This window comes from Pleurodeles waltl, chromosome 5, assembly GCF_031143425.1.
Source record: "Pleurodeles waltl isolate 20211129_DDA chromosome 5, aPleWal1.hap1.20221129, whole genome shotgun sequence".
NCBI classification, from domain to species: domain Eukaryota; kingdom Metazoa; phylum Chordata; class Amphibia; order Caudata; family Salamandridae; genus Pleurodeles; species Pleurodeles waltl.
The window spans coordinates 1,342,276,841-1,342,565,198 of record NC_090444.1 but is presented as its reverse complement, the minus strand read 5'-3'; the positions used below and the strand labels follow the sequence as shown (position 1 = coordinate 1,342,565,198).

Below are 288,358 nucleotides of genomic sequence, written 5' to 3'. Positions count from 1 at the left end.
TTTTTGCCCGGGAGTATAAATACGACGCATTTGCGTCGCCGTCATTTTTTTAGACGGGAACGCCTTCCTTGCATCTCATTAACGCAAGGAAGGCGTTCACGCAAAAAAATGACGCTATTTGCCCATACTTTGGCGCTAGACGCGTCTAACGCCAAAGTATAAATATGGCGTTAGTTTTGCGCCGAATTTGCGTCGAAAAAAACGACGCAAATTCGGCGCAAACGGAGTATAAATATGCCCCTTAGTCTTTTTTTCGAAGATTTTCATCAGCGGGACGAACCTGCCAGTCCAATCCAACCTTCTGGAGCCCTTCTCCGGATACGCGATGCTGGAATCCTCGGTGGAGATTTTTACCTTCGGACTTAGTCGTTTTTTCGAGGTGAAAATCCTTCGACCGGGGTAAACCTGGATCTTGATCCGACGTCCATGGAGCCCTTCTCGGATACACTGGCTGGGAGGTCCCGGTCAACTTTTTACCTTCGGACTTAGGGGGTTATTCCAACTTTGGAGGAAGTGGTAATCTGTCCCAAAAGTGACGGTAAAGTGACGGATATACCACCAGCCGTATTACGAGTCCATTATATCCAATGGAACTCGTAATACGGCTGGGGGTAAATCCGTCACATTTGGGACGGATTACCACCTCCTCCAAAGTTGGAATAACCCCCTTAGTCTCTTTTTCAGAGATTTTCTTTACCGGGACGAACCAGCAAATCGGGCCGGGTCGCGGTTGAGGCAAGCCGGCTAGAGTTGGCGCGGCGTGTCGGTCCCTCTATAGAGCTTTTTTACAAAAATTCTCCAAACTTCTCCAAACTTCTGGGGCTTCTCCCAGATGTCCTTTTAAGGTTCTTTTGGGGTCCACAGCTCACCCCAAGGGTCTAGAAGTTCTGAGATGGTCCTTGGGGGGTGCGGACTACAACTCCCAGAATGCACCTGGCACAAACTCCTTTTTGGCCACTGGACAGTGGTCAGCTGGTCGCTTTCTTCAGGAGTTGGTGCAGGGGACTCTGGTTAGCAATTTTTCACCTGTAGCAAACAGGGAGTCCCTCCTTGAACCAGTTGAAGCCAGGCAAAGTCCTTCTTGTGGTGAAGCCCAAGTGTGCAGCTGGTGCAGTCCTTCTGAGTGCAGGTTCCAGGTGCAGGCCAGGGGTCCAGCAGGGCAGTCCTTCTTCTTCTGTCGTTCTTCCTTGTTGGATGTGGTAGGGAACTGAGGTGTGGGTGCAGGTCTGCCAGTTTTATCCTTGCTCCTGGGTGAAAAGCAGGGGGGTCCTGGTTCTCCAATAAGGTGCAGGGTCCTTCCCCCTGTGATGACCACTTCCTGGGAAGTGTGGCAAAAATCAATCCCAGGAGGCAACATTCTCTAAAAATCCATCATGGCTGAATCTGATTTTTGGAGGTTACATCTGGCTGAGGCCACCCACTGGTGTGGCTAAAAATCATAAACACACCCCTCTCCTGCCCTCTCCTTATCTAATCAAGGGGGCACCTAGTTGTCTGGGGTTGCAGGATGTGGGGATGTTGCTGGTTGCTCCAAATGTCCTTCTCTGCCTTTGAAGACCAGTTTGGCAGCCCTCCCCCTTCCTTCCTCACCATCTGCTGAGGGGAGATTCCTTCCCACAGGCACATTCCTTTGTGTGAAGCCAGGCCACTTCACACCTCATCAAGGCAGCTTGGCTAAGCTGCTCAAGGCTGGGCAATCAGAGCACAGCAGCAAAAACAATGCAGGGCTGAAATTGGCAACTTTTCAGGTAAAGTTTTAAACTCTTTACCTGAACAAGTTATATTAAATCCAACAACTGGAAGTTGTGGGATTTATTACAACGATTAATTTGATACCAAACTCTTGGTATGCATCATTTAAGGAGACTTTAAAAATTTAAATAAAGTCTCCCCATTCTAGCCTATGAAGGCCATTTACTACAATGAGGGAAAAACGAATTTGGCTGTTTTTACCTCACCAGGGCTTATAAAACTATTTTTATAAAGTCCCTGCTTATAGTTACACGGCACCCAGCCCTAGGGACACATAGGGCACACCTTAGGGGTGACTTATATGTAAAAATAAGGTAGTTTAAGACTTTGGAACTGCTTTTAATTCCAAAGTCGAATTTGCATATAACTTTAATTTAAAAGCAGCCAGCAAGGCAGGCCTGCCTTTAAAATGACACTGGGCACCTCAGCAGTGCACCTATGTGTGCACCACCTATGCTGTGGTCCCTAAACCTACATGCCCTACCATATACTAGGGACTTATAGGTAGGTTAACTTAGACAATTATAATTAGCCTAATTTGCATATCCATTTTACACAGAGCACAGGCCCTGGGACTGGTTAGCAGTACCCAGGGCACCATCAGAGTCAGGAAAACACCAGCAAAAAGTAGAAAATGGGGGCAAAAGGTTAGGGGGCCTCTGCAATCAGCCCTGTTTTCTCACACAGCCCAACTATACCCAAACTAACACTACCCACAACAGACTCCCAACAAAACAAAGACAATACTTTACAACACAAATGTACACAAAAAACACTCAAGACAGGATACAAGTTTTTGTAGGAAAGAACCATCTTGCCTGGCATGTTAACCCCATATTTCACTGTATATTTGTTATTTTAGTCTATGTGTCACTGGGACCCTGCCAGGCAGGGCCCCAGTGCTCATAAGTATGTGCCCTGTATGTGTTCCCTGTGTGATGACTAACTGTCTCACTGAGCCTCTGCTAACCAGAACCTCAATGGTTATGCTCTCTCTGCTTTCCAAATTGTCAGTAACAGGCTAGTGACCAATTTCACCAATTCACATTGGCATACTGGAACACCCATATAATTCCTAGTATATGGTACTGAAGTACCCAGGGTATTGGGGTTCCAGGAGATCCCTATGGGCTGCAGCATTTCTTTTGCCACCCATAGGGAGATCTGACAATTCTTACACGGGCCTGCCAGTGCAGTCTGAGTGAAATAACGTCCACGTTATTTCACTGCCATTTACCACTGCACTTAAGTAACTTATAAGTCACCTATATGTCTAACCTTCACCTGGTGAAGGTTGGGTGCAAAGTTACTTAGTGTGTGGGCACCCTGGCACTAGCCAAGGTGCCCCCACATCGTTCAGGGCAAATTCCCCGGACCTTGTGAGTGCGGGGACACCATTACACGCGTGCACTATACAAAGGTCACTACCTATGTATAGCGTCACAATGGGAACTCTGAACATGGCCATGTAACATGTCTAAGATCATGGAATTGTCACCCCAATGCCAGGCATTGGGGAGACAATTCCATGATCCCCCGGGTCTCTAGCACAGAACCCGGGTACTGCCAAACTGCCTTTCCAGGGTCTCCACTGCAGCTGCTGCTGCTGCCAATCCCTCAGACAGGTTTCTGCCCTCCTGGGGTCCAGGCAGCCCTGGCCCAGGAAGGCAGAACAAAGGATTTCCTCTGAGAGAGGGTGTAACACCCTCTCCCTTTGGAAATAGGTGTGATGGCTGGGGAGGAGTAGCCTCACCCAGCCTCTGGAAATGCTTTGATGGGCACAGATGCTGCCCATCTCTGCATAAGCCAGTCTACACCGGTTGAGGGATCCCCCAGCCCTGCTCTGGCGTGAAACTGGACAAAGGAAAGGGGAGTGACCACTCCCCTGACCTGCACCTCCCAGGGGAGGTGCCCAGAGCTCCTCCAGTGTGCCCCAGACCTCTGCCATCTTGGAAACAGGGGTGTTGCTGGCACACTGGACTGCTCTGAGTGGCCCGTGCCAGCAGGTGACATCAGAGACTCCTTCTGATAGGCTCTTACCTCTCTTAGTAGCCAATCCTCCTTCCTAGGTAGCCAAACCTCCTTTTCTGGCTATTTAGGGTCTCTGCTTTGGGGAATTCTTCAGATACCGAATGCAAGAGCTCACCAGAGTTCCTCTGCATCTCCCTCTTTACCTTCTGCCAAAGGATCGACCGCTGACTGCTCAGGATGCCTGCAAAACTGCAACAAAGTAGCCAGATGACTACTAGCAACCTGTATTCGCTTCATCCTGCCGGCTTTCTCAACTGTTTCCAGGTGGTGCATGCTCTGGGGGTAGCCTGCCTCCTTTCTGCACCAGGAGCTCTGAAGAAATCTCCAGTGGGTCGACGAAATCTTCCCCCTGCAACTGCAGGCAACAAAAGACTGCATCACCGGTCCTCTGGGTCCCCTCTCAGCACGACAAGCGTGGTCCCTGGAACTCAGCAACTCTGTCCAAGTGACTCCCACACTCCAGTGACTCTACAGTCCGAGTTTGGTGGAGGTAAGTCCTTGCCTCCCCACGCTAGACTGCATTGCTGGGTACCGCGTGATTTGCAGCTGCTCCGGCTCCTGTGCACTCTTCCAGGATTTCCTTCGTGCACAGCCAAGCCTGGGTCCCCGACACTCTAACCTGTAGTGCACAACCTTCTGAGTTGTCCTCCGGCATCGTGGGACTCCCTTTTGTGGCTTCGCGTGGACTCCGGATCACTCCTCTTCTAAGTGCCTGTTCCGGTACTTCTGCAGGTGCTGCCTGCTTCTGTGAGGGCTCCCTGACTTGCTGGGTGCCAGCTCTGTCTCCTCATCCAAGTGGCGACATCCTGGTCCCTCCTGGGCTACAGCAGCATCCAAAAACCCTAACCGCGACCCTTGCAGCTAGCAAGGCTTGTTTACGGTCTTTCTGCGTGGGAACACCTCTGCAAGCTTCTTCATGATGTGGGACATCCATCCTCCAAAGGGGAAGTTCCTAGTCCTCTTCGTTATTGCAAAACACCAAGCTTCTTCCATCCGGTGGCAGCTTCCTTGCACCCTCAGCTGGCATTTCCTGGGCTCCTGCCCACTCTCGACACTGTCGCGACTCTTGGACTTGATCCCCTTGTCTTACATTTACTCAGGTCCAGAAATCCACTGTTTTTGCATTGCTGGTGTTGGTTTTCCTTGCAGAATCCCCCTATCACGACTTCTGTGCTCTCTGGGGGTAGTAGGTGCACATAACCCCTACCTTACAGGGTCTTGGGGTGGGCTATTTTTCTAACCCTCACTGTTTTCTTACAGTCCCAGCGACCCTCTACAAGCTCACATAGGTTTGGGGTCCATTCGTGGTTCGCATTCCACTTTTGGAGTATATGGTTTGTGTTGCCCCTATACCTATGTGCTCCTATTGCAATCTACTGTAACTTTACACTGCTTGCACTACTTCCTTTTGCTATTACTGCATATTTTTGGGTTTGTGTACATATATCTTGGGTATATTTCTCATCCTCATACTGAGGGTACTCACTGAGATACTTTTGGCATATTGTCATAAAAATAAAGTACCTTTATTTTTAGTATATCTGTGTATTGTGTTTTCTTATGATATTGTGCATATGACACCAGTGGTATAGTAGGAGCTTTATATGTCTCCTAGTTCAGCCTAAGCTGCTTTGCCATAGCTACCTTCTATCAGCCTAAGCTGCTAGAAACACCTCTTCTACACTAATAAGGGATAACTGGACCTGGCACAAGGTGTAAGTACCTCTGGTACCCACTACAAGCTAGGACAGCCTCCTACATTGGTTGTGCAGCGGTGGGATAAGTACTTGTAACTACTTACCACTTTGTCATTGTGTACTTTTCATAAGAGAATAATGTACAAAACAAGTTCAGTGTATATACACCTAACCAAAAAGTTTTGCTTTTCTTCTCTTACACTTTCTGCTAAGTGCTGAAAAGTACTCCTAAAACCTCTAAAAGTTTGAAACCGTTTTTTTTTCTGTTCTTTGAAAACTCCTGAAACGTTTTCTCTCTTCTCACTGTCTCTAAACCTTCTTCTATCATGTCTGATGTAGGAACTGCTCTTAAAATGGTCAATACAACTTATGACAATTTAAACTTCAAGAGCCTAAGGAGTCTCTGTGTTGATAGAGGTTTAGTGATAGGAAATAACCCTTCAAGAGAATTTCTATTTAACCTGCTCATTGAGAATGATAAGTCCCTAGCAGGCACTTCAACTGAGAAGTTAGTAGATAGCTCACACTCTGACTCAGGGGAACCCCTTGAGGGAGGTGTGGAGGGTTCTATTCCAAATCTGCCCCTCAGCAGACCGCAGAGCAATGCTGGTAGTAGTAGGAGCTCCCATCATAGTAGGGATGTTTTTATTCCTGGAGGCCAGGTTGTTAGAGTCCAAGCTGTTAGGGACAGATCTCCCTCTGTAGGTTCCAATTTATCCTCAGTGTCCAAGCATTCGCAACCCACCCACCCTGAAGACAACATGTTAGAAAGGGAACTCAAAAAGTTGAGAGTGGAAGAGACCAGGCTGAAGCTTAAACAGCAACACCTGGCTCTAGACAGGGAATCCCTAGACCTGGAGAAGGAGAGACAGAGATTGGGGTTTGGACCCCATGGTGGCAGCAGCAGTATTCCTGATAGTAATCCTGTGAGAGAACATGATTCCAGGAATCTGCACAAGATAGTTCCCCCTTACAAGGAGGGGGGTGACATTAACAAGTGGTTTGCTGCACTTGAGAGGGCCTGTATGGGACAGGGGGTCCCTCAAAGGCAGTGGGCTGCTATATTGTGGCTATCTTTCAATGGACAGGGTAGGGATAGGCTCCTTACTGTTAGAGAAAGTGATGCTAACAATTTTGCAGTTTTGAAGGATGCACTCTTGGATGGATTTGGTTTAACCACAGAACAATACAGGATTAGGTTCAGAGACACCAGAAAAGAGTCCTCACAAGACTGGATAGACTTTGTTGACTGTTCAGTGAAGGCCTTGGAGGGGTGGTTACATGGCAGTAAAGTTTCTGACTATGAAAGCCTGTATAATCGTATTCTGAGAGAGCATATTCTGAATAACTGTGTGTCTGACTTGTTACACCAATATCTAGTGGACTCAGATCTGACCTCTCCCCAAGAATTGGGAAAGAAGGCAGAAAAATGGGTCAGAACAAGAGTGAACAGAAAAGTTCATACAGGGGGTGACAAGGATGGCAAGAAGAAGGATGGTAAGTTTTCTGACAAGGGTGGGGACAAATCTAAAAATGAGTCTTCATCAGGCCCACAAAAATCCTCTGGTGGGGGTGGTGGGTCCAAATCCTCTTCAAATCAAGTAAAAAAGCCTTGGTGTTATTTATGTAAAGTAAAAGGCCATTGGACAACTGATGCCAGTTGTCCACAGAAAAACACCAAACCTCCCACTACCACAACCCCTACTGCAAACTCTAGTGCCCCTAGTAATAGCAGTGGTGGTGGGAGCAAACCTACTAATAGCCAATCCAAGGGAGTAGCTAGGCTCACTTTTGGTAATTTAGTTGGGGTTGGTCTTGTTAGGGAGACCACAGAGGCTGTGTTAGTCTCTGAAGGTGCCATTGATTTAGTCACCTTTGTTGCTTGTCCCCTTAATATGGATAAGTACAAGCAACTTCCCCTAATCAATGGTGTTGAGGTTCAGGCCTACAGGGACACAGGTTACTGGTCCAAAGAAAGTTGTGGTTGCTTCAGATTTACCTGTAGACTGTCTACTAGGAAATGATTTAGAGACATCAGCTTGGGCAGAAGTGGAGTTGGAGGCTCATGCAGCAATGCTGGGCATATTTTTGCTTTGACAAGGGCTCAGGCCAAAAAGCAAAAAGGACAGGGTGACTTGGATCCTGGAACAATGGACCAATGTAGGAGGCTGGCCTGGCTTGTAGTGGGTACCAAGGGGTACTCACACTCTGTACCAGGTCCAGTTATCCCTTATTAGTGTAGAAGAGGTGTCTAGCAGCTTAGGCTGATAGAAAAGGTAGCTTAGCAGAGCAGCTTAGGCTGAACTAGGAGACATGCAAAGCTCCCACTATACCACTGGTGTCATATGCACAATATCATAAGAAAACACAATACACAGATATACTAAAAATAAAGGTACTTTATTTTTATGACAATATGCCAAAAGTATCTCAGTGAGTACCCTCAGTATGAGGATAGCAAATATACACAAGATATATGTACACAATACCAAAAATATGCAATAATAGCAAAAGGAAGTAATGCAAGCAATGCAAAGTTAAAGTAGATTGCAATAGAAGCACATAGGTATAGGGGCAACACAAACCATACTGTATACTCCAAAAGTGGAATGCGAATAACGTATGGACCCCAAACCTTTGTGAGCTCGTAGAGGGTCGCTGGGACTGTAAGAAAACAGTGAGGGTTAGAAAAATAGCCCACCCCAAGACCCTGAAAAGTAGGTGTAAAGTGCACCTATATTCCCCAGAGAGCACAGAAGTCGTGAAAGGGGAATTCTGCACGAAAGAACAACACCAGCAATGCAACCAAAGTGGATTTCCGGACAAGAGTACCTATGGAACAAGGGAACCAAGTCCAAGAGTCGCGACAAAGTCGAGATTGGGCAGATGCCCAGGAAATGCCAGCTGAGGGTGCAAAGAAGCTGCCACCGGATGGTAGAAGCTGTGGATTCTGCAAGAACGAAGAGGGTTAGAAACTTCCCCTTTGGAGGATGGATGTCCCACGTCGTGAAGAAGCTTGCAGAGGTGTTCCCACGCAGAAAGACTGCAAACAAGCCTTGCTAGCTGCAAGGGTCGTGGTTAGGGTTTTTGGATGCTGCTGTGGCTCAGGAGGGACCAGGATTTCGCTAATTGCGTGAGGAGACAGAGGGGGCACCCAGCAAGACAGGGAGACCTCACAGAAGCAGGCAGCACCCACAGAAGTGCCAGAACAGGCACTACGAAGAGGAGTGAACTGGAGCTCACCCGAAGTCACAAAAGGAGATCCCACGACGCCGGAGGACAACTCAGGAGGTTGTGCACTGCAGGTTAGAGTGTCGGGGACCCAGGCTTGGCTGTGCACAAAGGAAATCCTGGAAGAGTGCACAGGAGCCGGAGCAGCTGCAAATCACGCGGTAGCCAGCAATGCAGTCTAGCGTGGGGAGGCAAGGACTTACCTCCACCAAACTTGGACTGAAGAGTCACTGGACTGTGGGAGTCACTTGGACAGAGCTGCTGAGTTCCAGGGACCACGCTCGTCATGCTGAGAGGGGACCCAGAGGACCGGTGATGCAGTCTTTTGTTGCCTGCGTTGGCAGGGGGTAGATTCCGTCGACCCACGGGAGATTTCTTCGGAGCTTCTAGTGCAGAGAGGAGGCAGACTACCCCCACAGCATGCACCACCAGGAAAACAGTAGAGAAGGCGGCAGGATCAGCGATACAAGGTTGCAGTAGTCATCTTTGCTACTTTGTTGCGGTTTTGCAGGAGTCCTGAGCAGTCAGCGGTCGATTCCTTGGCAGAAGGTGAAGAGAGAGATGCAGAGGAACTCTGATGAGCTCTTGCATTCGTTATCTAAAGAATTCCCCAAAGCAGAGACCCTAAGGGCCATATTTATACTCCGTTTGCGCCGAAATTGCGTCGTTTTTTTTGACGCAATTTCGACGCAAAACTAACGCCAACTAACGCCATATTTATACTATGGCGTTAGAGGCGAATAGCGCCAAAGTTCCCGGAATGTGCGTCATTTTTTAGCGTGAACCCCTTCCTTGCGTTAATGATATGCAAGGGAGGCGTTCCCGTCTAAAAAATGACTCCCAGGCCTTTACGTGGTATTTATACTCCCGGGCAAAAGAGACGCCCGGGAGTTGGCGTGGCTAAAAACGGCGCATTTGCGCCACTTTTTAACGCCTGCTCAGGGCAGGCGTTAAGGGGCCTGTGGGCTCAAAATGAGCCCACAGGTGCCCTCCCATGCCCCCAGGGACCCCCCCTGCCACCCTTGCCCACCCCAGGAGGACCCCCAAGGATGGAGGGACCCACCCCAGGGACATTCAGGTAAGTTCAGGTAAGTATAATTTTTTATTTTTTATATTTTTTTTTGGTGGCATAGGGGGGCCTTATTTGTGCCCCCCTACATGCCACTATGCCCAATGACCATGCCCAGGGGACAGAAGTCCCCTGGGCATGGCCATTGGGCAAGGGGGCATGACTCCTATCTTTACAATGATAGGAGTCATGTTGATGGGGGATGGGCGTCGAAAATAAATGGCGCAAGTCGGGTTAAGACGATTTTTTCGACGTAACCTGACTTGCCCCATTTTAAGACGCCCATGCGCCATTTTCCCCCTACGCCGGCGCTGTCTGGTCTACGTGGTTTTTTCCCACGCAAACCAGGCAGCGCCGGTCTGATTGCGCCGTCTAACGCCATTCCATAAATACGGCGCCCGCTTGGCGCTTCAGAATGGCGTTAGACGGCGCAAAACTTTTTGACGCTAAACTGCGTTAGCGCAGTTTAGCGTCAAAAAGTATAAATATGGGCCTAAATAGCCAGAAAAGGAGGTTTGGCTACTTAGGAAGGAAGATAGGCTAGTAACACAGGTAAGAGCCTATCAGGAGTAGTCTCTGACGTCACCTGCTGGCACTGGCCACTCAGAGCAGTCCAGTGTGCCAGCAGCACCTCTGTTTCCAAGATGGCAGAGGTCTGGAGAACACTGGAGGAGCTCTGGGCACCTCCCCTGGGAGGTGCAGGTCAGGGGAGTGGCCACTCCCCTTTCCTTTGTCCAGTTTCGCACCAGAGCAGGGCTGGGGGATCCCTGAACCGGTGTAGACTGGCTTATGCAGCGATGGGCAGCATCTGTGCCCATCAAAGCATTTCCAGAGGCTGGGGGAGGCTACTCCTCCCCAGCCCTGACACCTTTTTCCAAAGGGAGAGGGTGTAACACCCTCTCTCTGAGGAAGTCCTTTGTTCTGCCTTCCTGGGCCAAGCCTGGCTGGACCCCAGGAGGGCAGAAACCTGTCTGAGGGGTTGGCAGCAGCAGCTGCAGTGAAACCCCGGGAAAGGTAGTTTTGCAGTACCCAGGTCTGTGCTAGAGACCCGGGGGATCATGGAATTGTCTCCCCAATGCCAGTATGGCATTGGGGTGACAATTCCATGATCTTAGACATGTTACATGGCCATGTTCGGAGTTCCCATTGTGACGCTATACATAGGTAGTGACCTATGTATAGTGCACGCGTGTAATGGTGTCCCCGCACTCACAAAGTCCGGGGAATTTGCCCTGAACAATGTGGGGGCACCTTGGCTAGTGCCAGGGTGCCCACACACTAAGTAACTTAGCACCCAACCTTTACCAGGTAAAGGTTAGACATATAGGTGACTTATAAGTTACTTAAGTGCAGTGGTAAATGGCTGTGAAATAACGTGGACGTTATTTCACTCAGGCTGCAGTGGCAGACCTGTGTAAGAATTGTCAGAGCTCCCTATGGGTGGCAAAAGAAATGCTGCAGCCCATAGGGATCTCCTGGAACCCCAATACCCTGGGTACCTCAGTACCATATACTAGGGAATTATAAGGGTGTTCCAGTATGCCAATGTGAATTGGTGAAATTGGTCACTAGCCTGTTAGTGACAATTTGTAAAGAGAGAGCATAACCACTGAGGTTCTGGTTAGCAGAGCCTCAGTGAGACAGTTAGGCATCACACAGGGAACACATACAGAGCACATACCTATGAGCACTGGGGCCCTGCCTGGCAAGATGGTACTTTCCTACACAACCCCCCCCCCCAAACGAAGGACAATAAGACTAGCCATGACCTGATGAGTCTTCGTTGTCTAAGTGGAAATATCTGGAGAGTCCATCTGCATTGGAGTGGGTACTCCCAGGTTTATGTTCCACTGTATAGTCCATCCCCTATAGAGATATGGACCACCTCAACAATTTAGGATTTTCACCTTTCATTTGTTTTAGCCAAAGTAGAGGTTTGTGGTCTGTCTGAACAATGAAGTGAGTGCCAAAAAGGTATGGCCTCAACTTCTTCAGTGCCCAGACCACAGCAAAGGTCTCCCTCTCTATGGCAGACCAACGCTTTGCTCTAGGGGTCAACCTTCTGCTGATAAAAGCTGGTCTGCATGGAGGTGCTCACAGGTGTGTGCTCCATCAGTTTCTCACAAGTCCTGTAGGTGAGATTCTAGTTCAAATGGCCAACAGTACCTTTCACATGGGAAGCAAACTACAGGTGAAAACAGGGGTTAGAGACTACAAGCCAGTGCATAATTTAACCTGACGTCCATGCCGACAGATGTACAATGACTATGGCATACGATACTAAAGGGTGAAGCACACTGGATTACTATTGTTAGTCTGTGTGTGTGTAGAGGAGGGAATATCTGGGTACACATATTACCATTCCAGGGACCTCTTAAGACAGGTGGGGTGAGACCAGGAGCATGGGTGTGTCAGGACTTAGGACATGGGCTGACGTACATGGAATGTCATTTGCGCAATGCTTGTCATAGGTGTGGCACTTGTGCTGTCTATGTTCTGCTTAGATGGAATTCTAGTCACAGATAGTCCTTGCAAAGATAGGTGCTGTACGACTTACTGCTGTCAAGGGTCTGGTCATACATTCCAATGCAATAGCACATCCACTGCCTCATGTATGATGCTTTTTTTCCCCTTATTGACTGATGGTGTCTTACTTGTGTGCCATATGCTGCGATGAACCATGTTGCCAACATGTATGTGTGAAATAGGTATGGTCCTCTGCTATTGCCCTTCAAGGTGAAATGTACAGGAAATATGTCATTTACAGTGTGTGTGAATGTGACTGTTGATTAATACGCATCACAATTGCTTTGGAAATTTCTGTGTCCTGATCGGTATGTCAGCAATGCTCCATGAGGCTACACTCTTATTCTGATAGTTAGAGATAAAGGTGAGCAAAAATGATTACCCAGACCATGATATGGTGATTATTATAGGTGTTTATTTACATATGTTGATACAGTGGTGATGGTGAGTTGTTTCAAAAGAAATTGTACACAATATGTTGGCGCCTACGCAATCCAGCAGCTTTGTTTTGTTGGTCCCCCTCATGTTGCAGGCCAGCATCCTCCTCTTCCTCCTCCTCAGGCATTTGTGGCTCTGGTTCTAATAGGGGAATGTTCCTTCGTACACAAATGTTGTGCAGGTTGGCACATGCTAAAATGATCTTGCAGACCATTTCTGGTGAGTATAGGAGGCTGCCACCAGTGATGTCGAGGCACCTGAATCTCGACTTGAGGATGCCAAAGGTCCTCTCAACTATGGTGCGTGTCCTCCTATGTGCCTCATTGTAAGCACACTCTGCTGCAGTGCTGGGGTTGCCAAACGGTGTCATAATCCATGGCTGGATCCCATACCCCTGGTCAGCTGAAAGAGACAATGATTGAGATCATGTTGATGTAGCTTGCCCCATTAATATCACCTTACATGGCAGTAGTTGTCTTGTGTTGTCTGTGACTCTCTTGTGTTCTTGTGTTGATTCCTAGGCTTCTAGGATGTACCATCTGCATTGGGTTGTTTCCTTGGCTGAACGAGTGTTTGCCTGCTGACCGCTTGTCAGCAGTATGTTTTGGGATTTGCAGTACAGTGTGTACTCCCTTGCATTGTGACTTGTGATACAGGTGTTCCTGTGTCTTCACTGGGGGTGAGATGATAGTTCCATACAGAAATTCAATTTGACAGTGGTGGTAACACATTAGCATCTATGTACCCTGGACAGCTCATACTTTTAGACATATGCAATGGATTAATTTAAACATCAGTGAGACGCTTACATTTTGCAAGGTGACAATTAGCCAAACCTCTCCATACGTTGTGATCATTGACGTCTTAACATTTGACTGTACACTAATTTCAGATGTGTGACAGGTTCACTGCAGACCTATCAAACATGCCTAGTGGTGTCACGACCTCAGTGTGTTCCTGTTCACATGTTGCTGTCGTGGTGTATGTGTTGTTTGTCCTAGAGGGTTGCTGTGCAGTGTGTATATAAGTAGGTTTCTTTACTTACCAACAAGTAGTCCATTGCCATATCGTCCATCCTGGAAGTGTTGATTGAGGGTACAGTGACGGAAGATGAATGAGTCATGGACACCCCCAGGATACTTTGCCACAATGTTGGTGATCAATCTTTGGTGATCGACAATGGCCTGCACATTGATGGAGTGTGTGTGCTTCCTGTTGCAGTATACATGTTCAGTTGCAGCAGGTGGCACAAGGCGTACATGTGTGCAGTCAATGGCACCAAGGACGTGTGGGAATCCATTAATGAGGTAAAACCCCCGTTTTGTCTCCTGCTGCTTCTGCTGTGTGTTTGGGAAGCAGATGTGGCAGGGTGTGAGTGTGATGATGGCATCCAGTACCTTGGGCAGGAAGGCGGAAGAGGATGGCTGTGAGATCCAAGCAACCAGGGCGCCAGTGTTTTGAAGGGAGCCACTTGCCAACATGTGTAGTACAGCTAGCAGCTAATTTTCTGTTGGGATGGTGCGGGGTGTCAGCAAGCTGAGTGCCAACTGTGGCTCAATGTTGCGCAGCAGCTGCTGAATGGCTTGCCAGTTCAACCTGTACCTCTGGATGATGTCATGTTCCCTGAGGCCATGAAGGGTTGTCCTGGTGCGGAATATCTGCGTTGCCTTTGGGGTCCCTGCTGGTGTTGTAGAAGTTGCTGTTGTTGCTGTGCTCTGCGTCTGCGTGCACGCTGGGTGAGAAGCACCTCCATGTCTTCCTTTTGCTGCTCTGCTGTTGCTTCTGTGTGTTCTGATTAAATACAGGTGTGTTTGCCCCATTTTAAAGCCTGCCCTGACCCAGGCGTTAATTTTTGACGCAAAAGGCCATTCAGCAGCTGCTGAGAAATATTGAACAGCAGTTGGCCCCCACTTTAGTGACTTCCCGCACTATCCCAACAGAAGCAAAGCTGCTTGCCGTACTTCACCTGCTGGCAAGTGGCTCGTTTCAGACAACTGGTGCCCTGGTTGGTGGAATATCCCAACCATCATTCTCTGCATTCCTGCCAAAAGTACTGGATGCCATCATTCGACTGACACCCCTCCACATCTGCTCCCCTAACACACTGCAGAAGCAGCAGGAAACTAAACAGGGGTTCTACGCCATCAGTGGCTTCCCGCACGTCCTTGGTGCAATCAACTGCACACACGTACGCCTTGTGCCACCTGCTGCGACTGAACACCTCTACCGCAACAGGAAGCACACACATTCCATCAACGTGCAGGCCATAGTCGATCACCAAGGATTGATCAGCAACATTGTGGCTAAATATTCTGGGAGTGTACATGACGCATTCATCTTCCGTCACAGCACCATCAACCAACACTTCCAGGATGGACGGTATGGCAATGGACTACTTGTTGGTAAGGACAAAAATCCTACTTATATACACACTGCTCACCCCCAGTGAAGACACACGGACACCTGTATGACAAGTCACAATGCTAGGGAGGGCACACTGTACTGAAAAAACAAATACATACTGCTGACAAACGGTTAGCCAACAAACACTTGCTCAGCCAAGGAAAAAATCAATGCAAAAGTTTTCACCAACAACTATAGGTTGTCACATTAGTACACAAAAGAGTCACAGACAACACAAGACAACTACTGCCATCAAAGATCTGTACAACAGTGCCTCCTACATCTAATTGATCCCATTCTGTGTTTTTCTTTCAGCTGATCAGGGGTATGGCATCCAGCCTTGGCTAATGACACCATTTGGGAACCCAAATACTGCTGCAGAGCGGGCATACAATGACGCCCACAAGAGGACACGCAGCATTGTGGAGCGGACCTTTGGGATCCTAAAGTCAAGGTTCCGCTGCCTTGACATAACTGGCGGTAGCCTACTCTATTCCCCAGAGATGGTCTGTAAGATCATACTCACTTATGCCATATTGCACAATATTTGTGTAAAAAGGAACATTCCCCTCCTTGAACCGGACCCAGACATGCCTGAGGATGACGAAGAGGAGGATGCTGCCCTGCAACAGGAGGGGGAACAACCTAACACGGCAGCAGGAGTGCGTAGGCTCAATAATTTTTTTTCATAATTTCTTATAACAACTCGTATTGCACAATTGTAAATAAACACAGATAACAAACACCACATCATGCTTTGGCCTATTCATTTCTGACCACCTTTAGTTTGAAATTGCCGAAGAAGAATGTTGTCACATTGAGCAAGAATGCTATAACAATCATCACACCAAAAATAAACATCACAAATGTATGCACAGAGGGTAGGATGTGACATGATACATTACCATACACAGAGGCCAACAGGAGTACAAATGTGACAATTACACATGCCTGATCCAGACACCTGAGACAGTCTCTCACCCAGGCCAAAAATGTAGATCTTTTGAAAGTCTCATCACACGTGTTCAGAGACATGGTGGGACCATCCATGTGTACGTGACCATGTCATCAATAGCTTCTCTCAAGTGTGTGATATGAGCAATACCCAATTGGAACAACATTAGCTGCCACTAACTCATGAGGAGACCTTGAAGTTACAGTGACAACATACACCCAGACAGGTGATAGTGGATCCACATTCCCACACACATGTACACATATGTCATCCAATCAACCAAATATTTGAAAGCAGCCCATCACAGTAGTGTCCCAGTTTGAACCTAGCAGGAAGAATGTAACATGCCACTAAACCAGGTAAGGCCGAAAGGGCCACAGACATCAACTAAATATTTGTCATCAGCACATGAGGAACGCTGAGATTTTGCAAACATAGTCATTGGAAAATGGTATGCCCGATTGCTCCAACTCATCAATAGTGCAAACGTCAAATGGGCTAATGAGATGAATGAATGGTTAACAGTGATTCATACCATATGGCCTTACATTAGCCTGCTGCATAACAGAACAAATAAAAGCCATGGATACATTAGCTAATCTGGATGGGCAAATCCTAGGGTGCTGGGGGCCTAAGTCCACCTCTACTGCCCCACAAATATACAAGAATCTTGTGCTTGTGAACTAAACACATGCATAAGGCACATGTGTGGGCTACATGTCAAAAGTAAAACAAAAATCAGAAACACAAATTCATAATGGGACATGGTTAGCCCCATAAAAACTGTAAGTGACTATTGCACTCCCTGTTCGGACTATAGATAAAAGCATCACCATCATAATTGTGGACACATTTTGGAGAAGGAATACATCATGGTATCCCATCCATCATTCCAAAATAGCCATCAGCAATTACCCAAAATATGTGGACAAATATGGTTAATACATTATTTAACGTATCATAAATATTACAGTGTGAATGCCTTCTATACATACAACAACGGACATGTGTCATAGCTAACCACAAATGTGTATCACATAGCACCGTTTGGCCATGACAAATCACCTTCCCCAAGTTTAAAAAATGAAGACATAATTTAAAAATTGCTCAAATGTCTACGCATACAGCATGGGCGACATAATTTTTTCACGTACAGGAGTGCACAGAATGCAGAGTCAAATATAAATTTTCATAAATGTTTCTCATATTTAGCTATGAAATTATAATTTTCATATCATATTTTTTGACTCTGCATAATGTGCACTCCTGTACGTGGCAAAAATATGACGCCCATGATGTATGCGTGGTAAATTTGACGCAACATGGACAATATGTTGGACATCTCATGTACCTTATTAAATTATTAATTTTCATATCATATTTTTTGACTCTGCATTATGTGCACTCCTGTACGTGGAAAAAATATGACGCCCATGATGTATGTGTGGTAAATATGACGCAACATGGACAATATGTTGGACATCTCATGTACCTTATTAAATTATTAATTTTCATATCATATTTTTTGACTCTGCATTATGTGCACTCCTGTACGTGGAAAAAATATGACGCCCATGATGTATGCGTGGTAAATATGACGCAACATGGACAATATGTTGGACATCTCATGTACCTTATTAAATTATTAATTTTCATATCATATTTTTTGACTCAGCATCATGTGCAATGTTATGCGCCATAAAAAAATGACGCACATTGTGTATGCGTGAAAATATGACGCATAACGGGAAATTAAAAACGGCGGCCATTTTATGCAGGAAGTGATGTAATAGGATATCCTGTTTACTAAATCTGTACTGGGAGTTAACTTTCACTTTCACTTTGCAGTCTCAGATTTATCTAGACTGTGTGGTTGTGTGAAAGGTGTTGTCCTGTGTTTAACTGCTTTTGTGTCCTGTGTACCTTGTATTTTGTCTTTTTGTGATCCTAGTCTTGTTGCATAATATTGTCTCAGTCTGTTTAGTCTAGTTTTGTCTAATCCTGTTTTTGTTTGTATTGTCTGTGGGAGTCTGTTCTGGGTAGCATAATTTTGGGGTTAGTTGGGCTATTTATCTCATTTTTCTTTTTCCTTCACAACTCTACCTTTCCCCATTTCCCACTTTTACTTTATTATTTCATTTGTCTAATTTTTTCTGTAAATATGTCAGGTAGGCCTCGCCTTTCCAGGATGGCTGAGGATGAATTGGGGGGATTAATTTGGCTAGTTTGCAATTTCCTCCCACTGATGCTGGAGGCTGGGGGCCGTGTGATACAGGAGTATCACACGGAGGCACGGAAAGTCCAGTGGGGGAATGTGCGCCATCACCTGGTCCGGGTGTATGGGAGCATGCGGAAGGTCCATCAATTAAAGCACCGCTGGGCAGATCTGATATCCAGGGAACAGGACCTGCTGGACCACCTTGGACTCAGGATTGGTGGCCATGTTGGTGAGTACAAATCAATTACATGGGAATAATAGAAATCTGTGTGGGGACATGTGATGATAGTTACCCAATCTGCTAGATAAGTAGCTGACTGTGTGTAATGCTAGGGAAACCTAGGCCCATGTTTATACATTTCTATCCCCGATTTAGCGCCACATTTTCACGCAAAAACGGTGCCATCTTACAAAATATATTCGTATTTTGCTAGCTTGCCCCGTCTCTGCGTCAAAAAATGATGCAAATGCTGCGCTACAAAAGTATAAATATGTGCCCTAATGTGTATTTGTTGCACAATGTGTAGGAAGACCAATGCTAGCAGTCAGATGGCTCATGTTTTCAACACATACCAGATGCCAGTAGCTGTATGTAATGTAGTGTTGCATTTGTGTCAGACAAGCGTCACGTTAATGCCTCTATTTGTACTCTACAGGTCATATTGGCCAGTGAGTAAGTCATGTAGAAACAACATACCTACATATGTTGACGCCATAGCTAGACAGAAAATTTGTAACCCATGATGATGCTATAAATGTGTGTTGCCTTCACGTCACATGAAGTTAGATATGTTGGCCACACATATGTCACATGTGTGTCTGGTTGCTGTGTGTTGAACATGTCCACCTAGCCTGTTTGATTGTGAGGGGTCATGCAGTCCTCAAGTAACCAGCTTTTGGATGTCTCTCTGGGATGCACATGCTAAGATGTATGGAAGACATTATTGTTGGGGCATACTAATGGAGGGGTATCTTTGACAACACCTGACTGTCCTGGCCACTGCATGTGTGTAGTAGGGTGTGTAACTGTAGCAGGAGACTCATCCAATGTTAATGTTGAATACAAATTCATCCATGCAGTATGAGCATGTGGGAAAGTGTATCATTACCATGTCATATTCACACAGTGTCATTGTAACTGCAATTATTTGTCAGTGCACCCAGTCTGAGTATATTCTTCCTTTCATGCTTTACAGGTGGACCAGCCCCGTACACCGTGGGAGAGGTGGCACATTTTGAGGACCCAGATACCTACAGTGAGTGTGGCCTGAGTGCTATTTTTATTGTTTGCTAGTGATGCATGATGGACTACTGTGTGTTCAACAGAATTCATGATTTGATGCGCTGGCCGTTCATTGGCATTGTTGCTTTAGTGCGATATCAAATAGCACTTCTGTTTCTGTAAACCAATACCTAGCCATCTTTCAGATTTAGGGGCTGTAGGTCATTCCAGTTGGGCCGCAATGGGGAATGGGATGAGTCATTTGGAATACACTGGTCAATGTAAGACTTGGTCGGGGACTTGGCATGAACTGAGTCTGCATATCAGACTGACATTCTCCCATATAGCTTTGGCAAATGGCTTTGATGAAAAGTGCATCTTCCTAGTTGAGGATGGACTGTGTACACTGTAGGTTGGATCTTCCGGGGGCATGTACTGCCACAAGGTGAACTAGAAGTGTGTGTGACTTGAGTGCAATGGCCTAGGTGTTCTGTCGACTCATGATAATGGGTGTTCTTGCTCCTCTGTGTGTGTTGTAAAACATGCCTCACTGATAGTATGTGATGTTGGCCTAAGTCATGGCATTTTGACATGTGTGGACCTTGGATGTGACACTGTTTGGCTGACTCCAACGTGTTGCTAGCCCTTCATAGGTGTTGTGTGTGAAGGCACATACTTGTTGAACTTTCTATACACTCCTGGGTGTGCATTGAACATGGGATTGTTGGTTGTTATTCCCACACCACCCTCAAAGACTGCCATGTTAATGTGAAACAGGGTACCTAGGACTGTAGCAACCAGTATGTTACACGTACTTGCGACCTTTTGCGACTTGATTTAGAACCTAGGGCCAGATGTAGCAAACTGTTTACAAGTTGCAAATGTCATAAATTGCTCTTTGTGATTTGCAAACGTCTGTTTGCTATTCAGAAATGTATTTTGTGATTCTGAACATACTTGCAAAATGCTTTTCCAAATCGCAAATAGGAAGGTGTTTTCCCCTCCTATTTGCGACTCGCAGTGGTATGCAATTCCATTTGCAACCGAGTACGTGGTCGCAAAGGGAGTCGCAGTTATCATCCACTTGAAGTGGATGGTAACCCACTTGCTAACTGGAAGGGGTCCCCATAGGAACTCTTCCCCTTTGTGAGTGGACCTAAATAATCATGTACAAAACAGCCAGTGGTCCAAGGGACCACTAACTGCCCTGAAATAATCCAAGATTGAAGATTTTGTATTTTTTTCTAAGTGCAGCTCGTTTTCCTTTCAGGTAAACGGCCTACACTTGGGAAAAAATAACCTGCTTTATTTAAAAGCAGTCACGGCCATGGAGGTCTGCTGTTCCCAGCAGGCCTCCATCCCCGTGAGTGCCCATAGTCGCTAAGGGGGCGCAACTTGGAACCCACCTCATTGATGTAAATGAGGTGGGTCTTAGCGACCCCATAGCGACTCGCAGACGGTGTCGGAGACACCGTTCTGCATTGCAAATTGCTAGTCGCAATTTTCCATCTTCCTACATCTGGCCCCTAGTGTACACATTCGGTTATGGCCCATGGGTTCAATATTACCACACAACTAATTACAAATGGCATTGAGTGAGGATTGTGATAGTTATCACATAGAGTGACATATCTAGTGAAGTCAGTATGCGGAAGAGGTGCAGCCATAACGTCAGATGCCTTAGGTATAATTTGGATGAGTAGTTTAGGGTGATGTCATCCATCACGTAGAGACATGGATATGTTAGGTGTGAGATGGCCTTATGTATGCATGCTTCACATGTACTTCCTCTGAGCCTTTCAGTGAACTATGTTGTGACAATTGCTGCAACCAATACATTCCTAGTAATGTACAAATAACCCATTGTGCTATTCCACCCAATGCAATTCCAAAGGTAAATATTTGCCTTTTCTCTTCACAGCTGCAAACATGAGTGCCGCAGATCGCAACCATTTTGAGAGGCGTGCCATGAGATACAGGCACATCCTGCAGGTGCAGTGTGGGTACCGGAAGATGGCCCGCAAATATCATTCGGATCGGGCCTCCGGGGCGTGGTGGGCCACACCACAGGCTCCCCCTACATTGCCACCAACAGCCACCAACACCACATCCACCAGGTCTCCCCAAGTGGCCCCAGCAACGTCGGGAACAATAGACCCTGGCTCTTCCTCCAGACCTGGACCCAGCCGTGTTGTGATACCAGGACAGTCCAGTGGGCAACCAACTCCTGCCACAACCTCAACCTCCGCCGGCACACAAACAACCTCAGACCCTCCTGTTGACCCAGCTGCCTTCCTGGCATTAACAAGAAAAATGGACAAGCTCGTCAAGAAGGTGGACAACCTGAGGCAGGATATGGGCTATATTAAAAAGAGGGTCCGCTCCATCAGGGGGACACTACGGAGGGCGAACCTGTAGGACTTTTGCCCTGTAGAACTTTTACCCCTCCCCTCTCTCCTCTTTCCTATTTTCTACTGTTAGTTGGGTTTTGGGGATTAGTATTAGGTAAGTATAGGTAATTAGCTTAGTTAGTGTTAGGGAAGAGGGTGAGGGGTCCTTATTCTTTCTATCTTTATTTTTTGTGTGGGTGGGGGGCAATGTTGGGATTCCTGTTAAAAATGTTAAAATATTTTTTACAAAAAATAATACAAAAAACTTTCAAAAAAAAAATATATATATATGTTTGTTTAGGATAGTATAGTATGTGTGTAGGTTAGTAAGTGTTGTCCTGCATGTGTCCTGTCTCATAATGGTGGGTGGGGGGTTGATGTTTAGATCGTTTCGTTACATGTGTAGAGTAAGTTTAGCTTAGGTTAGTTAGGGACAGTTGTGGGTTAGTAGTAGTCAGGTTAGATTAGTGTAGGTTTACCTTTCCCTTAGTTGCCTCTTGTGTTACTCAATAGAAATAAATATATAGTTAACCCTTTACATGATGCGTTAGGTGCTACTTTATCATGGCCTTGACATCAGTGTAGCTGAATGTTTTAGTATGACATTTGTGTCCTATGATCGCCATCCCCAGGAAATTGAGGTTTAACATGCCAGCTACCCATGTGCTAACTTGGTAAGTATCAACCATTTGGGAGACCCACCATTGGTAGTGTGCATTGATCACCAAGGTTTTGTGTTGGTATGTATCCTACTTCACAAAGAGTGCTTCCAGACTTGTTATTGTGGGTAAATTGATAGGTCGGACAGCATTGTGAAGTTCAGGGAGATCTTTGTAGATGAGGAGTTGTTCACACTCTTGTCTTGTTGCTTTCATTGCTGACCTACATCATGTGTGTACTGATTCTGCATGACTTTCCTTCATGGAAGTATACTCCGTAAGGGTGATTGATGCAGTGTAATTTGTTAATGTTTCCTTACATTTTGCAGCATTATTTCTTATTTTAGTATTGCATGGTGCCTACATTTCTCAGCCACCATTAGTTGTCTAGAATAGCTATAGATGGTGCATCATTCTGTCCAACACAGCATGATTGTGTGTGGTTAGTCCCTTCATCAGTTATTTTCATCAAGATGGTAATGTTATGATGCAATCCTGGCCACTGCACAGATGTTTCAGAATACATGAAATCAGGACAGTAGTATTGAGAATCTACATGGTTGCCACACAGGCACTTTGGAGTTAGGTACTGCACAGTTGAAGTGTGAAATAACACAGAGACATAATAGGTGTGCAAATGCTATTTATTTATAGGTGCTGTAGTGCAAAATGTCTATTCACCATGTTTGCTGAGTCCGTTCTGGTGCATTCTTACATGGTGATCCTACAGAAGGGGTGTGGATGATGCTCCTGACGTGCTGGGGTGATGTCACAGACAGTGCAGAGGGACAGGAATTGACAAATAGTAGGAGAGAGACATTCACTGGCAATGGGGACAAGTCATACAGTGGATTGCAGAACAGTCATTGAGTGTAGTTGTAGTGAGACTGGCATTTGACAAAACGTAGGACCTTGGTCAAAGTAGGCCATGGTGCAGGGACTAGTGCTTCCGGGTACTCTTCCGTGTGAATGTTATCTGTTCCATGTCTTCTTCTTCTGATGTGTGTGTTGCCTGGTTTGTCCTTGTTGTTGTTGGTTGTGAAGGGGCAACACACACCTCAGTGTTAGAAGACATGGAGGCAGACATCCCGGGGGCTGCTCCCTGTGGAGTTATGAAGGGCAGTACTGCAGCAAGGAGGGCCTGCTGGTTTTTCAGAATGGCAGCCACATCACGATGGTAGGCAGCCAGGTCGGCCCTGAGGGGTTCTATGTTGCATTCGTGCACACGTTGACTGGATTGCAGTTGTAGTTGTTGTGTCAACTGGATGACAGCTGTGCAGATTTCCTTCTGTGTTTTGACAAGTTCCTGCAAGAGAGATGTTCGGGTTTGCATAGCAGCTGCCTGATCAGCAGAAGACATCATGCACGAACGCAACTCCTCAAGGCTGGCTGCCATAGTTTGCATCCCCACCCGCACCTCCTTGGCCAGCTCCCGCTGTACCCCAACGACGGTTCTTTCGAAGCTGGTGCCAGTGTCGTCAGAGTCCTCAGCTGTGTTGGAGCTGGCAGGTCTTACAATTGGGGTGGCGGGTGGTTCTCCTGTGGTGGCTGCTTCTTCTGTGCTCCTCCTTGTGACTGAAGGTGGGGTTTGGAGGCTTTCAAGGACCATTTGGATGGTCTCCTGTGGAATGTTTATGGGCTCGTCATCCATATCATCAGGGAAATCAGGGACAGGCATATCGTCAGGAGATCCATGTTCCTCTGCAATGAAACAGGGTACAATTAGTGTGTCTGTGTTGTGACAATTTTGCACTAAGATACAAGCCTTTGGATGCCTTAACTTTGTGCTCTGTTTTTGTCTTGGTATCTGCTGTCCTTCATATGGGCATTGTTGTAGGCCTATGGCCCACCTGTGTGTCACATGTATGATATGGAGCTATCAGACTTGTCTGCCTGATCGCCTCTAGGTGTTGCTTTGTAAAAATTTAGGAATGGGCATGTTTTTGTCCTACTCCTCCCTCCGTGTTTAACTATTCTTATGGAGGGACATTTTGTTGGGTGGGCTCTCATTATCCTACATGAGATTACTGGCTTTCTAGGCAGCAGGATAGCTAATGGTGTGGGGGACTAAGTCTGACACACTTGTAATTAACTCTGTCACCCTGATTCTTTCTTTTTGCTCTGGCTAACTAGCAGTGCCTCTGGTCTCCCACAGCAAAGGAATGTTTAGACATCCGAGTGCATGACATCTTTGGAACTTCTCAGGGAAGTCGTGGTCACTCAGATCCTACACAATTCTCTCTTTTCCAGTATGTTCTCATACACAAATGACAAAGACAGTATTTGTTTAATATGATGATTTCATTGTACAACTGACTTGTACATATTTAGGTGTGAGCCACAATAACCCAAACAATACAAACTGTTAGAATTGGAATAGTCAGCAGGAGAGTAAAACATTTGTACAAAGCTATCATGCAGCCTAACTGTTTCTACTATCCCTCTGCTTGTTCTATTATAGCACAGCATGTTAAGCTTGGAGCTTGCCTGTCTGAATCACTGGGGAGACATCATCATATCAGAGCAATGGCCTGTGATCTGGTTCTGCATCTGCAGCAAGGCAGGCAGCGTCTAGTTGTGGTTCTCTGTTTGGAAACTCCCTCTTGCGTGTCTTGGGACAAGGAAGTGATTTTATGAGTCATATGTCATCGTGATGACAAAGTGTCCCTACGCAGGAATGCCAAATCTTAACCCCTACCACGTCTATCGGCAATGTACCAGACTGTATCCTTGACTGGGGCACAGAGTGAATATGTTCTGGCAAACTCCAGTGCAGAAGTAGGCAAAACAGTGTGATTTGACTAATTAACAACACCGTAGGACTGGCTATTTGCTAAATTAACTGATAGGAAGGCCAATAAAAAGCATTTAGTGCAAAGTGCTCTGAGGCTCTTAGATGTGAGCAAATGAGTAAAAGTACATTCAGGGCAAGGTGCAGAAAGGCCTAAAGCCTGAAGCTAATGCGCAAAGTATACTTACACTTACAACACTACACTTTGACTGACTGTGGGTGTTGTGAATGCCCTGTCAGCACACTTCCCTCTCAGGACCTGCCCCAAACACTTTTTATTCACATTGCCCAAAATGTACATGTGACGTGGCATATCCTATGCATGTCAATGTTAGGATGTGGTATGGATGTAAACATTGTTGATGTTTGAAGATGATGTTGGGTCATGCGTGTTTAATTGGATTGGCCTGTTAATCGTATGAAGGTTCTATTTGGTTGTCAGACTGTGCAGGTGTGTTTCAGTGACCAGTTGCCTGTGTCCCCTCCTCAATGTTGTTGTCTGAGCAGTATGACATTAGTGATGTAGCCTTGTTAGCCAGGCACGTGAGAGACCCTGATGTATGCAGCATGTGTGTGTCCTTAGTGCTGTGTGGCTCCTATTGCTGTTTACTTTGCCTTATGTATGTGTCAAGTATGGACACTCGGCATTTGAGTGTACTGGTGACTTTGTCTTATTTCTATGAATAGTTGCAGATGTCATCCTCACCCCCTAATTTAGGTATGTATGTTCCATGGGGAGGTTCCTGCCATTTGGTACTATAGCTGCACAGAGATGAGAGGTGTGATTGTCAACTGTTGTGGCAGTTACATTGCAGTTGTTGTTTTGGCTACTGCATTACTGATAGGGACCTAGTTGATGTAGGATAGATTTTGCAAGACAAGTGCCTGGATGTGAGTTTGACGTAGTGGCCTTCCCACCTGTCACTGCTTTCCCTTGGCTCTATTGTTGTACTTACAGGATGGCCCCGTGGGACTGTTGTTGGTGCTGTATTTTGTCGTGCCCCAGATTCAGTCTGTGCTGGCCATGCCCCCCTGCCGTGCCCCTTTACCCATGCCACTTCATATATGTGCTGACTTACATGCATTGTGTAGTAGGTATCCCCCCCCTTGCTTACAGTCCCCATTATTGCAATTTAATTCCCCATGCGACTTACCCTGCATGTGAGTTGTGTCGTGGTAGTCTGCGCTGTCCTGTCCTTGAATCCCTGTGACGATCTCCTCCGGGATGACGGCTGGGACCATCTCCTCCATGTGGTCCAGGGCCTCCTGTTGTGCTGGACTCCCCCCTCCAGTCTGCATTGCTGCCTTCCTGTTCCTGGCCATTTTTTCTTTTGTCCTACGTTTGCAGTCATGCCAGCGTTTCTTACACTCGGTGACTGTGCGGCGTTCTTCAGCCACACTGTTGATCTTGTCCACAATTTGTTTCCATATGGCCTCTCTCCTACTGAGTGGCAATTTAGAGGTGATGAACAATTGGTGCTGGTGTTCCGTCACCTCTTTCACCAGGATTTCCTGCTCCTCTGCACTGAAGCGACACTTTCTTTTTTTTCTAAAAATGTCCTGGTTCCGGTATGGATCCTCCTGGCTGGTTCCTGGTCTGCTGTCATCCTCCTGGGGTCTGTACTGGCATCTGGGATCCATTTTGGCTCTCCTCTGCTGAAAGGGCAGTTTTTGCGCTAAAATTTGACGCAATAGCGTCAAGAAAAACAACGCTTTCCGGTTTGCGCTGTCGTAAATCGACCCACAGTGATTTGCGTCGCGTTAACGTTGGTTTCCTTTACGACGTAACGCCGCTGTGTGCGTCACGAAATAATGACTCCCACCTGTTGGTTGCGCCGCCGTACATCAAAGTATAAATTTTACGCCCGCACGGCGCATCGAAATGGCGTTAGCCGGCGCTAATTGTTTTGACGCAAAACTGCGTTAGCGCAGTTTTGCGTCAAAAAGTATAAATATGGCCCGCAATGTGCCTAGGTTGTTTCAGTGGCTTAGGCGTTCATCATTGTCCTGTGGTCAACTATTACCTGGAGTACCTGTGTGTCCGTATAGCAGACTTCTCTACAACTATTTATTATTCTAACTTGATGGCGCTATCGCAAACAGGCTACATTCACAGCCGTGGTGGGTGTTATTCATTGTTTCTTTGTTCTTTTATTTTCCCCTCTTTCATTCAACTGAAGTCGAGTCAGTACCTTCCTCTGATTATTGTTCCTGTCTCCTCAATCTGAGATAGATGTGCCTTGGGGGTGAGAACATCCATGTCCTGTCTCATGGGGTTCAGCCTTCCTGTCACCTTCACCACCCGTCTCTGATGGTCCTAGACTCCCTCTCTCTGCTCCTTCTCTCTTGGATTTTTCAGCCTGCCCCACTGCCTCGTGCCCTGCCCTACTAATCACTCTGGGCTTCCACTGCCACCCCCCCTCCCAAGTCTGACTATCCCATCTCAGGAGTATTTCTTCCCATGCCAGGGCGATGGGGGTTTGGCACATGCCCCTTGCCTCCTCACTTTTCAGCACTTGCAGTTCTGCTTGGGCCCATCTTGACACGTCCCGCCTCCATTCACTCACTGATGGGCAGCTGGGGGATTTCCAGCCGATCGTGATTCGCCAGGTCTAGAAAGCGGCCCCTCACTCTCCCTAGTGGGGTACCCGCCTTCAAACCCAGCAAGCATGTCACTGGGGACAGCCCAATCTCCACCTCCATCACTCGTGTCAAGTCGGTCAGTGCCGCAGCCCAGCCCCTCTGGAGCTCTGGGCAGTTCCACACCATATGATCGAAGTCTGCGCTTACGTTTCCACACCTAGGGCATGTCTTGGGGGTTCCCCCGTAAATTCGTGTCAATCTGTGTGGGGTGAGGTATGTTCTATGCATATAGTTGTACTGTATATACCTCAGCCGGGTGTTTCTGGATACCGTCCGAGGATATGCTAGTGCCCTGCCCCACTCCGCATCTGTTAATTCCCTGCTCACTGTCTTTTCCCATTGTTCTCTCCGGGGCTGCAGTGCATCCAATGATTCCTCATTTTGGGACCTGTAGATTCTAGCAATTAAGTGAGAGTCCCCACCAGACGTTAGTAGTAAGTGTAGTACTCTTTGGGTGGGAGGTTCTGCATTAATCGTTCCCCAGTGTTACCTAAGGGTATGTGTTCGTTTCCTATACTGGAGAAACTGTCATCCTTGGGACTCCCATTTCTGTTAAATCCGAGAAAGAACTCAGCACCCCCTCTCGGAACAGAGCCCCAACTGTCCCCACTCCCGCTTTCTTCCAGGGTCCAAGGCCCAGGCCCACCAGGTTCCCCTCATCTGTTCCTTCCCTTAATACCGAGAGTGGGAGCTCCGGGGAGTATGGCTGTCCCACTCCCACTCTTCTCATACTTTTATTCCAACATGCAGCCGCTACTCTCGTCATCATACTGTCTGCCTGCTTGGTCCCTTTCATATTTACCATCCGCGCAATGATTCGTTCCATTCCAATCTCTCCTTGAGCAGTGCATCTATCCAATTGTCCCTTTCCTCCAAGCCACGCCACGATCCACTGCAATTGTGATGCTAGATAATAAAACTCAAAGTCAGGGACTCCAAGGCCCCCCAGATGTGTCGGCCTACAAAGAGTCGAAAGTGCTGTGCGTCTACGGCCTTCGTCCCATATAAGCTCCCTGATCAACGTTTTAAGTTCGCGGAACCACGCTGAAGTGACCAGCAGCGACAGATTCGCGAAATAGTAAAGTAACCGGGGCAGAACTATCATTTTTGACAGTGCAACTCTGCCCATTTGGTTAACCTCAGGGAGCGCCAGAACTTTCCTGAGGCACGTAGGGAGCGGAGTGCCCTCCCAAGATTGCCATCACGGAGGTCCCCCACCTCATGGAACACCTGTATTCCCAGGTACTTAAATGTCCTCGGCACCCAGCCTACATCCTCGGGGCACGAAGCGGGCCGGTCGCATCCCGCTAGCATGGGGAAAACATACGTTTTGCCTCTATTGAGACGCAGTCCTGATACGGACCCAAAATAATCCAGAGCATCCAGAGCCCAGGGGAGTCCAGTCTCTCCGTCCTTGAGGTAGATAAGTATATCATCTGCGTAAAGGGAAACGATGTGCTCCGATTGTCCACACTTTATCCCTTTACCCATACCATCCCTTCGTAGTTGGGCTGCCAGCGGCTCAATAGCCAGTGCGAATAATAGTGGCGATAGAGGGCAACCCTGCCTAGTGCCCCTGTGAATTGGGTAGGTGTCGGATACCATCTTGCCTGTCCTTACTCTCGCCAGGGGGGACGCATATTGGCAAGTCCACCCATTTTACCCAACCTTCTCGCAACCCCATCTTCCTCATCACTGTCCTCAGGTAGTCCCACCTAACTGAATCGAAGGCTTTTTCGAAGTCCACAGCGAGTAGTACCCCAGTCAAAGGTTTCGCTTCCCTGGGCATATGTAGGATCGCAAATAGCCCTCTCAGGTTAAGGGATGTGCTCCGGTGCGGAACAAACCCGTTCTGATCCTCATGTATCAGCTTGGGCATGTGGCCGAGCAATCGGTTGGCCATGATTTTGCTAAGTATTTTAAAATCATTGTTCAACATGGACAATGGGCGAAAGTTAGCAACAGATGTCTCTCTAGCTTTGGATTTGGGCAATGGGACCACCAATGCTTCCCTCAGTGTTGCCGGTAACTCACCCCGGCTCAATGCCTCAGAGTACACCTCCGCCAGTCTGGGAGACAGTAAGGTTTCGTATTTCTTATAGAAATCCATAGGCAAGCCGTCCGTCCCCGGTGTCTTCCCGGGTGCTTGTTGCGATATGGCATTCCTTTTCCCATCTACTGTCACTGCTGCCCCCAGCCCCTCCTGCTCCTCATTTGTCAGCGTTGACAATGGGAGTTGTTGCAGATACGCCCCAAGAGCAGGATCATCGAGCTCCCCGGGTTTCCTATACAAATGAGCATATTATTCCTTGAAGGCGTCATTTACAGCGTTCAGGCTATGTCTTCCCTCTCCATCCATGTTTATCACCTTGGTGATAGGCTCTCCTTCTCCTCCAGGTCTTACCAACCACGCCAGCATTCTGCCTGATCTCCCCTCCTCTGCGTGTAGTGAGGCCATATAGTTTTGCACATTATGGCATCTAAGTTGTTCTTCAACCTGGGAGTGGGCTCTCCGTGCCTGGGCATACTTTTCCCTTTCCTGCTCGCTTGTTCCCTGACTCCATTCCCCCTCATGTATTTCCTTCTCAAGCCTGGTCAGTTCCCGTTCTAGCGTTCGTCTCACCCCCGTCGTCTGTCCCATGCAGTATCCCCTGGTTGTCACTTTAAGGGTCTCCCATTCAATGGATCTAGAGTCAGTGGATCCCTCATTAGTTTTCATATGGTCAGCCAGGAAGAGACAAAGGTCATCCCTGTACAACTGGTCCTCTAAGGCTCCAGGGGCCAATCGCCACATCGGAATGGGGGGCCTAACCTCCCTCACTCTCCAAGTCAGTAGTAGAGGATTATGGTCAGAGAGCTTGCGTCCTAGATATTCAGAGTGGACAATCCCCTGCATAAGTGTTGCTGTACAAACCACCCTGTCAATTCTGGTGTGCACCTTGTGGAGTCCTGAGTAGTATGAATAATCTTTTTCGGCTAGGTGTTGCTCACGCCATATGTCCAATAATTCCCATGAGTCTAGCCATTCTCTAAGCTTTTGGGCTACCCTGGTTGTCATTGCCCCAGAGAGTTGCGGGATAGAGCGGTCCAGTTCTATATCTAACACGCTGTTAAAGTCTCCCCCTATCAAGAGGCCTCTCCCCGCTGACTCGTGAGTTGACCTGACAGCCATGTCATAAAGGGGATCTGGTCCTGGTTGGGGGCATAAATGCAACTCAGGGTAATTGGCACACCGTGTAACCTTCCTTCTAAGACCACATATCTGCCTTCTTGGTCAATATTGGTGGATTCTACTGCAAAGGGAACCCCAGCACGTACCCATATCAGCACCCCCCTAGCGTATGCTGAATACTGCGTGGCGTACACCTGACCCCTCCATCTTCGCCTTATCTTTTCTGCTTCCCCTTTTGCTAAGTGGGTCTCTTGTAGTAACGCTACCTGAACACCCCTCCTTTTTAGGTAGGACAGAATTTTGTGTCTTTTGTTTGGTGTTCCCATCCCCCCACATTCCATGTTAGCAGATTATACTCTGCCATATCACAAAGACATTCGTACCATTTCCTTCTTGGCCCGCCCCATTGGCCTGACACCTTCTGCGTCTGACTGTATGTCTAATCCTAACAACCCACCTACTGCAGAGCGCCATCAAAACTAACAATCGTGAACCCCAACTCCCCTTCCCCAGGGCGCCCCCTAAACAGAAGGCTGCCCAACATATTGTGCAACCGTGCAACTCAGTCAAACAGTCAACTCTAGTTCTCACCATACTGTCGGAATGGACGAGACTCTGGTGGGGGGACCAAGCCTGAGGGGCACCCAGATCGCTGTCCACCTCCACCTCAGGGCTACGCTGCGTTTTCAATTTACCCAAGCTCATCCGCCGTCTGAGGGGTCACCCTTGGTACCTGCACCGAGCAGCCCGACCCGTCTGCTGAGGACATCACCGTGCCGTCCGACTCTCCGCCTGAGTCCCTGGGGGGCGACTCCTCTCTGCTCATGGAGGCAGCGGGCTCTAGTGCCGCCTTTTTCCCCATTTCCTTTTGCAACTGGGTTGGTGCTAAGCGGGGTCGGTTCCTGGTTCGCCGTATTCCCGAGCCCCAGAGCACTCCACGGCCCCTCAGTCCTCCATCTGCATGTTGCACCATTTGGGTCCCTCGGGCCTCCAACCAGTCCCACGCCTCCCCGGGGGTCTGAAAAAATGTGGTCTTACCGTCCATGGTCACCTTTAGTTTTGCCGGAAAAAGGAGCGAGTATTGGATTCCTTCCTCTCTCAAGGCCCTCTTGACTGTCAGGAATGAGGCTCGCTTGGTTTGAACGTTCAAAGTGAAGTTGGGGAATAGCGTCACCTCCCCGTTCGCGACTCTAAAAGGGCCAGCTTCTCTGGCTCTTTGTAGAAGAATATCCCTGTCTCTATAGTGCAGGAGTCTGGCGATCACCACACGCGGAGGACGTCCCGGCGCTAAAGGCCTCGAGGGCACCTGGCGCGCCCGCTCCAGGGTGTAGAAAGGGGTCAGGCACTCCGGGGCCACAGTAGTGCGCAACCATTCCTCTAGAAACGTCATCATGTTCGCTCCTTCGGCCCCTTCCGGCAGCCCCACCACTCGCATGTTGTTTCTGCGGCTTCTGCCTTCCGCTTCCTCTGCCCTTTGCTCTAGGCGCACAACCCTATCTGTTAGGCACGTCACCTCAGCTTTTAGGTCTTTTTGTTGCGGTGCAATTTCAGCCAAGGCATTCTCCGTGTCTTTTACTCTATCCACTAACTTGTGGTGGTCCGCCCTCAGCAGGCCGACTTCAACTGCGACCTGGTTGATATTGCGTTGTAGAGTAGTTTTAGGAGCATATTTATACTCTGTTTGCGCCGGATTTGCGTCGTTTTTTTTTACGCAAATCCGACGCAAAGCTAACTCCATATTTATACTTTGGCGTTAGACCCATCTAGCGCCAAAGATCTTGGAGTTTGCGTCATTTTTTAGCGTGGACACCTACCTTGCGTTAATGATATGCAAGGTAGGCGTTCCCTTCTAAAAAATTACTCTAAGGCATGTGCGCCTTATTTAAACTCCCGTGCAAAAATGACGCACAGGAGTGGGCGGGTAAAATTTTTTTACGTCCAGCCGCTTTTGCGTCATTTTTTAATGCCTGGTCAGGGCAGGCGTTAAGGGACCTGTGGGCTTGGAAGGAGCCCAGAGGTGCCCTCCCATGCCCCCAGGGACACCCCCTGCCACCCTTGCCCACCCCAGGAGGACGCCCAAGGATGGAGGGACCCATCCCAGGGAACTTAAGGTAAGTTCAGGTAAGTATTTTTTTTGTTTTTTTTGTGGCATAGGGGGGCCTGATTTGTGCCCCCCTACATGCCACTATGCCCAATGACCATGCCCAGGGGACATAAGTCCCCTGGGCATGGCCATTGGGCAAGGGGGCATGACTCCTGTCTGTGCTAAGACAGGAGTCATTTCAATGGGGGTTGGGAGTAAAAAAAAATGGCGCAAATCGGGTTGAGGCGAAAATTTTCCCTCAGACCTGACTTGCCCCATTTTTTGACGCCGAAGCTCCATTTTCCCCTACTCCGGCGCTGCCTGGTGTGAGTCATTTATTTTGACGCACACCAGTCAGCTCCGTCGGCTAACGTCATTTAATAAATAAGGCGCCCGCATGGCGCTTTGGAATGGCGTTAGCTGGCGTTAAAATTTTTGACGCACAACTGCGTTGGCGCAGTTGTGCGTCAAAAAGTATAAATATGGCCCTTAGTGTCCTCTATTGCACCAAGGATCTTATCTAAGGTGTCCTGTACTCTGAGTTGGGGAGGGTCCAGCGTCTCTCTCTCCTTGCGTTCAGCGGGTGTCATATTGTCCATTATTTTACCTTTATGGCGATTCTTGGGGGACATCTAGCACCCGGGGAGGTCCACCACCCAGCTCTGACTTTCACTTCGGTCTCCAACACGATTCCTCCCCTCCGGCGCTACTCAGGTTGGAACGAGCCCTTCGTTTTGGGATCTCGCTGGTTTCCGGTAAGTCTCCCCCCTCGCTCTCCGCCTCCGGGCGACCCCGCGCGCCAGCTTATCGCATCAAGCCTGCCGGGATCCCACTAGTGGTCCGTGCCTCCGCCAACTCCTCCTGTTCCTCGGTGCAGCCCCGGGAGGCTCTTATGTGTCCGGAGGGTCAGGCCCCGTGTCCTCTCTGCCCCAACATCAGGCCTAGGCGCTGATTGTCCGGCGTTCAGGACCCACCGGCGCCGCCCGCCTCCTTGCTGCTGTGTTTCTTTGGGGCCCGCTCTTCGAGTCCAAGTCGGGTCCCGCTTCGCGTCTCTGCGGCACGCCCTCGGTACACCTTCAAACCGGTGAGCGCCCTCTAGCCCCGGCGACGTCGCCTGCCAAGCCGCTCCGATCCCAGTCTCTCCTATTACTCGTGTGCGGAGTCCCCGGCTGCACAGGGCCCGCCGAGCAGACAGCTCCGAAGCCCTCCAACCTTCACCGGAGCCTCTCAGCCTCGCCCCGCTCAGGCACCACAGTTTTGCAGTGTCCTCCACAGCTCTCCCGCTCCGCGATTGCGGTTTTCCCCAGGGCTGCGTGTAGATTTAACAGGATTATTTGCAGGCCCCTCCGGAGCTCCTAACTTATGCGTGCGCCATCTTCGATCGCGCGGCCATGCCCCGAAAGGCTGACAGTTAACAATTGAGCTGAGTCTGTTGTGCCGAAGGCTCGTATTGGCAGGCGGTCGGTAAGTTTGGGCAGCGTCAACTTCATTTGAGGCTTTGTGATGGTGGTGGCTATCAAAGGTGGTTTATTCCTCGTCAGAGGTTTGCTGAGGAGTGTTTTCTGAGAAGGGTTTATATCAGACTGGATTATAAAGGTGGCTTTTCAGACTTTGGTTCAAGGCAGAATTATTTTTCAAATATACATATTTTTACAAAAATTGGGTGATTTGAAAATTATACAGCAGGAGAAAGTGGAGATAATTAGAAGAGTAATCAGTAAAGAGTTAACAGAAACTGTTCATGAGACAAGTTAGGCCATTATTACAAGAAAGTAAAAGGAAAGGGAATGCTGTTGATGATAAAGAGTTTTGGTTTATATCAGAGGAGGAAGAAAGGGAAAACAGAGTTCCAGGCGGAAAGTGTTTTAAGAAAAGAAAGCATAGAAAAGGGACCAGGAATTTCAGGTTTTTCTGTTGATGGTGAAAAGGATGTCCTTAGTGACTCACAAAAGAGTGGTGTCTCATGAGGCATGCAAAGAGGGCTGGCTGGTTTTCTCTGCAATGAAGAATGTTTTTCACCAAACTAGGGCCCTGATTTATACTTTTTGATGGAATATTGCGCTAACGCAGTTTTGCATCAAAAAGTTTAGCGCTGACTAGCGCCATTACTTAACGCCACCAGGGTGTCATATTTATACTATGACGCTGGGTGGCGCTAAAAATAGTTTACAGTCATTTTCTCGACGGGAACCATTGCGCCTTCTCATAAAGCAAAATGACGTTAATGCCAGAAAAATGACTCTAACCCATTTTACAACACGTAAACCTGTCACAAAAGAGAAATGCACCATTTTTGCCCGCAAGTGCGTCAAATACAGACCTAACAGAATAAACAGTGCAAAGGAGAGGCAAAATGGACCCAGAAAGCCAGGAGAGATCCCAGGGAGACCCCAATCAACCAGGAACCAGCCAGGAGAACACAGACAAGGCCCAGGAGAGGGAGGAGAAAAAGAGAAAGTGTTGTTTCAGTGTGGTGGAGCATGAAATACTGGCGAGAGAGGTGACGGAGCATCAACCTCAACTTTTCATCACCTCAAAATTACCAGTTAGAGGGAGAGAGGCAATTTGGCAGCAGATAGTCGACAAGATTAACAGTGTGGCAGAGGTCAGGAGAACTGTAACAGAGTGCAAGAAACACTGGCATGACTGCAAGCGAAGGACAAAGGAAAAAGGAAAAAATGGCAAGGAACAGGAAGGTAGCACTTCAAACTGGAGGTGGGAGTCCAGCATCACAAGAGGACTTGGACTAGATGGAGGGGACTGTTGTAGTGGTCATCCCAGAGGAACTTGTCACAGGAATCGCAGGACAGGACAGCGCAGACTACCAGGAAACACCACAAATGCAGGGTAAGTTGCATGGGGGAAATTCTAAAATGTCAAGTGCAAGAACGGGGATGCACATAGGACTCACACAATGCATGTCAAAGAAGCGCAGAGGGACACATTGTACTTTAAGCAGGTTGCCCCATGCTGATATAAGCTACACATGTACCTAGCTTGGTAGTGCCATGCACCACAACACAATCACAACCTGGACATATGTCGATCATCAGGTCTAACTACCTACATGTACATATGCAGCACCTGGGATGGATGGCATGTATAATCACTGTGCCTCTGGTTGTGTCATCACAACACCCCTTGTATATAGTCATATCAACCCTACCAACATGACCAAGACTTCAGAGACTAGGTAGTCAGTCAATACCATTCCTGGGGTAACGTCATAGTGGTGTCCCTTGCAGTAACACCTTGCAACTGCCTTGCCTCATTGCCCAAACATGTATGCTGCATCTGACAGCACACAAGTCATTGCAACTGTCCCAACAGTACCCATACATGAGCCAGTAGAACCACCACTCCGCACATTGACAACACATCAGCATAAGGCAGCCACCACTCCAACATACAATCAGGATGACACATGGGTGCAGTGAACAATTAACAGAACAGGTGCTGGTGGAATAGCAGGCTGGTCCTGTTTCATTGGTAACATGCCACTACCCGGACCAACTAAACTGGTGTAGTGTTGAACCACACATCTTGATGCTGAACAGATATATGTCACTACAGAAAATATGTACCACAGATAGCAAACAGTAGGTCGCAACAATCACAAGCTGAGCCACAGCTACCCTGACACAACCATGTGGGACACATATGAATGGGGAAATAAACACACACAACCAAAACACATGGGTTATGACTGTGAACATAATGATGTATAATTCCACATTGACGGGTGGGGGGTGGTTCATGGGCAAATCCGGTGTTGGTAAGACTGCCAGTGCAGCGTACCCTTTGCGGTTGGCAGTATGAGTCACATGTTGGGATGGCGGCTGGAAATCTGTCTGCTCATGGTAGCTCTGTGGGAATCAGTCAGTGGAAAGGGAAAAGGGCCAGGGCATGGGACCCCCTGCACTGCCCATGCCAGGTGCATGGGCTGTGCAGGTGCACCCAGGAGCACACCACACCACATCACCACCAACCTTCGCATGGGGGTTTCACAGCCATGCAAAGGCTGGTGGAAATTTTGAAACAGACCTGGAGGGTAACGCTGAATGTAATACTGGTCTGGTGTCACAGGACAGCTGGCATTGCCAGTCTGTAAGCTGCTAGAAACCTGCCATTGACCTCTGTGGCATTCCTGATTGACAACAGTCACCAGTACCACCTGTGCTGTTGGGGGTGGTCAAATAGACTATGGCAGTCAAATGAGGACTGACACACTTGAAATGAGGGAGGAGTATGACTACCTGCAGAATCACCATCAAACTAGCTTCAGACCCTGACCTAAGTTAAACTTCTGTTAACTGGCTATCTCCATAGACTCATTTACCATTAGGCGCTGTAACACATATAATGATGTACACAGCAGACATTTCATACCCATGCTGGCCATCAATGGGTCTACCCCGGTGCCTGTGTCAAAATAGCTGCAATGAAACCGTTCTGCACTCATGTATCATAGTGCAAGGAGGGCTGCATTGAGGGGGAGGACATAGGTGTGTACGAAGGTGAACCCACCTGTACAGACAGAAGATGAAACTGAACTCGGTTAGGTCCATGAGTGCTACGCAATGTAGCACACATACACAAATATCAACATGAGGCACCATCAATGGTAACAAGAGCATAGTGTCCTGGCAATGCCATCCCTTGGGTGGTTCAAGGTCTCAGCACCGCATGGGTGTATGTGAAACATGTAATAGTGGGACAAGGGGAAATTGCCATGCGTGTTGCTGTGGCATGAGCACAACAACACCCATTGCAAGGCCTCACCATCCAAATGGATGCATAGGGAGGGTGGACAATGACAATATGGTGACAAGCCACAAAAAGGATATACATCACACCTAGAAGATATAACGCAGCCAATTGCGCCATCTGGGCTTCCCTTCATGTGACACACAGGTGGGGCATAGGGCTGATAGACTGCAACCATGATGTACAGGAACAATGTTTGGGAACTAAGATGACAATGAGCCTCCAATAGCAAGTAAGTGATGTGACATATCAACTGCCACAACACAGATAAATTGATTTTACGCCATCTCATTGCAGAGGATGATGGCTCTCCTGTGGATCTGCCTATCCTGGAGTACCCCGATGACCTTGATGACCAACTGACAACCATCAGCCAAGAGACCCTCCAAGAAGTCCTCGTATCCCTCCAGACACCACCTCCAGTCACAAGGAAGGAGTATTAATGTAGCAGCCATCCCAGAGACCCCCATCTAATACCCCAATAGTACGACATGCCAGCACTGACACAGCTGAGGACTCCGAGGTCCCAGGGACCAGCTTTGAGAGGACAGTGGTAGGAGTCCAGCGGGAGCTGGCCAAGGAAGTGCGGGTGGGGATGTAAAGTATGGCAGCCAGCCTAGAGGGTATGCACACGTGCATCGTTATGGCCACTGAACAGACTGCAGCCAGCGAGGCACACACTCCCCAATGCATGGAGTCCAGAAGTGTCTGAGGGATATAGCTGCTGCCATGAGGGAGAGGCCACAACAACTGACCCCCCAAACTGGCATCAGCGTGCTTGAGAACAATATGGACTCCATGTACTGGGAACTGGCCTTCCTCAGGGCAGACATGGCTGCCTACCACAGGGATGTTGCTGCTATTCTCAAAAATCAGCAGTTCCTCCTTGCTGCAGTGATGCCATATGTTGTTCCACAGATGGCACCTTCTAGGAATTGGGAGTCCACATCTCCAACCACTGAAGTGTGTGTGGCCCCCTCTACCTCACCACTACCACCATCAAGGGCAGAGGAGACACCATACAAATCGGAGGACGAAGATGTGGAACAGATCATCTTCATCCGTAGGAGTTCCCAGTAGCACCAGCCCGTGCCACATGGGCAGTGTTTTCCTTTGTCCTGTGCTTGGCATCATGCCAGTATTAGCACAGTTGGAGATATGCACTCTTCACCGACACACTGTTTACCTTTCTGCTATGGACTGCAATTGTCTCTCACTTTTCAAATGGCAATTCATGTTCCCCAGCACTGAACAACACTTTACCCAAGCATGGCCCTTGACATGTCCCTCAACCGTGGACTTGTGTTGTGTCACAATTGTATGGATTTCAATAATGGAGTCACAGACATGGACATTGTAAATATTGCACTACGACACTTGTAAATAAACACCACCTACACAACCAGCATGTCTTTGTGTATTGTGACACATCTACTACGCTTAGGAATTGTAATGTGTGTAACATGCCTTTAGTCACAGAGGGCAGATTTTAAGAAACGTGGCGCAGCATGGGGCTGCACCAAAATTGGAAGTGCCACGCTGCGTCACTTTTTGAAACGCAGGGATGCACCGCATTTAAGGGAATACGGCGCACCCCTGCGTTTCCCCCTGCGCTGGTGCTAAATTTAGGTGCCAGCGCCAACGCAGGCATCCTTGCACCATCATGCAAAGACATCTGTGTTGAGGGGTGTGATTGTTTGTGTGCAGGAAGGTGTCCCTCCCTGCACATAAACAATCACCAATGGTGCTTTTGCACTTCTGTGTGTGCTGCACAATGAATGCCAAAGCATCATTTTCAAATTATTGTTTATGTGCAGGAAGGGACACCTTCCTGCACATCAACAATCATTTCTGGAATTTTGTTTTTTATATGCGTGCAGCAGAAAGCAGCACGAATAGAAAAAGCAAAAAATGAGGAGGTATAAAAGTATTCCTCCTCGTTGCGCCCTGCTAACGCCACCCCTGGGGGTGGCATTAGATTTTGGTGGTGCCTCAGGTTTACGATATTTCATAAATCTGAGGCAGCGTCAAAATGCAATGGGTGTTGCTGTGTGATGCCCACAGCAACATCCATTGTACTTCCCTTCCACACGCAGTGCTGTGTGGGAAAGGGTTGTATTTATAAGGTGGCGTTAAGCCGTAAATACAGCACTGTGCTTAGCGCTACAGGAGTGTCACAAAAGTGACGCCCCTGTGGTGCTAGGGCCCTATAAATACGGCCCAGAGTGTCAGTACAAAAGTGCAGGAATATGTTGGCACATATCTACGCACAAGGGGTCAGATTTATACTTTTTGATGCAAAACTGCGCTAATGCAGTTTTGCGTCAAATAGTTTAGCGCTGTCTAGCGCCATTTCTTAACGCCACCCATGCATCATATTATACTTTGACGCTGGGTGGCGCTAAGAAGTTAAAGTCATTTTTCCTGATGCTAACCATTGCGCCTTGTTGTAAGGCAAAATGACGTTAACGGAGGAGAAATGACTCTAATTTGGTTTACAACATGTAAACACATCACAAAACGGAAATGCACCATTTTTTCCCGCAATAGCGTCAAAAAGCTAGCAAATGGAGCAAACAGTGCAAAGAAGAGGCAAGATGGATCCACAAAGCTAGGCGAGACTCCAGGGAGACCCCAGACAACCAGGAACTAGCCATGAGGACACAGACAAGACCCAGGAGAGAGACCAGAAGAAGAGGAACTGTCGCTTCAGCGCAGCAGAGCATGAAAAATCTGGTGAGAGAGGTGACCAAGAACCAGCATCAACTCTTCATTACCTCTACGCTGCCAACTGGGAGGAGAGAGGCAATTTGGCACAGATTGTGGACAAGATTAACAGTGTGGCAGAGGTCAGGAGAAATGACTGCAAGAAATGCTGGCATGACTGCAAGCGGAGGACAAAGAAGAAAATGGAAAGGAACAGGAAGGCAGTACTGCAGACCGGAGGTGGGAGTCCAGCACAACAAGAGGACCTGAATCAGATGGAGGAGATGGTTGCGGCTGTCATACCGGAGGAAATCATACCTGGTATCGCAAGACAGGACAGCGCAGACAACCAGGAAAGAACACATATGCAGGATAAGTTGCATGGGGGACCAAAATGCAAAAATGCCAAGTGCAAGAAGGGGGAGGCACATACCTACTACACAATGCATGTCAGCCCTGCAAATCAGGCAGTGGAAAGGGCAAAGAGACAGGGCATGGGACTCCCTGCACAGCCCATGCCAGGTGCATGGGCTGTGCAGGGCCATCCAGGGGCACAGCACAACACAACACCAACAACCTTTGCATGGGGAGACACCGCCATGCCAAGGCTGGTGGAAATGCTGAAGCAGGCCAGAAGGGTACATTCATTGCAAGGCCTCACCATGCAAATGGAAGCAGAGGAAGGGTTGATGAGGACAAGAAGGTGGCAATCCACAATTTGGACAGAACCCACACCTAGAAGATGTGACGTAGACAATTGTCCAAACTGCCCTTTACCACATGTGACATGCAGGTGGGAAATAGGGCTCAGAGACTGAAAACATTAATGACAGGAACAATGCACCGGAACCACAATGACAATGGACCACCAATAGGAAGTCAGTGACATCACATTACAATTGGCACAACACAAACACACTAATTGTACAAAATCTCATTGCAGAGGACGATGGCTCTTGTGTGGATCTGCCTGTCCTGGACTACCCTGATGATCTGGATGACCAGCTGGCAACCATCAGCCAGGAAACCCTCAGAAACCACCTCAAGTTGCAAGGAGGAGTTTACATGTAGCAGCCAACCCAGCGGATACCCACCCACCACCCTAATAATATGACCTGCCAGCTCAAATACAGCTGAGGACTCTGATGACACAGGGACCACCTTTCAGGTGACAGTAGTGGGAGTACAGCGGCAGCTGGCCAAAGAGGTGCAGGTGAGGATGCAAACTACGGCAGCCAGCCTTGAGGGGATGTGCATATGCATGATAACGTCCTCTGAACAGACAGCAGCCAAACAAGTCACACAATCCCTACTGCATTGAGTCCAACAGTGTGTGAGGGACCTAACCACTGCCGCGAGGGAGTTGTCACAATACCTGCCCTCCCAATCTTGCTGCTGCACGCATGACAACTAGCAGGACTCCATGCACCGGGAACTGGCCTCCCTCAAGGCAGACATGGCTGCCTACCACAGGGATGTTGCTGCCATACTCAGTAATCAGCAGTTCCTCCTTGCTGCAGTGATGCCATATGTAGTTCCACAGATGGCAGCTGCCGGGAATTTGGTGTCCACTTCTTAAACCACTGACGTTATGTGGCCCCCTCAAACCAACCACCACCACCATCAAGGGCAGAGGAGATGACACACACATCAGAGAATGAAGATGTGGAACAGATCATCTTCACCCATACGATTATCCAGTAGAACCAGCCCAGCCTTGGTCCTGTGCTTGACAACATGCCAGTGTTGCTACAGTTGGTGTCATGCACTCTTCACCAACACACTGTGAACCTTTCCATTATGGACTGCAATTCATGTTCCCCTGCACTGAATGACACCACCTCAGCATGTCCAAGGACATGTCCCTCAACCTTGCACTTGTGTTGCGTCACAATAGAATGGTTTACACTAATGGGGTCACAGACCCGGACTATGTAAATATTGCACTACAGCACTTTAAAATAAACAGCACCTACACAACCATAGTCTCTGTGTAATGTGACACATCTACTTTGCTGGAGATTTGTGATGTGTGTCACATTTCTATAGTCAAGTGTCAATACAAGAGTACAGAAATAATGTGGGCAGATATCTACGCACAAGGGCCCTAATTTATACTTTTTGGTGCAAAATTGCACTAATGCAGTTTTGCACCAAAAAGTTTAGCACCGGCTTGCACCATTTCTGTGCACTAGCCGGGCACCATATTTATGGAATGGTGCAAGCCGGTGCAAAGGGCAGGCTAGCGTCAATAAAAATGACGTTAGTCGGGTGGAGCGGGTGGTATGGAAGAAGGGGATTTTGAACCAAAAAATGACATTAGACAGGTTAAAGTAAATAAAAATGACTCTAACCAGATTAGTGTCATTTTATGGTGCTAAACCTACCATGCCACATAACTCCAGCCTTAGAAAAGGCAGGAGTCATGCCCACCACCCTAATGACCAGCACAGGGGACAAGCGTTCCCTGGGCATGGCCATTGCACCCTGTGCCACGTATGGGGGCCCGATAAGGCACTTTAAAAAATAAAATTAAATACCTACCTTTACTTACCTGGGATGGGGTCCCCCATCCTCCGCAGTCCCTCTGGTGTGGGTTGGGGTGTCCCTGGGGCCTGGGGAGGACACCTGTGGGGCTTATTCCATGGTGTTTCACTATGGAAATAGGCCCACAGGTCCCCTAATGCCAGCCCTGACCCAGGCGTTAAAAAATGGGGCAAAGCAAGCTTTGCCCCATTTTTTGACCCCTCCTTGCACAGGAGTATAAATATGGCATTAAGGCCATAGAGTCATTTTTTGCACGAGAACGGCTACCTTGCATCTCATTAAGGCAAGGTAGGTTTCCACACCCAAAAAATGACATTAACTCCATAAATTTGGAGCTAGACGGGTCAAGCGGCATAGTATAAATAAGGAGTTAATTTTACACCGAATTAGAGTTAAAAAAATTACGCTAATTTGGTGCAAACAGGGTATAAATATGCCCCAAGGTAATGATGAACGTCAATGCTGGTCACATCCCCTACAAGCAAGTCACTGTTTATGTGACATTTGCTTTAAAACATACATGCCTCACCCACAACATAAAGCAGGAATGGCTGTGTAAGAGTGCTCAGCCAATAACGTCAGATGGGAGGCGTGAAATTTGTATACTTTACCCCATATGAAATTGGCACTACTCCGTTTAACAGTGCTGACATGAACTTCAGGCTGCAGGCAGACGTTCCACAGTGCCCAACATCACGAAACAGGATCCAAACAATTACAGCTTAAAAAGCACACCTACCTTTCCAATACATGGGAACCATAGTCACAGTGAGTGGTCGGTACAATGGATGGCAGATGCATTGAGATTTAGATTTGTTGTAGTTGCCAATATGACAGCTCAGTTGGAAGTGGGAATTAACATGTCCAGAGAGGGATGTGGATGCAGGAAGGAATTCACAGGCCAACAGACAATTGGCACTATACACTCATGAAAAGACCCTGCGCCCAAAGCATATGACACATGCAGCAAGGGAGTACCTAAATTGTTATTATCTATGTATGGGACTGAACTTAAAACTATGTAACACACCTTTACTAACCTAATCTATCCTAACTATACCTTACCCACAACTGGCCTTAACTACCCTATGCTAAGCTTACTTACCACATTTAACAACATATTTGCCCCACCCCCCTTTTATGATGAGACACATGCAGGACAACATATGCTAACCTAAACATATACTACCTAATACTAAACAAATTTATTTATATATATATATTTTTTTTTTTTTTATTTAGTTTTTTTGTTTTTTTATATACACAAAAGCCCCAACATTAACCCCCACCCACCCACCCACAAACTAACATGTAATAATATGAAAAACCACCCCAAGCCTACTTATCCTATCTAAACAACTACCCTACTCTAACCTATCACTAAACCCCTTAAGCCCACTACAAAACAGGATGAGGAATGAGGAGGGAGGGGACTGAACTAGGGGTGAGGGGAGGGAAGAGTTCAGAGGTTGGCCCTTCTCAGTGTCTTTTTGATGGCCTTCAGTCTCTTTGTGTTCCTGTCAACAGCAGATGGAGCAGATGTGACAGTGGCAGCTGTGGTCCCCTGTGTAGGTGTGGTGCCGGCTACACTCTTTGTGGCCAATGCAGGTCTCCCTTGGCTGAAAGCCCATCATTCCCATGTGGCTCATTCTCTTTGATAGCATTGTGCCATCTTGTGGTACCCAGACTCATCATCCAATATGTGGCGATATCGCCCTGCCCGCTTTCGGAACGCCCTGATTTCTGCAACATCCATGTTGGCAGCTGTAAAAATGAGACAGGCAACCATCAGTGTCATCATTGTGTGATGCATGTACAGATGATAATCTAACACTCTGCCTCGAATTGCACATGCAGTCCAAATCACAGTCCAGATAATACAATGTCCCTGATTTATGTAATGGCAATGCTGCATACCCATCATGTCATTTACACCACAGCAAAGCACAACAATAGTTGGACGAAATAAAGTGATCTGTGCATTGATTTAATGCAATGTGTCACAATGCAAAGGAAGCAACTACTTCACATGGGCCAGGCCCATTAATCTTTATCATTTGAGTCAACTTCAAAGCACACAAGACCAGTGACTGGTAGATGTAATTGGCATGATGATATGCAATTGCTAATCATAAGGGGACAGAATTGTTTGGGACACATGCATGCTTGAATGAGATGACTGCCATCTACACTGTGACCATCACATCTACCTATATATATGTTGTTCCCTTACCCCTGTGCCTCAGGGGTGATGGACATGCAATACATCATCACAACTGTCAAGGACAACCACAAAGGCATGCCCACTAATACATGGATTTAGTGAGTGGAACTCATGTGAGGAGGGCTGCCACCTAGGAATAAGGTATCCATAGGTCATTCACATCTACATTCATGTGTCCAGTTGTGGACAACCAACAACTGATCTGCCAACACAAATACCAAAACACCCACATTGATGCCAGCACACGTCTGGCCTTGACCTGCATGCACGCCTATTACATACCACATAAGAGTCACGTAAATGGAGTATAACGTATGGGGTTAGATGCTGTCGGACAGTTACCTATACAGTCCTACATGTACATTACAATACAGGGATGCACAATTTTGTGTGGAAAACGGATGCATCACTATGTTGTGAGAATAAGGGTATGACCCAGTGCCAATATACTGACACTGGTGCACTTCCAAGTCACATGTGGGCCTACATGTGTCTGCTAATCACCTTATTCACACACTGCTGCATATTGCGCAGCACAAGACTCCCAAGATATGACTCTCTGCTTGTGAATGGGTAACCCTTACACTATGTCACCATCCAGCCTAGTAAAATATCAGTTCACGTGCCAGCTCATCATATCTTGCAATGAGTGCAACACACAAGAGTCACTCACACAACAGCTGCAGTCACTACACGAGATAGGCATTATCACACTTACTGGATACATCTGGGTCCTGAAATCTTGCCACTTCCCCAAGGGTACAGGGGGCAGGTCCACCTGTAAGACATGGAAAGGAAATATATGCTCAATGTCAGATCACTGTACATATGCGTGGACAACATATCACAGTGTATAACATTTTACATGAGTGAGCTAGTGATCCTGCATGTAGACAGTACAACAGACATACCACTACAAACTCACACTGACACTGACACTCCAGTGAGTGATAGCCACACATCTGCACACATGCACTGGGCCTAACAATCATGTGGTGCTAAAACCTACCACAACAATATATGGCTAATCCATTTCAGATGTTACTCCATGGCATGATTTGTATTTGGGTGAAAATTTCAATGGCACTTCCCTAGTGCACTGCAATTCAAGTGACTCAGGTATTGTGGCTTGAGCATCAAGGGGCACTGAGTTACTGTGTGATGGACATATGGCTCAATTTTCAGTGTGCAATTATCATGCGTTCAGTGGTCCATGACAGATGTGGCACAGTTGTATGTAGGTAACAAATTCCCCATAGGCAGTGTCTCCTAAGCTGGGTATGCCGCATTTGCCAACACAATGGCAGGGATCATGTGTGTATAATGATGACAATGTAGTACTAAACATGGATTGCCCACTTTGCTGTCCGGATACAGTGAAATGTGGTATGCTGACAGTGTCTTACCTGATCATCATTGACAGAATGCATGGGCACAGGTGTTGCCATAGCACCTGAAATGTGTGACTAAGGGCCACATGTACGAAGATCAGGTTTTGTGAGTTGCACATTGAAAGACTTAGCAACTTGCAATTTGTGAGTGGGATATTCTGATGTACAACACTGTCAGTGACACTGCAATTCACAAATGGGGTAGCAAATGACCTACCTCATGAATATTCATGAGGTAGGTTTCATTTTGCAAAACCCTTGGGAATGGCGGCACTAACAGGGATGGTGGCCTGCTGGGCTCAGCAGACCACCATGTCTGTGACTGCTTTCAATAAAGCTGTATTTTCTTTTTTTGAAATTCAGCCTTATTTCATTAAGCGTAAACAGAAAGAATGTGAAAAACAAATATTATAACTTTTATTTTAATTTTTTTAAAGCAGACAGTGGTCCGTGGTACCACTGCCTGCTCTGAAACAATGTTTTTGCATGCATTCACAAATGGTAAGGGGTCCCATCGGGACCCCTTCCCTTTTGCAAATGGGTTAGAACCAGCTTGAAACTTGTGGCAACTGCAATTGTTTTGTGACGGCATTTGCAGTCACCAAACAATCATATAACGGACTGCGACTCGCAAATAGGAAGGGAACGCCCCTTTCTAAATGCCACTAGCAAACCCTGTTTTGTGATTCTGCAATGTGATTGCAGAATGGCAAAATTGGGTATGTGTGTTGGAATAAACATTTTTTCTTTACGTAAACGCACAAATTCAGAAAACTAGGCTGTTTGTGGCAATAAAAAATAGCTTTGTACATGTGGCCCTAAGTGATAGTCATACATAACTCAACAAACCTGCATTGTTAACATGTATAGACATGTGGACTCCATCTCAGTACTGGGACACTAACACTTTGTTCTGCTTGCATTCAACCTGGCCACAAACAATGCATGCAGTACGTCAACACATCTGCTACTGACACTCAGGAGCATTCTACTGTACACATTTGCCAATGTGATACTAAACCAACAGGGCCACCGATCACCACACCCAGGTGGTCCAACAGATCCTGCTCTCTGGCCACCAGGTCATCCCAGCGATGCTTTAACTGGTGCTCATTCCTGCTTGTATGGTACACCCTCTTGAGGTGGAAGAGCTCCTTGCCCCACCGCTGCCGGCTCGCCTCTGTGTGATACCCCTGTATCACCCGCCCACCCATCTCCAGCATCAAGGGTAGGAAGTGGCACACCAGCCACACAAAGCCCACAAGCTCCTCCTCTCCCATGCGTGTCATCCTCGCCCTTCCAAACATGCTTCTGAGCAACAAATCCAAACAGAAATTGTAGAATAAACAGAGGAAAAGAAATGAAAATAAAGGAAATTTACAGCCCAAACCTAAGAACCCCAACTAACCAAACTAATCTAACCCCCAGACAGACACCTGACAGTACAAATACAATATGAAAGAGACTAAACTACACAAAATCACATACACAGGTACAAAAAACAAACAGATTTCACAAAAGACACAAGAGAGACACCACAAGATACAATAAACGCAATCGAGACACCAGCAACATTGAGACACTGCCACACAGTCAAGAAATAGGATAGACTGTAAAGTGAAAGTGAAAGTACACCCACTGTACCATGCCTGTAAACAGGATTTCCTATTACATCACTTCCTGGCCCCTTGCGGCCCGTTTTCTGTCATGCGTATATTTTTTTGACACATACAATGTTTGCGTGAATATTTTCGATGCATCACCTACATCTGCGGCAAAATACCAAACATTACCTGTATACTTCAATTTCAATGGATATCCGCATGCATGTGGTGCGCAGGTAGAATTCACGCTAAGGGCCCATGTACGGTTAGTTTGCGTTTGCAGGAAGTTTTGACGCATTTGTTTCAACATTTTTGACTGTATCTGTGATTTCGTGATTTTCTAATATTTAACATGGATGCACCCTGAATCAACATGAAGATAGGATGGTATGGCCTGCAGTGTGTAATATAGGGGCATATTTATACTCTGTTTGCACCGAATTAGTGTCATTTTCTTAACTCTAATTCGGTGCAAAACTAACTCCATATTTATACTTTGGTGCTAGACCCCTCTAGCACCAAATTTATGGAGTTAAAGTCATTTTTTGAAAGTGGAGACCTACTTTGCCTTAATGAGATGCAAGGTAGGCGTTCCAGTGCAAAAAATGACTCTATGGCCTTAACACCATATTTAGGGGCATATTTATACTCTGCGGCAAATTTATACTCTGTTTGCACCGAATTAGTGTCATTTTCTTTTACTCTAATTCGGTGCAAAACTAACTCCATATTTATACTTTGGTGCTAGACCCATCTAGCACCAAGGCCCTGATTTAAACTTTTTTTGCACCGCATTAACGTCATTTTATGACGCAAAAGTGGCGCAAACGTACCAAATATTGGCCCTTATTTATACTTTTTGCTGCAAAACTGCACTAACTCAGTTTTGCACCAAAAAGTTTAGCACCGGCTTGCACCATTTCTGTGCACCAGCCGGGCACCATATTTATGGAATGGTGCAAGCCGGTGCAAAGGGTAGGCTAGAGTTTAAAAAAATGACTTTAGTCGGGTGGGGCTGGCAGTATAGAAGAAGAGGGTTTAGCACCAAAAAATGGCTTTAGGCAAGTTAGAATAATAAAAATTGACTCTAACCAGATTAGCATCATTTTAGGGTGCTAAACCTACCATGCCACATGACTCCTGCCTTAGAAAAGGCAGGAGTCATGCCCACCACCCCAGTGGCCAGCACAGAGGACAGGGGTCCCCTGGGCATGGCCATTGCACCGGGTGCCATGTATGGGGGCCCATTTCAGGGTCCCCTATGGCACTTTCAAAAATAAAATGCACTTACCTGTACTTACCTGGGATGGGGCCCCCATCCTCGCAGTCCCTCTAGTGTGGGTGGGGGTGCCCTAGGGCCTAGGGAGGGCACCTCTGGGCTTATTCCATGGTGTTCCACCATGGAAATAGGCCAGCATGTCCCCTAACGCCTGCCCTGACCCAGGTCTTAAAAAATGGGGCAAAGCAAGCTTTGACCCATTTTTTGACCCCTCCTTCCTCCCTTGCACCATTTTTACATGGGAGTATAAATATGGGCCCATATTTATACTTTTTGACGCTAAACTGCGCTAACGCAGTTTAGCGTCAAAAAGTTTTGCGCCGTCTAACGCCATTCTGAAGCGCCATGCGGGCGCCGTATTTATGGAATGGCGTTAGACGGCGCAATCAGACCGGCGCTGCCTGGTTTGCGTGGGAAAAAACCACGTAGACCAGACAGCGCCGGCGTAGGGGGAAAATGGCGCATGGGCGTCTTAAAATGGGGCAAGTCAGGTTACGTCGAAAAAATCGTCTTAACCCGACTTGCGCCATTTATTTTCGACGCCCATCCCCCATCAACATGACTCCTATCATTGTAAAGATAGGAGTCATGCCCCCTTGCCCAATGGCCATGCCCAGGGGACTTCTGTCCCCTGGGCATGGTCATTGGGCATAGTGGCATGTAGGGGGGCACAAATAAGGCCCCCCTATGCCACCAAAAAATAATATAAAAAATAAAAAATTATACTTACCTGAACTTACCTGAATGTCCCTGGGGTGGGTCCCTCCATCCTTGGGGGTCCTCCTGGGGTGGGCAAGGGTGGCAGGGGGGGTCCCTGGGGGCATGGGAGGGCACCTGTGGGCTCATTTTGAGCCCACAGGCCCCTTAACGCCTGCCCTGAGCAGGCGTTAAAAAGTGGCGCAAATGCGCCGTTTTTAGCCACGCCAACTCCCGGGCGTCTCTTTTGCCCGGGAGTATAAATACCACGTAAAGGCCTGGGAGTCATTTTTTAGACGGGAACGCCTCCCTTGCATATCATTAACGCAAGGAAGGGGTTCACGCTAAAAAATGACGCACATTCCGGGAACTTTGGCGCTATTCGCCTCTAACGCCATAGTATAAATATGGCGTTAGTTGGCGTTAGTTTTGCGTCGAAATTGCGTCAAAAAAAACGACGCAATTTCGGCGCAAACGGAGTATAAATATGGCCCATGGTGTTAAGGCCATAGAGTCATTTTTTTGCACGGGAACGCCTACCTTGCATCTCATTAAGGCAAGGTAGGTTTCCACTTCCAAAAAATGACTTTAACTCCATAAATTTGGTGCTAGACCGGTCTAGCACCAAAGTATAAATATGGAGTTAGTTTTGCACTGAATTAGAGTTTTAAAAAAATGACGCTAATTCAGTGCAAACAGAGTATAAATATGCCCCTTAGCGTCAAAAAATGATGCTAATCTGGTCAGAATCATTTATTTTGACTCAAAACTGCCTAATGTCATTTTTTTTTAAGCTAGCCTACCCTTTGCACCAGCTTGCACCATTCCATAAATATGGTGCCCAGCTGGTGCTAAAAAATGGTGCAAGCTGGTGCAAAACTTTTTGGGGCAAAACTGCCTTAGTGCAGTTTTGCACCAAAAAGTATAAATAAGGCCCATAGTGTTTGGCCACATGTGGTAGAGCATGCAACTTTGGGCCATATTTATACTTTTCGACGCACAACTGTGCCAACGCAGTTGTGCGTCAAAAAATGTAACGCCGGCTAACGCCATTCTGAAGCGCCATGCGGGCGCCGTATTTATTCACTAACGTTAGCCGGCGTTAGCCGGCGCTGCGGAGTGGTGTGCGTCAAAAAAAATGACACACACCAGGCAGCGCCGGCGTAGGGGAAAATGGAGCTTGGACGTCAAAAAATTGGGCAAGTCAGGCTGAGGCAAAATTATCGCCTCAACCCGATTTGTGCCATTTTATTTTTACGCCCAGACGCCATTAACATGACTCCTGTCTTCGCAAAGACAGGAGTCATGGCCCCTTGCCCAATGGCCAGGCCCAGGGGACTTTTGTCCCCTGGGCATGGTCATTGGGCATAGTGGCATGTAGGGGGGCCCAAATCAGGCCCCCCTATGCCACAAAAAATAAAATAAAAATACTTACCAGCACTTACCTTAATGTCCCAGGGGTGGGTCCCTCCATCCTTGGGTGTCCTCCTGGGGTGGGCAAGGGTGGCAGGGGATGTCCCTGGGGGCATGGGAGGGCACCTGTGGGCTCCTTCCGAGCCCACAGGTCCCTTAACGCCTGTCCTGAGCAGGCGTTAAAAAATGACGCTAACGTGGGTAGACGTCATTTTTTTGGACCCGCCCACTCCCGTGCGTTATTTTTGCACGAGAGTGTAAATAAGGCGCACAGGCCTGGGAGTCATTTTTTAGACGGGAACGCCTACTTTGCATATCATTAACGCAAGGTAGGTGTCCACGCTAAAAAATGACGCAAACTCCATGAACTTTGGCGCTAGACGCGTCTAACGCCAGAGTATAAATATGGAGTTCGTTTTGCGTCGAATTTGCGTAAAAAAAAATAACGCAAATCTGGCGCAAACAGAGTATAAATATGGCCCTTTGTGTTTTGGGTGTGAATGATCTGTATCAACGATGTGTGTGTTTCTGGAGGAACCACAAACAATATATGGCTAATCCAGCCGGGCAAGATCATGGACTTGGGGTATCTCCCATATCGGAAGCTCCAGAGAGTAAGGAAACGGTTGTCGCCGTCGCTGAATGCTCCCCGCCTGTGTTACTGCTGCTGTACGCAACAGCAAACCCGCACTTGCCTTGTTTTTGTCTCGTCGGAGGAGCCATTGCAGTACCCCCGCACCTCCTACCATATGCCGGACCATAGCTCTTTCTATCGTTGGGCTTTCAGTGAGCCAAGTCATAATCCACTGCAGCTGTGCCACAGCATAGTAGCGCTCAATATCCGGGATCGCCATACCCCCCACCCTCAATGGGTATTGTAGCACGTCCAAGGAGACCCTCTTACGTCCTGTACCCCATATAAGTGACGTCAACAGGCTGCGTGTGGTATTAAATAATATTTTCCCTGGCGGGATCGGTATTGCTAGGAACAAATAAAGCAATCAAGGGAGTATTAACATTTTCGTGATGGCCGCTCTACCCATAGGGAACAGGGGCAGGAGCGTCCAGAAAGGCAGAGACCCCCGAATAGAAGATAATGCTTTGTTATAATTGCCCTCTACTAAGTCTGTGGCTATTGGGTACATATCAATCCCTAAATAGCGGATACTGACGGTCACCCACACAAGCCTCCCTGGAGTAGGCGAGTGGTTCTCTACTTCACTGATCTTACGTAGGGGGAACACACAGGACTTACTCCAATTCAACTGAAGACCAGATACTTCACTAAATTGATCTAAGACTGTAAATAAGCCAGTCAAGGTACTGTCCGTTTTGCAGAGATAAATTAATACATCGTCGGCATATAAAGAGGTAATATGCAATTTTTCCATTTGCCCATAGTCCCCACCTACTATCCTCTCATTGAAGACGCACTGCAAGGGGCTCCATAGCCAGAGCAAAGAGCACCGGGGACAGTGAGCACCCCTGTCTCGTCCCTCTCTGTATGGGAAAGGAGTCCGACACGCAATGTCCAGTACGGACTCTAGCTCGGGGCGCTGCATACAGAAGTTGTATCCAGCGCAAAATCTGGGGACCTAGTCCAAAGCGCTTTAACGTCCACATCAAGTAAGGCCATCCTACTGTGTCAAACGCCTTTTCAAAATCTAAAGATACAGCCACTGGGCATCCGTTTCCCCCAGAGACTGCATCAATGAGGTGGCATAACCGTCTGACATTACAATAAGTGGTCCTGTTGGGCACAAAGCCGTTTTGGTCGGGGTGAATCAAAGAGGGAAGTAAAGGGAGTAGCCTGTTTGCTAGCAATTTACTTAGAATTTTATAATCAATATTGAGCATAGATAGGGGTCGGTATGAGCCTACTTCCAGTGGATCCTTACCAGGTTTGGGGAGGACTACAATAAGAGCTTCATTTAGGGAAGGGGGAGCTCCCCTCGCTGATATGATGCTTCATATAAGGTCAGTAATCTAGGTGCGAGAGTAGCTCCATACGTTGCATACAATTCTATGGGTAGTCCATCCAGTCCTGGGGTCTTCCCCCTAGCCATTTGTTGTATTACTAATTTCACTTCATCCAACTGTATGGGTTGTTCTAGGTCGAGCCTCTGCTGCTGTGTGATGATAGGTAAAGAAACATCATGCAACACCGGGTGACAATCAAATACGACAGGGGCCACGCGTGCCGTATATAGCGTTTTATAGTAGTGAACAAAGGCCTCATTAATCGCTTCCTGGGTATTAACCACTACACCCCTTTCAGTTCGGATCGCACCCATCACTGTTCGAGGAGTTTCGGAGCGCAGTAACCAAGCCAATATACGTCCTGGTTTATCTCCCTCCCTATGTTATTGAGTTAAGTATGTTTTGTAATCTAGTTTAACAAGTCTGGCCGACTCCTCCCGGTAGTGGTTGCGTTGGGTGGATAATAGTTGGCGCGCTAGGGGATCTGTTATAGCTGCTTTTTCAAGATGACGTATCTCTTGTTCAAGGATCCCTATAGAATGTGTAAGGGCAGACTTCACTCCCCATGAGGCGGTCAGGCAATGGCCTCTCAGCACCACCTTCATCGCATCCCACTCCACTTCAGGATCACCCACCGAGCCTTCATTATTTTGAAAATATTCCGTAAGAGTGGTGCCTAATTGGCTTTTATAGGGCTGGTCCTGCAGCGCTGCCACATTTAGGGCCATATTTATACTTTTTGACGCAAAACTGCGCTAACGCAGTTATGCGTCAAAAAAATTAGCGCCGGCTAACGCCATTCTGAAGCGCCATGCGGGCGGCGTATTTATTCAATGACGTTAGCCGGCGTTAGCCGCCGGCGCTGCCTGGTGTGCGTGAAAAAAAACGACGTACACCAGGCAGCGCCGGCGTAGGGGGAAAATGGAGTATGGGCGTCCAAAAATGGTACAAGTCAGGCTGAGGCAAAAAAATCGCCTCAACCCGATTTGCGCCATTTTTGTTTCACTCCCAACCCCCATTGAAATGACTCCTGTCTTAGCAAAGACAGGAGTCATGCCCCCTTGCCCAATGGCCATGCCCAGGGGACAACTGTCCCCTGGGCATGGTCATTGGGCATAGTGGCATGTAGGGGGGCACAAATCAGGCCCCCCTATGCCACAAAATATTTTTTCAAAAAATACTTACCTGAACTTACCTTCATGTCCCTGGGGTGGGTCCCTCCATCCTTGGGTGTCCTCCTGGGGTGGGTAAGGGTGGCAGGGGGTGTCTCTGGGGGCAGGGGAGGGCACCTCTGGGCTCATTCTGAGCCCACAGGTCCCTTAACGCCTGCCCTGACCCAGGTGTTAAAATCCGGCACTAATGCAGGTTTTTTAGACCCGCCAACTCCCGGGCGTCATTTTTGCCCGGGAGTATAAATACGACGCATATGCATCGGAGTCATTTTTTAAGACGGGAACGCCTACCTTGCATATCATTAACGCAAGGAAGGTGTTCACGCAAAAAAATGACGCTAACTCCATGAACTTTGGCGCTAGACGCGTCTAACGCCAAAGTATAAATATGGAGTTAGTTTTGCGTCGAAAAAAACGACGCAAATTCGGCGCAAACGGAGTATAAATATGCCCCTTAGTCTCCACACTGGAATTCTCGGCCTGGGCCGCCCCCATGTGAATATTACCTTAAGAGGATTATGATCAGACCAAGTCCTACCTAAATATTCAGAGCTTCCGATAAAAGACCACAGTAGCGAATCACAGAAAATATAATCGAGTCTAGTATGATAGCCTAGTGCGTAGTAAGAATACTCCCTATCCTCTGGGTGTTGTAAGCGCCATATATCATGTAGATGCAGCGTGTGGGACCAGTGTTGAAAATGTTTGGTAGCCTGCACACCAGGAGTATTCGGCAAGGGAGGGATCGATCAGTCTAGAAAGGTATTGTGGATACAGTTAAAGTCACCTCCCCATAAACCAGGAGCATTGGGGTCTCGTAGCAAGGTCGGGGATAGATCATTAAAAAATAGTCCTTGCATGGTGTTGGGCGCATACACTGAAGTCAGAAGAATGACTGACTTCTAAATGACCTTCCAACAGACCATACCTCCCATTACGATCAATATGTGCCTGAACCTCAGTGGATGGGACCTCTGGTGCTATCCAGATTAGAGTGCCCCTAGCATACGCTGAGTAACTGGTACCGAATATCTGACCTCTCCATCTACGATGAAGCTTAAGTAGTTCCTTGTGAGTTAAATGTGTTTCTTGTAAACATGTATTCGGCGTCTCCGAAGATAGGAATAGACTCTGTACCGCTTAACGGGGCTACCCGTACCTCGGATGTTCCAAGTTAACATAGCATATTCTGCAGCCATTAACATTTAAACGAAAAGTCCTCTGCCTCCCGCTCCACCCACACCCTGGCCTTCAATAATTGTGACTCAACCAACGTTATTATCAGCACCAAGAATATACAACCAACAGTAACAGTCGTAACAACTCCCCCAGCCCAGGCCTGAATCTCAACAGATATCATGCCACATCCCCGCAAATATACTTCTAACAAATGTAATGCTATGAAATAAACATATCCATATGGTAAAAGCGCTATGCTCAGTGCTTCCAGCTTTCGGGAGGGGGTTCCAGGAGCCATAAGTCATGTGTTAGAGCCCGCTATGGGCCCTGGAGCAACATAGTACATCTGCGGCCAGGGCCCGAGGGGCCGCGTAGCGCCCGGGGCACACAGTTCCGCGGCATGAGAGTTCTCAATATACAGCTATCCCGTGAGCTCGTAGGGGTACAACAGCTAAAGATCATCTGCCAACCGGGGAGTCAACAGAGGGCATTCATCTTCCAGTGAGCTCTTCGAGGGGGGTGGAGTTCCGGAGTCCGAATCAGAAGGAATCTGAGAGTTTTCTGTTAGAGCAAAAAAGGAATTATTGGATAATTGCGCTGTCTCCTTTATTACTTTTTCCTGCTCCATAACTGCTTGCGCCCGAGATGGCCTTGCTTTGCTAGATTTCCGCTTGCGTCTTCTATTATTCGGGGTCAACCAAGTGGTGTCCTCCGGATGGTTTGAAGGTGAATGCATCAATCCCTTTGCATGTAGCCAGGTCCACACATCTTCCGGAGAGTGGAATAACCGTGTGGCTTCACCGTCAATCACTCTCAGTTTAGACGGAAATAATAACGCATACTTATAATTCAGTTCACGTAGGCGGTGTTTCACTTTTGTGAAGGAGTTACGTTGGGTTTGCACTTCAGCGGTGAAGTGCAGGGTAAGCTGAAATTTCAGTGTTCTCAGAGTGCCATGGGCCATGCGAGCGAGAGTGCTGCAATATCAAATCTCTGTCTCGAAAGTTCACAAGTCGAGCAATTATAGGGTGGGGGGGCGCCCCCGGGCGGGGAGGTCTACCGGGGACTCTGTGGGCCCTCTCCACAGAAAATAATTTGGAAGGCTTACCATCTAGTACATTATTAATCAACCATTGTTCCACAAAGAGCTCCGTACTTGATGATTCAATATGTTCAGGAAACCCTACTAGTCTAATATTGTTTCGGCGAGACCTACCCTCGGCGTCCTCTGCTTGCTTATGTAGGGCAGTCATTTCCAGTTGCATTTTAGCCATTTGGGACTGTAGGTCTTGCACCGTGGGGCAAAGAGTTGCCAGCGATAACTCAGTTTCCTCCACTCATTCCGTCAAGTTCCACTTGTCGAAGATTGACCTCTGTTGCTATCGTATCAATCCGAGTTTCCAGCGATGTTTTTGTGTCTAGGATAGCTTGAAGTACTTTATCGAATTGAGCGGAGCGTGATTTAAGTGTAACATCTAAGTGCGCCAGCGTTTCCAGTGCTCCGCCCTCTTTCAATGGATGATCATGGTCAAGCCCAGCATTTTGGGAGTTTTTAGTTTTGCCCATCATGTCCGTTTCCTGGGGGGGGCCTTGACAGTGAATAGGAGAGTATGCAAGGACCGTTCTAAAGTCCCCAGAACAGTAGTTCAGTATGTTAAATAGAGTAGGGCCTGAACCTGGTTACAAGTCCCAGCGATCACTTAATCATGCGGTGCAGCTCAGTGGTAACGACAGTAGTATTCTATTTAATGCAATTGTATCACCCGCTTATCTGTCTATCTGTCTGGGAAGCCGCTAACTATGAGTTCCTGGAGATATTTACTCGGATTACAGGGCTTGGGACCGCTGATTGTCTGCGATCGTCACTGAGATCCAGGGGTGGCCCATCAAGTCGGCCAACCAGGAATAAGCAGCACATCACAAATAGGGTAGCACCCACCTGCTCTGTCCACAGCGCTCAGGGTCCTCCTGTACTTCCGCGGGCAGCACAAGTCCCGTAAGTAGTGACAAGCTGTCCAGCCCGCCAACCAGCCGCGACATACGGCCTACTGAGTGGATCCAACGTAGGTAACAGCGGTGCATGTAAAAAGTGGAACTGAGTGTCTCAGCCACTGGCTACCAGGTGCTTACATATATCAGAGGTCGCCACCTTATACCTTATACCATCCTCCTCCTGCCGTGTACTGACCCCTGTTGTCAGTATTTGTGGTCGTTCACCACCCGTTCGTCTTTCTTTCGGTTCTCTTCCGTACTTCCTTTCCTCTGTATTCGTTACACACGGGAGCGTCCTCCCTCGGGAGCTGTTATCAAGGCTCTCCCCGGCCCCGCACAGCCCGCATGCCGCCAAATACACTCTGCTTCAGAAATGCCACAAACCGTGGGAGAGACCCCGCCTCCATCGGGTACAAGCATGGGCAGCCCGATGTCAGGCCTACTCTTCCTTTCCGCTCTCCTTTCCTGAACGGTCGACACTTCCGCGAGCTTGGTCACCGTCCAGAGGCACCGCTAGAGCCCGCCGCCGCTTTCCTGGATCCGCCTGCCTTGGGGTAGGTATGAGCGCTGCTGTTCGCTGCTGGTGGCCCTGAGCCCACGCAATAATTCACCTCCAAACTAGGGCATACGGAGTGTGATCGCAGGGTAGGCTGGGTCCTCAACTCTCCTTCTCGGGCTCAGCCGGCATCCAGTGGCGCCACCTCGATGCGCCACAAGAGGACTCTGTGGACTCTCTCCGCTCTCTCAGTCCGATGCCATCAAGGGGCGGGGCTATGTGTCGCCGCTCGTCCGTAGGTCGCCACTTCACCGCATCCCGTCACCGCAGAGCTTCGCCAACCGGCGGGCCTACGCACTCCGGGAGCAGGGGGACATCCCACAGGTTGTCGCTCCGCCCGCACACTCCCACGACTACCCCGTTATGCTCGGGATGACATGCACCACAGGATATATCACAAGCGGCGAGACAGCGCCTACTCATTTGCTGTGTTCCCCCACGAGAGCGCCGGTCCGACCGCCTCACCCGACAGGGAGGAGAGCCCCGAGCTGGGGCCGGGTCCTGTCCGGCCCACCGCCACGGCGCCACTCCCGCAGCACCACAGGTTTAAATTCATCCCTCCACAGCTCAGCGGTGGCTTCCGGAGCTGCCGGTAAACGTACGGCAGCGATCCCCGAGCCCTGGATCACAGACCACGGTTCAACAGGATATTTCTCCGGGGCCGTGGCGGAGCTCCAAATCAAGCATCCGCTTCGGTCGCCATCTTGGCTCTGCCCCGTAAGTACCATACATTATGTAGTGTTCAACATGTTTTAGTGTGCTTTCACTGGAGGGGACATGATACATCCACACACACAATGGATTCAGATGTGGTGGTAACATGGTTGCACTACATGGCCTGGACATCCCATCCATTTAGACATATGTCATTGCAGATGAAATGCGAAACTGAGGCCCTTTGATTTGGCTAGGTGACAATGCACAACACATCTCCATAAGTTGGCAGCACTGAGCTGTTCCGTATTGACAATGCACAATTGTCCCATGTGTGACTTGTTTTTTGGCAAGCCTTTGTTGTTCCCTCTGCCAGTAGCTCATGTGCAACTGTCCTCCTACACTACTGAACTTGCGGTGGATGTATCTGTGCAGGAAGGGCCATCTCCCTGGACACATGCTATTTTGATGGACAATTGGCTCTTTCAGTGTGTGGAGCAGTGTGCAGTTTGCATTAGTGTCACATCAATATGGCCCTCATTACAACCCTGACGGTAAATGCTGCCTACGGCCGCCAACATACCATGACCACAGCGGTAATCCGCTATCGGTATTATGACCCATACAGAGAAATCCGCCACTATACAGACACCCACACAAGTCCGCCATACCACAGGTCAGTGATAAACTGGAGATAGCAAAATCCACACCGTTACACCAACAGGAATACGCCCACAGTATCACAACCCACGAATCACCGCAGCGGTCTTTCAACCGCGGTAAACCATTGGTGGTACACATCACCGCGCTCAAAATACACACACACTAACAAAACTACACCACATTGGACTATTCAAAATACACACACCTGACACACATATACACACCACACCCAAAACACTATAAAACACACACCCACATTACCCACAACCCTTTCAACGGAAAAAAAGATTGCCAATAGAGAGAGACACAAGCCAGGAGTACCCACTCAATCTGAGCCACAGAACACCATCGCCCATACACCATCCAGGCACCTCACGCCACACACCCCAACACATCACCCCACACATCCTCACACATATCACCAGGTTTTCAGAGGAGGAGCTAAGGGTCCTGGTGGAGGAAATCATCTGGGTAGAGTCACAGCTATTTGGATCACAGGTGCAGGAGACGTCCATTGCAAGGAAGATGGATCTATGGCGGAGGATCGTGGACAGGGTCAACGCCGTGGGACAGCACCCAAGAACTAGGGATGACATTAAGAAGAGGTGGAACGATCTACGGGGGAATGTGCGTTCCGTGGTTGCAAGACACTAGGTAGCCGTACATAGGACTGGCGGTGGACCCCCACCTCCTTCCCCAAAACTAACAACATTCGAGGAGCAAGTCTTGGCGATCATGCATCCTGAGGGCCCCGCAGGAGTAGCAGGAGGACTGGACACTGGTAAGTCAAATCTTAACTACTTTATCCCCCCACCCTACCTGCATGCCATCACAAACTCCTACCACTATCCTCACCCCCATCACTCAACCACCTCACACATACCCCACTATCACAACCCACCCACTCCAATACCAAGCACTGGATGTAACACCAATGCATGGACCCCCATCACAGACCTGCATGGACACCCATGACCACAGCATGCCCAGTAGAGAGACTCACCCAGACCACAAAATCACCACGCACACAAGGCAAAGCTGACAGGGAAATCAAAACCATAGAGGGAAACACACCCATGCACAAGATGGCACACGCAGCAACACTAACACTGCATTTGCATCCCCACAGGACCCCTGCTCAACGTCACCGGAGAGGAGGTGCCAGCTACATCCAGTCCCCCCCAGAAGAGGCCCACAGTGACGACAGCAGCTCTGCATGCCTGGATCACGATGACCAACCTGCCCATTAGGGACCTCTGGGCAGTCAGTTCCCCTGCCACAGTCCCAACCCACCACAGAGCCTCCCCGCTCAGGAAACACTAGCACAGCACCCACCCAGCGGGCCATGTCACTGTCCCCAGGACACGTCAATCAGCAGTGTCTCCACCAATACAGGGACCCAAGGCAACCCCACAAACCCAGGACGATCAGGGACCTGGGGTCAGTGGGCATACGGTTCAGGGTACAGAGGCACAGGACAACAGGGAAGATGGGAGGACTGCTGTGCAACAGGGGGAGCACAGGCCCAGGGAACACACTCTCCAGGAGGCACCTACCAACATCCTGGGAGCATACCACCATTTCCAGGAAACGATGGGCTAGATACTGGCCAAGTTGCAGGAGACCCAGCGGCCACATGTGTACCATCAATGGCACCAATGATGTTGGGGCTATGTCCCAGGGCATACAAGTCAGCTTTCAATGTGGCCAAATCCTCCACCTGGGGGAATACGATGTAGCTGCGCATGTGGGTTTCAGCAGGGCAGACAACACTCTGGTCAACATGTTGGAGAACATTGGCTGAGACATCCCTGATGCCATGGCTACTGTTGTTTGGAAGGAACCACTTGCCAGGAAATGGAGCACTGACAGGACCTGCACTAGAGGGGGGATACCTGTGGGCTGGCGGATAGCTGACATCAGGTCTAGCTCCAATTGGGCACACAGTTCTTGGATTGTGGAACGATCAAGTCTGTAGGTGATGAGAATGTGTCTGTCCTCCATTGTCGAAAGGTCCACCAAGGGTCTGTACACCGGAGGATGGGGCCATCTCATATTCAGCCTCAGCGGTTGAAGCCTATGGAAGAAAACAGTGAGCAGAGGGTCATATTCACACATCTATTACACTAATGATGATTTTCTTCCTTTACAGAACCAGTATGTGAATCCGACAATCAGCTGATGTGCCAATGTCTGCTGTGATGCACTTAGGTGCCATGGCCTGTGTCCCCCTGAAATGGCGGCTGCCTGACCTCTGAGGAGGGACAAGTGGAAATGTGGTAATTCCGCTGGCGCTGTGTGCCGTTGCGGTAGGCGACCGATGACCGCTGCACAACTTCGCGTTGGTTATCATTGGGCCCTATGGGTTCCAGGAGCCAATGGTCGATGTATGCCGGCAGTGACGGTACACACCGCCACTGAGGTCACCGCCATTTTCTCTCTGTTCACTCACTTGCTACCTGACCTTCAACAGGAGAGGACCTACACTGCAAGTGCTGCTGTGACCTGTGTCTGGAAGCGACAATGGCTCATGTGTCTGGGGAAAGGGCCTCTACCTTCACTGGGGAGGAGTTGGTGAAACTGGTGGATGGGGTCCTACCCCATAACACGTTACTCTACGGTCCTCCAGACAAACAGGTGAGTACACTGTTAGCATGATGCGTGGGCCATGAATGTATGGAGTGCTGTGTGTGTAAGCCACATGTTGGGGGTTGGGGAGCAGAGACGTCCTGGCCAGAGTGCAGCATGTAAGGTGGTCAATGTATGTGAATCAGGGGATGGGAGGGATCTGGTGGGCCGTGAGTCTGACGGTCCGGACGGTTTACTAATTCACTTTTCTTCTGTCTTTTCCATGCAGGTCAGCGCCCACTAGAAAAAGAGTATTTGGCGTGCCATCGCCAAGGAGGTGCGGACCATGGGGGTCTTTGACAGGCGGAGCACCCACTGCCGCAAAAGGTGGGAGAACCTGTGCCGCTGGGCAAAGAAGACAGCGGAGGCCCAGCTGGGGCTGGCCTCCCAACAAGGAAGGGGTGCCCGTCGCACCTATACCCCCCTGGTGTTCTGCATCCTGGCCTATCCGGAGTTGGATTGGCGCTTGAGGGCATTACAGCAGCCACAAGGGGGTGAGTATAGATTCTGAATCCAGACTTTGCGCGCATTAAGAGTTACCATGGTGGGGGATGTGGGCTATGGGTGCCCCTAGGCCAGGGCAAAGATGGCGGGGTAGGTTCCTTGTTGGGCAGGCTCTAAAGCACTCCTACCCCAATGGTGTTAGTGGTCATCTATTACTGGGGAGGGTCCTGTGGGTTTCAGGTGTGCAGCTAATGGCGTTAGGCAATGTACCCCATGAGCTGACTAGCTTTACACGACTTTCTGTATGTCCGACGTTGCTGTTCGTGTAATATTCTTACACACAGAGACAAAAAATAAGGGACTATTCACTTTCGCTATTCATGTGGTGTTTCTTGAGCTTACCACATACGAATTTCTATACTGCATTTTACGGATGATTGAAAAGATTGCCGAGCTTTATCTGGCGAGGAGGATGATGTTACCATTTGCCTAGTGGACTCTTTGGGAAAGAATGGTTTTGAGCTATAAACTAAGCCTTGAAAAAGTCCATTAGTGGACGAAACACGTGTCGGCTGAAGCAGTGCTACAAAGGGGTTGATTTGTACATCGTTTTGCCCTTGTCCAAAGAAATTTTTGGATTATTTGGAAATTGTTTGTTGACTACGTTTTATAAGTTAATGTCGTCTTGTATCCACTATACAGTATATTCGTACTATGTTGTTCTGTTTGTCTGCAATTCTATTGTATTTTTTGTATGGTTACATTAAATATTTTTTGTTTTGTATTATTATGTATGTTTGTTTGTTCAAAGAAAGAGCAATGAACACCCTTTTCTTGCATTTGGATGTACTTCTCCATAAATATGAAATTTATTAATTTCTCATGATCAGATTTTATTCCATAAGTCAAGAGTGTTCTGACTGTATTTAGTGTGCTCTGCTATTCTTGTAATCTTGTTTATTCTATTCATTACGCACATTTTGGAAACAATGTGCATTAGTGTGTGAGCACCAAAGTAGTATAACATATGCATATGAAACTGTTGAAATGTACATTCCTGTGTTGGTCAGAGTTGCCAGTTCTTTTGTTGTTTTGACTAGCTTTGTGACTGGTAGTGCATGGCCTAGTGCATAGAGCAGCTCCCTGTGTGTTGTGTACGCCAACAGTAGTGTTGTTGCTGGAATTAACCAGGTGTATCCTCTGTCTCCCCCCCTTTTTGTTTTGTCATCCTGTCCTTGTGTGCATTAGCATCATCTGACGGAGGAGCAAAGACACCGGCGACGGAGGGAGCTGCATCCCACATGGGCCTGGAGGCCGAATCCACCGACTGTGAGGGCACCAGTGGGACTGAGGGCGAGGGGAGCCCCACGACGGGGACAGGAGGGGAGACCACAGACAGCAACTCCTCCTCCAATGGAAGCTACCTGGCAGTGGCAGACACCTCTGTGCCCACCCCAACAACAGGTACATCCGCCACCCCCCATACCAGCATCGCCCTCCCAGCAGCCCCTCAGCGTGTTTACTGTGCCCGCTCACCCAGCAGGGTGGGCATCTCCTTCGTCCCAGGCACCTCAGGGCCTGCCCCAGTCAGCCCTGATGCCCTAAGTGAGGAGGCTATTGACCTCCTGAGATCCCTCACTGTTGGGCAGTCAACCATTCTGAATGCCATCCAGGGTGTCAAGAGGCATTTGCAACAAACAAAATCATACCTGGAAGGTATTCACTCTGGCATGGCCACCCAACAGAGAGCATTTCAGGCTCTGGCCTCTGCACTGATGGCAGCCATTGTCCCTTTCTCTAGCCTCCCCCCTCCAACTTCCTCTACCCATTCCCAATACTCTCAACACCCAGCCTATCCCAAGCACACCTTCAGACCAGCATTCGCCCAAATCAACACCCAGAAGTGGCTCAGGCAAACACAAGCACCACACTTCATCTCACAGGCACTCACACAAGCACTATCCCCATGCAGACACACCAACATCCACTGCCTCCACTGTGTCCCCCTCCTCCTCTTTGTCCACCTCCCTCCCAGTTGCGTCTCCACTCACACCTGCATGCACTACATCCTCATCCACTACCTTCATCACCTGCACGCCCATCACAACACACCCCTCACAAGCAATCACCACCCCCACAACCATGCACACGTCCCGTGTCCCCTCCCACTGTGTCTGTGACCTCTCCTCCCAAAGTACACAAACGCATGCACCCACCCACCCAACAGCCATCCGTCTCACAACAGCATCCTGCCCATGCACCTGCACCCAAACACACCAGACTGACACCTCCTGCAACCACTCCCTCTTCCTCCACTCCCAAACCCTCTCCCTCTTCCCGCCCAGTGTGTCTAAGAAGATTTTCCTGGCAAACATTGACCTCTTCCCTACCCCTCCCCCTGTCCTTCCCCTCGGGCCAGGGTATCCAGAACCTAGGCCAGCACCTCAGCCACCAAGTCGCCATCCGCTGTGGTACCTGCAACTCACAGAGGCTCAAAGGGGGCACCCATCAGCCCAGCCAGTGTGCCACCAACCCCTGCAAAGGACAAAAGCATTCCGCCACCTGCCAAGGTGAAGAAGGGGCCAGCATGCAGAATAGGCAAGGAGCACGAACCACCCAGCAAGCCCTCCTCAAAAACTCCAGCTGCCAGAGCCAAGGAGACACCACCATCTGCCAAGGTGAGGAAGAGGCAGAAAACACCAGGCAAGGCACTTCAGCCGTCAGAGGCCGCAGGTGAGTGCCTGGTGCCTACCAGCACAACCGCCAGCCCTACCACCAGCACTGCGGCCAGCACTGCCAACAGCCCTGCCGCAAGCACCGCCACCTGCACCGCCGCTAGCACCACGACTGCCAGCTGCAGCAGCCCCAGTGGGCAGCCGTCCGAGGCTGCAGGAGAAGGGCTGGAGCCACCCTCCACCACTGGCAGCACTAGCACCTGCACCACAGCCAGCACCGCCATATGCACCGCAGCCAGCACCGATGCAGGCCCCGACGCAAGCACCGCCACCTGCACCACTGACAGTAGGGCCATTACCAGCAGCAGCAGCCCCAGTGGGCAGCCATCCAAGGCTGCATGACAACGGCTGGAGCCTCCCTCCACCACTGGCAGCACCCCCACCAGCACCGGCACTACCACATGTTTGCAGCCATAGCCACCGCCAGAAAGAGTCTAGCTCTGCCTCCATGGACTATCATGCAACCAGGTCCCTGCACATCTCGTGCCTCAGACACCCAGGTGAGGGACTGTGAACTGCCACACCCCAAGTGCTGCATCACTGGGCATAAAGCCCCCTCCAGAACCAATAGAGATATGCATCCACTCACCCAATCCTTGGCAGTATGAAGGTCACTGGGCACAAGCCCGCTCCAGAACCAGTAAAGAAGGCATCCACTAGAGACACTGTGGCTTTGCACTTCCCAAGGCCAGGCAGTGGGCTCCATCCACTTGAAAGACTTGAAAGACTATGGCTTTGCTCTCCCCAGGACCAAGCAGTGGTCAAACCACCCACTAGAGACACTTGTGAGACTGTGGCTTTGCACTACCCAGGACCAAGCAGTGGGCAAACCACCCACTAGAGACACTTGTGAGACTGTGGCTTTGCACTCCTCAGGACCAAGCAGTGGGCAAACCACCCACTTGAAAGACTGTGGCCTTGCACTCCCCAGGACCAAGCAGTGGGCAAACCACCCACTGGAGTGACCTGAGAGACTGTGGCTTTGCACTCCCCAGGGCGTCGCTGAAGGCATGGAGCCCACTTGAGAAGGAGTGGCGTTCTCCCATCATCCGGCTGAGGTACCCCCCCTTCCCCGTCCCCCTGAGGTACCTGTGTGTTTACGACCTGATGCCCCTGCAGTGTTCTTTCCGTATTGAGGCAGGAGTCAAGTGTGGGCTTGGCCCATGAATTTTTGGCCCAGTGGCCTACGGACATTTTGCATGGACAATGTACGGCCTTATGTACATATTGTATATTTTTGTAAATACGGTTTCTCAAATTGTTCCGTATATCTGCCTATTTCTAAAATCTCACTGATTTAACTCAATTCCTTTTGTCCTTGCGTACTTCCAGGGGGCTACGGGGTGTAAATGTAAAGTTGCTGCATGTGTTTGTGTGTATGGTGTTGTGGGTGAGGGTGGGAGTGGGGAGTTGTGCGTTGCATGTGTCACTCTCTTTCCCCCCACCCCTGTGTACTAGGTGCAGCACTCACTGTGGTCATCGCCACCGCCTTTCATATTTCTGGTAGATGAGGAGGTAGACAACATGGGCAGGACCTCTAGCCCGGGCTCCATGGCGTCCTGGTTCTTCATTGAGTGTCGAGAGGTAAGTGGTTTCCCCTCCAAGTCCTGTTTCTGCCGTGCTTTTGATGACGTTGGTACTGCCCAGGAACAGCTGGTGGATAGGCGGGTTGTGATGTGGTGGGCGGTGCATTGTCTTCCGCCTGGCTGTTGCCAGTTACCACCGCAGTGTTTGTTGCTATCGCCGTGGCGGTTGGAGTGTTAAAGTGGCTGTATGTGTTGGCGGTTTCCGCCGTGGTCGTGATCCCATTTTTTTTACCTCCGGTCTGTTGGCAGTATTACCGCCGCCTCAACACCGACCGCCAGGGTTGTAATGAGGGCCTATGTATTCGTAGCACAGTCCACTTCCTTATTGCAACCTGGAAACGATACCCCAGGAGTGATGTATAATGTTGGGACTGCCTCAGTATTTCCATGTCACCTACATCTGAGTCAGCATCATCATGCTATGTGTCTCATACTGTTAGACCTGCAACGCACATTGCACACCCCTTCCACGCTACATACTCTTTGGGAGGGTGGCCGGTTGACCACGTGGCCTAATGTAATTGTAAATGGTTCATCTTCAAAGTTGTACTTCCAGTGCAGGCCATGTCATTGTCTCTGTGGGCTTTGACATTGGTCCCTTGTTGCTCTAGATTCACAGATAATGTTTGAGGCAGCCGTTGTTATTTGTCCAGAGGTGTGTATCCCATTGGGTCAGGGTGTACAACATAACTACCAGTGACACACCTCAGTGTCAGCCTGCCCACGTGTCAATGTAGTGGTGTATGTTTTGTGTGTCCTACAGGGTTGTTGTGCTGTGTGTATATTGCTAGGTTTATTGATTTACCGACAAGAAGGCCATTGCCATATTGTCCGTCCTGGAAGTCCTGAGTGATCCTGCTGTGGCGGAATATGAATGAATCATGGACACTCCCAGGATACTTGGCCAAGATCTTTGCGAACAATCCGTGGTGGTCAACTATTGCCTGCACATTGATAGAATGCGTGTGCTTTCTGTTCCTTAATAAGTGCTCTGTTGCTTCAGGTGGGATGATCCGGACATGAGTGCAGTCAATTGCACCAAGCACATGCGGGAAGCCATGGATTTGATGGAAGTCCTGTTTTATCTCCTGCTGCTTCTGCTGGGTGTTGGGGAAGCTGATGTTGCGGGGTCTGATGGAGATTATGGCATTTAACACCTTGGGCAGGAAGGCCGAGAATGAGGGCTGTGATACCCCAGCGATCAGGGAACCCGTTGTCCCGAAGTAGCCACTTGCCAACATATGCAAGACAGCTAGCAGCTTGGTCACTGTTGGTATGTTGTGTGGTGTCTGTAGGTTATGGCGCAGCAGCTGCTGTATGGCTTGCCAGATGAGTCGATACCTCCGGATGATGTCCTGTTCCGTGAGGCCAAGGAGGGTTGTCCTGTTTCTGAAAAGTCTCTCCTGCCTTCTGCGTTGCCTATGTGGGCTGCGTTGGGGTGTTGGTGGCTGCTGCTGTTGGTCCTGTTCTTGGCGATGTCTTGCAAGCTGCATCAGTAGCACCTCCACGTTGTCCTGTTGGTCTGTAATGTTGCTTGTGTGTATTTTCCTTACGTAGTGGTGTGTTTGCCTGCCCTGACAAAGGCATTAAATTTTTATGCATATCTGGTTTAGCACCATTTTTCATGTCCGCCTCCCACGCGTGCGCCATTTTTGCCCTGGTGGATAAATATGGCGCTAGGGTGTTTGAGTCATTTTTTGGACGAGAACGCCTACCTTGCATCTCATCGACTCAAGGCGGTTTCACACATCCTTAAAATGACGTTAACTCAATATTTTTGACGCTAGACGAGTCTAGCGTCAAAATATAAATATGGAGATAAGTTTGAGCTGGATCTGCGTAAAACAAAATGACGCAAATCCAACGCAAACAGACTATAAATATAGGCCAAGGTTCCTGTCCATGAGGAACGACAATGCCGGTCTCATCCCCTACAAGCAATTCACTGGGTATGTCAAAAATGTTGACCACATGTATGCTTCACTTACTACATACGGCAGGAATGGCTGTGAAACAGTTCTCGGGCAATATCGTCAGCTGTGAGTACCAGTAGAACACATTGGTGTGAAACAGAGGTACTTAACCTCATCTGTAATTGACACTGGTCAGTTTAGCATGATAGATATAAAATGTAGGCTGTTGTCGGATGTCCCACAGTGCCCAACATTCCAACACAGGACCCAAACAATGACAGCTGAATTACCACACCTACCTGTCCAATATAAAGTTAACATAGTCACCTTGAGTGGTGGGTACATTGGATCACAGATGCATAGACAAGTAGATGTGTGGTAGCTGCCAATGTAACAGCTCATTTGTAAACAGGTGATGAACATGTCAACACACAATTTTCACTGTTCACTCCTGGGAAGACCCTGAGACCCAAGCATATGACACATAAGTGAAGGGAGTACTCAAATATGTTTTATAAGAATGAAACTAAACTAATAAGAATGAAGAAAACCTATCCTAACCTAACCTATCCTAACTATACTTAACCAACAATTGACCCTAACAACCCTATGATAAACTTACCTACCACATATAACAACACACTCTAAACATTGGCCCCTCACCCCACATATATTATGAGACACATGCAGGACAACATATACTAAAGTACACATATAGTAACTATACATAAACAAAAAATATAGTTTTTTGGTATTTAAAAAAATATATATTTTTTTTTTTCAAACACATATATGCCCCAACATTACCCCCACCCACTCTCCCACCCACAAAATAACATGTAAAAAGTAGAAAACCCACCCCCCAACCCACTTATCCTAACTAAACTACTAACCTAATCTAACCTGACACTAACCCCCTAAAACCCACTATAAAACATAAGAACAAATGAGGAGGGAGCAGCCAGAATGGGGGGGGGGGGGGGGTGACAGTTACAAAGCCAATGATAGCTTTGCCCCATTGAGTTTTTTTTTATGAACCTAAGGCCCATATTTATATTTTTTAGCTCCGCATGTGCGTCATTTTTTGACGCAAAAAACGGCACAAACTTGCAAAATACAATTGTATTTTGTAAATGCAGCGCTAAAAAAGTATAAGTATGGGCCTAAGTCTTTTAGTGTTTGCTGCCACCTCCTTCTCTAAACTGCCAACCTTTTCAGGACCACTGTCAAATCCCTCTGTAGATCTTGGATCAGTTTCTGGTTGATGCCAGCAGGTAGTGTGGGCTGTGGTACAGATGTGGACGGTGTTGCAGTTGGAGCTGTAGTGGTGGTGGCAGCTGTGCCCCCCTGCACAGCTGTGGAGCTTGGTCTTCTCTATGTGGTCGTTGCCAGTATGGGACCCCCTTGGATGAATGCCCGCCACTGCCCAGTGGATCTCTCTCTGCGATAGCAGCGGGCCATCCTCCGGAACCGGATTCCACTGCCAGGATATGTCTATAGCGGACTGCCTTCTTCTGGAGTGCCCGCAGTTCCTCATTGTTCATGTTGGCAGCTGTTAAATTGAACCATCAGTGTCAGCATTGTGTGGCGTATGTACAGACACCTTACACTCTATATCTAATTCCACATGCACTCCAACTCACATTCTGGAAAAGACAATGGCCCTGATAAATGCAACAACAACGCTGCCTTAGCATAATTTCATTGACACCAAAGCAACGCACAACAAGATTAGGAAACAAAACAAATTAGGTGTGCACTGATTTTGTGCCATGTGTAATAATGCAAAGGCAGCGTCACCTTCACATAGATCAGGCCCAAAATTCCTCTTCATCTGTGTCAATTTTCAACCATACATCACCAGTAACTTGAATATGTTATTGGGAGCATGGGATGTAGTTGGTAACCATAATGGGTCAGTGTTGATAGGTACACATGCAAGCCTGATCAATATGACTGTCACCTACACTGTGAGAATGACATCTACCTACAAATTTGTTGTCCTCTTCCCCTGTGCCAAAGGTGGGATGACCATTCAATCCAACGTCTCAAATGTCCTGGTCATCCACCAAGGCATGCCCACTCATAGACGGAGTCAGAGAGTAGGCCATATGTTAGAAGGGCTGCCAACTAGGAAGCTGGTATCCATAGGTCTATCACATTTACATTCATGCGTCCAGGTGTAGACACCCATCAATACCTGTCTACCAATATAATCCCTTACACCAACATATGCATGCCAGCACACGTCTGGCCTTGATCTACATGCAGGCCTATTACATTCCACATAAGTGTTACGTAGATAGTGTGCAAAATATGGAGCACCATACTGGGGGACAATTGCCCACCCAGTACTACATATACATTACAATACAGGGATGCACCAAATTGGCTTCAAAATGGTGCATCACTGTGTTGTGAGAATGACGGAGTGTCCCAGTGCTAATATTCTCACAGCATTGCACTTCTTAGTCACATATGGTCCTACATGTGGCTTGTCATCACCTTGGTTACACAATGCTGCCCATTGAGCACCACAAGCCTCACAAGATATGACACTTTGCTCATGCATGGGGAACCTTAGCCTACTTTGATCTCTGATCATTTGACAGCTTACCACATCTAGCATTGTCACTATTGATTACTTCACAGGGCACACATTATCACACTTACTGGATACATCTGGGTCCTCAAATCTTGCCACTTCGCCGATGGTGTAGGGAGCAGGTCCACCTGTAAAATATGGATGGAAAACTATGCTTAGTGTCATATCACTGTCACTACTAGTGTGTGCTATTTCAGAGGAGCGAGCAAGTTATCCTGGTGTAAAACAGCGCAACAGACACACCACTGCAAACTCACAGTGAAACTGACACTCAGGTGAATAAGAGCCACATTTCTGCACACTTACACTGGGCCCGAGACTCATGTAGTGCTACATCCTGCAACAACCATATGTGGCCAATCTATAGAAGATGGAACTCCATGGTATGAAGGGGAGTTGAGTGACAAATACATGACCCTACCCTGGTACTTTGCAAGACAATTGATTCAGGTATTCAAGCTTGTCCTGCAAGGCACCCAGAGGTACTTTGTGATGGACATGTGGCTCAATTATTAGTCTGCAATGATCATGCATTGAGTAATCCATGACTGATGTGGCAAAGTTGTCTGAAGGTATCAAATGCCCCATTTACATTGCCCCCTAAGGCGGGTAAGCCCCATTTGCTAACATGATGGCAGGGGTAATGCGTGTGAAATGATGACAATGTAGCGCTATACATGCATCGCCCTACTTTGTTGACACAATCCAGTTAAATATGGTAGGTTGTTTAGTTGCAGGTAAGAAGAAATATATGTCAGTTGGTGCCGGTGACACTGTTTTGGACAACTCAGACGTGTGTTCCATTGTTGATGGATTTGGTGGTGTAAATAACATTTCTGGCACAGCCTTGGAAAAGAATACTAATGGGCATGTGAGGAACATGCTATGAAGAGTCAGGAGTGCTCAGTCCTCTAGTTTGGAGGATTTCACAAAATAAGGAAGATTCACAAAACTTTCTGGCGAGGCTTCAGACCTAATCAATGACTTTTGGTCTCCAGGAACACAAAAAAGGTATAGATGGAAATGTTCGCTTTGTTGGTGCTTGGTGAGGGATTTTGATGCTATGGAGGCTGATGAGGTTATGATTCCAAAATTTCTAGCTGAGATGTTTAGAAAAGGCCTTTATAGAACAAATAATTGTTACGGATCTGTAGTAGTGACTAGACATTCACTCTTGGAATGCTTTTGAATGTTCAGTTACTTGAGTATACTTCTGCATGACAATCGAAGAGAGCTTAAAAAGTGTCACATCACTTTAAGGTTTTTGATGTTGCCACTGTACTATTGCCTTACACTTGCCCCACATTTTAGATACCACAACAGGAAACAACACACCTTGACCTTCCCACATTTTCGAAATAGTCACAATCCTTCCTACCTCAATATACCACTTTTGGCTCCTCTCTAATTTTCTGAAAATTCTTAGTAAAGGTTCACAAGTCCTTTTGTGCCCACGCTACATGCACATAAGCTCCTCCAGGCATTTCTCTCAGCAGAATCACTTTTTCAAAAATCCTTTCACATTCAGAATCACTTACACTAAAATCTCTTTTTTATTTACTCTTTTTCGACTTTTCAGACTTGTCAGAAACCTCTGTCCATTCATTTCTGTACCTTGTCACATTATCCAAGTCTCTGATCGGGCTTAGCACAAGCACCAACAAATTACCACATAAAATGAGAAGAGAGTAAGATTGAATTTCTGAAGGACTAATAAGTTGTCATTTTTCTGAGTTGATGTATGTGTTTACTTCATTTTTCTGAGTTGATGTATGTGTTTACTCAACAGCAATTGCCAACCTGCAGATCACAGGCTTGAATCATGGATGACTGCTCATTTGAGTGTGCTCATTTGTTGCAGCGACCAATGTCTAACCTGACACAGGATCCTATCACGTTAAAACAGCTCAGTGGCTTATGCAGCCACCGTTAAGGGTATATAAGATGTGTAGCGGTAGCACTGAGGGGCATCGTTATACTGTGCACTGAAATATCATCTTTTTTTTCAGCGCAAACTTAACTCCATATTTATATTTTGATGCTAGATAAACGTCTAAACTCAAAATGTTGGAGTTAAAGTCATTTTTTGCCTGCTGAAAACTACCTTGCGTCAATGAGATTCAAGGTAGGCATTCCCGGGCAAAAAATAACTTTAAGGCCCATGCGCCTTATTTATCCTCCTGTGCAAAAATGGTGCACAAGAGGTAGGTGGGCCTAAATAATGGCGCTAAACTTGCTTAGCACCATTATTTAACGCCTGGGTCAGGGCAGGTGTTAGGGGGCCTGTGGGACTATTCCCAGGGTGGAACACAATGGAATAAGTCTACAGGTGCCCACCCCAGGCCCCAAGGACACTCCCACACACACCAGAGGGACAGCGGAGGATGGGGGGAACCATCCCAGTTAAGTAGAGGTAGGTATTTTTGGAATATTTTTTAAGTGCCATTGATGGCCCTGAAATGGGTCCTCATACATCGCACTGGGTGCATTGCCCATGCCCAGGGGACCCTTGTCCCCTTTGCTGGCTATTGGGGTGGTGTGTATGACTCCTGTCTTTCATAAGAGAGGAGTCATGTGGTATGGTAGGTTTTGTGTCAAGAAATGACATTAGGCTGGTTAAAGTCATCTTTTTTTTACTCAATTAATTGTTACCGATCTGTAGTAGTGACTAGACATTCACTCTTGGAATGCTTTTGAATGCTCAGTTACTTGAGTATACTTCTGCATGACAATGTGTGTACAACAAATGCTTAACACTACCCTCTGATCAGCCTACTGCTCGACCACACTACCACAAAATAGAGCATTAGAATTATCTCTTTTTGCCACTATCTTACCTCTAAGGGGAACCCTTGGACTCTGTGCATGCTATTTCTTACTTTGAAATACTACATACAGATCTAACTTCCTACACTGTGTAATGTGACACATCAACTGTGCAGTAGATAACTGAAATGTGCCTCCTGTCAAATAACGTAGCTTGTCAATACAACTGTCCTGAAATTATGTAGTCAGATAAATTTGCACACTGGCCAGGATTGCATCATACTCTGCCCTTCCTGAGGGTAATATCTGATGAAGTGAGAAACCATACACCATCATGCTGTGTTGGACTGAATAATGCTTCCTCAAGGGATATCTAAGTCATCAAATAGTGGCAGCAAAAAGTTGTCACCATGCAATACTAACACATATAACAGTGCACACAAATCTAAGCAAACACTCCAAAAACTGCATGAATGAAGGTGTCTGAGTTTACATCCAAATAGGTAATCATGCTGAACAGTGTCACAAATGATGTATGTGAGTCATGAAGACGATACTACAAGAGTGCTCATGACAACTCACCTTATAAGGGTGTCCTTTGACATCACACTGCAGTCAGACCTAAAACAGTTCCCCCAATACCAAATCTGGAAGCACAGTTTGTGACTTTGAAAACATACTTATTGACAAAAACACATTGGGATCCATATGAACTGTGATTGGTGGTTGCAACGAATGGTGGAATCTTTGCAAGGTAGCTCTGGGGTAGCTGCCAATCTTACAGCTCAGTTGGGATTTGTTTGTAGCATAGGACACAAATGAAATAGAACAAAATTCATGTACACTAATGCCAAGGCCCTGATCAACAAGTATTTAACACATACTGTAAAGGGTTCACTATATCTTTATTAAACGGTAATCACAGAAGAGGAAACTGAGGGAAAAGTCTTACCTACCCTAATCTACCCTAACTACTCATTACCCACAACTGTCTCTAACTAACCTAAGCTAAACTTACTTATCACATGTAACGAAACATTCTAAACATCAACTCCCCACCCCCTGTATGAGACGGGATACATGGAGGACAACAGATACTAACCTAATTACATACTATACTATCCTAAACAAATATATATTTTTTTGTATTTTTTTATATACTTTTAATTTTTTGGGGGTTTATTATTATTTTTTTTTTTAAACACACAAGAACCACAACATAGCCCCCCACCCACCCACCCACTTAATAAGTAAAAATAGAAAGATCCAGGACCCCCCGCCCCCACCCACTAACACTAACTAAACTAACAGCCTATACTAACCTAACACTATGCCCCCTAAGCCCGCTAAGTATGAGAAAAAGGAAAGAGGAGGGAGGGGAGGGAATCATGTCCATATCCAAAAGTCTAGAGGTTGGCCCTCCAGAGGGTCCACTTTATGGACCGCACACGCCTGTTCATATGTCGAACATTACACTGCAGATGACTGATTTTCCGTAGCACACAGTCCATTTTACGTTCCATTGCCTGAAAAGCTGCAGGGTCAACTGTAGCAGCTGGGGCAGTCTGGGTACCGGCGGAGGATGTGTGTGGGCGTGTAGAGCCAATGCCTGTGGGCTGCCCTGAAGGTGCTCCGCTGCCGGGGCATGGAGCAACTGCAGACGTTGAGACAACAGTCCCAGCTGTGGGTGGTGCCACCTGTGTGGAAGTGGTGGTTGTGCTGGTGGTGGCTGTGGTGGGCAAAGTGGGGCCACCCTGTGGGAAAGCCCTCTATGCTCCGGAGGCCCGTTAATTCCGTTATCTTCAGGCCATCCGTCTGAACCCCGACTCTACCAGCAGGATATGTTGGTACCTCATAGCCCGCCTCTGGAACTCACGGACCTGGATGGGTGTCATATTTGCAGCTGTGAGGACAAAGGCAAACAATTTACATTAGGAACTGCATTGTGTGAAATGGCATAAGAAGTAAATCAGACAGTACATCTACTGTACTTGTAACAGCTCATATCACCATACAGATCATTGAATGTCCCTGAGGAAGTACATTGCAGGCCAGCCTACAAAGGTCATATCACACATAGCACATCCAAACCCTACAAGATGGGTAACAATTGGCATTATCTTGGCATCTGAGTTCGGCCAGTTGTCAGCTAACAATCATGCTGCACATCCTCCGCCAATGCCTGGGCTACAGATGTCAGTGTACGGGATGGAAATCTAAAGCCACATGGTCTGCAAGTTGTAATTGGACTTGCTAGTATAGTACTCATGTGCCATACCTGAATGTGTATACTAGGTTCCGACCAAACATTCACTTATTCACATGTATGTGTAACATACTGGTAGCATCAGTCCTAGGTACCCTATTCACAAACCCATGCCTGTGTTTGAGGGTGGGGGGGGTGGAGAAACAACTAACAATTCCAAACAACATGGAAACCCCGGAGTCTATAGAAAGTTCGACATGTGTTTGGATGTACACACACACCACAGGTAAGGTCTATCAACAAATAGGAGACAGCAAACTCTTGACCAATCCTAGCGCCACACATGTCAGGAAATGCAGACCTTTGTCCACATCGTATACTTCCAGTAAGGCATGACTTACAACAGACACAGAGTTGCAAGAACACCCATGATCATGATTTGCATGCACACCTAGGCCATTGCACTCAAGTGCCACATACTTGTAGCACTACATGTGGAACTACATGCTGCTAGGAAGTTCAACCTACATTTTAATAAGTACTTTGGTGAATAGGGAAGCAGAAGTCAGTTGGAAAGCGATTTGCAGTCCCAATCTGGGAGAATGTGGGTCTGACAGGCAGACTAAATCTGAGATGAGTTCCAGTGCGACTCTTGTTGATACAAGTGTTCTCCACAAGACTCACCCCAGTTCTCATTGCGGGGCCTACAGGAATGACCTACAATCCCTAGATAATACCATAGGATAAGCATTGGCCAACTCAAAAATGGTTAGAAACTGACATCCCACTCATGGAACAAGACAAATGATTGGCCAGCGCATCACACCTTGCTATGTGTTCAACACACAGGAGTCCATCACACATCACCAGCAAACACAACACATAACAGACATATCAACACTTACTGGAGTGGTCAGGGTCCTCAAATGTAGCCACCTCTCCCACAGTGTAGGGTGCCGGTCCACCTGTAAGGCATGGAAGGAAGAAAGCACTGACCAACAATTTCAAAGACAAAAACAATGTGTAAGATGACATAAGTAATGAAAGCCATTCAGACATGATGATACTGCATATGATATATCACGGCCAACGTGTACATACCATGGGTCTCCTGTGACAATTACACACATATCTGCACAACACATGCAGTGGCCCTAACTATCATATGGTGGCAAACATGCTCCTTCATTAGTGAGCAGAAATAATAATGGTGTGTAATCGTCTCATCATGTGCATCCAAGAGAGACATCCAAAGCCTGGTTACTCGAGGACTACATTACCAGTCAAACAGCATATGTGGCCATGACACATTTCTGACACATAGGTACAATGTACAGAGGGGCAGGGACTTTTGTAAGCCCTCATGTTGTTACAGTTTCTTCATTTGATGTGGCCCAGCAATGGTGATTTGCACCAAACATAGAGATATGAACCCATGTGCATACCTTTGGACTGCCATCCCTAATTGGAATGTGGCACAACAAATTCCAAATACCAGTCTAAGATGTTAGCTGAGGGCACCTTACACCATTTCCCACTGTTTTCAAATCCAGATCTTACATGTATCCAAAAAGATGAAGGACCACAATAATCCCTAACATTCATAGAACTTCCAAAAACGCTTTCCTTACACACTTACCAGACACACATGAGACATATGTCTAGGCCACATTGCTATCATCAACTGACCTGAAGCCAGCACTAATTTTCTGCATCATGGAGTGTTTCTAAAGTCAGTCTAGCTATTGCGTCAACAAAGGTTGCCAATATTTTAGTAAATCTATACTTCACTGGCAAATGTAACCTATATAGACATGATTGGCTCCTATTTTGTGTTGCTGTCTGACACAAAGGCGGCACCAAATTACATTAAGCAAAAGTATTCTGTAAGTTTGCAGAGCACGTGCTTCCTGACAGCTAGCAATTGTGGTCCTTCACATAGTCCATCAATGACCCTGTATGTTTCTGCAGCATTCCACACAGTCAGCAACTTAGCCGGCAGATATTGTACAAATCATCTGATGTCACTACAGAGCTTTTAATTGTGCAGATTTACATGATTTGTACTCACCAACAGGGCCACCAATCACTAATCCCAGGTGGTCCAGCAGATCTTGCTCCCTGGTGATGAGGTCAGCCCAGCGGTGCTTCAGCTGGTGGTCATTCCTCTGGCTCCCATACACGCGCTGCAAGTGATGCAGCACCTTTCCCCACCGGATTCTTCGCGCCTCAGTGTGATACCCCTGTATCACCCTGCCTCGATCATGAGTGGGAGGAAATGGTACACCAGCCATATAAACTCCCCAAGCTCCTCCTCACCCATCCTGCCAAGACGTGGCCTACCCAACATCTCAGCACTGAAAAGGGGAATAGGGGATAAAGAAGAAGAAAGGAGAAAAAAGAGGAAAGTAGGAGTACAAAAAAAGAAGTAAACTTAACAACTAAAAGAGCCCAACTATCCCCAAACTAGCATTACCCACAACAGACTCCCACAAACAACAAATACACTACAATACCAGACAATTGTAAACAAAACACACTCAGACAGTATACAACACCAATATTTGTTTCACAAAGTAACAAGTAAGATAGCACACAGGACACAAAAGCACAAAATCACTGGACAACACTCTGAACACAGCCACATAGTCTAGAAGATTCACAGACTGCAAAGTGAAAGTACACCCACTGTACATATTCTGTAAACAGGATATCCTATTACATCACTTCCTGCATAAAATGGCTGCCATTTTTATCGTTATGTGCCATATTTTTTCACGCATACAGATTGTGCGTCATATTTTTCGACGCACAGGAGTGAAAATTAGGCCGCATCCAAATAATAGTAAATAGTCTTTACAATTATTTGGATGCGGCCTAATTTTCACACCTGTGTGTAGAAAAATATGACGCACAATCTGTATTGGTAAAAAAAATATTACGCATAACGCTGAAAACGTAAAAATTTCAGGGCATGAACTGGTTTTGGGGATTTTTTCATTTTAATGTTATGTTACATTTGGGACACAACTGAGATAGCCTGATTGCACCCACTTTGGTGTTGATGGTGTAGGTTCACATGTGAGACATCATACTGCAACGGACCATGACCTGCTACTTCCTTAACAGGGTTTTGACGCTTGGCTGACGCACTAGATGGCCATATGTGTGGCCTACATATATGTATAGCAAACATTTGGGCATGTTTGGCATCTGGAGAGGATCGGAAGGTGACGCACATGAGTACAATACCTCAATGCCTATGGCTCAATGTGTGTGCAGTGGCTACTAATGTAGTTGTTGACCCAGTGTGCATCACAAGATGTATTATTGCAAATATGCTTGTATGAATGTGAAGTCAATGTGTACAAACCTTAGATGCAAGTCATTGTGGAAATGAGAGAGGACATATGTTAGTCATACATGTAGCAACATCCGTTGTGTGCACTTCCAAGATTCTGGGCAACGTAGACACCACAAATGGAAAAGCATGCACCAGAGGGTGGCAGACGCTTGTTCATGTCAATGGTCCACAATTTCGCCATCCCATGTCCTAGATTTTTGGTAACTGCTTCCTAGGCACTTGTTGGTGAATCCCACAGTGAGTCAGGCACATGCATAGACGAAGTGGGTACCATGTAATTGGCCCAGACAGCCAAAGGTGAACCACAAATGTATTATGACGCCACAGTTGAGGTCATATAACTGAGCCACAACTCTCCAGCGGCTGTGGTGGACCAGCAGACGAGGCAGCACGCGTCCACAATTTTCCAGTGATCAATTGCACAGAGGTGTCTTGTTCATGTGTGTGGTCCAATGTTGATCCTGTATATTTTTAGGGGTGTATGTTGTCACAGTTACGTCCAGGTCTCATCATGAGTCAGTGGCAGCTATTCCTGTATCTACTGAGTACACTTCGGAGATTAATGTGAGTAAAGTCAATGAGGACATGAGAACTTACATGGGGATGGTCCCACCCTGTCACTGAAGACGTGTTATGAGACTGTCAACAGGGCAACCTTGGTGTGCTGAGTGAGATAATGTCTCAGGTGTCATGCCGGGCAGGTGTAATAACAATATTTGTACACAGGTTGGCCTCTGAAATTCCCACTGCATCTGGGAACATCATAGCCTCTGTGCTGATTATTCTCGCAGCTATTCACCACGCACGGCCCATCAATATGTTGTGAGCAATGTGATTCAGCGTGTGAACTGTCAGGGTCCTAACATGTGTGGACTTTTCATGGACATTATCAGAGGATGCTGGTTCTGCTGGAGGCACCGTACCTAATCCCTGCATACGGCCCTGTCACACTTTGTCGTTCATGCATACATGAGACCCAGACAAGGGATGGGCCCTGATTTTGGTATTCAAAGACAATTTAACAAATATGGTACAATTAAAAGGCAGATGATGCTATACAATGTATTTGGGTATGCATTGATGAAGCACATGACAAAATACCCTATGAGGAATGAGAGGTTTGGTAAAGCAGGTGTGGTACATATGTAGCCACGGGGAATCTTTAGGGTAACGCACAGACAGGTGCCAGTCAGGCTGACAGGATGCAGCGTCAATCAGGATCCAGCAATTTCACAAGTTACATAATCAGTGGTCTGACTAAGACTGGTTGGAGGATGAACAAGACAGTTGACATGTAAAACTGTGTATGTCCTGCGTTTTTAAAGGTGACACATGAACCCAAGGGCTGTGTTACACGGCTTAATTACTAGCAATGCATAACGGTGTATTTGACAAAATGGCAACTTCTATGCTGTTCCAGGCATCAGCAGGGGCAGTGCATGTTGAAATTCGTGGTGTGCATGGAGGTGATCACAGGTGTGTGCTGCATCAGTTTATCACAAGTCCTGTAGGTGAGATTTGCATTCAAATGGCCAACAGTACCTTTCACGCGGAAAGCAATCTACAGGTGTTAACAGGGCTTAGAACCTACAAGCCAGTGTATTAATTGACCTGACATCCATGCATCAGATGTACTATGACAATGGTATACCATAGGAAAGGGTGTAGCACACTGGATTACTATTGTTAGTCTGTGTCTGTAGAGGAGGGAATATCGGGGTACACATATTACCATTCCAGGGACCTCTTCAGACAGGTGGGTTGAGACCTTGAGCATGAGTGTGTCAGGAGTTAGGAAATGGGCTGACATGTACATGGAATTCATGTGTGCAATGCTTGTCATAGGTGTGGCACTTGTGCTGTCTATGTTCTGCTTATTTGGAACTCTAGTCACAGATAGTCCTTGCAAAGATTGGATGTAGTTGGACTTACTGCTGTCAAGGGTCTGGTCATACATTCCTGTTACCGAGGCAATAGCACATCAACTGCCTCATGTATGAGGCTTGTTTTCCCCTTATTAAGTGATGGTGTCTTAGTTGTGTGCCATATGCTGCGATGAACCATGTTGCCAACATGTATGTGTGAAATAGGTGTGGTCCTCTGGTATTGCCCTTCAAAGGTGAAATGTACAGGATATATGTCATTTACAGTGTTTGTGTATGTGACTGTTGTATGATACGCATCACAGTTGCTCTGGGATTTTCTGTGTCCTGATCGGTATATCAGCTATGCTCCATGTGGCTACACTCTTATTCTGATAGTTAGAGATAAAGGTGAGCAAAAATGATTAGCCAGACCATGATATGGTGATTATTATCGGTGTTTATTTACATTAGTTAATACAGTGGTGATGGTGATTATTTTTAAAAGAAATTGTTCACAAAATGTTGGCCCCTACGCAATCCAGCAGCCGTGTTTTGTTGTTCTCCCTCAGGCATGTGTGGCTCTGGTTCCAAGAGGGGAATGTTCCTTCTTATGCAAATGTTGTGCAGGATGGCACATGTTAGAATGATTTTACAGACTATTTCAGGGGAATATAGGAGGCTACCACCAGTGATATCGAGGCACCTGAATCTCAACTTGAGGAGACCGAAGGTCCTCTCGACTATGCTGCGTGTCCTCCTATGTGCGTCATTGTAGGCACACTCTGCTGCAGTGATTGGGTTGCCAAATGGTGTCATAATCCATGGCTGGATCCCATACCCCTGATCAGCTGAAAGAGAAAATGATTGAGATCATGTTGATGTAGCTTGCCCCATTGAAATCACCTTGCATGGCAGTAGGTGTCTTGTGTTGTCTGTGACTCTTTTGTGTTATTGTGTTGCATCCTAGCCTTGTAGGATGTACCATCTGCATTGTGTTGTTTCCTTGTCCGGTTGTCAGCAGTATGTTTTGGGATTTGCAGTACAATGTGCCCTCCCTAGCATTGTGACTTGTGATACAGGTGTCTCTGTGTCTTCACTGGGGGTGAGATGATAGTTCCATACACAGGTCCAATTTGACAGTGTTGTTAACACGTTCATATCAATGTACCCTGGACATCCCATACCTTTAGACTTATGCAATGGATTAATGTAAACATAATTAAGACGCTTACATTTTGCAAGGTGACAACTAGCCAACCCACTCCAAACATTGTGATCATTGACGTCTTAACATTAGACTGTACACTAATTTCAAATGTGTGACAGGTTCAATGGTGACCTATGAAACATGGCTAGCGGTGTCACGACCTCAGTGTGTTCCTGTCGACATGTTGCTGTTGTGGTGTATGTGTTGTGTGTCCTAGAGGGTTGCTGTGCAGTGTGTATATAAGTAGGTTTTTGTACTTACCAACAAGTAGTCCATTGTCATACCGTCCATCCTGAAAGTGTTGATTGATGGTGCTGTGACGGAAGATGAATGAGTCATGGACACTCCCAGGATATTTTGCCACGATGTTGGTGATCAATCCCTGGTGATCGACAATGGCCTGCACATTGATGGAATGTGTGTGCTTCCTGTTGCGGTAGAGGTGTTCAGTTGCAGCAGGTGGCACAAGGCGTACATGTGTGCTGTCAATTGCACCAAGGACATGTGAGAAGCCACTAATGAGGTAAAACCCCTGTTTTGTTTCCTACTGCTTCTGCAGTGTGTTAGGGAAGCAGATGTGGCGGGGTGTGAGTGTAATGATGGCATCCAGTACTTTGGGCAAAAAGGCAGGGAATGATGGCTGTGATATTCCAGCAACCAGGGCACCAGTTGTTTGAAAAGAGCCACTTGCCAGCATGTGAAGTACGGCAAGCCTCTTGGTTTCTGTTGGGATGGTTCGGGGTGTCAGCAAGGTGGGTGCCAACTGTGGCTCTATGTTTTGCAGCAGCTGCTGAATGGCCTGCCAGTTCACCCTGTGCCTCTGGATGATGTCATGTTCCCTGAGGCCATGAAGGGTTGTTATGGTGCGGAATATCCTCTCCTACCTTCTATGCTGCGGTAGCTGCTGTTCTTGCTGCTGGGCTCTGCGTCTGCGTGCACGCTGGATGAGAAGCACCTCCATGTCTCCCTTTTGCTGCTCTGCTGCTCTGCTGTTCTGCTGTTGCTTCTGTGTGTTCTGATTAAATACAGGTGTGTTTGCCCCATTTTAACGCCTGCCCTAGCCCAGGTGTTAACTTTTGATGCAAACCGGGCTGTGTGTCATTTTCCGGCTCCGCCTCCCGGCCGTGCGTCATTTTTGCCCAAAAGCATAAATACGACGCACGGCCGTTTAAGTCATTTTTGGGACGGGAACGCCTACCTTGCATTTGATTAACGCAAGGCGGGTTGCCGCATCCAAAAAATGACGCACATGGCGGGTTTTGACGTCACGGGCGTCAACGTTTAAATATGGGGCAAGGTTTGCGCTGAATGTGCGTCAAAGTTTTTGACGCACATTCAGCGCAGACGGAGTATAAATATGCCCCTTAGAGGCGCAACACAGCTGCAAACGTGTAAAGCACGCCTTTATTTTTTTATCTTTTGTGTGTGATGCATTCTGCAGAACAGATACAAAGAAGAAATCGCCTTGTTTGTAGATATGGCACAGTTCTGATGCCTCCTGTTGAGGTAAAACAGTACGCATCAACTTTGCTTGCTGCCTTGCATCAAAACATTGTCATCTTGTATCCACTATATATATGTACTATGTTGTTCTGTTTGTCTGCAATTCTATTGTATTTTTTGTATGGTTACATTAAACATTTTTAGTTTTGTATTATTATGTATGTTTGTTTGTTCAAAGAAAGAGCAATGAACACCCTTTTCTTGCATTTGGATGTACTTCTCCATAAATATGAAATGTATTAATATCTCATGATCAGATTTTATTCAATAAGAGTCAAGAGTGTTCTGATTGTATTTAGTGTGCTCCGCTATTCTTGTAATCTTGTTTATTCTCTGGAATCTCTTTGAGACTCCAGTACGTACATTTTGGCAACAATGTGCATTAGTGTAGGAGCACCAAAGTAGTATAACATATGCATATGAAACTGTTGTAATGTGCATTCCTGTGTTGGTCAGAGATGCCAGTTCTTTTGTTGCTTTGACTAGCTTTGTAACTGGTAGTGCATGGCCTAGTGTATAGGACTGTTCCCTGTGTGTTGTGTACGCCAACAGTAGTGTTGTTGCTGGAATTATCCAAGTGTATCCTCTGTCTCTCCCCCCCCCTTTTTGTTTTGTCACCCTCTCCTTGTGTCCATTAGCATCATCTGACGGAGGAGCAGAGACACCGGCGACGGAGGGAGCTACATCCCACATGGGCCTGGAGGCCGAATCCACCGACGGTGAGGGCACCAGTGGGAGTGAGGGCGAGGCGAGCCCCACGACGGGGACAGGAGGGGAGACCACAGACAGCGACTCCTCCTCCGATGGAAGCTTGCTGGCAGTGGCGGACACCTCTGTGCCCACCCCAACAACACGTACATCCGCCACCCCCCATACCAGCATCGCCCTCCCAGCAGCCCCTCAGCATGTTTACCGTGCCCGCTCACCCAGGAGGGTGGGCATCTCCTACGTCCCAGGCACCTCAGGCCCTGCCCCAGTCAGCCCGGATGCCCTAAGTGAGGAGGCTTTTGACCTCCTGAGATCCCTCACTGTTGGGCAGGCAACCATTCTGAATGCCATCCAGGGTGTCAATAGGCATTTGCAACAAACAAACGCATACCTGGAAGGTATTCACTCTGGCATGGCCACCCAACAGAGAGCATTTCAGGCTCTGGCCTCCGCACTGATGGCAGCCATTGTCCATGTCTCTAGCCTCCCCCCTCCAACTTCCTCTACCCATTCCCAATCCCCTCAACCCCAGCCTATCCCAAGCACACCTTCAGACCAGCATTCACCCAAATCAACACCCAGAAGTGGCTCAGGCAAACACAAGCACCACACTTCATCTCACAGGCACTCACACAAGCACCATCCCCATGCAGACACACCAACATCCACTGCCTCCACTGTGTCCCCCTCCTCCTCTTCGTCCACCTCCCTCCCAGTTGTGTCTCCACTCACACCTGCATGCACTACATCCTCATCCACTACCTTCATCACCAGCACGCCCATCACAACACACCCCTCACGAGCAGTCACCACCCCCACAACCATGCACACATCCCGTGTCCTCTCCCACTATGTCTGTGACCCCTCCCCCCAAAGTACACAAACACATGCACCCACCCACTGAACAGCCATCCACCTCACAACAGCATCCTGCCCATGCACCTGCACCCAAACACACCAGACTGACACCTCCTGCAACCACTCCCTCTTCCTCCACTCCCAAACCCTCTCCCTCTTCCCGCCCCAGTGTGTCTAAGAAGATTTTCCTGGCAAACATTGACCTCTTCCCTACCCCTCCCCCGTCCTTCCCCTCGGGCCAGGGTGTCCAGAACCCAGGCCAGCACCTCAGGAACCAAGTCACCATCCGCTGTGGTACCTGCAACTCACAGAGACTCAAAGGGGGCACCCATCAGCCCAGCCAGTGTGCCACCAACCCCTGCAAAGGACACAAGCATTCCACCACCTGCCAATGTGAAGAAGGGGCCAGCATGCAGAATAAGCAAGGAGCACGAACCACCCAGCAAGCCCTCCTCAAAAACTCCAGCTGCCAGAGCCAAGGAGACACCACCATCTGCCAAGGTGAGGAAGGGGCAGAAAACACCAGGGAAGGCATTTCAGCCGTCGGAGGCCGCAGGTGAGTGCCTTATGCCTACCAGCACAACCGCCAGCCCTGCCACCTGCACCGCGGCCAGCACCGCCAACAGCCCCGCCGCAAGCACCGGCACCTGCACCGCCGCTAGAACCACGACTATGAGCTGCAGCAGCCCCAGTGGGCAGCCGTCCGAGGCTGCAGGAGAAGGGCTGGAGCCACCCTCCACCACTGGCAGCACTGGCACCTGCTGCCACGGCCAGCACCGCCATATGCAGGTGGCCCCGCCGCAAGCACCGCCACCTGCACCGCTGACAGTAGGACCATTACCAGTAGCAGCAGCCCCAGTGGGCAGCCATCCAAGCCTGCAGGACAACGGCTGGAGCCTCCCTCCACCACTGGCAGCACCCCCACCAGCACCTGCACTACCACTTGTTTGCAGCCGTAGCCGCCGCCAGTTGGAGTCTAGCCCTGCCTCCATGGACTATCATGCAACCAGGCCCCTGCACATCTCATGCCTCAGACACCCAGGTGAGGGACTGTGAACTGCCACACCCCAAGTGCTGCATCACTGGGCATAAAGCACCCTCCAGAATCCACTCACCCAATCCTTGGCAGGATGAAGGTCAATGGGCACAAGGCCCCCTCCAGAACCGGTAAAGAAGGCATCCACTAGAGACACTGTGGCTTTGCACTTCCTAGGACCAAGCAGTGGGCTAACCACCCACTAGAGACACTTGTGAGACTGTGGCTTTGCACTCCCCAGGACCAAGCAGTGGGCAAACCACCCACTTGAGAGACTGTGGCCTTGTACTACCCAGGACCAAGCAGTGGGCAAACCACCCACTGAAGTGACTTGAGAGACTGTGGCTTTGCACTCCCCAGGGCATCTCTGAAGGCATGGAGCCCCCTCGAGGAGCAGTGGCGTTCTTCCATCTTCCGGCTGAGGTGCCCCCCTCTTCCCCGTCCCCATGAGGTGCCTGTGTGTTTACGACCTGATGCCCCAGCAGTGTTCTCTCCCTATTGAGGCAGGAGTCAAGTGTGAGCTTGGCCCATGAACTGTATTGTGTTGTGGGTGAGGGTGGGAGTGGGGGTGTTGCATGTTGCATGTGTCACTCTCTTTTTTCTCCCCCCTGTGTACTAGGTGCAGCACTCACTGTGGTCATCGCCGCCGCCTTTCGTATTTCTGGTAGATGAGGAGGTAGACCAACATGGGCAGGACCTCTAGCTCGTGCACAATGGCATCCTGGTTCTTCGTTGAGTGTTGAGAGGTGAGTGGTTTCCCTTCCATGTCCTGTTTCTGCCGTGCTTTTGATGGCGTTAGTACCGCCCAGGAAAAGCTGGCGGATAGGCGGGTTGTGATGTGGTGGGCGGTGCATTGTCTTTCGTCTGGCTGTTGGCAGTTACCACTGCGGTGTTTGTTGCTATCGCCGTGGCGGTTGGAGTGTTAAAGTGGCTGTATGTGTTGGCGGTTTCTGCCGTGGACGTGATCCCATTTTTTTTTTTACGCCTGCCTGTTGGCGGTATTACCGCCGCTTTACCACCGACCGCCAAGGTTGTAAGGAGGGCCTATGTATTCGTAGCACAGTCCACTTCCTTATTGCAACCTGGAAACGATACCCCAGGAGTGATGTATGATGTTGGAACTGCCTCAGTATTTCCATGTCACCTACATCTGAGTCAGCATCATCATGCTATGTGTCTCATGCTGTTAGACCTGCAACACACATTGCACACCCCTTCCACGCTACATACTCTTTGGGAGGGTGGCCGGTTGACTACGTGGCCTAATGTAATTCTAAATGGTTCATCTTCCAAGTTGTACTTCCAGTGTAGGCCATGTAATTGTCTCTGTGGGCTTTGACATTGGTCCCTTGTTGCTCTAGAGTCGCAGATAATGTTTGTGGCAGCCGTTGTTATTTGTACAGAGGTGTGTACCCCATTGTGTCAGGGTGTACAACATAACTACCAGTGTCACACCTCAGTGTCAGCCTGCCCACGTGTCAATGTAGTGGTGTATGTTTTGTGTGTCCTACAGGGTTGTTGTGCTGTGTGGATAATGCTAGGTTTATTGATTTACCGACAAGAAGGCCATTGCCATATTGTCCGTCCTGGAAGTCCTGATTGATCCTGCTGTGGCGGAATATGACGAATCATGGACACTGCCAGGATACTTGGCCAAGATCTTTGTGAACAATCCCTGGTGGTCAACTATGGCCTGCACATTGATAGAATGTGTGTGCTTTCTGTTCCTTAATAAGTGCTCTGTTGCTTCAGGTGGAATGATCCGGACATGGGTGTAGTCAATTGCACCAAGCACATGCGGGAAGCCATGGATTTGATGGAAGTCCTGTTTTATCTCCTGCTGCTTCTGCTGGGTGTTGGGGAAGCTGATGTTGCGGGGTGTGAGGGAGATTTTGGCATTTAATATCTTGGGCAGGAAGGCCGAGAATGAGGGCTGTGATACCCAAGCGACCAGGGCACCCGATGTCCCGAAGGAGCCACTTGCCAACATATGCAGGACAGCTAGCAGCTTGGTCACCGGTGGTATGTTGTGTGGTGTCTGTAGGTTAAGGCGCAGCAGCTGCTGTATGGCTTGCCAGTTGAGTCAATACCTCCGGATGATGTCCTGTTCTTTGAGGCCAAGGAGGGTTGTCCTATTTCGGAAAAGTCTCTCCTGCTTTCTGCATTGCCTTTGTGGGCTGCGTTGGAGTGATGGTGGCTGCTGCCATTGGTCCTGTTCTTGGCGATGTCTTGCAAGCTGCATCAGTAGCACCTCCACGTTGTCCTGTTGGTCTGTAATGTTGCTTGTGTGTATTTTCCTTACGTAGTGGTGTGTTTCTCTGCCCTGACCCAGGCGTTAAATTTTGATGCAAATGAGGTTTAGCGTCCTTTTTTGTGTCCGCCTCCCACCCGTGTGCCATTTTTGCCCGGGTGGATAAATATGGCGCTAGGGTGTTTGAGTCATTTTTTGGACGGGAACGCCTACCTTGCATTTCATTGACTCAAGGCGGTTTCACACATCCTTAAAATGACGTTAACTCAATATTTCTGAAGCTAGACGAGTCTAGCGTCAAAATATAAATATGGAGATAACTTGGAGCTGGATCTGCGTAAAACAAAATTACGCAAATCCAACGCCAACAGACTATAAATATGGGCCAAGGTTCCTACATGAAGAATGACAATGCCGGTCTCAGCCCCTACAAGCAATTCACTGAGTATGTCAAAAATGTTGACCACATGCATGATTCACTTACTACATATGGCAGGAATGGCTGTGAAACAGTTCTCTGGCAATATCGTCAGCTGGGAGTACCAGTAGAACATATTGGTGTGAAACAGAGGTACTTAACCTCATCTGTAATTGACACTGGTTAGTTTAGCATGATAGGTATAAAATTAGGTTGTTGTTGGATGTCCCACAGTGCCCAACATTCCACCACAGGACCCAAATAATGACAGCTGAATTACCACACCTACCTGTCCAATATAAAGTTAACATAGTCACCTTGAGTGGTGGGTACATTGGATCGCAGCTGCATAGACAAGTAGCTGCCAATGTAACAGCTCAGTTGTAAACAGGTGATGAACATGTCAAGAGAGGGATTTGGAGGCAGGACGGAATCCCTAGGCCAACATACAATTTTCACTGTTCACTCCTGGGGAAGACCCTGAGACCCAAGCATATGACACATGAGCAAAGGGAGTACCCAAATATGTTTTATAAGAATGAAACTAAACTAATAAGAATGAAGAAAACCTATCCTAATCTAACCTATCCTAACTATACTTAACCAACAATTGACCCTAACAACCCTATGATAAACTTACCTACCACATTTAACAACACACTCTAAACATTGGCCCCTCACCCCTCATATATTATGAGACACATGCAGGACAACATATATTAAAGTACACATATAGTAACTATACATAAACAAATATATAGTTTTGGGGTATTTAAAAAAAATATTTTTTTTTTTTCAAACACATATATGCTCCAACATTAGACCCACCCACTCTCCCACCCACAAAATAACATGTAAAAAGTAGAAAACCCACCCCCAACCCACTTATCCTAACTAAACTACTAACCTGAGACACAAACCCCCTAAAACTCACTATAAAACATTAGAACAAATGAACAAATGAGGAGGGAGCAGACAGAATGGGGGGGGGGGGGGTGACAGTTACAAAGCCAATTATAGCTTTGCCCCCTTGAGGTTTTTTTTGATGAACCTAAGGCCCATATTTATATCTTTTTGTGCCACATGTGCGTCAATTTGACGCAAAAATGGCGCAAACTTGCAAAATAGAATTGTATTTTGTAAGTTTGCACCGTTTTTGCGTCAAAAAACAGCGCAAATGCCGCGCAAAAAAAGTATAAATATGGGCTGCCACCTCATTCTCTAAACTGCCAACCATTGATTTTGTGCAATGTGTAATAATACAAAAGCAGCGTCACCTTCACATAGATCAGGCCCAAAATTCCTCTTCATCTGTGTCAATTTTCAACCATACATCACCAGTAACTTGAATATGTTATTGGGAGATGGGATGTAGTTGGTAACCATAAGGGGTCAGTGTTGATAGGTACACATGCAAGCCTGATCAATATGACTGTCACCTACACTGTGAGAATGACATCTACCTACAAATTTGTTGTCCTCTTCCCCTGTGCCAAAGGGGGGATGGCCATACAATCCAACATCTCAAATGTCCTGGTCATCCACCAAGGCATGCCCAATCATAGACGGAGTCAGGGAGTGGACCACATGTTAGGAGGGCTGCCAACTAGGAAACTGGTATCCATAGGTCTATCACATCTACATTCATGTGTCCAGGTGTAGACACCCATCAATACCTGATCTGCCAATACAATCCCTTACACACCCATATCCATGCCAGCACACATCTGGCCTTGACCTGTATGCATGCCTATTACATTCCACATAAGTGTTACGTAAATGGTGGGCAAAACATGGAGCGCCATGCTGCGGGACAACTGCCGAGTCGTACATACACATTACAAAACAGAGATGCACCAAATTGGGTTCAAAATGGTGCATCACTGTGTTCTGAGAATGACGGAGTGTCCCAGTGCCAATATTCTCACAGCATCGCACTTCTTAGTCACATACAGCCCTACATGTGGCTTGTCATCACCTTCTTTACATGATGCTGCCCACTGAGCACCACAAGCCTCACAAGTTATGACTCTCTGCTCGTGCATGGGCAACCTTTAAATGGGACACAATGTCACCTTCCAGACTACTTTGATATCTGATCATTTCACAGCTTACCACATCTAGCATTGTCACTATTGATTACTTCACAGGGCACACATTATCACACTTACTGAATACATCTGGGTCCTCAAATCTTGCCACTTCGCCAATGGTGTAGGGAGCAGGTCCACCTGTAAAATATGGATGGAAAACCATGCTTAGTATCATATCACTGTCACTACTAGTGGACAACATATTACAGTGTGTGCTATTTCAGAGGAGCGAGCAAGTTCTCCTGGTGTAAAACAGCACAACAGACACACCACTGCAAACTCACAATGAAACTGACACTCAGGTGAATGAGAGCAACATATCTGCACACTTACACTGGGCCTGAGACTCATGTAGTGCTACACCCTGTAACAACCATATGTGGCCAATCTATAGAAGATGGAACTCCATGGTATGAGGGAGAGTTGGGTGACAAATACATGACACTACCCTGGTGCTTTGCAAGACAACTGACTCAGGTATTCAGGCTTGTCCTGCAAGGCACCCAGAGGGAGGTACTTTGTGATGGACATGCAGCTCAATTATTAGTCTGCAATGATCATGCATTGAGTAATCCATGACTCATGTGGCAAAGTTGTCTGATGGTGTCAAATGTCCCATTTAGATTGCCCCCTAAGGCGGGTAAGCCCCTTTGTTAACATGATGGTAGGGATAATGTGTGTGAAATAATGACAATGTAGCGCTATACATGCATTACCCTACTTTGTTGACACAATCCAGTTAAATATAGTAGGTTGTTTAGTTGCAGGTAAGAAGGAATAGATGTCAGTTGGTGCCGGTGACACTGTTTTGGACAACTCAGGCGTGGGTTCCATTGGTGATGGATTTGGTGGTGTAAATACCATTTCTGGCGCAGCCTAGGAAAAGAATACTAATGGGCATGTGAGGAACATGCTATGAAGAGTATGAAAAATCAGGAGTGCTCAGCCCTCTAGTTTGGAGGATTTCACGAAATAAGGAAGATTCACAGAACTTTCTGGCGAGGCTTCAGACCTAATCAATAACTTTTGGGCTCCAGGAACACAAAAAAGGTATAGATGGAAATGCTCGCTTTGTTGGTGCTTGGTGAGGGATTTTGATGCTATGGAGGCTGATGAGGTTATGATTCCAAAATTTCTAGCTGAGATGTTTAGAAAAGGCCTTTATAGAACAATTAATTGTTACCGATCTGTAGTAGTGACTAGACATTCACTCTTGGAATGCTTTTGAATGCTCAGTTACTTGAGTATACTTCGGCATGACAATCGACAGCTTAAAACGTGGCACATCACTTTAAGGCTTTTGATGTTGCCACTGTACTATTGCCTTACACTTGCCCCACATACTTTTAGATACCACAACAGGAAACAACATACCTTGAACGTCCCACATTTTCAAAATAGTCACAATCCTTCCTACCTCAATATACCACTTTTGGCTCCTCTCTAATTTTCTGAAAATTCTTTGTAAAGGTTCACAAGTCTTTTTGTGCCCATGCTACATGCACATAAGCTCCTCCAGGCATTTCCCTCAGCAGAATCACTTTTTCAAAAATCCTTTCACATTCAGAATCACTTACACTAAAATCTCTTTTTTATTTACTCTTTTTCGACTTTTCAGACTTGTCAGAAACCTCTGTCCATTCATTTCTGTACCTTGTCACATTTTCCAAGTCTCTGATAGGGATTAGCACAAGCACCAACAAATTACCACATAAAATGAGAAGAGAGTAAGATTGAATTTCTGAAGGACCAATAAGCTGTCATTTTTCTGAGTTGATGTTTGTGTTTACTTAACAGCACTCGCCAACCTGCAGATCACAGGCTTGAATCATGGATGACTTCTCATTTGAGTGTGCTCATTTGTTGCAGCGACCCATGTCTAACCTGACACAGGATCCAATCACGTTAAAACAGCTTAGTGGCTTATGCAGCCACCGTTAAGGGTATATAAGATGTGTAGCGGTAACACTGAGGGGCATCGTTCTACTGTGCGCTGAAATATCATCTTTTTTTTCAGCGCAAACTTAACTCCATATTTATATTTTGATGCTAGATAAACGTCTAAACTCAAAATGTTGGAGTTAAAGTCTTTTTTTGCCTGCTGAAAACTACCTTGCGTCAATAAGATTCAAGGTAGGCATTCCCGGGCAAAAAATAACTTTAAGACCCATGCCCCTTATTTATCCTCCCGTGCAAAAATGGTGCACAAGAGGGAGGTGGGCCTAAATAATGGCACTAAGCTTGCTTAGCACTATTATTTAACGCCTGGGTCAGGGCAGGCATTAGGGGGCCTGTGGGCCTATTCCCAAGGTGGAACACCACGGAATAAGTCTGCAGGTGCCCTCCACAGGCCCCAAGGACACCCCCACACACACCAGAGGGACAGCGGAGAATGGGGGAAACCATCCCAGTTAAGTAGAGGTAGGTTTTTTTGGAATTTTTTTAAAGTGCCATTGAGGGCCCTGAAATGCGCCCTCATACATAGCACTGGGTGCATTGCCCATGCCCAGGGGACCCTTGTCCCCTTTGCTGGCTATTGGGGTGGTGGGTATGACTCCTGTCTTTTATAAGAGTGGAGTCATGTGGTAAGGTAGGTTTTGTGTCAAGAAATTACACTAGGCTGGTTAGTCATCTTTTTTTTACTCTAACCGGCCTAATGTAATTTTTTGGTGCAAAATCCCATTCTTCTTTACCGCCACCCCTCACCCGGCTAACGTCATTCTCTATGATGTTAGCCTACCCTTTGTGCCAGATTGCACCATTCGATAAATAAGACGCCCGGCCGGCGTCTTAGAACGGCGCTAACCGGCGGTATACTTTTTGACGCTAAACTGCGTTAGCGTAGTTTAGCGCCAAAAAGTATAAATCAGGGCCTGAATTTCCGCAGGGAAAACCAGCTGTTATTATTTTGAGGTTAATAAACCTAGTGCACCTGAATTTGTATTACATCTATTTTTAAGAATCAATAATAATGGTTTGTTGAGGGCTGCATGCATGACTGTTTTAGAATAATTATACAGTACATTAGTTGTGTATTGAGCATTCCAGAACTATGCTATTTTACTAACTTTCGGACATTAAAAAAAAATTGATCACTTTCATATATACATTTCGTTAACAAGCAAGTAGTATCAATAGTTTTCTTTTTTTAGACACCTTCAAAAGGTATACCAACCACCTTTAAATCTGTGTCTAGATCCAGTATCACAGGACGTCCCTAGATGTCCCTGTGAAGCTCCACACGGACATCAAGTAACAGTTTGTGGAACTGCATCTATTTGGTCAACGAAAAATCAAAAGGTCATGGGGAGTGCGGAATTCTTTAATTTTATTTACTTTTCTGTTGTTAGGTCTGTGCTCATCCCATCGGACACTAACTTGGCACAGTCTCAGCTTTAGGGTGACCACCCGTCCGTAAATTTCACGGACTGTCCGTAATTTCGCCCTGCTGTCCGTTGTCCGCTGTCCGTTGCCCGCTGTCCGTTGTCCGTGATGAAAGCTTTAACGGACGGCATTTGTCCGTAAAAGGGCAATGGAGGCAGGGCGAAATTACGGGCAGAGGAGTTTCCCCAGCTGGGCTGGAAGGCAGGGGGTCTCCTGTGCTCTGAGGGAGGGAGGGGCAGACAGATAACAAAAGGCCTTCTTGCCAGGGGGTCTCCTTCCCTAAAGACATGCAAATGTGGGCAACTGGTAAATCTGCAAATACAAAGGGGCTTGAAAACCTGCATTGACTTTACTAAAAGGAGTCACTTGAAGTTTTCTGCTGGCAAAGATATTTCTTTCAGAGAGGTATTGTAATGGTGTTCCAAGGTGAGCTGTGGAGTGTGTGGTTTTAATGGAGTGTTATACATTTTTTTTATCACTAGGTATAAACTGTATATTATTCAAATCTGTATATGAGAAGCACTTTTTTTTTTATTTAACTGAAAGGTATTTGCGCATTTTGTAGCAGCCTTTATTATGATGTAATTGTTTTTTTCACAGTTCTTTCAGGTACCTCGGTACCTCATAGTACTAACAAACATTGGCAAAGCCAATAGGTCTCATCTACGAAAGAGTTACTGGCTTTGCTAATGTGTTTTAGCCATTAGCCATGTTATACACCAGAGTAGCTGCTGTTCAGCATGGCTTAAAGCTAGTGGCATAGTAGTGTGGAGTGGAGTAGAGTAGCATAGGAGCAGTGGCGTAGAGCCCAGTGGTGCAAAGTACAGTGCAGTGGGGTACAGTGCAGTTGTTTAGAGTGCGTTAGCGTAGAGTGCAGTGGTTTAGAGTGCAGTGGCATGGAGTGGCATGGGACAGAGTAGAGTGGCATAGAGTGCAGTGGAGTAGAGTGGCATACAATAGAGTAGCAGAGAGAGCAGTAGTGTAGAGTGGTGCAGTGGCATAGATTGCAGAGTAGACTCACGTTGCAGGGAGTGCAGTGGTGTAGTGTAGAGTGATGCAGAGTAGAGTGGCATAGAGTGCAGTGGCATAGAATGCAGTAGTACATTGGTGTATAGTACGGTGGTGGAGAGTGCAACACTGCAGAGTAGAGTGTCAGTGCAGTGATGTAGAGTGGAGTAGAGTGGCACAGAGCAGTGGCGTAGAGTACAGTGGTACAGAGTAGAGGGCAGTGGCGTACAGTGGAGTTGCTTAGAGTGCATTGGCGCAGAGTGCAGTGGCATAGAGTGGCATGGGGTAGAGTTGCATAGAGTGGAGTAGAGTGGCATACAATAGAGAAGCAGAGAGTGCAGTAATGCAGAGTGGTGCAGTGTCATAGAGTGCAGAGTAGACTCATGTGGCAGAGAGTGTAGTGGTGTATAGTGGTGCAGAGTGGAGTATTGTAGAGTGGTGTAGAGTAGAGTATAGTGCCTAGAGTGCAGTGGCATAGAGTAGAGTGGTGTAGAGTGCAGAGTTGCAGAGTAGAGTGTCAGTGCAGTGGTGTAGAGTAGTACAGAGAACAGTGGCATAGAGTACAGTGGTGCAGAGTAAAGGGCCGTGCAGTTGTTTAGAGTGCACTGGTGTAGAGTGCATTTGCATAGAGTGGCATTGGGCAGAGTAGAGTGGCATAGAATGCAGTGGAATAGAGTATATTGGTGCAAAATGCAGTAGTACAGAGCAGAATGATGTAGAGTATAGTGGCGGCCAGAGCAGTGTTGCAGAGTGTCAGCTTGCAGTGGTGTAGAGTGCATTGAACTAGAGTGCAGTGGCCAGAGTGGTATAGAGTACAGTGGCGTAGAATAGATTGTTTCAGAGTAGAGTGCAGTTGCATAGAGTGGAGAGGTGCAGGGTAGAGTGCAGTGGCACAGAGTGCAGTGGCATAAAGTAGATTATTTTACAGTAGAGTGAGGTGGCTTAGAGTGGAGAAGTGCAGGTTAGAGTGGAGTTGCATAAAGTGGCATAGAGTGTGATGGCATAGAGTAAAGTAGTGTAGAGTGCCATGGCATAGAGTGCAGAGTAGATTAGAATGATGTACAGTGTATTGATGTAGAGTGCAGGGGCATAGAGTTGAGTGTTACAGAGTAAAGTGCATTAGCATGGAGTGTATTAGCTTAGATTGCAGTGGCTTACAGTGCAGCGTTGCAGAGTGGCAGAGAGTGGATTTGTGCGGATTAGATTGGTGTTGCCTAGACTGGAGTGGTATGGCGTGCAGACGAGCAGAGCGCAGTGGTGTAGAGAGGCGTAAAGTGCTGTGGCTTAGAGTAGAGTAGTACAGAGTAGAGTAGAGAGACATAGGGCCATATTTATACTTTTTGACGCACAACTGCGCCAACGCAGTTGTGCGTCAAAAAATTTAACGCCGGCTAACGCCATTCTGAAGCACCATGCGGGCGCCGTATTTATTCAATGACGTTAGCCGGAATTAGCTGGCGCTGCGGAGTGGTGTGCGTAAAAAAAAATGACACACACCAGGCAGCGCCGGCGTAGGGGAAAATGGAGCTTGGCCGTTAAAAAATGGGGCACGTCAGGCTGAGGCAAAATTATCACCTCAACCCGATTTGCGCCATTTTATTTCGACGCCCAGACGCCATTAACATGACTCCTGTCTTAGCAAAGACAGGAGTCATGCCCCCTTGCCCAATGGCCATGCCCAGGGGACTTTTGTCCCCTGGGCATGGTCATTGGGCATAGTGGCATGTAGGGGGGCCCAAATCAGGCCCTCCTATGCCACAAAAAAAAAAAAATACTTACCAGCACTTACCTTAATGTCCCAGGGGTGTGTCCCTCCATCCTTGGGCGTCCTCCTGGGGTGGGCAAGGGTGGCAGGGGGTGTCCCTGGGGGCATGGGAGGGCACCTGTGGGCTCCTTCCGAGCCCACAGGTCCCTTAACGCCTGCCCTGAGCAGGCGTTAAAAAATGACGCTAACGCGAGTAGACGTCATTTTTTTTGACCCGCCCACTCCCGGGCGTCATTTTTGCCCGGGAGTGTAAATACGGTGCACATGCCTCTGAGTCATTTTTTAGAAGGGAACGCCTACCTTGCATATCATTAACGCAAGGTAGGTGTCCACGCAAAAAAATTACGCAAACTCCATGAACTTTGGCGCTAGACACGTCTAACGCCCAAGTATAAATATGGAGTTCGTTTTGCGTCGAATTTGCGTAAAAAAAAAACGACGCAAATCCGCGCAAACAGAGTATAAATATGGCCCATAGTGTGAAGTAGCATAGAGAGCAGTGGCATAATGTGGAGAGGTTCCGAATGGAGAAGAGAACAGTGGCATGGAGTGGCGTAAATTGGAGTGATACAGCGTAGGGTGCAGTGGTGTGGAGTGGAGTGGTGCAGAGCAGAGTGGAGCATGCATGGTGTGGTAACACACTGCCATTACTGACAACACATTTTTGATTGAAATGACCATTACATTTGCACAGATATACAGGCCCGTATTTATACTTTTTGACGCTAAACTGCGCTAACGCAGTTTAGCGTAAAAAAAATTTACGCCGGCTAACGCCATTCTGAAGCGCCATGCGGGCGCCGTATTTATTGAATGGCGTTAGCCGGCGCAAAATTTAAATATGGCGCAAAAAAATGACGCTATTTGCCCATACTTTGGCGCTAGACGCGTCTAACGCCAAAGTATAAATATGGCGTTAGTTTTGCGCCGAATTTGCGTCGAAAAAAACGACGCTAATTCGGCGCAAACGGAGTATAAATATGCCCCACAGTTTTTCAAATCAAACTATATTGTGCACAGACGATGATGTGTGGGAATTGCATCACCTAATGCAATGATTTGTTTTAATCATGTAAAGGTATTTGTTTCCAGCACAGTTCAGAACTAACAAAAATGTGCTTGATTTGTACTTCTAATTCTGATATATTCTGAAGTCTATTTAAATGTTGTCATGTGATAGAAAAAACTCTTTCCTAACTCCAGTATCCAGCAAGATTGTTGCATAAATCCTCTCACTTTGAAGTCAGAGAAAGGAAAGTAAACACTAAGGGGCATATTTATACTCCGTTTGCGCCGAATTAGCGTCGTTTTTTTAGACGCAAATTCGGCGCAAAACTAACGCCATATTTATACTTTGGCGTTAGACGCGTCTAGCGCCAAAGTATGGGCAAATAGCGTCATTTTTTTGCGTGAATGCCTTCCTTGCGTTAATGAGATGCAAGGAAGGCGTTCCCGTAAAAAAAAATGACGGCGACGCAAATGCGTCGTATTTATACTCCCGGGCAAAAATCATGCCCGGGAGTTGGCGGGCCGAAAACCCCGCATTTGCGCCACTTTATAACGCCTGGGTCAGGGCAGGCGTTAAGGGACCTGTGGGCTCAAAATGAGCCCACAGCTGCCCTCCCATGCCCCCAGGGACCCCCCCTGCCACCCTTGCCCACCCCAGGAGGACACCCAAGGATGGAGGGACCCACCCCAGGGACATTCAGGTAAGTTCAGGTAAGTATAAAAAAACATTTTTTTATATTTTTTTTTGGCATAGGGGGGCCTGATTTGTGCCCCCCTACATGCCACAATGCCCAATGACCATGCCCAGGGGACAGAAGTCCCCTGGGCATGGCCATTGGGCAAGGGGGCATGACTCCTGTCTTTACTAAGACAGGAGTCATGTAAATGGCGTCTGGGCGTCGTTTAAAATGGCGCAAATCGGGTTAAGACGATTTTTTAGCGTCAACCTGACTTGCGCCATTTTAAGACGCCCTAACGCCATTTTTCCCAATGCCGGCGCTGCCTGGTGTACGTGTTTTTTTTCCACGCACACCAGGCAGCGCCGGTCTGCTTGCGCCGGCTAACGCCATTCAATAAATATGGCGCCCACATGGCGCTTCAGAATGGCGTTAGCCGGCGCAAAATTTTTTGACGCTAAACTGCGTTAGCGCAGTTTAGCGTCAAAAAGTATAAATACGGGCCTAAGGGCCATATTTATACTTTTTGACGCAAAATTGCGCTAACGCAATTTTGCGTCAAAAAAATTTGCGCCGTCTAACACCATTTGGATGCGCCATGCGGGCGTCAAATTTATACTTTGACGTACGGCAGCGCAACCAACAGGTGGGAGTCATTATTTCGTGACGCAGACAGCGTCGGTCTGTCGTAAAGGAAACCAACGTAAATGCGACGCACATCACTGTGGGTCGATTTACGACAGCGCAATCATGAAAACGCCGTTTTTTTTCACGCAATTGCGTCACATTTTTGCGCGAAAACTGCCCTTTCAGGAGAGGAGACCCAAAATGGATCCTAGATGCCCCAACAGACCCCAGGAGGATGAGAGCAGACCAGGAACCAGCCAGGAGGAAGCATACAGGAACCAGGACATTTTAAAAAAAAAAAGAAAGTGTCGCTTCAGTGCAGAGGAGCAGGAAATCCTGGTGAAAGAGGTGACGGAACACCAGCACCAACTTTTCATCACCTCCAAATTGCCACTCAGTAGGAGAGAGGTCATCTGGAAACAAATTGTGGACAAAATTAACAGTGTGGCTGAAGAACGCCGGACAGTCACCGAGTGTAAGAAACGCTAGCATGACTGCAAACGTATGACCAAAGAGAAAATGGCCAGGAACAGGAAGGCAGCAATGCAGACTGGAGGGGGGAGTCCAGCACAACAGGAGGCCCTGGACCACATGGAGGAGATGGTCGCAGCCGTCATCCCGGAGGAGATCGTCACAGGGATTCAAGGACTGGACAGCGCAGACTACCACGACACTACGCACATGCAGGGTAAGTCGCATGGGGAATCATTATACAATAATGGGGACTGTAAGCAGGGGGGGGATACCTACTACACAATGCATGTAAGTCAGCACATATATGAAGTGGCATGGGGAAAGGGGCACGGCAGGGGGGCATGCCCAGTACTGACCGAAGCTGGGGCACGACAAAATACAGCAACCACAACAGTCCCACGGGGACATCCTGTAATTACAACAAGAGAGCCAAGGGAAAGCAGTGACAGGTGGGAAGGACACTACCTCAAATCCACATCCAGGCACTTGTATTGCAAAATCTATTCTACATCAACTAGGTCCCTATCTGTAATGCAGTAGCAAATACAACAACTGTAACTTAACTGCAAACACAGTTGACAATAACACCTCTCATCTCTGTGCAGCTATAGTACCAAATGGCAGAAACCCCACCCTGGAACATACATACCTAAATTAGGGGGTGAGGGTGACATCTGCAATTACTCCTAGAAATAAGACAAAGGTACCAGTACACTCAAATGCCGAATGTCCATAACTGACACATACATAAGCCTAAGTAAACAGCAATAGGAGCCACACAGCACTAACGATACACACATGCTGCATACGTCAGGGTCCCTCACGTGCCTGGCTAACAAGGCTACATCACTAATGTCATACTGCTCAGACAACAATATTGAGGAGGGGACACAGGCAACTGGTCACTGAAACACACCTGCAAAGTCGGACAAACAAATAGGACCTTCATACGATAAACAGGCCAATCCAATTCAAAACACATCACCCAACATCATCTCAAAACATCAAGAATGTTTACATCCATACCACATCCTAACATTGACATGCATAGGTAATGCCACGTTACATGTACAGATCATGCAATGTGAATAAAAAGTGTATGGGGCAGGGCCTGAGAGGCAAGTGTGCTGGCAGGGCAGTCACAACACCCACAGTCAGTCAAAGTGTAGTGTGGCAAGTGAAACGTATACTTTGCGCATTAGCCTCAGGCTGGAGGCCTTTGTGCATCTTACCCTGAATGTACTTATACTCATTTGCTCACATCTAAGTGCCTCAGAGCAATTTGCACTAAATGATTCTCATTGCCCTTCCTATCAGTTAATGTAGCAAATAGTCAGTCCTAAGGTGTTGTCAATTAGTCAAATCACACTGTTTTGCCTACTTCTGCACTGGAGTTTGCCAGAACATATTCACTCTGTGCCCCAGTCAAGGATACCGTCTGGTACGTTGCTGATAGATGTGGTAGGGGTCAAGGTTTTGCATTCCTGCGTAGGGAAACTTTGTCATCACCATGACATATGTCTTTTACATTCACTCCCTTGTCCCAAGACACGCATGGGGGAGTTTCCAAACAGAAAATAACAACTAGATGCTGCCTGCCTTGCTGCTGATGCACAACCAGATCCTAGCCCATTCCTCTGATATGAGGGATGATGTCTCCCCTGTGATTCTGACAGGCAACCTCCAAACTTAACAAGCTGTGCTATACATAGAACATGCAGGGGGAGAGTAGAAACAGTTAGGCACCATGAAAGCTGTGTACTAATGTATTACTCTCCTGCGGACTATTTCAATTCTAACAGTGTGTATTGTTTGTGTAATTGGGGCTCACACCTAAATTCCTACAAGTCAGTTGTACAATGAAACTTCATATCAAACTAATACTGTCTATGTCATTTGTGTATAGGAACCTACCGGAAAAGATACAAATGTGTAGGACCTGAGTGACCACCACTTCCCTGAGAAGTTCCAAAGATGTAATGCGCTCGGATGTCTAAACATTCCTTTGATGTGGGAGACCAGAGGCACTGCTAGTTAGTCTTAGCTAAATTGAATATCTGGGTGACAGAGTTATTTTCAAGTGGGTCAAACTTAGTCCCCCACACCATTAGCTATCCTGCTGCCTAGAAAGCCAAGAATCACATGTTGGATAATGAGAGCCCACCCTACAAAATGTCCCTCCATAACAATAGTGAAACACCGAGTGAGGAGTAGGAGAAAAAAACGCCTATTCCTAAATAATTACAAAGCAACACCTAGAGGCGACCTGGCAGACATGTCTGAAAGATCCATATCAAACATGTGACACACAGGTGGGCCATAGGCCTACAACAATGCCCTATGACGGACAGCAGATACCTAGACAAACACAGAGTACAATGTTAAGGCATCCAAAGGCTTGTATCTTACTGCAAAATTGTCACAACACAGACACACTAATTGTACCCTGTTTCATTGCAGAGGAACACGGATCTCCTGCTGATCTGCCTGTCCATGAGTTCCCTGATGACATGGATGACGACACCATCAAACTCCCACAAGAGACCATTGACATGGTCCTTGAAAGCCTCCAAACCCCACCTTCAGTCACAAGGAGGAGCACAGAAGAAGCAGCCACCACAGTAGAACCACCCGACACCCCAATTGTAAGACCTGCCAGCTCCAACACAGCTGAGGACTCTGACGACACTGGCACCAGCTTCGAAAGAACTGTCGTTGGGGTCCAGCGGGAGCTAGCCAAGGAGGTGCGGGTGGGGATGCAAAATATGGCAGCCAGCCTTGAGGGGGTGCGTTCGTGCATGTTGTCAACTGCTGATCAGGCAGCTGCAATGCAAGCCAGAAATTTTGTCTTGGAGGACATTTCAAAAACACTGAAGGAAATTGGCACAGCTGTCATCCAGTTGACACAACAACTCAAACTGCAAGCCACTCAACGTGTGCACGAATGCAACATAGAACCCCTCAGGGCCGACCTGGCTGCCTACCATCGGGATGTGGCTGCCATTCTGAAAAACCAGCAGGCCCTCCTTGCTGCAGTACTGCCCTTCCTTACTCAACAGGGATCAGCCCCCGGGATGTCTGCCTCCATGTCTTCTAACACTGAGGTGTGTGTTGCCCTTTCACAACCAACAACAACAAGGACACACCAGGCAACACACACATCAGAAGAAGAAGACATGGAACAGATAACATTCACACGCAAGAGTACCCGGAAGCCCTAGTCCCTGCACCATGCCCTACTCTGACCAAGGTCCTACGTTTTGACACATGCCAGTCTCACTACAACTAACCTCAATGACTGTTCGGCAATCCACTGTATGACTTGTCCACCTTGCCAGTGAATGTTTCTCTCCTACCATTTGGCATTCATGTTCCTCTGCACTGTCTGTGACATCACCCCAGCATGTCAGGAGCATCATCCACACCCCTTCTGTAGGATCACCATGTAATAATGCACCAGAAAGGAGTCAGCAAACATGGTGAATGGACATTTTGCACAACACCACCTATAAATAAATATCACTTGCACACCTATTGTGTCTCTGTGTCATTTCAAAATTCAACTGTGCAGTAGATAACTCCAAAGTGGCTGTGTGGAAACCATGTCGACTCTCTATACTACTGTCCTGATTTCATGTATACTGAATCATCTGTGCAGTGGCCAGGATTGCATCATAGCTTTACTATACTGAGGAAAATAACTGATGAAGGGACTAAGCACACACAATCATGCTGTGTTGGACAGAATGATGCACCATCTATAGCTATTCTACACACCTAATGGTGGCTGAGAAATGTAGGCACCATGCAATACTAAAATTTGAAATTATGCTGTAGAATGAAAGGAATGATAAACAAATTACACTGCATCAATCACCCTTACGGCGTATACTTCCATGAAGGAAAATCATTCTGAATCAGTACACACATGATGTAGGTCAGCAATGATAGCAACAAGACAAGAGTGTGAACAAATCATCATCTATAAAGCTCTCCCTGAACTTCACAATGCTGTCCGACCTATCTATTTACCTACAATAACAAGTCTGGAAGCACTCTTTGTGAAGTAGGATACATACCAACCCCAAACCTTGATGATCAATGCACACTACCAATGGTGGCTCTCCAACATGGTGGATACTTACCAAGTTAGCACACGGGTAGCTGGCATGTTAAACCTCATAAGCCTGGGGATAGGGAGCATGGAACACAAATGTCATACTTAACATTTCTGCTACACTGATGTCAAGGCCATGAAAAGGTAGCACCTAACGCATCAGGTAAAGGGTTAACAAAATTTTTATTTAAAAGTAGTAATAAAAGAGGCAACTAAGGGAAAGGTAAACCTACACTAGTCTAACCTGACTACTACTAACCCACAACTGTCCCTAACTAACCTAAGCTAAACTTACTTTACACATGTAACGAAACGATCTAAACATCAACCCCCCACCCACCATTAAGAGACAAGACACATGCAGGACAACACTTACTAACCTACACACATACTATACTATCCTAAACAAACATATATTTTTTTGTATTTTTTATTTTTTATATATATATATTTTTTTTATTAAACAGGAATCCCAACATTGCCCGCCACCCACCCACCCACACAAAAATATTAGATAGAAAGTATAAGGACCCCCCACCCTCTTACCTAACACTAACTAAGCTAATTACCTATACTTATACTATAACTAACCCCCCAAACCCAACTAACAGTATGAAAAGAGGAAAGAGGGGAGAGGGGAGGGGTAAAAGTTCAGGAGGGCAAAATAACTAAAGATTTGCCCTCTGAAGTGTGCGCCGGATGGAGCGCACCTTCTTTTTAACCTCCGCCATGTCCTCCGTCAGGTTGTCCACCTTTTGAATTAACCTGTCCAGTTTCCTAGACAATGCCCGGAAGGCTGCAGGGTCAATTGGAGGGTCACTGCTGGTCTGCGTGCCGGTGGAGGTGGAGATTGTCGCTGGAGTGGAGTGGCCACGGGACAGCCCTGCTCCCAACACACGGCTGGGTCCAGGTCTTGAGGAAGATGGCTGGTCCGTCGCTGGGTCCCCTTGGGCAGACCTGGTGGTTGTAGGTGGCACCGTTGGTGGAGCCTGTGGTGTGGCATACCACGCCCCGGAGGCCCGATCGGAATTGTATCTGCGGGCCATCCTCCGATACCCACACTGCACCTGCAGGATGTGCCTGTACCTCATTGCCCTGTGCTCAAAATGGTTGCGCTCTGAGGCACTCAGGTTTGCAGCTGTGAAGAGAAAAGGGAAATATTGAGCATTGAATTTACAGTGGGTTGAATCCCACAATGGCTCATTTGTCCATTAATAGAAATATATTGTATGCAGCAATTGTTACAACATAGTTCACGGAAATGCTCAGAGGAAGTACATGTGAATCATGCATCCCTAAGGTCATATCACACCTAGCATATCCATGTCTCTACATGATGGATGACATCACCCTAAACTACTCATCCAAATCATACCTAAGGCATTTGACATTATGGCACCAGCTCTTCCGCATACTGACTTCAGTACATATGTCATTCTATGTGATTACACTCACACTCCTCACTCAATAGCATTTTTAATTAGTTGTGTGCTAAGATTGAACCCCTGGCCCAGAATCATGTGTCCACACTAGGTGTCAGATGTAGGAATTTAGGAAAATCAACTAGCAAATTGCAAAGCAGAACGGTGTCTCTTACACCGTCTGCGAGTTGCTATGGGGTCCCTAAAACCTACCTCATGAACATCAATGATGTGGGTTCCAAGTTGCCCCACCTTAGCAACATGGGCACTCACGGGGATGGTGGCCTGCTGGGACCAGCAGAACTCCATAGACGTGACTGTTTTTAAATTAAGCAAGTTATTTCTCCCCAAGTGTAGGCCGTTTACCGGAAAGAAAAATGAGCTGCAATTATTTTTAAATCACAACAATTGTACTTGGAAATTTTCACGGTAATTATTGGTCCCTTAGACCACTGGCTTTTTTGCGCAGGATTTTTTTAGTCCACTCACAAAGGCTGAAGCTTTACAATGAGGACCCCTTCCAGTCAGCAAGGTGGTTACCATCCACTTCAAGTGGATGATAACAGCTACTCACTTTGCAACCACGTACTCGGTTGCAAATGGGATTGCCTACCACTGTGATTTGCAAGTAGGTCTGGTAAAACCCTTCATTATATCAATTTTGAAAAGCATTTTACTCATATGTACATGACCACCAAAGACATTTTGGATTAGGAAACAGACGTTTGCAAATCCCACACAGATATTTATGCCATTTGCAACGTGTAGACATTTTTCTCACTCTGGCCCAAGGTACTAACTCAAGTCACAAAAGGTGTTAAGTACGTGTAACATACTGGTTGCTACAGTCCTAGGTACCCTGTTTCACAGTAACATCCCAGTCTTTGTGGGTGGTGTGGGAAGAACAACCAACAATCCCATGTTAAATGCACACCCAGGAGTGTACAGAAAGTTCAACAATTATGTGCCTTCACACACAACACCCATGAAGGGCTAGCAACACGTTGTAGTCAGCCCAACCTTGTCACATCCCAGGTCCACACATGTCAAAATGTTATGACTTAGCCCAACATAACATACTATTAGTGAGGCATGTTTAACAACACACACAGGGGAGGTAGTACACCCATTCACATGATTCAACTGAACACCTAGGGCATTGCACTCAAGTCACACACACTTCGAGTTCACCTTGTGGAAGTACATGCCCATGGAAGATCCAACCTACAGTGTACACAGTCCATCCTCAACTAGGAAGAAGCACTTGTCATCAATGCCATGTGCCTAAGCTATCTGGGAGACTGTCAGTCTGATATGCAGACTCAGTTCATGGCAAGTCCCTGACCAAGTCTAACATTGACCAGTCTATTCGAAATGAGTCATACCATTCCCAATTGCCGCCATAATTGAATGGGCTACAGCCCCTCAATCTGAGAGATGACTACGTATTGCTTTGCAGAAACATAATTCTAATTTGATATCACACTAAAAGAACAAAGCCAATGAACGTCCAGCACATCAAGTCATGAATTTTCTTGAACACACAGTAATCCATCATGCGTCATTACCAAACAATGTAAATAGCACTCAGGCGACACTCACTGTAGGTATCGGGGTCGTCAAAATGGGCCACCTCTCCCACGGTGTACGGGGCTGGTCCACCTGTAAAGCATGAAACAAAGATTATACTCAGACTGGGTGAACGGACAAAAGATTTCTGTTACAATGACACTGTGTGAAAATGACATGGTAATGATAGACTTTCACACATGCTCATCCTGCATGGATCACTTTGTATTCAACATTAACATTGGATGAGTCTCCTGCTCCAGTGTCACACCCTACTACACTCATGCAGTGGTCAGGACAGTCAGGTGTCGTCCAAGTTAATCCTCCATTAGTATGCCCCAACAATAATGTTATCCATACATCTCAGCATGTGCATCCCCGAGAGACATTCCAAAACTGGTTCCATGAGGACTGCATGACCACTCACAATTAAACAGGCTATTTGGACAGGGTCAACAGACAGCAAACAGACACACATGTGACATATGTGTGAACAACATGACTAACTTCATGTGACGTGACGGCAACACACATGTATAGCATCATCATGTGTTTCCAATTTTCTGTCTAGCTATGGCGTCTGCATATGTAGGTATGTTGTTTCTACATGACGTACTCACTGGCCATTATGACCAGTGGAGTACAAATAGAGCCGTTCACGTGTTGCTTTTCTGACACAAAGGCAACACTACATTACATGCAGCTACAGGCATCTGGTATGTGTTGCAAAAATGATCCTTCGGACTGGTAGCATAGGTCTTCATACACATTCTGCAACAAATACACATTAGGACACATATGTATACCTTTGTAGCGCAGCATTTGAAACATTTTGGGACGCAGAGAGGGGGCGACTTAGCATAATACAAATAGATGTTGAATTTATAAAGCTGTCATTGCGTGTACATGTGTTGCAAGAATGGGGATTAATGTGTATAACCATGGGCCTAGGTTTCCCTGGCATTACACACACTCAGCTACTTATTTTGCAGATTCGCTAACAATCATCACATGTTCACACACCGATTTCTGTCATTCCCATGTAATTGTTTTTTACTCACCAACATGGCCACCAATCTGGAGTCCCAGGTGGTCCAGCAGGTCCTGTTCCCTGGTGATCAGATCTGCCCAGCGGTGCTTGAGTTGGTGTACATTCCTGAGACTCCCATAGACCCGGACCAGGTGATGGCGCACCTTCTCCCACCGGATTTTCCTGGCCTCCGTGTGATACCCCTGTATCACACGGCCCCCAGCTTCCAGCATTAGTGGGAGGAAATGGCTTACGAGCCATATGAACCCCCCCAATTCGTCTTCCCCCATCTTGGACAGGCGAGGCCTACCTGACATATTGAGAGGGATAAGAATGTACCAACAAAATATAAAATATAAAGGGGGAAATGGGGAAAGGTAGAGGTGTCAAAGAAAAAGGAGAAGTAGAAAAATAGCCCAACTAACCCCCCAAACTATGCTACCCACAACAGACTCCCACAGACAATACAAACTATCACAGGTATAGACAAAATAACACTAAACAGACTGAGACAATGTGATACAACAATAATAGATTGACACTAAGACAAAATACAAGGCACACAGGACACTAGAGCAGTAAAACACAGGACAACACCTTTCACACAACCACACAGTCTAGAGAAATCTGAGACTGCAAAGTGAAAGTGAAAGTTACCTCCCAGTACAGATTTTGTAAACAGGATATCCTATTACATCACTTCCTGCATAAAATGGCCGCCGTTTTTATTTTCCCGTTATGCGTCATATTTTCACGCATACACAGTTGTGCGTCAATTTTTTATGACGCATTACAGTGCACATGATGCGGAGTGAAAAAATATGATATGAATATTAATAATTAATACTGTACATGAAATGACCAATATATTGTGCATGTAGCGTAAATTTCACCACGCATACATCATGGGCGTCGTTTTTTTTACACGTACAGTGGTGCACATGATGCGGAGTGAAAAAATATGTTATGAATATTAATAATTAATACTGTACATGAAATGACCAACATATTGTGCATGTAGCGTCAATTTCACCACGCATACATCATGGGCGTCATTTTTTTTACACGTACAGTGGTGCACATGATGCGGAGTGAAAAAATATGATATGAATATTAATAATTAATACTGTACATGAAATGACCAATATATTGTGCATGTAGCGTCAATTTCACCACGCATACATCATGGGCGTCGGTTTTTTTACACGTACAGTGGTGCACATGATGCGGAGTGAAAAAATATGTTATGAATATTAATAATTAATACTGTACATGAAATGACCAACATATTGTGCATATAGCGTCAATTTCACCACGCATACATCATGGGCGTCGCTTTTTTTACACGTACAGTGGTGCACATGATGCGGAGTGAAAAAATATGATATGAATATTAATAATTAATACTGTACATGAAATGACCAACATATTGTCCATGTAGCGTCAAATTCACCACGCATACATCATGGGCGTGGTTTTTTTTACACGTACAGTAGTGCACATGATGCAGAGTCAAAAATATTGTGGATGTAAATAATATTTTGAAGGCGAAATATCAAGACACTTTTGGATACATTTGTATCTGACTCTGCATTGTGTGCACTCATGTACGTGAACAAATTATGACGGCCATGCTGTATGCGTAGACTATGGAGCAAATTTATCCAAATGTCTTCATGTGTTTAGCCTTGGAAAGGTGATTTGTCATGGTCAAACGGTGTGATGTGAGACACATGTGTGTTTGTATATGACAAATGTCCGTACTTTTATGTATAGACGGCCTTCACACTGTGATGTTTGGGATACGTTAACTAATGTATTGACCATATTTGACAACATATTTGGTGTAATTGCTGATGGCTATTTTGAAATGATGTTTTTGATACCATTATGTATTCCGTCTCCAAAATGTGCCCACTTTTATGATGGGGATGCTTTTATCTGTAGTCCTAACAGGGAGTGGGAGAGTCACTTTCAGTTTTTATGGGGCTGACCATGTCCCATTATGATTTTGTGTTTCATATTTGTGTAGGACTTGTGACATGGAGGCCACACATGTGCCTTATGCATGTGTTTAGTTCACAAGTACATGATTCTTGTATGTTTTGGGGGTGGTAGAGGTGGAGTTAGGCCCCCAGCACCCTAGGATTTGACCATCCAGAATAGCTACTGTATCCATGGAGTATTTTTATCATATCATGGCAAACCTGCAGCAGCGGGCGAATGTAAGGCCATATGGTATGAATGACTGTTGACCATTCATTCATCTCATTAGCCCATTTGACGTTTGCAGTAATGATGATTTGGAGCTAAGTTGCATACCATTTTCATATGACTAAGTTTGCAAGACTCTCAGCGTTCACGATGTGATAATGCGAAGATTTTTTTGCTTTTCTGTGTCCCTTTCTGCATAAACTGGTTTAGTGTCATGTTACAATCTTCCTGCTAGGTTCAAACTGGGACACAACTGTGATGGTCTACTTTCAAATATTAGGTTGGTTGTATGACATATGTGTACATGTGTGTGGGAATGTGGATCCAGTATGACCTGTCTGTGTGTATGTTGTCACTGTAACTTCAAGGTCTCCTCCTGAGTTAGTGGCAGCTGATGTTGTTGCAATTGTGTATTGCTCACATCATACACTTGAGAGAAGCCATTGATGACATGTTCACGTACACATGGATGGTCCCACCCTGTCTCTGAACACGTGTGATGTGACTTTCAAATGATCTCCAATTTTGGGCTGGATGAAAGACTGTTTCAGTTGTTTGGATCCGGCATGTGTAATTGTCACATTTGTACTCTTGTTGGGCTCTGTGTATGGTAATGTAACATGTCACATCCTACCCTCTGTGCATACAGTTGTGATGTTTATTTTTGGTGTGATGAATTTTAATGGCATTCTTGATCAATGAGACGACATTCATCTTCAGCTATTTCAAACTAAAGGTGGTCAGAAATGAATAGGCCAAAGCATGATGTGGTGTTTGTTATCTGTGTTTATTTACAAGTGTGGAATACAAGTGATTATAATAACTTAAGTAAAAAAATTGTTCACAAGCTGTTGGCGCCTACGCACTCCTGCTGCGGTGTTAGGTTGTTCCCCCTCCTGTTGCAGGCCAGCATCCTCATCATCATCATCCTCAGGCATGTCTGGGTCCGGTTCAAGGAGGGGAATGTTCCTTTTTACACAAATATTGTGTAATATGGCACAAGTGAGTATGATCTTGCAGACCATCTCTGGGGAGTATAGTAGGCTTCAGCCAGTGATGTCAAGGCAGCGGAACCTTGACTTTAGGATCCCAAAGGTCCTCTCCACAATGCTGCGTGTCCTCTTGTGGGCGTCATTGTATGCCCGCTCAGCAGCAGTATTTGGGTTCCCATATGGTGTCATTAGCCAAGGCTGGATGCCATACCCCTGATCAGCTGAAAGAGAAACACAGAATGGTATCAATTAGATGTAGGAGGCACTGTTGTACGTATCTTTGATGGCAGTAGTTGTGTTGTGTTGTCTGTGACTATTTTGTGTACTAATGAGACAACCTATGGTTGTTGGTGGAAACTTTGGCATTGTTTTTTTTCCTTGGCTGAGCAAGTGTTTGTTGTCTAACTGTTTGTCAGCAGGATGTATTGGTTTCTCAAGTACGGTGTGCCCTCCCTTGCATTGTGACTTGTGACACAGGTGTCCGTGTGTCCTCACTGGAGGTGTGATGATAGTTCCATGCAGAGTTGAAACATGAAAGGGTATTAGAAACGTTCATATGAACATACCCAGGCCATCCCATCCCTTAAAAGTTATGCATTGTATTAGTGTACAGGTTATTGTGAGACTTCCAATTTGCAAGGTGAAATTTAGGCAACCACAGTCATGATTGTCTTCACACTAAGCTGTGGAGTAAATTCAAATGTGGGAGAGGTTCAATGGTGACTTGTGACACATGGCTAGTGATGTGAGTACCTCAGTGTGTTCCTGTCTAGGTGTTGCTATTGTGGTGTATGTGTTGTTTATCCTAGAGGGTTTCTGTGCAGTGAGTATATAAGTAGATTTTTGTCCTTACCAACAAGTAGTCCATTGCCATACCGTCCATCCTGGAAGTGTTGGTTGATGGTGCAGTGACGGAAGATGAATGCGTCATGTAAACTCCCAGGATATTTAGCCACAATGTTGCTGATCAGTCCTTGGTGATCGACTATGGCCTGCACGTTGATGGAATGTGTGTGCTTCCTGTTGCGGTAGAGGTGTTCACTCGCAGCAGGTGGCACAAGGCGTACGTGTGTGCAGTCGATTGCACCAAGGACGTGCGGAAAGCCACTGATGGCGTAGAACCCCTGTTTTGTTTCCTGCTGCTTCTGCACTGTGTTAGGGAAGCAGATGTGGCGGGGTGTCAGTCCAATGATAGCATCCAGTACTTTAGGCAGGAATGCGGAGAAAGATGGTTGTGAGATTCCACCAACCAGGGCACCAGTTGTTTGAAACGAGCCACTTGCCAGCAGGTGAAGTACGGCAAGCAGCTTTGTTTCGGTTGGGATAGTGCGTGGAGTCACTAAAGTGGGGGCCAATTGCTGTTCAATATTTGTCAGCAGCTGCTGAATGGCCTGCCAGTTCAACCGGTACCTCTGGATGATGTCTCGTTCCCTGAGGCCATGCAGGGTTGTTCTTGGGCGGAATATCCTGTCCTGCCTTCTGCGCTGTCTTTGGGGTCCCTGCTGTTGTTGTTGTGGCTGCTGTTGTTGCTGCAGGGCTCTGCGTCTACGTGCACGTTGAAGAAAAAGCACCTCCATGTCTCCCTGTTGCTGCTCTGCTGCTCTGTTGTTTGTTCTGTGTGTTCTGATTAAGTACAGGTGTGTTTGCCCCATTTTAACGCCTGCCCTGACCTAGGCGTTAAAATTTCACGATATTCGTGCTTTGCGCCATTTTTTTGCGCCGCCTGCCGCGCGGGAGTGATTTTTGCCCTGGAGCATAAATACCACGCACCGCTATGTGCGTCTGTTTTTGGACGGGAACGCCTACCCTGCATGTCATTAACGCAGGGCGGGGTGCCGCTTCCAAAAACTGGCGCACATAGCACCATTTTCCTGGTGCGCCGGATCGGGCGTCAGGGTTTAAATATGGGGCAACGTTTGCGCTGAAAGTGCGTCAAAATTTTTGACGCACATTCGGCGCAAACGGAGTATAAATATGCCCCTAAGTTCCCACCGAAGACAGTGCCTGACATTTGACTTTGTTCTTTGAATGCACAGCAAATATGATAAGATAAGAACAAGATTTACAGGCCTGTTTACAGAAAGGGAGCACTCGGCAGGATACTGTAAATAAGGTTTTGGCAAGGGAAGGGACGAATTCAAGATGCATAGCCTAAAACAAATAAAGCCAGCAAATTGAAAGCAACAAATTGTGAGTTACAAACCACAAGGCCAATGGCAAGCAACGGGCAGAATGCATTCACAAGGAAGCACTATGAACTTTCTTAAAGTGACAGCTGTGGGATACTTTGTGGGGAAACTCCAGTATTTTAGTCCATATCTTGCAGAGGTTTGGCTACATCAATCACCCAGGTAGTATGACAAGAAGACCTGGAGGGGTTTCCATGTTGCAGGATAGGTCTGTACACGCATTCTATCAGTTTGCCACCATTTCCTATGGTACAGAGCTTCTGGCACACCTCTTGTAGGGTTAGTGCTAGGTAGCAGACATAAAATAGGGCATTTAATGATTATTTAAGGTGGTTGTAGGTAAGGAGTTGACCGGGGTGAAGATGGTAGTCTGCCACAAGGGTTTGGAAATTTACTAGCTCACTGTTCAGAAACAAAGTCCCCAATTTTAAGACACCTGCAAAAAGCCACTGATGGAGTTGCTCTGAGCACAGCCATCCTGTGCGAGTGGGAAGGCTTAGCAAAGGTAGTGCAGGAGCATAGGGTTTCTTCGTGTCAGTGAGTTTACAGGTTCTGGCAAGGCAAGAGAAAGCCATGCATGATAACCCCGGATGGTGATCCATAGAATGGTCAGTAGGAAACGATGAGCAGTGCATTAAGACTTCCTTAAAAGTCTTTACTGGTAAACCCCATCTCATGCAGGGAGGTGGGCAGAAAGCCAGCGAGCCACCCATTGGACCTGTGCAGCTGAATAATAGCGTTCTAAGTCCAGAAGATCTAATCCACCCGCAGTCACAGTTAGCTTTAGAGTGGAAAGAGCTCTCGATGGCGCCGCAGCGACCAAATCAGATGTGTGGCCTGTCTGAAGAAGGAATGAAGGACGAGCAGGGGAAGGTTTGCAAAATAATACTATCATTGGGGTAGCACACCATCTTCGCTAGTGCCACATGGCCTCTACAGAAAGCAGAAGAGAAGACCAAAAAGCAAACTGGGCTTGGAGGGACCGTTTGCTCTGCCGAGATTTTCATCCTGGAAATCAGTGTAAGAATGGTAGATATTAATCACTAGGTATCAAAAGGTAACTGGTTCCCAGTTCAATCTGAGATCTAATTGTGTATGAAGGCGAAAACAGTGCCATATGTTAAAGAAACACTAATTAAATTTAAACATTTGTAAATTTTGTTTGTGCAATTTACATCCCAAATATCTTGAAGATTCTATGTGTACTTGACACTTAGGGATAACCCAGATCTCTAGTTTGGCTTTTGCTCAATTTCAAAACCATATAAAGACATGGACTAAGCGGGCAATTGCCTTGCACAACCTTGCACGGGGTCTGGCCCCTGCTCACCCTTCACAAGCACTAACAGCGAACCATTGCACCAGAAGAGTTTGCCAAGGTGGATGGGTGTTGATTGTTCAACCACTTGACAGTGCCCCTTCTGTTTCGCTCCTGTGTGCAGACAACTCCCCAGGTACCCAAAACCTTCAAATAGTCTTGGTGGACCCATCTTGTCTGATTTTAGGAATTGTCCCACCTTGTTCTTCTCTTCTTCATTTATCCAGTTGTTAGCAACAGCCCTTTGAATTACTTGCCGTGGATCTCCCATTTGATCTCGATTTCATCCTACTCTTTTATTATCTTTGATTGGTAGTCCGGGCTCCTATTTCTGAGATAAATGTAGAGTCCCAAACATACACTCTAGTGCAGTGAGACTACAGACAATTTATGGGTATATCACATCCTGTCATTAAGTGTGAGACTGCCACCAACACCATCTGCCCTGCTTCTTTAAAAAAATTAGGTTGAAAGTCCATGGGTGGTTGGGGTAAGCCAGATGTTTTTGTTCAATTTGCTTAAACTAGCATAAGGTTAATTACCTTAATGTTTCCCAAACTGTTTGCCAGGGGTTTTGAAATGTTCAGAAACATAATCAAAATGTTGCTGTTACTTTCTCTTCAGGAAAGATCGGGTAGATTTGGGTAGGGGTGATGGCCTTGCCGTGAAGGGCATTAATTTACTACTGAACAAGGACGTAATGTGACACCTGAATGTAGCACACCAGGAGGAAATCACAAAAGGTCCACAGTGAATAAATAGTGCTATGTTAAAAAAGAGTACATAAATGCACTGACAACATAGTGAGGCATGGCCTCTCTTGCGTGTGTCTGTAAAACTGACGTTTGTTCTTGAATTTTTGTCCTGAATTTTGACCCTTTGTCCTGAATTTTTGTCCTGAATTTTGACCCTTTGTCCTGAATTTTTTACAGTCCTATCCAGAATTTGCCTCAATGCCAGGTGGTCACCCTACTCAGCTTCCACAAATCGTGGGTGTTTCTTTGATGCTGCTGTTGGCCCCATCTCTGATGCACCTTAAAAATGCACGAACTGCTCTGCCTCATTGCTTCTGGCCCTCCCCAACGTTCTCATGACCCGCCTATAGCTTTTTCTTGATTTCTGTCGAGTCTATGTACGAAAAATGTCAGATACTTAGAGGCGCAACACAGCTGCAGACGTGTAAAGCACGCCTCCTGGAATACCTACCTACGAGCTGCTGTCAAACACTTCCGGGATCGTGGAGCACATGTTTCCAGGGTATCAGAGATACAGTTCCGGGGAGGTTTGGAAGGTTTATTGACAGGCGGTAGCCCGCAGTTCCATCTTCAATTGGTGACCCTAGACACACCGGATGCCCAAATGCATTGTAGACAAAAGCGAAGTTTCCTAGCTATGGTGAAGGAAAGTTTCAATTCTATTAAGGACACGGAGGCGAGGATTATGCATATCTTTCTTCACTTTTTATTAATCAGCAAGTTCAAAGTTAAACACAAAATGAACAGAAAAACTACAAGTTCCATGAAGCCGCCGCCATGGTAACCAGTATCCAATGAGGTTCCACCCTTCACGCCGGTATAAATAGCCTCAGCTGCGACACACTTCCACGACTTCACTGCGGAAATCCTGTTCGAATGAACTGGGTGTAGTCTGGGGACCTAAAAATATACGGTGAAATTAGGACCGAAACTGATAACAGAGTGTCGCATTTCAATGCCAGCAAAACAAGAAAATATATACATATGTGTCATAACCTGAATCACAACAATCAGCTTGAGATTATCAACCTCGTTTAAAGAAAAAACTAGATACATGAGCAAGGAAATAAATAAATAAATAAGGTATACATGCAAATATACCACCTCAATACGAAGATACAAGAGTTCGGGTGGGCAGAAGACTCGAGAGTAGTATGTGGGTGGGATAATCCTCGCCTCCGTGTCCTTAATAGAATTGAAACTTTCCTTCACGATAGCTAGGAAATTTCGCATTCTATAACAGGACCGGAGGCGAGGATTATGCAAGTTCAAAGCTTACCAACCACCAGTGAGGCTGCCTCATGAATAGGTTTAAAGTAGAACTTCTTAAAAGTAGATTCCGAAGATCAATCCGCGGCATGCATGATGTCTTCTAATCTACCCCCAACCTGTATGGCCTTCGAAGCCATGGCCCCCCGTGTAGAATGAGCGCCAAAAACTTGGATATCAATACCTGCCTCAGACAGGATCCAACGAATCCATCTGGCAATGGAAGGAGAAGAAACCGCCTTAAACGGCCTTTTAATGGAGATTAATAATTGGTTCTCACCCGGAGGTCTAAGATTCGCGGTTAGTTCCTCATAGACCTTGAGACATCTAACCACGCATAATTTTGGGGAGTCTGGAAAAGATGGATAGGATACTGACCTGGTATTATTCTTTGTTCTCCTAGAAATAGTAAACGTGACTCCTTCTGGAGTAAAGACACGGGCTGATACATCCAAGGCCCTGATATCTGATACGCGTTTACATGAAATGAGGCATAAAAGCATGGCCAATTTGGCAGATAACTCCTTCCGGGATAAATACTGATTATCGCGCCAAGAGGACAAAAGATTAAGGACTATGTTTACATCCCAGATGTTCGTATATCTAGCCTGAGGAGGTCTAGAAAGTCTGATGCCCTTGAGGAGCTTACAGATCCATGGATGTTCACCGACCGGAAGGTTGTTCAGAGGGGGGTGACCTGCAGATATAGCGGAGCGAAAAGAATTAATCGTACAGTAAGCAAGACCAGACTCCGCTAATTCTGCAAGAAAATTTGCGATGTCTGTAATGCTGGCCCCCATGGGATCACGGTGTTTGTCCACACACCAACGAGACCATCTGTTCCATGCTGAACTGTATCGTTTGCATGTGCCAGGGGCCCAGGCCTGCGCAATGAAGTTTTTAGCTTCTTGTGAAAGTCGGCCGTCCTGCCAACGATGCCTGAAATCTTCCAAGCTATGAGAGAGAGATGACCCTGAAGGACCAGGGGGTGATAAGATCCCGACGGGTCCCGTAGGAGTGCAGAAAAAACTGGGAGACGCAGGGGGCACTCGCAAGAGAGTTCCAGAAGAGTCGGAAACCAAGCCTGAGACCTCCACCAGGGAGTTATTAGGACTATTGTCGCCTCCTGCCTGCGGACCTGAGCTGCGACTCGCGGGATCATAAGAAACGGAGGGAAAGCATAACCTTGAAGAGTCCCCCAATGTTGGCGAAACGCATCTACTGCCGCCGCTCCCGGATCCGGGCGCCAGCTGAAGAAATGGGAAGGTGAGCGTTCCACCTGGACGCAAAGAGGTCTACTGTGCAGAGACCCCAACGGGTCATGATCGCTTGAAAAACCGATCGATGTAACTGCCAATCGCTGGAGTCTGTGAGAAATCGGGAGTTCCAGTCCGCCCAAGCATTCTGGGCCCCCGGAAGATACTCTGCCGTGACCGAGACTTGGTGTTGGAGACAAAAATGCCAGAAGTCCTTTGCTAGTTCCGCTAGAGCTCTTGATCGCGTCCCTCCTAAACGGTTTATGTACTGTACCGCCGATACATTGTCCATCCTGAGAAGAACTACACATGAGACTTTGTCTCTCGTTAGGGACTTTATCGCAAACGACCCTTGCATGGTGAGCTCCTGTGGAGTCCAGCGTCCCCCAAACGAAATGTCCCCGCATCGAGCCCCCCATCCCTGGCGACTGGCATCGGACTCTATCACCAGATCCGGGGCCGCTCCGAAAATGGCTCTGCCATTCCATGCTTCCATGTGGTCCAGCCACCAAAATAGTTCCATTCTCGCTTCCTGAGATAGGGAGATGAGCTCGGAATAAGTCACCCCTCGGCGAAGGTGGAAAGCCTTCAGGCGTTGAAGGGCTCTGTAGTGTAGGGGGCCGGGAAATATGGCCTGAATTGAGGAAGAAAGCAGGCCGACTACCCTGGCTAATTGGCGAAGGGAAATCCTGTCTCGCTGAAGGACTCTCCTCAGTTCCTTCTTTATTTTGGATATCTTTGTGGACGGAAGACTGAGGGATGCCGAACGAGAATCTATGAGAAAACCCAGGAAGACTAATGATTGGGTCGGAGAGAGTTCCGATTTTTGTTGATTGATTACAAACCCCAGGTCCTGGAAAAGAGCAATAGTTGTGTTCAAATTGGATAAAAGTTGAGATCTGGATTGATCCAATAAGAGGATGTCGTCCAGGTAAATGATGAGTCGTATGCCCTGCAACCTCAGTGTTTCCACCACTGGTTTGAGGAGTTTGGTAAAGCACCACGGAGCCGACGAGAGACCGAACGGTAGAGTGGTGAATTCGAACACCTGATCGTTCCAGATGAATTGAAGGAATCTGCGGTGAGGGGAAAAAACTGGGACGGTGAGGTAAGCGACCTTGAGATCTAGGCGCACCATCCAGTCCCCCTGTAAAAGGAGGTCTCTGAGCAAATGAATACCTTCCATCTTGAAATGCCTGTAAACAACCCATTCGTTGAATGCTCGAAGATTGATGACAGGCCGAAACCCCTTGTCCTTCTTTTCTACTAAGAAGATATTGCTTATAAAACCCCTGGGGTGCCGGGAAGAGAGGGCAATGGCGCCCTTGGCCAGAAGATCCCGAACCTCTAAATCTATGAGATCGCAATCTGCCGCAGAAAACACTATCGGCGGAGGTAGATTCTCCTGAATAGGGGTGCCCCAGAATTCTATCTGAAACCCCGAGACCGTCTGCAATACCCAAGCGTCTGATGTAATACGTCTCCAGTTGGCCTTGAAACTCCGCAATCTCCCTCCGAAATTTAGAGGGGAAAAAGGGATAAGCCTTACCAGAGGGACCTCCTGGGGCATTGGGTGCTCCACGTGCGGATCTGGAAGCTCTGCCTTTTCCCCTTCCTCTGTTGGGGAAGAACGTTCCCTGTCGGCCATCACGCCACCCGTTGTTTCGGTAGGAACCGGGGCCTTGTTGGTAAGGACGGCCGGAAGAGCGACCCCTGCCTCGTCCGGCCCCGCCAAAAACCTTACTGGGAAAAATCTTTTTAATGGAAGACTGGGCTTTATCCAGAGCCGAAAAAGTAGCAACGAATTTACCCAGTTCTTTAACAAAAGGGTCACCAAATAAATTGCCTTGGGCAATAGCCCCTGCCTCCGAGTTTGAAAGTTCACCCAATTTGGGATCGATTTTGATTAATAAAGACCTGCGCCTTTCCGCGGAAATGGCGCAGTTCGCATTGCCCAGAAGACAGACAGGTCTCTGGGCCCATCCTGCGACAATGTCTGTCTGCAGGGGAGTGTTTGAATGTTTGGCGCGTTCTGCCAGTTGAATGATCTGTGTGAGGGGTCCCAACACATCCAGAAGCTTGTCCTGGCATGCCCTCCAGGAGCGATCTATCCCTTTCTTGGGATCTTTAATATATTTCGCAAAAAAGGTACACATTTTTGGATCAATATCCGGAGTAAAAGCAACCTTATCAGATAACGATGGGCGAGGGCATTCGGCCCGTAAACGAGCACGCACTTCCTTGTCCAAAGGTTGCCTAATTTTACTGGCGACATACTCCGCAACCTTAAGGTCCGGCCGCCACTCAGAGGAACGTGGATGGTATATACCCTCCTGTTCAAACATGTCTGAGTCCGAATCCCCAGGATCAGAATGATCCGGCAGGGTAGTATTAGGACGCCAAGGGCGACCTGAATCATCATCCAAAGATGATGAATCGTCGTCTGAACCACCCAGGATGCCTTTAGGTGAACCAGAATCAGGGTTCCATAGATGGTGAAGCATGTCACCCATTACTCCGGGCAATCGACCCTCCCGGGAGGGTAAACGCGTCTGCGCGCGCGCACTCTTGGAGTGTGATAAAAAATCGCTATCTTCCAGGTGCCCCGCGTCGCGCTTGCGCCTGTTCTTGGGAGCCGAAAGGGTAGAAGTATCACCCTCAGTTCCCGTCACGCCAAACATGCCCGTACCCTTGGACACATGTTCTGTGAGTTTAGCCACAGTCTCTCTAAGAGGAGCCAAAGCGTGCGAAATTGCTTGCGAGAATAAGGCGTCTACCCCAGGGGGAATGGTACGGTGAGAGGAACCCTCACCCGGGGACATGTTGGCAAAAGGTTCATGTTCCTGAGAAGACTGCATGCTGAGGTTCAGACAAAAAACGTGACAGAGAATAACACCCTATAAATATATAAAGGGCAATTTCCTACCCCCTCTGTCCAAAAACAAGAAATGTAAAGCACAAATTTCTTCCCCGTAGGGGTATAATCAACCAAACGGTGTCACGGGGTAGGAAACAGTCAAAACACAAAGTGTTGAAGATAAGAGGAAAAATATATGCAAAATACACGAGCTTGTAGCTCCCTAAAGTACTCAAACGGTTAAATGCGCATTAAACAACTCTGTCGGATTGAAAGAAAAAGACGCGTGCCCTCAGACGGGTGCAACGCGCTAAGAAATGAAGCCAAACAGAAGAAGTGCACTCGAGCGGAACGCGCGTTCCGAGTCGAGCGCACCTTCGTAGCAACACCCGTTGCTACAACAATGTAAATAACTGGAAGCGAAGCGCTCGAGCGGAACGCGTGTTCCGAAACGAGTACACCCGCCTAGCAACGCTTAGTTGCTACAACATAAAAATGTAAAAGAAGCGCTCGAGCAGAACGCGAGTCCCGCGACGAGCACACCGTCGTAGCAGCACTGGTTGCTACCACAGAAAGAAACAAAAGGCAACAACGCGCTAAACAAACAAAGCAATGTGAGCCAGAGGCAGGAAAGGCACTTATCTGACGGAGCAGTGAAGAAAGAGGAAGTGTGTCGCAGCTGAGGCTATTTATACCGGCGTGAAGGCTGGAACCTCATTGGATACTGGTTACCATGGTGGCGGCTTCATGGAACTTGTAGTTTTTCTGTTCATTTTGTGTTTAACTTTGAACTTGCTGATTAATAAAAAGTGAAGAAAGATATGCATAATCCTAGCCTCCGGTCCTGTTATAGAATTGATGCAATACCAGTGGCTGTTACTAGATGTCCCTGTGGAGCTCCGCAGAGACACCTAGGTAAAGACGGTGGAGCTGCATCGTCATCCTGCCTCATTGAAACGTTCGTACAGGTTTTCCAAAACCTGGTTGTTTACAATATTTCGTTTCGTATACCTGCCAACATTTACCAGCTAGAAAGTGGGGGATTTCGAAAGAAACAGGAAAATACTCTTTCTCTGTTGACGTACATTGAAATTGAGGCGAATTTAGACAGGAGACAGGTAAATTAAAGCAATTTTTTGGCAACAAAAATCTGGAGTCTGTTGGCAGATATGCAATACAAGCCAACATTTAAGTACTGGAAAGTAGGATATTTTGAAAAAATAATCTGGGTAATTTATTTTCCCCATTTAATTATACTGTATCAGATGCACTTTCAGGCTTGAGACTGGTTTGTTGCCATGTATGTATATAAATTTGCACATTCTTACAGAGAAGTTTGGAGGAGAGTGGACATTGGATTATGAGCAGCAAGCTCAAATATGCTAAGGTTTCGAAACAGATAAGAGAGAGAAACACAAACAAATATTGTTACCTTTAATTGAAATGCAGGTGGTACTGAGTGGGCAAAATGTAAAATAGATAAAATTCTGGCTTTATAAATCAGAGCCCAGATTTACAAAGATATTACACTGGGTTTGCAGTAAGATTAAAAATCCAGGTTGCTATTTACCTACTAATTAAGGAAAATGGCCATTTGCTTTGGTTTGTAACCAAAAGCAATGCAACACAGCACAAAGAACTGCGTTTCCTTACTTTGCTTCAAGGAGGCACTACATGGGTAGTGCACAGGAGTTAAAAATATCCACCCATGCATTTGGACTCAAATCCATATGTAAAAAGACACAGACATGGATTTGTGCCAAAATCCTGTGACTCTCTGTGGCTGCCATAAGGAGGAAAAAAAATATATTTTTTCCTCATTTTTTTATCTTTTTGCATGTGCTGCATTCTGCAGAACAGATACAAAGAAGAAATTGCCTTTCAGCATAGTTTTTGTGCAGGAAGGCATCACTTCCTGCACAATAGCCATACTGCCCACAATGCAGACACCCTTGCACTATGGCATAAGGGTGCCTGAGCTGACTCTTGGCTGCAGGAAGTTGGGGGAGAGAGCATAAATGCAGCACTTCTTTGTAGATATGGCACAGTTCTGCTGCCTCCTGTTGAGTTAAAACAGTACGCATCAACTTTGCTTGCTGCCTTGCATCAAAACATTGTCGTCTTGTATCCACTATATATATGTACTATGTTGTTCTGTTTGTCTGCAATTCCATTGTATTTTTTGTATGGTTACATTAAACATTTTTAGTTTTGTATTATTATGTATGTTTGTTTGTTCAAAGAAAGAGCAATGAACACCATTTTCTTGCATTTGGATGTACTTCTCCATAAATATGACATTTAGTAATATCTCATGATCAGATTTTATTCAATAAGAGTCAAGAGTGTTCTGATTGTATTTAGTGTGCTCCGCTATTCTTGTAATCTTGTTTATTCTCTGGAATCTCTTTGAGACTCCAGTACGTACATTTTGGTAACAATGTGCATTAGTGTATGAGCACCAAAGTAGTATAACATATGCATATGAAACTGTTGGAATGTGCATTCCTGTGTTGGTCAGAGTTGCCAGTTCTTTTGTTGTTTTGACTAGCTTTGTAACTGGTAGTGCATGGCCTAGTGCATAGGGCTGTGCCCTGTGTGTTGTGTACGCCAACAGTAGTGTTGTTGCTGGAATTAACCAAGTGTATCCTCTGTCTCTCCCCCCCCCTTTTTGTTTTGTCACCCTGTCCTTGTTCCCATTACCATCATCTGACGGAGGAGCACAGATACCGGCGACAGAGGAAGCTGCATCCCACATGGGCCTGGAGGACAAATCCACAGACGGTGAGGGCACCAGTGGGACTGAGGGTGAGTGGAGCTCCATGACGGGGACAGGAGGGGAGACCACAGACAGCGACTCCTCCGATGGAAGCTCGCTGGCAGTGGCGGACACCTCTGTGCCCACCCGAACAACAGGTACATTCGCCACCCCCCCATACCAGCATCGCCCTCCCAGCAGCTCCTCAGCATGTTTACCGTGCCCGCTCACCCAGAAGGGTGGGCATCTCCTTCGTCCCAGGCACCTCAGGCCCTGCCCCAGTCGGCCCTGATGCCCTAAGTGAGGAGGCTATTGACCTCCTGAGATCCCTCACTGTTGGGCAGTCAACCATTCTGAATGCCATCCAGGGTGTCAAGAGGCATTTGCAACAAACAAACGCATACCTGGAAGGTATTCACTCTGGCATGGTGGCCCAACAGAGAGCATTTCAGGCTCTGGCCTCCGCACTGATGGCAGCCATTGTCCCTGTCTCTAGCCTCCCCCCTCCAACCTCCTCTACCCATTCCCAATCCCCTCAACCCCAGCCTATCCCAAGCACACCTTCAGACCAGCATTCACCCAAATCAATACCCATAAGTGGCTCAGGCAAACACAAGCACCACCACTTCATCTCACAGGCACTCACACAAGCACCATCCCCATGCAGACACACCAACATCCACTGCCTCCCCTGTGTCCCCCTCCTCCTCTTCGTCCACCTCCCTCCTAGTTGCGTCTCCACTCACACCTGCATGCACTACATCCTCATCCACTACCTTCATCACCAGCAGGCCCATCACAACACACCCCTCACGAGCAGTCACAACCCCCACAACCATGCACACGTCCCCGGTGTCCTCTCCCACTATGTCTGTGACCCCTCCCCCCAAAGTACACAAACGCATGCACCCACCCACCCAACAGCCATCCACCTCACAAAAGCATCCTGCCCATGCACCTGCACCCAAACACACCAGACTGACACCTCCTGCAACCACTCCCTCTTCCTCCACTCCCAAACCCTCTCCCTCTTCCCGCCCCAGTGTGTCTAAGAAGATTTTCCTGGCAAACATTGACCTCTTCCCTACCCCTACCCCTGTCCTTCCCCTCGGACCAGGGTGTCCAGAACCCAGGCTAGCTCCTCAGCCACCAAGTCGCCATCCGCTGTGGTACCTGCAACTCACAGAGGCTCAAAGGGGGCACCCATCAGCCCAGCCAGTGTGCCACCAACCCCTGCAAAGGACAAAAGCATTCCGCCACCTGCCAAGGTGAAGAAGGGACCAGCATGCAGAATAGGCAAGGAGCACAAACCACCCAGCAAGCCTACCAGCACAACTGCTAGCCCTGCCACCTGCACCGCGGCCAACACCGCCAACAGCCCCGCCGCAAGCACTGCCGCTAGCACCACGAATGTCAGCTGCAGCAGCCCCTGTGGGCAGCCGTCCGAGGCTGCAGGAGAAGGGCTGGAACCACCCTCCACCACTGGCAGCACTGGCACCTGCACCACGGCCAGCACCGCCATATGCACCGCCACCAGCACCGCCGCAGGCCCCGCCGCAAGCACCGCTACCTGCACCACTGACAGTAGGACCATTACCAGCAGCAGCAGCCCCAGTGGGCAGCCATCCAAGGCTGCAGGACAACGGCTGGAGCTTCCCTCCACCACTGGCAGCTACCCCACCAGCACCCGCACTACCACGTGTTTGCAGCCGTAGCCGCAGCCAGATGGAGTCTAGCCCTGCCTCCATGGACTATCATGCAACCAGGTCCCTGCACATCTCGTGCCTCAGACACCCAGGTGAGGAACTGTGAACTGCCACACCCCAAGTGCTGCATCACTGGGCATAAAGCCGCCTCCAGAACCAATGGAGATATGCATCCACTCACCCAATCCTTGGGAGGATGAAGGTCAATGGGCACAAGGCCCCCTCCAGAACCAGTAAAGAAGGCATCCACTAGAGACACTGTGGCTTTGCACTTCCCAGGACCAAGCAGTGGGCTAACCACCCACTTGAGAGACTTGAAAGACTGTGGCTTTGCACTCCCCAGGACCAAGCAGTGGCCCAACCACCCAACAGAGACACTTGTGAGACTGTGGCTTTGCACTCCCCAGGACCAAGCAGTGGGCAAACCACCCACTTGAGAGACTGTGGCCTTGCACTCACCAGGGTCAAACCACCCACTGGAGTGACTTGAGAGACTGTGGCTTTGCACTCCCCAGGGCATCGCTGAAGGCATGGAGCCCCCTCGAGGAGCAGTGGCGTTCTTCCATCTTCCAGGTGAGGTGCCTCCCTCTTCCCCGCCCCCCTGAAGTGCCTGTGTGTTTACGAACTGATGCCCCGGCAGTGTTCTCTCCATATTGAGGCAGGAGTCAAGTGTGAGCTTGGCCCATGAATTTTTGGCCCAGTGGCACAAGGACATTTTGCATGGCCAATGTACGGCCTTATGTACATATTGTATATTTTTGTATATACTGTTTCTCAAATTGTTCTGTATATCTGCCTATTTCTAAAATATCACGGATTTAACTCAATTCCTTTTGTCTTTGCATACTTCCAGGGGGTTACGGGGTGTAAATGTAATGTTGCTGCATGTGTTTGTGTGTATGGTGTTGTGGGTGAGGGTGAGAGTGGGGGTGTTGCGTGTGTCACTCTCTTTTTCCTCCCCCGTGTACTAGGTACAGCACTCACTGTGGTCCTCGCCGCCGCCTTTCGTATTTCTGGTAGATGAGGAGGTAGACCAACATGGGCAGGACCTCTAACTCGCGCTCCATGGCATCCTGGTTCTTCGTTGAGTGTTGAGAGGTGAGTGGTTTCCCTTCCAAGTCCTGTTTCCACCGTGCTTTTGATGGCGTTGGTACCGCCCAGGAAAAGCTGGCAGATAGGCGGGTTGTGATGTGGTGGGCGGTGCATTGTCTTCCGCCTCGCTGTTGGCAGTTACCACCACGGTGTTTGTTGCTATCGCCGTGGCGGTTGGAGTGTTAAAGTGGCTGTATGTGTTGGCGGTTTCCGCTGTGGTCGTGATCCCATTTTGTTTTTTTATGGCCGGTCTGTTGGCGGTATTACCGGTGCTTTAACACCGACCGCCAAGGTTGTAATGAGGACCTATGTATTCGTAGCACAGTCCACTTCCTTATTGCAACCTGGAAACGATACCCCAGGAGTGATGTATGATGTTGGGACTGCCTCAGTATTTCCATGTAACCTACATCTGACTCAGCATCATCATGCTATGGGCCATATTTATACTTTTTGATGCAAAACTGCGCTAACGCAGTTTTGCGCCAAAAAAATTAGCGCCGGCTAACGCCATTCTGTAGCACCATGCGGGCGCCGTATTTATTGAATGGCGTTAGCCGGTGTTAGCCGACCGGCGCTGCCTGGTGTGCGTGAAAAAAAAACACTGGGAAAAATGACGTTTGGGCGTCCAAAAATGGGGCAAGTCAGGCTGAGGCAAAAAAATCGTCTTAACCCGATTTGCGCCATTTTATTTTGGCGCCCAGACGCCATTAACATGACAGGGGGTGTCCCTGGGGGCATGGAAGGACACCTCTGGGCTCATTCTGAGCCCACAGGTCCCTTAACGCCTGCCCTGACCCAGGCGTTAAAAAGAGGCGCAAATGCGGGGTTTTTTGCCCCGCCCACTCCCGGGCGTCATTTTTGCCCTGGAGTATAAATACCACGCACATGCCTGGAGTCATTTTTTTAAGACAGGAACGCCTACATGGCCTAATGTAATTGTAAATGGTTCATCTTCCAAGTTGTACTTCCAGTGCAGGCCATGTCATTGTCTCTGTGGGCTTTGACATTGGTCCCTTGTTGCTCTAGAGTCGCAGATAATATTTGTGGCAGCCGTTATTTGTACATAGGTGTGTTTCCCATTGTGTCAGGGTGTACAACATAACTACCAGTGTCACACCTCAGTGTCAGCCTGCCCATGTGTCAATGTAGTGGTGTATGTTTTGTGTGTCCTACAGGGTTGTTGTGCTGTGTGTATACTGCTAGGTTTATTGATTTACCAACAAGAAGGCCATTGCCATATTGTCCGTCCTGGAAGTCCTGATTGATCCTGCTGTGGTGGAATATGAATGAATCATGGACACTCCCAGGATACTTGGCCAAGATCTTTGTGAACAATCCCTGGTGGTCAACTATGGCCTGCACATTGATAGAATGTGTGTGCTTTCTGTTCCTGAATAAGTGCTCTGTTGCTTCAGGTGGGATGATCCGGACATGGGTGCAGTCAATTGCACCAAGCACATGCGGGAAGCCATGGATTTGATGGAAGTCCTGTTTTATCTCCTGCTGCTTCGGCTGGGTGTTGGGGAAGCTCATGTTGCGGGGTGTGAGGCAGATTATGGCATTCAACATCTTGGGCAGGAAGGCCGAGAATGAGGGCTGTGATACCCCAGCAACCAGGGCACCCGTTGTCCCAAAGGAGCCACTTGCCAACATATGCAGGACAGCTTGGTCACCGGTGGTATGTTGTGTGGTGTCTGTAGGTTATGGCGCAGCAGCTGCTGTATGGCTTGCCAGTTGAGTCGATACCTCCGGATGATGTCCTGTTCCTTGAGGCCAAGGAGGGTTGTCCTGTTTCGGAAAAGTCTCTCCTGCCTTCTGCATTGCCTTTGTGGGCTGCGTTGGAGTGGTGGTGGCTGCTGCCATTGGTCCTGTTCTTGGCGATGTCTTGCAAGCTGCATCAGTAGCACCTCCACGTTGTCCTGTTGGTCTGTAATGTTGCTTGTGTGTATTTTCCTTAATTAGTGGTGTGTTTGCCTGCCCTGACCCAGGCGTTAAATTTTGATGCAAATCAGGTTTAGCGTAATTTTTTGTGTCCGCCTCCCACCCGTGCGCCATTTTTGCCCGGGTGGATAAATATGGAGCTAGGGTGTTTGAGTCATTTTTGGGACGGGAACGCCTACCTTGCATCTCATTGACTCAAGGCAGTTTCACACATCCTTAAAATGACGTTAACTCAATATTTTTGACGCTAGACGAGTCTAGGTTCAAAATATAAATATGGAGATAAGTTTGAGATGGATCTGCGTAAAACAAAATGACGCAAATCCAACGCAAACAGACTATAAATATGGGCCAAGGTTCCTACATGAGGAACGACAATGCCGGCCTCATCCCCTACAAGCAATTCACTGAGTATGTCAAAAATGTTGACCACATGCATGCTTTACTTACTACATATGGCAGGAATGGCTGTGAAACAGTTCTCGGGCAATATTGTCAGCTGGGAGTACCAGTAGAACACATTGGTGTGAAACAGAGGTACTTAACCTCATCTGTAATTGACACTGGTCAGTTTAGCATAATAGATTTAAAATGTAGGCTGTTGTCGGATGTCCCACAGTGCCCAACATTCCAACACAGGACCCAAACAATGACAGCTGAATTACCACACCTACCTGTCCAAAATAAAGTTAACATAGTCACCTTGAGTGGTGGGTACATTGGATCGCAGCTGCATAGGCAAGTAACTGCCAATGTAACAGCTCTGTTGTAAACAGGTGATGAACATGTCAAGAGAGGGATTTGGAGGCAGGACGGAATCCCTAGGCCAACATACAATTTTCACTGTTCATTCCTGGGAAGACCCTGAGACCCAAGCATATGACACATGAGCAAAGGGAGTACCCAAATATGTTTTATAAGAATGAAACTAAACTAATAAGAATGAAGAAAACCTATCCTAACCTAACCTATCCTAACTATACTTAACCAACAATTGACCCTAACTACCCTATTCTAAACTTACCAAACACATTTAACAACACACTCTAAACATTGGCCTCTCTGCCCCCCTTATATTACAAGACAAATGCAGGACAACATAAACAAAATAAGTTATTCTAAACTACACATATACTAACTAAATCTAAACAAATATATATTTTTGGGGTATTTTTGTTTAAAAATATAAATATTTTGTAAAAAAAATTCCAACAAATATATGCCCCAACATTACCTTCCACCCCCCACCTACAACATAAATGTAAAAAGTAGAAAGCCCACCCGCCAACCCACTTATCCTAACTAAACTATTAACATAATCTGACCTGACACTAATCCCCTAAAACCCACTATAAAACATTAATACAAATGAAGAGGGAGGGGACAGAACAGGGGGTGACAGTTACTAAGCCAATTATAGCTTTGCCCTCTTGAGTTTTTTTTTTGATGAACTTAAGTCTTTCAGGCCCATGTTTATACTTTTTTATCACAGGATTTGCATCGTTTTTTGACGCAAATGTGGAGCTAAAAAAGTATAAATATGAGCCTTAGTATTTGCTGCCACCTCCTTCTCCAAACTGTCCAACCTTTTCAGGACCAGTGTCACATTCCTCTGTAGATCTTGGATCAGTTTCTGGTCGATGCCAGCAGGTGGTGTGGGCTATGGTACAGACGTGGATGGAGTTGCAGCTCAGGCTGTAGTGGTGGAGGCAGCTGTGTCCCTCTGCACAACTGTGGGGCTTGGTATTCTCTGTGTGGCCGCTGCCAGTGTGGGACCCCCTTGGGTGAATGCCTGCTAATCCCCGGTGGATATCTCTCTGCAATAGCGATGTGCCATCCTCCAGAACCCAGATTCCACTGCCAGGATATGTCTATAGTGGACTGCCCTCTTCTGAAATGCCCGCAGTTCCTCATTGTTCATTTTGGCAGCTGTTAAATTGAGACAGGCAAACATGAGTGTCAGCATTGTGTGGAGTATATACAGATTATTAGCTTACAGTGTACATCTAATTGCACATGCACTCCAACTCGCATTCCAGAAAAGACAATGGCCCTGATAAATGCAACAACGCTGCCTTAGCATCATTTCATTGATATCAAAGCAACGCACAACATTGTATTGATTTTGTGCCATGTGTAATAATGCAAATGCAGTGCCAACTTCACATAGATCAGGCCCAAAACTCCTCATCATCTGTGTTAATCTTCAACCATACATCACCAGTAACTTGAATATGTTATTGGGAGTATGGGATGTAGTTGGTAACCATAAGGGGTCAGTGTTGACAGGTACATATGAAAGCCTGATCAATATGACTGTCACCTACAATGTGAGCATGACATCTACCTACAAATTTGTTGTTCCTATCCACCTGTGCCTAAGGGGGGATGGTCATGCAATCCAACATCTCAACTGTACTGGTCATCCACCAAGGCAAGCCAACTCATACATAGAGTCAGGGAGTCAAGCATATGTTAGGAGGGCTTCCAACTAGGAAGCTGGTATCCATAGGTATTTCTCATCTACATGTGTCCAGGTGTAGACACCCATCAATACCTGACCTGCCAATACAATCCCTTACACACCCATATCCATGCCAGCACACATCTGGCCTTGACCTGCGTGCACGCCTGTTACATTCCACATAACTGTTGCGTAGATGGTGGACAAAATATGGAGCGCCATGCTGAGGTAAAATTGCCCACCCAGTCCTACATATACATTACAATACAGGGGTGCACCAAAATTGGGTTCAAAATGGAGCATCACTGTGTTGTGAGAATGACGGAGTGTCCCAGAGCCAATATTCTCACAGCGTTGCACTTCTTAGTCACATAGGGCCCTACCTGTGGCTTGCCATCACCTTATTTACACAATGCTGCCCAGTCAGCTCACAAGCCTCACAAGATATGACTCTCTGCTCGTGCATGGGGAACCTTTAAATGGGACACAATGTCACCATCCAGCCTACTTTGATATCTGATCATTTGACAGCTAATCACATTGAGCATTGCGGTAACACACATGACTCACTCACACCAAACCCTGGATTACTTCACAGGACACACATTATCACACTGACTGGATACATCTGGGTCCTAAAATCTTGCCACTTCACCAATGGTGTAGAGAGCAGGTCCACCTGTAAGATATGGATGGAAAACCATGCTTAGGGGCATATTTATACTCAGTTTGCGCCAAATGTGCATCAAACATTTTGAGGCACATTCGGCGCAAACCGTGTACCATATTTATACTATGACGTCCGACCCCGAAGACGTCAAAATTCCTCCGTGTACGTCATTTTTTTGGATGCGGGAAACAGCCTTGCGTTAATGACATGCAAGGTAGGCGTTCCCGCCCAAAAAATGACTTTAAGGTCTGTGCGCCTTATTTATACTCCCGCGTCATTTTGACGCACAGGAGGGGGCGGGCCTTAAAAAACAGTGCACAGCCTGATGTGTGCCGTTTTTTAACACCTGGGTGAGGGCAGGCGATAAGGGACCTGTGGGCTCACTTCCATGGTCTCTGACCATGGAAGCAGTCCAATGGTGCCCTTCCCTGCCCCCAGGGACACCCCCTGCCACCCTTGCCCACCCCTGGAGGACGCCCATGGATGGGGGGACCCATCCCAGGTAAGTACAGGTAAGTATTTTCTTCTTTTTTTTTTAAGTGGCATAGGGGGGCCTGATCTGGGCCCCCCACATGCCACTGTGACCAATGGCCATGCCCAGGGGACAGAAGTCCCCTGGGCATGACCATTGGGCAAGGGGGCATGATTCCTGTCTTTGCTAAGACAGGAGCCATTTCAATGGGGGTTGTGCGTCAAAAAATGCACAAGTCCGGTTTGAGCCATGATTTTTGACTCAAACCTGACTTGCACCATTTTTTGACGCACAACCCCCATTTTCCCCTACGCCAGCGCTGCCTGGTTTGAGTCATTTTTTTTTACTCTGACCAGCCTGCAGCGCCGGCTAACGTCAATCCTTAAATATGGCGCCCGCAAATTTACCGAATGGCGTTAGCTGGCGGTAAATTTTGTGACGCAAGCCAGCGCTGGTTTGCGTCAAAAAGTATAAATATGGGCCTTAGGGGCATATTTATACTCTGTTTGCGTCGAATGTGCGTCAAAATTTTTGACGCACATTCGGCGCAAACACTGCCCCATATTTATACATTGACGTCCGACGCAGCGGGCGTCAAAGTTCCACCATGTGCGCCATTTTTTAGAAGGGTGAACCAGCCTTGCGTTAATTATATGCAAGGTAGGCGTTCCCTTCTAAAAAATGACTTTAAGGTCTGTGCCCCATATTTATACTGTGACGTCATTTTGACGCACAGGAGGGGGCAGGCCTTAAAAAACGTAGCCAAGCCTGATGGGTGCCGTTTTTTAACACCTCGGTCAGGGCAGGCGTTAAGGGACCTGTGGGCTCAGAAGGAGCCCAGAGGTGTCCTTCCATGCCCCCAGGGACACCCCCTGCCACCCTTGCCCACCTTAGGAGGACACCCAAGGATGGAGGGACCCATCCCAGGGAAAGAAAGGTAAGTGCAGGTAGGTATTTTTTTCCGTATTTTTTTAGTGGCATAGGGGGGCCTGATTTGTGCCCCCCTACATGCCACTATGCCCAATGACCATGCCCAGGGGACATATGTCCCCTGGGCATGGTCCTTGGGCATGGGGGCATGACTCCTCTCTTTGCTAAGACAGGAGTCATTTCAATGGGGGTTGGGCGTCGAACAAAATGGCGCAAATCGGGTTGAGGCGAAAATTTTGCCTCAGCCTGACTTGCCCCATTTTTTGACGCCTAAACACCATTTTCCCCTACGCCGGCGCTGCCTGGTGTGAGTCATTTTTTTTGACACACACCAGTCAGCTCCGCCGGCTAACGTCATTCAATAAATAAGGCGCCCGCATGGCGCTTTGGAATGGCGTTAGCCGGCGTTAATATTTTTGACGCACAACTGCGTTGGCCCAGTCGTGCGTCAAAAAGTATAAATATGGCCCTTGGGGGCATATTTATACTCTGTTTGCACCGTATTTGCGTCGTTTTTTTTTTTACGCAAATCCGACGCAAAACTAACTCCATATTTATACTTTGCCGTTCGACGCGTCGAGCGCCAAAGATCTTGGAGTTTGCGTCATTTTTTAGCGTGGACACCTTCCTTGCGTTAATGATATGCAAGGTAGGCGTTCCCTACTAAAAAATGACTCCGAGGCATGTGTGTCGTATTTATACTCCCGGGCAAAAATGACGCCGGGAGTGGGCGGGTCAAAAAAAATGACGTACGGCCGCTTTTGCGCCGTTTTTTAGCGCCTGGACAAGGCAGGCGTTAAGGGACCTGTGGGCTCGGAAGGAGCCCAGAGGTGCCCTCCCATGCCCCCAGGGACACCCCCTGTCACCCTTGCCCACCCCAGGAGGACACCCAAGGCTGGAGGGACCCATCCCAGGGACATTAAGGTAAGTTCCGGTAAGTACTTTTTTTAATTTATTTTTTTGTGACATAGGGGGGCCTGATTTGTGCCCCCCTACATGCCACTATGCCCAATGACCATGCCCAGGGGACAGAAGTCCCCTGGGCATGGCCATTGGGCAAGGGGGCATGACTCCTGTCTTTGCTAAGACAGGAGTCATTTCTATGGGGGTTGGGAGTCGAAAAAAATGGCGCAAATCGGGTTGAGGCGAAAAATTTGACTCAGCCTGACTTGCCCCATTTTTTGACGCCCAAGCTCCATATCCCCCTATGCCGGCGCTGCCTGGTGAACGTCGTTTTTTTTCATGCACACCACGCAGCGCCGGCGGCTAACGCCGGCTAACGTCATTGATTAAATACGGCGCCCGCATGGTGCTTCAGAATGGCGTTAGCCGGCGCTAATTTTTTTGACGCAAAACTGCGTTAGCGCAGTTTTGCGTCAAAAAGTATAAATATGGCCCTTAGTGTCATATCACTGTCACTACTAGTGGACAACATATTACAGTGTGTACTAATTCAGAGACGTGAGGAAGTTATCCTGGTGTAAAACAGTGCAACAGACACACCACTGCAAACTCACAATGACACTGACACTCAGATGAGTGAGAGCCACATATCTGTACACTTACACTGGGTCTGAGACTCATGTAGTGCTACACCCTGCAACAACCATATGTGGCCAATGTATAGAGGATGGAACTCCATGGTATGAGGGGGAGTTGGGTGACAAATATATGACACTACCCTGGTGCTTTGCAAGACAATTGACTCAGGTATACAGGCTTGTGCTGCAAGGCGCCCAGAGGGAGGTACTTTGTGATGGACATGCAGCTTAATTATTAGTCTGCAATGATCATGCATTGAGTAATCCATGACTCATGAGGCAAAGTTGTCTGATAGTGTCAAATGTCCCATTTACATTGCCCCCTAAGGCGGGTAAGCACCCTTTGATAACACGATGGCAGGGATAATGTGTGTGAAATGATGACAATGTAGCGCTATACATGCATTTCCCTACTTTGTTGACACAATCCAGTTAAATACAGTAGGCTGTTTAGTTGCAGGTAAGAAGAAATAGATGTCAGTTGGTGCTGGTGACACTGTTTTGGACAAGTAAGTCGTGGGTTCCATTGGTGATGGATTTGGTGGTGCAAATGACATTTCTAGCGCAGTCTTGCAAAAGAATACTAATGGGCATGTGAGGAACATGCTATGGTAGAGTCAGGAGTGCTCAGTCCTCTAGTTTGGGGGATTTCAGCAAATAAGGAAGAATCACAGAACTTTATGGCGAGGCATCAGACCTACTCAATGAATTTTGGCCTCCAGGAACAAGAAAAAGGTATCGATGTGTATGGACATTTTGGCTTTGTTGGTGTTTGGTGATGGATTTTGATGCCATGGAGGCTGATGAGGTTATGATTACAACATTTCTAGCTGAAATGTTTAGAAAAGGCCTGTTATAGAAAAGTTAATTTTTACAGATCTGTAGTAGCGTCTAGACATTCACTCTTGGAATGCTCAGTTACTTGAGTATACTTCTGCATGACAACCGAAGACAGCTTAAAACGTGGCACATCACTTTAAGGCTTTTGATGTTGCCATTGTACCATTGCCTCACACTTGCCCTATATATTTTTTACATACCAAAACAGGAAACAACACACCTTGACCTTTCCACATTTTCGAAATAATCAAAATCCTTCCTATCTCAATATACCACTTTTTGGCTCCTCTCTAATCTTCTGAAAATTCGCTGTAAAGGTTCACAAGTCCTTTTGTGCCCACGCTACATGCACATAAGCTCCTCCAGGTATTTCTCACAGCAGAAACACTTTTTCTAAAATCCTTTCACATTCAGAATCACTTACACAAACATCTCTTTTTTATTTACTCTTTTTTGACTTTTCACACTTGTCAGAAACCTGTCCATTCATTTCTGTACCTGTCTCTGATCACATTAAACAATTCTCTTAGATTGCCTAGCAAAGCTGTAGCCTTTTGGTTTTTCAAATTGCCTTTGCTCATTCTCATTCTAAAACATTCACAAAGTCTCTTTTTAACTAAATCCACTTGTAATGCTTCATCCAATTTCTCACGTTTTTCATATGTATGAGCAAATTTCCCTACTTCTGTACTTAAAAATGCCAAATATGTTGACATTTTATCACTGTGCGTTTCTCTTCGCACCATTTCATCCAAATACTCAAGTTTAAAATATGAATCTCCACCAATTTCATCTCACTTTGTGAAGCAGTCTCTGGTTCTTCTCTCCTTACACTCGCCTCTCCTACTCCCACTTTTCGCACAAGTCTCATAATACAGGGATGGTCATGTGTCAAGCAACAAACGATCCATGAACTCAGTCTCTCCTTTAGAATTACTCTTATTCTCACTCCCAGTCTCATTTTTAGTTTTACTTTCATTCCCTTTTCTTTTGTTTTTGTCTGAATCAGCAGCAATTGCAGGAAATGCACCTGCAGTCCCTAACACATTTTCTTGCCACTCACTCTTCCGTAAACATAATCTTCTATCCAGTCATTTCTTCACAGCCTTACCAATATGATCTTTCAGGATTTTCTGATGTGATTTCTCAGTGGCTATGTATTCCAATTTATTCAGGCCCATATTTATACTTTTTGACGCTAAACTGCGCTAACGCAGTTTTGCGTCAAAAAAATTAGCGCCGTCTAACGCCATTCTGAAGCGCCATGCGGGCGCCGTATTTATTGAATGACGTTAGCCGGCGTTAGCCGGCGTTAGCCGCCGGCACTGCCTGGTGTGCGTGAAAAAAAACTACGTACACCAGGCAGCGCCGGCGTAGGGGGATATGGGGCTTGGGCGTCAAGAAATGGGGCAAGTCTGGTTGAGGCAATTTTTTCGCCTCAACCCGATTTGCGCCATTTTTTTTCACTCCCAACCCCCATAGAAATGACTCCTGTCTTAGCAAAGACAGGAGTCATGCCCCCTTGCCCAATGGCCATGCCCAGGGGACTTCTGTCCCCTGGGCATGGTCATTGGGCATAGTGGCATGTAGGGGGGCACAAATCAGGCCCCCCTATGCCACAAAAAAAAAAAAAAAAACACTTACCTGAACTTACCTTAATGTCCCTGGGATGGGTCCCTCCAGCCTTGGGTGTCCTCCTGGGGTGGGCAAGGGTGACAGGGTGACAGGGTGTGTCCCTGGGGGCATGGGAGGGCACCTCTGGGCTCCTTCAGAGCCCACAGGTCCCTTAACGCCTGCCTTTTGCAGGCGCAAAAAAACGGCGCAAAAGCGGCCGTACGTCATTTTTTTTGACCCGCCCACTCCCGGGCGTGAATTTTGCCCGGGAGTATAAATCCGACGCACATGCCTCGGAGTCGATTTTTTTAGACGTGAACGCCTACCTTGCATCTCATTAACGCAAAGTAGGAGGCCACACAAAAAAATGACGCAAACTCCATGGACTTTGGCGCTAGACGCGTCTAACGCCAAAGTATAAATATGGAGTAAGTATTGCGTCGAAATTGCGTCAAAAAAAACGACGCAATTCCGGCGCAAACGGAGTATAAATATGCCCCTCAGTGTTTGGAACTTCGCAGGTGTTGGCTGCAGTCTTTGCTCAAACATTACATTCTTCAGTTGCTCAAGTTTCTTCACACTGTACGTAGCGTTCTCAGGAAATTGCAACTTTTTATCATTTGCTGCCATTCTTCCAGACCAATGACGTATGCAACCCATCATCTACAGCATGTCATGTCCAGCACTTCCAACAGCAGCCAGAACTTCTCCTCCATAGTACGGTTTCTCAGGTTTTACCATACGCGCACCCACTTTATGCCAACCTTCAGAATGCCACTAAAACACACATAATCAATCACATTACAATATCAAAACACAACCTTAGTATAATACGTAATATCAATCAACCAAAACACGAACAAGTTTTGCCTGCCAGAGGACACAGGATGGAAATCAAATTCATCAACAAAAAAAAGGAAACTGCACGTTAAAAGCTTTACTGACCTATTTCCTTTATTGATAAGAACAGGGATATTGTCATCAAAAGAGGCAAGGAAATATGACAATGGTTTATCTGCTGTAACAGGATTTAAAGAGAACAATGTTGAGGACTCTCACTTCATAAGTCACACAAGTTCGCCTTTTTTGCTGGTGTCATGTTGCTTTTACTTTGCAAAGGGTCAAATTTACTATTCTTTCCTGCAATGTAGCAAGGCAACTTACTGTGTTTGTGGAGGGCAGAGGGCAGAAATGCTCCATATTTACAAAGAGATAGAGTATTTTGCTCTCGCCTCGTGCCAGCGCACTGTGGTCCTCTCAGTTTTTGTGAAACGTAATGGCTCTTAGAGATGTCACTTTCTATCACAAGGAAAACAAGCATTTGTAATGCAGTGGGTCTCGTGTTTTCTCGAGGCAGAGCTATTGGTGTTGTAAATTCCTAACTGGACTTTTCTTGCTACACAAACTGAAAATAAAAAGTAAAACAGCTGACATAAGTGAGCTGATTAAAAGTGCCGCCCTGAGCACAAAGAGAGACAAAAGGAAAAAGAGGTTCGCTCGCAGAGCAATTATCCTTGTAACAGGGTCAATGGCCAAGGCGGTAACAAAATCGCCCTAAGGAGGGAGGAAAGTAAAGCAGGTACCAACGAAAACAAAGGATTTTTGAAAGGCAAGCCAATGAACAAGTAATTGCGATGGGCATGAGATGGGCGTGGTTAACAGCCCACATGCATACCAACACATCAGAAAAAGAAGCACTTTTGCGCTGCTATGCTCGACCTTAAAACACAAACCAGGATTAGCATAAGCACCAACATATTGCCACATAAAATGAGTAGAGGGTAAGATTGAATTTCTGAAGGACCAATAATTATGTGTTTATGCGCCAACCTGCGGATCATAGGCTTGAATCCTAAATGACTGCTTACTTGAGTGTACTCATTTGTTGCAGCAACCCTCGTCTAACCTGACCCAGAATCCTATCACGTTAAAACCGCTCAGTGGCTTATGCAGCCACTGTTAAGGGTCTATAAGATGTGTAGCAGTAACACAGCGGAGGGACAGCGGAGGATGGGGACCCCATTCCAGGCAAGTGGAGGTAAGTATTTTTGAATTATTTTTATATTTAAGTGCCATGGGGGGCCTAAAATGGTCCCCCATACATGGCACAGGGTGCAACGGCAATGCCCAGGGGACCCTTGTCCCCTGTGCTAGCCATTGGGGTGGTGGGCATGACTCCTGTCTTTTATAAGATAGGAGTCATGTGGTATGGTAGGCTCTGCGTAAGAAATGACGCTAGGCTAGTTACAGTCATCTTTTTTTTACTCTAACCAGCCTAACGTCATTTTTTGGTGCAAAACCTGTTTTTCCCATACCCCCACCCGGCTAACGTCATCTCCATGACCTTAGCCCACCCTTTGCGCCGGATTGCGCCATTCCATAAATAAGACGCCCAGCCAACATTTTGGAATGGTGCTAACCGGCGGTATACTTTTTGACGCTAAACTGCGTTAGCGCAGTTTAGTGTCAAGAAATATAAATCAGGGCCTGAATTTCCACAGGGCAAACCAATTGTTATTCTTCTGAGGCTAATAAACCTAGTGCACCTAAGTTTGTAATACATCTATTTTTAAGAATCCATAATAATAGATTGTTGAGGGCTGCATGCATGACTCTTTCTTAGAATAATTATACAGTACATTAGTTGTGTATTGAGCATTCAGGGACTATGCTATTTTACTAATTTTCGGAGACAAAAAAAATGATGGATCACTTTCCTATATACATTTCGTTGACAAGCAAGTAGTACTAATAGTTTTCATTTTTAGACACCTTCAAAACGTATACCAACCACATTCAAATCTGTGTATAGATGCAGTGCCACAGGACGTCCCTAGATGTCCCTGTGAAGCTCCACATGGAAATCCAGTAACCGCTTGTGGAACTACATCTATTTGGTCAACAAAGAATCTAGGGGCCGTATTTATACTCTGGTTGCGCCGAATTTGCGTCGTTTTTTTCGACGCAAATTCGACGCTAAACTAACGCCAACTAACGCCATATTTATACTATGGCGTTAGACGCTTCGGGCGCCAAAGTGCCCGGAGTGGGCGTCATTTTTTAGCGTGAACCCCTTCCTTGCGTTAATGATATGCAAGGGAGGCGTTCCCGTCTTAAAAAATGACTCCCAGGCCTTTACGTGGTATTTATACTCCCGGGCAAAAATGACGCCCGGGAGTGGGCGTGGCCAAAAACGGCGCTTTTGCGCCGCTTTTTAACGCCTGGGTCAGGCATGGCGTTAAGGGACAAGTGGGCTCAAAATGAGCCCAGAGGTGCCCTCCCCTGCCCCCAGGGACCCCCCCTGCCACCCTTGCCCACCCCAGGAGGACACCCAAGGACGGAGGGACCCATCCCATGGACATTAAGGTAAGTCCAGGTAAGTTTTTTTTTTTTTTTTTTGTGGCATAGGGGGGCCTGATTTGTGCCCCCCTACATGCCACTATGCCCAATGACCATGCCCAGGGGACAGAAGTCCCCTGGGCATGGCCATTGGGCAAGGGGGCATGACTCCTATCTTTACAATGATAGGAGTCATGTTGATGGGGGATGGGCGTCGAAAAAAAATGGCGCAAGTCGGGTTACGACGATTTTTTCGACGTAACCTGACTTGCCCCATTTTAAGACGCCCATACGCCATTTTCCCCCTACGCCGGCGCTGTCTGGTGTACGTGTTTTTTTTCCACGCACACCAGGCAGCGCCAGTCTGATTGCGCCGTCTAACGCCATTCCATAAATACGGCGCCCGCATGGCGCTTCAGAATGGCGTTAGACGGCGCAAATTTTTTTTACGCTAAACTGCGTTAGCGCAGTTTAGCGTCAAAAAGTATAAATATGGGCCTAGAGGTCATGGTGAGGGCGGAATTCTTTAATTGTATTTACTTTTCTGTTGTTAGGTTTGTGCTCTCCCCATCAAACACTGACTTGGCACAGTCTCAGGCTCCAAGGATCGTGGGTGTTTGATGCTGCAGTTGGCTTCATCTCTAATGCACCTTAAAAATGCACGGACTCCTCTCCCTTATTGCTTCTGTCCAATCTTCAAGGTTGTCATGACTCGCCTATAGCTTTTTCTTGATTGCTGTCGAGACGAAGTATGAAAAATGTCACATACTAGTAATGACGCGCATCACAGCTGCAGGCGTGTAAAGCACGCCTCCTGGAATACCGACCTAGGAGTGGCTGTCAAACACTTCCGGGATCGTGGAACACATGTTTCCAGAGTGGTTTGGAAGGTTTCCTGACAGGCGGTAGCCCGTAGCCCGGGCACACCGGATGCCCAAATGCACTTTAGACAAATGGATGCAATACCAGTGGCTGTTACTAGATGTCCCTGTGGAGCTCCGCAGCGACACCTGCTAACGGATGGTGGAACTGCACCGTCATCCTGCCTCATTGAAACGTTCGTACAGGTTTTCCAAAAACCTGGTTGTTTATAGCATTTCGTTTCGTATACCTGCCAACATTTAACAGCTAGGAAGTGGGAGATTTCGAAAGAAACTTGGAAATACACTTTCTCTATTGACGTACATTGTAACTGAGGCGAATTTAGACAGGGGACAGGTAAATTAGAGCAATTTTTTAGCAACAAAAATCTGGAGTTTGTTGGCAGGTATGCAATACAAGCCAACATTTACGAACTGTAAAGTAGGTGATTTTGAAAAAAATAATCTGAATAATTTATTTCCCCCATTTAATTATATTGTATCAGATGCAATTTCAGGCTTGAGACTCTGGCTCGTTGCCATGTATGTGTATGCATTTGTACATTCTTACAGAGAAGGTTGGAGGAGAGTGGCCATTGGATTATGAGCAGCAAGCTCAAATATGCGATGGTTTCGAAACAGATAAGAGAGAGAAACAAAAAAAATACTGTTACCTTTAATTGAAATGCAGGTGGTTCTGAGTGGTCAACATGTAAACTAGATCAATTTCTGGCTTTAAAAATCAGGGCCCAGATTTACAAAGATGTTACACTGGGTTTGCGTTAGGATTAAAAATCCAGGTTGCTATTTACCTACTGATTAATGAAAATGGCTATTTGCTTTGGTTTGTAACCAAAGGCAATGCAACACAGCACAAAGAACTGCCTATCCTTACTTTGCCTCAAGGAGGCACTACATGGGTAGTGACAGGAGTTCAAAACATCCACCCATGCATTTTGATTGAAATCCATATGTAAAAAGACGCAGACATGGATTTGTACCGAAATCCTGTGACACTCTCCGGCTGGCATACTGAGGAAAAATATTTTTATTTTTTTCTCTTTTTGCGGGTACTGCATTCTGCAGAACAGATACAAAGAAGAAATTGCCTTTCAGCATAGTTTTTGTGTAGGAAGGCATCCCTTCCTGCACAATAGCTATACTGCCCACAATACAGACAGCCTTGCACTGTGACATAAGGGTGTCTGGGCTGGCCCTTGGCTGCAGGAAGTCGGGGGAGAGGGCATAAATGCAGCACTTCTTTGTAGGTATGGCACAATTCTGCTGTCTCCAGTCGAGGTAAAACAGTACGCATCAACTTTGCTTGCTGCCTTGCATCAACACATTGTAAATCTGGGCCCAGTAGTCTTCCATCTGAACCAAGAGAGCTGCCATATGTACGAAGCTGGGTTCTGGTTGCAGTACTCCTCTCCCCACTTTTTGCCTATTTTTTTATGCAACTTTGAAGTGCACTAGGTTGCAGGACAACTTGTGCCACTCTAACAAACCCAGCACTAAATTCATGCAGACTGCCATTGCAGGCTGCGTGACAAGGTTCTCCCTAAAAGTGAAAAGACAACATGGTATACAGTCTGTGTAGCATGTCCCCTAAACACTGCATGTAATATTTGTAAGTCACCCCTAAAGCAGGCCTTAAAGCCCTTTGGCAGGGCATATCTGTAATTATATTGCATTTGTGGGCATATCTGTAAGAGCAGATATGCCCCTGCTATTTCTTTTGTCGATTCTTAGACACAGTAAGTAAACTGGGAAGCCATTTTAAATAAATATGCTGGACACTGGTCAATACGAGTTCCCCAGCTACATGATGGCTTCACTGAAACTAAGGATGTTTGGTATCAAACATCTCATATTAATAAACCCTCACTGATTCCAGTGATGGATGTATTAATACTTGCACCCAGAGGATACTTTAGAGGTGCCCCCTGAAAATCAACCATCTGCTGGTGAGCTCACTGACCAGTTTTAGCCAGTTTGCCACCCACAGACGAGGATTTGACCTCTGGGGGTGAAAGCCTCTGCTCTCTGGAGGTCAGAAACAAAGCCTTCTCTGGCGAGGGTGTTAAAACCCCCATTCCCCCTCATCGGGTTGACCAATAAATCTGCATTGCAAAGCAGTGAGCTTCAAAGAAGTCCACCGCCTTTGGCATGCAGAACTGGCTTTCCTCAGAGGAGGATGCCAATTCACCCTGCGCCCATCTGGCACCTGGACAGGCAGGAAAATTAATTACACAGTAGGCGTTTTGCCCTTCCAGGCTGGACACACCCCTAGGGTGATCAGCCTGAAGTGGATACAACCTTGGAAATTCAACCATCTTGTGTGTGGTGGAATTTAGGTACTATGGCCAGCGTGATGCCCACTCCCCAAAGGAAGTGGTCATCTAGGGGATGTAGTTACCCCAAGGGTAAGAATCCCATTGTCTACTGCCCTTCACTTCCCCTAACACCTCCTAAATGTGTATTTAGGGGACCCCCTGATACCAGGAAAACAGATCTTCACTGGACACAAAAGAAGGAGTGGACATGAAGCCTTCTGAACTAGAGAACCGAGAAGCACAACTGACCTGGCACCAACCTTGTAGGCCTGCCTGCTGCACCTCACCCTTGAGAAGTAACTGACCTGTCCTGCCACTGCAGCCTTCAAGAAACTAGGAGAGCTGCCAGTGCTTTGCAAATCACCAAGAAGAACTCCCTTGGAGTAGAGGAGCTACCCCCCTGCACCTGCAGGCACCCAGGAAAGAACTGTGAGGACCGGGTCCGCGAATAACGCAACGCCAGATATCACCAATGCACCAGAGACACCTAGCCTGAGCTGAGTGAGCCGGCGGTGTCAGCATGGTACCCAGGCCCTCCAGAGACTAAAACCACCTTGAGGGCACCCACTGTGGACTTCATTATGGTGGTGTCTGTAGCCTTTTTCTGCAGCCCCCCTTGTAACCGCAAATGACCAGGAGACAAAGACCTGACACCCCAAGACATCTCTGCACACATCCGCCCTGGAGTGGGGAGAAGAAAACCAAGGGTTTTCCCCCCGTCTCCCAGACTCGTGAGACCTGAGCCCACTTGATGGCATGGTCGGATTGGACCCCAGTCCACGCCTGCAGACTGTTTTTGCAGGTCCCTCTGTAACCATGAGGAATTAGAGCACCGGACCTTATGCCAGAAGGCACCACAGACCGAGAAGTGGACCGATGGTGTCCCCATGTGCTGGGGGACCTCAAGATTCGAGCCCTACTGTGGGTTCCCGTACACTGATATTCTAGACCTCCCACTACAGCAACTTTTTAACTGTACTGACCCACGTAGACTTACATGGGGCACCCAACGCTGAACTGCACCCCTGCACCAGGCCGCCCCAGTGTCACCTGAGGAGACCTGCTGTTGTAACCTTGGACCTTTCCCATACTTACCCTAAGTCCAGGAGATTGGTTCTGTAAGTCTCTGTACTAGACCTGGATGCAGTGCTTGTTCTTCCTCCATAGGATAACATCACCGCATCTGGAAAATGCACTGTCACCTTTTAAAAACTCTAAAAATTCCTAACTCGAAAAGTACCTGATTCCGGTGATCTTGATATCAATGTTAGTATAAAGGTATGTGTTCATTTAATAAATTGGTGCCGGATTTCTTTACTGAGGGTGTGTCTCACTTACTGTATGAGTGTGTGCCTTACATGCTTAGCCTTACACTCTGATATGATTAACTGCTTGTCCACACTACCTAAAAAGAGAGCATTTGGTATGTCACTTGTGCCTCTGTGATTCCGCTGGGGTTGCCTGGAACCTTAGCACAGAGCACTTCATTTTCGTCCACTATATAAAGAGCCAGCTTCCTACAACTTATATTTGGTTGAAGAGAAATGGAATCAAAATAGAGGAGTACCTTGTGGGGTTAGCTTTCAAACTTCATGCCTCCTCCAAACTCCTGTGCCCTTTGAAGCTGTTTGTTAGTTCTACCATATCTTCACCACAATTACTGGAATTTGCTAACAGTCACCTTCTTGTTACTCCTATTCATTTGCGTGGTAAACAACATGCCTCCATAGACTTAAAAGTATTAATTCTCAATTTGCTTTCATGCAATCACCTACTTAAACGCCTGAGGTCACCCTCATTCTTGATTAAAAAGATTGATAGGTATGCCTCTCTTTTCACACCTGCATATAGTGGCAGTGCTCCTCCTGGCATTTCTCAAACTTCAGTACATAATGGCTAATGATAGCTAAGCCATTTTCTGTCACAGGAGAAAAAAAACACAACCCAGGACTATGCTCGCACACCTACAAACTGCCACTGAGGTCCTTTCTATTGGCATGTGATCGGTAGTGCAGGAAAGCAATATTGCATCATCAGTAATTAAATAAGAGAACCAGCTGTTGGCTTACATAATGCATTAAGCATCAATAGTTGAAGTAGAAGAACGCCTATACTTGGTAAACATTTTACCATTGACCTCAGTTCTGTTTAAACAAGTGCATGCTTTGTTAAACAACTCATAATTAGGTCCAGATTTAATAGGGCCTAGCGGCATCCAAACGACACATTAGCATAGCTTTTTTACACTAATGTGGCATTAGATAGCCAAAAATGCAGCGCCATATTTACAAAGTAGTGCAATCCATACATTGCACTACTTTGTAAACCTTTATGCTACATTATGCTTGTGCCAGGCATAATGTATGCAAAGGGGGTGTTACCCCATTAGGGGGACCAAAAAAATGTGATAGAGAAATCTAAGAGATTTCTTTGCATAATTGTTTCTCGTACTTTTAACACCTGCTCAGAGGCGGCATTTAAAGGAGGGTCCCATTGGTTACAATGGGCCTCCGGGTGCTTTGCAGGATAGGAGTCAACATTTTTTAAGCTAATCCTGCAAAGCGCCGAACTAGCATAAAAAAATGTAGTAAAGCAATCTAAGAGATTTCTTTGCGTAATTATTTTCGTTACTTTTAACGCCTGCTCAGAGGAGGCATTTAAAGGAGGCTCCTATTGGTTACAACGGGCCTCTGGGTGCTTTGCTGGGTTAGCAACAACATTTTTTATACTAATCCTGCAAAGTGCTGAACTAGCATCAAACATTCTGACGCTAGTTCCCTAACTACCCCATGGGGCACCGATATTAAGTATGGCGCACACATGGTGACATTAGAGGGGGCGCTAAAGGGCGCAAGAAAAGTGATGCTGCACTAGGTGCAGTGCCACTTTTCATAAATATGCCCTTTCCTGTTTTAAAGATATGTTAAACCTTTAGGCTATGAGTTTGGCTTCACTTTCCTCCTACTTTTCCATTTTAAATCAGCATGTAATTGTATGTCATAATGCAATAATCATTTGGGGTATGGTCTAAGCTACCACAAGAAATCCATACAATCAGGAAATCTCCAATCAAATATTATGTGGCTTACACAGAGTGCCCCTGCGTACTGCATGCCAAGATCTGCCTTACTGTAACTCAGACCAGGGAACATTAAATAATTACCCCTTTGGGCAGACTGCATATTTCATGTGTCATGTTTGATATTTCTAGATGTGTTTTTGCCACCAGTAATCACACTATAAATAATGTTAAACTCTACATCAGAGATGTTTTATATTGAAGATAGCATCTTATAATGTTTGTATTTTTTTAAATTATTTCTGTCCTTTTTTTGTAATACACACCTCGCCTGTCTTATTTATTTCAATAGTATGAATTACATATGCAGCCTTGAAAAACCCTTATTACCACAATGGAATGGAGCAAAATACATGTCGGCCATACCTAAAGATCTAGACTCATCACTACTGTGTCCGGACGAATTTCAAAACTTCTGGTTTCATCTTCAACAATATATCATTACAGCCCATTATAGGAGGCAACAGTGGCCATTAAAGTGCTGCTACATTGTTTTTAGTAAGGGAGCTGCTCTATTACAGCCGATATAGACCACTACAGTTGTGTTTAAGGCTAATTGAGTATTTCACCCCATAAAGGCAGATTGACTAAATTAAACAAAGCTTACTGGGAGATTAAGGGTTTAAAAGCCCTTCTGGCTCTGAAACTTTACTGCTTTTCAATACTCATACAGTGTGTGACTGACAGTTGCTACTGTGAGCAAGAACATTGAACTAACTACAAAGATCAAGCCCATGTAGCTGAAGAAGACCCAGGAGATGAGAGGAATTTTATGCCAAGGCAGAAAGCTAGCATTCTGCATAAACCTTTTGTTCACTACTTCTGAGTAGCAAACATTTCAAAGTTCCAAGAAAATAACACAACATGAACCCACAATGAAATAGAACACTGACAATGCATATAAGCTGCAAGACCACCATCTCCTTCCTCTTTTGTTTCCTATTTCTGAGAGGGTAAGTATTAGTTTTGGCTTTGTCAGAATTTTAATATTGTGAGTTTATGGTATATTTATCAGTTGATATTTTGATGAATGTGAGTGAAAGCCCAATTTATGAGTTGCGAGTTTGAGTTATTAGGAAATTTCAAAACAATAAACTTTTTTTTTTTTTTTACTATTAAGCCAAATATGTTTTTCATCTTCATACGTTTTACTGTTTAATAGTGGGAATTCGTTCAAATGTTTCACCTTTGCCTTTTTTCTAGAAGGGATAAAGTACCTGTGAGTTATTGCATAGTGGGAAAGGCTGACAGTTAACAATTGAGCTGAGTACGGTTGTGCAGAAGGCTCGTGCTGGCAGACGATTGGTAAGTTTGGGCAGCGTCAACTTCTTTTGAAGCTTTTTGATGGTGGCGGCTGTCAAAGGTGGTTTAGTCCTCCTCAGAGGTTTGCTGAGGGGTGTTTTCTGAGGAGGATTTATATCAGATTGGATTATAGAGGTGGCTTTTCAGACTTTGGTTCAAGGCACAATTATTTTTCAAATATACATATTTTTATTAAAACTAGGTGATTTGATAATCGGAGAAGATGACTGAGGGAAGTCATGTATTTATATAGGAGGAGAAGGTCGATATAATTAGAAGAGTAATCAGTAAAGAGTTAGAAGAAACTGTTCATGAGACAAGTTAGGTAATTTTTACAAAAAAGTAAAAGGAAAGGGAATGCTGTTGATGATGAAGGGTTTTGGTCTTTATCAGAGGAGGAAGAAAGGGAAAATAAAGGTCCAGGTGGAAAGTGTTTTAAGAAAAGAAAGCATGGTAAGGGATCAGGAATTTCAGGTTTTTCTGGTGATGGTTGAAAGGATGTCCTTAGTGACTCACAAAAGAGTGGTGTCTCACGAAGCATGCAAAGAGGTCAGGTTTTCTCTGCAATTAAGAATGTTTTTCGATGGGCGTGGCCTGAGCGTCAAGATGGCGGCCGCACTTTGATAGTGCTCTAGACCCCTCTGTCATCCGCTCAAACCACCCGCTGAATTAGACCTACAGCAACCTTAAAATTTACTCCTATAAGTCCCCTAGCAGGCGCAGTGCAAAAGGCGATGTCCGCGGCGGCTGTGGTGCCCCGGTGAGGTCGAGGGGCTCGCCTGACCGCGAAGATCAATATGGCGACGAAGGCCGATCCAAACAGCAGAGGTGCGCGCACTTCCTAAGCACACCTGCAGAGTGGAGTTGCGGGGTGGGCGGCGCGTTTGGCCCGTCTGCCGCCGTATACACGCGGAGCCCCCTGGAGGGGCCTCCGACCAGGGAGATCCCCAGCTGACGCCCGAGGAGCAGACGTGGCGCCCGGCAATCTCCGGGCCCGCGAAGGAGTACTCCCCTTGGCGGCCGCCTGGTGCCTCGGGGCTCTCTCCTGCTTGGGCCGCCGCGGGGGATTAATCACTGGTCGGCCCCGCGGGGGCGTGCTGGCCCGAGCGGCACGCTCCCCTGGTGGGGACCCTGGACAGGGCGTCCCGCCCGCCTGAACACATTTGCCGGTCCTCTTTGAAGCCCGGGGCAGAGAGGCGGGGCGCGCCTCGTGGAGAGATCCCCCCGTAAAGACGGCCCTCCGCTGGGGAGTGCGGGGGCTTGGACCACCCGAATTAGAAGACTCGGACGAACGGATTTTCCCCTATTGGAGCCACTCCATTTGAGATACGTGTGACACTGGATAGCGTCGCAGATTTGGTCAGTCGATGGAGTGGTTCCCTGGTGCCCCCCCCGCGTGAACACAGGACACAAGAAATCCGGAGACAGGTGAGGACTGGGCCGTCTGGAATCTGAGGTGCGGGGGATGCAGCTAGTGGCCATTTGAGTGAACAGACAATCGCTGACCCGGAGTCCGGACTTTGACTGGTCTCGGAGACGGAGGAACGGGTCTCCCCCTCGTACTGAGTGATCCCCCTGGAGTGCTTGGAGTTGTCTCCGGAGGCGGGGGCTACCCGGGCCTCAGTCGCGCCCCGGGGAGCGGGAGACCCCGCGGCCCGTTGGCTACCCCTGGTGAGGGCGGAATCGGCGACTGTGCTTTTGGGGGTGAGGGGGGCCCCCGCGTGGCGGCCTTCCGTTCTGGCTGGGGGTCCATCCGCCCCACCTGGGCTCGATCGGGCCCCTGGTGCCCACCAGCGACGGAGACCAGGGGCCTTCACTCTCTGGCCAGACTGAGCGGGCTGCCAACACCTCACAGGATCATGGGGAAGGACAAAGCTTCAAAGCACTCATCGGCTTCACAGCCGAAGATCGACCAGTTCACTGCACCGGCATCCTCACGGGGCGGTGGAGACACTCCCATCGAGAGCCACACCTCACCAGACGGAGTAAACGCCATCTTACAGGCAATCCAGACCTCACAACTCGCAGGGGAGACTAAGATTGGGGAAGTGAAGGAAGACGTGGGCCTCATAAGACAAGATCTCAGAAATGCTGTGGGACGTATAACCACGGTGGAGGCCCGCGTCTCACAAACCGAGGACGACCTGGCTGAACTCAGGACCAAAGTAACTCAACTACTGTCCCGCATTGGAGAGCTGCACCAACGTGCCGAAGACGCCGAAAATCGCTCTTGGCGCAATAACCTCCGCTTCATTGGTTTTCCGGAGGGTGCGTAGGAAAACAAAACACTTGGGCCCATATTTATACTTTTTGACGCTAAACTGCGCTAACGCAGTTTAGCGTCAAAAAATTTAGCGCCGTCTAACGGCATTCTGAAGCGCCATGCGGGAGCCGTATTTATGGAATGGCGTTAGCCGGCGCTAGCAGACCGGTGCTGCCTGGTGTGCGTGGAAAAAAACCACGTACACCAGGCAGCGCCGGCGTAGGGGGAAAATGGCGTTAGGGCGTCTTAAAATGGGGCAAGTCAGGTTGAGGCAAAAAAATCGCCTCAACCCGATTTGCGCCATTATTTTCGACGCCCAGACGCCATTTAAATGACTCCTGTCTTAGTAAAGACAGGAGTCATACCCCCTTGCCCAATGGCCATGCCCAGGGGACTTATGTCCCCTGGGCATGGTCATTGGGCATAGTGGCATGTAGGGGGGCACAAATAAGGCCCCCCTATGCCACCCAAAAAAAATTAAAAAATATAAAAAATTATACTTACCTGAACTTACCTGAATGTCCCTGGGGTGGGTCCCTCCATCCTTGGGTGTCCTCCTGGGGTGGGCAGGGGTGGCAGGGGGGGTCCCTGGGGGCAGGGGAGGGCACCTGTGGGCTCATTTTGAGCACACAGGCCCCTTAACGCCTACCCTGACCCAGGCGTTAAATAGTGGCGCAAATGCGGGGTTTTTTGACCCGCTACCTCCCGGGCGTGATTTTTGCCCGGGAGTATAAATACGACGCATTTGCGTCGCCGTCATTTTTTTAGACGGGAACGCCTTCCTTGCATCTCATTAACGCAAGGAAGGCGTTCACGCAAAAAAATGACGCTATTTGCCCATACTTTGGCGCTAGACGCGTCTAACGCCAAAGTATAAATATGGCGTTAGTTTTGCGCCGAATTTGCGTCGAAAAAAACGACGCTAATTTGGCGCAAACGGAGTATAAATACGGGCCTTGATTTACTTGAGCAGTGGATTAGATCCTGATGCCAGAGCATGTACTCTCGCCTTGGTTTGCAATCGAATGTGAGCACAGGGCCTTGGGCCCGTGGCCCCCTCCTGATGGTCCCAGAAGACCCCTCATCGCACGGTTCCTCAACTTTAAAGATCGAGACAGTATCCTGAGGGAAGCCGGATGTGCCACTAACCTCTGCTGGAACAACAACAAGATCTTAATATTCCCCGATTACACCAGGGAGGTCCAGGCCCGAAGGCGGTCATTTGAGCAGGTCAAACAAAAGCTCCGGGCGATGCAACTCCCCTATCTGTTCCTGTTCCCGGCACGCCTAAAAGTTATCATGGCAGACAAAACATTTTTCTTCGACGCGCCGGTAGTGGCTTGGGACTGGCTGACAGAGGAGGGTGTCAGGAGCCGGATGGGTCCCTCGGCCGTGGGCGCTCCCGCCGGGGAGGGCCCCAGGCCCCGACTGGTCCCAAGAAGGGGCCGCAGACGCACCAGGTCCAGACGAGGAGAGAAGAAAGGGGCCAATGACCCACTGGGACGGGACCCTGATTCGGAAGCCGGCCACCGGCCCGGGGGGACTGACGCCGGGGTTCTGGATATTCATTCCCCAGAACGGACGTCGGCAAAGGACGATCTGAGCCAGTCCCCCATACTCGGATAGGCTTCAACTGATGACACGCGGCACCCCAGTGGAAGGCACGCGGCCTCAGGGGTTGCCATATGATCTGCATTGAAATTCTCACACAGCTAATTGCCACTGCCCGCTGCTGGCGGATTCGCCACATTTAACTCTCATTGTCTAATACTTTAATAATCCGCCTGAATGGAGGGGTCCATTACTTCGCTGTAGAGACGACCGACCTGCCAACGTTACCTAGTTGGGGTAGCTGAGTGACAGATGCTTCTGGGGTTGAAGTATGGGGAGAGGGGGAGTTGGGGGGTACGAAGTTAACAAAGGGACTTAGAGGCGTTACTTGGTTAAGTTTCCTTTTCCTTAGCACTGTTTTTGTCTTCATTATTGTTATTGTTTGCCTGGGACAACTGAACCTGGACCCCACCATGGGTCCCAAATATCACTACACGTTGACACAATGGATAAGAGGCCCACACTCACTCAAGTACTGTCGTGGAACGTAAACGGCCTGTTAGATAAAATTAAGAGGTCTGCAGTATTTAGGACTCTCCGTAGATACGCTCCCTCAGTGGTCCTGTTGCAGGAAACCCACCTCCTAGGTACCCTCTGCCCTCTGTTGGCACGGGGGGCTACGACAAAGTATACCTCGTGGGTTTCGCTCACAGATCAAGGGGAGTAGCCATTCTCCTTCACCGCTCACTGCCAATAGTTGTCACATCGGCAAGGTCTGACCCAAAAGGGAGGTTTGTGACAGTGTCTGGGTCGCTTCACGGATCCCCGTGTAATTTTGTTTGCGCATATGCCCCCCAGCCGGCTTTGACAATTTCTTAGTCGCACTTCGCCGTGCCTTGATTGACCTTCTCCAGGCTGCCACTATAGTGGGTGGAGACTTTAACTCAGTCCTGGATCCTTCATTGGACGTTTCAGGGACAATATCGACCTCCCGAGCAGTAAGGGCAGCAAGCTTGCGTAAATGGGCGGATTGCCTTGGCATGTGTGAAGTATGGAGAACTTGGCACCCCAGAACGAAACAATACACTCACACCTCAGCAGCACATCAATCACATGCTAGAATTGACCTTATATTTATGCCGGCCCAGGATGTACCTAATGTCACTGGCACAGAGATCTTGCCCCGGGGGGGTTTGCGATGACTAAGCACTACGAATTAGACTAGGCGGCCTAAACTCGACCCGACGTCCGCTGTGGCGTCTAAATGCTTGGCACCTACAAGAAGACGAGTACACCCAAGATATCAGAGACCATCTTGTCCAATATTTTGAACATAACTTGGGCACAGTGCGATCCCCAGGCACAATTTGGGCAGCGTGTAAGGCCACCCTTCGAGGTTACGCCAAACATCTCGTTTGTATCCGGGAACGCGCCAGGGACGAACAATTGTCAGCTCTAGAGGCCACGGCACTGCTACTCGAACGCCAATGCTCGGGTGATATGTCCACCCCCATACTAAGACAACTCACTAGGACTAGGGAGGAGATTAAACATCTAACCCTCGAATCCGCAAAACGCATCTGGAGAGCGAAAGCTGCCCGTATATACGGCTGGGGAGACAAAAATGGAAAGCTTGTACATTGGCTAGCTACATGACCCCTAGCCGATAGAATCATCCCTGAAATCCTTGATGAGTCAGGTGCACTTGCCAATTCTCCATGTGATATCGCACAGACCTTTGCTTCCTATTACGGGCGGCTGTAGGCGGAACGTCCAAGACCCCCAGCCGAAAGAGAGTTTCCTCTTTTGGGGGACGTGGTGCTCCCCCAAATCTCACATGCAGGGAGAGAGGCCCTAGACTCAGATATAACCCTTGCAGAAGTAAAAGGGGCGATAACCAGCCTCTCGACAGGTAAAACCCCCAGCCCAGACGGCTTTCCGCCGGAGCTCTATCGTCGTTGTAGCGAGATATTAAGCCCTCACCTCCTTAACATGTACGAGGAAGCTGAAAAGGAAGGCCATTTTCCCACTGAGATAGACCAGGCCACTATTGTAGTAATCCGCAAAACCCAGCCCCCGTCCCGTAACTGCTCAGCATACCGTCCGATCTCCCTCCTTAATACCGAAATCAAAGTATTGTCAACAATACTAGCTATCGGATGCTCTCCCCATGTTGGTGCACCCCAGCCAGTGCGGGTTCATGCCCTCACGCAGCACTAGACACTGCATTAGACGGCTGCACTCGGCTCTAGCACATCGGGGGTCCCTGTCTCGGTCACCACTAGCCCTTCTGCTACTAGACTTTGAAAAAGCTTTTGATATGGTAGACTGGTCCTACTTGGATTGGACCAAAGTTCCAAGGCCTCGTTAAATTACTTTACTCCAATCCGACAGCATGTGTACACGTAAACGGAGTGGTCTCTGACTTGTTTCCCATACGTCGTGGCACCCGCCAGGGATGCCCCCTGTCCCCGTTGCTTTTTGCACTTGTGATAGAACCATTGACGAAACTACTGCGGGAAGACCCCCTGATGGAGGGTTGGGCGTGGCCTGAAGGCCCAGAGGATAGAGTGGCTCTTTATGCGGACGACGTCCTCATTTACATTTCAAACCCGGCCACAGGTGGTCCACGGATCCTTGAACTCCTAGATCTCTTCTTCCAGGCCTCGGGCCTGGCCTTAAACCCCAGCAAGTCCCTCCTGGTCCCCCTACACCCATCCAGAGAGTGTATCGACTGGCAAAATAACATCCCAATCCATAGGAATAATTTCAAGTATCTGGGCGTACACGTAGCCTTGCTGCCCGAGCAGGCATGGGAGCTAAACGTTACGCCGCACACCAAAAAAGTCAAAGTTGACCTCCAAAAATGGCAGGCCCTGCCCCTCAACTTGCTGGGCAGAATAGCCCTCTACAAAATGATGATACTCCCTATATTCCTATACCTCCTGCAGAATTTTCCACATCCTATTCCCCGAAAGTGGTTTGTCGAAATGGACACAGTGGCGTGCCGATTCCTGTGGTTTGGATCCTGACCTAAACTGGCCCTAGCTACTCGTCAGAGGGATACCTATGATGGAGGGTTGGGCATGTCCAATATTTACCTCTACTATCTAGCCATTCAACTCCTGGTGATCAATGTCTGGCTGGGAGGTGGATGGTCCGATCCTTCTTATAGGCGCGAGCTCCAGACTTTTGGGCACTCAGGAGTTATTGATGCCCTATACGGGGGCCGGGTCCCCCGCGAAACCCCAGACGTCACGAGGGTGGTGCTGCTAGGTTGGCACGCAGCCCAAAGAGTAACGGGCAGGGAGGGACGCCTCACCCGGCAGACTCCCCTGTGGCGAGGAACCCACCTACGAGAGGTCTCAACGCTAGAGGGATTCCAAAAATGGGACAACATTGGGATAACCACCCTAGGGGACGTCTGGGGCGAGTCACATATGCAGTCCTTTACAGATTTCCAAAACACTTACTCCCTACACAAAACTCAATTCCACAAATATTTACAACTCAGACATGCGCTTCTGGTACATGTCAAACCGGGGGACACGGTCCCTGAAAGGAGCCCGGTAGAGGCGAAGATCCTGATGGGTGAACTGGGCAAAAAGGGGGTCTCCCAACTTTACAGCTCTCTACTCTCCAACACCGCCCCCTCTCTTGGGGGTCTTCGTTGGAAGTGGGAGGGCTGGGTGGGTCCAATTGAAGAGGCAGATTGGATTGATGCACTGATGGCCCCTAAGACCCTATCAATGTCATCCTGATTCCGAGCATTACAAACACTCTTCCTTCACACAGCCTACCTCTCGCCTTTGAGACTTTCCAGGGCTAACCTGCGACGGTCCTCTGACTGCCCTCGAGGTTCCACCCCTGATGCTGACTTCTTCCAAATGGTCTGGGCATGCCCCGTTATTTCGACATACTGGAGGGCAGTGGTGAGTGAAATCTCGAAGGTCCTACACACGGAGGTGGACGCTGCTCCCCTCCCCCTTCTCCTGGGGGAGATGGATTTAAGGAGAGCGGACCGTATTTTTGTTGGAGAGGCTTGTCTGGTGGCAAAGAGGGACATTATGGCAGAATGGAAGGCGGGAACGGCCCCCTCATTGTCTAAATGGAGACGGGGTGTTGATTGGTGCGCACTATGTGAGAAGCCTGTGTATGAGGCAAGGGGATGCCCAAGCAAATATGGCAAGATCTGGGGGAAGTGGGGATGCATGCAAAACGCCTAGCCGAGGGTGTGGCGGAATCTCTTTCTTACAGACTAACAGGACTGGGACAGCCCCAATTGGGGGCCCCCTTGGCCTCGCTGTCCCGACTGACCAAGACCCATGTATTACGATTAAACCTCTTTGATCGGGTATCACACAGTTGAACAGTTCCACGTGTCTAACACATACATAAAAATTAACCATGCAAGATCCAGATCATTGATCACTCTTTGGTTGGTCCCAAAATCAGCTTATATTATTTACCTTATTTGTTTTACTTTACGTTATAACACTTAGGCGGTCATTACAACATTGGCGGTAAAAGCCGCTTACCGCCGTGCAGAAGACCGCCAACACACCGCCGCAGATGCGGAATTCTGCAACAGCTATTACGACCCACATCTCGAAATCTGACAAAATCCAGACACCCACACAAGTCCTCCACACCAAAGGTCAGTGATAAACATGCGAAAACAAAACCTCCACCGTCACGGCAACAGAAATATGCCCACACTATCATGAAACACAAATCCACGCAGTGGTCTTTCAACCGCGGTATTCCAATGGCGGTACACACCGCCGCGCTCAAAATACACACACATTTACAAAACACAACCACATTGGACAATTCGAAATACACACACCTGATACACATACACACACCACTCCCACACACCCAATACAATATAAAACACACACCCACATCACCCACAAACCCCTACGACAAAAACACAGAAAGAAGGCCAGAGAGAGACACTACAAACTACTACCAAGCATCCACAGGCACACCAGACCATCACCCACACTACTTCCACGCACAAAACACCACACACCACTACATATCACCACACTTATCACCACATACACCACCCCACACATCACCTATACCACCCAATGGCACGGCAAAGACACCCCATGTTCTCGGAGGAGGAGCTCAGGGTCATGGTGGAGGAAATCATCTGGGTAGAGCCACAGCTATTTGGAGCACAGGTGTAGCACACCTCCATTGCAAGGAAGATGGAGCTATGGCGAAGAATAGTCGACAGGGTCAATGCAGTGGGACAGCACCCAAGAAATCGGGACGACATCAGGAAGAGGTACGGGGGAAGGTGCGTTCCGTGGTCTCAAGACACCACATCACGGTACAGCGGACTGGCGGCGGACCCCCACCTCCTCCCCTACAACTAACAACATGGGAGGAGCAGGTCTTGGAGATTCTGCATTCTGAGGGCCTCGCAGGAGTCGGTGGAGGAATGGACTCTGGTAAGTAAAATCTTAACTATCATATCCCCCACCCTACCTGCATGCTATCACAGACCCCCACTCTCGCCCCCTCCCCTATCACTCCAACTCCTCACAAATGTACTAATAACACAAACCACACATCCCAACACCAAGCCCTGCATGACACAAAAAAGCATGGACACCCATCACTAAAGCATGCCCACTGCACATACCCTTAACACCCCCTCAATCATCATCACACAAGCCGGTCACCCACCCATTGCACACCATGACACACACAGATGCAATAATCATGCTTTTACACCCCTGAAGGACCCCTACCCAACGTCACCAGACAGGAGGGTCCAGACATCTCCACCTCACCCACAGAAGAGGCCCACAGTGATGACAGCTGCTCTGTCCAACTGGATCCAGATGACCAGCCCGGACCATCGTGGGCCTCAGGACAGTCGGTTCCCCACACCCAGTCACAGGCCACCACAGAGCTTCCACCCTCTGGTAACACCAGCAGAGCACCCACCCAGCGGGCCCATACCTCCGTACCCATGACACGTCAATCAGCTGTGTGTCCACCACTAAAGGGAACCCAGGATAACCCACCACCCCAACAACAACAGGGACCTGGGGGCAGTGGTAGTGGGCACACGGTCAAGGTGACGGAGGCCCAGGAACACAGGGGCACTGGGAGGGCTGCTGTGCAACAGGGGGCAGACAGGCCTAGGGAACTCACTCTCCACGAGGCCCTCACCTCCATCATGGGAGCATACCACCACTCCCAGGAGACGATGGCAACGGTAGTGGCCAAGTTTCAGAAGACCCAGCGCATGCAGGAGGAACAGTATTTGGGGTTCAGGGAGGAACTCAGAACCATCAGCTCCGCCCTGGGCACCATCGTAGGGGTGCTGAAGGAAATACTTAACACCAGGAGGGACACTGTGGCACTACAAGGGGCCCCTGACACTAGCCTGGACAATGAACTGCCCACCACCTCCGCCGGCGCTAGTGGACAGGAGGCACCCCCACAGGACCACCAAACCAGCACCCCACCCCCTGCAGACAGAGAACCACCCCGCAAGCGGTCCCTGAGATCCAGGAACAAGACAGAGCACGATGCCAAGACCCCCACCAAGAAATGAGACCACCCTGATTGTCATCCCACTGTCCCACTTTGTCACCCTGTCCATATTTAAACTGCCGAGCTCCACTTCCTATGCCCATATGGGCAATGCACCTGTGAGACTAATAGACTGGACTCTGCCATGGACATTCCTCCACCATCACCCCTCACCATATTACAACCCCCCTCCAATATTGAGCACTTCAATAAACACCCTTGAAGCACAAAACAATCGGGAGTCAGTCTGTGATTTCGAAAATGTGTATTAGCAATGACAGTGACAAAATGCGTTTTCAAATGTAATGTCAACATACCTATGACACACATCTCAAGTCCATGAGAAATCTAAGCAGATGACACACATTGGAAACCACACCTGTGAAACCGTAAGGGAAATGTACAACTCAGTTACCATATACTGGTTGAAATCGACAGACAGGATAGAGGTAGAAGTGTGAAAGTACTTGTAGTAGGCAGGAATGTGTTCTCACCTGTGTGTCACTGGAAATATTGCTGGATAACTGAGTCCCTGTTGTCAATGTCTTCTTCCTCTGCTTCCTCCTCATCACTGTCCACAGGCTCCACAGCTGCCACAACACAGTCATCTGGACCATCCTCCTGCAGAAAAGGCACCTGTCACACAAAGCCAAGTTGTGAAGCATACAGCAGGCCACGATGATCTGGCACACCTTCTTTGGTGAGTAGAATAGGGATCCACCTGTCATATGCAGGCACCTGAACCTGGCCTTCAGGAGGCCGAAGGTGCGTTCGATCACCCTCCTAGTCCGCCCATGGGCCTCATTGTAGCGTTCCTCTGCCCTGGTCTTGGGATTCCTCACTGGGGTCAGTAGCCATGACAGGTTGGGGTAACCAGAGTCCCCTAATAGCCACACCCGGTGCCTCTGGAGTTGACCCATCACATAAGGGATGCTGCTATTCCGCAGGATGTAGGCGTCATGCACAGAGCCAGGGAACATAGCATTTACCTGGGAGATGTACTGGTCTGCCAAACATACCATCTGTACATTCATCGAATGATAACTCTTCCAGTTCCCGTACACCTGTTCACTCCTGTGGGGGGGGGGACCAGAGCTACATGGGTCCCATCAATAGCACCTCTGATGTTGGGGATATGTCCAAGGGCATAGAAGTCACCTTTAACTGTAGGCAAATCCTCCACCTGAGGGAAAACGATGTAGCTCCGCATGTGTTTCAGCAGGGCAGACAACACTCTGGACAACACGTTGGAAAACATAGGCTGGGACATCCCTGATGCCATGGCCACTGTTGTTTGAAATGACCCACTTGCAAGGAAATGGAGCATTGATGACACCTGCACTTGAGGGGGGATCCCTGTGGGATGGTGGATTGCTGACATCAGCTCAGGCTCCAACTGGGCACACAGTTCCTGGATTGTGGCACGGTCAAACCTGTAGGTGATGATCAAATGTCTTTCCTCCATTGTCGACAGGTCCACCAGCGGTCGGTACACCGGAGGATTCAGCCATCTCCTCACATGTCCCAGCAGACTGTGCCTAGGAATGACAACAGCGACCAGAGTCAAACAACTCAGAGGTATGTACCCACAGTCTACACAGAACACCATTAATACACAAAATGTGGCCTGTATTTGTGTTGTGCGACAAGACCTAGGTCTGTGTGACGCAGTTGGTAATTAGGGCATGTGGACCCACCCCTGAAATGGCGGCTGTCTGACCTCTAAAGTGGGACAATGGGATGTGAGGTAACTGCGCTGGCGTTGCACACCGTCGCGGTAGGCGGTTGAAGACCGCGGCGCAATGCTGCATTGGTTAACATTGGACCCTATGGGTCCCAGGAGCCAATGACGATGTACGCCGGCAGTGATGGTACGCACCGCTGCGGACAAGACCGCCATTTTCTATCTGTTCAATCACTCGATACCTGATCTTCAACAGGAGAGGACCTACACTGCAAGTGCTGCTGTGACCTCGGTCTGGAAGAGACAATGGCTCGTGCGTCTGGGGAAAGGACCCCTGCCTTCACTGCAGAGGAGTTGGAGAAGCTCGTGGACGGGATCCTCCCCCAGTACAGACCAACAGGTAAGTACACAGGGAGCATGTTGTATGGGCTATGCCTGTGTGGAGAGGGCTGGTTGTAAGAATGAAGGGGGAACAGTTCTGCGTGCATGAAGGACTGTGAATGCATGTGCCACATGGCAAGGGTAGGGATGTGGGCCACTCACTTAGACGGTGCAGTTGTTAATGACTTCTCTTCTTCCCCTGTACATGTCATGTAGGTCAGCGCCCACCAGAAGAAGGATATTTGGCGTGCCATCGCCAAGGACGTCCGGACCCTAGGGGTCCACCACAGATGGAGCACCAACTGCTGGAAAAGATGGGAGGACATTCGCCACTGGAGCAAGAAGACGGCGGAGGCTCAGCTGGGGATGGCCTCCCAACGTGGGAGGGGTGCCTGTCGAACCATGACCCCCCCTGATGTTCTGGATCCTGGCAGTGGCCTACCCTGAGTTGGATGGGCGCTTGAGGGCATCACAGCAGACACAAGGGGGTGAGTACAACATCATTCAGCGGACTTTGCGCGCAGTGAAGGTGTCTGGGTGGGAGAGGAGGGCTGTGGGTTTCCCTAGGCCAGGGCGAGTTCCGTAGACTATGCCCCTCCGTAATGCAGGCCATGTGGCACCCCACCCCACCTCTGTAGAGTGCCAAGTAAAGGTATTCATGTCCCTGTGTCATCTATGTGTGCAGATGTCGACCATAGCCATGTAGGCCATATCCCAGGAATTGCATCTGTAGAGCCCAACAGCGCAACGTAGTGCAGGGGGCTGATGTGTCTGTATTGTCCGCCAACGGTAGCGGTAAGCCATGCACTCAACCTGTGTTTCTTCTGTCGTCGTCCCCCTTTTTGTGGTCTCCCTGTTCTTGTGTGCATCAGCATCATCAGGCGGAGGTACAGTGGCACCGGAGCACGAGGTAGCTGCATCCCACATGGCCATGGAGGCCCACACCACGAACTCAGAATACACCAGTGGGACGGAGGGCGAGGGGAGCACCACGGCGGTCACAGGATCTGCAACCAGCGACACGGACTCATCCTCTGATGGAAGCTCTCTTGTGGTGGCGGCAAAATCTGTGCCCCCCACTTCTACAGGTACAGCTGCCACCCCCCCTACCAGCACTGCCCTCCCAGCAGCCCCTCAGCCTTTGCCCCGTGCCCCCTCACCCAGGAGGGTGGGCATCACCTTCGCCCCAGGCACCTCAGCCCCTGCCCCTGTCACCTCTGCTGCCCTCAGTGAGGAGGCCATTGACCTCCTCAGGTCCCTCACTGTTGGTCAGTCTACCATTGTGAATGCCATCCAGGGTGTAGAAAGGGAATTGCAACACACAAATGCATTCCTGGAGGGCATTCATTCTGGTCAGGCTGCCCTTCATCGAACCCTGCAAACTCTGGCCTCAGCACTGATGGCAGCCATTGTCCCTGTGTCTAGCCTCATCCCCCTCCAACTTCCTCCACCCCGACCCAATCCCCTGTACCTCAGCCTATCCCAAGCACACCTACAGACCAGCATGCACACACGTCAACACACAGGGGAAGCTCAGGCAAAAATAAGCACCACACATGCCACAGGCACTCACGCAAGCATCACACACATACAGACACACCAACATCCACTGCCTCCACTGTGTCTCCCTCGTCTCCCTCCTCCCTCCCAGTCTCGTCTACACTCACACCTTCATGCACTACCACTACAGCCACTAAGTCCCGCACCAGCACACCCACCACCACACCCCGCTCACGTGCACTCACCACCCCCACTCCCATTTACACGTCCCCTGTGTCCTCTCCCAGTGTGTCTGTGACGCCCCCTCCGAAGATACACAAACGCAGGCACACACCCACCCAACAGCCATCCACCTCACTACAGCCTCCAACTCATGCACCTGTACCCAAATCACAAATGTTACACCTCCTACAACCACCACCTCTTCCTCCACTCCCAAACCCCCTCCATCTACCAGTCCCAGTGTCTCCCAAAAACTTTTCCTGGCCCCCCTTAACCTATTTCCCACCACCCCCCGTCCAACTCATAGGTCCCGTACTAGCACCTCAGCCCACAAGTCTCCGGGACCAGTGGTGCCTGCTGTTACAGGTATGTGGAGTGCACCGGCCACCAAGACAGCCAGTGTGGCACGGAGACACAGCACAGCCAGTCCCTCCCCTGTGAAGCACCAGAAGTTGGACAGTGCCCGGCGGGAGAGGGGGGAAGACTCCAGCCAGCAAAACCACTTGCAAAGGTCCCGGGGGGAGTGTCAACTAAGCTGTGACTCCTCCCAAGGTGGAGAAGGGGCAGAGGAAGTCTCCAAAGTCTGGGAGGAGCAGCACGGCGGAGAGGACCGCCATCATCCCCGCTGCCCAGGAGGCCACCGCCAGCCCCATCATCACTGCCCAGGAGGCCACCGCCAGCCCCAGAGTCACTGCCCAGGAGGCCACCGCCAGCCCCAGAGTCACTGACCAGGAGGCTACCGCCAGCCACAGCCCAGCTGGCCAGAAGGGCCCCGCAAGCCACAGCCCAGCTGACCCATGAAGGACCGCCAGCCACAGCCCTGCTGGGCAATGAAGGACCGCCTTGGCAAGCACCGCTGTAAACTTTTCACTTGTATAGTGCACTACTCACCCGTTAGGGTCTCAAGGCGTTGTACTCATACCGCTATGGAACCCCTCCTGGCTTTTCCCTGTGAGGTGCCCACTCCTGGGCACCCCCAGGGTGAAGCCAGGCATCCAAGCGCTGGTGGGGCCGTTGTGGAGATTAAGCAAGCTATTGCCCAGAGTTGCAGAGACCCATTAATTAGATTAGGCACCGAGGCGAGAATTATCTGGTCCAAGGGAAATTGAGCCCAAGACCTGCCGAAGCGAGACTTGAACCCTGGTCTTGAGCCAGATCTCTGCTTCAGGGTCTGCCGCTCTAACCATTGTGCCACACTTCTCCGCTGAACAGGCCAGGGACCGCTGAACAGGGCAAAGACCGCCATGGAATGCGCTGCTGAACAGGTCTGACACTGGCAACACAAGCACTGCTGAACAGGCCAGGAACCGCTGAACAGGGCAAAGACCGCCATTGAATGCACCGCTGAACAGGTCTGACACTGGCAACGCAAGCACCACTAAACAGGCCAGGGACCGCTGAACAGGGCAAAGACCGCCATGGAATGCACTGCTAGCCCATTTGCGGCAGGGGCAGTGACGCAACTGGTTCAGTCACGGGGTGTGTGCTGCACTCTGGGCACCAGTCCCCCTCCAGAACCAGTGGAGACTGTTATCCACTTGAGAGACTGTGGCTTTGCAATCCCCAGGATGGTACAGTGGGCAACCCACCCACTGCAGAGACTTGAGAGACTATGGCTTTGCACTCCCCAAGATTGAACAGTGGGCAAACCACCCACTGTAGAGACTTGAGAGACTGTGGCTTTGCACTCCCCAGGATGGTACAGTGGGCAACCCACCCACTGCAGAGACTTGAGAGACTGTGGCTTTGCACTTCCCAGGATTGAACAGTGGGCAAACCACCCACTGTAGAGACTTGAGAGACTGTGGCTTTGCACTCCCCAGGATACATCAACGGGCATGGAGCCCGCTCGTGGATCTGGCGTGGTGCACTCATCCAGCTGAGGTGCCCCCCCCTTCCCTTCCCCCTGAGGTGCCTGTTGTATTTCTATCTGATGCCCCTGCAGTGTTCTCTCCGTTTTGAACAGGTATCTTGTGTGGGCCTCGCCCATGCATTTTGGGCCCAGTGGTCCACGGACAATGAATGGTGCATTACCTGCACTACTAATCGTGGTGTATATTTTGTATATTGTGTATATATATGTATATATTTGCTTACTGTATTTTGATATATTACAATGGTTCAACTCATTTCCTTATGTCTTTGCATTCTTCCGGGGAGGTTGGGGAGTGTTACTGTAATGTATAGATATGCATTGGTGTGTGTGTTATAGTGGGTGAGGGTCGGGGTGGGGGTTGGGATGTTGGTTGTGTGTGTCCCTGTGTTTTTGCCTCCCCCCTCCCCTATGTCGTAGGTGCAGTACTCACCGTGGTCTGCGCCGCCGGCGTTGATGATCCTCGTATAGTAGCAGGAAGACTATCGCTGGCAGAATATGGAGTTCCGGCTCCATGGTGTCGTCGTTCCTCGTGGAGTGTGTAGAGGTGAGCGTTTTCCCTTTGAAATGGCTGTTTCCGCCGTGTTTTTATCCGCGGTGAATCCGCCCCGGAAAAGGTGGCGGATTGGTAGGGTGGTACATTGTCCTCCACCTGTCTGTTGGCGGTGACCACCGCGCTGTTTGTCTGTACCGCCGTGGCGGTCGGAGTGTTAAAGTGGCTGTCTTTGTTGGCGGTTCCCGCCACGGTCATAATTCCAATTTGTTTACCGCCGGCCTGTTGGCGGTTTTACCGCCGCTTTAACACCGTCCGCCAGGGTTGTAATGACCACCTTAATGTTTGAACATTTGTTTGTGACACACCATCCTTGTTAATTGTATGATTCGTTGACGTGGTATTTGTGTACCTTATGTTTTCTGCCTTTTTAAAAGCAATAAAAAATATCTTTATTAAAAAAAAAAAAGAATGTTTTTCACCAAACTATGGGCCTGATTTATACTTTCTGACTCAAAACTGCGCTAAAGCAGTTTTACGTCAAAAAGTTTAGCACTGACATATTTATACTATGATGCTGGGTGGCGCTAAAAATTATTTAGCGTCATTTTTTTCTCGATGTTAACCATTGCGCCTTGTCGTAAGGCAAAATGACGTTAACGCCAGAAAATGACTCTAACCCGTTTTACAACACATGAACATGTTGCAAAATGGAAATGCACCATTATTGCCGGCAATAGCATCAAATACAGATGCTAATGGAGAAAACACTGCGAAGTAGAGGCAAAATGGACCCAGAAATCCAGGAGAGACCCCAGGGAGACCCCAATCAACCAGGAACCAGCAAGGAGGACACAGACAGGGCCCAGGGAAGGGAGAAGAAAAAGTGTAAGTGTTGTTTCAGTGCGGAGGAGCATGAAATACTGGTGAGAGAGGTGACGGAGCATCAACATCAGGTCACCTCAAAATTGCCAACAGGAAGGAGAGAAGCAATTTGGCAGCACATAGTAGACAAGATTAACAGTGTGGTAGAGGTCAGGAGAACCGTAAGAGTACAATAAATGCTGGCATGACTGCAAGCGAAGGACAAAGGAAAAAATGGCAAGAAACAGGAAGGCAGCTCTGCAAACTGGAGGTGGAAGTCCAGCACCACAAGAGGACGTGGACGAGATGGAGAAGATGGTTGCAGCAGTCATCCTGGAGGAACTCGTCACAAGAATCGCAGGACAGCCAAACTACCAGGAAACACCACAAATGCAGGGTGAGTTGCATGGGGAAAATTAATGCTAAAATGTCAAGTGCAAGAAGGCGGAGGCACACAAGACACACAATGCATGTCAAAGGAGCGCAAAGGGACACATTGCACATTAAGGGCCATATTTATACTCCATTTGCGCCGAAATTGCGTCGTTTTTTTTGACGCAATTTCGACGCAAAACTAACGCCAACTAACGCCATATTTATACTATGGCGTTAGAGGCGAATAGCGCCAAAGTTCCCGGAATGTGCGTCATTTTTTAGCGTGAACCCCTTCCTTGCGTTAATGATATGCAAGGGAGGCGTTCCCGTCTAAAAAATGACTCCCAGGCCTTTACGTGGTATTTATACTCCCGGGCAAAAGAGACGCCCGGGAGTTGGCGTGGCAAAAAACGGCGCATTTGCGCCACTTTTTAACGCCTGCTCAGGGCAGGCGTTAAGGGGCCTGTGGGCTCAAAATGAGCCCACAGTGCCCTCCCCTGCCCCCAGGGACCCCCCCTGCCACCCTTGCCCACCCCAGGAGGACACCCAAGGCTGGAGGGACCCACCCCAGGGACATTCAGGTAAGTTCAGGTAAGTTTTTTTTTTTTTTTTTTTAATAATATTTTGTGGCATAGGGGGGCCTGATTTGTGCCCCCCTACATGCCACTATGCCCAATGACCATGCCCAGGGGACAGAAGTCCCCTGGGCATGGCCATTGGGCAAGGGGGCATGACTCCTATCTTTACAATGATAGGAGTCATGTTGATGGGGGATGGGCGTCGTTAAAAAATGGCGCAAGTCGGGTTAAGACGATTTTTTCGACGTAACCTGACTTGCCCCATTTTAAGACGCCCATGCGCCATTTTCCCCCTACGCCGGCGCTGTCTGGTCTACGTGGTTTTTTCCCACGCAAACCAGGCAGCGCCGGTCTGATTGCGCCGTCTAACGCCATTCCATAAATACGGCGCCCGCATGGCGCTTCAGAATGGCGTTAGACGGCGCAAAACTTTTTGACGCTAAACTGCGTTAGCGCAGTTTAGCGTCAAAAAGTATAAATATGGGCCTAAGCAAGTTGCACCATGCTGACGTCAGCTACACGTACCTACATCTTGGTAGTGCCATGCACCATAACACATACACAACCTGGCATATGTCGAGCACCAGGCCTAAATACCTACATGTACACATGCAGCACATGGGATGGATACCAAGTATAATCACTGTGCCTCTGGTTGTGACATCACAACACCCCTTCTATATAGTCATATCAACCCTACCAACACGAGCAACACTTTAGAGACTAGGTAGTCAGTCGATACCATTCATGGGGTAACATCATGGTTGTGTCCCTTGCAGTAACACCTTGCAACTGCCTTGCCTCATTGCCCAAACACATTTGTGCTGCATCTGACAGCACAGAAGTCATTGCAACTGTCCCAACAGTGCCCAGATATGTGCCGGTAGCACCACCACCCCACACATTGACAACATATCCACATAAGGCAGCCACCACTCCAACATGCAGTCAGGATGCCCTCTGGGTGCAGGGAACAATGAAATGAACAGGCACTGGGGAAATAGCAGGCTGGTCCTGTATCATTGGTAACATGCCACTACGCAGACCAACTAAACTGGTGTAGTGTTAAACCACACATCTTGATGCTGAACAGAAATGTGCCACGACGGCAAATATGTACCACAGATAGCAAACAGTAGGTCACAACAGTCACAGGCTGAGCCCACAACTACTCTGACACAACCATGTGGGACACATATGAATGGGGATATAAACACACACATACAACACATGGGGTATGACTGTGAACATAATGGCATATAATTCCACATTGACGGGAGGGGGATTGTGCATGGGGAAGTCCGGTGTTGGTAAGACTGGCAGTGAGGTGTACCCTTTGTGGTTGGCAGTATGAGTCACACGTTGGGATGGCGGCTGGAAATCTGTCTGCTCATGGTAGTTCTGTGGGGCACTTAGTACAACATTGTTTATGGATCAAATAGTCAGAGCAAGTTTTGGGGTGCATTGGGTGTGACATGACACGCTTCACTTAGCCCTGCAAATCAAGCAGTGGAAACGGGAAAGGGCCAGATGCATGGGCTGTGCAGGGGCACCCAGGGTCACAACACACCACACCACACCACAAACAACCTTTGCATGGGGGTTTCACCACCATGCAAAGGCTAAAACTAAAAACACAGCCAGGGCACTCCAAGTAATAAGTCCACCGACGAAAAGAGATGCAGATTTCTTTATTTCCTTATGTCGGAAAATACCAAAACAATGTTCTGAGAAGAATCGAATCAATGTTCAAAGAACAGCCAACACGTGTTTCGTCCACACAGACTTTTTCAAGGCATAAAGATGGTTGAAAAACAAATGTGTCCAGAGTTGTTCCTTATTGCGCAGGAAAGCGACGGTCCTTGAATGTGTAAGGACTGCATGCATCAGAGGCATCCGAGAATTAAAGGGATTCTCCCAGGTGGCCCTCTCCCTTGCCCAGGTGGTGGCTACCCCGAGGAGCCCTCCCCCCTTGCCTGCCTGCATCGCTGAAGAGACCCCTGGGTCTCCCATTGAACTACATTGCAAACCCGACGCCTGTTTGCACACTGCACCCGGCCGCCCCGTGCCGCCGAGGGTATACTTTTTGTGCTGACTTGTGTCCCCCCCCCGGTGCCCTACAAAACACCCCTGGTCTGCCCTCCGAAGACGGGGGTACTTACCTGCTGGCATACTGGAACTGGGGAACCCCCTTCTCCATTGAAGCCTATGCGTCTTGCGCACCACTTTGACCTCTGCACCTGACCGGCCCTAAGCTGCTGGTGTGGTAACTGTGGGGCTGCCCTGAACCCCCAACGGTGGGCTACCTTGGACCCAACTTTGAACCCTGTAGCTGGTTTACTTACCTGCAAAACTAACAAACACTTACCTCCCCCAGGAACTGTTGAAAATTGCACTGTCTAGTTTTAAAATTGCTATTTGCTATTTGTGTGAGAACTGTATATGCTATTTTGCTAATTCAAAGTTCCTAAAGTTCCTAAGTGAAATACCTTTCATTTAAAGTATTGTTTGTAAATCTTGAACCTGTGGTTCTTAAAATAGACTAAGAATGAAAATGTCACTTACCCAGTGTACATCTGTTCGTGGCATCAGTCGCAGTAGATTTGCATGTTCTGCAATAGCTCGCCATCTGGTGTTGGGCCGGAGTGTTACAAGTTGTTTTTCTTCGAAGAAGTCTTTCGAGTCACGGGACCGAGTGACTCCTCCTTTTGTCTCCATTGCGCATGGGCGTCGACTCCATCTTCGATTGTTTTTCCCCGCAGAGGGTGAGGTAGGAGTTGAATTGTAGTAATAGTGCCCATGCAATGGAGTGACTAAGTATGCACCTATTTAAGGTTGAGATGACACATATATAAATAATTGAAGGTAACTTCCAAACTGCTACAGGCTCCCGGGGAGGCGGGTGGGCACATGCGAATCTACTGCGACTGATGCCACGAACAGATGTACACTGGGTAAGTGACATTTTCAGTTCGATGGCATCTGTCGCTGTAGATACGCATGTTCTGCATAGACTAGTAAGCAGTTATTTCCCCAAAAGCGGTGGATCAGCCTGTAGGAGTGGAAGTAGTCTGAAATAATGTTCTTAATACAGCTTGACCTACTGTGGCTTGTTGTGCGGATAACACGTCTACACAGTAGTGCTTGGTGAATGTGTGAGGCGTAGACCATGTGGCTGCCTTACATATTTCTTGCATTGGGATGTTTCCTAGAAAGGCCATGGTAGCACCTTTCTTTCTGGTTGAGTGTGCCCTTGGTGTAATGGGCAGCTGTCGTTTAGCTTTAAGGTAGCAGATTTGGATGCATTTAACTATCCATCTGGCTATACCTTGTTTTGAAATTGGGTTTCCTGCATGAGGTTTTTGAAATGCAATAAAGAGTTGTTTAGTCTTTCTGATGGTTTTTGTTCTGTCAATGTAATACATCAATGCTCTTTTGACATCTAATGTATGTAGTGCCCTTTCAGCTACGGTATCTGGCTGTGGAAAGAACACTGGAAGTTCCACTGTTTGATTTAGATGGAACGGTGAAATAACCTTTGGCAAAAATTTAGGATTGGTCCTTAGGACGACTTTATTTTTGTGTAGTTGTATAAAAGGTTCCTGTATTGTAAACGCCTGAATCTCGCTTACTCTTCTTAGGGAAGTAATGGCGATGAGAAATGCAACCTTCCAGGTGAGGAACTGTATGTCGCAGGAGTGCATGGGTTCAAAAGGTGGACCCATAAGTCTAGTTAGGACAACATTTAGGTTCCATGAAGGAACAGGTAGTGTTCTTGGTGGTATAATTCTCCTAAGGCCCTCCATGAATGCTTTAATGACTGGTATCTTATATAGGGAAGTTGAATAGGTAGTCTGCAGGTATGCAGATATTGCTGCAAGGTGTATTTTAATGGAAGAGAAAGCTAGGTTAGATTTTTGTAAGTGAAGCAAGTAACCCACTACATGTTCTGGAGTTGTGTGTAATGGTTGTATTTGATTAATATGGCAGTAGCAAACAAACCTCTTCCATTTACTTGCATAACAGTGCCTGGTGGATGGCCTTCTGGCTTGTTTTATGACTTCCATACATTCTTGGGTAAGTTGTAAGTGCCCGAATTCTAGGATTTCAGGAGCCAGATTGCTAGATTCAGCGATGCTGGATCTGGGTGTCTGATCTTTTGGTTGTGCTGTGTCAACAGATCTGGCCTGTTGGGCAATTTGATGCAGGGTACCACTGATAGGTCTAGCAGCGTTGTGTACCAGGGTTGCCTTGCCCAAGTTGGTGCTATCAATATGAGTTTGAGTTTGCTTTGACTGAGTTTGTTTACCAGGTAAGGAAGGAGAGGGAGAGGAGGAAAAGCGTAAGCAAATATCCCTGACCAGTTCATCCATAGGGCATTGCCTTGGGATTGTTTGTGTGGGTATCTGGATGCGAAGTTTTGGCATTTTGCGTTCTCCCTTGTCGCAAACAAGTCTATCTGAGGTGTTCCCCAGAGTTTGAAATAAGTGTTCAGAATTTGGGGGTGAATTTCCCATTCGTGGACTTGTTGATGATCTCGAGAGAGATTGTCTGCGAGTTGATTTTGGATCCCTGGTATAAACTGTGCTATTAGGCGAATTTGGTTGTGAATTGCCCAATGCCAAATTTTTTGTGCTAGCAGGCTTAACTGCGTGGAGTGCGTCCCCCCCTGCTTGTTTAGATAATACATTGTTGTCATGTTGTCTGTTTTGACGAGAATGTATTTGTGAACTATTATTGGTTGGAAGGCTTTTAGTGCTTGAAAAACTGCTAGAAGTTCTAGGTGATTGATATGCAGTTTTGTTTGATGTACGTTCCATTGTCCTTGTATGCTGTGTTGATCGAGGTGTGCTCCCCACCCTGTCATGGAAGCATCTGTTGTTATTACGTATTGTGGCACTGGGTCTTTGAAAGGCCGCCCCTTGTTTAAATTTATGTTGTTCCACCACAGAAGCGAGAGGTAAGTTTGGCGGTCTATTAACACCAGATCTAGAAGGTGACCCTGTGCTTGAGACCACTGTGATGCTAGGCATTGTTGTAAGGGCCTCATGTGCAGTCTTGCGTTTGGGACAATGGCTATGCATGAAGACATCATGCCTAGGAGTTGTAATACCATCTTTGCCTGTATCTTTTGTGTTGGATACATGCGTTGTATGATGGTGTTGAAATTTAGAATTCTTTGTGGACTTGGAGTGGCTACTCCCTTTGATGTGTCTATTATGGCTCCTAGGTATTGTTGTACCTTGCGCGGCAGAATGTTGGATTTTGTAAAGTTGACGGTGAACCCGAGTTTGAAGAGGGTTTGTATGATCTGATTTGTGTGATTTGAGCACTGTATGAACGAATGGGCCTTGATTAGCCAGTCGTCCAAATATGGGAACACATGTATTTGCTGCCTTCTTATGTGTGCAGCGACTACCGCTAGACATTTGGTAAAGACTCTTGGTGCGGTTGTTAATCCGAAAGGCAGTACCTTGAATTGGTAATGTATTCCTTTGAATACAAACCTTAGGTATTTCCTGTGCGATGGGTGTATTGGTATATGGAAATAAGCATCCTTGAGGTCTAAAGTTGCCATGTAGTTGTGTAGTTTTAGCAATGGCAATACTTCTTGTAGTGTGACCATGTGGAAGTGGTCTGATTTGATGAAAGTGTTCACTACTCTGAGGTCTAGGATTGGTCTCAGTGTTTTGTCCTTCTTTGGTATCAGAAAGTACAGTGAGTAAACTCCTGTGTTTATTTGTGTGTTTGGCACTAATTCGATTGCATTCTTTTGCAATAGTGCCTGCACTTCTATCTCCAGGAGATTGGAATGGTGTGTTGTTAAATTTTGTGCTTTTGGTGGTATGTTTGGAGGGAATTGTAGAAATTCTATGCAATAACCATGTTGGATAATTGCTAGAACCCAAGTGTCTGTAGTGATTTTCTCCCATGCTTTGTAATAATGACCTATTCTTCCCCCCACTGGTGTTGTGTGGAGGGGGTGAGTGACATGTGAGTCACTGTTTAGTAGTAGGGGTTTTGGGGCTTTGAAATCTTCCTCTATTTCTAGGGAATTGCCCTCCTCTATATTGTCCCCGAAAACCTCCTCTATACTGTCCCTGGTAACTGGACGGTGTGGCTTGTGAGGTGCTGGCTTGTGTGCTTTGACCCCGAAACCCCCCTCGAAAGGGCGTTTTACGGAATGTGCTGTAATTCCCTCTGCTCTGCGGGGAGTAGAGTGCGCCCATGGCTTTGGCAGTGTCCGTATCTTTTTTGAGTTTCTCAATCGCTGTGTCCACTTCTGGACCGAACAGTTCTTTTTCATTAAAAGGCATATTGAGAACTGCTTGTTGAATCTCTGGTTTAAATCCAGACGTTCGGAGCCATGCATGCCTTCTGATAGTTACAGATGTATTAATTGTCCGTGCAGCTGTATCTGCAGCGTCCATTGAGGAGCGTATCTGGTTGTTGGAGATGGTCTGTCCCTCCTCAACCACTTGTTTTGCCCTATTTTGTAAGTCCTTGGGCAGATGTTCAATGAGATGTTGCATCTCGTCCCAGTGGGCTCTGTCATAGCGCGCAAGTAGTGCCTGGGAGTTCGCGATGCGCCACTGGTTTGCAGCTTGTGCTGCGACTCTTTTACCAGCTGCATCGAACTTGCGGCTTTCTTTATCTGGGGGTGGTGCATCTCCAGATGTGTGAGAGTTGGCCCTTTTCCTAGCTGCTCCTACAACGACAGAGTCTGGTGGCAGCTGTGTAGTGATGAAAACCGGGTCCGTAGGAGGCGGCTTATACTTTTTTTCCACCCTTGGTGTGATTGCCCTACTTTTGACCGGCTCCTTAAAGATGTCTTTTGCGTGCCGGAGCATACCAGGGAGCATAGGCAGGCTTTGGTATGAGCTGTGGGTGGAGGAGAGTGTGTTGAATAAGAAATCATCCTCGACCTGTTCTGAGTGGAGGCTTACGTGGTGAAATTGTGCTGCTCTAGCCACCACTTGAGAGTACGCGGTGCTGTCTTCTGGTGGAGATGGCTTTGTAGGGTATGCCTCCGGACTGTTATCTGACACTGGGGCGTCGTATAGGTCCCATGCGTCCTGATCTTGGTCACCCTGGCTCATGGTGGTGTGAGCTGGGGAGTGTGATGGAGTTTGTGCTGGTGAAACGTTAATCACGGGCGGAGGAGAGGGTGGTGGTGTAACTCTTTTTACCACTTTTGGTTGTGGTGTTTGTTCCGTCTGGAACTCCAACCTTCTCTTTCTCCTAATGGGGGGAAGGGTGCTTATTTTTCCTGTCACCTGCTGAATGAAGATACGCTTTTGCGTATGGTCCACATCAGTTGCTTGTAGCTCTTCCTCAAACCTATGCTTCTGCATTTGGGAGGTTAGCGAGTGCTCTTCTGTATAAGAGCCTGAAGCTGGGTCGCTTGCAGTTTGTTTCGGCATCGAAACTTTGTCTGCGTGTTTTTTCGGCTCCGAGGTGACTTTTTTCCTTTTCGGGGCCGAAACCTCTCGGCGTCGATCTGTTTCGGTGCCGCTGTCTCGGCGTCGAGCCGTGTCCACACCGGCATCTCGGTGTCGAGGCTTGTCTCCAGCACTTTCTCGGTCCCGAAAAGGCTGCGTGCCGGTGTCTCGACCGGAGTCGGACGATCTCAGCACTGTTTGGGCCTTTTTCGGTGCCGACGGTCGGTCACCGAATTTATGGGTCGAGCCATGGCCTGGTGGCAGTGGCGTCCCCTGGGCCTTGTAAATGTTCCTCTGAGTGGATTTCGACGTCTTACTCACGGTTTGTGTATCGTCGAATCCTTCGGAGTCTGAGTCTTGGATCGAGAAGGTACCTTCCTCTTCCTGTTCCTCGAACTCCCGTTGGGCTGTCGGTGCGGACGCCATCTGAAGTCTTCTGGCTCGACGGTCTCGGAGTGTTTTTCGGGACCGGAACGCACGACAGGCCTCGCAGGTGTCTTCGCTGTGCTCAGGTGACAGGCACAGGTTGCAGACCAAGTGTTGGTCTGTGTAGGGGTATTTATTGTGGCATTTGGGGCAGAAACGGAACGGGGTCCGTTCCATCGGCGTTCTTCAGCACGCGGTCGGGCCGACCAGGCCCCGACGGAGGATCGAAAAACTACCCCGAAGGGCACCGGAGCTCTTCGATCTTCGATGCGGTGTGGAATCTAAGTACGCCGATCCCGAACGCAACAATACCGACGAAAATCTTCCGAAATTAGCTAATTTTCCGTTCCGAAACTCGGAGCGACAGGAACACGTCCGAACCCGATGGCGGAAAAAAAACAATCGAAGATGGAGTCGACGCCCATGCGCAATGGAGACAAAAGGAGGAGTCACTCGGTCCCGTGACTCGAAAGACTTCTTCGAAGAAAAACAACTTGTAACACTCCGGCCCAACACCAGATGGCGAGCTATTGCAGAACATGCGTATCTACAGCGACAGATGCCATCGAACAATATATTTTTCTATATAAAAACCTATTGGCCTGGAATTGTCTTTGACTGTGTGTTCCTCATTTATTGCCTGGGTGTGTACAACAAATGCTTAACACTACCCTCTGATAAGCCTACTGCTCGACCACACTACCACAAAATAGAGCATTAGAATTATCTCTTTTTGCCACTATCTTACCTCTAAGGGGAACCCTTGGACTCTGTGCATGCTATTTCTTACTTTGAAATAGTACATACAGAGCCAACTTCCTACACTGGATACATCTGGGTCCTCAAATCTTGCCACTTCGCCGATTGTGTTGGGGGTAGGTCCACCTGTAAGATATGGATAGAAAACCATGCTTAGTGTCAAATCACTGTCACTACTAGTGTACAACATATGACAGCGTATACTATTTTAGAGGAGTGAGCAAGTTATCCTGGTGTAAAACAGTGCAACAGACACACCACTGCAAACTCATAATGACACTGACACTCAGGTGAGTGACAGCCACACATCTGCACAGTTACACTGGGCATTAGACTCATGTAGTGCTACACCCTGCAACAACTATAAGTGGCCAATCTATAGAAGATGGAACTCCATGGTATGGGGGGGAGTTAGATGACAAATACATGACACTACCCTGGTGCTTTGCAGGACAACTGACTCAGGTATTCAGTCTTGTCCTACAAGGCACCCAGAGGTACTTTGTGATGGCCATACGGCTCAGTTATTAGTCTGGAATGATCGTGCATTGAGGAATCCATGACTGATGTGGCAAAGTTGTTTGATGGTACCAAATGCTCCATTTACATTGCCCCCTAAGGCGGGTAAGCCCCCTTTGCTAGCATGATGGCAGGGATAATGTGTGTAAAATTATAACAATGTAGCGCTATACATGCATTGCCCTACTTTGTTCACACAATCCAGATAAATATGGTAGGCTGTTTAGTTACAGGTAAGAAGAAATAATGTCAGTTGGTGACACTGTTTTGGACAACTCTGCCGCGGGTTCTATCGTGATGGACTTGGTGGTATAAATGCCATTTCTGGTGCAGCCTTGCAAATTAATACTAATGGGCATGTGAGAAACGTGCTATGGTAGATTCTAGTTTGGAGCATTTCAGGAAATAAGGAAGATTCACAGAACTTTCTGGCGAGGTTTCATACATACTCAATCAATTTTGGGCTCCAGGAACAAGAAAAAGGTATTGATGTGTATGGACATTTTGGCTTTGTTGGTGCTTGGTGAGGGATTTTATGCCATGGAGGCTGATGAGGTTATGATTCCAAAATTTCTAGCTGAAATGTTTAGAAAAGGCCGGTTATAGAACAATTAATAGTCCCAGATCTGTAGTAGCGACTAGACATTCACTCTTGGAATGCTTTTGAATGCTCAGTTACTTGAGTATACTTCTGCATGACAATCGAAGGCAGCTTAAAATGTGGCACATCTCTTTAAGGCTTTTGATGTTGCCACTGTACTATTGCCTTACACTTGCCCTACATATTTTTAGATATCACAACAGGAAACAACACACCTTGACCTTCCCATACTTTCGAAATAGTCACAATCCTTCCTACCGCAATATACCACTTTTTGGCTCCTCTCTAATTTTCTGAAGGTTCACAATTCCTGTTGTGCCCAAGGTACATGCAAATAAGCTCCTCCAGGTATTTCTCTCAGCAGAATCACTTTTTCAAAAACTCCTTTCACATTCAGAATCACTTACACTAAAATCTCTTTTTTATTTACTCTTTTTCGACTTTTCAGACTTGTCAGAAACCTCCGTCCATTCATCTCTGTACCTTGTCACATCTTCCAGGTCTCTGATCACATTAAACAATTATCTTAGATTGTCTAGCAAAGCTGTAGCCTTTTGTTGTTTAACATTGCCTTTGCTCATTCTCATTCTAAAACGTTCACAAACTCTTTTTAGCTAAATCCACTTTTAATTCTTCATCCAATTTCTCAAGTTTTTCATATGTATGAGCAAGTTTTCCTGCTCCTGTACTTTAAAATGCCAATTTATCTTCATTATATGTTGAAATGTTATCACTGCGCATTTCTCTTCGCACCATTTCATCCTAATGCTCCTCAACTTTAAAATATCAATCTCCACCTATTTCATCTCACTTTGTGAAGACGAACCAGACTCTGGTTCTTCTCTCTTTACACTCGGCACTCCTTCTCCCACAAGTCTCATAATACAGGGATGGTCATGTATCAAGCAACAGATGAACCATGAACTCAGGCTCTCCTTTAGAATCGCTCTTATTCTCACTCCCTGTCTCATTTTCAGTTTTACTTTTATTTCCTTTTCTTTTATTTTTTTCTGAATCAGCAGCAATTGCAGGAAATACACCTGCAATCCCTAAAACATTTTCTTGCCCCTCCCTCTTCCGTAAACATGATCTTCTATCCAGCGGTTTCTTCTCAGCCTTGCCAATCTGACCTTTCAGGATTTTCTGATGTGATTTCTCATTGGCTATGTATTCCCTATTATTCAGTGTGTGAAACTTCGCAGGTGTTGGCTGCAGTCTTTGCTCAAACATTACATGCTTCAGTTACTCAAGTTTCTTCACACTGAACGTAGCGTTCTCAGGAAATTGCAACTTTTTATCATTTGTTGTACTTTTATGCCATTCTTCCAGACCTAAAATGTATGCAACCCATCATCTAACCAGCATTTAATGTGGAGCACTTCCAACAGCAGCCAGAACTTCTCCTCCATAGTACAGTTTCTCAGGTTTTACCATAAGCGCACCAACTTTATACCAACCTTCAGAATGCCACTAAAACACACATAATCAATCACAATACGATATCAAAACACAACCTTAATATAATACGTAATATCAATCATTCAAAACACGAACAAGTATTGTCTGGCAGAGGACACAGGATGGAAATCAAATTCATTAAAAAAAAGGAAACTGCACATTAAAAGCTCTACTTACATGTTTCCTTTATCAATGAGAACAGGGATGTTGTCATCAAAAGAGGCAAGGAAATATGACAATGGTTTATCTGCTGCAACAGGATTTAAAGGGAACAATGTTGGGAACACTCACATCATTGGGAACACAAGTGCGCCTTTTTGCGGGTGTCATGTTGCATTTACTTTGCAAAGGGACAACTTTACTATTCTTTTCTGCAATGTAGCAAGGCAACTTGCAGTGTTCGTGAAGGGCAGAGGGCAGAAATGCTCCATATTTACAAAGATATGGAGAATGTTGCTCTTGCCTCGTGCTAGTGCATTGTGGTCCTCTCAGTTTTTGGGAAACTTCAGTACATAACGGTTGTTAGAGATGTCACTTTCTGTCACAAGGAAAACAAGCATTTGCAATGCAGTGGGTCTCGCGTTTTCTCAAGGTATATCTATTAGCGTTGTAAATTCCTAACTGGACTTTTCTTGCCACACAAACTGAAAATAAAAAGTAAAACAGTTGACATAAGCGAGCCAATTTAAACTGCCGCCCTGAGCACAAAGAGAGAGACAAAAGGAAAAAAGAAGTTCGCTCGCAGTGCAATTATCCTTGTAACAGGGTCGATGGCCAATGCGGTAACAAAATCGCCCTAAGGAGGGACAAACGTAAAGCAGTTACCAACGAAAACAAAGGATTTTTGAAAGGCAAGCCCAGAAACGAGTAATTGTGATGAGCGTGAGGTGGGCGTGGTTAACAGCCCAGATACATACCAACACGTCAGAAAAAGCAGCACTTGTGCGCTGCTATGCTCGACTTTAAAACACAAACCAGGATTAGCAGAAGCACAACCCTCATGGACATGACTCCTGTTTTAGTTAAGACAGGAGTCATGCCCACTACCCCATTGGCCATGCCCAGGGGACATATGTCCCCTGGGCATGGCCACTGGGCCCAGTGCCATGTAGGTGGGCCCAAGTTAGGCCCCCCATTGCACTACAAAAAAAATAGAATAATATACTTACCACCACTCACTTATACTTACCTGGGATGATGTTCCCCATCCTCTGCTGTCCCTCTGGTGTGAGTGGGGGTGTCCCTGGGGCCAGGGAAGGGCATCTGTGGGCTCTTTCCATGGTCTCTGACCATGGAAAAAGGACCACAGGTCCCCTAACGCCTGCCATGACCCAGGCAAGCTTAGTGTAATTATTTAAGGCCCCTTCCCCACTTGCTTGATTTTGACACGGGGGATAAATATGGCGCTGATGCCATATCGTCATTTTTTGCCCAGGAACGTTTACCTTGCATTTCATTGGCGCAAGATAGTTTTCTGTAGGCAGCAAATTACACTAATTCAGCGTAAACAGAGTATAAATATGCCCCTCAATTTCCGCAGGGCAAACCAGCTGTTATTCTTCTGAGGTTAATAAACCAAGGAGCATATTTTACTCTGTTTGCACCAAATTAGTGTAATTTGTTTTTACGCTAATTCAGCGCAAACCTGACTCCATATTTATATTTTGCAGCAAGACACATCTAGCGCCAACGTTATGGAGTTAAAGTCATTTTCTGGACGTGGAAACCTACCTTGCATCAATGAGATGCAAGGTAGGCGTTCCCGTGCAGAAAACGACTCTATGGCCCTTGCGCCATATTTATCCACCCGTGCTAAAATCATGCACAGGGGTGGAGGCCTTAAATAATGGTGCTAAGCTTGCTTAGCACCATTATTTAACGCCTGTGTATGGGCGGGTGTTAGGGGACCTGTGGGCCTATTTCCATGGTCAGAGACCATGGAAAGAGCCTACAGGTGCCCTTCCCTGGCCCAAGGGACACCCCCCCCACACCAGGAAGACACCTAAGGATGGGGGGGACCCCATCCCAGGTAAGCAGAGGTGAGTATATTAAATACATATATATAAGTGCCATAGGCCATGTCCAGGTGACATAGGTCTCCTGGGTATGGCCATTGGGCTGGAGGGCATGACCTGTCTTTACTTAGATAGGAGTCATGTCCATGGGGGTTGTGCGCTGAAATATGATGCTAATCAGTTTAGAGTCATTTTCTTGACTAGCGCCATTCATTGATTCACAACCTCCCGTTTTCCCTATGCCTCCCCCACCCAGTTAGCGTCAAACCAGACCTTACCACCGGCTAACGTGCCTTGGGATGGTGCTAGCTGGCGGTATACTTTTTTACGCTAAACTGCTTTCGCGCAGTTTAGCATCAAAAAGTATAAATCAGGACCCTAAGGCATAGTTATACTTGGTTTGTGCCGAATTAGCGTCATTGTTTTACACCAATTCAGCGCAAACCTAACTCCATATTGATACTTTGGCGCTAGACATGTCTAGTGCCAAAGTTATGGAGTTAAAGTCATTGTCTGGACGTGGAAACCTACCTTGCGTCAATGAGATGCAAGGTAGGCATTCCCATGCAGAAAATGACACTATGGCCCTTGCTCCATATTTATCCCCCCGTGCTAAAATCATGCACGGGATGGGCACCTCAAATCATGGTGCTAGGCTTGCTTAGTGCCATTATTTAACACCTGGGTATGGGCAGGCGTTAGGGGACCTGTGGGCCTTTTTCCATGGTCAGAGACCATAGAAAGAGCCCACAGGTACCCGTCCCTGGCCCCAGGGACACCCACACCAGGAAGACACCTAAACACGGGGGGACCGCCTCCCAGGTAAGTAGAGATGAGTATATTAAAAAAAATGTTAAGTGCCATAGGAGGGCCTAACCGGGGCCCCCTTGTATGCCACTGGGCCGAATGGCCATCGCCAGGGGACATAAGACCCCTGGGCATGGCCATTGGGCATGGTGGGGCATCACTCCTGTCTTTACTTAGACAGGAGTCCTGTCCATGGGGGTTGTGTACCGAAATATGACGCTAATCAGCTTAGAGTCATTGTCTTGACTCTAACCTGACTAGCGCCAGACACACAACCTTCAGTTTTCCCTACGCCTCCCCAACCCGAATAGCGTCAAATATTTTAACGCTAACTGGGCCTTACCACCGGCTAACGTCATACCATAAATATGACGCCCTACTGGCGTCTTGGGATGGCGCTAGCCGGCTGTATACTTTTTGACACTAAACTGCATTAGCGCAGTTTAGCGTCAGGGCCGTAGTGCAGCTGAGTTTCTAATACATCGATTTTTAAGAATCAATAATAATAGTTTGTTGAGGGCTGCATGCATGACTCTTTTTTAGAATAATTATACAGTACGTTTGTTGTGTATTGAGCATTCAGGGACTATGCTATTTTACTATTTTTCGGAGATAAAAAAATTATGGATCACTTTCCTATGTACATTTCTTTAACAAGCAAGTAGTACCAATAGTTGTCTTTTTTTTAGACACCTTCAAAACGTATGCCAACCGCCTTTTAAATCTGTGTATGATGCAGTACCACAGGACGTCCCTAGATGTCCCTGTGAAGCTCCACATGGACATCCAATAAACGCTTGTGGTGCTGCATTTATTTGGTCAACGAAGAATCGAAAGGTCATGGGAAAGGCAGAATTCTTTAATTTTATTTACTTTTCTGTTGTTAGGCCTGTGCTCTCCCCATCAGACAGTGACTTGACACAGTCTCAGCCTCCACAGATCGTGGGTGTTTCTTCGGTGCTGCCGTTGGCTCCACCTCTGATGCACATTAAAATCGCATCACAGCTGCAGACGTGTATAACACGCCTCCTGGAATACCGACCTACGAGTGGCTGTCAAACAATTCCGGGATCGTGGAACACATGTTTCCAGGGTATGAGAGATACAGTTCCTGGCTATTTTGGACGGTGTCTTGACAGGCGGTAGCCCGCAGTTCCACCTGCAATTGGTGACCCTGGACACACCGGATGCCCAAATGCACTGTAGACAAATGGATGCAATACCAGTGGCTGTTACTAGATGTCCCTGTGGAGCTCCGCAGAGACACCTAGGTACGGGCGGTGGAACTGCATCGTCTTCCTGCCTTATTGAAACGTTCGTATAGCTTTTCCAAAACCTGGTTGTTTACAATACGGAGTATAAATATGCCCCTTCGTTTCGTATACCTGCCAACATTTACCAGCTAGAAAGTGGGAGATTTCCAAAGAAGCAGGGAAATACACTTTCTCTATTAACGTACATTGAAATTAAGGCGAATTTAGACGGGACAGGTAAATGAAAGCAATTTTTTGGCAACAAAAATCAGGAGTCTATTGGCAGGTACGCAATACAAAGCCAACATATAAGAAGTGGAAATTAGGAGATTTTGAAAAAGTAATCTAGGTAATTTATTTTCTCATTTGATTATATTGTATCAGATGCAATTTCAGACTCGAGACTGGTTTGTTGCCATGTATGTATGTATATGCATTTGCACATTCTTACAGAGAAGTTTGGAGTTAAGTGGCCATTGGATTATGAGTAGCAAGCTCAAATATGCGAAAGTTTCGTAATAGGTATGAGAGAGAAACAAAAAAAATATTATTACCTTTAATTGAAATGCAGGTGGTTCTGAGTGTGCAAAATGTAAACTAGATCAATTTCTGGCTTTAAAAATCAGGGAACATATTTACAAAGATATTACGCTGGGTTTGCGTTAAGATTAAACATCCAGGTTGCTATTTACGTATTAATTGATGAAAACTGATTTTTGCTTTGGTTTGTAACGAAAAGCAGTGCAACACAGCACAATGCACTGCCTTCCCTTGCTTGGCCTCAAGGAGGCACTACATGGGTTGTGCACAGTTCAAAACATCCACCCATGCATTTTGATTCAAATCCATATGTAACAAGCATTTACAATGCATCGGGTCTCGCGTTTGCTCGTGTTAGAGCCGATCGAGTTGTAAACTCCTAACCCGACTTTTCACCTATCGGGCAAAAGTGCATTTATGCACGTAACCCGAAAAAGTTAAATCAAGTAGGTCAAGCGCTCGACTTCTGCCAAGCGAGATCGGGCTAGTAAATTAGTTTAAAAAAAAAAAAAGTCCACGAGCCCGATGGAAAACAGCAAGCCTCGCATGTTTTCTGTACTTGGTCGCTGCGCTCGAGGAGGGCTAGCCACCGGAAAAGGCATGATGTATGCGTGCCGTCGACTAATGAAAGCAAGCCGATTTAATTAGGGAAGCCCACGAACCAATAAAAAGCACTGACGTGAAGTTGACAGGGCTCGGAGCCCTTTTCTAAATACAAAAGAGTCTCCCTGCTATACGCATGCACGAGCGCATGCAAAGCAGGCTCGACCCTAAAAAGACGCAGACATGGATTTGTACCAAAATCCTGTGACACTCTGTGGCTGGCATAATGAGGAATTGTTTTGTAATTTTTTTCTCTTTTTGCGTATGCTACATTCTGCAGAATAGATACAAAGAAGACATTGCCTTTCAGCACACTTGTTGTGCAGGAAGGCATCCCTTTCTGCACAACAGCTATACTGCCCACAATGCAGACACTCTTGCACTATGGCATAAGGGTGCCTGAGCTGGCCCTTGGCCGCACAAAGTTAAGGCGAGAGCATAAATGCAGCACTTCTTTATAGATATGGCACAGTTCTGCTGTCTCCAGTCAAGGTAAAATAGTATGCATCAACTTTGCTTGTTGCCTTGCATCAAAACATTGTAAATCTGGGCCCAGGAGTCTTCTATCTGAATCAAGAAAGCTGACATATGTAGGAATTTGGGTTCTGGTTGCAGTACTCCTCTCCCCAATTTTTGCCAGTTTTTTTGATGCAACTTTGAAGTGCACTGGGTTCCTGCTAGCCAGTCCCCATTTCCAGTGTTCCTTCCATATGACAAGACCCCAGATAACTTGATCCCGAAGTGGCCAGGCCCTTTTGCACCTCTGTAAATTCCTAGTAAATGGTACCTCTGATACCTGGGGCATGGGTACTTAAGAGGGGCCCTAAGAGTTGCAGGACAACTTGTGCCACTCTAAGGAACCCAGCACCAAATACATACACACTGCCATTGCTGGCTGCGTGACAAGGTTCTCCCTAAAAGTGAAAAGATGACATGGCATACAGTCTGTGTACCATGTCTCCTAAACACTGCATGTAATATTTGTGAGTCAGCCCTACAGCAGGCCTTACAGCCCTAAGGCAGGATGCATTATATTACATTTGTGGGCATATCTGCAAGAGCAGATATGCCCCTGCTATTTCTTTGTCGCTTCTTAGACATAGTAAGTGTAAGGAAATGCCTTCCTTGGCATGGTTACCCCCTGACTTTTTGCCTTTTGTTGATGCCAGTTATGATTGAAAATGTGTCTAGACCGTGCTAACCAGGCCCCAGCACCAGTGTTCTTTCCCTAAACTGTACCCTTGTTCCCACAATTGGCACAGCCCTGGCACACAGATAAGTCCCTTGTAAATGGTACCCCTGGTACCAAGGGCCATGTGGCCAGGGAAGGTCTCCAAGGGCTCCAGCATATATTATGCCACCCTGGGGACCCTTCACTCAGCACATACACACTGCCTCACAGCTTGTGTGTGCTGGTGGGGAAAAATGACTAAGTCGACATGGCAGTCCCCTCAGGGTGCCATGCCCACCTCTCACTGCCTGTGGCATAGGTAAGTCACCCCTCTAGCAGGCCTTACAGCCCTCAGGTAAGGTGCACTATACCATAGGTGAGGGCATAAGTGCATGAGCACCATGCCCCTAAGGTGTCTAAGCAAAACCTTAGAGCAGGGTGGCCATAAAGAGTATATGGTCTGGGAGTTTGTCAAACACAGACTCCACAGTTCCATAATGGCTCCATGGAAATCTGGGAAGTTTGGTATCAAACTTCTCAGCACAATAAATATGCACGGATGCCAGTGTGGAATTTATTGTAAAATACACCCAGGGGGCATCTTAGAGATGCCCCCTGAATACCAGTCCGACTCCAAGTGTTAGGCTGATCAGTTTCTGCCAGCCTGCCACAACCAGACAAGTTTCTGGCCACATGGGGTGAGTGCCTTTGTCACTCTGTGGCCAGGAACAAAGCATGTACTGGGTGGAGGTGCTTCTCACCTCCCCCTGCAGGAACTGTAACACCTGGCGGTGAGCCTCAAAGGCTCATGCCTTTTGTTACAGCACCCCAGGGCATCCCAGCTATTGGAGATGCCCGCTCTTCCGGCCACTGCCCCTACTTTTGGCGGGAAGGCTGGAGGAGATAATGAAAAAAAACAGTCAGGACAGCCCCTAAGGTGCCCTGAGCTAAGGTGACCCCATCCTTTAGAAATCCTCCATCTTGAGTTTTGAGGATTCCCCCAATAGGAATAGGGATGTGCCCCCCTCCCCTCACGAAGAAGGCACAAAGAGGGTGTAGCCACTCTCAAGGGCAACAGCTGTTGGCTACTGCCCCTCAGACCTAAACACACCCCTAAATTTAGTATTTAGGGGCGACCCTCAACCCAGGAAGTCAGATTCCTGCAACCCACAACAAGAAGAAGGACTGCTGACCTGAAAGCCCCACAGAGACGGCGGAGACAACAACTGACTTGGCCCCAGCCCTACCGGCCTGTCTCCAGACTCAAAGAACCTGCACAGCGACGCATCTGACAGGGACCAGCAACCTCTGAGGACTAAGAGGACTGCCCTGAACCCGAAGGACCAAGAAACTCTGAGAACAGAGGCACTGTTCAAAAACAGCAACAACTTTGCAACTTTTTTGCAACTTCCAAAGAACTCTCTTTTCCCGCCAGAAGCGTGAGACTTCACACTCTGCACCCGACCCCCCCGGATCGAGTTCAGGAGAACCAACACCGCAGAGAGGACTCCCAGGCGACTATGACAGTATGGGCACCCTGAGTCGACCCCCATGCATCCCCATAGCAACGCCTGCAGGATGATCCAGAGGCTCCAACGCCTGGACCAAGCACCCGCAGCCCCCAGGACAGAGAGGAACCACCTACCAGTGCAGGAGTGACCATCAGGCAGCCCTCATCCTAGCCCAGTCTGTGGCTGGCCCGAGAAGCCCCCCCTGTGCCCTGCCTGCATCGCCTAAGTGACCCCTGGGTGCCTCCATTGTTTTCAATAGCAAACCCGATGGCTACTTTGTCCACTGCACCCGGCCGCCCCGTGCCACTGAGGGTGTGTTTTGTGGGCCTGTTTGTGTCCCCCCCCACTGTCCTACAAAACCCCCCTGGTCTGCTCCCCGAGGATGCAGGTACTGGCCTGTTAGCAGACTGGAACCGGAGCACCCCTGTTCTCCATAGGCACCTATGTGTTTTGGGCCCTCCTTTGACCTCTGCACCTGACCGGCCCTATGTCGCTGGTGCTGTGGCTTTGGGGTTGCCTAGAACCCCCAATGATGGGCTGCCTATGCCCAGGAGACTGACTGTGTAAGTGCTTTACTTACCTGCAAAAACTAACCAAACTTAACTCCCCCAGGAACTGTTGATTTTTGCAGTGTCCACTTTTAAAATAGCTTATTGCCATTTTAACTAAAACTGTGTGTACTACTGCTTTGAATCAAAGTTCTATACCTACCTGTGTGAAGTACCTTGCATTTTATGTACTTACCTCAAATCTTGTGGTTCTAAAATAAATTAAGAAAATATATTTTTCTATATTAAAACTATTGGCCTGGAGTTAAGTCTTTGAGATTGTGTTCTCATTTATTGCCTGTGTGTGTGTGTACAACAAATGCTTAACACTACCCTCTGATAAGCCTACTGCTCGACTACTCTACCAAAAAATAGAGCATTAGTATTATCTAATTTTGCCACTATCAACCTCTAAGGGGAACCCTTGGACTCTGTGCACACTATCTCTCACTTTGAGATAGTATATACAGAGCTAACTTCTACAGTAAGTGAACAGGGAAGCCATTTTAAATAAATATGCTGGACTCTGGCCAATACGAGTTCCCCAGCTACATGATGGCTTCTCTGAAACTGGGGATATTTGGTATCAAACATCTCATATTAATAAACCCTCACTGAATCCAGTGATGGATTTATTAATACATGCACCCAGAGGATACTTTAGAGGTGCCCCCTGAAAACCTAACAACTGCTGGTGAGCTCACTTGACCAATTCTAGCCAGTTTGCCTCCAAACGATGAGGATCTGACCTCCAAGGGTGAAAGCCTCTGCTCTCTGGAGGTCAGAAACAAAGCTTTTTCTGGCCAGGGCGTTAAAACCCTCCTGCCCACCATCGGGATGAAGCACAAATCTGAACTGCAAGGCAGTGAGCTTCAAAGAAACCCACCGCCTTTGGAATGCACTGGCTTTCCTCAGAGGAGGATGCCAACTCACCCTGCCCCAGGGCCGATCTGGAACCTGGAAAGGCAGGAAAATTAGCTACACAGAAGGCGTTTCGCCCTTCCAGGCTGGACACACCCCTAGGGTAAAGAGCCTGAAGTGGACACAACCTTGGAAATTCTACCATCTTGTGTGTGGTGGAATTTAGGAACTATGGACAGGTGATGCCCACTCCCCACAGGAAGTGGTCATCCAGGGGGTGTAGTTACCCCAAGGGTAAAAGGCCCATTGGCTACCACCCTTCACTCCCCTTACTACACCCTAAATTGAGTATTTAGGGGACCCCCTGATACAAGGAAAGCAGATCTTCGCTGGACACAAAAGAAGGAGTGGAGATGAAGCCTGCTGACCCTGAGAACCGAGAAGCACGACTGACTTGGTGCCAACCTTGCAGGCCTGCCTGCTGCACTTGACCCTTGAGAAGTAACTGACCTGTCCTGCCACTGCAGCCTCCAAGAAACTGGGAGAGCTGCCAGTGATTTGCAAATCACCAGGAACTCCCTTGGAGTAGAGGAGCTACTCCCCTGCATCTGCAGGCACCAAGGAAAGAACTGTGAGGACTGTGACCGCCAAAAGCCCAACGCCAGACATCACCAATGTACCAGAAACACCTAGCCTAACCTGAAGTGAGCCAGCGGTGTCAGAGTGGTACCAGGCCCTCCAAAGATGGTGCAACTTTTTAACTGTACCAACCCCCGTAGATTTACATGAGGCACCCAACGCTGAACTGCACCCCTGCACCCGGCTGCCCCAGTGTCACTCAAGGTGACCTGCTGTTGTGACCTTGATCCTTTCTCCATACTTATCCTAAGTCCAGGAGATTGGTTCCGTAAATCTCTGTACAAGACCTGAATGCAGTGCTTGCTCTTCCTCCATAGGATAACATCACCGCATCTGGAAAATGCACTGTCACCTTTTTAAAAACTCAAAAAATTCTTAACTCGAAAAGTACCTGATTTCGGTGATCTTGATATCAATGTTTGTATAAAAGTATGTGTTTATTCAATAAATTGGTGCCGGATTTCTTTAGCGAGCATGTAACTCACTTACTGTATGAGTGTGTGCCTTACAGCATTACCCTCTGATAGGATTAACTGCTCGTCCACACTACCCAAAAAGAGAGCATTTCGGATGTCACTTGTGCTCTGTGATACCGCTGGGGTTGCCTGGACTCCCAGCACAGTGTACCTCATCTTGGTCAACTATATAAAGAGCCAGCTTCCTACAACATATATTTGGGTGAAGAGAAATGGAGTCAAAATAGAGGAGTACCTCGTGGGGTTAGTTTTAAAATTTCATGCCTCCTCCAAACTCCCTTGCCCTTTGAAGCTCTTTGTTATTTCTACTATATCTGCACAACAATTACAGGCATTTGCCCACAGTCACCTTCTTGTTATTCCTATTCATTTGCATGGCAAATAAAATGCCTCCATAGACTTCAATGGGTTGAATGGCTTGCAGAACTATACCACCCTTTTAAAAAGTATTAATTCACAATTTGCTTTTGTGTGATCACCTTCTTAAACACCTGACGTCACCCTCATTATTGATTAAAAAGATTGATAGGTATGCCTCTCTTTTCACACCTACATATAGTGGCAATGCCCCTCCTGGCATTTCTCAAAGTTCAGTACAAAATGGCTAATGTTAGCAGAGCCATTTTCTTTCACAAGAGAAAAAAAAACACAAGCCAGGACTATGCACGCACACCTACAAACTGCCACTGAGGTCCTCCTTTCTGTTGGTATATGATCGGTAGTGCAGGAAAGCAATGTTGCATCCTCACCAGTAATTAAATAGAGAACCAGCTGTTGGCTTACATAATGCATTAAGCATTAATAATTGAAATACAAGAACGCCTATACTTGGTAACCATTTTACCACTGACCTCAGTTCTGTTTAAACAAGTGCATGCTTTGTTAGACAACTCCTACATAGCCCCAGATTTAAGAGGGCCTAGCGACATCCTAACGGCATATATTTACGCTAATGTGGCATTACATAGCCAAAAACGCAGCACCATATTTACAAAGTGGTACGATGCATAAATTGCACTACTTTGTAACCGTTTATGCTACATTATGCTGGTACCAGGCATAATGTATGCAAAGGGTGCGTTACCCCAATAGGGTGGCCAAAAAATGTAGTAGAAAAATCTAAGAGATTTCTTTGCATAATTTTTTGGGGTACTTTTAATGCCTGCTCAGAGGAGGCATTTAAAGGAGGCTCCCATTGCTTATAATGGGCCTCTAGGTGTTTTGCAGGATTATCATCATAATTTTTTACGCTAATCCTGCAAAGTGCTGCACTAGCATCAACAATTCTGACGCTAGTTCCCTAACTACCGCCATGGTGCACCAATATTAAATATGGCGCACACATGGTGGCGATAGGGGGAGTGCTAAAGGGCGCCAGAAAATTTACGCTGCACTAGGTGCAGTGCCACTTTTCATAAATATGCCCTTTACTCTTTTAAAGATACGTTAAACCTTTAGGCTATGAGTTTGGCTTCAATTTCCTCCTACTTTTCCATATTAAATCAGCATGTTATCGTATGTCATAATGCGTTCATCAATTGGGGTATGGTCAATCCTTCCAGAAAAAAATCCATACAGTCAGGAAATCTCCAATCAAATATTATGTGACTTATACAGAGTGCTCATACGTACTGCATACCGAGGTCTGCCTTATTATATCTCAGACCAGGGAACATTCAATAATACCAATTTGGACAGACTGCATATTTCATGTGTCATGTTTGATTTGTCTAGATGTGTTTTTGCCACCAGTCATCACACTATAAACAATGTTAAACTGTACATCAGAGATGTTTTATATTAAAGATAGCATCTTATAATTTTTTTATTTTGTAAATTATTTCTGTCCTTTTATTGTAATACACACTTAGCCTGTTTTATTATATCAATAGTATGAATTACATATGCAGCCTTGAAAAACCCTTATTACCCCAATGCAATAGAGCAAAATACATGTCGGCTATACCTAAAGACCTGGACTCATCGTTACTGTGTCAGGACGAAGGTCAAAACTTCTGGTTTCATCTTCAACAATATATCATGACAGCCCACTACAGCAGGCAACAGTGGCCATTTAAGTGCTGCTACATTGTTTTTAGTAAGGGAGCTCCTCTATTACGGCCGATATAGACCACTGCAGTGGTCTTTAAGGCTAATTGAGTATTTCACCCCATTAAGGCAGGCTGACCTTATTAAACAAAGCCTACCGGGGAGATACAGGGTTTAAAAGCCCTTCTGGCTCTGAAACATCACTGCTTTTTACTACTCCTACAGTGTGTGCCTGACAGTTGCTACTGTGAGCAAGAACACAGAACTAACTACAAAGATCAAACCTACATAGCTGTTTTTCTACATTTGGCAGAGCTGAGTGAGACAGAGGACCTGAGGGGGATTTTATGCCAAGGCAGGAGGCTAGCATTTTGCATAAACCTTCTGTTCACTACTTCTGAGCAGCAAACATTTAAAAGTTCCAAGAAAATAACTCAAAATGAACCCACAATGAAATAGAACACTGACAATGCATAGAAGCTGCAAGACCACCATCTCCTTCCTCTTTTGTTTCCTAATTCTGAGAGGTAAATATTCGTTTTGGCTTTTTCAGCATTTTAATATTGTGAGTTTATGATATATTTATTAGTTGATATTTTGATGAATGTGAGTGAAAGCCCAATTTATGAGTTGCCAGTTTGAGTTATTAGGAAAATTCATAACAATAAACGTATTTTTTTTTTTTTTTACTATTAAGCCAAGTATGTTTTCCATCTTCATAGGTTTTACTGTTTAATAGTGGGAATTTGTTAAAATGTTTCACCTTTTCCTTTTTTGTACAAGGGATAAAGTATTTGTAAGTTATTGCATAGTAGGAAAGGTTGATAGTTAACAATTGAGCTGAGTAGTGATGTGGAGAAGGCTCGTGCTGGCAGGCGATTAGTAAGTATGGGCAGCGTCAACTTCTTTTGAGGCTTATTGATGGTGGCGGCTGTCAAAGGTGGTTTATTCCTCCTCAGAAGTTTGCTGAGGGTTTTTTTCTGAACATGATTTACATCAGATTGGATTATAAAGGTGGCTTTTCACACTTTGGTTCAAGGCATAATTATTTTTCAAATATACATATTTTTACAAAAACTGGGTGATTTGAAAATCGAAGAAGATGACTGAGGGAAGTCATGTATTTATACAGGAGGAGAAAGAGGAGACAATTAGAAGAGTAATTGGTAAAGAGTTAAAAGAAACTGTTCATGAGACAAGCTAGTTCATTATTACAAGAAAGTAAAGGGAAAGTGAATGCTGTTGATGATGAAGAGTTTTGGTCTTTATCAAAGAAGGGAGAAAGAGAAAATAGAGGTCCAGGTAGAAAGTGTTTTAAGAAAAGAATGCAGTGTCTGAGGGACATAGCTGCTGCCATGAGGGAGAGGCCACAACAACAGCCCTCCCACACTGGCCTCTGCGTGCTTGAGAACGATGGACTCCATGCACTGGGAACTGGCCTCCCTCAGGGCAGACATGGCTGCCTACCACTGGGATGTTGCTGCTATTCTAAAAAAGCAGCAGTTCCTCCTTGCTGCAGCGATGCCATATGTTGTTCCACAGATGGCAGCTGCCAGGTATTGGGAGTCCACATCTCCAACCACTGAAGTGTGTGTGAACCCCTCTACCACCACCCTACCACCATCAAGGGCAGAGGAGACACCACACACATCGGAGGATGAAGATGTGGAACAGATTATCTTCACCCGTAGGAGTTCCCGGTAGCACCAGCCCATGTCACATGGGCAGTGTTTTCCTTTGTCCTGTGCTTGACATCATGCCAGGGTTAGCACAGTTGGAGATATGCACTCTTCACCGACACACTGTTGACCTTTCTGCTATGGACTGCAATTATCTCACTTTTCAATTGGCAATTCATGTTCCCCAGCACTGAACAACACTTTACCCAAGCATGTCCCATGACATGTCTCTCAACCCTGGACTTGTGTTGTGTCAGAATTGTATGGATTTCACTAATGGGGTCACAGACATGGACATTGTAAATATTGCACTGCGACACTTGTAAATAAACACCACCCACACAACCAGCATGTATTTGTGTATTGTGACACATCTACTATGATTAGGAATTGTGTTGTGTTTAACATGTCTTTAGTCACAGTGTCAGTACAAGAGTGCAGGAATATCGTGGCACATATCTATGCACAAGGTTCCTACATGATGAACGACAATGCTGGTCTCATCCCCTACAAGCAATTCACTGAGTATGTCAAAAATATTGAACGCATGTATGCTTCACCCAGTACATATGGCAGGAATGCCTGTGAAACAGTTCTCGGGCAATATCGTCAGCTGGGAGTACCAGTAGAACACATTGTTGTGAAACAGAGGTACTTAAACTCATCTGTAATTGACACTGGTCAGTTTAGCATGGTAGATAGAAAATGTAGGTTGTTGTCAGATGTACGACTGTGATGAACATTCCTACATAGGACCCAAACAATGACAGTTGAATTACCACATCTACCTGTCCAATACAAAGTTAACATAGTCACCCTGAGTGGTGGGTACACTGGATGGCAGATGCATAGACAAGTAGATGTGTTGTAGCTGCCAATATGACAGCTCAGTTGTAAACAGGTGATGAAAATGTCAAGAGAGGGATTTGGAGGCAGGACGGTATCCCTAGGCCAACACACAATTTTCACTGTTCACTCATGGGAAGCCCCCGAGACCCAAGCATGTGACACATGAAGTAAGGTAGTACCCAAAGATTTTTAATAAGAATGAAACTAAACTAATAAGAATGAAGAAAACCTATCCTAACCTAACCTACCTACCAACAACTGACGCTAACTACCCTATGTTAAACTTAACTAACACATTTAACAACTCACTCTAAACATTGGCCCCCATCACCCTCCTTATATTACGAGACTTAAGCAGGACAACATATACTAAAGTCCACGTATAGTAACTATATCTAAACTATATATATTTTTTTTTGGTATTTCCAAAAAAATATATATATATTTTTATTTTTACCAACAAATACATGCCCCAACATTACCTCCCATCACAAAGTAATATGTAATATCATAACTAAACTACTAACCTAATCTAACCCAACACTAACCCTCTAAAACCCACTATAAAACATTAAAAGAAGTGAGGTGGGAGGGGACAGAACTGGGGGTTACAGTTACAAAGACAGTTATAGCTTTGCCCTCATGAGGTTTTTTTTTGATGAACTTAAGTCTTTTAGTGTTTGCTGCCACCTCCTTCTCCAAACTGTCCAAACTTTTCAGGACTAGTGTCACATCCCTCTGTAGATCTTGGATCAGTTTCTGGTTGATGCCAGCAGGTGATGTGGGCTCAGGGCAAAAAAAGTATAAATATGGGCCTAAGTCTTTTAGTGTTTGCTGCCACCTCCTTCTCTAAACTGCCAACCATTGATTTTGTCTATGTGTAATAATACAAAGGCAGCGTCACCTTCACATAGATCAGGCCCAAAATTCCTCTTCATCTGAGTAAATTTTCAACCATACATCACCAGTAACTTGAATATGTTATTGGGAGCATGGGATGTAGTTGGTAACCATAAGGGGTCAGTGTTGATAGGTACACATGCAAGCCTGATCAATATGACTGTCACGTAAACTGTGAGAAGGACATCTACCTACAAATTTGTTGTCCTCTTCCCCTGTGCCAAAGGGGGGGATGGCCATACAATCCAACATCTCAAATGTCCTGGTCATCCACTAAGGCATGCCCAATCATAGACGGAGTCAGGGAGTGGACCACATGTTAGGAGGGCTGCCAACTAGGAAGCTGGTATCCATAGGTCTATCACATCTACATGCATGTGTCCAGGTGTAGACACCCATCAACAGCTGATCTGCCAATCCAATCCATTACACACCCATATCCATGCAAGCACGTCTGGCCTTGACCTATTACATTCCACATAAGTGTTAAGTAAATGGAGGGCAAAATATGGAGCTCCGTCCTGGGGGACAACTGCCCACCCAGTCCTACATATACATTACAATGCGGGGATGCACCAAATTGGGTTCAAAATGGTGCATCACTGTGTTGTGAGAATGACGGTGTGTCCCAGTGCCAATATTCTCACATCGTTGCACTTCTTAGTCACATATGGCCCTACACGTGGCTTGTCATCACCTTGTTTACACGATGCTGCCCATTGAGCACCACAAGCCTCACAAGATATGACACTCTGCTCGTGCATGGGGAACCTATAAATGGGACACAACGTCACCATCGAGCCTACTTTGATATCTGATCATTTGACAGCTTATCACATCTAACATTGTGTGCAACTAACATGACTTACTCACACCAAACCCTGGATTACTTCACAGGACACACATTATCACATTTACTGGATACATCTGGGTCCTCAAATCTTGCCACTTTGCCGATGGTGTAGGGGGCAGGTCCACCTGTAAGATATGGATGGAAAACCATGCTTAGTGTCATATCACTGTCACTACTGGTGGACAACATACTATAGTGTGTACTATTTTAGAGGAGTGAGCAAGTTATCCTGGTGTAAAACAGTGCAACAGACACACCACTGCAATCTCATGATGACATTGACACTCAGGTGAGTGAGAACCACATATCTGCACACTTACAATGGGTCTGAGAGTCATGTAGTGCTACACCCTGCAACAAACATATGTGGCCAATATATAGAAGATGGAACTCCATGGTATGAGGGGGAGTTGGGTGACAAATACATGACACTACCCTGGTGCTTTGCAAGAGAATTGACTCAGGTATTCAGGTTTGTCCTGCAAGGCACCCAGAGGTACTTTGTGATAGACATGCGGCTCAATTATTAGTCTGCAATGATCATGCATTGAGTAATCCATAACAGATGTGGCAAAGTTGTCTGATGGTATCAAATGCCCCATTTACATTGCCACCTAAGGCGGGTAAGCCCCCTTTGCTAACATGACGGCAGGGATAATGTGTGTGAAATTGTGACAATGTAGCACTATACATGCATTGCCCTACTTTGTTGACACAATCCAGTTAAATATGGCAGGCTTAGTTGCAGGTAAGAAGAAATAGATGTCAGTTGGTGCTGGTGACACTGTTTTGGACAACTCAGGCGAGGTTTCCATTGGTGATGGATTTGGTGGTGTAAATGCCATTTCTGGTGGAGCTTTGCAAAAGAATACTAATGGGCATGTGAGGAACATGCTATGGTAGAGTCAGGAGTGCTCAGTCCTCTAGTTTGGAGGATTTCAGGAAATAAGGAAGATTCACAGAACTTTCTGGCGAGGCTTCAGACCTACTCAATGCATTTTGGGCTCCAGGAACAAGAAAAAGGTATCAATGTGTATGGAAATTTTGGCTTTGTTGGTGCTTGGTGGGGGACTTTGATCCCATGGAGGCTGATGAGGTTATGATTCCAACATTTCTATCTGAAATGTTTAGAAAAGGCCTGTTATAGAACAATTAATTTTTACAGATCTGTAGTAGCGACTAGACATTCACTCTTGGAAGGCTTTTGAATGCTCAGTTACTTGAGTATACTTCTGCATGAGAATCAAAGACAGCTTAAAAAGTGGCACATTCCTTTAAGGTTTTTGATGTTGCCACTGTACTATTGCCTTACACCTCCCCTACATATGTTTAAACACCACAACAGGAAACATCACACCTTGACCTGCCCATATTTTCGAAATAGTCACAATCCTTCCTACCTCAATATACTGCTTTTTGGCTCCTCTCTAATTTTCTGAAAATTATTTGTAAATGTTCACAAGTCCTTTTGTACCCAAGGTACATGCACATAAGCTCCTTAAGGTATTTCTCGAACCAGAATCACTTTAAAAAAAAAATCTTTTCACATTCAGAATCACTTACACTAACATTTATTTTTCAGTTACTCTTTTTTGACTTTTCAGGCTTGTCAGAAACCTCTGTTCATTCATCTCTGTACCTTGTCACGTTTTCCAAGCCTCTGATCACATTAAACAATTATCTTTGATTGTCTAAAAAAGCTGTAGACTTTTGTTTTTTCAAATAGCCTTTGCTCATTCTCATTCTAAAACGTTCACAAACTCTCTTTTTAGCTAAATCCACTTTTAAATCATCCAGGTTCTCATGTTTTTCATGTATATGAGCAAGTTTTCCTCCTTCTGTACTTAAAAATGCCAATTTATCTTCATTATATGTTGACATTTTATCACTGTGCGTTCCTCTTCGCACCATTTCATCCAAATACTCCAAGTTTAAAATATTAATTTCCACTAACTTCATATCACTTTGTGAAGAAGAACTTCTGTTTCTTCTCTCCTTACACTCGGCTCTCCTTCTCCCACTTCTCGCACAAGTCTCATAATACAGGGATGGTCATGTGTCAAGCAACAGATGATCCATGAACTTCATCTCTCCTTTAGAATTGCTCTTATTCTCACTCCCTGTCTCGTTTTTATTTCCTTTTCTTTTTATTTTTGTCTGAATCAGCAGCAATTGCAGGAAATACACCTGCAGTCCGTAACACATTTTCTTGCCACTCCCTCTTCCTTAAACACGATCTTCTATTCAGCCATTTCTTCACAGCCTTACCAATCTGACCTTTCAGGATTTTCTGATGTGATTTCTCCATGGCTATGTATTCCCATTTATTCAGTGTTTGAAACTTTGCAGGTGTTGGCTGCAGTCTTTGCTCAAACACTACATGCTTCAATTACTCAAGTTTCTTCACTTTCTCAGAAAATTGCAATTTTTATCATTTGCTGTAATTTTATGCCATTCTTCCAGACCAAAAACGTATGCAACCCATCATCTACGAGCATCTCTTGTGGAGCACTTCCAACAGAAGCCAGAAATTCTCCTCCATAGAGCGGTTTCTCAGGTTTTACCACAAGCGCACCCACTTTATACCAACCTTCAGAATGCCACTAAAATACACATAATCAATCACAATACAGTATCAAAACACAACATTAATATAATACGTAATATCAATCATTCAAAACACAAACAAGTTTTCTCTGCCAGAGGACACAGGATGGAAATCAAATTCATCAAAAAAAGGAAACTGCATGTTAAAAGCTCAACTGACATTTTCCTTTATCGATGAGAACAGGGATGTTGTCATCAAAAGAGGCAAGGACATATGACAATTGTTTATCTGCTGTGACAGGATTTAAAGAGAACAATGTTGAGAACACACATCATTGGGAACACAAGTGAGCTTTTTTGCTGGTGTCATGTTGCATTTAATTTGCAAAGGGCCAAATTTCCTATTCTTTCCTGCAATGTAGCAAGGCAACTTGATGTGTTTGTGAACGGTGGAGGGCAAAAATGCTCTATATTTACAAACAATGGAGCATTTTGCTCTCGCCTCATGGTCCTCTCAGTTTTTGTGAAACTTCAGTACATAATGGCTGTTAGAGATGTCACTTTCTGTCACAAGGAAAACAAGCATTTGCAATGCAGTGGGTCTCGCGTTTGCTCGAGGTAGAGCTATTAGCACTGTAAATTTCTAACTGGACTTTTCTTGCCACACAAACTGAAAATAAAAAGTAAAACAGTTGACATAAGCGAGCCAACTCAAAGTGCCCCCCTGAGCACAAAGAAAGAGAGACAAAAGGAAAAAGAACTCAACTTGCAGTGCAATTATCCTTATAACACAGTTGATGGCCAAGGCGGTAACAAAGTCGCCCTAAGGAGGGACAAACGTAAAGCAGTTACCAACGAAAACAATGGATTCTTGAAAGGGAAGCCCATGAGTAATTGTGATGAGCGTGAGGTGGGAGTGGTTAACAGCCCAGATACATACCAACATGTCAGAAAAAGCAGTGCTTGTGCACTGCTATGCTCCACCTTAAAACACAAACCGGGATTAGCACCAACAAATTACCACATAAAATGAGTAGAGGGTAAGATTTAATTTCTGAAGGACCAATAAGCTGTCATTTGTCTGAGTTGATGTATGTGTTTACTCAGCAGCACTCGCCAACCTGCAGATCACAGGCTTGAATCCTGGATGACTGCTCACTTGAGTGTCCTCATTTGTTGCAGCAACCCACGTCTAACTTGACACAGGATCCTATCATGTTAAAACAGCTCAGTGGCTTATGCAGCCGCTGTTAAGGGCATATAAAATGTGTAGCGGTAACAGTGAATTCCCGCAGGGCAAACCACCTATTATTCTTCTGAACCAGCTGTTATTCTTCTGAGGTTAATAAACCTAGTTCATCTGAGTTTGTAATACATCTAGTTTTAGGAATCAATATTAATGGTTTGTTGAGGGTTGCATGCATGACTCTTTCTTAGAATAATTATGCAGTACATTACCTGTGTATTGAGCATTCAGGACTATGCTATTTTACTAACTTTGGGGGATAAAAGAAAAGATGGATCGCTTTCCTATATACATTTCGCTAACAAGCAAGTAGTACCAATAGTTTTCTTTTTTTAGACACCTTCAAAGTGTATACCAACCACGTTTAAATCTGTGTATAAATGCAGTACCACAGGACGTCCCTAGATGTCCCTGTGAAGCTCCACGTGGACATCCAGTAACCACTTGTGGTACTGCATCTATGCGGTCAACGAAGAATCAAAATGTCAAGGGGAGGGCGGAATTCTTTAATTGTATTTACCTTTCTGTTGTTAGGTCTGTGCTCTCCCCCAAGGAACACTGACTTGGCACAGTCTCAGCCTCCACAGATCGTGGGTGTTCCCCGCTGGCTCCATCTCTGATGCACCTTAAAAATGCACGGACTGCTCTGCCTCATTGCTTCTGTCCTCTCCTCATCGTTGTCATGACTCACCTATAGCTGTTTGTTGATTGCTGTCGAGTCGAAGTATGAAAAATGTCAGATACTAGCAATGACGCGCATCACAGCTGCAGAGGAGTAAAACACGCCTACTGGAATATCGACCTACGAGTGACTGTCAAACAATTCTGGGATCGTGGAACACATGTTTCCAGGGTATGAAAGATACAGTTCCGGGGTGGTTTGGACGGTTTCTTGACAGGCGGTAGCCCGTAGTTCCATCTGTGATTGGTGAGCCTGGACACACCGGATGCCCAAATGCACTATAGGCAAATGGATGCAATACCAGTGGCTGTTACTAGATGTCCCTGTGGAGCTCCCTAGAGACACCTAGTAACGGATGGTGGAACTGCATCATCATCCTGCCTCATCGAAACGTTTGTACAGGTTTTGCAAATCATTTTAAGGATGCGTGAAACCGCCTCGCGTCAATGAGATGCAAGGTAGGAATTCCCGTTAAAAAAAATGACTCAAAAACCCGTGTGCCATATTTATCCACCCGGGCAAAAATGAGGCGCAGCTGGGATGCGGACCTGAATAATTACGCAAAGCCCGATTTGCGTCAAATTTTAACACCTGGTTCCGGGCAGGCATTAAAATAGGGCAAACACACCACTACTTAAGGAAAACTGACACAAGCAACATCATTTCTCAAGAAGGACGAAATTGAGGTGCTACTCATGCAGCATGCCAGACAACGCAGAGCAAAGGACCAACAGCAGCAGCTACCACCACGCCAACGTGGACCCCAAAGGTAACGCAGAAGGCAGGAGAGGGTCTTCAGGACCAGGACAACGCTCCAGGGCCTCAGAGAACAGGATATGATCCAGAGGTACTGGCTCAACTGTACTGCAGCTGCTGCGCCAAATTGAGCCACAGATAACAGCCAGCCTGCAGACATCACACAATATTTCACTGGTGACCAAGCTGCTAGCTGTCCTGCACATGTTGGCAAATGGCTCATTCCAAACAACTGGTGCCCTGGTTGCTGGGGTATCACAGCCCTCATTCTCTGCCTTCCTTCCCAAGGTCCTTGATGCCATCATCACCCTCACTCGCTGCCACATCCGCTTCCCCAACACACAGTAGAAGCAGCAGGAGACTAAACAGGGGTTTTACCAAATACATGGCTTCCTGCATGTGCTTTGTGCTATTGACTGCACCCATATCCGGATTGTACCACCTGCTGCAACGGAGCATCTATACAGGAACAGAAAGCACACCCACTCCACAAATGTCCAGGCCATAGTTGATCACCAGGGAATGTTTACAAACATCTTGGCCAAGTAGCCTGGGAGTGTACATGATTCCTTCATCTTTCGCCAAAGCACCATCAATCGGCACTTCCAGGGCGGACGATATGGCAATGGCCTTCTTGTCAGTAAGTCCATAAACCTAGCAATATACACACCGCACAGCAACCCTGCAGGACACATAATACATACATCACTACATTGACACGTGGGCAGGAAGACATTGAGGTGTGACCCAGGTAGTTATGTTGGACACCCTGACACAATGGGATACACACCTATGCGCAAATGACGGCTGCCAATAACAATAGATGTCAATCTAGAGCTACAAGGGACCAATGTCAAAGCACACAGTGACAATGACATGGCCTGCACTGGAAGTACAACTTGGAAGATGAACCATTTACTATTACATTAGGCCACATTGTCAATCCCACACCCTCTCAAGCAATAAGTACTGTGAAAGGGGTGTGCAATGTGTGTTTCTGCAGGTCAAACACCATGAGACACATAGTATGATGATGCTGACTCACATGTAGGTGACATGGAAATACTGAGGCAGTCCCAACATCATACATCACTCCTAGGGTGATGTTGCCAGCTAGCAATAAGGAAGTTGACTGTGCTATGAACATATATTGATGTGCCACTAATTCAAACTGCACACTGCTGTACACACTGAAAGAGCCAATTCTCCATCCAAATAACAGATGTACAGGGAGATTGCCCTTCCTGCACAGATTAATCCACCTCCAGAAGGCAGTTAGCCAGGTTACCTGGAGCAAGTTCGGTAGTGTAGGTGCACGATTGCACATGAGCCACTGGCAGAGGGAACCACAAAGGTCTACATAGAACCAAGTCACACATGGGACAATTGCACATTGTCAATACTGAACACCTCTGTGCTGCCAACTTAGGGAGATGTGTTGGGTACTGTCACAAAGACTAATCAAAGGGCCTCACTTCTGGTTTTCATCGGCAATGACATATGTCTAAGTGGATGGGATGTTCAGGCCATGTAGTGCAACCATGTCACCACCACATTGGAATCTATTGTGTGTGTGGAAGTATCATGTCCCCTCCAGTGAAAGCACACTAAAACATGTAGCTCACTACACAACGCATGGGAGATACACACTGAACTGCAGTTTGGAAACTAAACCATAGATATCAGGTCAATGAGCCAAACACAAGTTGTCAAGTCAAACAACCCAATGCAGAAAGAACCTCACAGAAGCCCAGGATCTCACACAATGCCACAAACACATATGAGTCACAGACGACACAAGATATCAACTGCCATGCTACATGGCATTCCTGGTGCAAGGACTAACAAAATACTTACTCCTATCTTCTTTTTCAGCTGATCCGGGTTACGGGACCAAGCCATGGATGATGACCCCATTCCCCAACCCAAGTACAGCAGCAGAGTGTGCCCCTAATGAGGCACATTGGAGGACAGGCACCATTGTTGAACGTACCTTTGGCATCCTGAAGTCCAGATTCAGGTGCCTGGACATCACCGGAGGCAGCCTCCTATATTCCCCAGAAATGGTCTGCAAGATCATATTGACTTGTGCCGTCCTGCTCAACATTTGTGTTAGGAGGAACATCCCCATATATGAATCTGAACAAGTACTGCCTGAGGAGGAGGAGGAGGAGGATGGTGTCAGGGAAAAATGCGGTGGAACATCCAAACATAGCTGCAGGAATGCGTCGCAGACAGCAGATAGTTCACAACTTTTTTCAACAATAGTAACTATAAACACATTGTTACGATATGTAATTAAACACCTCACTTTAACACTCAATCCTGCTCTGGGTACTTATTTATGCATCACATGTTCTTTAGGAATGTGAGTATTACCTCAGGGAGTATGTCACCAAGACAAATCTGACTACTTCTGATGCAACATCACATGTGATACATATGATTATACCGCAAACATCACACACAGTTTAAAAAAAAAAACATTTTCAATTTCACAAATGAAGGGTGAAATCATAGGACCACAGCATATTACAGGCATCCACGTTGCCAACATGGTCTACTGTAGCACATGACACACAACTATGACATCTTCAATCATAAGGTAAATAAGCGCATCATACATGAGGCAGTGGATGTGAAATATCATTGGTAACAGAAATGTATGAACAGACCCCTGACATTAGTAAGTGTGACATTTGCTATCTCTGTAGAGAGGTGCATAAATCCTGAAACTGTATAGCATGAGTGTCCCATGTATGACAAGCAGTGGTCACAACACATGCCTTGCGCAGTCCAACCCTGGTAATAAGTCCTGCCACTGCCATGTGTTAAGTCTCCGCCCTCCCCTTCTCTAGTGGGTGATGTAAATGGACTATCTGTACCCTGGGAATCATCATTGACACTCACCCAGGCTCCCATTCTGACTCCTGTTTGCTTCCCTTTTCTATATGGCATGCTATAGAACAACTACATTAGCCTGCATGGACTTCAGGTCCCATAATGCACTGCCTGGTAGTCGGTAAGACCTGTAATCTTCTGTCCATAGCTTCCTATGGGAAAAGTCTGGTTTTCCCCTTAAACTGGATTCTCTCCTCCAGGACTTGTGAAAGACTGAAGCTGCACACACCTGTGAGCTCTCTCGTGCAGCCCAGCCATGTGACTCTGCCCTGGCCTTGCTGCTGCCTGGAACTGCTCAGAAGCTGCCATTCCCTGAAGCTCCTCGTCATGCATTTGAGTACAGTCAGTTCATTTGTGTACCAGAGCCCTTGTTAGATTGTGTTACAGTCCTGATTGCGCCAGAAACTGCTCTCTGTTTACACAGTGCTGTTCCTGCTTGTTCCAGTCAGACTCTGCTCCGTTTTTCAGCCTTGTTCATGTTGCTTTCTGACAGAGCCTGCTTCCTGTTAGCCAGACCTGTTCCAGTCTTTGCATCAACCAGAGCCTGGTCCCTGAGTCTGCATTTGCCACCTAGTTGGTTCCCGTTCCCTCTGTTTCCTCTGAGGGTTTTGTGTCGGGTAAGTGTACTGTCAGTCCTCAGCTGAATAGAATTTTTTAATTTTGTATTTGTTCTGGCACCTGGTTTCCAGGAGGCTAATCCAGCCCCTAGCCTTTGTCTAGTTTTGCATGTATTCAATAGTGCCTAATAGTGACAGTGTGCTATGGCTGTATTCCTGGATTTGTTACTGTGTTTCCAGCCCGAGAAACAAGGGTTAGTCTTGTGTATGTAAGGACAATCCATGTTTGTGCCCTGAGGGTCCAGACACAGATTCACTTCTGCCGCCACCTTTCGATGGGGCCCGCGTGGTGACTAGCTGAGATTAATACGCACAGAGCACTGACGTTCCCTGTTGCTGTGGGAATTTCTGAGCCCTACCCTGTGTACAAACGTAGTGATGAGCCCTGCGTGTTGGTCCATTACTGACCCGTTACATATTTGTCAACACTAAGGTTGCTCTGTATTTACTCTTCTGTATTATCTGCTGTACCATTGCTGCCCTATACCCTTGTATGCCTTTAGCTGATCTTTTGCTTTAGGACAAATCTGCCTTGAAAGATACTCTGTGAACTCAAGGTTGCCCAAACAGACTCCTGACTAGACCTGCACGAAACCGTAAAACCATGGAGCCCAATACTGACACAGGGTACACATGCCCACACACTTGAACTGGACACTTTGTGCAATGGACCTCTGAAAATATGTGAGCACATGCAGCCAGGGCTGCAGGTCCACCAGAGCCACAGGATGAACATAGGTAATTTACCATAGTCAAAGTGACGTGTACATAACAATTTTATGATTGGAATTGAGGCTCTGTGTCGCAAACACTGTACCTACCAAACATGTACAAATGCCCGACATATCAGTAGTTTACACACAAGTCACCATGAAGCCGTAGCCAACAATTAACAACATGTGAGGGGTAACATATCTGACATAGCCTTCATCAGCCATCCTCAATCTTCCCTGTGTATTGTTTGTCGTTGGAAATGTAATGTCCCCAAAGTCAAACAACTACACACAGCAAATGAGTTGACACATATTACAAACACATATCATGACTGTTGTGCATCATTGATTGCCATCCGATGTTGATAACCATTTGTAACCGATTCATACATGAACATTACACCATCAGAGGCAAACATATAGTTGTAACAGTCAATTCACACACAAAACACACAGGTCATGATTTATAATTTTGTAGTGCTGCCTTGCCGCCATTTATTGATGCAAAATCACACAAACTTACAAATTCCATTCAAATTTCCTAATTTTGCGCTGCTTTTGCGTCGAAAAAAAACAGAAATCCATGCAGATATCCATAAAAATAGTAGTTTCCCAGTAATGCATGGTACACATGTAGGTTATGCGTCGAATATACTCACGCAAACTAACTATGCGTCAAAATAATACATGGAAGACGGAAAATGGGGCGCAAAGGGGACAGGAAGTGATGTAATAGGAAATCCTGTTTACAGACATGGTGCAGTCTGTGATTTTTCTGGACTGTGTGGATGTGTGTTGGTGTTGCTCTTGTGGATTGTTTATATTGTATCTTGTGTGGTCTATCTTTTGGTGTATCCTTAATGTATATTGTACCTGTGTAAGTGTTTTTGTGTATTTTATTGTTGTCTGAATTGTATTTGTACTGTCAGCTGTCTGTTTGGGGGTTAGATTCATCGGGATCTGTCATTTGGGTTTGTAAGATTCCTTTTTTCAAATGTATTTTACTTTATTTTTCATTTTCTTGTTGAAATACCATACTGTTCCACGTCCGCGCGAGGCTGATCTGCGTGGGTGAGGAGCAGCTTGGAGCATTTGTGTGGCTAGTGTGCCACTTTCTTCCAATGATGTTGAGGGCAGGGGGCTGTGTGATACAGGGAGGCAAGGCGGCTGTGTTGGATGAAGGTGCTCTTCCACCTGAAACGAGTCTTCAACACCTCTCGGAACGAGCACCAGCTGAAGCATTGCTGGGCTGCTCCGGTCGCACGAGAATAGGACCTACTGGACCACCTGGGTGTGGTGATCGGTGGCCCTGTTGGTGAGTATCACATTGGAAAATGTGTACAGTAGAATGCTCCTGAGTGACAGTAGCAGATGTCTTGACGTGCTGCATGCAATGTTTGTGGTCACATGGAATGCAAGTTGAACCAACTGTTAGTGTACCAGTACTGAGATGTATTACACATGTTTATACATGTTAACAATGCAGTCCATAGTTTCGTTGAGCCATGTCCGACTATTATTCAGGGACATATGTAGCAAGCTATTTATAACTTTCACAAACGGCATAGTTTACTGAATTTTTGTGTTTACGTCAGGACAAATATTCAAATGCACAACCCAAAATTTGCCATGCTGCTATCACATTGCACAATCACAAAACAGGGTTTTCTAGTGGCATTTAGGAACAGGTGTTCCTATCCTATTATCGAGTCACAGACGGCTATTTGTTTTTTTCTTGGGCACAAATACTGGCACTAAGCAATTGCAGTTACCATCCGTTTCAAGTTGGTGCTAACCCATTTGCAAAAGGGGAGGGGGTCTCCATCGGATCCCTTCCTCTTTGTGAATGCACGGCCAAAACATTTTCTGAGCAGGAAGTTGTGCCACGGACCACTGACTGCTTCCAAAAATGTTTTTCAGTAATAAAATAGATTTTTAAAACACTTTCTGCTCACCCCTGCTGAAATAAGACTGCAATTAAACAAATATTTACATCACAATATGAAAGCAGTCACAGACATGGTAGTCTGTTGAGTCCAGCAGGCCAGCATCCCAAGGGGTTTGCAAAATGAGGCCTACCTCATCATTATTCAAGTGGTAGGTCATTTGCTACCCCATTTTTGAATTGCAAACACTGTAATTTTGAGTGTTATACCTCTGATCATCCAACTTGCTAATTGCTAGTTGCTAAGTCTCGCAATGTGTGAATCACAAAACCTGATATAGGTACATTTGGCCCCGAGTGACACATTTCAGGTGCAATGACTACACCTCTTCCCATGCAGTCTGTCAATTATGATCAGCTAAGACACTGTCAGCATACCATATTTCACAGTTCTAGGACAGCAATGTGGTCTATCCATGTTTAGCGCTACATTGTCATCATTACACACACACATGATCCTTGCCATTGTGTTGGCAAAGGGGGCATACCCGACTTAGGGGACACTGCCAATGGGGCATTTGTTACCTACATACAACTGTGCCACATCTGTCATGGACCACTGAATGCATGATAATTGAAGACTGAAAATTGAGCCATATGTCCATCACACAGTAACTCAGTGTCCCTTGATGTACAAGTCACAATACCTGAGTCACTTGTATTGCAGTGCACCAGGGAAGTGCCATTGAAATTTTCACCCAAATACAAATCATGCCATGGAGTACCATCTGAAATGGATTAGCCACATATGGTTGAGGTAGGGTTTAGCACCACATGGTTGTTAGGCCCAGTGCATGTGTGCAGATGTGTGGCTATCACTCACTGGAGTGTCAGTGTCAATGTGAGTTTGCAGTGGTATGTCTGTTGTACTGTCTGCAAGCAGGATCACTAGCTCACTCATGTAAAATGTTACACTGTGATATGTTGTCCATGTGTATGTACAGTGATCTGACATTGAGCATATATCTTCTTTCCATTTCTTACAGGTAAACCGGCCCCCTATACCATCGGGGAAGTGGCTCGATTTGAGGATCCAGACATATCCAGTAAGTGTGAAAATGTCTGTCCTGTGTAGTGACTGCAGCTGTTGTTTGATTGACTCTTGTGTGTTGGACTCATTGCAAGATATGATGAGCTGGCACGTGATCTAATATATGACTTGACTGGAGGTTGACATAGTGTTCCATGTGAGGGTTAGACATTCACAGGCAGAAAGTCATATCTTGGGATTCTTGAGCTGCACAATAGGCAGCAGCATGTGAACAAGGTGATTGGTAGCCACATGTAGGCCCACATTCGATTTGGAGGTGGTCCAGTGTCAGAATATTGACAGCAAGTCATACCCTCATTTACATAAGACAGTGATGCATCAGTTTTCCACATAAAATTGTGCATTCCTGTATTGTAATGTACATGTAGGACTGTATGGGTGACTGTCCCCAGCATCTAGCCCCAAATGTTGTACTCCATTTACGTGGCACTTATGTGGTATGTTATAGGAGTGCATGCAGGTCAAGGCCAGATGTGTGCTTGCATCAATGTGGGTGATTTAGGAAATGTGTTGGCAGATCAGATGTTGATGGCTGTCTACAAATGGAAACATGAATGTAGATGTGATTGACCAATGGATACCTCACTCATAGTTGGCATGCCTCCTCACATGTGTTCCACTCACTAAAAAGATGTACAGCTGGCCATGGCTTTGTGGTTGTCCTTGATGGTTGTGATGATGTATTGCATGCCCATCCCCCATGAGGCACAGTGGTAGGGGGAGAACATATATGTAGGTAGGTGTGATGGTCACAGTGACAGACCTCTAATTCAAGCATGCATGTGTCCCAAACAACACAATGACCCCTTATGATTAGCAACCGCATACCATCCTGCCAATTACATATACAAATCACAGGTCTTGTGTGCCTTGAAGTTGATCCAGATAATAGGGATTAGTCAGCCTGACCCAAGTTAAGTACTTGCTGCATTTGCATTGTGACACATTGCACTACATAAATACACAGATCACTTTATTTGGTACACACCTTGTTGTGCTTTGCTGTGCTGTTAAATACTTGATGGGTAGGCTGCGTTGTCATGTCATTCCTCAGGGGCAATGTATCATCTGTACTGTGATTTGGACTGCATGTGCAATTTGAGGGAGAGTGTTAGATTATCATCTGTACATGCATCACACAATGATGACACTAATGGTTGCCTGTCTCATTTTTACAGCTGCCAACATGAATGCCGCTGAGATAAGGAAGTTCCAGAGGCGGGCAGTGAGATACAGGCATATCCTGGATGTAGAGTCTGGCTTTAGAATGATGGCAAGACGCTTTTTTCAGGAGAGAGCCACAGGAGCATTGCGGGCTTTCAGCCAAGGCGGCCCAGCATTGGCCACAACAGGTGTCGCCACCACTACGACTACAGGCAGTGGCACAGTGGCCACAAGTATATCAGCCCCATCTGCTGCACCCTCAACCTCAGGAGCTACAGCCACAACACCTGCTGCACCTTAACTTCCAGCACTCTCGACCATGGCACCTGCAGTAGCGACAACATCAGGGATACAGACCACCACAGCAGCTGCTTTGGGCATGGCCGCAATCAGGCAGCTACCGAGGGACATTAGAAAGGTCCTGAGGAAAATTTACACTGTCCAGTGGGACGTGGATCGGAATAGCCGTAGGCTAAAATCTATTAAGAAAACTCTCAAGAGGGCAAACCTCTGAACTGCTGCATTGCCTCACCCCTAATTCCGTTCCCTCCCTCCTCTTTCCTTATCCTGTTTATTAGTGGGTTTAGTGATAGGTTGGAGTAGGCTAAGAGTTTAGATAGGATAAGTAGGTTGGGGGGTAGGGGAAGTATTATTAAATGTTAGTTTGTGGGTGAGTGGGTGGGGGATAATGTTGGGTCTTTTGTGTATTCTGAAAAAAAAATATTTATAAAAATTGTAAACAAATTTTTTTTTTTATTATTAGTTATTATCTGTTTAGGTTAGTATATGTTGTCCTAAAAGTGTCCCGTCATATAAGTGGGGTGGGGGGTAAATGTTTAGAGAGTGTTTAGTTAAGTGTGGCAAGTAAGTTTAGCATAGGGTAGTTAGGGCCAGTGGTGGGTAATGTATAGTTAGGATAGGTTAGGTTAGTATAGGTCTGTGACATAGTTTTAAGTTCTCTTTTATACAGTTATTAAAGTTTTAGGTACTCTTTTACGGCATGTGTCATATGCTTGGGGATCTGGGTCTTTGCATGAGTGTACAGTGCCAAATTTGTGTTGGCCTGTGTATTTCGACCTACTTCCACATCCCACTCTTGACATGTTAATTCCCACTTCCAACCATGCTGTCACATTGGCAGCTACAACAAAGCTACATCTCTATGCATCTGCCATCCATTGTACCCACCACTCAAGTGAACCACTATGGTTCCCATGTACTGGACGGGTAGGTGTGATTTTAAAGCTCTCATCCTTTGGGTCCTGTGTTGGAATCTTGGGCACTGTGGGACGTCTGCCTCCAGCCTGATGTTCATGTGAATACTGGTAAACTGAGTAGTGTCAATTTCTGATGAGGTTAAGTATACAAAATTCACACCTATGGGTTTTAATTGTACTCCCAGCTGACGTTATTGGCCAAACACTTTTACACAGCCATTCCTGCTGTATGTTGTGGGTGTGGCATGTATGTTTTGAGTCAAATGTCACATACACGATGATTGTCTTGTAGGGGATGTGGCTAGCATTGAGTTTAATCTTATAGATCAGTGGTTCCCAACCTTTTGACTTCTGCGGACCCCCATTACTGGAGCCCGGGGACCCCCACTGAATCATTATTGGAACACAGGGACCCCCAAGGAGTCATTACTGATAGCTGGGACCTAATATTATTAAATTTTTTAAGCAGCCACGGACCCCCTGAGGAGGCTTCGCGGACCCCCAGGGGTCCCCGGCCCACAGGTTGGGAACCACTGTTGTAGATACCTTGGGCCTGATGGATACTATTTTTACACAGCATTCGCCTCATTTTTAAACCCAACAGCAGCACAAACTTACAAATTACAATGATATTTTTTAAGTTTGTGCTGCTTTTACTTCAGAAATGAGCCATAGGCAAGACAGATGATTTCAAAATCCTGACCCTTGTGCATAAATCTTTTGGCACTCTAGTATTGACACTCTGTGACCATTAACATGTTATATGCATCACAAATCTCCAGCAAAGTAGATGTGTCACATTACACAGAGACAAAGTGGTTGTGTAGGTGCTGTTTATTTTAAAGAGCTGTAGTGCAATATTGACATAGTACAGTTTTGTGAGCCCATTAGTGTAAAGCATTCTACTGTGACACAACACAAGTGCAAGGTTGAGGGACATGTCATTTGACATGCTGAGATGAAGTGTCATTCAGTGCAGAGGAACATGAATTGCCAATTGAGTAGTGAGAGACAATTGTAGTTCATAGTGGTAAGGTTAACAGTGTGTGGGTGAAGAGTGCATGTCACCAACTGTAGCAACACTGACAAGTTGTCAAGCACACGACGAAAGGAAAAACAGTGCCCATGTGACGTGGGCTGGTGCTACCAGGTACTCTTACGGGTGAAGGTGATCTGTTCCACATCTTCATCCTCTGATGTGTCATCTCCTCTGTCCTTGATGGGGGTGGTGGTGGTGGTGGTGGGTTTGAGGGGGCAACCACACTTCAGTGGTTGGAGAAGTGGACATCAAATTCCCAGCAGCTGCCATCTGTGTAACTAGATATGGCATAACTGCAGCAAGGAGGAGCTGCTGATTAGTGAGTATGGCATCAACATCCCTGTGGTAGGCAGCCATGTCTGCCCTGAGGAAGAAGTCCAGCTTGTTGTCATGCATGCAGCTGCAAGATTGTGAGGGCAGGTGTTGTTGCAACTCCCTCATATCAGTGGTGAGGTCCCTCACATACTGTTGGACTCCTTGCAGTTGTAATTTGGTGAGTTGTATGGCTGCTGACTGTTCTGCGGATGTCATCATGCACTTGTGCATCCCCTCAAGGATGGATACCATAGTTTGCGTCCCCACCAGCACCTCCGTGGCCAGCTCCCGCTGTACTCCCACAACTGTCCTCTCAAAGGTGGCCCCAGTGTCATTAGAGTCCTAAGCTGTGTGTGAGATGGCAGGTTATACAATTAGGGTGGTGGGTGGGTCCTGTGCCATGGCTGCTACATGTGTGCTCCTCCTTACGAGTAGAGGTGGTGTCTGGAGGGTTCCCAGGACATCTTGGAGGGTTTCCTGGCTGATGGCTGTCAGCTGGTCATCCATGTCATCAGGGTAGTCCAGGACAGGCAGATCCACAGGAGAGCCATCGCCCTCTGCAATGAGATATTGTACAATTAGTGTGTCTGTGTTGTGGCAGTTATAATGTTATGTCACTGACTTCCTATTGATGGTACATTGTAATCTTGGTTCCCATGCATTGTTCCTGTCATTAATATGTGCAGTCTCTCAGGCCTATGCCCCACCTGCATGTCACATGTAGTGTGGGCAGTTTGGGGATTTGTCTGCGTCATATCTTCTAGGTGTGGTTTCTGTCCAAATTTTGGCTTGCCACCTTCTTGTCTTCGTCAACCCTCCCTCTGCTACCATTATCATGGTGAGGCCTTGCAATGCTTGTTCGTGTGCTGATGCCACATGCAACACACATAAAAATTTGGCCCTGTCACAGTCTATCATTTTTCACATACACCTATAAGGTGCTCAGACCTAGCATCATACCATGTATTGCATTTCCATGAAACAATACAGGTGTCACCATTGGTAGTTTCTCATGTTGATGTTTGAGTATGTGTGCTAGGTTGCATTGCACTGATGGGCCATGGCAGAGTTCCATTTCCTCTTACGACTGTGCTAGTGTGTTTTCCTACCTACACACATATGTCCTCCCCCTCAATGCAGTTGTCTTTGTACTATGAAACCTGAGATGCATGGTGGCATTGCAGCTATTGTCACAAAGTCGCCAGGGTAGACCCTGGAATGTGCAGCATGGGTGTGAGATTACTGCTGAGTACTTCATAATGTATGTAAAAGTGCCTGATGTTTATTGGGTCTATGGATATGAGCAGTTGACAGGAGTTGCACTTGGATAGGGATTGATAGGGATTGATCACACAATCATACTAATCCCTCATTTTGGGTGAGTTTGTGCCACGGGCACCTAACTGCCATTTCCTATTTGACCAGCACACACAGCACAGTTTGTAGTGGCAAGTGTTGTCAATGGTAAATGTGTCTTGAGCCAATGGCCTGAGACAGGGCTTTGTCCCCAAGCTTACATTCTGACAATACCAGCTGCCCTGTGACAGCAGCCCAGTTTTATGTTTTTCCCTACCCTCCTGGTCTTATTCGCATTTCCAGCAGCCGTGGCATGGCGGTGTACCCCCATGCAAAGGTTGTTGGTGTTGTGCTGTGCCCCTGGATGTCCCTGCACAGCCCATGCACCCGTGCTGTGCCCCTGTGCCCTTTCTACTGCCTGATTTTCAGGACTGACATGCATTGTGTAGTAGGTATGTGCCTCCCCTTTCTTGCACTTGACATTTAAGCATTTTTGTCCCCAATGCAACCTACCCTGCTTATGTGTTGTTTACTGGAAGTCTGCGCTGTCCTGCGATTCCTGTGAAGATCTCCTCCGGGATGACGGCTGCAACCATCTCCTCCATCTTGTTCAGGTCCTCCTGCAGTGCTGGACTCCCACCTCTGGTCTGCAGTGCTGCCTTCCTATTCCTTGCCGTTTTCTCCTTTGTCCTGCGCTTGCAGTCATGCCAGCGTTTCTTACATTTGGTGACAGTTCTCCTGACCTCTGCCACACTGTTTATCTTGTCCACAATTTGTTGCCAAATTGCCTCTCTCCTCCCAACTGGCAATTCGGAGGTGATGAATAATTGATGCTGGTGCTCTGTCACCTCTCTGACCAGAATTTCATGCTCCTCTGCACTGAAGCAAGACTTCCTCTTCTTGTCTCTCCCCTGTGTCTTGTCTGTGTCCTCCTGGCTGGTTCCTGGTAGACTGAGGGCTCCCTGGGGTCTCTCCTGGCTTCTGGGATCCATTTTGGAGCTCCTTAGCACTATTTGCTTCCTCTGCATCGCTTTTTGACGCTATTGCAGTGAAAAATGGCGCATATGCGTTTTGCGACGTTCTCCATGTTGCAAACCGGATTAGAGTCATTTTTCCTGCATTAACGTCATTTTGCCTTATGACGAGGTGCAATGGTTAGCGTAAAAAAAAAAATGGCCCTAACCTGTTCTTAGCACTACCGTGTGTCAAAGTATAAATTAGACGTAAGGGTGGCGTTAACAAATGGCGTTAGCCAGCGGTAAAATATGTGACGGAAAACTGCGTTAGCGTATTTTTGCGTCAAAAAGTATAAATCTGGCCCCTGGTTGTTTACATTATTTCGTTTCGTATACCTGCCAACATTTAACAGCCGTAAAGTGGGAGATTTCGAAAGAAACAGGGAAATACACTTTCTCTATTGACGTACATTGAAATTGAGGAGAATTTAGACAGGGGACAGGTAAATTAAAGCAATTTTAGGACAACAAAAATCTGGAGTCTGTTGGCAGGTATGCAATACAAGCCAACATTTAAGAACTGTAGGAGATTTTGAAAAAATAATCTGGGTAATTTATTTTCCCCGTTTAATTATATTGGATCAGATGCAATTTCAGGCTTGAGACTCTGGTTTGCCGCCATGCATGTGTATGCATTTGTACATTCTTTCAGAGAAGTTTGGAGGAGAGTGACCATTGGATTATTAGCAGCAAGCTCAAATATGCGAAGGTTTCGAAACAGATAAGAGAGAGAAACAAAAATAATATTGTTACCTTTAATTGAAATGCAGGTGGTTCTGAGTGGGCAAAATGTAAAAAAGATCAATTTCTGGTTTTAAAAATCAGGGCCCAGATTTAAAAAGATATTACGCTGGGTTTGCGATAGGATTAAAAATCTAGGTTGCTATTTACCTACTAATTAATGAAAATGTCTATTTGCTTTGGTTTGTAAACAAAAGCAATACAACACAGCACAATGCACTGCCTTCCCTTACTTTGCCTCCAGAAGGCACTACATGGGCATTGCACAGAATTTCAAAACATCCACCCATGCATTTTGACTCAAATCCATATGTAAAAAGACGAAGACATGGATTTGTACGAAAATCCTGTAACTCTCTGTGGCTGACATAATGAGGACAAATATTTTTCTTTTTTTTCTCTTTTCGCGTGTGCTGCATTCTGCAGAACAAATACAAAGAAGAAATTTCAGCATAGTTTTTGTGCCGGAAGGCATGCATCTCTTCCTGCACAATAGCTATACTGCCCACAATGCAGACACCCTTGCACTATGGCATACGGATGCCTGAGCTGGCCTTGGCTGCAGGAAGTGGGGGGGGAGAGCATTAATGCAGCACTTCTTTGTAGATATGGCATAGTTTGGCTGTCTCCAGTCGAGATAAAACAGTACGCATCAACTTTGCTTGCTGCCTTGCATCAAAACATTGTAAATATGGGCCCATGAGTCTCCCATCTGAATCAAGAGAGCTGACATATGAAGGAAGCTGGGTTCCGGTGGCAGTAATCCTCTCCCCACTTTCTGCCTCTTTTTTCTGATGCAGCTTTGAAGTGCACTGGGTTCCTGGTAGCCAGGTCCCCATCGCCAGTGTTTCTTCCACATAACAAGACCCCTGATGACTTAATTCCCAAGTGGCCAGGCCCTTTGGCACCTCTTTAAGTTCCTAGTAAATAGTACCTCTGGTACCTGGGGCATGGCTACTGAAGAGGGGCCCTAAGACATGCAGGACAACTTGTGCCACTCTAAGGAACCCAGCACCAAATTCATGCAGACTACCACTGCAGGCTGCGTGACAAGGTGCTCCCTAAAAGTGAAAAGGCAACATGGCATACAATCTGTGTACCACATGTAATATTTAAAAGTCACCTTTACAGCAGGCCTTACAGCCCTAAGGCAGGGTGCATTATATTACATTTGTGGGCATATCTGCAAGAGCACATATGCCACTGCTATTTCTTTGTCGATTCTTAGACATAGTAAGTGAACAGGGAAGTCATTTTAAATAAATATGCTGGACAATGGTCAATACGAGTTCCCTAGCTACATGATGGCTTCACTGAAATTAGTGATGTTTAGTATCACACATCTCATATTAATAAACCATCACTGATTCCAGTGAGGGATTTATTAATACATACACTGGGAGAATACTTCAGAGGTGCCACCTGAAAACCTACCAACTGCTGGTGAGCTCACTGACCAGTTCTAGCGCGTTTGCCACCAACAAACAAGGATCTGACCTTCAAGGGTGAACTTCTCTGCTCTCTAGAGGGCAGAAACAAAACCTTCTCTGGCCAGGGTGTTAAAACCCCCCTCGCCCCATCGGGATGACCCACAAATTTGCATTGCAAGTAGTGAGCTTCAAAGAAGCTCACTGCCTTTGTTATGTAGAACTGCCTTTCTTCAGAGGAAGATGCCAACTTCCCCTGCCACAGGGCCCATCTGGCACCTAGACAGGCAGGAAAATTAGCTACACAGCAGGTGTTTTGCCCTTCCAGGCTGGACACACCCCTAGGGTGACCAGCCTGAAGTGGACACAACCTTGGAAATTCTACCATCTTGTGTGTGGTGGAATTTAGGAACTATGTACAGGGTGATGCCCACTGCCCACAGGAAGCGGTCATCTAGGGGGTGTAGTTATCCCAAGGGTAAAAAGCCCATTCGCTACTACCCTTCACTGCCCTTAACACCCCCTAAATTGAGTATTTCGGGGACCCCCTGATACCAGGAAAACAGATCTTCACTGGACACAAAAGAAGGAGTGGAAATGAAGCCTGCTGACCTTGAGAACAGAGAAGCACGACTGACTTGGTGCCAACCTTGCAGGCCTGCCTGCTGCACTTGACCCTTGAGAAGTAACTGACCTGTCCTGCCACTGCAGCCTCCAAGAAACTGGGAGAGCTGCCAGTGCTTTGCAAATCACCAAGAAGAACTCCCTTGGAGTAGAGGAGCTACTCCCCTGCATCTGCAGGCACCCAGGAAAGAACTGTGAGGACTGGGACCGCCAAAAACCCAACATCAGACATCACCAATCAATCATTATACTTGTAAAGCGCGGCTAGTCACCTTCTAGGGTCTTAAGGCGCGGGGGTGGGGGCAGAAAGTGAGAGGTCGTTGATGAACAGGGAAATAGGTGAAGAGAGCAGAGGAGATCAGGTATAGGTCTTTTCTGTAATGCGGTAGAGTGAGAGATCTTCTGAGGTGGATGGGAGGGGAGTTCCAGCTCTTGGTAGAGTGGTGGCAGAAGGATCTTCCTCCAGCTGAGGCACTCCGGATGCGTGGGACGGTGGTGAGGGCGAGGTCGGCGGAGCTGGCTGGTGGGCGTGTAGAAGTGGACTCTGTGGTTGAGGTATTCTAGTCCGGCGTTATGGAGGGCTTTGTAGGTGTGCGTGAGGAGCTTGAATGTAATTCTCTTGTCTATTGGGAGCCAATGCAGGTCTCTCAGAGGGGCAGAGGTGTGGGTGTGTATGGGGGTTTTCTTGATGAGATGGGCGGAGGCGTTCTGGATGCATTGCAGTCTTTTCCATACCTTGATGGTGGTTCCGGTGTAGAGTGCGTTGCCATAGTCTGGGCGGCTGCTGACAAGGGCCTGGGTGACTGTTCTTTTGGATTCGGTTGGGATCCATGTGAAGATCTTCTGGAGCATGAGCATGGTGTTGAAGCAGGAGGAGGAGACTGCGCTGACGAAGGTTTATTAAGAGTGCTGAGTCCAGGATGAAGCTTAGGTTGCGGGCGTGGTCGTGGGGCCGGAGCGCTTCCGAGGACAGTGGACCACCAGGAGATGACCCAGGCTTAGAGGTTGCCGAAGACGAGGACTTCTGTTTTTTCGGTATTAAGTTCAGGCAGCTCTCCTTCATCCAGGCGCCGACTGCCCTCATTCCGTTGTGGAAGTTGGCTTTGGCTGTGTGCGGGTCGTTGCAGAGGGAGATGATTAGCTGAGTCTCGTCAGCATATGAGACAATGTTGAGTGTGTGGTGTCTGACGATGGTGGCTAAGGGGGCCACGTAGAGGTTGAAGAGAGTGGGGCTCAGAGAGGAGCCTTGCGGGACGCCGCAGATGATCTTGGTGGCCTCTGAGTTGAAGGGAGGGAGTCGGATTTTTGGGGTCCTGTCAGAGAGAAAAGAAGTGATCCATTCTAGTGCCTCGTCTCGGATGCCGGCGTCATGGAGAACAGTCCGTAGAGTGTGGTGGGAGATGGTGTCCAAGGCAGTGCAAAGGTCGAGGAGGATGAGGGCCGCGGCCTCACCCCTGTCTAGGAGAATGCGAGTTGTCGTCTGTGGCAGTTAGGAGGGCGGTCTCAGTGCTGTGGTTCCTCCAGAAGCCTGACTGTGAGGGGTCCAGGATGTTGTTGAGTTCGATGTGTTTGGTGAGTTTTCTGTTGACAGCCTTTTCACTGACTTTAGCTGGGAAGCAGAGTAGAGAGATGGGCCGTAAGTTCTTGAGGTCGTCTGGGTCTGAGGTGGGTTTCTTCAGTAAGGGCTTGATTTCGGCATGTTTCCAGATTTCTGGGAAGGTGGCTGTTTCGAAGGAGCGGTTGATGATGTGCTAGAGTTTGGGTGCGATAGTGCTGCTTGCTTTGTTGAAGGTGTGGTGGGGACAGGGATCAGAGAGAGAGCCGGAGTGGATGGAGTTCATGATGTTGAGGGAAATGTTGGCCTAGCAGAGTAGGTGGTGAGGTTTGGAGGAGCTTAGGTGGTGGATATGACATTGGTGGGCATGGGATGGTCCTGAGTCAGGAAGCTGTCGTATTTGTCTGCTATCTTGCGGTAGAAGTAGGTGGAAAGGTTGTTGCAGGGTTCTCGTAAGGGGAGGATGTCTGTGGAGTTCGCTCTGGGGTTGGTCAGTTCGCTGATGATCGTGAGGACTTCTTTGCTGTTTTTGTTGATGCATTTCTGGAAGACGTTTCTTTTGGTGGTCCTGATGAATTGGTGGTGTGTGTTTATGGCTTTTTGAATGGTGGGGGTCTTGTCGGTACTCCACTTTCGAGGCGTCTGCAGTTTTGTTTAGACTCCTTGAGGGCAGGGGTGAATTGGCAGCTGTGTTAGTGTCGAGGTCGTCTGGGGGGTGAGTTGTTGAGGCTGGTGAGGAGCTGCTCCTTGGTGATCTTGTTCCAGCTCTGTGGCGGGGTAGGTGAGTGAAGTGTCGGTCGGGGGATTTGCTGAAGGTTAAGTGGATACAGTCGTGGTCGGTCCATTGGAGTTCAGTGATGTGGCTAATGGAGATGTGGTTGCAGGCAGTGAAGATGGGGTCGAGTGTATGTCCGGCAGAGTGGGTGGGCGAGGTGATGAGTTGCTTGAGTCCAAGGTTGGCGAGGTTTTCGAGCAGCAACGTGGAGTTGTTGTCATTGCGGTTCTCCAGGTGGAAGTTGAGGTCGCCAAGGAGGATGTAGTCCTTGGAAGCAAGCCTGTAGATGAGGGTGCCCCGCAGAGTGGTTTTAGGGTTGGCTCTAATCTGGAAGTGGAGGAGTTCCATGTTGTTTGTGGAGTCTTCAGTGCTGGTGGAGAGGCATAGGGACTCTTTGTGGACAATGGCGATGCCTCCCCCCGGGGCGGTTTGTGCGGTCTTTGCAGATGATCTTCTAGCTGTCTGGGAAAGCGATGTCTGTGAGGAAGTCAACGTCAGTCGATGTGGTGTCAACGAGGTTCCAGAGTTCAATGGCGTGCCTGTGGATCGAGCGAGTGTTGATTAGGGTACATCTGAGGTTGTGTTCTGCTTTGTGGGTCCTTGGGGGTGGGCTTGAGTGATGGAGGATGGTGAATTTGCAGTGGCGACAGGTTAAGGCGTCTCTTGGTGATGCCTGCTTACAGTGGTTGTCGTGTCCTGGGTTGAGTGCAATGAGTGCTGCTAGTGTAGTGGTGGTGGGTGAGAGGTCCAAGGGTCCTGGCGCTGGGAGGCGGGAGCAGGAAACTTCACCAAAAAAGGGGAGTGGAGCTGCAGGGGCAGAAGCAGCAGGAGAATGAGAGAGAGGAGGGGTGGGGGAGAGAGAGAAGCACGAATGATAGGACAAACTAAAAAAGGCAAGGAAAAAGATAGAGAAAAGCGCCGAAGCGAAAGGCACAATTAAAACAGCACACTCACATAAAAACGAAGAGAGAGGACAGAGAAAAGAGGCAGTTAGTAGCCCAGCAGAAGAGCAGAGCTAGACACCAGGGATGAGGCGCAGACAGATGCCTGCGGGTGGAGGAGGACCTCGAACTTCTGACCGAGGTCAGAGTTCAAGTCAGAACGGGCTTCAACTTACTGTTGGAGCTATGTCGAGGAAGAGCAGTTCACTGACCAGGTCGGTAAGGTTGCTCTTCCTACAGTGCAGCGGCTGCCATTAAGTAGGGAGGGGGGAAGGAGAGGACAGCTGGGAGACAGGATCGGAAAACAGCGCGAAAAAAGGGGAGCAGGACTGCGGGGGTAGCAGCGGCTGGAGAATGAGAGAGAGAAGTGCGAATGATAGGAAAAACAAGAAAAAGTGAGGAAAAAGATACAGGAAAGCGCAGAAGCAAAAGGCACAATTAAAACAGCTAAAAGTGACGGTCCCATGGCGCTAGGGGAATATAAATACAGCCCTAAGTCCACCTTGAGGGCACCCACTGTGGACTTCATGATGGTGTCTGTAGCCTTTTTCTGCAGACCCCCCCTTGTAACCGCAAGTAACCAGGAGACAAAGACCTGACGCCCCAAGACATCTCTGCACCCATCTGCCCTGGAGTGAGGAGGAGAGAACCAATCCCAGACTCTTGAGACCTGAGCCCACTTGATGCATGGTCGGACTGGACCCCCAGTCCACGTCTGCAGACTGTTTCTGCAGGTCCCTCTGCAACCATGAGGAATTGCAGCACCGGACCTTATGCCAGAAGGCACCAAAGCCCGAGTTGAAGTGGACTGACGGTGTCCCCATGTGCCTGAGGACCTTAAGGTTTGAGCCCCACAGTGGGTTCCCCTACACTGATCTTCTAGTCCTCCCCCTACAGCAACTTTTTTACTGTACTGGCTCTCGTAGACTTACATGAGGCACCTAACGCTCAACTGCACCCCTGCACCCGGCTGCCCCAGTGTCACCCGAGGTGACTTGCTGTTGTGACCTTGGATCTTTCCCCATACTTACCCTCAGTTCAGGAGATTAGTTTCAGTAACTCTCTGTACTAGACCTTGATGCAGAGCTTGTTATTCCTCCGTAGGATAACATCACCACATCTGGAAAATGCACTGTCACCTTTTAAAACCTCTAAAAATCCCTAACTCGAAAAGTACCTGACTCCGGTGATCTTTATATAAATGTTTGTATAAAAGTATGTGTTTATTTAATAAATCAGTGCCGGATTTCTTTACTGAGTGTATGACTCACTGTAGGAAGTTGGCTCTGTGTATACTAGTAAGAGAAAGTGTGCACAGAGTCCAAGGGTTCCCCTTAGAGGTAAGATAGTGGCAAAATTAGACAATTCTAATGCTCTACTATGTGGTAATGTGGTCGAGCAGTAGGCTTATCAGAGGGTAGTGTTAAGCATTTGTTGAACACACAGAAGCAATAAATGAGGAACACACACTCAAAGACTTAACTCCAGGCCAATAGTTTTTATATAGGAAAATATATTTTCTTAATAGAACCACAAGATTCAAGATTTGAAGTAAATACATAAAATGCAAGGTACTCCACACATGTAAGTTAGGAACTTTGAATTACAGTAGTAACATACACAGTGTTAGTAAAAATGGCAATAAGCTATTTTAAAAGTGGACACTGCAAAAATCAACAGTTCCTGGGGGAGGTAAGTAATGGTTGGTTTTTCAGGTAAGTAAGGCACTTACAAGTTCAAGTTCCTGGGCATAAGCAGCCCACCGTTGGGGGTTCAAGGAAACCCCAAAGTTACCGCACCAGCAACACAGGGCCAGTCAGGTGCAGAGGTCAAAGAGGAGCCCTAAACACATAGGCGCCTATGGAGAACAGTGGTGCTCCAGTTCCAGTCTGCCTACAGGTCTTGCGTCTTCGGAGGGCAGAACAGGGGGGTATTGTAGAGCACTGACGGGGACACAAGTATGCACACAAAACACACCCTCAGCAGCACATTGGCGGCCGGGTGCAGTGTGCAAAGCAGGCGTCAGGTTTTGTATAGGAATCAATGGAGGGACCCAGGGGTCACTCTAGCGGTGCAGGCAGGGCACAGGGGGGCTTCGCAGGACAGCCACCAACTAGTCGAGGCAGAGGGTCGCCTGAGGGTCACTCCTGCACTGGAGTTCGGTTCCTTCTGGTCCTGGGTGCTGCGGGTGCAGTGCTTGATCCATTTGTCTGCTCCTTGTTACAGGCAGTCGCGGGCAGGGGGCGCCTCTGGATTCTCTCTGCATGCGTTGCTGTGGGAGTCCAGTGGGGTCATCTCGGGTTACTCACGAGGTCGCAGTCGCCTGGGAGTCCTCCCTGTAGTGTTGGTTATATGGAGCTCGAGCCAGGGGCATCAGGTGCAGAGTGTGAAGTCTCACGCTTCCGGCGGGAAGAGCGAGTTCTTTGAAAGTTGTAAGAAAGTTGAAAAAAGTTTGCTGTAGGTGAACAGTGCCGCTGTTCTCTGGAGTTTCTTGGCCCTTCAGGTTTCAGGGCAGTACTCTGAGGCTTTAGAGGTCTCTGGTCCCTGTTGGATGCATCACTGTGTAGTGTTTTTTGAGTCTGGAGACAGGCCCGTAGGGCTGGGGCCAAAGCAGTTGTCGTCTCCGTCATCTCTGCAGGGCTTTCAGGTCAGCAGTCCTTCTTCTTGTTTCAGGTTGCAGGAATCTGATTTCCTGGGTTCTCGGGTGCCCCTAAATACTAAATTTAGGTGTGTGTTTAGGTCAGTAGCCAATGGCAACTGTCTTGGAGGGTGGCTACACCCTCTTTGTTCCTCTTCCCTGAGGGGAGGGGGGCACCTCCCTAATCCTATTGGGGGGATCCTCCAAACTCAAGATTGAGGATTTCTAAAGCCAGGGGTCACCTCAGCTCAGGACACCTTAGGGGCTGTCCTGACTGGTGGGTGACTCCTCCTTGTGTTTCTCATTATCTCCTCCAGCCTTGCCACCAAAAGTGGGGGCAGTGGCCGGAGTGGCGGGCATCTCCACTAGCTGGGATGCCATAACAAAAGGCATCAGCTTTAGGCTCACCGCCAGGTGCTACAGTTCCTGCAGGGGGAGGTGAGAAGCACATTCACCCAGAACAGGCTTTGTTCCTGGCCACAGAGTGACAAAGGCACTCTCCCCATGTGGCCAGCAACTCGTTGGGTTGTGGCAGGCTGGTAGAAACTGGTCAGCCCCACTCTAGAAGTCGGACTGGTTTTCAGGGGGCATCTCTAAGATGCCCTCTTGGTGCATTTTACAATAAATTCCACAGTGGCATCAGTGTGCATTCATTGTGCTGAGAAGTTTGATACCAAACTTCCCAGATTTCAGTGTAGCCATTATAGAACTGTGGAGTTCATGTTTGACAAACTCCCAGACCATATACCATTATGGCTACCCTGCACTTAAAATGTCTAAGGTTTTGCTTAGACACTGTAGGGGCATAGTGCTCATGCACATATGCCCTCGCCTGTGGTATAGTGCACCCTGCCCTAGGGCTGGAAGGCCTGCTAGAGGGGTGACTTACCTATGCTACAGAAAGTGTGAGGTGTGCCATGTCGACTTAGTCATTTTCTCCTCCACCAGCACACACAAGCTGTGAGGCAGTGTGCATGTGCTGAGTGAGCGGTCCCCAGGGTGGCATAAGACATGCTGCAGCCCTTAGAGACCTTCCCTGGCAACAGGGCCCTTGGTACCAGGGGTACCATTTACAAGGGACTTATCTGAGTGCCAGGGTTGTGCCAACTGTGGGAACAAAGGTACAGTTTAGGGAAAGAACACTGGTGCTGAGGCCTGGTTGGCAGGGTCCCAGCACACTTTCAATCATAACTGGCATCAACAAAAGGCAAAAAGTCAGGGGGTAACCATGCTGTTGGAGATGGTCCTTTTGCAGGGTCATCCCCAGTCTTTTTGCCTCCTGCCTCCTATTTTTTCTGACCTGCTGCTGTTGGCTTTTGAACTCTGAGCACTTTACCACTGGTAACCAGTGCTAAAGTGCATATGCTCTCTGTGTAAATTGTATGTAATTGGTTTATCCATGATTGGCATATTTGATTTACTATTAAGTCTGTAGTAAAGTGCACTACTGGTGCCAGGGCCTGTAAATTAAATGCTACTAGTGGGCCTGCAGCACTGGTTGTGCCACCCACCTAAGTAGCTCTGTAATCATGTCTCAGACCTGCCACTGCAGTGTCTGTGTGTGCAGTTTTAACTGTAAATTCGACTTGGCAAGTGTACCCACTTGCCAGGCCTAAACCTTCCCTTTTCTTACATGTCAGGCACCCCTAAGGTATTCCCTAGGTAGCCCCCAGGGCAGGGTGCAGTGTATGTTTAAGGTAGGACATATAGTAATGTGTTTTATATGCCCTAACAGTGAAATATTGCTAAATTCGTTTTTCACTGTTGCAAGGCCTGTCCCTCTCATAGGTTAACATGGGGGCTACCTTTAAATCTGATTAAAGTGTAGATTCCCTTTGGGAGAGGATGGACATGTGGAGTTTGGGGTCTCTGAGCTCACAATTTAAAAATACATCTTTTAGTGAAGTTGATTTTAGGATTGTGCATTTGAAAATGCCACTTTTAGAAAGTGGGCATTTTCTTGCTTATACCATTTCTGTGACTCTGCCGGTTTGTGGATTCCCTGTCTGGGTCAGTTTGACAGTCGGGCAGGTTGCACCTCACACTAGACAGTGAAACAAAAGGAGCTGGGGTGTAGTCTGCATTTCCTGATGAGCCATCTGTGCTAGGAGGGAGGGTAGGAGTGGTCACTTACACCTGAAAGGGCTGTGCCTGTCCTCACACAATGCAGTCTCCACCCCCTAGTGAGTGTCTGGGGCCTGGCTTGGGCAAGGCAGGATTTCGCATTCAAAAGAGACTTTACTCTGAAGTAGGCCTACTTCAAAGGAGAAATTGGGTATAAGAAGGGCACCCAAAACCACAGACTTTAGAACACTTCTGGAAACAAGAGGAACCTCTGCCTGGAGAAGAGCTGAAGAGCTGAGGAAAAGTACTTCCCTGCCTGTGACTGTGCTTTGTGGAGCTATCCTGCAGTTGCTGCTTCTGCCAGAGGAAGAGGGCAAAGACTGGACTTTGTGTGCCTTCCATCTTGTGAATAAATCTCCAAGGGCTTGATTTAGAGCTTGCCTCCTATTGTTTGAAGTCTAAGGGACAGCAAAGACTTCTCTCTGCCAGCACCTGGAGTCTCTGGAGAGACTCCTGCTCTGACAAGTGGTGCCCTATCCAGTCCCTGGGCCCCTGGAAGGAAAGCTGGTGGAAATCCAAGAAAATCGACTTCGGACCGACGACACTGCCGAATCCGGTGACGCCGTCTGCAACCGACTCCGGGATCTTCGCTGGAACGCGGCGATCTTCACAGGCCTGACGCCGCTGCAGCCCCACTGAAGTCCGCGACTCCGTGGAAGTCGCCGCCCCACGTCATGACCGACGCCGCTCGAAGTGCGTGGCATCAACGTTTCGCACCGACGCCACGATCCCCGACTTCACGCATCAACTTGTTTTCACTCTTCACCAAAGGTACTGTACTTGGGGTCTATGCGACCCAGTTTCCGGCGCTGCTGGTGTCGGCTTGTTGGGAGCGACTCCGTCACGACGCTGTGTTAACACCCAATCGAAGCATTTTGTGTTTCTAGGCGCTATTTTTGAGTTTATTCTTTAAAAATTCATAACTTGACTTGTGTATGTCGGATTTTTGTCGTTTTGGTCTTGTTTTGTTTAGATAAATATTTCCTATTTGTCTAAACTGGTGTGTGTCATTTTGTAGTGTTTTCATTAAGTTACTGTGTGTGTGTTGGTACAAATACTTTACACCTAGCTCTCTGAATTTAAGCCTACTGCTCTGCCAAGCTACCAAGGGGGTAAAAGAAGGGGTTAGCTGAGGGTGATTCTCTTTTACCATGACTAGAGTGAGGGTCCTTGCTTGAACAGGGGGTAACCTGACTGTCAACCAAAGGCCCCATTTCTAACATTGGTGATCAGCGGTTGGGATTTGGACTTGTATTTGTACTTGACATACAGTGATTAAGTGTACACTACTGTTTTGATCTCAGACCACTACATGATCACATACAACTTGTTTGGTGATCTTTAATTTTTTTTCTTTGGGACTCCTTTTTGTTCTACTTCCATGATTTTGCTGATCCCTTGACTGATTCTTTTTACTTCATTGGGAACTTGTTTTCTGCCGGTGGAACTTTGCACTTGTTGCCATCATGTCTCAATCTGGAGATGCAACAGCTGGAGCTGTGTTTAAATTAGGGAAACTGAAGAAGTACTCAGTTGCTCAATTGAACCAGCTCTGTGAAGATCTTGCCAGTCCCATTAAGAGCTCTGCCAGGAAATGCGAACTGCAAGAGGCATTGAGGGCCTGGATGACAGCCAAGGAAGCTGGGGGGCACACAGAAGATATGGATGGGAAAGTGCAGAGTCTACACCGTGGTGTATTAGAGGTACCTGTTACACCTGGGGGAAGGGTCTCCAGGAGTGATAGCAGTAGGTCCTCTAAGGGTCTGACTCCTAAAGATGGGCAGGACAGACAGGCAGAAAGGGCTCGCCGGTTGGAGGTAGAAAAGTTGAGGATGCAAAGGGAGTTCGAAGAGTGGAAAAGAGTCTTGGTGATAAAAAGGATGATTTTGGCTTATGAGCTAAAACTGAAAGAGCTGGCAGTCAGGAGGGCTGAGTCCAGCTGGAATGGTGGCAGCAACAATTTCATATCCAGTGCTGCTGAAGAAGTGCACATGCCCAGAGATGTGGTACCCTACTTGAAGGAGGGAGTTAACACACGCCAGGAGGTTCAGGGGTATGAGGTAGCTCCAGTGATGCATAGGGTCCCTGAGGTGGATTGGGGAACTGGCATGGGGAGTCATAGTCCTACTGGAGGGAGGGACACTCTACTGACTAGGTGAGAGTGACAGGGAGAGGGGTTCCCCCCAGGCAGAAGTCCTGGTTATGGAGTGTGAAGACATCCCAGAAGAGTGTGGGTTGAGTGTCCGGGACAGTCAGGTACTGTCTAACCAGTCTCAGGAGGGTGATGTGGGGTGTTTTTTCAAAGCAGAGTCACTGGATGGTTGGGTGAAGGGTACTTTGGTTAATTCATGCGAGGGGCTGAGTGATGTAATTGCTGGAGAGCATATGTCTAGTCCTTATTTTCCAGAGCTACGCCAACACCAGGTGGAGTGTGAGTTCTCTGGCCCAGGGAACTTACACTGAAGGCAGACCTTTGGGTTGAGTACCAGAGAGTCTGAAGAGGAATTTGGGGGTGCTCCTGAGAGGAGTGGTCTAGATAGTTCCCAACCAGGTGAGGTAGGGAAGGATTGTAGTGTCCCAAGTAGGTCCCAGTGTAGTGGGATGGGTGAGGGATCCCATATCCAGTCTCCGAGGAGAGGGAATGCGTATGGGTTGAGGCCCAAGGGGCCCGAGATCCGGTCCCAGGACCTGGAGGGTTCCATGAGGGAACACCAGGAGGGGAGCCTAGTCTGTGCCATAGGGCCATCTGTTGAGGGAGACCCCACAGAATCAGGAGAACTTGGGGAGGGGGGGCGGCTGTAGCCAGCGTCCCACCAGTTCTGGTGTCTGGCAGTACCACTCCTAGTGAGGGGGAACAGAAGTCCAGACAGAGGGTTGAGAGGGGGTTGTGGACCCAAGTGGAGAACCTGGAGGGTCAGGGGTCAGCTCTGAGAGCAGAGCCCCCCAGGAATGACTTTAGTGAGACCATTTCTGGGTTGGGGGGAATCCAGACTCTGTCAGATGGGCAGAGGTCAGGAGACCTGCACCAGCCAGACTCTTGTGTGGCCCTTGGGGACGGTGAGTCCCTTGAGGGGGGTAAGTGTGCTCCCAAGGAAGTCCTGGCGCGCCAGGCAGTGGTTCAACCACAGGGTGGTGACTCTGGGTTGGATGACTAGGTTCAGAGGGTAAACTCTGACCTGGTGGGGGGTGGGTATGCCCTCCAGGAAGTCCTGGGTTGCCAGGCAGTGGTCCAGTCTGTGGGTACAGACCCTGCACTGGAGGATCATGTGCAGGGGATAAACCCAGAGCTGAAGGAGTGGGTGGTTTGTCCAATCACCCCACTGGTGTGATTTCAAGGGGTACTCTCCCTGAGGGGGGGGTGCAGAACCCTGAGAGTAGGGGCAGGGGAGAGAGAGCCTCACCCCTGGCCCCAGTGCAATCTAAGGGTACAGACCCTGGATTGGAAGGACAGGTTCAGGGTGTCCCCCCTGACCAGGAGGAAGGGGCTACTGCTAACAGTGCCCCTACCATGTTGTCTTCTGAGTGGGGCACTCCTTGTTGGGGGGTTTAGGACCCCAGAAGGTAAGGCAGGGATGCCAAGGAGGCATTTTCTTACGCAACCCCCAAATCCCAAACGAAAGAGGTTGAGACTAACCTTTCCCAAGACAGTCTTCATTTTCTAAGTGGAAGAACCTGGAAAGGCCATCAGCATTGGCATGGACAGTCCCAGGTCTGTGTTCCTCTACAAAGTCCATTCCCTGTAGGGATATGGACCACCTCAGCAGTTTAGGTCTTTCGCCTTTCATTTGCATCAGCCATCTGAGAGGTCTGTGGTCAGTTTGAACTATGAAGTGAGTACCAGAAAGTATGGTCTCAACTTCTTCAGGGACCAAACCACGGCAAAGGCCTCCCTCTCAATGGCACTCCATCGCTGTTCCCTGGGGAGTAACCTCCTGCTAATAAAAGCAACAGGCTAGTCAAGGCCATCATCATTTGTTTGGGACAGGACTGCTCCTATCCCATGCTCAGAGGCATCTGTCTGCACAATGAACTGCTTAGAGTAATCTGGAGCTTTCAAAACTTGTGCTGTACACATAGCTTGCTTCAGAGTGTCAAAGGCCTTTTGACAGTCCACGGTCCAGTTCACTTTCTTGCGCATTTTCTTGGAGGTCAGTTCTGTGAGGGGTGTCACTATTGATCCATATCCATTCACAAACCTGCTATAGTGCCCAGTCAAGCCAAGGAATGCCCTGACTTGAGTCTGGGTTTTTGGAGCTACCCAGTCCAGAATAGTCTGGATCTTGGGTTGGAGTGGCTGAACTTGGCCTCCACCAACAGGGTGACCCAAGTAAACCACAGTACCCTGCCCTATCTGACATTTAGATGCCTTGATAGAGAGGCCTGCTGCTTGCAGGGCATGCAAAATTATCCTGCCAGTTGGAGCTAGAGACAGCAATATCATCAAGATAAGCTGCACTAAAGGACTCCAAGACAGCAAGGACTTGATTCACCAACCTTTGGAAGGGGCAGGGGCAGGGGCATTCTTTAAGCCAAAGGACATCACAGTAAACTGGTAGTGCCCATCAGGTGTAGAGAATGCTGTTTTCTCTTTTGCTCCAGGTGCCATTTTTATTTGCTAGTACCCTGCGGTTAAGTCAAAGGTACTCAAGTATTTGGCAGCACCTAATTTGTCTATTAGCTCATCTGCCTTTGGGATGGGGTAAGCATCTGCCTTGGTGACAGAGTTAAGCAGTCTGTGGTCCACACAAAATCTCATCTCTCTCAGGGCATCGTTTGTGTGAGGTTTGGGGACCAAGACCACTGGGCTAGCCCAGGGACTGTCAGAGTGCTCAATCACTCCCAACTCCAGTATCTTGTGGACTTTTACTTTGATGTTTTCTTTAACTTGATCAGACTGTCTGAATATTTTATTCTTGACAGGCATACTGTCTCCTGTGTCCACATCATGGGTACACATGTGTGTCTGACCAGGGGTTAAAGAATATAGCTCAGCAAACTGCTGGAGGACTTGCCTGTAGTCAGGCTGCTGTTGGCCAGAGAGGGTGTCTCAATAGACCACTCTATCTACTGAGTCGTCTTATGGGTCAGTGGAAAGGAGATCAGGGAGAGGTTCACTCTCTGCTTCCTGGTCCTCATCTGTAACCATTAACATGTTTACATCTGCCCTGTCATGAAAGAGTTTGAGGCAGTTCACATGGATCACCCTTTTGGGGGTCCTGCTAGTGTCTAGGTCCACCAGGTAGGTGACCTGACTCTTTTTCTCAATAACTGGGTAAGGGCCACTCCATCTGCCCTGAAGTGCCCTTGGAGCCACAGGCTCCAAAACCCAGACTTTCTGCCCTGGCTGAAACTCAACCATAGCAGCCTTTTGGTCATACCACATCTTCTGGAGCTGTGGGCTGGCCTCAGGGTTTTTGCTTGCCTTTTTCATGTACTCTGCCATCCTTGAATGTAGGCCTAGTACATAGTCCACCACATCTTGTTTAGGCTCATGGAGAGGTCTTCTCCCAGCCTTCCCTTACAAGTGCTAGTGGTCCCCTAACAGGATGGCCAAAAAGAAGCTCAAAGGGGAAAAACCCTACTCTCCCTTCTGTGGCACCTCTCTGTAGGCAAAAAGCAGGCATGGCAAGAGGACATCCCATCTCCTTTTGAGTTTTTCAGGGAGCCCCATGATCATGCCCTTCAATGTATTGTTAAATCTCTCAACAAGACCATTGGGTTGTGGGTGGTATGCTGTGGTGAATTTGTAAGTCACCCCACACTCATTCCACATGTCTTTCAGATAAGCTGACATGAAGTTGGTACCTCTATCAGAAACCACCTCCTTAGGAAATCCCACTCTGGTAAAAATACCAATGAGTGCTTTGGCTACTGCAGAGGCAGTAGTGAACCTAAGGGGAATTGCTTCAGGGTACCTAGTAGCATGATCCACTACTACTAGGATATACTGGTTCCCTGATGCTGTGGGAGGTTCCAGTGGACCCACTATGTCGACTCCCACTCTTTCAAAGGGGACCCCCACCACTGGAAGCGGAATGAGGGGGGCCTTTGGATGGCCACCTGTCTTACCACTAGCTTGACAGGTGACACAGGAGGTGCAAAACTCCTTTACCTTCTGGGACATATTGGGCCAGCAGAAATGGTTGACTAATCTCTCCCATGTCTTGGTTTGTCCCAAATGCCCAGCAAGGGGAATGTCATGGGCGAAAGAAAGAATGAACTCCCTAAACTCCTGAGGCACCAACACTCTCCTAGTGCCACCAGGTTTCGGATCTCTTGCCTCAGTGTAAAGGAGTTCATCTTCCCAATAGCCCTTTGAGTTCCACTGACATTTCCTTTTACTTGCTCAGCTGCTTTCTGTCTTAGGCCTTCAAGAGAGGGACACGTTTCTTGCCCCTTACACAGCTGTTCCCTTGAGGGTCCCCTGGGCCCAAGAGCTCAACCTGGTCAGGCTCCAGCTCCATGGACTCAGTTCCCTCAGGGGATAGAATATCTTCCTGGGAAGAGAGGTTCTGTTTCTTTTGCTGTGTTGAAGCTGGTTCCCCAGTCTTCTTTCCTTTTCTCTTGGAAGGTTGGGTCATTATTGCAGACTCCAACACTTCTTTTTCACCCTGAGCCCTGCACTGTGCCCTTGTCTTGACACACACCAGTTCAGGGATACCCAGCATGGCTGCATGGGTCTTGAGCTCTACCTCAGCCCATGCTGAGGACTCCACATCATCTCCTAGCAGACATTCTACTGGGATTGCAGAAGAGACTACCACCTGTTTCAGACCAGGGACCCCTCCCCATTCTAAAGTTACTATTGCCATAGGATGGACTGGATATGTCTGTCCAGCCAGGTATTGTCCTGGGGAAACCAGTTTGTCTGTTACCATAGTGACACTGGCACATGTTGTCACGCCGCGGCCGCCGCGACTCTTACGGCGGGCGCAGCCGTGGGCTCGGGTCGCCGCGGCGCAGCATTCCCTTCAGGCCGCGGGAAGATCAAGGGGCCTGGTCAGGGGTCGCGGCACTCGCCGCGCCCCTTTCTTTAAGTTCTGGCGCAAAGGCAGACGCGGCAGGGCTTGAGACCCCGAGTGGGTTTCAGGCCTGACCGCGCATAGCGCATTTAGTGCGCTTTACATCCAGTCTTCCTGTATAACTGAAATTAACATCTGCTCACCACTTACCAATGTCTCTAGGCAAAAGCCGAACCCTTGCACATGGTGGTGTTTTTATGCCTGCCTTTTCCTTTCCCAGCATGCTGCCCACTTCCTCTCTTCCCAGCATGCATTATTTCTCTTTGTTTGGACGCATGTACCTGATTCACTATTACACTCTTTTCCCCAATCCAAGATGGTGGTGTTTCTACTTCCTGTTTCCTACTTCCTGTCTACAGGTATATAAGGGGAATTCAGCTGCTTGTTCATTGCGTTGCAACACTACTTGGTGGTAGTCACGCTCTGACTGGTTTCTTCCTGTGAATCCAGTATTTCCTGACCTGTCTCCGTTTCCAGTCTTCCTGTACTCCGGATCTTCAACTCTAACGCCTTGGTGTCCTCTGTTTCAGGGAGTTCCTGTTGGAGGTTTTTTACACTACTGGTGTTTTTCCTCTGAGACTACTTCTGAAGGCACGGACTGTAGTGGCTTGCTATTGTCAAACAGCACCGTGGCTACCGGAAGGGGTCGCCCCTACCTCGGCCAGAGCAGAACCTGCCGGAACCGGGGTCGTTCCCCAACTCTTCTCAACTTCGACGGTAAGCCCATTGAAAACCGAGACAGATTGCAACGCCCAAAACTCCAGTTGCAGTCCGGTACCATGGATAATCCAGTGGCAAATATGGAACCTACGAGCCAGACCCTGCTTATGACGATACAACAACAGGCTCAAGAACTCCAACAGCTATGTTCTGAAAATACCGTCTATCGACAAGCCTTTGCATCCAGGTCCACAGATGTACCCTCAGTAGCTGCCACTACACCTCGTTTCTCCGGGGATCCTAACAAATTAAAAGAATTCCTGGATGCCTTGACGGTTTATTTTGCCTTTCGCCCCTCGCAATTTATACAAGACAAGACCAAGGTGGGGTATTTGATTAGCGCCTTATCGGGGCCAGCATTGGCTTGGGCCACTCCTTTAGTAACCAGAAATGATCCTTGCCTATCTAATTATTCCACCTTTATCACTACTTTTAAACAGATGTTTGAACGCCCTGGACTCGAGGCGTCAGCAGAAGAAGCTCTTTGCGAAATCCAACAAGGGAATCAAGATGTATTACAATACATCACCCGTTTCAGACAATTAGCAGCAGAAACATCCTGGGTGGAACATACCTTGGTGACACTGTTCCATAGAGGTCTCAGAGAGGACATTAAGGACGAACTGGTGCACTCTGCTAGAATAGAGAACCTTAAAGGATTGATGGATCAGGCTCTGACAATAGAATATCGGTTGAATGAACGAAGAATGGAGAAAAAGAAGAGTCGTTTGCCATCTCACTCAGTGACGTCTCGCACCTTCTCTCATCGTACCGAGGAAGTCCGTCCTGAACCTAAGGGGAATACTGAGGAAGAGCCAATGCAAATTGACACGGCTCGAGGACCTTTATCAGCTAGTGAAAGAGAACATAGACGAAGGAAGGGGCTTTGTCTATATTGTGGTGCAGCTGGTCACCTAATTTGCACCTGCCCCATTCGTCCAACCAAACCCTTGGGAAACGCCAACTCCCGTCCTCAGTGAGAAGGGTGAGGACGGGATATCATGAAATACCTTCCATTTGTTCTTCCAGGGAGGAAGGAACTGCTCTTTTTCTTTTACCAGTTATCCTTCATTTAACTGATGGCCGGGAAGAAAGAACCTTGGCCTTATTGGACTGCGGAGCCAGTGGCATCTATTTAGATGAAGCCTGGGCCAAAGAACGACAGATAGCACAAATACCTAAGGAAGTAGCAGAACAGGTACACACGGTGGATGGATCACTCTTGGCCTCAGGACCTGTAAAATATACCACCCCTACCTTCTGTCTACAGTTTGGGAAACACCAAGAAAATCTTTCGTTTTATTTAATTTCATCACCACACCACGTCATGATCCTGGGAATTCCATGGCTCACACGGAACAACCCTTACATCAACTGGGAAACAAGAACTATTTCCTTATCCTCTCACTTTTGCCAACACCACTGCTATCTCGCCGGGGATTACTGGTCCCCAAAAGGTCTCTTAGCAGCACCCCCTAAGGTGGGATGCTCTATTAACGTCCTACAGGGAGTTCCCAGGCATTATCAGGAATATGCCGATGTATTCCAGAAGCCAGAAAAACCTGAACTGCCACCCCATAGAGAATACGATTGCGCCATCCCTTTAGAACCAGATACAGTGGTTCCTTTCGGGCGAATGTACTCTCTCACAGAACCGGAGAAGCAGATTCTTAAAGAATACCTTGATGAGAACCTACAAAGCGGGTTGATTGCTCCCTCTTCTTCACCTGCGGGGGCTCCTCTTTTCTTTGTGCCAAAGAAAACTAAAGATTTGCGTCCCTGTATCGATTTCAGAGGATTAAACAAGATCACTATTAAAGATCGGTACCCGTTACCCCTCATAAAGGACATCCTAGAAGCAGTCAGTGGGGCAAAGAGATTCACCAAGCTGGATCTCCGAGGAGCCTACCATCTTTTAAGAATTAAAAAGGGTGATGAGTGGAAGACCGCTTTTAGGACACCCTTTGGTCACTACGAATATAGAGTAATGCCATTCGGACTCACCAATGCCCCTTCCATTTTTCAAAGGTTCATGGATTCTATCTTTTCTGATCTTTTGCAACAAACAGTGGTGGTGTATCTTGACGACATTTTAATCTTTTCTGTTCATCCAGAGGAACACACTAAGCATGTTCACCAAGTTTTAGAGAGACTTCGACAACACCATTTATTCCGCAAACCTGAAAAGTGCGAATTTGATCAGACGGAAGTAAAATACTTGGGATATTGCATTAACCAAACTGGAGTCGCCATGGATTCAGACAAGGTGCAAGCTATATTGAATTGGCCATCTCCTTCTTCCATCAAGGAGACTCAGAGTTTTATGGGATTAGCCAACTTCTATCGACAATTCATAGCAGACTTTGCCCAGAGAACCAGCTACATTACTCAAACCCTTAAAAAAGAACATCTAAAGAAGGGCTTTTGTTGGACACAAGACGCAGAGTTAGCCTTTCAAGATTTAAAGAAAGCCTATATTCAAGCCCCTATTCTACGACACCCAGACACCAGCAAACAATTCATTGTTGTCGCAGACGCCTCAGAAAGAGCCATTGGGGCTGCCTTATTGCAAAGACAAGACGATGATGATTTAGAACACCCTGTATTCTACCTGTCACACATTTTATCCGATTCCGAGCGGAACTATTCCGTGTTAGAACGTGAATTACTCGCCTTAAAAACCGCTTGCACAGAATGGAGACACTTTTTGATGGGCTCAAAGGAACCTTTTGAACCCCGGACAGATCACAGAAATCTACAGTGCTTAAGAAACTTTCAGTGTCAAAATAGCTGGCAGGCTCGATGGGCTTTCTTTTTCAGCCAATATGACTTCTATATCACTTACATCCCTGGTTCTCAGAACATCCTGGCGGATGCCTTGTCCCGACGTTACCCTGAGTGCAGCGATTCTACTGTACAGAACCTATTTGACAATAACAAGATCATTGGGGTAGTACAGACTTTTTTAGACCAAGTCAAGTCCGAATATACCCATCTAGAAGAGACAGAGCTGAATAAGTTGCGTCCGCAACTGCATATAGATCAAGGCTATTATTATCATGATAAGGCCCTGTTCTTACCCACTAAAATAGTACAAACTAAAGCTTTACATATGTGCCATGATTCCCCTATCGCAGGTCATCGAGGAATGAGATCTACCCAAGAACTTCTGCTTTGCTCCTTCTGGTGGCCAACTCTCAAGACAGATACTGAGGAATATGTATCATCTTGTCCTATATGTGCTCAAGCCAAGACACCCCGTACCAGACCAGTAGGATTACTCCGCCCACTACCAGTTCCCCCAGGTCCATGGCACACTATCTCCACAGATTTCATGTGCGCATTACCCTCTTCTATGGGAAATCACGTAATAATGGTTACCGTGGACTCCTTCACCAAGATGGCTCACTTCACGGCCTTAAGAAAGTTACCAACGGCAAAAGAATTGGGTCAAATCTTTACACAAGAAATCTTTTGGCTTCATGGATTACCTCAGGTCATTATATCGGATAGAGGTCCCCAATATATCTCCCGATTCTGGAATCAATTCTGTAAGACATTGGGAATCAAGGTGGCCTTATCATCTGGGTTCCACCCTCAAACCAACGGACAGATGGAAATAACTCAATCAAGGTCTCGAACAATATTTACGTAGCTTCTGCAATGCTACACAGAGTAATTGGGCTACCTATTTACCGCTTGCAGAATTCTCCTATAACAACTCCATGCACAGCGCCTCGAAGGTCTCTCCCTTCTATGGCTCCTACGGTTTCCATCCCAAGGCCTTTCCCACTCCCCTGAGAGATAATTCCAATCTTCCTGCCATCTCCTCCTATGTTCAAGAGCTACGGGGTATCCAACGTGTTATCCATTCCAACCTTGTGGCCACTAAGTCCCGCATGAAAAGGATAGCAGATAGGAGACGCTGTGCGGCTCCTCAATATCAGGTCCATGATAAGGTCTGGCTCTCCTCTAGATTCCTACCTCTCCGACTCACTCAGAACAAATTCAAACCCCGCTTTTATGGTCCCTTCCTAATTCTCAAAACGATTAACCCAGTGTCTGTGCGTCTTCGCCTGCCCCGGACGTGGAAGATTCACCCTGTATTCCATGTCTCTCAACTTAAACCTTACCTTCCTGATCCTTTTCACAGACAATTTTCCTGTCCCCCTCCTCTGTTGGTTGATAATGTGCCCGAGTACGAGGTCCAGGAAATCTGTGACTCTCGGTTTTTCCATGGGCGCCTCCAATATCTTATTCATTGGAAAGGTTACCCTATGAGTGAGTGTTCCTGGGAGGATGCCCCTTCGGTTCATGCCCCTCTTTTGGTCCGTCGCTTTTTTCGACTCTTCCCTCACAAACCTGGGGCCTCGGGGGGGGGGGGACATACTGTCACGCCGCGGCCGCCGCGACTCTTACGGCGGCCGCAGCCGCGGGCTTGGGTCGCCGCGGCGCAGCATTCCCTTCATGCCGCGGCCTGTGTGCAAGCCTCGGGAGGGGCCGCGGCTGGCGAGCAGGCCGCGGGAGAAGCCGCGGCTTGCGCGCAAGCCGCGGGAAGATCAAGGGGCCTGGTCAGGGGTCGCGGCCCTTTCTTCAAGTTCTGCCGCAAAGGCAGACGCGGCAGGGCTTGAGACCCCGAGTGGGTTTCAGGCCTGACCGCGCATAGCGCATTTAGTGCGCTTTACATCCAGTCTTCCTGTATTACTGAAATTAACATCTGCTCACCACTTACCAATGTCTCCAGGCAAAAGCCGAACCCTTGCACATGGTGGTGTTTTTATGCCTGCCTTTTCCTTTCCCAGTATGCTGCCCACTTCCTCTCTTCCCAGCATGCATTATTTCTCTTTGTTTGGACGCATGTACCTGATTCACTATTACACTCTTTTCCCCAATCCAAGATGGTGGTGTTTCTACTTCCTGTTTCCTACTTACTGTCTAGAGGTATATAAGGGGAATTCAGCTGCTTGTTCATTGCGTTGCAACACTCCTTGGTGGTAGTCACGCTCTGACTGGTTTCTTCCTGTGAATCCAGTATTTCCTGACCTGTCTCCGTTTCCAGTCTTCCTGTACTCCGGATCTTCAGCTCGAACGCCTTGGTGTCCTCTGTTTCAGGGAGTTCCTGTTGGAGGTTTTTTACCCTACTGGGGTTTTTCCTCTGGGACTCCTTCTGGAGGGCACGGACTGTAGTGGCTTGCTATTGTCAAACAGCACCGTGGCTACCAGAAGGGGTCGCCCCTACCTCGGCCAGAGCAGAACCTGCCGGAACCGGGGTCGTTCCCCCAACTCTTCTCAACTTCGACGGTAAGCCCATTGAAAACCGAGACACATGTATCTCTCAGGGCTTCTTCTCTAGTCCCATTGATTAGGAGCTGCTGCCTGTATTTTTGCATGTTAGGCGGTCAGGCAGCAAGTGTGGCTAGGTCCATCCCACCCTCAGAGACTAATGTAGCTTCAGTGTGAACCCTGATTTGCCCTGGGCACACTGTTGATCCCACTTGGAGACTGGCTATTCCAGTGCTAACTGGAGTAGTACTTATTGTGGGACTTTTCATGGGACAGGCCTTGTCTCCAGTTTGGTGTCCATGCTGAGTACAGTTGCGACACCAGGCCTTCTTCGAATCAAAGTCTTTACCCTTATAACCATTTGAGGACTGTGAAGAGGCTCGGGCCCACCCTCCTGAGCAGGTTTCTGGGGCCCTGTAGAAGACTCTCTACTTTTTCCCTTGGATGTCTCAACACTCTTCCAATGGGAGACTTTGTGACCCCTTTCTTTTGGTAACCCCCTGTGGAAGTCTTGGTCACCCTAGTCTTGACCCAATGGTCTGCCTTCTTTCTCAATTCTTAGGGAGAAAATGGACCTAGGTCTACCAGATGTTGATGCAGTTTGTCATTGAAACAATTACATAACAGATGTTCTTTCATAAACCAGATATACAGCCCATCATAATCATTTATACCACTGCCAGTTATCCAACCATCTAGTGTCTAGACTAAGAAGTCAACAAAATCAACCCAGGTCTGGCTCGAGGATTTTTGAGCCTCCCTGAGCAATCAATCCAAAGCCCTCAATCAGGGTAGCCTTCACGAGGTCATAGGATTCTGCATCTTTACCAGAGAGTGTGAGGAGTCTATCCCTACACTTTCCAGTGAATATTTCCCAAAGAAGATCACCCCAGTGAGATCTGTTTACTTTTCTGGTTTCACAAGCCCTCTCAAAAGCTGTGAATCATTTGGTGATATCATCACCTTCTTCATATTTTGTTACAATCCCTTTAGGGATTTTTAGGATGTCCGTATTCTCTCTGACCCTATTTATATTGTTGCCACCATAGATGGGGGCTAAACCCATCTCTTGTCTTTCCCTCTCCATGGCTAGGTGCTGTCTCTCCAAAGCCAATCTTTTGGCCATCCTGGCTAACAGGAGGTCATCTTCATTCAGGCTGCCCTCAATGCTTCCAGAGGTACTGGTCTCCCCTGTGGAAGAACCAGCCTCTCTGACTATCACTTGTGGAGTCAGTGTTTGAGAGACCCTGTTCTCCCTAGGTAGGACAGGAGGGAGGGAATCATCCTCCTGGTCACTAACTTCCCCATCTGTAGGATTATCCTCAGAGGGGTGGTCCTTTGCAAACTCTGCCAAAAGCTCCTGGAGCTTTACTTTGGTAGGGTTGGACCCAGTTTTTTTTTTTTTTAGCTTACAGAGAATCCTTAACTCTGACATCCCTAGATGCAGGTAAGGGTGAGGTTGAGTTCCACCACCATCTCATCTGTGCTAGACATTATTTCTCTAAAAGTTGGGATAACTTTTTAAGAGTCTAAAAACTACTTCTAGAACTTAAATCCGAACTTTTACAAACTTTTAAACTCTAAAAGAAATGCTAACAGGGACTTACACAGGCCCTAGCAGGACTTATGTAAACCTTTTTAGAAAAATAGCCAAAATTTAAAAAATCTGTTTCTAATAACAATTGTTAAATTTTAGTTGTGTGATCAGGCATTGGCTGAGTACTCCAGCAAATGCAAAGTCTTAGACCCCACTGCTGATCCACCAATGTAGGAAGTTGGCTCTGTATATACTAGCTCAAAGTAAGGGATAGTGTGCACAGAGTCCGAGGGTTCCCCTTAGAGGTAAGATTTTGTTAAGTATTTGTTGTACACACACAGGCAATAAATGAGGAACACACACTCAAAGACTTAACTCCAGGCCAATAGTTTTTATATAGAAACATTTATTTTCTTAATTTATTTTAGAACCACAAGATTCAAGATTTGAAGTAAATACATAAAATGCAAGGTACTCCACATAGGTAAGTTAGGAACTTTGAATCAGAGCAGAAATATACACAGTTTAGTAAAAATGGCAATAAGCTCAATTAAAAGTGGACACGGGCAAAAATCAACAGTTCCTGGGGGAGGTAAGTAATGGTTAGTTTTTCAGGTAAGTAAGGCACTTACAAGTTCAAGTTCCTGAGCATAGGCAGCCCACCGTTGGGGTTCAAGGCAACCCCAAAGGTACTGCACCAGCAACACAGGGCCGGTCAGATGCAGAGGTCAAAGAGGAGCCCAAAACACATAGGCGCCTATGGAGAACAGGTGTGCTCCGGTTCTATTCTGCCTACAGGTAAGTACCTGCGTCTTCAGAGGGCAGACCAGGGGGGGTTTGTAGAGCACTGGGAGGGACACAAGTAGGCACACAAAACACACCCTCAGCGGCACAGGGGCGGCCGGGTGCAGTGTGCAAAGCAGGCATCTGGTTTTGTATAGGAATCAATGGAGGGACTCGGGGGTCACTCTAGTGGTGCAGGCAGGGCACAGGGGGGCTTCTCGGGCCAGCCACTGACTGGGCGAGGCAGAGGGTCTCCTGAGGGTCACTCCTGCACTGGAGTTCGGTTCCTTCTGGTCCTGGGGGCTGCGGGTGAAGTACGTGGTCCAGGCGTCGGGTTCCTTGTTGCAGGCAGTCGCGGTCAGGGGGAGCCTCTGGATTCTCTCTGCATGCGTCACTGTGCAGGTCCAGAGGGGTCGTCTCGGGTTACTCACGAGGTTGCAGTCGCCTGGGAGTCCTCCATGTAGTGTTGGTTCTCTGGAGCTCGAGCCGGGGGCATTGGGTGCAGATTGTGAAGTCTCATGCTTCCAGCGGGAAGAGTGAGTTCTTTGAAAGTTGTTAGAAAGTGCTGCTCTGGAGTTTCTTGGTCCTTCGGGTTTCAAGGCAGTCCTCTGAGGCTTCAGAGGTCACTGGTCCCTGTCGAATGCGTTGCTGTGCAGTGTTCTTTGAGTCTGGAGTCAGGCCGGTAGGGCTGGGGCCAAAGCAGTTGACGTCTCTGTCGTCTCTGCAGGGCTTTCAGGTCAGCAGTCCTTCTTCTTGTTTCAGCTCCAGGAATCTGATTTTCTCCTAAATACTAAATTTAGGGGTGCGACTAGGTCAGGCGGATAGTAGCCAATGGCTACTGTCCAGGAGAGTGGCTACACCCTCTTTGTGCCTCCTCCCTGAGGGGAGGGGGGGGCAGATCCCTAATCCTATTGGGGGAATCCGCCAAACTCAAGATGGAGGATTTCTAAAGGCAGGGATCACCTCAGCTCAGGACACCTTAGGGGCTGTCCTGACTGGCCAGTGACTCCTTGTTTTTCTCATTATCTCCTCCAGCCTTGCAGCCAAAAGTGGGGGCAGTGGCCGGAGGGCCGGGCCGCTAGTTGGGACACGCTGGGGTGCTGTAACAAAAGGGGGTGAGTCTTTGAGGCTCACCGCCAGGTGTTGCAGTTCCTGCAGGGGGAGGTGAGAAGCACCTCCACCCAGTACAGGGTTTGTTCCTGGCCAGAGTGTGACAAAGGCACTCTCCCCATGTGGCCAGAAACTCGTCTGGTTGTGGCAGGCTCTGAGTGCATTTTACAATAAATTCCACACTGGCATCAGTGTGCATTTATTGTGCTGAGAAGTTTGATACCAAACTTACCAGATTTCAGTGCAGCCATTATGGAACTGTGGAGTTCGTGTTTGACAAACTCCCAGACCATATACTCTTTATGGCTACCCTGCACCTACAATGTCTAAGGTTTTGCTTAGACATTGTAAGGGCATAGTGCTCATGCACTTATGCCCTCACCTGTGGTTTAGTGCACCCTGCCTTAGGGCCGTAAGGCCTGCTAGAGGGGTCACTTACCTATGCCTTGGCCAGGGTGAGGTTGGCATGGCACTCTGAGGGGAGTGCCATGTCGACTTAGTCATTTTCTCCCCACCAGCACACACAAGCTGTGAGGCAGTGTGCATGTTCTGAGTGAGGGGTCCCCAGGGTAGTATAATACATGCTGCAGCCCCTAGAGACCTTCCCTGGCATCAGGGCCCTTGGTACCAGGGATACCATTTACAAGGGACTTACCTGAGTGCCAGGGTTGTGCCAATTGTGGGAACAAAGGTACAGTTTAGGGAAAGAACACTGGTGCTGGGGCCTGGTTTTTGCAGGGTCCCAGCACACTTTCAATCATAACTGGCATCAACAAAAGGCAAAATGTCAGGGGGCAACCATGCCAAGGAGGCATTTCCTTACACTCACCTACTGTATGAGTGTGTGCCTTACATGCTCAGCATTACCCTCTGATATGCCTAACTGCTCGTCCACACTACCCAAAAAGAGAGCATTTGGGATGTCACTTGTGCCTCTGTGATACCGCTGGGGTTGCCTGGACTCTTAGCACAGTGCATATCAGTTTTGTTCACTATATAAAGAGCCAGCTTCCTACAACATATACTTAGTTGAAGAGAAATGGAGTCAAAATAGAGCAGTACCTCATGGGGTTAGCTTTCAAACTTCATGCCTCCTCCAAACTCCCTTGCCCTTTGAAGCTGTTATTTCTACCATATCTTCACCACAATTACTGGCATTTGCTAACAGTCACCTTCTTGTTACTCCTATTCATTGGCGTGGCAAACACAATGCCTCTATAGACTTAAATGGGTTGACTGGCTTGCAGAACTATATCACCCTTTAAAAAAGTATTAATTCATGATTTGCTTTCCCGTGACCACCTTCTTAAACGCCTGACGTCACCCTCATTATTGATTAAAAAGATTGATAGGTATGCCTCTCTTTTCACACCTACATATAGTGGCAATGCCCCTCTTGGCATTTCTCAAAGTTCAGTACATAATGGCTAATGTTAGATAAGCCATTTTCTGTCATAAGAGAAAACAAAACACAAGCCAGGACTATGCACGCACACCTACAAACTGCCACTGAGGTCCTTTCTAGTGGTATGTGATCGGTAGTGCAGGAACGCAATATTGCATACTCATCAGTAAATTAAATAGAGAACCAGTTATTGGCTTACATAATGCATTAAGCATTAATAATTGAAATAGAAGAACGCCTATACTTGGTAACCATTTTACCATTGACCTCTGTTCTGTTTAAACAAGGTCATGCTTTGTTAGACAACTCATACTTCGGGCCAGATTTGAGAGGGCCTAGCGACTTCCTAATGACACATTAGTGGCATTTTTTTACATTAATGTGGCATTAGATAGCCAAAAACGCAGCGCCATATTTACAAAGTAGTGCAATGCATTCATTGCACTACTTTGTAACCGTTTATGCTACATTATGGTTGTACCAGGCATTAAGTATGCAAAGGGGGCATTACCCCACTAGGGGGGCCAAAAAATGTAGCAAGGAAATCTAAGATTTCTTTGGAGGCTCCCATTTGTTACAATGGACTTCTGAGTGCTTTGCAGGATTAGCGTCAAAAATGTTTACGCTAATTCTGCAAAGCGCCAAAATAGCATCAGAAATACTGATGCTAGTTCCCTAACTACCGCCATGGTGCACCGATATTAATTACGGCACACGCATGGTGGCGTTGGGGGGGGGGGCGTTAAAGGCTGCAAGAAAAGTGGAGCTGCACTAGGTGGAGTGCCACTTTTCATAAATATGCCCTTTACTGTTTTAAAGATATGTTAAGCCTTTAGGCTATGAGTTTGGCTTCACTTTCCTCCTACTTTTCCATATCAAATCAGCATGTCATTGTGTTATAATGCAATCATCAATTGGAGTATGGTAAACGCTGCCAAAAGAAATCCATACAATCAGGAAATCTCCAATCGAATATAATGTGACTTATACAGAGTGCTCATGCGTACTGCATGCCAAGGACTGCCTTACCATATCTCAGAGCAGGGAACATTCAAAAATACCCCTTTGGACAGACTGCATATTTCATCTGTAAATGTTTGATTTTTCTAGATGTGTTTTTGTCATCAGTAACCACACTATAAACAATGTTAAACTGTACATCAGAGATGTATTATATTGAAGATAGCATCTTATAATTTTTGTATTTTTAAAATTATTTCTGTCCTTTTATTGTAATACACACTTAGCCTGTTTTATTTATATCAATAGTATGAATTACATATGCAGCCTTGAAAAACCCTTATTAACCCAATGCAATGGAGCGAAATACGTGTTGGCTATACCTAAAGACCTGGACTCATCGCTACTGTGTCAGGACAAAGATCAAAACTTCTGGTTTCATCTTCACCAATATATCATGACAGCCCACTATAGCAGGCAACAGTGGCCATTAAAGTGCTGCTACGTTGTTTTTAGTAAGGGAGTTGCTCTATTACGGCCGATATAGACCACTGCAGTGGTCTTTAAGGCTGAGTATTTCAACCCATAAAGGCAGACTGACCTAATTATACAAAGGCTGCCGGGAGATACAGGGTTTAAAAGCTTGTCTGGCTCTAAAACTTCACTGCTTTTCACTACTCCTACAGCGTGTGCCTGACAGCTGATACTGTGAGCAAGAACACAGAACTAACTACAAAGATCAAACCTACATAGCTGTTTTTCTTCATTTGGCAGAGCTGAAGAAGACACAGGAGATGAGGGGAATTTTATGCCAAGGCAGGAGGCTAGAATTTTGCATAAACCTACTATTCACTACTTCTGAGCAGCAAACATTTAGAAGTTCCAAGAAAATAACACAAAATGAACCCACAATGAAATAGAACACTGACAATACATAGAAGCTGCAAGACCACCATCGCCTTATCTTTTGTTTGCTATTCCTGAGAGGGTAAGTATTAGTTTTGGCTTTTTCAGCATTTTATTATTGTGTATGTTTATGGTATATTTATTAGTTGATATTTTGATGAATGTGAGTGAAAGCCCAATTTATGAGTTGCAAGTTTGAGTGTTTAGGAAATTTCATAACAATAAACGTGTTTTTTTTTTACTATTAAGCAAAATATGTTTTTCATCTTCATAGGTTTTACTATCTGATAGTGGGAATTCGTTAAAATGTTTCACCTTTGCATTTTTTGTAGAAGGGATAAAGTACCTGTAAGTCATTGCATAGTAGGAAAGGCTGACAGTTAACAATTGAGCTGAGTCGAGTTGTGCAGAAGGCTCGTGCTGGCAGGCGATCGGTAAGTTTGGGCAGAGTCAACTTCATTTGAGGCTTTTTGATGGTGGCGGCTTTCAACTGTAGTTTATTCCTCCTCAGAGGCTTCCTGAGGAGTGTTTTCTGAGGAGGATTTATATCAGATTTGATTATAAAGTGGCTTTTCAGACTTTGGTTAAAGGCAGAATTATTTTTCAAATATACATCTTTTTACAAAAACTGGGTGATTTGAAAATCGGAGAAGATGACTGAAGGAAGTCGTGTACTTATACAGGAGTAGAAAGTGGAGATAATTAGAAGAGTAAACAGTAAAGAGTTAAAAGAAACTGTTCATGAGACACGTTAGGTCATCACTACAAGAAAGTAAAAGGAAAGGGAATGCTGTTGATGATGAAGAGTTTTGGTCTTCATCAGAGGAGGAGGAAAGGGAAAATAGAGGTCCAGGTGGAAAGTGTTTTAAGAAAAGAAAGCATGGTAAGGGACCAGGAATTTCAGGTTTTTCTGGTGATAGTGGAAAGGATGTCCTTAGCGATTCACAAAAGAGTGGTGTCTCACGAAGCATGCAAAAAGGGCTGGTTTTCTCTGCAAAGAAGAATGTGTTTCACCAAACTAGGGCCCTGATTTATACTTTTTGATGCAAAACTGCGCTAATGCAGTTTCACGCCAAAAAGTTTAGTGCTGACTAGCGCCATTATCTAACGCCACCAGGGCGACATATTTATACTATGATGCTGGGTGGTGCCGAAAGTTGTTTATTGTCATTTTTCTCGACGTTAATCATTGTGCCTTGTCGTAAGGCAAAATGACGTTAACATCGGAAAAATGACTCTAACCCGTTTTACGTCACGTAAACGTCGCAAAATGGAAATGCACCATTTTTGCCCGCAATAGCATCAACTACAGATGCTAACGGAGAAAGCAGTGAAAAGGAGAGGCAAAATGGACCCATAAAGCCAGGAGAGACCCCAATTAACCAGGAGCCAGCCAGGAGAACACAGACACGGCCCAGGAGAGGGAGAAGAAAAAGAGAAAGTGTTGTTTCAGTGCTGAGGAGCATGAAATACTGGTGAGAGAGGAGACAGAGCATCGACATTAACTCTTCGCCACCTCAAAATTGCCAATTGGAAGGAGTGAGGGAATTTGTCAGCAGATATCAGACAAGATTAAAAGTGTGGCAGAGGTCAGGAGAATCATAACAGAGTGCAAGAAATGCTGGCATGACTGCAAGCGAAGGAGAAAGGAAAAATGGCAAGAAACAGGAAGGCAGCACTCCAAACTGGAGGTGGGAGTCCAGCACCACAAGAGGACTTGGACGAGATGGAGGAGATGGTTGCATCAGAAGAACTCGTCACATGAATCGCAGGACAGCGCAGACTACCAGAAAACACCACATATGCAGGGCAGGTTTCAAGGGAGAAATTAATGCTAAAATGGCAAGTGCAAGAAGGGGGAGGCACATAGGACTCCCACAATGCATGTCAAAGGAGCACAGAGGGACACATTGCACATTGAGCAAGTTGCACCATGCGGACGTAAGCTACACATGCACCTACGCCTTGGTAGTGCCATGCACCATATCACAATCACAACCTGGACATATGTTGATCACCAGGCCTAAATACCTACATGTACATATGCAGCACATGGGATGGATGGCATGTATAATCACTGTGCTTCTGGTTGTGTCACCACAGCACCCCTTGTATATAGTTATATCAACCCTACCAACACGACTGAGACTTCAGAGACTACGTAGTCAGTCAATACCATTCCTGGAGTACATCATGGTGATGTTCCTTGCAGTAACACCCTGCAATTGCCTGGTCTCATTGAACACACACGTGTGCTGCATTTGACAGCATACAAGTCATTGCAACTGTCCCCAAAGTACCCGGACATGTGCCGGTAGCACCACCACCCCACACATTGACAACACATCCACATAAGGCAGCTACCACTCCAACATGCAGTCAGAATTCCCCCTGGTGGCAGGGAACAATGAACTGAACAGGCACTGGGGGAATAGTAGGCTGGTCCTGTATCATTGGTAACATGCCACTACCAAGACTAACTCAACTGGTGTAGTGTTGAACTACACATCTTGATGCTGAACAGAAATGTGCCACTACAGAAAATATGTACCACAGATAGCAAACAGTAGGTCACAACAGTCACAGGCCATGTGGGACACTTATGAATGGGGAAATAAACACACACATACAACATCTGGGGTGTGACTGTGAACATAATGGTGTATAATTCCACATTGACGGGTGGGGGATGGTGCAAGGGCAAATCCGGTGTTGGTAAGACTGCCAGCGCAGCATACTCTTTGCGATTGGCAGTATGAGTCACACGTTGGGATGGCGGCTGGACATCTGTCTGCTCATGGTAGCTCTGTGGGGCACTTAGTACAACATTGTTGATGGATCAAATAGAGTCAGTACCAGTTTTGGGGTGCAATGGGTGTGACAAGACACGCTGCACTTGGCCCTGCAAATCAGGAAGTGGAAAGGGAAAAGGGTCAGGGCATGGGACCCCGGCACTGCCCATGCCAGGTGCATCGGCTGTGCAGGGGCACACCATATCACCACCAACCTTTGCATGGGGTTTTCACCTCCATGCAAAGGATGGTGGAATTGCGGAAACAGACCTAGAGGGTAGCGTTGAACGTAATACTGGTCTGGTGTCACAGGACAGCTGACATTGCCATTCTGTAAGCTGCTGGAAACCTGCCAGTGCCAGGCCATTGGCCCCTGGGGCATTCCCCAATGACAACAGTTGCCACTACCACCTGTGCTGTTGGGAGTGGTCAAACAGACAATGGCAGTCAGGTGCCCATAGGACTGACACACTTGAAACGAGGGAGCAATAGGACTACCTCCAGAATCACCACTAAACTAGCTTCAGGCCCTGACCTAAGTTCAACTTCTGTTAACTGGCTATGTCCATAGACTCATTTACCATGAGACACTGTCACATACATGATGATGCACACAGCAGAAATTTCATACCCATGCTGGCCAACCCTGGGTCTACCCCTGTGCCTGTGTCAAAGTGGCTGCGCTGCCACCATGCTGCACTCATGTATCACAGTGCAAGGAGGGCTGCATTGAGGGTGAGGACATAGGTGTGTAGGAAGGTGAACCCACCTGACAGAAGATAAAATTGAACTCTGCCAGGTCCATGAGTGCTATGCAATGTAGCACACATACACTAACATCAACATGAGGAACCATCAGTGGTAAAAAGAGCATAGTGTCCTGGCAATGCCATCCCGGGGGTGGTGCAAGGTCTCAGTACCGCATGGGTGTATGTGAAACATGTAAGACTGGGACAGGGGAAAATTGCCATGTGTGGTGCTGTGGCATGAGCGCAGCAACACTCATTGTAAGGCCTCACCATGCAAATGGATGCATAGGGAGGGTGGACAACGACAAGATGGTGTCAAGCCACAAAAAGGATATACATCACACCTAGAAGATATGACGCAGCCAATTGCACTAACTGGGCTTCCCTTCATGTGACACGCAGGTGGGGCATAGGGCTGATAGACTGCAACCATGATGTACAGGAACAATGTTTGGGAACTAAAATGACAATAAGTCTCCAATAGCAAGTCAGTGACGTGACATATCAACTGCGACAAAACAGACAGACTGATTTTACACCATCTCATTGCACAGGATGGTGGCTCTCCTCTGGATCTGCCTGTCCTGGAGTACCCCGATGACCTGGATGACCAGCTGACAACTATCAGGCAAGAGACCCTCCAAAAAGTCCTCTTATCCCTCCAGACACCATCTCCAGTCACAAGTAGGAGTATTAATGTAGCAGCCATTCCAGAGGCCCCACCTAACACCTAATCGTACGGACTGCCAGCACTGAAACAGCTGAGGACTCCGAGGACCCAGGGACCAGCGCTGAGAGGAGAGTGGTAGGAGTCCGGCAGGAGCTGGCCAAGGAGGTGTGGTGGGGATACAAAGTATGGCATCCAGCCTAGAGGGTATGCGCACGTGGATCATTACGGCCACTTAACAGACTGCAGCCAACCGAATCGCAAACTCCCCAATGCAGGGAGTCCAGCAGTGTCTGAGGGACATAGCTGCTGCCATGAGGAAGAGGCCACAACAACTGCCCTCCCAAACTGGCATCAGCTTACTTGAGAGCAAGATGGACTCCATGCACTGCGAACTGGCCTCCCTCAGGCCTGACATGGCTGCCTACCACAGGGATGTTGCTGCTATTCTAAAAAAAAATCAGCAGTTCCTCCTTGCTGCAGTGATGCCATATGTTGTTCCACAGATGGTAGCTGCCTGGAATTGGGAGTCCACATCTCCAACCACTGAAGTGTGTGTGGCCCCCTCTACCTCCCAACTACCACCATCAAGGGCAGAGGAGACACCACACACATCGGAGGATGAAGATGTGGAACAGATCATTTTCACCCATAGGAGTTTCCGGTAGCACCAGCCCATGCCACATGGGCAGTGTTTTCCTTTGTCCTGTGCTAGCACAGTTAGAGGTATGAACTCTTCACTGACACAATGTTGACCTTTCTGCTATGGACTGCAATTGTCTATCGCTTTTCAATTGGCAATTCATGTTCCCCTGCACTGAACAACACTTTACCCAAGCATGTCCCATGACATGCCCCTCACCCCTGGACTTGAGTTGTGTCACAATTGTATGGATTTCACTAATGGAGTCACAGACCTGTACACTGTAAATATTGCACTACGACACTTGTAAATAAACACCACCTACACAACCAGCATGTCTTTGTATATTGTGACACATCTACTACGCTCAGGAATTGTGATGTGTCTAACATGTCTTTAGTCACAGAGTGTCAGTACAAGAATGCAGGAATATGGTGGCACATATCTACGCACAAGGTTCCTACAAGATGAACGACAATGGTGGTCTCATCCCCTACAAGCAATTCACTGAGTATGTCAAAAATATTGAACACACTTATGCTTCACCCACTACATACGGCAGGAGTGGCTGTGAAACAGTTCTCAGACAATATCATCAGCTGGGAGTACCAGTAGAACACATTGGTGTGAAACAGAGGTACAGGTACTTAACCTCATCTGTAATTGACACTGGTCAGTTTAGCATGATAGATATAAAATGTAGGCTGTCCAATGTCCCACAGTGCCCAACATTCCTTCACAGGACCCAAACAATGACAGCTGAATTACCACACCTACCTGTGCAATACAAAGTTAACATAGTCACCTTGAGTGGTGGGTACACTGGATGGCAGATGCATAGACAATTTGATGTGTTGTAGCTGCCAATGTGACAGCTCAGTTGTAAACAGGTGATGAACATGTCAAGAGAGGGATTTGGAGGTAGGACGGAATCCCTAGGCCAACACACAATTTTCACTGTTCATTCATGGGAAGACCCTGAGACCCAAGCATAATACACATGATGTAAGGGAGTACCCAAAGATTTTTAATAAGAATGAAACTAAACTAATAAGAATGAAGAAAAACAATCCTAACGTAACTATTCTTAACCAACAAGTGACCCTAACTACATTATGCTAAACTTACCTAACACATTTAACAACACACTCTAAACATTGCCCCCCCCCCCACTTAAATTACAAGACACATGCAGGACAACAAATACTAAACAACATATATTGAACTACACATATACTAACTAAATCTAAACAAATATATATATTTCTGGTATTTTTTTTTTTTTTAAATACATTTAAAAAAAAAAAAAACATTCCATAACATATATGCCACAACGTTACCCCCCACAAATGAACATGTAAAAAGTAGAACCCCCTCAACCCACTTATCCTAACTAAACTACTAACCTGATCTAACCTGACACTAACCCCCTAAAGCCCACTATAAAACATTAAAACAAATACGGAGGGAGGGGACAGACCTGGGCGTGACAGTTACAAAGCCAATTATAGCTTTGCCCTGTTGAAGGTGTTTTTGATGAACTTAAGTCTTTTAGTGTTTGCTGCCACATCCTTCTCCAAACTGCCCAACCTTTTCAGAACCAGTGTCACATCCCTCTGTAGATCTTGGATCAGTTTCTGGTTAATGCCTGCAGGTGGTGTGAGCTGTGGTACCGACATGGACGGTGTTGTAGCTGGGGCTGTAGTGGTGGTGGCAGCTGTGCCCCCCCTGCACAGCTGTGGAGCTTGGTCTTCTCTATGTGGCCACTGCCAGTGTGGGACACCCTTGGCTGAATGCCCGTCATTCCCCAGTGGAGCTCTCTTTGCGATCCTCCGGAACCCAGATCGCACTGCGAGGATATGTCTAAAGCAGACTGCCCTCTTCTGGAATGCCTGCAGTTCCTCATTGTTCATTTTGGCAGCTGTTAAATTGAGACAGGCAACTATCAGTGTCAGGATTGTGTGGAGTATGTACAGATTATTAGCTTACACTCTACATCTAATTGCACATGCACTCCAACTCACAATCTGAAAAAGACAATGGCCCTGATAAATGCAACAACAATGTTGCCTTAGCATCATTTCATTGACACCAAAGTGACGCACAACAAGATTAGGAAACAAACCAAATTAGGTGTGCATTGATTTTGTGCCATGTGTAATAATGCAAAGGCAGTGTCAACTTCACATAGATCAGGCCCAAAATTCCTCATCTGTGTCAATTTTCAACCATACACCACCAGTAACATATGTTACTGGGAGTATGGGATGCAGATGGTAACCATAAGGGGTCGGTGTTGATAGGTACACATGCAAGCCTGATCAATATGACTGTCACCTACACTGTGAGCATATCTATCTACAAATTTGTTGTTCCTCTCCCCCTGTGCCTAAGGCAGGATGGTCATGCAATCCAACATCTCAACTGTCCTGGTCATCCACCAAGGCATGCCCACTCATACATGGAGTCAGGGAGTAGACCATACGTTAGGAGGGCTCCCAACTAGGAAGCTGGTATCCATAGGTCTATCACATCTACATTCCTGTGTCCAGGTATAGACACCCATCAATACCTGATAAGCCAATACAATTCCGTACACACCCATATCCATGCCAGCACACGTCTGGCCTTGACCTGCATGTATGCATATTACATTCCACTTAAGTGTTACGTAAATGGTATGCAAAATATGTAGCGCCTTGCTGGGGGACAATTGCCCACCCAGTCCTACATATACATTACAATACAGGGATGCACCAAATTGGGTTAAAAATTGTGCATCACTGTGTTGTGAGAATGACGGAGTGTCCCAGTGCCAATATTCTTACAGAGTTGCACTTTTTAGTCACATACAGCCCTAGATGAGCTTGTCATCACCTTGTTTACACAATGCTGCCCATTGAGTACCACAAGCCTCACAAGATATGACTCTCTGCTCATGCATGGGAAACCTTTAAATGGGACACAATGTCACCATCCAGCCTACTTTGATATCTGATCATTTGACAGCTTATCACATCTAGCATTGTGTGCAAAACACATGACTCACGCACATCCCCAAACCCTGGATTACTTCACAGGACACACATTATCACACTTACTGGATACATGTGGGTCCTCAAATCTTGCCACTTCGCTGATGGTGTAGGGGGCAGGTCAAACTGTAAGATATGGATGGAAAATATCATGCTTAGTGTCATATCACTGTCACTACTAGTGGACAACATGTTACAGTGTGTACTATTTGAGAGGAGTGAGCAAGTTATCCTGGTGTAAAACAGTGCAACAGACACGCCACTACAGACTCACAATGACACTGACACTCAGGTGAGTGAGAGCCACACATCTGCACACTTACACTTGGCCTGAGACTCATGTAGTGTTACACCCTGCAACAACCATATGTGGCCAATCTATAGAAGATGGAACTCCATGGTATGAGGGGGGAGTTGGGTGACAAATACATGGCATTACCCAAGCACTTTGCAAGACAATTGACGCAGGTATTCAGGCTTGTCCTGCAAGGCACCCAGAGGCACTTTGTGATGGACATGCACCCAAATTATTAGTCTGCAATGATCATGTGTTCAGTAATCCATGAATGATGTGGTGAAGTTGTCTGATGGTATCAAATGCCCCATTTACGTTGCCCCCTAGGTCGGCTAAGCCACCCTTGCTAATATGATGGCAGGGAAAACGTGTGTGAAATGATGACAATGTAGCGCTATACATGCATTGCCCTACTTTGTTGACACAATCCAGTTAAATGTGGTAGGCTGGCAGTGTCTTGGCATATCATACATGACACTATCCCGGGGCACAGGTGTCGCCATGGCCCATGGCCCCTGAAATGTGTGACTTAGTGATGGTTGTGCATGACTCACTAGACATCTGACCTGCATTGGTATAATGGTAGGATATGTGAACTCCATGTCTAGACTGGCGCAGTTACACTTCATTCTGGTTGCATGCAACTGGTCCACAAGCATTGCATGCAGCACTCTAACACATCTGCTACTGTCATTCAAGAGCAGTGAACAGTAAACAGTATGCCAATGGGAGACTCACCAACAGGGCCACCGATCACCACACCAAGATGATCAAGCAGATCTGCCCAGCGATACTTTCGCTGGTGCTCACTCCTGGTTCTCTGAAATACTCTCTTCAGGTGGTTGAGCACCTTGCCCCACCGCAGCCACCTTGCCTCGGTCCGGTAACCTTGAATTACCTGGCCCCCCCATCTCCAACATCAACGGCAGGTAGTGGGCTACCAGCCACACAAAGCCACTCAACTCCTCCTCTCCCATCCTAGTCAACCTCTCCCTACCAGACATATTAACCAAGTACAGGTTGACCAAAAGTATTAAAGTATAAAAATAAAAAGAATATAAAGGAAACTTAAGGCCCAATAACTAAAACCTAACTAACCCAAATTAACAAATATCCCGGACAGGCACCCCACAGTACAAGTACAATTATACACAAAAAACACACAAATTTACAGACAAAAATAGAAAAAACACGACAGGAGGGACACCACAAGATACAAAACGCAGGAAAATTACACCACCAACTCAAGAACACAACCACACAGTCAAAAGAGGCACAGACTGTTAAGAGAAAGTGTAAGTACACCCACTGTACCATGCTTGTAAATAGGATTTCCTATTACATCACTTCCTGTCCCCATGCAAAAAGTTTTCTGTTTAGCGTGTATTTATTTGACGCATGTGATATTTGCGTGAATATTTTGGATGCATGTCCTACGTGTGTCGTTTTTATTGATGCATTACATTTATGTGCCAAATTCAGTGAAAATCAGCATTGAGAAGAGTGCCAAGGTGGAATTCACGCTAAGGGCCCATGTGTCATATACTTTGCATTTGCGGATGTTTTATACACATTTGCGTCATTTTCTTTTTTTACTCAATTCCTGATTTTGTTCCACTGTCCATGGATGCATCCTGTATCAACATACAAATGAAATGGGCTGTGCTGCAGTGTGGCATATTGTGTATGGCCACATGTGGCAGTCCATGCTGAAATGTGATGAGGGTGTGATTGGTCTGTGAGTAAGTTGTTGATAAGTCTTGCAACAGGTTTGTCATGTAGCATGGCAGTTGATATTTTGAGTTGTATTGTGACTCATATGTGTTTGTGGTATGGCGTGAGTGTAAGGTCTTTTCAGCACTAGGTTGTCAGACATGACAATCTTGAATTTGGTTCAAGAACCTGAGATATACGATTTGGATTCCTAACTTATGGTCAGTATATATGTACCATGCGTTGTGTAATGCACCTTTGTATCAGTGTGCTATCACAAGAGGGGACATGACACATCCTCACAACACAATGGGGTCAGATGTGGTGGCAACATGGTACCACTACAGAGCCTGAACATCCCATCCATTTTGACATGTCATTGCAGATGATGTGCAACACTTAGGCCCTTTGAAATGGGTAAGTGACAATGCACTACACGTCTCCAACATTTGCATCACTGTCCTGCAAAATTTTGACTATGCAAGAATGGCCCATGTGTGACATGTTACGAGGCAACCCTTTGTTATCCCCTGCGCCAGTAGCTCCTATGCAGCCATGCACCTACACTACCAACCTTGCACCAGGGGACTTGGCTCGCTGCCCTGTGGAGGTGGATGTATCTGTGCAGGAAGGGACACCACTCTATACATATGCTGTTTTTATGGAAAATTGGGTCTTTCTGTGTGTGCAGCAGTATGCATTGGTGGCACATTCATATGAGTTCGAAGCACAGTCTACTTCCTTACTGCAAACGGTATCCCTGGGGTTATGTTTGATGTTTGCACTGACTCAGGTTTTAGGTAATACCTACATCTGAGTCAGCATCATGCTATGTATATTGTGGCAATAGACCTGCAGCAACACATATTGCACACCCCTTCCCCGCTACATACTGCATGGGAGGGTGGCCAATTTACAATGTGGCTTCAAGTCATTAAAAAATGGTCATCTGCCAAGTTGTACATACAGTGAAGGTGGATGTATCTGTGCAGGAAGGGACACCACTCTATACATATGCTGTTTTTATGGAAAATTGGGTCTTTCTGTGTGTGCAGCAGTATGCATTGGTGGCACATTCATATGAGTTCGAAGCACAGTCTACTTCCTTACTGCAAACGGTATCCCTGGGGTTATGTTTGATGTTTGCACTGCCTCAGGTTTTAGGTAATACCTACATCTGAGTCAGCATCATGCTATGTATATTGTGGCAATAGACCTGCAGCAACACATATTGCACACCCCTTCCCCGCTACATACTGCATGGGAGGGTGGCCAATTTACAATGTGGCTTCAAGTCATTAAAAAATGGTCATCTGCCAAGTTGTACATACAGTGAAGGCCATGACAATGGCACTGTGGGCTTTTACTTAGATCCCTTGGTGATCCAGAGTGGATGCTAATGTTTGTGGCAGCCATCAGGTGTCCAAGGGTGTGTATCCCATTGTTTCAGGATTATCAACATAACTACCAGTGTCTCTCCTATCTTCCAACACATGATTCAGCATTTATACCGTCAACACATGCACAGTGCAGGCTATGGGATGGAGATCAGCTACTTAGCAAATGTGTCCCCTGGCACAGTGTATTCTCCTACAAGGTCCCCCTATGGCATCCATGATCTGCACTGTCTGACAGTGACTCTGCCCCATGGTGGGCCATTTATTGTTTATGGTACAGACATGATGGTGTTGTGGGTGAGTAAGTGGTGCATGTGAGGTGGCACTACAGTAGATGTGGTGCCACCTATTACACATGTGGCACATGGTATGTGATGGGCATTGATCTTGTATTCCTATGTGTGTGAGCCAATGCGTCAGGCAGATGTCTATGCACACTACAGGTAAGTTAGGTATGTTTTGATGAAATGTAGTTGATATAAGCAGCAGTTGTCTGGCATTTGATGTTTGTTCTGGCAGTGACTTGCACAGATGATTTGAGGGATCTGTGCCTATATGAGACTTACCTAACATGAGCAATGGGTATGCCATTGACATGGCTGTACTATTCTTTGACTGGTGTACTGTGTGTGATGTGTACGTAGTAGGCAACCTGTGGCCACTTGTAGTAGTCTGTGTAGTTCTTCTGTTAGCAAAGGGTACATATCTACACCTGTCCTTCGTGTGGTGTGCCTGTCAAGTAGTGGGTGTGTTACGTACATGTGGGTGTATATGTTGTGCACTGAATGTGCTGTACTACAGCATGGAGCATATGTGTTGTTACCTGCACATCTGTGTAACGCTGGCCATGTGTTAATGTAGTGGTGTATGTCTTTTGTGTCATACAGGGTGGGTGTGTTGTGTGTATATTGCTAGGTTTGTTGACTTACTCACAAGTAAGCCATTTCCATATTGTCCATCCTGGAATTGTTCATTGATCCTTCTGTGTGGGAATATGAAGGAGTCCTGGACACTCCCAGGATACTTGGCCAAAATGTTTATGAATAGTCCCCGGTGGTCCACTATGCCCTGCACATTAATGGAAAGCATGTGCTTGTGATTCCGGTATCAGTGCTCGGTTGCTGCAGGTGGTACGAGCAGGACATGGGTGCGGTCAGTAGCACCGAGCACATGCAGGAAGCCATGGATTTGGAAGAACCCGTTTTGTCTCCTGCTGCTTTTGCTGGGTGTTTGGGAGGCTGATGTGGCGGGGTGTCAGGGAGATTACAGCGTCTAACACTTTTGGCAGGAACGCAGAGAATGACAACTGTGAGGCACCAGCAACTAGGCCAGCTGTTGTTTGGAATGAGCCACTTGCCAGCATGTGCAGGACAGCTAGCAGCTTTGTCAGAGGTGGTATGTTGTGTGGTGTCTGCAGGCTGGCAGTGATTTGAGGCTCAATGTGGTGCAGCAGGTGTAGTATGGCTTACCAGTTCAGTCTGTAGCTCCTTATGATGTCCTGGTCCCTGAGGCCAAGGACGGTTGTCCTAGCTCTGAAGACCCTCTCCTGCCTTCTGTGTTGCCTTTGTGGGCCGCGTTGTGGTGGTGGCGATTGCTGTAGTTGTTGCTGTCCTCTGCGTCGTCTTGCAAGCTGGATCTGTATCACCTCCATCTTCTCCTGTGGGTTGGTAATGTTACTTCTGTGTGTCTTCCTTAAGAAGTGATGAGTTTGCCTCCTTTTAACGTCTGCCCTGACCCAGGCGTTACATTTTGACGCAAATTGGAGTTAACGTCATTTTTTGGGCCCGCCTCCCACCCGTGCATCTTTTTTTGCCCGGTTGGATAAATATGGTGCTAGGGGTTAGAGTCATTTTTTGGACGGGAACGCCTACCTTGAATCTCATTGACACAAAGAGGTTTCACGCATCCAAAAAATGACTTTAACATCAATATTTTGACGCTAGACGGGTCTAGAGTCAAAATTTAAATATGGCGTAAAGTTTGCGCTGAATCAGCGGGGAAACAAATGACGCTAATTCAGCGCAAACAGAGTATAAATATGCCCCTAGATCTCAGCAAGATATACAGGGAGATTAGGATGAAAAATCCATATATATCTATATATATGGGATATGATGATGGATTCTGAGATTAGTTTGAGGATAGTGAAAGTTTGAGGGACAATATGAGGAAGGAGATCAGGGATCTTGTGGAGGGGGCAGCCGTTATTTAGCCCATCAAACATTAGATATCCAAAGAGCTCAGAAAGGCAGCCAATGGATGATTTGGTGGAATACATTGAAGTTTGGATTGGGAGGTGTAGGGAAGCACCCTTTTTGGCATGGTTAGCCCCCACCTTTTGCCTGGTATTCGACTGAAAGTGCACCGAGTTCCTTCTAACCAGGTACCTAGTTCCAGATCTAATTTCCCTGCAACTGCACAGTCGCTTTGCCCAATTGACAAAACCTTCAGCACCCTCTGTAAGTCCCTAGTAAATGGTACACCGCCAGTACCTATGTCTTGGGGTACTAAATAGGGACCCTATGGGCTGCAGCACAAACAATGCTACCCTAGGGGACTCCTCACCAAGCACATGGCAGGCTGCCATTGCAGGCTGCGTGTCTTGGTGTAGATAAAAGTGAATACATGACATACAGCTTGTGTGCCAGGTCCCCTAACACTGCATGTAATATATGTAAGTCACCCTTCTAGCAGGCCTTACAGCCCTAAGGCTGGGTGCATTATAATACATGTGAGGGCATACCTTCACAAGCAGATATACCCCTGCTGTGTCTTTATCGATTCTCAGACAAAGTAAGTGACCAGGGAAGCCATTTAAAAAAGATGTGCTAGACACTGATCACTACAAGTTACCCAGCTACATGATGGCTTCACTAGAGATAGGGATGTTTTGTATCAAATATCTTACATTGGCAAACCCACACTGATACCAGTGTTGGATTCGCTAATACATGCACCCAGAGGGCACCTTAGAGGTGCCCCCTGAAAACCAACCAACTGCCAGTGTGTTAACTGACTGATTCTAACCAGTTAATCTACCCGAGCCACGTTCCTGACCCCTTAAGATGAAAGCCAGTGCTCTCGGGGTACAGAGACAAAAACCTGCACTGGGTGGGGGTGATGACACCTTCTCCAGGTAGGATGGACATTCCAGGGCGGGAAGCTTCAACGGCCTAGCTGCAACCTAGGTCTCTCCAAATGGCAGAGATGACCAACCCCCCGTCCTGACCCCACTTTTGGTAGCAAAACAGGTGGGAAAATTAGTCTGATTAGGAGGCGTGCCCACTTCATGCCAGTCTCACCTCTTCATGCCAGACCCACAGCCTTTGCATCCAGGCCCCCTGCCCGCAGCGTCGGAAATGGGAAAACCCCACCACCTAAAGCAACCACTGCACCCGTTGCCATCGGCCCAAGTTAAAGTGGACACCGGTGTCAACAACATCCCTCAGCTATCCTGAGCTCATATCGCCTGTGGTTTCACTCCTTCTGGACTCCACGACGACGCCTGAAGCCTCAGACCATAGGAACCGCCAACCGCGAGTGCTCCTAGACAAGGCAACCCGATGTCGAAGGACACCCCTGCATCCATTGCCTTGGGCCCTGGTGAAGAGGACCAAAGGTGCACCTACGTCCCTGAGCACCCCATGTTTGCAACTTACCTGTCGCTTCTCCCCAACAGGCCCCCCAGCAAGAGCCTGCAGCCTAAATCCACAGGAACCATTCCCCATCGAAATACATTGGGCACCCGATGTCATATTACACCTCTGCACTCGGCCGCCACAGTGCTACTCGGAGTGACCTGTTGGTGTGGTCCTGACCCTTGCCCAGTACTCACCTTAAGTCTACAATATTGGTCCCATGAGTCTCAAAGTGCTTGTTTGCTGAATGTTTTTTCCTTCCATAGGCTAAATTGAAGAACTCTGAAACTGCATTGTGTCGATTTTTGCAAGTGAAAAGTATTTATGCTTAGAAACGTACTTACCTTATAATTACGTTCTTGGGTTTAAATATATATATAAAAAGAAGTTTTATTTTTCTAAATTGGTCTCAGATTTATTCTCTGAGTGAGTGTCTCATTTATTGCCTCTGTAGGTACAACAAATGCTTACTATTTCCCTCTGATAAGCCTAACTGCTTGCCCACACTACCACTAAATAGAGCATTAGTCCTATCTACTTTTCCCTCTGTAAACCAACTAGGGATCTACTGGACTCTCTGCATGGTGTACTTCTTCTTAGTACACCATATAGAGAGCCAACTTCCTAGAGGAGACCACTGGAGAAGGAAGAAAGAAAGAAATATTACGTGAGCAGAATGTTCTTGCCCAGTGATTGATGATAAGGAGACTTAGAGCCTCATTTGTGAGGCCTGTGGTGAAGAGCGGCCTTGCTGTGCCACCCTGCGTCACTGGGAAAAGGCAGACATGAGCAGTATCTACAAGATAGTGTGCATTTCCGTCCTCTCCCCCTGTGCTGGTGTACAAATTGCTGCCTAGAGCCAACGCAGACATCTTTGTACTATAGTGCAAGGATGCCTGTGTTGTGGGGATGATTGATTTTGTTCAGGAAGGGACACCTTCCGGCACAAAAACAATCATAAGAGGTGTTTTCCTCTTTCTATGTATGCTACAGCATGCAGCACACATAGAAAGAGGGAAAATGGGGAAAAATAAAGATGCTGCTCCCTGTTTGTAGGAAGTTGGTTCTGTATATACTATCTCAAAGTGAGAGATAGTGTGCACAGAGTCCAAGGGTTCCCCTTAGAGGTTGATAGTGGCAAAATTAGATAATACTAATGCTCTATTTTGTGGTAGTGTGGTCGAGCAGTAGGCTTATCAGAGGGTAGTGTTAAGCATTTGTTGTGCACACAGAGGCAATAAATGAGAACACACACTCAAAGACTTAATTCCAGGCCAATAGGTTTTTATATAGAAAAATATTATTTTCCTAATTTATTTTAGAACCACAAGATTTAGAATTTATGTAAGTACATAAATTGTAAGGTACTTTAGACAGGTAAGTATAGAACTTTAATTTAAAACAGTAGTACACACAGTTTTGGTTAAAATGGCAATAAGCTATTTTAAAAGTGGACACTACAAAAATCAACAGTTCCTGGGGGAGTTAGTTTCTCAGGTAAGTAAAGCACTTACAAGTTCAGTCTCCTGGGCATAGGCAGGCCACCGTTGGGGGTTCAAGGCAACCCCAAACCCTCAGCACCAGCAACACAGGGCCGGTCAGGTGCAGAGGTCAAAGGAGGGTGCAAACAACATAGGCACCTATGGAGAACAGGGGTGCTCTGGGTCCAGTCTGCTAACCGGTAAGTATCTGCGTCCTCGGGGAGCAGACCAGGGGGATTTTGTAGAGCCCTGGGGGGGGGGGGACACACAAGCACACAATACACACTCTCAGCAGCCCAGGGGCGGCTGGGTGGAGTGTGCAAAGTAGGTGTTGGGTTTGTCGTTGAAAGTGATGGAGGAACACAGTGGTCACTCTGGCGATGCAGGCAGGGCACAGGGGGGCTTCTCGGGCCAGCCACCAACTGGGCTAGGTTGAGGGCCGCCTGCTGGTCACTCCTGGTAGGTGGCTCCTCTCTGTCCTGAGGACTGCGGGTGCAGTGCTTGGTCCAGGCGTCAGATTCCTTTGTTACCAGGCAGTCGCTGTCAGGGGAGCCTCTGGATCCTCTATGCAGGCATCGCTGTGGGGGTGCAGGGAGGTCGACTCAGGGTGTCCACGTCCTTGGAGTCACCTGGGACTCCTCTCTGCAGTGCTGGTTTGTCCTGAACTCGAGCCGCGGACATCAGGTGCAGAGTGTGAAGAGTCACGCTTCTGGTGGGAAGTTGGAGCCTCTTTAAAGTTGCTTTCTTTGCTTGCTTTCTTTGCTGTTATTCTTTGCTGTTGTTGGACAGAGCCGCTGTCCTCTGGAGGTTTTTGGTCCTTTAGGTGCAGGTCCGTCCTCTGAGTCCTCAGAGGTCACCAGTCCCACTGGATGCATCGCTGTGCAGGTTCTTTGAGTCGGAAGACAGGCCGGTAGGGCTGGGGCCAAGTCAATTGTTGTCTCTGTCGTCTCTGCGGGGTTTTTAGGTCAGCAGTCCTACTTTCTTCAGGTTGCAGAAATCTGGTTTCCTGGGTTCAGGGTTGCCCCTTATTACTCAATTTAGGGGGGGTGTTTAGGTCTGGGGGCAGTAGCCAATGGCCTCCTTCCTGTGGGGAGGGGGGGGGCGAACATCCCTAATCCTATTGGGGGGAATCCTCAAAAACATGATGGAGGATTTCATAAGGCAGGGGTCACCTCAGCTTAGGACACCTTAGGGGCGGTCCTGACTGGAGGGTGACTCCTCCTTGTTTTTCTCATAATCTCCTCCGGGCTTGCCACCAAAAGTGGGGGCTGTGTCTGGGGGCGGGAATCTCCACTAGCTCGAGTACCCAGGGGCATTATAACACGAAGATTGAGCCTTTGAGGCTCACTGCTAGGTGTAATAGTTCCTGCAGGGGGAGGTGTGCAGCACCTCCACCCAGTGCAGGCTTTGTTTCTGGCCCCAGACAGCACAAAGGCTCTCACCCCATGCGGTCAGAAACTCGCCTCAGTGGCAGCTGGCACAGACCAGTCAGTCCTGCACTGATGAACTGGGTAAAATACAGGGGGCATCTTAGATGCCCTCTGTGTGTTTTTTTTTAATAAATCCAGCACTGGCATCAGTGTTTAGTTTTTTAGTTTGGAAGATTTCAGGAAATCAGAAAGATTCATAGAACTTTCTGGAGAGGCTTAAGACCTACTCAATTAATTTTGGGATCCAGGAACAAGATAAGGGTATAGGTGTGAATGGAAATGTTGGCTTTGTTGGTGCTTGATGAGGGTTTTGGATCCCATGGAGGTGACTGAGGTTATTATTGCAAAATTTCTAGCTGAAATGTTTAGAAAAGGCCTGTTATAGAACAGAACATCGTTACAGATCTGTAATTGCGACTGGACATTCCCTTTTGTAATGCTCTTGAATGCTCAATTACTTGAGTATACTTCTGAATGACAATCGAAGACAGCTTAAAAAGTGGAGTATCTCTTTAAGGCTTTTGATCTTGCCACTGTACTATTCTCTCACACTTGCCCAACAAATCTTCAGTGGCAATTTCTTTATCAGGGCGCGGGAGCATCACCCCCGTTTGTTTGCCACATTAAAAAATTTAATAAAACTGTTGATTCATTCCATTGTTTTTTTTGGTCGCTGTGTGCGGCATTGCGGCATTCCCGGGCAAAGAAGTTACATGGGGGTGGGGGGGGAGAGCCTTCACTTGCTTTGAGCCAAGGACGAAGCCTGCTTATTTATTAGCAGCTGCCAGGCCTCCTTGAGATGAAGTGCGCATGTCGGTTTGGACAGGTGCCTTGCTCCGACCAGCCAGACATGTGCACTTGATCCCTCTCCAGGGTCTGCAATGTAGGAGCCTAGCGGATTGCTACCACAGCCCCCAAGGCTCCAAATGAGTGTTGGCAGCCCCTGATTCAGCCAATCCTGGCACTGCTGGAGTTGCAGGGGTGAGACCAGCCCAGGCCTGATGGAGGTGAGCTGATGAGGTCTCACTGATAACTACTAACTTGCGGCACAAACGAGGCACAACTGGAGCCTCATGTGCAGTGTGTTAGGTGTTGAACACGCCGGGACCCGACGGTGAGTGTATTTAAACTTTAGTCCCTGGTCTTTGAGCTTTGAAAAGTAGATTTCTTGTTCTTGGGTATTTTTGAGGAGGCTTCCTGTTTGACGTATTAGAAAGCAGCTTTCTTTAGTCTGCCTTATCATGCTACTATGGACCTACACAGGTTACTGTCCCTTAACCCCGCCTATATCTAATAAACAAGAACAAATCATTAAGTCATCAAATGCATGTGATGTCTACAAAATGCAGGCGCATATGCGTTAACTATGGCTCTAGATTCTTAGGGGAAACATACAGACTCAATGGTCTCAGTAGTAGTGTACTGTAGTGTCTAGAAGCCAGGCTCTCTAGAGGTAGCTGTGGATGAGCAGCCAAGGCTTCTCTAGGAGACATGCAAAGCTCATGCAATACAACTGTAGTCACACAGCACTTACATAAAATAAAACACTCAGGGGCATATTTACAGTTTTTGGTGCAAAACTGCACTAACGCAGTTTGGCACCAAAAAGTTTAGCACCAGCATGCCCCATTCCAGAGCACCAACCGGGAACCATATTTATGGAACAGTGCAAGCCGGTGCAAAGGGTGGGCTGGCGTAAAAAGTAAATGACTTTAGCCGGGTGGGGCTGGCGGTCTGGGAGAAGGGGGTTTTGCACCAAAAAATGACAAAAAATGACGTTAGGCTGGTTAGAGTAAAAAAAGATGACTCTAATCATTTTCTGACACAAAACCATCCATACAACATGTCTCCGCTCACCACCCCAATGGCCAGCGCAGGGGACCAGTGTCCCCTGGGCATGGCCATTGCACCCTCTGCCAAGCGGGGGCCCCAAGTTGGGCCACAATGGCACTTTAATTTAAAATATATATACATTTACCTATACTTACCCTACTTACCTGGGATGGGGTCCTCCATCCTCTGGTGTCCCTCTGGTGTGGGTGTTCCTGAGGCTTGGGGTGGGCACCTGTGGACCCATTCCATGGTGTTAGACCAAGGAAATGGGTCCACAGGTCCCCTAACGCCTGGTCTGACCCCAGCGTTAAATAATGGCGCTAAGCAAGCTTAATGCCATTATTTGGGTCCGCTTCCCACCTGTCCGTCATTTTAGCACGAGGGATAAATATGGCGCTCTAGGGATAGTGTCAATGTTTTGGATGGGAACGCCTACCTTGCAACTCATTGAAACAAGGTTGGTTCACGCATCCAAAAAAATGGTACAAACTCTAATACTTTGACACTATCACATCAAAAAAATGATGCAAATTCGGCGCAGAGTATAAATATGCCTTTATGTGTTTTAGGCCTCTACCAGTGCACTGGCAGTAGTTTAGCTGCCGCAGTCCACTGTAGGCACCCTTTTATCAAGGTAGGGAAATGTGGGATTTACAGGTATGATTGTTGGTGTGCTGTGAGGTGTCCATGCCTACACATGATCTATAAATGATGGCGATGTCCGATTTCAATGTGTGCTACACTGTGCACCACACATGGGAATGCTTAACACTATAAGAATATCAGGTATTTTTGATGATATGTAAATGGTGATGCCACCACTAGGGTGGCATTGTTGGAGCTGCCTCAGGTTTCACCAGCATGGCAAATGTTGGGCTGTGCCAATATGTGAGTTGCTCGACAGTGGAATGGCCAATTTAATACACATAGCTGAGCTATTCTATGGTAAGTGTTATGTGTGAAGGATCCATATTTTGTAATAACCATGTGGACACATGTAGTGGCTTGACTTCAGCTTTTGAATGCAGAGGGGACATTGCTCCACCAGTACATCATTACAAGTGTCAGCCTGGTGGTGCAAAGAACTTGCACATGTGGCCGAATGTGAGGGTGATGTGCAGTGAATGCGGTGTAGTGAAGCATGTGGCATATGTGCTGGTAGTCCAAACATCTGTGCTTCCCTGTCCATGTGTGTGTAGTGTGGTGTATGTATTGTTTGTACCACATGTTTAGGGTGTTGTCTGTATTATTAAGAGTATCCTGTACTACCTAGGAGTAGGACATTGCCATATTGTCCATCCTGGAAGCGTTGATTTATTGTTCCGTGTCTGAAGATAAAGGCATCATGCACGCTGCCTGGATATTTAGCAAGAATATTGTTCAATATTCCACGATGGTTCACAATTGGCTGCACATTAATTGAGTGTGCTGCAGTGGACTGAAATTATCCAGAGGCCAGCTTATGGAGGACAGCTAGGATTTTGGTCATGGGTGGTATGGGTGAAGGACTTTCCACTTTTGCTGTGATGTCAGGAGCAATGTGGTGGAGCAACCGTACAATGGACTTTCACTTGAGACGGTACAGTCTAATGACCTCTTCGTCCCTGAGGCAAAAGATGGATGCATGTGTATGGAATATTCTCTCCATCCTTCTGCAACGCCTTTGTGGCTGCAATGGTGGTGGTTGAGTTTGTTGTGGTGGTGCCGGTGGCACATGAAGTTGTCGCTGTTGTCTTCTCCGGGTGCCAAGCTGTAGCAGTAATAGGTCTATATTGTCCAGTTGTTTGCCAGGGCTCCTTCTGTGTGTTTGTTTTCCTTATGTACTTGTGGCAGGGCTTCATTTTAACGCCTGAGCTCACTAGACGTTAACGTCATTTTTTCGGCCCAATCCTAGGCCTGCGTCATTATACCGTTGGCTTGTAGATTTGGTGCTAGTGTCATTTTTTAGGAGGGTACGTCTACCTTGTATATCATTGTTGTTAAACAATGCAAGGTGAGGAGGCGCTCCTAAAAAATGACACTAACTAAAAGTGTCGCTGGACAGCTCTAGTGACACTATCTAAATATGACGCTGGGTTGCCTCTGCTTTTGCATAAAAAAAAGTGTTGCAAAGGCGGCGCTAACTTTTATTAAATTTGGACCTGGGTTTCTGCAGTCTTCACTGCTGATGTGACGCTGACGTGTCCGACTCTTTTTAGTCATCAGGAATTTGAGTTCTAGGGTTTGGGGTGCCACCTAAATACTGAATTTATGGGTGTTTTCAGGGGTGCCAGGTGGTAGCCAATGGGCTACTCACCTTTAGGGTGACTACACCCTGATGACCACTTCCACTGGGAAGGGGAGATAGCCCTAACCATATTGGCCTAATTCCTTCCAAACAAGATGGAGGAATGTAAAAAGTCGTGTCCACTTCAGCTCGTCCATCTTAGGGGTGGAACTGGCATTAAGTGGGCACTTCTCCTCATTTAACTAATTTTCCCACCAGTCCTGCCACCAAAATTGGGTTTAGGAACTTGGGGTCGGCCTTCTCTCCCATTTGGAGAAGTATGGGTCGCATTTCAAAGGCGGCAAGGCCTTTGAAGCTCCCCGCCCTGGAATATCCATCCTGCCTTGACGAGGAGTTATCACCTCAACATTTTGTCCTAAGCCCTCAAGAGCACTGGCTCTCACTTCAGGGGGCCAGGACACTGTCTAAGGTGGCTGCACTGGTTTGCACCAGTCAGTGGCCAAGCTAGGGGCTGGTACGCTTTCAGTGGCCAAATCTAAGGTGCCCTCTATGTGTATGTATTAATAAATCCATCACTGGATTCAGTGAGGATTTATTAATACATTAATACGAGATGTTTGCTACCAAATATCCCTATCTTCAGTGAAGCCATCAATCATGTAACTGGGGGACTCGTAATGACCAGTGTCCAGCACATGTACTTAAAATGTCTTCAATGGTTGCTTGCTATGTCTGAGAATTGACAAAGACAAACCTGGGCATAGCTGCTCGTGAAGCTGTGCCCACACATTTAATATAATGTACCCTGCCTTAGGGCCGTAAGGCCTGCAAGAGGGATGACTTACATATATTTCATGCAGTGTTAGGGGACATGGAACACAGGCTGTGGGCCATGTCATGTTTTCATTTTATCTCTGCACCAAGACACACAGGGCCTGATTTACAAGGCGCTACCGCCAACTAAGCATCACTCTTTGCGACGGTCCAGTGGCACTAACTACTGCTCCATATTTACAAGGACGTGTAACGTCACTTTTTGTGGTGTTACGCCTCCTTGTAAATATAGGCCCCTCTGACGCGGTTTTCTGCATCAAAGGGGCGTGCAATGGGTGTTGCAATGGGCGTTCCATCGCAACACCCATTGCTTTTGACGCTGCCCCAGTTTTACGAGAAATCATAAATCTGTGGCAGCACCAAAAACGAATGACACCACTATGGTGTCCCTAGCATGGCAAAACCAGGAGAAATATTTAAATTCCTCCTTGTTTTTTTGCTTTTCCTATGTGTGCTGCGTTCTGCAGCACACATAGAAGAAGCAAAATGCCATGGATGATTGTTTATGGGCAGGAAGGTGTCCATTCCTGCCCATAAACAAGCATTCAAAAATGATGCTTTGGTACTTCTATGTGTGCTGCATTATGCAGCACACATAAAAGTACCACATCGCCATTGTAGATTGTTTATGTGCAGAACGGGATACCTTCCTGCACATAAACAATCACTCCCCTCAACTCGACACTGTTGCACTATGGTGTAAGGATGCCTGTATTGGCGCAGGAAACTTAATTTAGAACTGGCGCTAGGCAAAAGGCAGAGCTGTGCCATATTCTTGTGAATCGGCGAAGCCCTGCGTTTAAAAAATGGTGCACCATGGCGCTGATGATTTTGGTGGAGCACCACACTGTACCAGTTTCTTGTAAATCTGGCCACTGTCTGCAATTGCAGCACTGTGTGCAGTTGGTGAGAGGGCCCTTGAGGGTGGCACAGTCTGTGCTGCAGCCCTCAGGGGCGTTCCTTAGTGCCCCATGGCCTACATACCACGTGTACCTTTTACTAGTGACTTACAGGGGCAACTAAAGGGTTTGCCAATTGTAAAAACGACTGTGTAGATTTTGGAGAAAGAGATCTATCACTGGGGACCTATTTAGCACATACTCAGTGCACTTTCTGTTGAAACTGAACCAGAAACCAGGCAGGAAGTGGGGGGTAACCATGTGAAAAGAGGCACTTTCCTACATGTAGCATTTTGGAGCAATCTCAGGTTTACTCACCTTAATAAATATGGGACTGGGTCAAAATCCATGAGTGGATGCATGGGAATGCCCACGCACCACCCTTGGAACACATCCCTGATGCAAAGTAATGCAAGGCAGTGCTATGAACTGTGTTGCATTACTTTCTATTTACTAAACCACGCAAAGTAGCTTTGCATGGTTTAGTAAATCTCTAAAATGATATTGTGGCAGGGCTCTGCCACAGAAGTGATAACAGCCCTGATGCAAAATCTTAGTAAATCTGACTTAAAATGAGTTTTTATCATTAGGATTTGGGAAGAGTGAGTTTCAAATCAAGCAAAAGCTTTAAATGTTACGACTGACGCGGCCATACTTGCCTTCCAGAACCACTGGCAAGCAAATAATTACATTTAATTTTCTATGTAGCCTAATCCCCCTCTGACCCTGAGGAAGGGCACGAACAGTTCAAAGACCAAGACACTGCAACCTAGAACCCTAATCCCACGCCCAGGCTACTGATGTGTAAAAACAACAGAAAAACATATTCTGTATAAATGTATAGGTCTGGATTATCTATCATCTCTTGAATGAACTCAATTTCCACTTCTCCACAAATAGTGGTCAGGCGCAAACCATTTATTAAAACAAACATTTGCAAAACCAGTAGGTCTCACCTTTGGGGCATACTGGCTTAAATGTACGGCATCCCAAAGCTGTGCAGCATGGCTAAAGTGGAAACAAAAAATGTTTTATTTGTTTCTTCTTTAGTCATGCTGCACAGCATCGGTGACGTTGTACAGAATTGCTAAAACCATTAGTAAAGCCAATAGATTCCAAAAATACTCACGAGAGAGAGTGTTCTTTTTCATTTACAGCATATGCATCTCAGATTGGTAGAAATATAAAGTTAGGTGCCTTTAATTAAAAAAAATAAAAATAAAAAATAAAACAGAAGAGGCAACTACTGTGAATACATATATAAATAAATCATGTAAAATTGTTAGTGTGATTATTGCAGCATATTGGTTTAGAAATGGGTACTTTTTCTCCTAGTCTGTTGCAAAACAGGCAGAGTGTATGCATCCTTCATATCCTCCAGTGTAGGTTAGCACAAGACAGTGGTGTACACAAAATGACAGTGCCCATATGCAAAATATTTTAAAAGGCACTACATTTACTTTGCACACAAAGGGTAAATGTACTATTCTTCACACAATGCAGCAAGGCAACTTGCTGCCTTGCGTGAAAGGCAGAAATGCTCCATATTTACACAGACAGGAAGCATTTCTGCTCTCTCCTTGTGCTGCCGCACTGTGTGCTTCATAGCCCCAACGCCGGCACCCTTGCACTATTGTAAATGGGTGCCTGCGCTACAGGCATCATTATTTCTGTGCAGGAAGGGCTACCTTCTTGCACAAAGCGTGAGCTGCTGTGGAATATGCTTTATAGTCAAGGAATTAAAGTGCAATGATGAGGCATTCTGAAGCACACACAGAAGTAACAAATTGCTATTATTGTTTTTTTATATGCAGGAAGGGACACCTTCCTGCACATTAAGAATCATTCCCTACAACTCGAGCACCTTTGACATAGTACAAGGGTGCCCTGTTGGCGCTAGGCAGCTAATTTTAGCACCAGTGCTGGGGAAAACACAGGAGTGCGCTGTATTGTACTAAAAATGGTGCATCCCTGCATTTCTGAAGTGATGCGGTGCTGCAAAATTTGTCGCAGTGCCACGGTGCACCATTTCTTTGTAGAAGAGACCTTTAATCTCCCTTGTGCCTACCAAAATGAATGTGTCCAAGTGTAACATAACTGGTGCTCATGTAAAGCACAACAATACCCTCAGGTCGAGTTTGCTCTATATAAAACTGCAAAATAAAAGAAAACCTGTGTTGTTGGCGCACTGATGAAGTTGTGCTAGTTCTAAGCCCACCTTCAGTAATGAGACACTTTTTGGCAGGATGCATTGCAGTATCCTTCCCTCGGGTGTGTCAGTATTTCTGAAGCATCCCTGGGAGCCGACACCATGGTGCGCCGTATTGTAAATAAGGCGCATCCATAGCACTGTAACCTGTATTCATGCAACGCAAGTGACTTTGACGTATCGCTAGCGCAGCACTAACGCTTTTAAATGAGGCACAGGATTTGTGGAGCCTGGCTGTTGGATTAAGTGTACTGGACTCAAACATTTCCGAAATAGATAAGAGTGAGATGAAAAACAATCTGTGTTAACTTTCATTAAAATGCAGGTGGTTATGGAAAGAAGACCCCTCAAAAAGAATAATTTCCTGCTTTAAATATCAGAGGTCTCCTATCTGAATCAAGGCTGATGGCATCTATTTGACTGGATAGAAATGGTGCCAAACCACAGGTGACTTTCATGTGGTCAGCATACAAACATCATGCCTCCTCCAAACTCTCTTGTCCAGGACTTGATTGTTATGGCTCTATTTTCACAACTACATATAATCGCAGTGGTCCTCTCAGTTTTTCTGAAACTTCAATACACAATTGGCTGTTAGCGATGTCACTTTCTGTCACAATTAAAAAAAACACAAACCAGGACTATGCACAAGCACGTACAAACTGCAACATAATACGAGTAGAGGGAGACTGAATTTCTGCAGGACCAATAAGCTGTCACTCTTCTGAGTAGATTTATGTCTTCTCCACAACACTCTCCAATTTGCAGATCACAGGCTTGAATACTGGAAGACTGCTCAATTGAGCGTACTCATTAGTTGCAGCGATCCACGTCTATACTGACACAAGATCCTATCATATTAAAACAGATCAGTGGTTCATGCAGCCACTGTTAAGGGTATATAACATGTGTGGCGGTAAGATTGAATTTCGGCAGGGCAAACCAGCTGTTAGTCTTCTGAGGGCAATAAACCTAGTGCACCCGAGTTTATAATGCATCTATTTTTAAGAATCAATAATATTGGTTTGTTGAGTTCTATGTGCATGCTTCTTTCTTACAATAAGTATGCAATTATAATTATAGTACATTAGTTGGTGTGTATTGAGCATTCGGGGACTATGCCATTTTACTAGCCTTCAGAGAAAAAAAATGATCACTTTCGTATATACATTTCGTTAATAAGCAATCAGTACGAATAGTTTTCCTTTTTGACACCTTCAAGGCAAATAAATACGAACCATCTTTAAATCTGATTATGGGTGTAGTACCACAAGACGTCCCTTTGAAGCTCAGGTGGTACTTCATCTATTTGGTCAACGAAGAATTAAGAGGATCTGGGGAGGGTGGAATTCGTTAATTGTATTTACTTTTCTGTTGTTAGGTCTGTGTTCTTCCCATTGGACACTGACTTGGCACAGTCTCAGCCTCCGTAGATCATGGGTGTTCCTTTGATGCTGCAGTTGGCTCCATCTCTGATGCACCTTAAAATGCACGTTTTGCTCTGCCTCATTGCTTATGTCCTCTCCTCAACGTTGTCATGACTCGCCTATAGCTTTTCTTGAATGTCAGATACTAGTAATGACGCGCATCACAGCTGCAAACGTGTAAAGCACGCCTCCTGGAATACCGACCTACGAGCGGCTGTCAAACACTTCCGGGAATGTAGAACATATGTTTCCAGGGTATGAGAGATACAGTTCCGGGGTGGTTTGGACGGTTTTTTGACAGGCGGTAGCCCGCAATTCCATCTGCGATTGGTGAGCCTGGACACACCGGATGCCCAAATGCGCTGTAGACAAATGGATGCAATACCAGTGGCTGTTACTAGATGTCCCTGTGGAGCTCCGCAGAGACACCTAGGTACGGACGGCGGAACCGCTTTGTCACCCTGCCTCATTGAAACGATCGTACAGGTTTTCCTAAAGACTGTGCTCAACAGTATTTCATAAGGTACACTCAGGAGGGCCACGCCCATATGGCTAAAAGGGCTTTAGCCTTCCCCCTGGTTTGTCTCAACCCAGGCCGATGCAGCTTCGGGACACACACACAAAGTTTGAGCTGCTGTGGGCCGTGTGGGCAGTGGCTGGTGCCTTATCTGAGCCTCATCTGAGCATTTCAAAGGACTTTAAAAGCATTTACACGTTAATAAGGCTTTCTGTTTTTCCACTGGTTCAAGAAACTCCTGCTTTCCCACTCTGTCTATTCCTTTTATTTGTTAAATACTTTTGATGCCACAGTGAGATAATGCATTTCCAAAAAGGAAGGCTATGCATATAGGATTATCACCTGCCTGGTTTTCTTATGATGGCTGGTGAAAAACTAAGCACTATAACCTAAAGCCTGTATTTTTAGCCCTTATTTGTACATACTGTAACGCTGGCCTTCGAGCGCACCAAATGAAGAGACGGGACACCATGCTTGCATGCGAGCACACGAGGAACTGCGTCATCGCAGTTCCGACTTTATTTATACTCGCGCTCTGCGCCCCTCCCGGAAACGCAGAGCACGCTACATATTAGAAGAGACCCCGAGTGGCTCTCCTAACGCTCTCTACATCCCTCCCATGTTTTACTTCACACAGACAAGAATTTGTAAACTTACACCACCCAAGCAAACGTTACCCTACAAACCCCAACAGGGGTGAAGGTGCTAGGGAAAATAAAAGAAGGAACAACCTAACTAAATAATAGAAACTCAAGGAAAACCCATTGTCCCATACAATAACACTGTTCACTTTGACCACCGGATACCTCTTCATGCCATCGATATCAGTCGTCATCAAAGTTCAGTCACAGAAAATGTTAATGAAACACGGTTCACCCACAGCCTGCTTTACAGACAAAGGGGGTTATTCTAACTTTGGAGGAGTGTTAATCCGTCCCAAAAGTGGCGGTAAAGTGACAGATATACCACCAGCCGTATTACGAGTTCCATAGGATATAATGGACTCGTAATACGGCTGGTGGTAAATCCGTCACTTTTCCGTCACTTTTGGGACGGATTAACACCTCCTCCAAAGTTTGAATAACCCCCAAAATCTTTCAGCTGGCTGCTGGGGGCAGGATTGGGGCGTAAACCGTACCTTGCATTTCTGGTGCGTAAACCCCCATGCCCAGGAGCATCACACTGGATGGCTTGCTCACCCAACACTGGCCCCGGGACACTCACAGTCTCTCCAGGTCTATTCGGTGAGCCGCTTATGACGGCCTCCATCTCACTTTCTTCTTCTGCCGGGATAACAACACCAGCTTTACGAAAATGTGACACATTTCGTGTCACTCTCCGTCTTCCTCTGGCCGCTGTTATCATGGCTCCTTGTACACTGATAACTTCCCAGACTTCAGGTTCAAATGCAGTCCTGAATTTTCCTCCTCCTCTCCGATTTTTCACTACCACTCGATCACCTTCTCGAAAGTCTCGATATTTGGCTCTTCGTTTTCCACTAGCTTTCTGATTGGTGATTTCCCGTCGTCTCTGAGTGACATTCACATCCAACACAGGTGGTTTCCACCTTGGACCAGCTGGGATACAGTCATGTGGAGACACCTTGAACATCAAAACGGAGGGTGCACACCCAGTGGTGCTATGCGTTGTTTGACGGTATGCACTCAAAAACTGTTGCAGGCACTGCTCACTTTCCTCCCTTTGCTCAACTCCAATCCTGAGAGCCCTATTTAAAGTTCGCATAAATCTTTCAACGTCACCATTCGCCTGAGGCCAATACAGCATGATCTTGCGATGCCAAATAGCCAACCCATCAAGATACGAACGAAACTCTTGCCCCTGGAATGGAGGCCCATTGTCTGTCCTGATTTCATCGGGTAGCCCAAACAATGCAAAAGTCTTCTGAAAAACTGGCTGCACATTTTCAAATGCCGTAGAGGCTATGACCTCAACCACAGGGAATTTGGTATAGGAATCTATCAAGACGACAGTCAGCCTTCCATCCAGAAAACTCCCAAAATCCATGCTCACCTTTGTCCACGGTTTCAAAGTGGCTGGTTCGGTCACCACCAGGCAACTTGGCGGTTCCGCCGATGTGATGATACAGGAGTGACACTTCCCCACCATTTCATCAACTTGGCTGTCCATCCCCGGGAACCACACTTTGGCACGTAATCTGGCTTTTGTTTTGGCAGCACCTTGATGAGCCAATTCGATCACCCTAGACAACAGACACTGAGGAAGTACAATTCTTCCCCTCAGGACCAGTCCGGCATTATCTGTGGACAACTCATCACGCACCTTCCATATGCCCTGCATGGCCGTCTTCTGGTCTGAACTGGATGCATTTGTTTTTTTCTAGAAAGTGTTTCCATTTCTTATAATTCAACGCCTCCTTCACCTGACTCAGTACCACATCATCCTTGGTAGCGTTCAGAATGTCAGTTATGAGAATGGCCTTGGGATATGCCGACTGCACGACCATGCGGACAAAAACCTCAGTGCTTTCTTCATCTTGTTCTTGGTGAGAATCCAGTACCTTAGGAGACGGATGGCGAGACAGATAATCTGCCGGATTGTTTGCCCCAGGTCGATAAATGACAGTAAACCGATAAGGCTGAAGTAGAACAGTCCATTGTTCAATCCTCAGAGGTGCGAGACGTGGGCTACCCGCAAACAAAGAGACTAAAGGCTTGTGATCAGTTACTACTTGAAACTCATGTCCGTACAGATACAGATGAAAATGCCGGCATGCCCACCGAATCGCGAGAGATGCACGCTCAATCTGCGCATATCGTGTTTCAACCGCCGACAAAGCCCGGCTGGCACAGGCAACAGGAATCCACTCTTGATGTCTTCGCTCTTGAAGAAGAACAGCCCCAAGCCCCACAGGGCTCGCATCCACCACCACTTCTGTCTGCCTACCAGGGTGAAAATAAGCCATGGTTGAACTATCCAACAACGCTGCCTTAATGTCTTCGAACGCCTTGTGAGCGTCGGGAGTCCACTCCCAGCGGCGTTGTCCTTTAGTGAGTTGTCGAAGAGGCTCTGACATGGTGGCAAGCTGTGGTATGAACCTCCCACAATATGTGGCCATTCCTAAGAAGCTGCGGACTTCCGTGGGATTTTGAGGAGTTGGGGCTTGACGAATCGCTTCAGCCTTACGAGGATCCACCTGTAAACCATCTTTTGAAAAGATGTAACCAAAAAATTCTACTGACGTTTGATAAAATGCACACTTCTTTTTGTGAAGGGTCAGTCCAGCTTCCACTAGTCTTTTTAACGTCGCTCTTAGATGACGATGATGTTCTTCCCTCATCCGGGAATATATCAGGATGTCATCGCTCAAGTTGATTACCCTCGGTAATCCGGATAAAGTCTCTCTGATAGCATTCTGGAATACCTCGGCAGCCGAGGACACCCCAAAACTCAGCCTCTTATATCTTCTTAGCCCCACGTGCGTCGAGAAGGTGGTGATGTTCCTGCTCTCAGGATCTAACTCCAGCTGATGGTATCCAGCATTAAGATCTAGTTTTGATAACCACTGTGCCCCATTCAGATCCGCTATGATGTCATCCATAGTGGGCGTTATATGTCTCTCCCTTCGAATGGCTTTATTAGGCAAGCGCATGTCCACACAGAGACGAATGGCTCCAGGGTTTTGGCGCTATCACCAACGGTGAGACCCAGGGAGTAGGCCCATCTACCTTTTCAATGACTCCTTGGTCTTCTAGCAGTTGTAATTCTTTTTCGACAGCAGGCCGTAAGTGGAATGGCACCCGACGATGCCTCAGAGCCACAGGGACAATGTTCGGATCTATGTGAAGCTTGACACGCTTTCCTTTTAACCGCCCTAACCCCTCAAAGAGTTGCGGAAATTCACCGAGGAGGCGTTCTCCCTGAGAGTCATACACCTGACGTGCAAAGAATACCAGCTCTAAGTCTTCTGCCGTGTGACACCCTAACAGAGTGCCTCTATCTCCTGCTACCACATAGAACTTTGCGTTTTCTGACTGATCTCCACTGGTCACTGACACTTCCACAGTTCCTTTTAGAGGCAGAGGCTCTCATCCACCATAGTTGTATATCCTGGTGGCAGTCAGGGTAAGTGGTGGTATGGGGGTTAACTGCTGATATAGGGTCTCATCTATGACGTTGACTGAGGCTCCGGTGTCAATAAGTACTGACATCAACGTGCCATTGACTTGTACATCACTCATGGGAGGCGGTCTCTTTTTTTGTTGCCTCCCGCCAGCGAATGAAATTACAAAAATTTCTTCTTCCTCAAAAACGGGGCTACCTGACGCTGCGTGGTCTCTTACCTCCTCAGCACTCTTGGATACACTCCTGACATTAGCATCCTTTCCCTTTTGATCCCCTTGCTTATTCTTTCTCGACCTGCACACTTTTGCAAAATGGTTTGCTTTACCACACCGGTTGCAAGACTGTCCTTTCGCCGGGCATCCCATGTTAACTCTGTGTTCGTAGCCACAGCTCCCACAAACACGTTCACCGGGTCTGGCCAGGTTTGGCCTACGCGGCATTGCCGGGCGTGTCTGAACAACATCTACCTGCTCTTCTTTCACTTGGACTGAACGGGTAGACGACGCTGCAGCCAACGATTGACCTCTCACTGCCGCCATTGCATCTGCCCACACCGCAGACAGTTCATGGGACCGTGCAAGAATTAGAATTTCGTCAAGGGACATACCCTGCTGTCGAAGAATAAGTTTTCTTAAGGCCTTGGACCTGCAGCCCTGGATAATCTGAGCCCGGATCTCTTCTTGCTGGTTGAGTCCCATGCACGAACTCGCTAGCTTTCTTAACCTGGCGTAAAACATGTCCATTGACTCAACTTCCGTTTGTTGTGCCTGTCTAAGTTTGAAACGTTCATAGTCAGAGTTAAGTTGAGGATCAAAGTGTCTATTTAAAGCAGTTACAGCTGCATCAAAGTCAGATTTGTCCCTTGTGTCTGGGAGGGGATCAATCATCTCCGCCCATCAGCAACATTAAAGACCTTCGTACTGCTCCATCCGTTTCCCTAGTGGCACAAAAGTAGTTGTCTAGTCGATTTATCCATAGGTGCCTGTGGTGAGGTGGTTAGAATATGCATGTGTCACTTGGAATCGTGTGACATCGTGAGAGTGATGTCATGCCATTCCAGGCGACAGATGGGTGGAGGTGACGGTTGGTCGCGGTGCTGTGCCCCTCTTCTACAGGAGTAATACTTGTTTATAAATGGAATAAATATCTTCTTTTACAACGCTTCACTTCGACTCATTTCATGTGGCGACGAGGAGAAAGAATCAAGGTCTTCAGGAACGTTCTTGAACACGGAACAGTAAAAAGAAATGGTGGAATGAAGTGAAATTATGAAGATCTGGATCGGATGTTTTTGATGGAGAATTTGGCAAGTACAGTAACTGCGGTGGTGTGGGGCACAGAGATTTTAAGCGTAAAGGCAGTTACAAATCAGCTGATTTGCAGCAGTATGAGATTGTTGGTGGCAGCGTGAGACACTTGACAGTTTAACGTTCGCGCAACAAACAGTGAAATACACTGTTGGGCGCAGAATATATGAGTGCATTTTGTGATCGCACAAGAAACAGTATACTCCGAGTTGGTGTGTATACGCATCGATGGGTTGAGTTTGAATTAATCGAGCGCGTTGACAAGCTGAACAATGCTCGCAGTGTCGCGCGCAGGACACACACGCGCTACTCGGAGTGTGGTGAGTTCGGGAAGGAGGCATTTCGTATTGCGCACACGCATCGATCGGAGCAAGTAGAAAGTAATTAAGAACCAAAAATAAAGGCAAGTCTCACCTCCAGTCTTCAATGGTTCTTCAGGCTCTGGTGGTACTGTTTTTTTATGAACTTCCTGTTACGATCTCATCAGTAAAATAAAAAAGGGACTCTGGATATCTGAAAGTTTTTTTTGGTGTCGGCCATCTTACATTGGGAAGAATAAATTCTCAAATTAACAACCAAAGAAGATTAAATTATTATATTTTGCTTTATTTATAGAAAACAGAGAAATAATAAGAATATACATTTTTGAAGTATATTTGTTTAAGTAGTTTTTTTTTGTTACTAATTGGACAATGCAGAATATTCATCCACCTGCTCCTTTCTTGCAAGATCCGGGGGATCCTCCATTGGAATGGAAACTGTGGTTACGATCATTTAAAGCTTTTCTCGGAGCTATTGATGGTCATAGATTTAGACCTGAAAGGAAGAAAAGTCTAATGTATTACTATTTAGGAGTTGAAGGACAAAATGTTTTTGATCATCTACCTACGTATCAAGTGGGCGAAGAAGAAGAGTTAGATGAATTTGATATGGCTATTGCACAGTTGGATAAACATTTTGTAAAAACTAAGAATATTGTAGTACATAGATATAAATTTTTCACGAGATCGCAGAATTCAAATGAAAGTATTGATACTTTTATTACTGCATTGAAAGTACTAGCTGCAAAATGTGAATTTGAAAATTTTACATCTCAATTGATTAGGGATCAATTAGTAGCAAGGTGTTTTTCAAGGAAAATACAAGAAAAATTGCTTACGTGTAAAGATCCTTCTCTAGACAAAGCTATTGATATTGCGAAAAGTATTGAGTGTTCTTTGGAAGATGCAAAACAATTGGAATCTGCCTTAGCAAATACTACAATATCAGGTGCAGTAACTAATGTTCAGAGTGTTGATAGTAAGAAGAGTTATGGGTTGGAGAAAAAACAAGATGGTTTTACGTCATCTAGAACTTTTTCTACAGGCAAATCTAGTCAGAAGACTTTCTGTTATAGATGTGGGGCTTATTCTCATGTATCTTCTTTCAAAAACTGTCCTGCAGTTGGTCAACAGTGTAGGAATTGCAACAAAACTGGTCATTTTTCACGAGTGTGCAGAAGTCTTCGTAAGAACAATGTCCGCTGTGTTCTAAATGATGAGATTCAAATGGAACAACAAGACAGGAACGAGTTGGTATTGATGGTCAAAGAGACTGGACATACAAGTAGCAAGTTGATTGTGGATCCTGACATTCTAGTGTCAATAGAAGGGGTGGCTATTAAGTTATTAGTAGACACAGGAGCTCGTATTACTATTGTGTCAAAAGACAAATATGATGAATTTTGGGGAGCAAAACCACTATGTAGTCCTGATGTTTCCACTGTTGCTTTTGAAGGGAGTAGAATTGATCTACTTGGTTATTTTTGGGCGTCATTAACTATTTATAATGAAAATATTCATGGGAAAGTCTATGTGGCTAAAAAGGGAATCAATGTTTTAGGATTGATTCACCAGGCTGAATTTAAATTAGTTATTAAACCAGGACAAGAGATACCTGTGTATATTGAAAGGAACAGAGCAAGTCCTGTGAATACAATTGAAAAAGGGACAAGCATATGGCAACAGAAATTCAAAAGGTTATTTCAAAATAGACTAGGGAAGATAACTAACTTTACACATACTATCAAAATCAAACAAAGTGCAATTCCTGTCAAACATAGGTTAAGGAATGTACCTTTCAGTATAAGAACAGAATTAACAAATTTATTACAAGATTTGTGTGAACAAGGTGTTATAGAGAAAGTTGAGGGCACTTTATGGTTGTCTCCAATTGTTTTAACTAAGAAGAGTTCAGGGGATTTAAGAATGTGTGTGGACCTGAGAAGTTTGAACAAAGAAATTTGGGTAGACAACTTTCCGCTACCAAGGATTGAAGATTTGATCGCAAAAGTTGGTGGGTCTAGCTGGTTTACAAAGTTGGACTTGAAATCAGCTTACCATCAAGTAGAGCTTGATGTTAGCTCTAGACATTTGACGGCTTTTGTTACACCTGATGGTACGTTTCAGTTCTGTAGGCTGCCTTTTGGACTAGCCTCGGCAGCGGCAGTTTTTCAGAGACTCATGTCTAGCATGTTCAATGATAACCCAAATGTTGTTGTTTTTCAGGATGATATTTTGGTTTTTTCAGACACTGAAGTAGCACATGATAAGGTTCTAGAAAATGTTTTAAGCACATTAGAAGACAGAGGTGTAACTTTAAGGGATGAGAAGTGTGTGTTTAAATCAAGAGAGGTTGTGTACCTAGGTCACATTTTATCTGAGCAAGGGATTAAGCCAAAGCCGGGATTAGTAAAAAGTATTTTAGAGGCGCCTTCACCTAAAACTAAAGAACAATTATTGTCATTTTTAGGACTATGCGAATTTTATGCTAAATTTTTGAAAAATTTTGCCAATACCACTGAGTGTTTTAGAGCTCTGCTAAGGAAGAATGCGATTTTTGCTTGGTCAGATGAGTGCAACAAAGCATTTGAAAAGGTTAAACAAGACATTATTAAAGCTCCAGTGTTACGACCTTTTACAGAAGGTTTGCAAACTGTGGTTACGGTAGATGCTTGTGAATATGGTTTAGGTGCTGTTTTAACACAAGTCTCGAGTGATGGTTTGGAAAGGACTATTGGGTTTGCATCTAGAACTCTACGATTAGTGGAGCGCAAATATTCAGTGATAGAAAAAGAGCTGTTGGCATGTGTATGGAGTGTTGAGAAATTTAAACCATATTTATGGGGCAGACAATTTATGTTAAAAACAGATCATAGGCCTTTAGTAGACATATTGTCAGGGAGAAAGATTAAACGTTCTACAGCCAGAATTGCTAGGTTATCTGCCAAATTATTAGAATTTAACTTTTTGGTCGAATATATACCTGGTGGGAAAAACAGTAGAGCTGATTGTCTGTCTAGATTACCTATCAAAGAGGATGATGAAGATGAGTGGGAAACAGAAATTGAAGAATGTTTTGTAGTTTATATTTCTGATGGCTGTAAATCTATGGATGAGGAAAGTTGGATTGAATCAGTGAAGAAAGATGACTTATTGAGTAAAGTGATGTGTTTGATGAAGTCTGGATGGCCAAAAGAGAAAAATCTTTCATTGGATCTTCAACCATTTTGGAAAGTGTCAGATGAATTATCTATTGAGGGTGACAAATTGGTGAGGAGTGATAAACTTATTCCTCCCGAAAGCATGAGAAGGGATTTAATTGTTGGTGCTCATTCTGGTCATTTAGGTGCGACTATCACGAAGAGGAGGTTGAGATCAGATTTTTGGTGGCCCAGAATGGATAAAGAGATAGAGGAGTATGTAAGGAGTTGTACTAAGTGCTCCATGAGTGACAAGGTTTTGATCACAGGGAAAGACACAGATTCTTTTGTACCATCTCCAGCTAGGGCTTGGCAAAAAATAGGTCTAGATTTTTTGGGTCCGTATCATATATTACCACCGGATATGAGGTACTTTATAGTCATTGTTGACCATCTTTCGAGATGGGTTGAGGTAGAATTTGTTAGAGCTCCTACTACTCAAAGTGTCATCAATTGCTTAAGGAACATTTTTATTCGTGAAGGTTTTCCTGAACAAATTTTGACTGATAATGGTGTTCAGTTTATTTCATCAGAAATGACGCAATTCTTAAATAAATGTGGTATTAAACACATTAGAACACCTTTATATCATCCCCAAAGCAATGGAATGGTGGAGAGATTTAACCGGGTTTTAGTGGATTGTGTTCAAGCTGCGTGTAGAAGCAATATGTCAGTTAGCCAGAGTGTTAAAGATTTGATTTGGTCGTATCGCACTACACCGCATGTAGCCACTGGGAAAAGTCCGTTTGAACTTATGAGGGGTAGAGTTGCTACGACCGAATTATGCCCGTTCTGGATGGTAAAGTTATTTCATGAAGGGGCGGATGTAAAAAAAATTTGGCAAATGGCGGAAATTAATTCGAATAATAGGGGACAAAGAAAATTGTGTGAGCCACAAGACAAAAAGGATTCATTGCAAGTTGGGGATTGGGTGCGAGTGAAGAATCCTTTGTTAGTGAGGAAAGGTATGTCAAAATTCAGGGATTCTCTGCAAATTCAAGAATTACGTAAGAATGCTGTGAAATTGTCAGATGGTACTTGGTGGAGTACTACAAGAATAGCTTTGGACCCTAACTTGAAAATGCAAGGCATGAAAAAACAATTAATTGTTAATGTCCCGACTGGAACTAGTGAAGATGTTGGGAGGAGAAGTGTGAGAGTCAGAAATAAGCCTGCAAAGTTTCAGGATTATGTCATGATGTAAAAAAAAAATATATAAATATATTATGTATGATCTATAGAGTGTACTGTTATATCATATGTTTCTCAAGAATTAGTTTTTAGTTCCATAATTATAGATGAAATGTTGTTAGTATTTTTAGAATTATTTTAGTGTCTAGATTAATATTTAATTTATGAATTTAGTTTGGGTTGAGTTTTCAAAGAGGGGAAGAAGTGTGGTGAGGTGGTTAGAATATGCATGTGTCACTTGGAATCGTGTGACATCGTGAGAGTGATGTCATGCCATTCCAGGCGACAGATGGGTGGAGGTGACGGTTGGTCGCGGTGCTGTGCCCCTCTTCTACAGGAGTAATACTTGTTTATAAATGGAATAAATATCTTCTTTTACAACGCTTCACTTCGACTCATTTCAGTGCCATCTTGGCGCAGCAGTGGCCGGATCAATCAGTTGGCTAAACTGGGGTAACGATGTGACTGAAGAATGAACACTGTTATTTAACTGCGCCGGGAGCGGGGGATTTCCAGGTGGTGGTGGTGGCGCATTCGCATTTTCTTGCTGAGGAACACTCATGTTGGCCCTCTCCCAATACACTAGTTTCAGAGATTAAAGTTTTTTTTTTCTGAATCACTTCAAGCTTTGTTTGCCACTAATATATGTACATTTATTTTCTTGGTGCACTTCTTTATTATTATTCCTCTTTTGTTGTTTTCCTTTCTCTTTGTGCTACTGCCATTAATTATCACAGTCCTTTTCTTTTTTTTCAGTGTATCCTGTTTGTTCTCTTTTTTTTCTTTTTTTTTTTTTAATTGCTGTTCACTGGCTCTGATCTGGAGCTCCAGGCACACACAGCCTCCAGTATCCATGAGAAGGGACACGCCCCTTCACACTTCTCTTCCGATAAAGCCTCCTGGCTTTATACACGCGGCCAGCGTTCACTGTTGCTGTTGCTCAGCAACAGAACGCCTCGCATTGAAGAGCGCTCCGCTCCCGCGTGATAATTCCCATGGGGCGTGGGCGTGGATCACCTCTTCATTCTGCCCGGGCAGGAAGCCGGTCGATCGCCTTCTTCCTTGAGGCAAAGCAGCGCCTCTGACGCCGTTTCCTCCGATGCCACACTCAACAGTAAGCCAGCACCGAGGGGGGGGGGCCCTCTCCACTTTACTTTCCTTTGTTGTTTATTTATTTCTCCGAACACGTGGAATAGAGAAAAAAAAAATACGACTCGTCGCCAATGTGACGTTGGCCTTCGAGCGCACCAAATGAAGAGACGGGACACCGTGCTTGAATGCGGGCATACAAGGACCTGCGTCATCGCAGTTCCAACTTTATTTAAACTCGTGCTCTGCACCCCTCCCGGACACGCAGAGCACGCTACATATTAGAGGAGAGCCCGAGTGGCTCTCGGGCTCTCCTAACGCTCTCTACACATACTTCAAGCAGCAACTATAAAAAAGCACTGTTAATTGTGTTCTACAGTTGCCTTGAGGATCCTTGACTAATAGTTAAACATGGGCAGGAAAATCATCTTACAAATAAATGAATAAGTGCGATTTTGTTCCAAATTAGTATCACTTCCGGGTCTCGTAGACTTTTAAACAACAACAAATGGCCAGAATTTTTCTCTTGGAAAGGTGGCAACCCAACAGGCATATATAGAGTCTGTACGTTTGTCATAGGATCCGCAAATCATTTATTTCCTCCACCCTCCAGCCCTGATTGATGCCTTTATAGTAATATTTTAAATTATATCTGAAACCCCACTTGACAACCGTGGACAACATGCTGAGTTACTCAGAGTATCTGGGAATGCATCTTGCAATCAGACAACTCATTCATCATTCTCACAGCTCACTCTTCACTTTCAAGCTCTGCCAAGCTCACTGCACTCACCCTCCTCTTTCCCTGCACTCACATGGCACGTTGCTCACTTGTCAATCTCACAGCTCGCCCTGCACTCCCATCACTCACCCTGAACTCACAAAGCTCCTACTGTACTTACACCTCTCACCATGCACTCACACAGTTCACTCTGCACTCATGACGTTCACCCTCCTTTTACCCTGCATTAACACGAGCACACCACTAACTCTGCACGAATATGACACTCCACTCATCTGTCACTCTCACCGCTCACCCTGCAATCTCATCTATCAGCCGGCACTTGCAACATCACACTACTTACACCACTCGCCATGCACTCACTCTGTTCACCCTGCACTCTCACCATTCACCCTCCTCTTACCCAGCACTCACACAAGCACAACATTCACCCTGAATTCACATGACACACCACTCACCTTTTATTCTCAATGCTCACCCTGCAGTCTCACCACTCTCCCTGCACTCAGTCTTAAACAAACACATCACACACCATACATTCATTCTTCACACTCTGTACTTTCACCCACACCCAACTAAAATAGGCACATCACTCACCCTACACTCACTCCTCTCACCTTACTTTCACATGGGCACATCACTCACCCTAAACTCACACCACTCTAGCAGGTACATCACTCACCCTGAACTCACACCACTCAGCCTGCACTCCCCCTTTCACCCTGCAGTCACATGGGTACGCTGGTTAGCCTGCACTCACACAGTTCACCACACTTGCACACAGGCACAATAGTCTGCCAGGACTCACAGAGACACACCACTCACTGTGCACTCTTATCACCAAGCGCTCACCAGTCACTCCAGCAGCTCATCCTTCACTTTCGCTGATTAGTCTGAATTCACACAGGCACACTGGTCAATGTTTTTTGACACTGTATCTTGGGTCTGAAAATCCCAACATGCAAAGTGTTACTGGGTTAAAAAAAATCATGCTTGCCAAAGGAGTCAAGCAATTCATAAGATCAGTTGAATATTGTGATATTCATTTTTAAAAAGTTGATTAGATAATAGTGTTTAAACCCTATACAGCTGTTTTAAGGACGTGCACTTTTTCATTCACATCATACTTGCCACAAACATTGACAAGGGACGTACGATATGAATTCTGAATAGTGTACGAATAAAATGTTTTTACTAAGCTTCACAAAAAAGGCAAGACAGGTATAGCAGGGGCAGCAACAGTCCAAGCCTTTCTAACGTAAAAGAAGATTTGACTAATGGGAGTGTGAGCAGTACATGTGTGAGTTTGTGTGAGTATGACAGAGTACAAATGTATGAAAGAGTATAAGAGATAATTAAAATGAGTGTGTGAAACAGTGTGTGAATGAATGTCTGTGAGAGAATGTGTATGTGTGCACGTTTGTGTGTGAGTGTATGTGTGTTGTGCTCGCAAGTATGCTTCTGGTTTGGTATACTGGAGGTTGTTGTTGTCTTATGGATGAGGGCAGTAACGGCATACAAATGGAAGGTGTTACCCATGGTGGAATGCAGGCTCTGACACACTGCACATAATTCTTAGCATATGGTGTGCATCTATAGTAAATTGATGACGCTGACATTCAGGGTAATACCTGTCATAAGAGAAGCTGTACTCACTTTATAGGGGGTTCCAATGGCAAAAGTCTGACCTCTGTATACCGTAGGTAATTTTTGTAGGTACCCAGGACTATTGGGTGGAGTATCCATGGCAAAATTACAACACTAGCATTTTGTATGTAATCCTTGGCAAAAGGGGCCCACCTATCTGAAAATGCAGATTGTGGCATAGTGGAAGTAATTTCTAACTTATGACCATTTGAAGAAATGGGTTCTACTCCTAGGAAAGGCCAGGCTTCTCTCACGCACTTTGAAAGTACTGGAATATTTCATGACTGCCCTTTCAGGGTCTACATCGTTTTAGCAAGAGCACACTCTCCCTGAATCAACCTACAAGATGTCTCTCTACATGTTTGCTCACTGGAATTCATGAGAAATATTACCCCCATCACTTACAAAGATCTTTATCCAACACTAGTGAGCAGAATTGACAGTTTAAGAGTACTGCGTGCACCGTGTCTGCCAAACGACAGCAGCAGAGACTTGGCAATAAAATAACAGCACTGTTTAATTGTAAAATGGACATATTTGCTTACATCTCAAAAGTAGCTAGGCTTGTTGCTCACTTCCCCTGCCTATATTTCTTCACAATTTATGGTCAAAACTGGGCCATGTGGTCCGATCTAACCCAAAAACTCTGGGAATCTGGCTCCCATGGCTGAGGGAGCTGGCCATGTGCAGGTTTCTGTAGTTGGGAAGAGGGAACTGAGACAGTGGGTAGGTACGGCAGGAAGGACCGACATGAGACTGTTTAGGATGCAGCAACTGGCATGTCTATCGGAGTGCTGGGATGGGAGAGCAGAACAAATTGCTTATTCTGCTCAGCACAAACATAAACATTGAGGAAAAAAACACGCAGAGATGTTTTTGCAGCATTACAGTGGTTGCCTCACAAATTTTGAAAGCGGGAACATCGGTATTAAGAAGGTCTACTTGCCAATTGGATTAGCCTCTTAATAAAAACAGGGTCCATGCTTTAGTTAATGAACACCGTCAGCATGTCATGACGCTATACCAATATAATAGTCAGTACTACAGCCTGGTAGATGAGTCTTCCCATTGTCAACTGCCACATCATTACATTTTTTAGTTGACTGTCTTCCTTCAAGAGCCAAGAGGAGTACGCCAACCACTGCTTCTCAGTGGCGACCTTCTTGCCCAATCAAATACTGTATTCAAGGTAACCAATATCTGGGTGGAGACAAAGCCCCTCTGTCAGGTCTGCTTCTTAAAGCTCTTTTTCGTTTGATCACATAAAATAAGGTGACTGTTGCAATGTGAAGCCAGACCTAAAAAGTAAATCTCTGAATCTCAGAAATTATGAAACACATCTATTAATTATGGTACTTTAAATAATGCGCATCACAGTGCTATACAAGTATCTTAAAATTTTCAGACTACAGCATGGATTTACGTCATGGTTCGTCATGAAATAACTCATTATCCAGAAGCAATACAGTTGTTTCATAACACTCTCAGTTGTATTCAAAATCACATGGTTTTAATTTCTTTCCTTTCATCCATTTACTGCAAATAATCTTTCACAGTAACTATTTCACCCATCGTGCCTTTGACTCCCATAAAAATCTTAGAGGCAGATTTATGAGCCTCTTGTGCCACTTTAGCACCGTATTAGTATAATCTTTTTGCTGCTAAGGCAGGACTAAGGAGGCCTTTTCCCCACAACCATATTTAAAAAGTAGAACCAGACATAATGTTTTCAAGGGGGGCGTTCCTCCGTTCGGAAGCCTGAAAAAAAGATTTCATCGTGCCATTTTTTCTGTCTTTTTTAAGGCATGCTCAGGGCAGGCATTAAAATTATGCACCTATTTAAATCAATGGGCCTCCTTGCACTTTGCTATACTAGCGTCAACATTTTTGATGCTAGTGTAGCAAAGGGCCACAATAGCGTCAAAAATGTTGATGCTATGGTTCTAACTACCACCATGGAGCGTTGTATCTTAAATACCACGCACACATGGTGGCGTTAGGGGGCGCAAGAAACGTGGCACTGCTTTGGATGCAGCGCCACTTTTCTCAAATTCAGCCCTTAGTATGTGAATGGCATTAACTACATTGAGCTAGGTAGTGCACAGTTGTCCTGTCAGAATAGGTATCTTTTCTAATAGAGAACGTGTTCATGCAACATGATGTTCTTCCTAAATTAACATGGACTTTCTTATGGTTTATTCACTCCGTACATGTTCAGCGGACTCCGTTAAATGTGTCATTGCATGGATAATAAACTGATGTATATTTGTGTCTCAATTTATTAATTCATGTTTAATTATTAAGCTCAATATACATTCTTTCCAATAATTGTCACTGTCTATACCGTGCACACCTACAGGAATCACCACTACTCAACCTTTATGTGGTGAGCAGCACAGATGTATCATTTTATTTTCTTCTAAAGAGCAACACAGGAAAAGAT

General features: G+C 46.9%; 1 long non-coding RNA gene across 2 annotated transcripts; it reads right to left on the bottom strand.

Moving 5' to 3' along the window:
- Positions 1-130,151: 130,151 nt before the first annotated feature.
- LOC138296460 (uncharacterized) lies at positions 130,152-271,994 on the bottom strand. Of its 2 annotated transcripts, none has more exons than XR_011203835.1 (4): positions 271,610-271,994; positions 195,494-195,598; positions 176,131-176,267; positions 130,152-131,648 (listed from the first exon to the last, which is right to left on the bottom strand). It is a non-coding gene; the product is annotated as an uncharacterized lncRNA (long non-coding RNA). The 2 variants fall into 2 exon arrangements; XR_011203836.1 differs by lacking the exon at positions 271,610-271,994 and adding an exon at positions 199,787-200,079.
- Between the last annotated feature and the right edge of the window lie 16,364 nt (positions 271,995-288,358).